Source organism: Triturus cristatus, chromosome 8 (genome assembly GCF_964204655.1).
Source record: "Triturus cristatus chromosome 8, aTriCri1.1, whole genome shotgun sequence".
Lineage (NCBI taxonomy): Eukaryota > Metazoa > Chordata > Amphibia > Caudata > Salamandridae > Triturus > Triturus cristatus.
The window spans coordinates 105,614,964-105,903,321 of NC_140591.1; the positions used below are offsets into that span (position 1 = coordinate 105,614,964).

A 288,358-nucleotide genomic window follows, 5' to 3' on the forward strand; every position below is an offset into this window, starting at 1 on the left:
GGCTTGCTGCATGAGTACTTGGATACTGACTGAATGATTAGAGTACTACAAGGAGAGTGCCTGTGTGAATTTAAAAGTGTTAGAATTACTTTTCAGGATCAGTACTGGGCTCAAAGATGGAGCACTGAGGTCTCTCCATGTTCACGGGAGTACTATTAAGCAGGAACAGGGGTGGGAGCACACCGCGTCACCTCCAAGCAAGGTTCGCCCCTGGCATTGTGGTAAATGCAGTTTCAGTTACTTGCTTGTCTCAAGAGTGTTTGAGTGTTTCGGCCCAGTTGGCGCAGATAGTGCTGATCTCTAGACACGTGTTTCTGGTTCCTTAACCGTCATCAGTAGAGATTACAGTCTTTCAAAAGTGGAGTTTGCGGAGTAGGCTGCCAACATCTTTCTCAGGTCAAGTACCTCTCACAGGCATGCGGGTGCTTCATCCACGAGCTCGTCAGCTCAATGACTCACGGGAGTACTATTAAACAGGAACAGGGGAGGGAGCACACCACTTCATCTCCCAGCAAGGTTCGCCCCTGGCATTGTGGTAAATGCAGTTTCAGTTACTTGCTTGCTTTAAGAGTGTTCGAGTGTTTCGCCACAGTTGGCACAAATAGTGCTGATCTCTAGACATGTGTTTCTGGTTCTTTAACAGTCATCAGTTGAGATTACAGTCTTTGAAATTTGGGGTTTGCTGAGTAGGCTGACAACATCTTTCTCAGGTCAGGTACCTCTCACAGGCATGCGGGTGCTTCATCCACGAGCTCGTCAGCTCAATGACTCACGGGAGTACTATTAAGCAGGAACAGGGGTGGGAGCACACCGCTTCACCTCCCAGCAAGGTTCGCCCCTGGCATTGTGGTAAATGCAGTTTCAGTTACTTGCTTGCTTCAAGAGTGTTTGAGTGTTTCGCCACAGTTGGCGCAGATAGTGCTGATCTCTAGACACGTTGTTCTGGTTCTTTAACCGTCATCAGTAGAGATTTCAGTCTTTGAAATTTGGGGTTTGCTGATTAGGCTGCCAACATCTTTCTCAGGTCAGGTACCTCTCACAGGCATGCAGGTGCTTCATCCACGAGCTCGTCAGCTCAATGACTCACAGGAGTACTTTTAAACAGGAACAGCGGTGGGAGCACACCGCTTCACCTCCCAGCAAGGTTCGCCCCTGGCATTGTGGTAAATGCAGTTTCAGTTACTTGCTTGCCTCAAGAGTGTTCCAGTGTTTCGCCACAGTTGGCGCAGATAGTGCTGATCTCTAGACACGTGTTTCTGGTTCTTTAACCGTCATCAGTAGAGATTACAGTCTTTGAAATTTGAGGTTTGCTGAGTAGGCTGCCAACGTCTTTCTTAGGTCAGATACCTCTCACAGGCATGTGGGTGCTTCATCCACAAGCTCGTCAGCTAAATGACTCACAGGAGTACTATTAAGAAGGAACAGGGGTGGGAGCACACCGCTTCACCTCCTAGCAAGGTTCGCCCCTGGCATTGTGGTAAGTGCAGTTTCAATTACTTTCTTGCTTCAAGAGTGTTTGAGTGTTTCACCACAGTTGGCGCAGATAGTGCTGATCTCTAGACACATGGTTCTGGTTCTTTAACCGTCATCAGTAGAGATTACAGTCTTTCAAATGTGGGGTTTTCTGAGTAGGCTGCCAACATGTTTCTCAGGTCAGGTACCTCTCACAGGCATGCGGGTGCTTCATCCACAAGCTCGTCAGTTCAATGACTCACAGGAGTACTATTAAACAGGAACAGGGGTGGGAGCACACCGCTTCACCTCCCAGAAAGGTCCACCCCTGGCATTGTTGTAAATGCAGTTTCAGTTACTTGCTTGCGTCAAGAGTGTTTGAGTGTTTCGCCACAGTTGGCGCAGATCGTGCTGATCTCTAGACACGTGTTTCTGGTTCTTTAATCATCATCAGTAGAGATTACAGTCTTTCAAATGTGGGGTTTGCTGACTAGGCTGCCAACATCTTTCTCAGGTCAGGTACCTCTCACAGGCATGCGGGTGCTTCATCCACCTGCTCGTCAGCTCAATTGCTCACGGGAGTACTATTAAACAGGAACAGGGGTGGGAGCACACCGCTTCACCTCCCAGCAAGGATCGTCCCTGGTATTGTGGTAAATGCAGTTTCAGTTAATTGCTTGCTTCAAGAGTGTTCGAGTGTTTCGCCACAGTTGGCGCAGATAGTGCTGATCTCTAGACACGTGTTTCTGGTTCTTTAACCGTCATCAGTAGAGATTACAGTCTTTGAAATTTGAGGTTTGCTGAGTAGGCTGCCAACATCTTTCTCAGGTCAGGTACCTCTCACAAGCATACGGGTGCTTCATCCACGAGCTCGTCAGCTCAATTACTCACAGGAGTACTACTAAACTATTAAACAGGAACAGGGGTGGGAGGCAATGATATCCTATGGAAGGAAATTCAAGTTACTGGTAAGTGCGGTTAGAATTACTATTCAGGATCAGTATGGGCTCAAAGATGCAGCACTGAGGTCTGTACTGATGACATGTGAGTAAATCGGAATTTGTAGTTCGGCTGATTTTAGGGGAATATTTGTAAGTTCCAAAACTCCACACTTTGAAGAATTTCCAAGTGAAACCAGTCAATGTTAGCCTATGGAAGTAAATTCAAGTTACTAGTATACGGTTAGAATTACTTTTTAGGATCAGTACTGGCCTTAAAGATGCAGCACTGAGGTCTCTCCTGATAACAGGTGAGTAAATCGGAATTCGTAGTTTGGCTGATTTTAGAGGAATATTTGTAAGTTTAAAAAATCGACTCTTGGAAACTTTTTCAGCAAAAAGCAAGCAATGATATCCTATGAAAGGAAATTCAAGTTACTGGTAAGTACGGTTAGAATTACTTTTCAGGATCAGTACTGTGCTCAAAGATACAGCACTGAGGTCTCTCCTGATGACAGGTGAGTATATCGGAATTCGTAGTTCGGCTGATTTTAAATGAATATTTTAAAGTTCCAAAACTCCACACTTAGAAGAATTTCTAAGTGAAACCAGTCAATGTTAGCCTATGGAAGGAAATTAAAGTTACTGGTAAATACGGTTAGAATTACTTTTCAGGATCAGTACTGGGCTCAAAGATGCAGCACTGAGGTCTCTCCTGAAAACAGGTGAGTAAATCGGAATTCGTAGTTCGGCTGATTTTACTTCGGTCCAGTATATATAGAGCCACTTTCCTAAACCATCCCCTCCCTTCACCACTGTGCAAACATACCCTATGGCGCGTTTTAAGTTGGGGAAATAATTCCCCTTCAATCCTGAGGGTCCGTAGAGTCCAACTAGCCCACTAGGTACATCCAGTAAGCGCCACAGAGCTGCGTAGCAGAGAGATGTAAAAAGGCGCACGGCCTGCACCACCTCTCTGCAACGCAGTGCAGTGGCACTTCCTGGAAGCACCTGGTGGGCTACTTGGCCCCCAGGGTCCCTCAGGATTGAAGAGGAATTAATTCCACAAATTAAAACGCACCACAGGGCGCGTTTGCACAATGGTGAAGGAAGGGGGCGGGGCCTGAGGTGACATGTCTGCAAACACGTCCTGTGGCGCGTTTTAAGTTGGGGAATGAATTCCTCTTCAATCCTGAGGTCCCCTGGGGGCCAACTAGCCCACCAGGTACCTCCAGTATGTGCCAGGGAGCTGAATTGCAGAGAGGTGTTCAGAGGCCATGCCCCTTTTTACAACACTCTGCAACGCAGCTCCGTGGCGCTTACTGGAGTTACCTGGTGGGCTAGTTGGCCCTCAGGGGACCTCAGGATTGAAGAGGAATTAATCCCCCAACTTAAAACGTGCCACAGGGCGTGTTTGCACACATATCACCTCAGGCCCCGCCCCTACCTTCACCACTGTGCAAACGCGCCCCGTGGTGCGTTTTAAGTTGGGGTATTAAGTCCCTTTGAATCCTGAGGGTCCCTGGGGTCCAACTAGCCCACCAGGTACCTCCAGTAAGCGCCACAAGGCTGCGTTGCAAAGAGGTGTAAAAAAGGGCGTGGCCTGGAGCACCTCTCTGCAACGCAGCCCTGCGGCGCTTAGTGGAGGTACCTGGTGGGCTAGTGGGCCCCCAGTGACCCCTAGTATTAAAGGGGAATTAATTCCCCAATTTAAAACACGCCACAGGGCGCGTTTGCAGAGTGTGTTTGTGAGGGGGCGTGGCCTAGGGACGATTGCGTCTTTTTATTTTTTTTTCAAAGGGGGGCTGTGTGGCCTCCATCCCTTTTACCTTTTTGGGGCCCTGGGGACCCCATCCCCCAGGGCCTCACCCCCAAATTAAAATTTTTAAAAAATATTTACGGGGAGGGGGCCGCGTGGCCCCCCTCCCGTGGCCAATTCCAGGCCCCAGGGACCCCATCCCCCGGGGCATGGCTAAATTTTTTAATACTTTTATGGAGGGGGGCTGCATAGCCCCCCTCCTCAGGCCGCTTAAGGCCCCGGGGACCCCATCCCCCAGGGCCGGCCTGCCTCTTTGTTTTTTTGTGTGTTTTTTTTCTTCTAATGGGGGAGGGGGGACACGTGGCCCCCCTCCCGGGCCACTTATGACCCCGGGGACCCCATCCCCCGGGGCCTGGCCTCTCATTGGGGGCCATGGGGGGGTCCCCAATCCCCCATGGTCCCAGCCGGCTCCCCGCCTCCTGCAGAAGCCAACATTGCTTTTCCACATGGGGAGCAGCTAACATGCTGCTCCCCATATGGAAAAGCAATCTGCTTTGCTTCATTGAAGCGAGAGCAGGTTTCGAGTGTCAGCGATTGACTTATACTTTAGGTGAGCATTACTGAGGCTTATTTTCTTCTTATTGTTATTATTATTTAATACTATCAGCGTTGGTTGGAAGCATAAACATTATTATATTACAGGTTTATATGTTGGATGTTGAAAACATCCATAACTGGAAGTGATCGTCTGTAATGGACTTCGATATTAAACACTATTGAAATTTGGCGGCTATTGATTGAGAATAAATATCTAAAAGGCATATTTTCATGGAATTTGGTACTAATTTTGAGGTAAGCGTCAACATATAGAGTTGGTTTATGACGATCCTAACGGCAGATTGCAAAAGAAGAGGAAAAAACTGTTGCCTCATGCCACTGTTATCTTAATTCTAAAGATATTCTTTCCTATTTTGTTTGTTTCTTTAATTTAACAGATAAACTGAGAGATACTACATTGAAGGTATTGTGAAACTTTAAACCACTGTAGATATTAGTTGCACACAGTGTGTTCACAAATGGTGCACTAATTATTAAGTTGCACCTTGGCCATCACTGTGACATTTCATAGTCTTATTTTCGCTTCACTATAACATATAAATAATAAGGATGATATCTGATATTCGCATGTGAGATAAGCACAACACGTGGATTCCTTTGTCTAGTCCCTTGAGGCACAAAGGGGATTTGGATATATAGGTGAATGGATTGTAATTTTCTTTGTGATATTACAATACAATTATCTGTATTACTTCCAGCCCTGAGGAAGTCGTCGGGTTTACCACCCATATGCGACCAAACGCGTTGGTGTAAGGGAGTGGAAGAATTGGAACGATTAAAAGAATCGGAAAAGTTGAAGAACTTGGAAATGTATTTTTTTCACTCACAAGATTATAATATTATTCTTTGTATATTTCTATTGCTTGTGCTTCAGAAATTGTTAAATTCTATTATACAAGACACAGATTGTGGCGTGCTGGGCTAATTGCATCTCCGCAGTGTCTGCGCTGCGGGTCAATGGAGGGCACCTTCCTGTATACTGTGTGGTCCTGCCCTACCCTTGCGAGGCTCTGTGGAGCAGATTAATTAATAACCTGCTGGTGCAGGGATCACCACTTCGCCACGGGTTCTTATCAAGTAAGGAGGAATCAACAGTGGAGCGAAGTACAAACAATAGGTAATTTATTAAGCATTCAGAATGGGTCTCCATCCAACGAGCACCATGGAGTTACTCAAGGAAAGGAGCACACTTGAACAATAGCTACATGGGTTTTTATAGGGAAGATGACAAACAAGGAACGCCCAGAGGTAAATAGAACTTTGGAAAGAACACACAAATGAGCTAAGGCAAGAATCTGACAGCCTCGATGTTTTGTGCAATTTCTACGTTTTAAGGCTGAGCAACAAAATGTGCTATTCTGAGTAGACTTTACTTAAGGATTAACTATTGCCTGAAAATCTCCGAGCAAGCTGACTCTGCATGTTTACGCAGCCTACAATGTCTCAACTTTAGCTTTGTGACCTAATGTTTATGCAGGTAGCGTCAGGGACAGAATCAGGCTGAAAACAGATCAAAGGTGAGTATGAATGAAGCACAGCTAAATTAAGAAAATGAGAGATTCAGATTTTAAGGTTTCACAGTTCTGGAGGGAAAGGTTTGCATGCCTCTCTGAAGTATTGGGGTGGGAGGTTCCTTCCTCCCCGAGGCTGGCGATGCTGAACATCACAGATGACCTGGGTGGCAACAGGTACAAACGCCACCTTTTGTTCTTAGGCCTAGAATTGGCAAAAAGGGACATCGCCCGAGTCTGGAAGGCAGAATCCCCGCTTTTGCTTGGGGTACGGAAAAAGGGATTGGACTTCTGTATGGGCTTTGAAATTCCTGTCTTTGAAGCGATGCGATGCCCTCAGAAACATTATAAAATTTGGAAGAGGTGGGCCGACTATAGGGGTTTGTATCTAGAGCCTCCTTCCCCCCTGCCGGATGGTGCAGACTCCTTGCTGTGACGCAAGTGCACAGGACTATGCGTGATATCAACTCTATCTAACTGTGCGACATTTCTCCTTGTTTGGCGGATGCAATGTGTTGCAGTTATTTGTTTTTCTGTTATTATTTTTCTTTGAAATTAATTTTGTAAATGACCATTGTCATGTTGAAAATGTTGATACCCATTTTTGTTATCTTTTATCTGCATGGTGGGTGATGTGTGAGGCATCCTTTCTGCTCTGGTTGTCAACAATAAAATTATGTTTTGAAAACAAAAATGAGCTAGAGATCAATGTAAAGGGTGGGCTGTGATGTAAGCGTGTAAATACATTATTCATTGAGTTCTCTTCCTTTTATGATATATGCACATGTGCAAATCGTGGCTCAGCAGAGTCAGCATGGGGATATTAAATAGTGGGGTATAACAAGTCCCAAGGAAGAACACTAGCTGAAGGGCACTGTTAGAAAACCGGGCAACCGGGTTAGCAGTCACCCGGCCTTTCCAGCATAAGGGGTAGCTTGGCTCGAGCGGTCGGGGGTCAGGCACCGTGCTAAGTGTACGTCACACCCTCACAATAACCATGCGTTCATCCGTTCCAAAAACGACACTACACCGTAAAAATTATGAAAGAGTCTCTTTGTGTTTATCTTAATTTTCTCTTAGTTGCAGGGTTATGTCACAAATACAATACAAAAGGATTTTCTTCAGAAATAGCAGGTCAATTAAATAATAACACTTTACAGGTGCAATAAATAGGTTTAGGTCATAAATACACAAGGAATAAATAGAGGTGCGATAAATACATAGGGCAAATAAATACTGTCAGACCATAAATACCAGGCAGGAATAAATACAGTCAGACAATAAATAACACTCCTTCAATAAATAATATAAGCAGTCAAACAATTGCAAATCAGATCACATTTATGAGGTAGATTGATTTTACCATGCCCAAGTAGAGCTTGTGGTCACTGGGGTGGCCTGGGGATGTCCCACCTAGAGTGGTCAAGGCTGGGGCCTAAGCTGAGGTAAAATGAGGGTACTCTAAGGTTCTGGCTCACCAACTACACAGTCCCTCACACAGGTCCCTGCACCAGTCTCAGTTCACCCCCCCTAGCACCTAGAATGGTCTTAACACCCCACTAGCCCCTAGAATGGTCTTTTAGGGCTCCACAGGGCCTCAGATGCCCTTTCTACCACTTACTGCCCTTTTCTCGGTGTTCGGCTCCACTCGGCGCCGGGTCGACGTCGATGGGCGGCTCCAGTTCGATGACGAGTCGATCGGTTCCGCTTGACGCCGTGTCGATGCCGTCGGCCGGTTCTGGTTCGATGTCGCTGGGCGGCCTCAGTTCGATGTCGGGTCGATCCGCTTTACCTGACGCCGGGTCGATGCCGTGAGGCGGCTCCGGATCGATGACGCTGGGCGGCCTCGGCTCGATGTCGGGTTCCGGCGTCACAGGGTCACGGTCTCCCCGCTTCCGGGCGACTCCGGAGTGCGACCTCCACTCCCGACCTCCGTCGGCTCCACTTCGGGTTCCGGCGACTCCGGAGTGCGATCTCCACTCCCGACCTCCTGCGCGCTTCGCCTCGACCTCAGGCGACTCCGGAGTGCGATCTCCACTCCCGACCTCCTGCGCGCTTCACCTCGACCTCAGGCGACTCCGGAGTGCGATCTCCACTCCCGACCTCCTGCGCGCTTCACTTCAGCTTCCGGCGACTCCGGAGGGCGGACTTCACTCCCCCGTCGACGCCTCACCTCAGGTGACTTCTACTTGACCTCCGGTGTCTCTCCACGACCTCCGTCGGCGCCCTCACTCGACCTCTAGCAGCTCCGGGTACGATGTCTGCCTTCTGTCAGCGCCGCTTCTCCACCTCGGGCTCCAGGTCTCCAGGCTTCTCGACGTTGGGTCTCCAGGAGGATTCCACCAAACAGGTCAGGAACTTGCTGTTCTTCTCCTTTAAGGCCTGTTCCGGCTGTTCAGGTCCTTAAGATGATTTTCTGGTCTTTATCCCACACAGGGCACTAGGCTGGGCTTGGTCAGTAGGGACTAGCATCAAGGGTGGGTTTCTGAACCCCACTCCAAGCACTGGTTTCCACCCCTGCTGCCTCACTCCTTCCTCCTTCTGAATCTCTGTCCTCTCTCTTCACTAGTCAGGTGCCAACTGCCAATTCCCCCTGCATAGCTTCTGTAAACACCTGTCTTCTAATCTGAGTGGGCAAAATGGAGTTTGTGTTGGAAGATGTGGAAACTTACACTGTGGCCCAACTCAGAGAGTTCTGTCAGAGAGAGGGGGTGTTTTGTCCCCAAGGTGCAAAGAAGGGTGAACTCCAGACCAGCTTGAGGGCTTGGGGGGAGGCACGACGAGAAAGTAAGGCTGAGCAGGAGGACAGGGATGGAGAGCCTGACAGTGAGGGGGCTGGGTTGTACCAACCTGAGGTGGAGAACCTGTTAGCGGGGCCCAAAACTCTTTCCAGGAAGGGCAGCACTGTCTCTAGCGGGGGCTTATCTGAAGCGGAGTTAATTGACCGGAGGGAGAAAAGACAGCTTACATGGAAGTTGGCGGAGCTGGAGAAAGAAAAGGAGGAACGGAGGATGGCTCACGAGTTGAGGCTCAAGGAGATGGATCTCCAGATCCTACAAGTCGGGGCACACACTGTTCCTAATGGTGGCAGCCAAGACAGAGAAATCACCAGGGAACCCAAACCCTATCTGCCAAAAGACATAGTAGCTAGCTATAGTGCAGGGGATGATATTGCCAAGTGGCTAGCGGCCTATGAGGTCTCTTTAAGGGCCCATGGGGTTCCAGAGAAATATTGGGGAGGGGGATTGTACAAATACATGCCTCCAGCTGGTAGGGATGCATTATTGGCCCTAGAGCAGGATGAGCAGACCCACTTCCCCACCATGAAAGTGGCGCTCGTAAGAAAGTTTGGACTAACACCCGAGAAATACAGACAGAAGTTCCGGGGTAGCCACAAACTGGGCACACAGAATTGGGTGGATTTCCTGGACTATGCGAAGAAGGCATTAGAGGGTTGGATTCAGGGCAGTGAGGTGAGGGGCCACGAGGGGTTGTTTGATTTAACGTTGAAGGAACACCTGCTCGAAAAATGTTTCCCTGAACTGCGTCAACACCTGGTGGATAGCAAGCTGACCAATCCCCGGAAGCTTGCTGAGGAGGCGGACATTTGGGCTAGTACCCGGGTGTCCACAAGGGGGACTGGAGGGGATACTCAAAAGGCCGGACAGGGCGCCCCCCAGAAGAAAGAGGGAGGGGAAAAGAAAAAGGAGTTCTCTAAAGGCCCCCAAAATAGTTTCCCAGGGAAGGGAACAGGATTCACCCCTAGGGCTAACCCACCCAGAAACCCTAATCCTGGCCAGAGTCAGCAGCCAAGGGTTGTCCATTGCTTCGAGTGCGGTGGTATTGGACACTATAAGGGAGATGCGAAGTGCCCGAAAAGACCACCCCCTCCCATTGGAGGAAAGGCCCCCGGAGTAGTTAGTGCAGTGCTCGGGGAGGAGATGCCCTTAACTAAGGGAAGGGAGTGGGCGGGTGTCACTTTAGTGTCCCTGGGAGAACGGGAGATGGTTCCTAAGATCCAGGTGCCCGCAAATACCGTAAAGTATGGGCAGTGGGCCACCATCAACGGCCAAAGAGGGGAGGCTCTGAGAGACACAGGAGCCAGTATGACTATGGTACGTAGCCAACTGGTGTCTCCAGAGCAGGTAATTCCCGATGTACTCCGCCCAGCCGCGATGGCTGACGGCAGAACAGGCCACTATCCGGTGGTCGAGGTTCCCTTTGAATGGGAGGGGGTTGCAGGTTCACTTCGAGTTGCCGTAAGCCCTGCCGTGCCAGTCGATTGTCTGCTGGGGAATGACATGGAGCACAATGCTTGGAAGGAGGTGGAATACCGGACTCATGCTGAGATGCTGGGTACACCTGACTGGGCCTGTGTCAGCACAAGGTCCGCGACTACCCGGAGAGGGAGTTCGTTTCGGCTGGAGCCAGGCCAGTTGGGGTTACTGTTCTGGGTATGGTTAGACTGCTTGGTTGCGTTTGGATACTTTGACAGGTTGCCCCTGCGCATGCAACACGGCGATAAGTGGTAATTTTGGGGGTGTGAACTAGGTGTCCTTCAAGAAACGCAGCAGATCTTGCAGTCCCGCCATTACAGAACATAGATTTGGCAACATTCTGCAAGAAAACCATTATTAGCAGGAAGGTATTGAACCATGGAGAGCCAATGGTTTTGGGTTCGTGCACAACAGTAGTAAGGGAATTAAATTCTGTTTCATCAGGCTACGTGTACCATCAATAGCACCAGCAGCTGTAAAGCTTCTATTTTCGCCCGGGACTGGGGCTGGCAATGTCATCAAACTTTGCAGCCAGACACGGAATAGGCAAAGACATACCTGTGATGGTGCAACGTGCACTCAGCAGTAGAGTCAGCTGAGTGTCATCATACCCTGGTATACCGTCAGTGATAAACGTAAGGTTGGGGCTACATACGAACAGGCACTCTCTGTCTGCTGGGGGCGGGATTGTGCCAGTGCCAAGAGGGTGCGGGTTGCCTGGTTAGGGCTGATATGGATGGGAGGGATCACTAATACGGACAACCACAAGAGCACATTTTGCAGTCATAGAAGGTTATATTGATAATTTGATGGCATGGCACCAGTTTCTTCAGTTATGCGCATTTTCCTTGGCAGTTGTCAGCGAACATTCAGAATGCAATGTTGGTGGTTAGCCTGTGTCATGCCTTTCAGAGGTGTTTTAGCTCAGGCATGGCCAAGCATGGGTTAGAAGCCTGTGGTCTGCCCTGGGATTCATGTTAACAGGCAGGTGGAGCGGCAGAACTTAGAGGGGCTTGGGTCCGACCTCTGATTACAGGTGCAGATCCTGGTAGGTTTACTTAGTATCCCGTCCTTGAGTTCGATGAAACAGGTACCATTGATTTGAGTAACGGTAACGGGTAATTTCTCCCGCCCTTCAGCCTTGGCTGGCAGCTATGCGATTGTGGAAGTTGTCATCCAACTAGGGCGACATGGTCCATATGATTGGGGGAAACCCCTGGGTTAAACACAATTGGGCTACAAAGTATTAGGAGAACTCTTGGCATTCCCAGAATTAAAAAAAGAGAGGTATTTATACTTTGGTTCCCCTCTGGGTCACTCTGTCCTGTCTGCTCCCTGGGATACTAGCAGAAGTTTGGGAGGGCAAGGCTTCACATAGGGTGGTGACTGACGGAATGCGATAGACATACTCCGACTAGTGCTAGACTCAGATAATTGAGTGAAAGAGGAAGTAAGGCGGACTTGTCATCTCTTACCTCCACCCGCATTGGCACTTCCTGGCAGGAGTGGCTTGTCAAAGGTATTGCTCTTCATCCAGGCAATGGTAACATTGGACCAACGCCTAATTATTGGTTTCAGGTCATATCAGTCAAAAATCCATGGGGAGTTTAGAAAGGATGGGGGCATCTGTCCTGACGGGGCCTGCTGGCCTCCGGTCCTGTATGGGCTAAGACTTGTTTTGGCTGGACCGGGAGAAGCCCGGTAATCAGCATGTTGTAGGTAAAAAGGCCTACCTTGGTGGGGGGGCCCTGGTTGTGACGGTGGCCACCCCCAGAGCTGTGGAGGAGTTACAGGGCGATCCAGAGTCTGCAAGTTACCAAGGGGTACTTCATGCAGCAGCACAGTATGGTGCTAAGCCAAGGATACCCAGGGATGTCTTAGCGTTGTCCCCTGGAAGAACTACGGCGCCCCGTTAGGCCTACGGCCGGTTGTGGGTCTGAGCAACCGGGGGCTGCCTGGAACGCTCCGCCCTCCTTTTGGGGGGCGTGAGTAAGGGAGTGGACTGGTGGTTCACTGATGGGAGGGGTGGTCCCTCCCAAGAATTGTGCTGCATGTAAACTGACTACGGTTGCCGATATTAGCACTATGTCATGGCTGCCCGGGGAGCCACGCAGTGGCCCCTCATCAGGGCGGCCGCCTAAGTGCCACAGGAAGGCACTGGAGTCGGCCTCCTAGTCTCCCTGGGCTGGGACCAGGGGGACTTCCGGCCGGCCACTTCCGGTAATGGGAGGGGGGACAGGGGTACATATACTGTCCCCCGCCCACTGAGCGGTCTCTTGTCCGCTGCCCGTCTCGCCTTTCCCGCCCCACCGCGTACCCTGCGGACGGACAATGAAGGGGATTGGGGGGGGGGGGGGTACAATTTCTAACTTATTGTTTTGTGTTGCAGGAGGAGTTACAGGGCGATCCAGAGTCTGCAAGTTACCAAGGGGTACTTCATGCAGCAGCACAGTATGGTGCTAAGCCAAGGATACCCAGGGATGTCTTAGAGTTGTCCCCTGGAAGAACTACGGCGCCCCGTTAGGCCTACGGTCGGTTGTGGGTCTGAGCAACCGGGGGCTGCCTGGAACGCTCCGCCCACCTTTTGGGGTGCGTGAGTAAGGGAGTGGACTGGTGGTCCACTGATGGGAGGGGTGGCCCCTCCCAAGAATTGGTAAACACCGATTGGCGACGGCCACGGTGTAATTTGGCTCATCAGACGGGCAGGCGGCATAAGGGTTGGCCTGCCCTGGGATCGCCCGTAAGATAACCCACCATGTTGGCATATTTGTTATGCAAATAAACCTGCAGCAATTTTCTCCACTAACAAGGTGTCGTGTGGTTTATTGATGTATTGTGCTGCATGTAAACTGACTACGGTTGCCGATATTGGCACTATGACGACTCTCTCGTTCCAGTATCCTCCCTAAATTCTTTCCTGTTGATTCAGTATCAGTTGACTCCTTTTCAAATGTTAACTGTATTCTTTTCTCCTTACCCTTATCACGCGTACAGTTGTATCTTCCCTTCCCTTCCTTTAACATTGGCAGCGGACCTTTCTTTAGACACCCCTCATACAAACAAAGGGGCGTGGCCTCTATTAGCGTGAAAATGCAGCATGGGGCGCTTGAAAACAAGCATTTGCAATACGACAGGTCTCGCATTTTATGAACTTTGACCTATTGGTATTGTAAATGACAATGCCTTTTATTATTGCAGTATTTTAAACATGTAAATAAAAGGCATTGTCATTTACAATGCCAATAGCTCAAAATCTTGCAATTGCGAGACCTATTGCATTGCAAATGCTTTTTGTTACTTGCAGTTGATAAATTACAATCCTAATATAATACAGTGACCTACGAACTGTCTTCAAGGAGCCGCATGCACACTGCATGGTGTAGGTTACAAAGTTATGCTTTTTCCCCAGGCTTTCATTATGCAAATGCTAAAAAGGATTTGTTTGGGTAAAAATACATTCTTATCAGTAAAGCCAACCACTTTGGTACGTTTTAAATTCTAAGTTTGTGCTTCTCCAGAACAAGTACTGTTAAAATATACTGCCTACTGTTATGGATGACATGTGATTCCTACACCTTGTAATACTCTCCTATTTAGTATTTCCTATAGACTGATTTACTCATGTCTGATTCATCATCTCTGCATAATGTGTGTGCGCTGTAAAGCGCTCTGACACCCTTCACTGGTACAAGTAGCACTATAAAACAAATTAAATGCATGCGAGAAAGGGGCTATGGAGAGAGGAGGGGCGCTTTTGCCGGGTGGTAGAGAGGGAAACCGTAGAGAAGGAGGTCATTGGGAGGCATCTTAAAAGATTGTCGCACTAGGCGCTTTGAGTGCTAAACCTGGCCCTGCCTGTTTTACTACTTCCCGTATTCATGAATGCGTTTGTGAATCGGTCCCATAATGATGTCAGCCTTGAGTATCACCCTGTAGGCAGATCTACTTGAAATAAGTGAAACACTAATCCCGCTTTGACCTCCGCCTGCCCCAATTTATTCTACAAGACATCACGCTCAATCAAACATCAGCAACAGTGTAACCTGTGCAGGTCATGCAGTGCCTGGGGGTCTGTGTCTGCAGTATTCCATCAACCCGTCAGCACCTCATCCCTTCTGAGTATATTATCACCACATAATCCATACACATACAGATTAATATCAGCACAAAGCTCCCTAGAAAGGCACTAATTAGGTCTGCTTGCATCCACCCAAATGATGCCGCTGGATATAAATGATTAACATTTTTCATTGGAAATATGCCAACATCACAGACAATTTAAATCTTCTGACCCCCTTGGCGAAGGAAAATCCACATTTCCATTTGATGACATTATCGCTGTCTCGCATAAACCATGGCATAAAAAAAGACTTACACGAGAAACCAAAATTGAAACCAAAAATGTCTCTGTGCTAGTTCTTTACTCAAAAGGGTCAATTGGCGTAAAAGTCTCAACCCCACTGCTTCGTCACTCGTCTCCATGATAAAAGTGGCAGCGGGGGCATGCTGCACAGACCCCCATGCCTGCGAGACTGACACACTAGCCTTGCAGGGGCCCCTTGTTGGGTTTCCTGCCATTAAGCCACCCTGCTCTTCTCTTCAATCAATACATCTTGACATTAACAGTGGGACTCTTTTCAAGCCACCGCTTCTTACAGCACGAGGAGCTATCAAGTTGCTTTTAAACTTTAAGTGTCAATTTTTTACCCTCGGTTTCTTTTTGTGGATATCATTAGGTCCCTGCAGAGCACAACTGCCCTTCCGATGGATCATGTGGAAAGGGAAAGAGCTCCTGATGGGTTTTTTAGGTCTCGCTGAGACAGCAAAAGCTGTCTCTTTGAGACATTTTGTAAGTGGGCTTTCAAAAGTGCTACCCACATGGTTTTGCTGGCCTAGGGCTTGAGTGCACGATGGGGTGCACGTGCACAGCTGCTCCTTGCATTCCCCCCTCCCTTCTCACCCAGCCCTTTGATGCTCTGCTCGATTACTTTCACTTTAGCCGCTTTGAACCTTGCATTCCCCCCTCCCTTCTCACCCAGCCCTTTGATGCTCTGCTCCATTACTTTCACTTTCGACGCTTTGATGTTTGGATAAAATAAGGATTAAGCTACTTTGCCGGCACTGATGTTAAGCACAACGCTATGTTACACTGCGGTTACTTCACGGATTGGAGACAACTTTATGTAATGGTCTAATGCTTTCGGTGAGAATATTAAGGAAGAGTGACCACGGAACTGTTCATTGCCTACATCAGATTTGGGTGCATCTGACTAAAGCAGGTGAGGTTACTTTAATATGGGGGCTGGGTTATGTTACATTTGCAAGCCACTTAAGAGTCCACTCTCTGACCCAGACAGTTCCTCTCGCCATCCTTCTGTAGTATTCTGTGCTGAAAGATAACATTTCACAAGTCTGAAAATGCACATTTGAATCAAGATTTTAACAGGTATCTCCTATGATATAATCAATACTCATCAATCATTTACAAAGCTCAATACACAGCTACTAAACAAGCTGTAACTACTTGTTAGGATTTGATTCGTGCGGAACAGACTACAAAAAAATATGTATTATTCTTTTGGGAAAGAAATAGAGCCATTTGGATTATACGGCCATAAACCAAATTGTCTGTCCATGCTGAAATCAAATGAGCCTTAATTATCCAACTCAAAGATGTCCTTTTATCAACTTCATTTGGGTTGACAGTCAGCATTTAAACTTACGAACTACAGGTTATACACAGATCTCCGTCATTGATGTTCAGCTCACTGAGCCCGCTATTTTAACAACTTCTTGTTCAAAGCAGAAACACTATGAATAACATTCATTGGTTGCATCTGGTGAGAAACAAACAATCCTCTGCAACAGTGCAGGGTGAGAAAATAAAGTTGACCTCACAAAGTATGCATTACCTTCACATACCTTGAAAAAACCCACTAATAAGTGCCGACAAACTTTACATAAATGGCACCTTAATTTCAATTTTTCATTAAAACAAATTCAACAACTAAAAAACTAGCATCAGCTACCTAGCAACACCTTCTTAAAGCTTGAAGAGGTAGGTTGTTTATATCATCGGGGGTGAGGGGGGTCCACATATATGAAAAGATATTACCTGCTGTCACATGCAAACCTATTAAGCTGCAGCAATCTGAAAACTGTGGCAGCAATTTTACTAATTTAGATCCACCGATTGAGAGGCCTCCATACCCAGAGTGAATGACAAAAGGTGACTATCGCAAGGATACATTACTCTTGCATAAAAGCTGTAACCGTATAAAATACACTAAAAGTATATGGGATAACTTATTCCTAAGAATGACTATGAAACGATCAGAGAAGCGACTAAAAACCCCTCTGCAACTCTTCAAACACTTAAATAACTTAAGCCCAGAGCTGCCGTCACAGTACCACAAGCACCAAAAACATTTCAAGGGCAAGGTAAGCAAAAAACAGTCTTTGCACAAAAAATAAGCACTCCAACAATACTTTTGTATTGTTTCGATTCTTTTTGTCTCTGCCCTATCTCTTGGCTGCGTCCTTACTCTCTCCCATCTTCTCTCTCCACCTCTTTGCTACATGTTCTCTCGTAATGTTTTCATTTTCCCCAACTCTCCTCTTTACTCTCTCTAATTCTTTTTTTGCTCCTTTTCTGTCTCTGTCCCTTCTCTCCTCTTTCTCTCCCCACCTGTCCCTTCTCTAACCCCACTCCTCTTCCTCTGCCCGCCCCCCCATCCCTCTCTCTCGCAGTACTGCAGCATAGGCAGCACCAGGTCTCTGATGCCTTCTCAGTGTTGGCCCTGGGGGTGGAGGAGGTAAGTCAGCCCCCCAAGTGAATCCCATTATCAACAGATAGTGAACCTCTATTTACCAACAAGTACGGAGCGGTCTCGGGTGACGGCTGATGCAAACAGTGATCTGCTCTCGGCCCCGGCAGGGCCTGTGGGGTGGGGGCGTTACCTTACACTAGGAGATGAAGTAAAAGTGATATCCTCCCCCCACTCCACCACTGTCTCTCCTCACCCTCCACCTCTCTCTCTCCTCCACTTCTGATTCCCTTCCAACTCGGTCTCTCCTTACCCTCCACCTCGGTCTCTCCTTACCCTCCACCTCGGTCTCTCCTCACCCTCCACCTCGGTCTCTCCTCACTCTCCACCTCGGTCTCTCCTCACCCTCCACCTCGGTCTCTCCTCACCCTCCACCTCCGTCTCACCTCACCCTCCACCTCGGTCTCTCCTCACCCTCCACCTCCGTCTCTCCTCACCCTCCACCTCCATCTCTCCTCACCCTCCAGCTCTGTTTCTCCTCACCCTCCACGTGTCTCTCCTCACCCTCCACCTCACCCTCCTCACCCTCCACGTGTCTCTCCTCACCCTCCACGTCTCTCCTCACCCTCCACACGTGTCTCTCCTCACCCTCCACGTGTCTCTCCTCACCCTCCACACGTCTCTCCTCACCATCCACACGTCTCTCCTCACCCTCCACGTGTCTCTCCTCACCCTCCACGTGTCTCTCCTCACCCTCCATGTGTCTCTGCTGCACGCCTCACACTGCTGCAGGCCACACACTGCTGCACGCCTCACACTGCTGCATGCCTCACACTGCTGCACGCCTCACACTGCTGCACGCCTCACACTGCTGCACGCCTCACACTGCTGCATGCCGCTGCACGCCACACACTGCTGCACGCCTCACACTGCTGCACACCACACACTGCCACACACTGCTGCACGCCGCACACTGCTGCACGCTACACACTGCTGCACACCGCACTCTGCTGCACGCTGCACACTGCTGCACGCCGCACACTGCTGCACGCCGCACACTGCTGCACGCCACACACTGCTACACAAAACATTGCTGCACGCCACACACTGCTGCACGGCACACACTGATGCAACCAGCACACTGCTGCACGCCACACACTGCTGCACACTGCTGCATTACTCACTGCTGCATGCTGCACGACACTGCTGCATGCAGCACACTGCTGCACGCCGCACACTGCTGCACGCCACAGTGCTGCATGCCTCACACTGCTACACGAAACACTGCTGCACACCGCACACTGCTGCACACAGCACACTGCTACACGCCGCACACTGCTGCATGCTGCTGCACGTCACAGTGCTGCATGCCTCACACTGCTACACGAAACACTGCTGCACGCCGCACACTGCTGCACGCCGCACACTGCTGCACGCCACACACTGCTGCATGCCGCACACTGCTGCACGCCGCACACTGCTGCACGCCGCACACTACTGCACGCCGCACACTGCTGCACTCCACACACTGCTTTTATGCGAGTTTATGCTACTGACATTGTAAATGACAATTCCTTTTATTTGTTTTAAAACCAAAACGTAAATAAAAGGCATTGTAATTTTACAATGCCAATAGCTCAAACTCTTATAAATGCGAGACCTATTGCATTGCAAATGCTTGTTTGTTTTTAAATGTGGATTCGCCTGTAAGGTACCCTACTGCTTACTTCTAGGCTTCATCTGTTATGGAGTAAAATTGTAAAATGAAACCGAAATGAACACAAAGCAAACGGTGTCTGACAGTACTAAGCCATTTGTAATGCATCACAATTGATTTCGAAGTTGATTGGTGGTAAATATATCGATTAGTACCAATAATAAATAATACAATCAATGATATACCATTAATCAATACTATCTATCAATCAATCAATCAATCATAGTATTTGTAAAGCGCACTACTTACCCGTGAGGGTCTCAAGGTGCTGGGGGTGGGGGGTGCTGGTACTGCTCAAAGAGCCAGGTCTTAAGGAGTCTTCTGAAGGTCAGCAGGTCTTGGGTCTGCCGTAGGTGGGTGTGGAGGGTGTTCCAGGTCTTGGCGGCGAGGTGGGAGAACGATCTGCCACGGGAAGTTGCTCTTTGGATGCGGGGGACTGCGGCGAGGGTGAGGCCGGTGGAGCGGAGCTGGCGGGTGGGGGTGTAGAAGCGGAGTCGGCTGTTGAGGTACGCTGGTCCGGTGTTGTGGAGTGCCTTGTGTGCGTGGGTGAGGAGCTTGAAGGTTATCCTCTTGTTGACGGGGAGCCAGTGCAGGTCTATCAGGTGGGGTGTGATGTGGCTGTGGTGGGGGATGTCGACGATCAGACGTGCGGAGGCGTTCTGGATGCGTTGCAGCCGTCTCAGGAGTTTGGCCGAGGATCCTGCATAGAGTGCGTTTCCGTAGTCCAACCTGCTGCTGACGACCGTTCTTCTTGTTGCGGTGGGGTTCCATTTGTAGATCCTGCGGATCATCCGGAGGGTGTTGAAGCAGGAGGAGGAGACGGCGTTGACCTGCTTAGTCATGGAGAGGGTAGAGTCGAGGATGACCCCTAGGTTTTGTGCGTGGTCGGTGGGTGTTGGAGCTGTTCCCAGTGTGGTCGGCCACCAGGAGTCGACCCAGGCCGAAGGGGTTGATCCGAGGATGAGGACCTCCGTCTTGTCCGAGTTCAGCTTCAACCGGCTGTTCTTCATCCATTCGGCGACGGCCTTCATTCCTCCGTGTAAGTTGGTTTTGGCGGTCTGGGGGTCTTTGGTGAGTGAGAGGATCAGTTGGGTGTCATCGGCGTAAGACAATGTTGAGGTCGTGCTGTCGGGCGACGTAGGCAAGAGGTGCCATGTAGATGTTGAACAGCGTTGGGCTGAGGGATGAGCCCTAGGGTACGCCGCAGATGATCTCGGTTTCCTCGGAGCGGAAGGGGGGGAGGCAGACGCTCTGTGTTCTGCCAGAGAGGAAAGAGGTGGTCCAGTCCAGGGCTTTCTCTTGAATCCCAGCGTTGTGGAGGCGTGCTCGTAGTGTGCGGTGGCAGACTGTGTCGAAGGCGGCTGACAAGTCCAGGAGGATGAGGGCTGCTGTTTCTCCGTTATCCAGCAGGGTCCTGATGTCATCGGTGGCGGCAATGAGGGTGGTTTCGGTGCTGTGGTTGCTGCGAAACCCAGACTGGGATGGGTCCAGGATGCTGTTCTCCTCAAGGTAGCGGGTCAGTTGTTTGTTGACGGTTTTCTCGATGACCTTCGCCGGGAACGGGAGCAGGAAGATGGGTCGGAAGTTCTTGAGGTCCTTGGGGGCCGCCTTGGGTTTCTTGAGTAAGGCGCTGATCTCGGCGTGCTTCCAGCTTTCCGGAAAGGTTGCTATCTATATATTGTTACTTTAAAAATAGCCCCAGTCTGTGAAACTACTGATGGTTTTGTAGAAAATCAAATGATATAAAATTAAAAGTAATCATTAAGATAGAATAAAAACATGCAGAGGTTATGAGATATGTTAGGATAACCATTAAATGGGGTGCAATTGATGATAATTAATGGAGCTAATTCTTTAGAGCCCTTTGTGGCCCCTGAGAATGTTTGTGAGTGCCTGTGTTCTAAATGAACAGTGATCAGCATAATGAAGATATTTAAGGCAGTACTTTGCACCTTTAGGTAGTTATAGGGAGACAGAATCTCTCTGTATGTTTTTACATATTCTGAGCTGCATTTTTTAAATCTGATTTCAGGGGGCGGCTCCTCCGTTGGAGCAGAGGAGGGCCCGAGATTAAAAACAAAATGGTAATTCATTACAATTTTATTTTTCAGCCTCCTGTCCCGAACCGAGAGTCAGGACAAAGGTAGGGTTTAGTGAGAACATCAGGGAGGAGGCTCTGGGCTGTATGTGCACTTGGCCGGCCGTCTTGAAACGGCCAGCCAACCAGACATGCGCACTTTGAAACCTCTATCCCAGCTGACTTAAGACAGCTGGGTTAGAGCAAGTGCAGGCCTCCAGAGCGCTGTGAAGCGTCGAGCCAGGTCGCTCCCTCCAATCAGGGTGCTGCTCTCATGCTCGTGAGAGCAGCACTAGGATTGGTCAAGGGAGTTGCTGGGGCCTGCAATGCAGTCCCAACTAAGTCCGGAGTGACGCGGTCCTGTAATGAGGTAAGTGTTTTTTATATATTTTAATTTTGTTTGTGCACGCATGTCTGTTTATTTTTTACTTTTTTTGCGCATGCCCATCCTCCCTCCCTTTAGATGCTAGCCGCCACCGTCTAATTTGTATAAACTGATTCTAATACATGATAATTTAAGTGAAAGGAGCGTCTTCTCAGTAACACACACTATATCAATACTTGAATTACAAATGTCCAAAGAACAATCGACAGGCCATGTTCCAAGTGTAAAGTAAAAAGAAAAATGTCACTTTAATTCCAGTACATACAACAAAACATTTTTATGTTCACTATACAACGATCTCGACAGCCTACGCGTTTCGTCCTTTGCTGGACATCATCAGGGCTAATTTGTTGTATTTGTCCGTTTTTATTTGTATTTTCTATTCCTCACTTCGTCTCTCTTCCTCACTGAATTAGAGATCAGCGTGGCAGTATAAATGTTTTACACAACTTGATAATCTTCTTATATTAAAAAAAACTCTTCTACTAATAACTTTGTTCTTCCTGAATATCTGATCTTTAAAATCCTCCTTCCCAATCTTTGTTATCCTTTAAATTGTAAATCTGCAATTTCCGCCCCACGCTGGTGTCCACGCTGGTGTCCACTCTGGTATCCTGGACAGCAGGATTTATTGGATCGGCTGTTCATGGACTCCAGCGTGGGGCGGAAATTGAAGATTTAAAATTTAAAGGATAACAAGGATTGGGAAGGAGGATTTTAAAGATCAGATATTCAGGAAGAACAAAGTTATTAGTAGAAGAGGTTTTTTTTAATATAAGAAGATTATCAAGTTGTGTGAAACATTTATACTGCCACGCTGAACTCTAATACAGTGAGGAAGAGAGACGAAGTGAGGAAAAGAAAATACAACTAAATACAGACAAATACGACAAATTAGCCCTGATGAAGTCCAGCAAAGGACGAAACGCGTAGGCTGTCGAGATCGTTGTATAGCAAACATAAAATATGTTTTGTTGGATGTACTGGAATTAAAGTGAAAACATTTTTTTGCTTTACACTTGGAACATGGCCTGTCGATTGTTCTTTGGACATTTGTAATTCAAGTATTGATATAGTGTGTGATACTGAGAAGACGCCCCTTTCACTTAAATTATCATTTTGTTCTATGAAATAGTGGCCTGAAGCGGTGGACCACTGAGAGTAAACACCAAAACTACTAGAATAATTTATATTGTGACTAGTGCACGCGTGCAAAGCCCTCATCGCTGTTGTTGTATTAGGTTATGATTCTAATACATTTTTGCAACAAATATCTGTTTTTGGTGTCTTATATTTTGCACTAGCGACTCTTCTTGTATTCTTCATGATTGCCAACATCCTGTCTCTTTCAAATGAAAGAGACAAACACCAATCATTTAAGATGTTTGTGTGAAAAATGACGGTGTGCCCATGTATTATAAGGAATAAATTACCCCCTAACACTCATTACAAAGATATTGCTAACCATACCGGAGTATCCTGACCTTATAAAGGAGTTTGGCCTTCGGCCTCTTTTCTCTAGGTTACAGAACTCCTCTTTGATTAACCATAACCAGCTGGCAGTACTTCCCCCATATATTATAAAAGTACCGAGTTGTGGGAATAAAAACAAAGTATGTGTTTAAGATAGAGGGGGGCGCAGGTGCCCCGGAGCTAGGCTCTGGGAGTGATAAGACGTCACCCTGAATGAGCCATCACATTCCTGTGCGGGGACACAAACAGCCAATGCCGGCCTGGGCCTAAATTTAGAAAGGAGCCGGTGACGCGTCAGTGCCTGCGAGGGAAGCCACGGGGAGAGCCTAGGGACGCCTTGAGGTCGGAGGCCGCTACCTTACACCGGATCCCTTCACCGGCCGCTGTCGGGGAGCACACAGCTCGAAGTATCGGGGTACCGTTCGAGGCGCTGGAGGTGAGTGATGGGTATTTATCGAGTATTAATGCCCGCTTCAGTGTCGTGGCCTGCTATGGGCAGGCTGTGATCTGAGCAGGACAGACATCCCGGAGCAGCTGCTGGGGGCTGCTGCGGGCACAATCCTGGCTGTGTTGTCTCTGGAGAGACCCCCCTGACCAGGAGCCCTGAAGGGGACAGAAAAGGGGGTGTTATGGGGCGTCAGGAAATGAACCTTCATGCCGGTTAATTAAAACTTTTTAGAAGACGTGCTCAAAGGTAATAGATGTAAAAGAGGGTCGCAGGCGCACAAAATAAAAATAGCGTTAAAAATAGCCGCGAGCTCAGGTCCCGCCATTGGAAGAATGAATCAGCGGCCCTGATAACTCTTAGGAGATTCACCTCAAAATGCAGCGCGACGCAGAAGAGTGTGGCTTAGACTCCAGATTTGGGCAACGTAAAATGGCCTTTCTCTAGCTTCAGACTTTCTCCCCTTCAATATAAATTAAATACCCAGGAGTTTTCCTTAAATCTCTTCCCATATGTCGGCCCCTTTTAGTAATTCTGGACGAAAACTGTGCCCGATTCAGAAAGAACTGGATTTAGATGTGTAAATTCCGCGGTGCGTTAAAGTTTGACTCTTAAGCGCGTGTGTAATTTACTATTGTCTGAGATCCCAGGTCCTTTTTCTTGTGATTGATGCGTAAAGTGCGCATGTCGTGATATACCAGCATCGTTACTTATTTGGTGTTTAACATAGCGCGAAGTAGACCCTAGAAGTGTCAAGGCGCTTTAAAAGTAATTTTACAAACCGACATTCAAATAACGCGTTACAAATAGATGTGGAAACTGTAAGAACGCGATGTACAATAAATAGTGGACTGTATAGACTATATATATATATACAGTAAAACAAATAAGGGAAGTAAATAGAATATGCGTGTAGATCATGATAAAGTTGCCGTGTCACAGCTTAACAAAATTAAACAAAGCGCAAAACCTCTATTTTCATTTCATATGCGCTGGTACATATATGTTGCACCCCGTGATTTGCACAATCGGCCCACATTATATGATAGTCTTTTCCTGCTATTCTGTGCCTAGAACCGTCTCTGTGAACCGCCATTAAGCTTTCATAGGCAGTTAAATACTAATGAGGCCCGAAGGCACCTCGGTGGGTTCATGCACCTGCTGCAGCAATCTGCAGGATCGAATTTCATGCGACCTGATTCATAGGTGCAGGAGGGATAAAAGGAGGGCCACCAGGTTGGGTAATAGTAACACATGTTATTTCTCAAGACTGTGGTTTGGCTCAGCACATTCTTGTCAACATTTGAGAAATCAAGGAGGGACATTTCGAAACATGGGGACAAATAATACTAGCCACTGAGTTCCACTGAAACATTTTCAGAGGCGGGTGCAACAAAAAACATCTAGGCATTTTAAAAAGAAACGCAGGCCTGCCCTTGGTAAAGCAGGAAAGTCGGTGGCCAGAGATGGACCCGTCCTTCCTCCCTGTTGTTGTAGTGGTGTCCATCCGGCACGAGGCAAGAGTAGCCACCTACCCGTGCAGCAATGGTGTCTGTTAAATACTTACACATTCTTGGCAGTTGTGTTCCTGTCCCACCGCCTTGGTCTAAGAGACTCCAGAGTGTCAGTGTGTGGTACTTCACTCCTTGAGGTTCCACTGACAAATAACCCTTTATTAGCGCTAAAATGCACACAATATATAACATAAAGGGGAGGACTCTAAGAGCAGTAACTTCAAACCCAGTTTCACCTGCCCATAGAGTCTGAAAAACCTTCAGTCTTCATCCATCGATCCAAACGAATCAAATATTAATTTCTGTTCCATAATTTTTGTATTTTTGTCTGTAATGTTCTTGTTTTATTTATAAGATCTTGATCAGCCCAACCAAGGCATTTCATCCTTCACTAGGACTGGGCCGCAAAATACATAAAACATAACATTTACCATTAAACCATCATAACCCAAATATACAGACCCAAATGTATCAATTCACCATGAAAGTGGGTATCACAGAATTACATAATATACAGAAAACATTATGTTTCCTATTTCTAAACTTCATACATATCACACCTTTGTATTGCACAGATATAATCCCCACTGGGCCATAAATATTCCTATTGAGTAATAGGTGATCTAACGGAGGAGCATATAATTTTCTTTTTGAAAAATCAAACAATATCCAATATGATAAGAGCTGGATATGCCACAAGTCAACAGGGTTCAAACCCCGTAAGCACGGATTACAAACAGCACAACATATTTGCAAGTCACGTACAAAAACTTCCTTAAGATTATCCTTAACACATCACCAGAGTGTGTGAAGTGCGTGACCTGGTGCATGTGAATAATCTTGTCCGACGAGGTTGCAGTTGCGCGAAGGCATGAAGTGACGCAGAAACGTGTCGGACAGAGAGTTGTACCTTCCGCTATATACAATATTCATGTCAGAACCAGGCAATGACAGATCAAGTTGGCATCAGCCTGGTCTTTGCAGCTTTCTACACTTTTAGGTGGTTATGGAGGGTCCTTGCCGAGAGAGTTCCAGATCTGGACCATCAGTACAGAGAGAAATGTACCACAAACGCCAGTTTTCCTGCATAAAGGGATAGTCTGGAGTGAGACCAGCCTGGATCGGAGAGTCCTTTATGGTGGTAGGTGCTCATTTTGAGTTGAACGAAGCTCGCCCTCAGCCAAGGCATGTCTGACGTGTGATGCGGAGAGCGTTGAATGAGATCCTTCTTGTCGCTGTCAGCCAATGAAGAGCTTGCACGGCTTGAAGGGGTGTATGTGAGTTTGCAAAGGTGTGGAAGTTGTTTGATGATTTATTTATTTATTTTATTTATTTATTTAATGCGATTTTTATATAGCGCGAACATTCCCCGAAGGTGTTAGAGCGCTTTACAAAAGAACCACTTGTGTTACATAAGGACTTTGGATTACATGAGTTACATAAGAGGTACAAACAGAAAAAAATGCAAATGTACAAGTTGTAAAGTCACTTAAGGAAGAGATACAAACAGATAAACTCTAAGATCACAGAGGAGTGGTAGTAAGTACAAAGGTCTACTGCATATACTAGTGGTCGGAGTTCTATATATACAAATAGTAAGTTCACACAGGATTACATTTTAACAGCGATTGGGCTGGACAATTATATAATACATATATATACATTTACGGCAGTCCAGCAAAAAGAGAAAAACGATCGAGAGTCATCAGGGGGATTCGGGAGGGAAAAAGGAACGGAACAGAGGTCAAACAAAACGGCGGGTCCGGGTCGTGGGTATAGACGGAGACCATCTCCAAAAATGTCGGGATGCACAAAGGTCACAATGATGATGCTCTGGATTCGCTGGAGCCAGGAGGGTACACCGTATTGGGGTAATCTAGTGACAAGAGGACAAAGGCAATGGTGCTTTTCACTCTGTGTGTGAACCCCAGATGTGGAAAGATGTGAAGGGTTGGCAGAGTGTAGAGGGAGGTGGATGATGGGTAGTCCACGTTCCAGATGTGAGAATCTCGGTTTTTGACGTGTTCGACATGAGGTGGTAGCATTTTAACTGCCCACTGTTGCTTAGAGGCATCACTGCCCCAATTCAGGAAGTACCTCAAGACCTGCCTCTACGACTGAACCACAATGCCTTGCGACAGATCTGCAGTCCACCCCACCCCCGCCTTGAGACCATTTCGGGTGAGTAGTCGTGCTTTACAAGCCACTTGATTGATTGATTGATTGATTGATGGCACAAGAATCCACATCCAAAGGGTGTTTCAGTTTTGGGATCACCTGTATGTTCTCAGTGTAGCTGGAGTAGTTCAGGTTGAAGGATCTGATATGGTTCACTATAGAGCTGTGGGACGTGGTGGGGGGGAGGCACAATGGTGAAACCTTGTGGGACGCCAGCGACGGAAGAGGAAGGTGCTGCAGAGAAAGAGGAAAAGCCGTTTGAATCAATGTTGTTTTTCGAGAGAGGCAGTCGAGTGGAGACTGTTTTCTTCAAGGGAGTCGGGGATCTGGGGGAGGCCGATGTTCAGTGATTTTGCCCATGAAGAGTTCAATAGCTAAGGGTCTGAAGCTGGATGGATCAGGAGTTTAGACGTCTCGATTCTGTAGGACTACTTTGATGTTGGAGGTTTTGAGGTCCCTGGTAAACAAGCAGAACTTTAGAGAGTTCTTGGTAATAGTGTTAAACAGAATGCCATCTAAGATAGAGGCAGATACAGTCTGTGCAGGTGCCCCTAATCTGACACCTTTGATAGTGCTCGGCTTGAAGGAAGGAGTACAGAGTTTTGAGTGTTGGGGGCTGAAGTGGAAGGATGCTGTGAGATTGAATCAGGGGGTGGTTTTGTAGTTTTGGCAGTACTGTGTGGCAGTGCCCCTTGCAGACCCACCTCTGTTTTTTATGGTCTGGCTTGACAGCGCATCTGTCGCCAGACAATTATGTGAGAATCACCATGAGAGCGGCTTTGGCTCTGCCTACATTTTGGGAGCCAGGAGCACATGTTTTGTTTGGGCAGACGTTGCGTGCTTCTATATAAATGTGTTTGCCCTCCACACAGCTGTGATCATTTTGTTTATTTATCTAGCTACCTGAGCTTGAACTTTCAAGGGCACACACATGACACTGCAATGTGCAATGCTATTAAAGTGTCTTAGATAACGAGATCATTTACTGGGTTTTCCTTTCCCTGGCAGCAGCACAGGTGGGAGGATGGCAGCCACGAGGAATGTATTGCAGTCCCAGCACTCTCCCCTTCCATCATTGACTTTAGATTCGTGTTTCAGAGCATTATGGGATGCCCAGAGATACACTAATCTACATGGATTTTTAGGTTTGACTTGATAGATCAAAGTTTGCCTGAATTTATGTGATTAACGAAAAAACAACTTTCACAGTCCTAAAGAGAGAGGGGCTTAGGCTCCACCTACATGTTGGATCCCCTGAGAACAGGACTTGATTGGGCTGAATTTCTGTGATTTTACTAAAAAAGACTGTTCTTATTGCAAGCTTTGGCTTGTGGTAAGTTTATACTCGATACAGAACTGAGTTTGTGGTGACAAGAAATGATCAAGGCCATAGGCCTGATCTGTTTAGTATAACGTTACGATAAAGGCACTAGGCCCAACCTATTTATTGTGAAAAGCATATGTTTAAGTCAATAGGTATTTAAGGGTGGATTGTTACTACCCCATATTAAAGTCCACCAATAGGTGTTTTGCTACATGTAATCTTACAGTTCATCGAGGCTTGGCAAGGGCTTTGGCGTTGGCCTCCAGCTCTCACAAACCCTGTGGATTTTCACTGTGATGATTAGGCCCTGTTCAGTGGGGTTGCAAGCTGTATTTTTCTACATATTTGTAATTTTATAACTGTGTGTGTGATGGTTTTTGTGCACTTAATTAGGCCAGTGTTGCTTAAGGTGTAAATCCAATAGTAAAGGGTAAATCTTTCAATGGTTCACTGGGAAAAGTCATCCCACATTTTAGAGGGTTGATCTGGTTATTATAATTTTTTTTTTTTTTAAATAGTTATTTTTATTTACATGAAACCAAAAGAAAACAGTTGACATTTGGTACAAGCATGATGGTTAAAGAGGTACATTGGCAAGTAGGAGTAAGTTTCCAAGTAACTTCTCATGTTTCCCCGTAACCTGCCCCATCCCCAGCAACTCTTTAATCAGCAAAAAACATCCAGTCTTCCCCAGTCCCACACATTATGAGAAGCGCTTACAACAGGAGGGCACAGGTTTCCCCAACTGGCATTACAGTTCCCCCATATCTTGATCCATTTGTTCGGACAACCTCTACTTTCAAAGATTGCCTTTTCCGCCTGCATTCCCCAGTCCATATCCCTCTTCCAGTCACTTAGCTGTGGTACAGTGTCAGCTCCCCAAAGCATGGCCATGTTGCGTTTGGCCACCATCAGTTCCAGCGTAGCCCAGAGGCAGTCCATGCGGGTGGGATCTGTTTTACCCCTAATGTTCAAGAGACACCGTTTTGCCGAGCGCTCCAACTCACCTACACATACACTCGATAGGCAGTCAACCCCCGCCACCACCCAATACCCCTGGAGCACTGGGCAGCTCCATATCACATGATAAAACATGCTTTCTTGTCCACATTTCTTGGGGCAGAGTGCTACATCGATTTTACCCATTTTCACTAGTGTTGTGGCTGCGTAGTAACACCTATGAAGGATCTTAAGCTGTATGAGATCAAAGCGCGAGCGAATGGCCTCCTCACGCGAGGGAGCCGAGGCCTCGGGCCACTCATCCTCCTCCAAACCTCCCAGATCCCTCCCAGATATCTCTCAGTCGAGTCAGAGCATCAGGGGAGTTATTTAACAGTTTCTGGTATGTAAGTGAGATCGCTTTGTAGGTCTCGCGCCTGGCGTTGCAGTGCGTAGCACTGCTCGCGCAGCGCAAGAACTTTTGTAGGGGGTTTGAAAATGTACCTAGAAATTGTTCATGGTCGTGCGTGTGCCTTTTCTTTTGTGTTACGCGATTGGCCTTTCCGTTTGTGTTTTCATTTAAGACATCACACAATGGCCAAAGGCGGGCGCGTTGCTCCGCCCATGGCCTATTGGTGTCTAGTACGCGCACCAGGCCGTCATGTGGTTTCAATTATCGTGCCCAGGCACGGGTGCGATAATTGAAACCACATGTCTCCCTGTGGCGCGCGCACGCAGCACTCGCGCACAGCACTCGCGGGCTTCTTCTGTTTTTAGATCCATTTTACAGGGAAGCAACTAATCCGGAACCCCTGGCTAACGGACCACAAAGGTGCGCTCTGTTTTGTGAGTGTGTCTTTTAAGCTTGTTTTGAAGTTTGCATCTGGGTTTTTTTTTGGCTGGTTTCTTTTTGAGATTTAGTTTGTGGCATACCTATTTCTTCTGTTGGTTGATTTCTTCGAGTATTTGTCTCTTATGTAAATGTTTGGGTGTTTGCTCGCGTCTTTAATTTGTTCTATATCTTTTCTGGCAAATGTGTGGGGCATGTAAATAGCACATGGTAAATAAAGTTTTGAACAGGCGTCAATGTGCATGACAAACCCATATTTGATGGAGACGGTAAAGTGCACACCGGTGCCTGCCTAATCGAGTAATAGAGCCGGGCAAATCCCGCTGTTTAATGCTAATAAAGTGCACACCGAGAGCCCGGCAGAAAGCGACCTTTAATTAGAATAAAGTGCACGGGCGAGCCTTGTTCACTGATAAGGAAGTGTGCAATGAGTACTTGTTTAATAATACACCGGAGAGTAACGGGGCCGAAGGGACTGATGCACACGGTCACTGGTGAAGAAGTGCCTGATAAACATACGTGTGACGCTAATGTCGTGCCTGGTCAGTGATGATGAAATGCCTGACACACAGACATGAAGCGCATGGTACACATATGCCAAGGATGCTGAAATGCCTGATGCACATGTTCAATGGCGACAAAGTGCCTCGCAAACATATGTGTAAATGTAATGTCGTGCCTGATATACGCATCGTCAGTGATGATAAAATGCCTTACACACAGAGATGAAGTGCATGGTAAACCCATGCCAAGCATGATGAAATGCCTGATGCACATATATTTAATAGCGATAGAAAAGCACATGGCACCCGCATGCGAAGGTTGATGAAGCGCATGATGCACACGTTCAATGGTGAAGAAGGGCCTGACAAACATATGTGTGACGCTGATGACGTGCCTGATATACGCATGGTCAACGATGATAAAACGCCTGACACACAGAGATAAAATGCATGGTACACACATGCCAAGGATGATGAAATGCCTGATGCACATGTTCAATAGCGATGAAGTACCTGACAGACATAAGTGTGACGGTAATGTGTGCCGGATATACGCATTATTAACGATCATAAAATGCCTGCTACACGGAGATGAAACGTTTGGTACACACACGCAAGGATGATGAAATGCTGATACACTTGTGGTTAATGGCGTTCAGGTGGTGCCTGCTATGCACACGCACACTCATGTTTATTAGTGACAAAATCTCATGTACACACCATTAATTGTGAAGAAGTGAATTATACACACATTTATTGGCAATGAAGTGCATGATACATGCCTGTTTCATGACGATGAAGCACTCGATAGACATGTTACATTGTAGTGTAGTGCTTCAAGCACAGTTGTTTAATGGTTCTGAAGCACCTGTTGGGAAAGGCCTGGTTCACAATTGCTTACGACGAAGGGCCGAATGCACACACGCTCATAGCGATGTGTCCACGCCTGCTCACACACATTTAATGGTGACAAAGTGATACACACATGTTGAATGATACCCAAGCGACGGGTCTCACTCGTTTAATGGTGATGAAGTGCCTGCTGAACACGTGTGCGATGGTGATGGGGTGCCTTATGCACACCTGTGGTAATGGTGATGCGAAGCACACATTTTAAGAGGTGCCCGAGACAAAAAAGTGAGGTTCAAAGGTGAGGCGCCTCATACGTGGTAGTGTGAAGATAATGTAGTGCTTGTTACACTCGGACACAAGGGCGAAGAGACGCCTGCCAGCCTGCTCTGTAATGTTGAAGTGCCTCGCGCTTGCATATTTGTAAGGCCTGGAGTGTGGATTCACGTCAGAGTCATGTAAAGGAGCCATGTTCATTCATGCACAGTCATGTGACGGGCACCCACATTAAAGTGCCGCCAAATGGCCGACACTTCGTGACATGTCCCAGCCCTGTTGGTTGATCACAAAACTTTTCGGTTAACACCTGTTTGCTAATGAATTGTCCACTAACCACAAATTTAATTCTAATACGGGGCACGGGCCTGCCATATTTACTGAAACTGCACACTGATGCCCAGCTGTTTGATAACAAAAACGAGTTTACATCACGTGTTTTGGGGAAATGAAATGACGCCATTACACAGCTTTCTGCCGGGCGGAGAGTGCCCAGTGCGTGCCAGTTTATTGATAAGCAGAGCCCGGCACACACGTGTTGTATGTGCACTAAGCACCTGAGCGAAGGACCTTTATTGATTATGAAGGACCCGAAACACATGTTTTTTTTTTTTTTAATTCTTTTTATTAAACCAATTCGACTGTCATACAGCAGATATTCAGTGGCAGGCGACTTCAGTTACTATCGGTCACAGATTACATAATTCAATACATGTTTCAAACAGTGTTTCCTAGCGTTTAGGGGGTTACATGAGCCTCATCAGTAGTTTGTCTGCTCGGTGGGGGACACACATCACCTAACACATGTTTAATGGTAATAAAGTGCATAGCAGAGACCACTTTAAACAAAAAAATACTGCCCATAAACCCCAGCCGTGCCATGCCAAAAAAAAAAGTCCCGTTTAATCATCAGACAGTGCCCTATAAACCGTATTTATTGATATTAAAGTGACTGCTAAACCTGCTTTTAGAGATGACACGACGCCCGATTAACACCCGTCTATGGTGGTGAAGTGCCTTAAAAACGCGGCACGAAATTCCCCGCTTGAGAATCAAGAGTGTACTATTGTTAATCTGAATAATTAAATGATAACTATGTGTGTGACGTTAAGTGGTGAAAGCGCAACATGGACATGGTGGCTCTATTTCCAGTCCTAAAACAGTGTAAGTGCCCCAGTAAACAGTCATTAATAGGACCCCCGTAGCGCCAAGTGCAAGGACAACACACTCAACTTCAAAAACGTGTTCAGTCGTCAAATAGCGCCTGGTTAGCGCTATAAATCGGAATAGTGTTAAATACAATGAGCTGCAGGTCTCTTACCACACGTGTGCCTGTGAAGTATATTTCACAGTATAATAACGCACTATCTATTTGTAGTTAGTAACTCAGTGGTGCATCGAAAATCACAATTCTAGAGACATGCTGCACAGTAGTAAGCACCATTGACAGTTGAGTCGTGTTTAATAATAAAGCCCTTTTACACGATAAAAGTGTTTCCGAGAGATCACCGTATCATATGTGTTTGCACTGCTGGGCTTTGCTCGATAGAGCCCCATTCAATAACAGCGCTCGCGGTGCTGCATTTCATATAATAAAGTTTCATAGAGCCCTGTACAATATTGTTGGGTCTGACTGAACTCTCTTTGCTCAAGTTTTTTTTATGGTAGAGACATGTAGTTAGTACAGGGCTGGGCCTGACTGAACCTTGTGGTGTCATATTTTGCATGGTAAAGCCATGTATCATACTACTACTGTATTCCACTGAACCCGCTGTGATCATATATATTACACGATAAAGCCACGTGGCCCTATACTGTGTCCGACTGAACCCGCTGTGCTCATATTTTGAACCCGGTGTGGGCATAATTTGCGTGGTAATACATTGTAGCACAATACCGTGTCCGACGGAACCCAACCCTGTGTGGTCGTATTTTGCACGGCACGGCAGACCCATGTAACTCACACTGTGTCTGGTGGAATCCTGGGTGCTGTATGATAATACTGCGCCTGATGGAGTCAGGCATGGAAACAGTTTACTGGACTGGACCATGTCTACCAATATCTTCACATGGTAGACCCTGTTTCGAATTGCTTCGCATGGTGGAACCTTGTATTTCCATTTTGTACGGATAACACTGTGCCTGGGAGGAGTCCTGTATGATAGCACTGTGCCTCACTGCCCGGTGGAGTCCTGTGCGATAACACTGGATAAATCCTGTATGATGACAATGCTGTGCCGAGCCTGGTGGGGACATTTGTGATAATACTGTGCCCTAGTGCCTTGCGGAGTCCTGTGTGATAATACTGTGCCTCATTGCCCGACTGGGTCCTGTATGATAACACTGCCTCATTGCCCGGTGGCATCCAGTATTATAATACTGTGTCTGGTGGAGTCCTGTATGGTAACACTGTGCCTTGGTGCCCGTTGGCGCTCTGCAGGATAACATTCTGCATGGTAGAGCCCAGTTTCTGTTCAGGTTGTGTATTTGGTGCCCTGTAAATTACACTTTGCACCACAGACCCATGATGTATATCCCTGTGCATGAAAAGCCCTAAAGCTATACTAATATCGCACACGATGTAGCCCTTTAAGACAACATTGTGCCTGACAGAACCCTCTGTATCACTATTGCCCTGAGTATATGGTGATATTGCACATGATATAGCCGTGTGTGGGATAACATTGTCGCCCATAGATGCCTGCATGGAACTGTTGTGCATGAAAGCGTAGAACCTATAATGATAGTGTGAACTGTTGAGCCCTGCAGTGATATTATGCACGATAGTGCCCTGCATAGGATAATAGCATGCCTGGTAGAGGCATGTGTGATAATATTGAGTGCTGGAAATCCCTCGGGTTAATAATGTATATTTATCACACATCACACGCTTAATATAGGCGCTAGCATTACCCAACTCCATTGCAGATCCCTGCATGATAACGCTCTCTATAACAGAGTGCCAGGTGATCTAATTACACATAAGAAAGTGCTACCTGAAAAAAGAATTCCACAGAAATGCAGCCATGTATGTTTATTAGTTTTGATGCGTGGAGTTTTAAGGTCTCGCGCCTGCGTTGCAGTGCGCGACACTGCTCGAGCAGCGAGAGACTAATAAATTAAATTCCTAATCTTTGCAGCAGTTTTTATATAATCTGCATTAATAAAACTTATATTCACCAGTGGGCATATTACCCAGATTTAATATTACCCAACAGTACTTATTGTATCAACGTCAGGAGATTAAAAGGCTCAGTCAACACGCTGGGATTTGAACATGTGACCTTAAGGTCAAGCACAGGCCCCTACGCTGGCCGCATTACTCCCCTAAACCATCAAACCCTGCTATTACTTGTGTCAAAAGGAATACATTACACTGTATTTGTTATAACAGTTACATAGTTGCTAATATTTGCAACAAAGGTATTTAGGCATAGGTTTGTTGTAAAAGTACCTAAATGGAGTGATGACTAATTTTCCCTGTGGAGTTATAAAGGGACCTCTATTTGCCACATGAGGTATTGCAGCCTTAATGCAATCTTTCTCTTTATAATTGCATTAAGGGTGCAGTACCTTATAAAGCCAATAAAGGTGCATTTACAACTCCACAAGAACACCTAGTAACAGGTTATGTTAGTGCACCCTTCCACTGCTTCATTCCTTTTAATTTATTACTTATGCTACTGGTAGTATATTTTTTAACAAAAATAAACCGAAAACATTAACATTTGCAACACGAATTGCTCAAACATTCACTAATGCGAGACCGATTGCATTGAAAATGCTTGCTTGGGTAAGTAGTCATCCGGTAGTCTGTCTTCGAGAGGGATTTATTATAAAATGTTATACCAAAGCCAATAAGCTTGACACACTTATTGTGAAAGGCATGTGTTAAAGAGAGCGGGATTTTAAGGATGGATCGTTATTACGCTGCTAAAGCCAGTAGGCATGTATTTTTGACACATGAAATTTCACAGAGTACCATCATGGGCAAGGGGTTTGCTGTTAGTATTTCACACGAACAAACCTCAAGGATAGACGACATGAGCTACAATAATCTTCATTATGGCTCTCTTTGCAGAGATAGCGTTTTCCCTCGCCAACTGTAACTTTGTATACATTTGTACTTTTATGACTGTGAGCTCTCAGTGGCGTAACAAAACTTAAGGGGGCCCGCTGCAAAGTACATGGAGGGCCCCCCATGCTCCAGACCCAGCCAGTAGCTCTCAAGCTAGGGCCCCGCCACCCATGCACAGTGTTGAAGGGGGCCACGCCGCACTGTGGGGGCTGCCGGAGCTAATGTTATGCCGGTGTATGCTGGCTGGGTGCTTTGTAGAAATTTTACGCTCTGTACAGAAGACTTGAATTGGTGTTGGTGGAGTTCGTTTTAGTCAAACGCCAATGATAAAAGCTCTATGCTTGGTTGATGTGCAGGGAGATGTTATGTCCAATGCCACAGGTCTGGCCTGTTTTTTATGAAAAGTTATTGCAAAGCCAGTAGGCCTGGCTTATGTATAGTGAGAAGCAAATGGTACACCCAGAAGGCCTCCAACAGTGAGTTGCTGTAGCATTAAGTCACAGGCGGTAGAAAGGTATTGGTTACTCGTAATCTCAGGGATTATCATAATAGGTGAGGGTTCTGGTGTTGGTCACCCACTCTGTCAAACCCCAAGAGCAGAATTTGTCTGTGGTGATTGAGAGGGGATATACATTGTTTTTCCAACTGTAATTTTGTACCTATTTGTAATTTTATAAACGTATGCCTAATGGTTGCCAGCTTCTGCATATTTCCATAGGCTTGGGACGTATATAGTTTCCAGCCATTGGTAAAGGGTATCAGTTCACTGGGAAACGTTGTGTCAGATTCCTTAGGTGTGATCTGTTTATGGGGGAAAGTTAGGACAAACCAAGTAGGACTTACTTAGTTATTATGAAAAGCATGTGTAAAAGGCAATAGGCTTTTATGGGTGAATTGCTATTCTTTCGTGCTAGAGGCAGTAGGAGGGAATTCTGTTACGTGAAATCTTGCGGATTGCCTTAGTAGGCGTTTGATGTAGGTGACCCACCCAAACATACCATGGGATCGATAATGTATACTATGGTAATCCTTGTTAGACTGTATTAGTAGAGATTATAAATTGGTTCGGCAACTGCATTGTGCAAATATTGTAATGTTATTATTGCATACCTGATGGTTGCTTTGTGGCTTATAACCAACATGGTAAGTTTGAGTTGGTTATGGTGACAAGCCAATGATACTACCTAGAGACCTGATTGGTTCACTAGAAAAATATATTTCCGATGTCAAAGGCCTGATCATTTTATTATTGAAAAATTATGATTGATGCAGTAGGGTTGACATATTGATTGTAAGAGCAAATGTTAAAGTCAATAGGCATTTACGGGTGAATTGGTATTTCTCTGTATTAAAGCCTACAGATAGGTAGTTTGTTAAATGAAATGTCACAGATTAACTTTGTAGGGAAGGATGTAGGTGTTGTTTACCACCACTTGCAAACCCTAGGGGTAGTAGATTTGCATTGTAATAATTCTTGCTAGAATCTCTTCTTAGCTGTCTGCTAGAATCTTGAAACAGAGAAAGTCATTTAATAATCCATCCTTCCATATATATATATATATATACCTACATATCCACATGGAAGGTCTTTGGTTCAGCTCTATTCTGCCATTGGTCTGTTTGTCATTTACACTCCGCTTCTATCCAGGACAACGTACTGCATGAGGTAATGGTTCAGTCCACATCAGCCATTGACTCTCTTGCCCTGTGAAAGAGCATTTTCTGACTGCATATATGTAGACGCCTGAAAATGAGTATACTTCAGTGTCAGGGCTGGTTGGCTAGTCCTTTATGTTTCAATTTTCTCCTTTTATAGGCCTCATTAATTTCTTTGCTTCTCCTCCTTTTATTTTAACATCTCTTAAGACGATAATGCAAATCTCCAGGCAGTGCTCATGGGTCACTTGTTTGCCGCTGATTTCATCTGCAGTTCTCTGCATCCCACGTGACCACTTCCTCTAAATCAGGAAAACATTATAAAATGTTGTTGTCAATAGTGTATCATTGATTTACCATTCCAAGATGGCCAACATCTTCATTCTAAATGTGGCGTCCATGCTGGAACAATAGACTCCTTACAATACGTCTGCAAGAGGGACATCTGCTGCTATGTTTCGTTTCGTTAATGCAAGCATATGCCCTCTGTGTTTACACGGCAACATGTTTTCTTGGGGGGCAAACAAAAATGTTACAGTACTGTTAATGAAGGGCCCCGGTCTTTACCCTGGAAAGAGAACTTGGCATGTTAAGGGGTAGTTTGTGGGCCATGGCTGTACACACAGGACAGGTCTGCTGCATTGTCACCAATTATTTCACTGAAATTGGCCTGTTGAATGTGCGAGATTTAGGCTCTACCAGGTCCCATTTTCATCAGTGGTATGATGTTGCTCAAGAAACGAATGTCCCTGTGTGTGTCTGTGTGGCACTGTGGCACTCTGGCCAGCGAGTTGATGAAGTGCTTGCGGAGGACTTTCATAAACGGTAACAGAATCAGGATGGTGATGGAGGATACGAGTCTGATGCAGACATCAGCAATCTGCCTACTGCTGAGACGTCAAATGCAAAAATAACAAGGTGATGGATGGAATGCTTGAATAAATCTCCGCCACTGGCAATCACTCAGGCTGCATCCCAATCCATTGTTTTTTGCCCACTATGCCACCTCAGTTTGGACCCAGCTATATGCAAATCAGTCTTGACTCTGCTCCTCAAGGGAACAATCCAGCTTGAACTGCTAGGCCAGGTCCTCCCTGAACACCAACACAAGCAACCTAGGAACACTAGCAGCAGCCCGATGTATGAGTAGATCACGGCAGCGAAGAAGGCAGGTACTGCAGCGACTCGCTAGCTGAAGAGGAAGATGTTAGACCCTCTCATGGCCCCTAGGATCAGGGATATGCCTGGGAGTCCTCATGGCAAATACAGTGGGTAGTCCTCACACTAGGAAGAGCACAGGGGCTCAGTCCCTACTTTTAGGACAGTGTCTGATATATATATTTAAACAGTTTAATTGTATTAGTGCCACTAAGCATGAATTTGTCATGGTGTATTCGGTTGTATTGGTATATTTGGTTTTTTATTCTCCTGATGTGGCCATGAAGAGTTCTGTTTTGCATCAGTTGCTGGACATTCCTTCAGAGTATATGGTGGAAAGGATGTTGGATGTAGTTTGTCCTACTTGGATGGTGTTGGTAGCGCTTTGTGAGGTTGAAAGGCATGCTGTAGACATGATGCTGCGCACAGCGTTGCACAGCATGAGGTGTTGTGGTCAACATAGAAGATATGCAGGTGTGCACACCCACTTTTCAACTTATTTGGCTGATCATCTTCAGTTTTATGATTATGTGAATGGGAAGAGCTAAAGATTTTGAGCTCTACAGAATTAAAAGTGGGTGTCGATTCTTCTTACTCGAGCAGAGATGGAGTTCCAGGTCTTGTCAGTTTGGACTGAGTATTGGCTTCTGCCAGTCCACTAATGTTTGCAGGAAGGGATGTGCAAAAGAAGGGCCAGTCTGGACTGTGATGGTCTTGTTTGATGGTTGGTGCAGAGCATCTGTTGAAGGAAGAACGGTTGTAGGAGAGTAGGATCTGCACCTTATGTTGCCCCCACTTTTTTTGTGATGTTTACACTGGTTTCTGGCTATAGTCTGGCTGGGTCCCTGCTAACCAGGGCCCCAGCCTCTCTGTTCTCTCTAAACAACTTGGAGTGCCTATTAGGTGCACTAGTGATTGGATACTGTGGTACCTTATGAGCCCCTAGTATATGGTCCCTTAGGTACCAAGGGCATAGGCACTTCACAGGCCTACCAGGGGCTGAAGCATGTATTATGCCATCCCTGGGAAGCAGACTAAATCTGACACCACAGGCCTGCTACTGCAGCCTGGGTGAGGTAGTGTTAGCACCCCTCACTGAGATATAGGTTCACTATATCTCTCCCTGCACACACATTTAAACCTATCAGTCACCCCTAAGGCAGGCCCTATCAATCCTGAGGGCAGGGTGCTTGGTTTCCATGTGAGGGGGTGCCTCTGCCTGAGCAGGGCCCCTCTGCAGCTCTCAGAGTCTATTCTCTGGGGCTGTTTGTGAATGCGGTCAAACCATATACTCTTAAGTGCATTATAACCTCGCGGTAAATGCTAACTCTGGGATGGCTGCATCAAAACATGTCGTGTTTGGTGTCAAACGCTTTGGAATCATACCCCCACACCAGTAACTGGTGTGGAAGTATGATCCCACCCTTCTAGAGGGATAAACATGTACCTACTGTGGAAACACGGTAGAATCCTGAAGAGCCCTGGCATCACAAAATGGATGCCACCAGTCACAGACACTGGGCTGCCCTCCTGCTGATGACCGAAACTCGCAGTGGAGGAGGCCCAACAATAGGCATCCTGTCACAGGGAGGTGTGGTCTCCTCCCAGACAGGGTTTAGTGTATTGGGGCTGGGTAGGTGCACTTGAAGTCCTACACTGGGGTAGCAGTAGGCTCCTCTGTGCATACACCAGTTCAAACTGGCTCAGGGGCTACCTGCCCCTGCTCTGGCGCGAAACTGGACAAAGGGAAGTGGGTGTAGTCACCCACTCCCCTGACCCTCCCATAGGTGGGGTCATAGAGCTAGTCCCTCCCTTCCTTCTAGTATAAGTTAGGGAACCCTTGCCATTGCAAACTAGATATCCCTGGACGACGCTCTGAAGAAAGATCCTGGACCTTCGACGTTCCACTACCTCTGGAAGACTGAAGAATCTCCCTTGGAGTCAAGGAGTGACTCCCCTGCTTGGCAGGCACCCAATCTTGCAATCAGCGGTCGCAAACTTTCCCACTCCCGCCGGAGTTCGAAGTCCCTGCATCCCAGGAAGAGGATTTCCTGACTTCTCCAAGGCCATCGTGAGTCCCCAGCGACGCTGAGGCAAGTGGACCCTACGAGTGACAAAGAACCGCAATCCCTGGGTACCGTGCATTATTTTCGAGTGCAACCCCTTCACGATGTTCTATAAACTTGTGCTCCAGCAGGATTTCCACCGAAGATCAGAGGCCTACCCCGTCCCGAGTGACCGTGGGCCCCTGTTGAGTGAATCCTCTTGAGGCGTCTTCATGATCCCTTGCCGGTTGGCTTGTGGGTCCCCAGAAGACTTTTCTACAATTCCAAAGGGCTCCCCTGGTTGCTCCAGGCCTGCCCTGACTTACCTTCGCTGGGTGAGTCCCTTAGACTTTGCTGGTCTGCACCGCTGACTTTTTACACTTTGCACAAGACTTGCGGTTGCCAAGGCTTGTTGGCTCCAATCTGGTCGCCGACACTGCTGTAAGCTGCAGACTTCATGGGACACGCCGAATCCAGCTCCTGGTTGTCATCGACACCTCCTGGACCTCGTGGCTGAAGAGTCAAGACACCCATGATCACCTGAAATCACCCGACGACTGTGGACATCCATCTTCCTTGCCCCGGGTCACTGCCAAGTGACTTTGAACACTATCCCCTCTGCTTTCAGGTCTTCCTTCTTCTGAATCCAGCCTTGGATTCCACCGGACACTTCTCCCGTCTTCACAAGCAGCAAGTCTTCTTTGGCTCCCATTGAAAACGACGCCGCGACCCAACACCAAAAGACACCTATGCACCTGGCTTCCCTGGGTGAGGTAACTCCAGCACTACGGTGCTCCTGTGGGTGTTGGCTCTAGAACTATTTACCCTGTAAGTGACTTGCTTGTAGACTCTCCCAAAGTATCCTAAAACTCTAAATTTCCAATCGCGACTTGCTCCATTGAAGTCAATTGGGATCCGCGTCTGTGTTCTCACACTGCATGCGTCTCCCGTGGGTCCTTTACTTACCTGCCTTGGGTGGATTAGTGAGGCCCCCGCACTTCTGAAGGCCCTAGGCCTTGTCCCCTTGCAAGTCGTTATCTCTAAGTCTCTTTTTTAGTATATGGTCTGGTACGCCCCTAGGGCCCTAGCCATATTTATGCTTAACTTGTTGTGAAATGTTGATTTGTGCATATGACCTTGACTTTTAGTCTCATAAAGAGATTAGTATAGTGTGTCTAGTAATAAATACATATATATATATATTATATATATACCTGTGTGGTGTCCTTTCATTTAGTAATTCAAGAGATTATAAGGTAAAACAAGCTGCTTTACATTCCTCTAAAGACTTAGCCTGAAGGCTGCTCTCCACAGCTACCACTAGGATAGCTTTCTTTAAAGGGTTGTCTTAAACCTACTACCATAAGAGTCAAATTGTACTGGTGCAAGGTGTCCACTATAACTAGTGAACAGCATATACCAGGCGAACTTCTCACAACGGTCCAATCCCATTGATGTTTTGAGGAGTGATGCACATTATTTGGAAAGTAATGCATCCAACCGCAGACAGCCAGTGGAAGGCTCTGGTCCTGGTGTCAGATAACTCCAGGTTGGTTGGTTCTGAAGCTCACTGCCCGCTGCATTCTGAACTCTCTGTCACTGTTAACAAAGGTGCTCAAAGGGATGGCCTGTAGACACTTTCACGCCAGATAAATTACTAAAGTGTTGGTATCTCAAACTTTGTGAGGGAAATCAAGGTATAGAAAGGTTCACCAAAGACATCTCATCATGTGGAAGCTTTGGAGACTTGATTTACTTGAGGTTTAATGGAGATATTGGAGCCATAGAGAGCAAGAGGGAGAGGTGTGGAGCTGCGGCCAGAGCGCCTGACTCTGGAGCGCGGTGTTGTGGTTCAATCCCCGGTGCTGGCGGCAGCTCAGCATCATGTGACTCTGGGCAATAGCTCAACTAATCACCTCGACGACCCCCAGAGCCTCGAAACCTTGGATGATGTGTTCGCACTTTACAAATGTGGATTTAATATATAATCTCTCTCACACAAGGGGTCAAAAGGAAGTATGTGCTACACAATTGAGTTATCTATCCTATACTACTTCCAAAGAAATACTACTCACACAGGATATAGGGTAGCAGGGTGCAAAAAGATGGAAAGGCTGTGACAGGTGGGGCACAACAGGTGTTTGGACGAAAACCCTCACTCACCCGATGGTGACATGCTTCATCATTGGGTTCCTCCAACACACTGGGACCACAAGGTACCCAGTGTGGGCTACAACTTCCCCTCAGGGAAGGAGCAGGAGTGTTTTTAAAGAGCAGGTCAAGGTATAAATACCTTAAGGGTAGAGATGAGGGGGTCTTTGAAGGTGCAGCACGTTGACACGTAAGAGGAATCTACATGGTGAGAGACTCTGTAGATGGTCAAGTCGGACTGTACACATTGTTCAAAGGGCCATCTGACCTACCCAACTGATTGCTACCGCTACGCACGGTTGGTCAAGAGGAGAGGCCCGAGTATCTTTTAACTCTTATAATTACTTTTGCACGTTTTTTCAGCAGAGTGACTTAAGATCATGGTCCTGATGAATGCCTTGAACTTGGATGTCATATAGGGTAGAAACGTGTTGACCACAATACAGGGTATACATCCATACAGCCATGTCCCACATTGCTTTTATCCCCTATCCCGTAGGGCGTAACACTAAAGGTTGTTATCCCTACTAAGATAGTTTTAAAACACACTTTTTTTGTTGCACTCTGCCCCCTCCTCATCTCTACCCTTGAGGTATTTATACCTTGATGTCCTGTTTAAAAACACTCCCGCTCCTTCCCCGAGGGGAAGTTGTAGCCCACACTGGATACCTTGCTGTCAGAGTGTGTTGGAGGAACCCAATGATGAAGCATGTCACCCTCAGGTGAGTGAGGGTTTTCGCCCAAACACCTGTTGTGCCCTACCAGTCACGGCCTTTCCATCTTTTTTGCACCCTGCTACCCTATATCTTGTGTGAGTAGTATAATATATACATAAACAAAGGGATCCACCCACGGGTATACGAGATCTCCCGATTACTCAATATGCATCCCACGGTCGTGGAGAATACACATTAGTTGTTTAAATACCCCTCACACACCAAAAGGGCCCTTGGTGTCATGCTTCATCATAGGGGTCTTCCTGCCCCTCTACGGGACAGGGCGTGCTACGACCTACGTTTACGTGGGAGCACTGTTGTTAGTGAGACAGCTATGTGTGATGCGGGGGTGTATGCCTCAATGAGCTATGCCTCCTAGTGGTGTCGACATGTTTCGAAGCTTCCCCATGCTTCTTCGTCAGGACCTTAAGGATCCCTTCCTGCCACTAACTGTGTTGTGTTTGAAACAAAAATTGTAAGAAAATGAAATGAAAAGGAAGTAAATAGCCTCTAAGAAGTCGTAATGCCTTAATAGGTCTTACATAATCGTATCAACCTAAAGGGAATAAACATAAGATAAAGGCATATTAATTACGTAGGAAGTAATTCAATCCATCGTGTGAGTACGGTGAAGCATGGGGAAGCTTCGAAACATGTCGACACCACTAGGAGGCATAACTCATTGAGGCATACACCCTCCTCACCCCACCTTTTACTAATACCAGCTCGAACGGCAGAATACATTTTTCGAGACCAGAGAGCCAGGTATTTTTTTAATTCACTCCTTATTCACTCCTGACCCTTCCTCTCACACCCCCGCATCACACATAGCTGTCTCACTAACAACAGTGCTCCCACGTAAACGTAAACGTAGGTCGTAGCACGCCCTGTCCCGTAGAGGGGCAGGAAGACCCCTATGATGAAGCATGACACCAAGGGCCCTTTGGTGTGTGAGGGGTATTTAAACAACTAATGTGTATTCTCCACGACCGTGGGATGCATATTGAGTAATCGGGAGATCTCGTATACCCGTGGGTGGATCCCTTTGTTTATGTATAATTGACTGGGAGGAAGTATCCACCTCCACCACTCGCTGAGTGGTACCTCTCTACTCCTTTCCTTGTTTTCCTTTCCATGATAGACAGCGTACAGCTGTGGGAGCTTTTTTGTTTTTCTCATCTCTAGGATTTTCTGGCATCAGTGCTGTTATTAGTAGCACTGTGATTTTTCTCTACCGGAGGCTATTTACCCCCGTAGACCAGGGGCTATCTACCCCTGTGACATAGTAAGTTTCATTAAACGACTACTTCATAAAACATTGGACACGTAACAGTTCTAGACAGACACACACTCTTTTTTCATTAACACTATAACTACATTCTATGAGATACCAAGATGGCAGATAACGTGGGATTAACCTTCGCAGACGACGAAGTTGAAAGGATTCTGGCCGCCATTAACCCCTTTGAAGGGCTGAGCAACACCGACCCAGGGCCCAACAATGCTGATTGGGATGAACTAGCCAACCTGAGGAGAAATCAGATCAGAACTGCTTTACATGGATTATTAATGACCGAATACCTACGGGCGAATGCAGCCCCCCAGGGCTTGATAGTCCGTAACGAACCCTATATCTTTCAACATGATAAGACCTTTAAACGCGACTGGTCATTAATTTCGTGGCATTGCACCCGGGACTGGTTAGTCCTAATTATAAAAACAGCCACCAGACTAACACAAGAACTGAAGGTTGAGATTCTGAACCTAGAAGTCCGTCTAAAGGCCTATATATCCCCAAGTGTCCTTAAAAAACGCCTGGAGGAACTCAACCAGGAAATAACTGATTTTGAGATGACATTAAAACAAAGTAAATACAATAAACTTAAGAAGGATACTGCACGGTTCAGCCATGAACGAGTGTACCCTTACACACGAGACGACTATGTCCCTAAAAATCAGAATCAGAACTATGATGATGACTCCTCTGATACAGGCTCAGATAACTCAAATTCCAGCAGGGGCAGTGGCAAACGGTTCAATAGAGGGAGGGGTAATTACAACCAGCGCCCGTTTTTCCAAAGGGGTGGTGGATGGAATGGCTACCAAGGACCCCCCACCTACCCCCCATTTGCGTATGGTCCACCTATGATGGGCGGACCTTTCCCGCAGTGGATACCTCCTCCACAAGAATTTGAGTATAACTATACCCCACAACCTTTTTCAGGGGCACGCCAAGGACCACGGAGGGCACGGAACAGAGGGGGATACAATGTCCATTGGTCTGCACCAGAGACCGAGACCCCACGGGTCTCAACCAGGAGCATGACCAGCAACATGCCTCCCCAACCGTCAACGAGTCGAAAGTGAACTTAGTGGTCAATCTCACTGACTTGGCCCTCACACCAACACAAAGCAAGGTCCTTGAGAGAGGACTCGGTTTTGTGCCCACTAATCGATTTGACAAATTCAAGACCCTGACTGAGATCAATGAATTCATCCGTAAATTGAAGTTGAAGGTGTTTTTCAATGATCTACCAACTACTGTAATGATGAGAAAAGACACAGGTCTCCGCAAAACAAATCCACTTTTGTACCCCCTAATTCTGCACTACCGGTGGAGATCCTTGCTTTTGAAAAAGCAGTGATGGGTGAGATACAGGATATTCCAACAGTGAACAGTAACACTTTTCATAACACCACAAGGGAAGAAAAGGAGGCCATACGTGAACTGTCCATGAACCATGATATTATCATCAAACCTGCTGACAAGGGGGGAGCAATTGTGTTACAAACTACAGTCAATTATGACATCGAATGTAGGAAACTATTAGACGATCGCAGGAACTATGGCATTCTACAGGTAGATCCTACCGAATCAATCAGGATTAGAATCGTCACGATGGTGGAGGAAGCTCTAGCAAATGATTGGATTACTAAGAAGGAGGCGGAATTCCTGGTCAATACCAACCCCAGGATCCCTTACTTCTATACGATACCAAAAATTCATAAGAATCTGAGCTCCCCCCCTGGTAGACCCATCGTTTCTGGCGTAAATTCTATTTTGGAACCATTGTCTAGGTTCGCGGACGCGTTCCTTCGACCTCTGGTTCAAGGTACTAGCACCTACCTGCGTGACACCAAGAATGTCCTGCAAATACTACAGGACATTGACTTTGACCCTACTAAGAATTTACTCTTAGGACTTGATGTGGAAAGCCTGTATACCAGCCTCCCCCATGACGAAACATTACTCATTATTGAGGAGGTACTTTTTTCTGCCCCGTGGGAATACCATACACCACGTAATCTGGTGATGGAATGTGTATCACTAGCGCTCACTCGTAACTTCTTCATGTATGCTGATGACATCTATGAGCAACGACACGGTACCAGCATGGGTAGTACCTTCGCTCCCAGTCTAGCAGGTCTCTATGTACACCATCTCGAAACCAGTAGGATCTTACACACAATGAATCCCTTCCTCCCACACATCAAAGTCTGGAAAAGATACATAGACGATGTCCTGGTCGTGTGGGAAGGTGATGCAAACTCAATTGATGCATTTATGCTGTGGCTCAATCAACAGAATATGTTCTTGAAATTCACACATACTGTATCGGCTCACAACCTGGTATTCCTGGACCTCAATATCTACCCGGAACAGGGCAGACTGAAAACCACTACACATTTCAAGGCAACAGCAAAGAACTGTTTACTCCTGTTCGATAGTTTTCATCCCCGTCACCTAAGGATAAATCTACCCTATGGTCAATTCCTCCGTCTCCGGAGAAACTGCACGGAGGTAAAAGAGTTCCAAAAACAAGCATCTGAACTACGCCTGAAACTGATCGAGCGTAACTACCCCGAGCAGATCATTGATAAAGCCCTTAAGAGAGCAAGGAATAATAACAGGGAAGCCCTTTTGGAAGACAAAGTGGTCACTCAGACCGATGAAAGACCTATCTGTGTGACCACCTTCAACACACACTCCAACAAGATCACTAAGATAGTGAATAAACACTGGCGTCTCCTCAACAGCTGTGGCTTGAACATTACTAAACCTATGTTTGCACATAAGAGGGGTCCCAACCTAAAAGACATGCTTGTCCACACCAGACCCAAGAACACGTCCCGGCCCAGAATTGAGGGTCTGCTACCTCCAGTACAGGGTCATCATCCCTGTGGCAACTGCAGCACTTGTCCACTCACAAAGAAAAGCAGACATATTCAATTCCGCAATGGCGAGAAATGGGACCAGAGGAGCTTTACTAATTGCAACAGTAAAAACGTTGTTTATTTGATCACCTGCCCGTGTGGTCTTGAATATGTGGGCATGTCCACGAGACCTATCAAGATACACATTGGCGAACACCGTAGCAATGTCAGATGTGGGCGAAGTACTACCAAAATGTCCAACCACTATATCTCCAGTGGACATGGCGTTGATGATCTACAATGGACAGTGGTTGAACAAATGGGCAGCGAACATGGCCCTCTAGAAAAAGAACAGCGTTGGGTTTTTCGCTTGGGTACCCATATTCATGGATTAAATGATGATATACCATGGAACCAGTTCCATCTTTAAGAGATCTGATTACAGACTGAATGGCTTTCTACTATGAGCTTTACAACCTTACTGGAGCTTTCATCTGTTTTTTGGGGGCGATCATTCCATGGTTGTGCCTATCCGATACCTCTCCCTCACCACTGTGAGGTTTCTGTCAACCCCCCAATCCCCCCCCCCTTTTTATTAGGATTGTATTTTTCAATTTTTATTCGTGAAATCATTGCTACATTACTGTACATTCTTGGCACTCTGGCGGATTCCCCCTGATGATGTTCGGCTATTCAGCCCATCACTACTGTGGCTTCTCCCTTTCCTTTGTGGAGTTATGCCAATCCCTCTATTTACATCAGGTTAGTGTGAGTTAATATACTCCTTGTCCACTATTATTACACACTCCCATTCCCAGGTGACCACAGCACTTGCTCTCCTTTTATCCGATCTTTTTTATTCCATCAGTTTGGTATCTATGCAGGCATCTGGTTGAGACACATATGTCTTCCCCCTGAGGTCCTTCTCCTTGAAGTCTCGGCTCAGATAGTCTTTCTTGGTGACCGTGCCGGTCTCATTCCCAGGTGACTTTAGCACTTGCTCCCTTTGTATTCCATCAGTTTTTGAATCTATGCAGGCAGTAGGTTAAGACACCTCTGTCTTCCCCCTGGGGTCCTTCTCCTTTCAGTCTCGGCTCAGGCAATCGTTCTGAGTGACCCGGACGGTCCCCTTCCGGTTCCGGGTCTCCGTTTGCAGAGTCAGCGCGCATTGGGCGTTAACCCTTTTGGCGCGATTTTCACTAATTGATGCAGTCATTTAAACGGGCTCCCTTCGACTCACTTCCATCGACGGAGCCGACCGGGGTGGTTCATTTGGCGGGACATTGATCCATGGAGTCGTAAGTACGGCGCTTCTGGGTGAACTAGGTAATATCCTGACAACGCTAACATTTTGATCGTTGGACCACTTTTTCTTTTCCCGTTCCTCCCTTCATATAGGTAGCCTACCTGGCACGCCCACCACTCGGTCCACGAGCTCATGAGGTTACTTATCTCCTTTTAGCAAGTATGTCCATACTTTGGGGATCTTTTTACTGGCATGGATATACACTGAACTAGTGCGGGATTTCAGTCCCATTCTGAATAGAGTGTGTGCTTTTTGTTGTATGTTTGTTATGTCTAATGTCGTATGTTCATTTGTCACACAGTGCCTTCATCACAGATCACGTGATAACGTTACGGATAGCGTTAAGAGACCAGTACTCTTCACCTTTTTTACAGATCACCGTACTCACACGATGGATTGAATTACTTCCTACGTAATTAATATGCCTTTATCTTATGTTTATTCCCTTTAGGTTGATAGGATTATGTAAGACCTATTAAGGCATTACGACTTCTTGGAGGCTATTTACTTCCTTTTTTCATTTCATTTTCTTACAATTTTTGTTTCAAACACAACACAGTTAGTGGCAGGAAGGGATCCTTAAGGTCCTGACGAAGAAGCATGGGGAAGCTTCGAAACATGTCGACACCACTAGGAGGCATAGCTCATTGAGGCATACACCCTCCTCACCCCACCTTTTACTAATACCAGCTCGAACGGCAGAATAAATTTTTCGAGACCAGAGAGCCAGGTATTTTTTTAATTCACTCCTTATTCACTCCTGACCCTTCCTCTCACACCCCCGCATCACACATAGCTGTCTCACTAACAACAGTGCTCCCACGTAAACGTAGGTCGTAGCACGCCCTGTCCCGTAGAGGGGCAGGAAGACCCCTATGATGAAGCATGACACCAAGGGCCCTTTTGGTGTGTGAGGGGTATTTAAACAACTAATGTGTATTCTCCACGACCGTGGGATGCATATTGAGTAATCGGGAGATCTCGTATACCCGTGGGTGGATCCCTTTGTTTATGTATAATTGACTGGGAGGAAGTATCCACCTCCACCACTCGCTGAGTGGTACCTCTCTACTCCTTTCCTTGTTTTCCTTTCTAGTATAATATATAATCACCACTACATTCCTCAGTTTGGCTGAGTGAGAAGGCAGTGGCCTTAGTCCTTGTTCCCAGATGGTTGAAGAGTGAATGTTGGTCAATTTGCCGCATGCGGGAATCTCACTTTTTGAGCTGTATTGTGTTCTGTGGGATCCAAATCCGTGATAAACAGCGTTAGTGCTAAAATAATTGCACCCCTGATCACCAGCTTGCACTCCTTCCAGACACTCATATACGATGCCTCTGCCCAGGTCATTTATCCTAGGGTAGTACCATGGGTGAGCCACACTTTATATTTACTTGATAAAAGGTGCAACTTTCCCTTTCGGGACAGGAAAGAGAAGTTAACCGGTGCCCAACTAACTGCTACCAGCAGCTCACAAAATCCCTTTTACCAAAATCTCAACCCTCGTCCTCATCTCCTACTTTCTCCTGATCTGTTTGATGTTGGGCCAGGTGCTAAACTAGTGTGTGAGCTTACAACTTGGTTTTCTTCATGGATACGGGTAAGTAAATGATGGGAGAATTTAAACCCTTCCTGATTTTTGTTCATGGCATACAGGAAGTTTACTTTGATTTTGGGCACCTTTGAACTCCTCAATATGTTTCTCTCATGACCCCATTCTTTAAAGAAGTGCACCTGGTAGCTAAATTGGCTGGCCATGCTTTGGAGGAAGAAAATAATAGATATAAATATATTCTCAGATTTTAACCCTGTGTGAGTATCTTTTGTGCACTTTTTTTTATCAGATTTGTTAATTGCCTCTTTGCTGGAGAACTCAATTTACAAAAATGTACAGTCTCATAAGACATAATTGGGTCCTCCATTCATATTCTATTAAGTGGTCCAGTTCCTATTCTCTTCTCAGAATGTGCTCGTTTTGTGCCCCTTTCCTTTTAACTCAACCCCTTTCATCCTTATTATCTGACACCAGGGATTTTGGTGAAAAAACGAATAATTCAAACATTTCTAAAAATAAAAAACGTAGGAACCTTAGTAAGAGGAGTAAACATGGAATTATATTTAGTCAACTCCAGTTCCCTATTTCTCATTCCACAAATACTAATAAATTGCTCTCCTCTTTTCGTGTCCTATCCTCTATACCTCCTATTGGCCACTGAATACCACCGTCTGACTCCACGGCGACCCCCCCCCTCCTGTGCCCCCCCCATACACACACACAATTAATCATACGTGCTTAACCACAAATTGTATGTTTAATACCACAGATAAATACGTAGGGGCAGATTTATGTTGCACTTGCGCCACTTTTGCGCCGCCGTTGCATCACTTTTGCGACGCAGCAGCGGCGCAAATCCTGCGCCATGGTGCGGGGTATTTACAACGTGACGCATCTGGGAGATGCGTCACGTTGTAAAGCCCTGCGCCACATGTAGGCGTTCCAGGGCAGGTGGGGGCGTTCCGGCGCAGGAACGCCCCCTAAAAGAGGCTGAGTGAAATCTACAAGATTTCACTCAGTCACTTTTAGGCCTATGCTGCGTCAAAACCCTGCGCCTGCTTGAAGCAGGCGTAAGGATTGACGCAGCATTGTACAGATAGGGCCCCCCAGAACATTGCTGGAGCTGCGTCGCGCTTGCGACGCAACTCCAGCAATGCGTCACTTTTACGGCACAGATGCGTCACGCATCTGTGCCGTTTTTGCCCCATGGTGCGACGCATTATAAATGCGGCGCATCCATGGTGGCGCAGGTGTGGCGCATAATAATTGGCGCATCCCTGCTGATATGCAGGGATGCGCCAGTTAACATAAATCTGCCCCGTAGTCTTTAAATAATTCTTTATGTACACCACACAAGTTCACACAACAAATCAAACGCATTAAGCAGACCAAACTCCGACATTGCTTTCGTTGGGTCCCTGAGTCCACGTAGGTGAGCATGAGTCTATGAGTCGGGACTGGAAAAGGTTCTTTGTGTACACTTTTAATTGGCACCCTACAGCGAAGATTTTTTGACTTGCTTTAAAAAATAGGCATTGCAAAATCAAGGCAGTGTGTGTTCAATATCTGATGCATTGGATTTCACTAACACGCTGGCTCCACCTTGTGGAAAAGAACTGCCATTTCAGTTCCTTCCTGCTGTAGCTAGCTATAGCAGTGGGACAAGTAACTGGAAAGATCAAACATCGTGCTTGACGCCATGTAGGGGTCGCCAGGGGTCACTCCTGCGACCCATGGCATGCCGCCCACTGTGACCCCTGGCACTGCCTTTGCGACCCTTGGCACCAGCAGTGGCAAAATCAGCGGCGGGAACAGAAGCCGCTCATCCTTTAGGACGTCGGTGGGGGCTTCACTCTCCTTGTTTCTGTCAATTATTTTATTATATTAATAGCGAGTAATATTACAATTATTCACCATTAGTTTAATAAAAAAAGGAAATACACATAGCTGGAATATGACTTTACCCAGCAGCTGAGGTAAGTTAAAAATGCTTTCAAATGTATGTATGTTGTGTGCGTGATTGCAGTTTTGAGTATGTTTATGTGAGAGAGAGTGTGTGTGTGCGTGACTCAGCAGCGGCCCGTACAGGTAAGAGCGGTGCAGCCAGGTTGGGGGGAGGAGGGGAATTTGACAGACAACCATGTTGTGTTGCTTGGTAACTAGTTACCTTGCATCCTCGTGATGTATAGAATGTTTGGGTTTGGAAAGGGAGTCTGGTTCCACTGCGTGGGCTACCAGTATCGTGGTTGGAGTTGGAGATGAAGACGTACCTGACTGATGCTCCTCAGTATTAAAGGAATCTACATATTAACTGTGCCATCGTCTTCACTTCAATTGGCGACTGAGGAGCTGAGGGTCATCGAACCCACGTTGGACCCCTGGACATTGGATTATTTCCTTTTGGATCATTTTATGGAAGCGGAACGTTCGCTTTGCATATGAAACAGTGGATGTACTGAGTGATCCTTCGATGGAGTGATCGATTCATGTGTTCGCGGTGTTTTGGCTACCGTGCGAGAGTGCTCAAGTAAAGTGCTTTCATTACTGTTATCACGCGCTAAACCTTAAGGATTACCTGCCGTTGAGAGATCGCATCTTTCGAAGTGATCTTGGAACCCTTCGCGATCTTGGATCTTCTGCAGCGTTGTGACGTCCTCCTCGTTCTTCACTGAGGCTTCGTAGCTGTGGAATTTCTGTGACGCCCGGCTGGATAACAAGCGTCATCACGTGGGGTCATCACGTCACGCAGCGCCATCACGTGGGTCACGTAATGCGGAGCAACGTCACCACGCTGCGTGACCCCCTTGTCGGCCATTTTGTTGTATATTCGTTGCCTGGTTACCAAGGACCGGAGCCGAGTGCACGAAGAAATCTACGCGCTGAACTACTGGGAATTGCGGTTCTTGCCTCACATAACTTACAAGAGGGGATTATTTGTTTTTCTCTTCGTGTCCATCATATTGAGGTATTCTGAATAACATTTTATGTACTTGCATCTTGCTGGAAACTGATCTTTTGTGTGGGCCATTGGATGTCAATTATAAACGAGACCTCTAGCCTGTATCAATAGTCATCATGTCTACAGAGGGCACAAGTTCAGCTCAGACAAACAATGCTAATTTTAGCATTTCTTCCCCTCAACCGTTTTGGGCCACAGGAAATGAGCCTTCCCTCAAGTGGTCTGAGTGGAAGGCGTATTTTGTTAATTACATCGAAGCTGTTGATGAAGCAAAAAAAATGGCAGCGGAACAGAAGAAAAGATTACTATTACATGCTCTGGGTGCTATGGGACTCAAGACCTTCCACCAATTGACGGGTAGCATTACTTCTGGGGATTTTAATGTTTTTGAAATCGCATTATTACAGCTAGACAATTATTTTAAACCAAAAGTATGTATGGGTGTTACTAGGTACCAATTTTTTCAGAGGAAACAGTCAAAATCTGAAACTATTGACAACTATGTGTCTGATTTAAAAAGGCTGGCTCTTGATTGTAAATTTGGGGTTTTGCACAACGATTTAATTAGAGATCAGGTTGTTATGCATACCGCCAACCCTGCAATCCAAGATAGATTGTGGGTGAACGGCGATGCCCCACTGGATGATATATTGGCTATTGTGAGAAAAGCTGAGATTTCTGGTTGATGTACTGTTGCTTTAAAGAATGATACTCAAAATGTTGCGCTAGTGAGTAAGACAAGTAGCCCTAACGATTTCAATAGAATTCCGCACAAGTTTAAGGATAGACCTCCTTTTAAAGAGCGTGCTAAATGCTATAGGTGTGGAAGCTTAGACCACCTTGCTCATAGTAAGACGTGTCCCGCCTTTAAGCAGAAATGTACTAATTGTGGTTTGGTAGGCCATTTTGCGAAAGTGTGTAAGAGAAGAAACTACAAGGTCAAATGTGTCACAGATGTGAACTGTGAAAGTCTGGATGAATCAAATCCTGATCCGGTGGATATGATTTTGAATGAGGATTTGTCTAAAAACTTTAGAAGCAATTTGATGCTAAACATTAACGACGTTGTATGTACCAACAAACCGATTTGCAACATGTTAATTGGTGGTGTGAATATTGACATCATAGCTGACTCAGGGTCACCTTACACCATCGAAGAAAAGTTGTGGAAAAGTAAATTTATTAGTAAGGTGGGTGAACAATTGTTCGAACCTGATATCCATCCTGAGGGTTATGGGGGTGAGAAAATTGACCTCGTTGGTTTCAGATGGTTTGTTTTTGAGTTCAAAAACAGACGTTGTCGTGCTAAATTGTACATTGCTAAGAGTGGTCCTCCTGTTTTGGGATGGTTGGATCAGAAACTCTTGCATATTATTCTTGACCCTAACAGTAAGGAACAAGTGTTGATCCTAGATGAAGGTGCTTCGTTGGGCGAGAGAATGATAAAACAATTCCCATCTGTTTTTAGTGGAAAACTGGGCAATTTCCGTGGTTTTGAACATCTTATTCGCCTTAAGAAAACGCTGTCCCCAAGGTGCACCGTTGTCGCAACGTTCCTATATTAGTTAAGGAGGATGTAGCCAAGGAGTTAGAGAAATTAGTTGCAGCAAAGGTGATAGAACCAATAGAGGCATCAGAGTGGATTTCTCCAGTCGTGATTGCCAAACGTTCCAATGGAAAAATCCGACTCTGTGTTGACCTCCGCCACCTCAACAACAATATTGTTATCGACAGGTTTCCCTTACCCAAAATTAATGAGATGGTGAGTTGCCTTAAGGGTGCGAAGTGGTTTTCCACGGTTGACCTATCTTCAGCCTATCACCAAATTTAATTGTCCCATGATTCCAAACACCTCACGTCATTCATAACACCTTTTGGGGGTTTTCAGTTCACCCGTGTTGGACTTGGCCCTTTTTGCAGGGTCATCCCTAAACTTTGTGCCTTCCTCCTGCATTTTTTCTGACCTGTTGTTGGCTGTTTTATGACTCTGGGCACTTTACCACTGCTGTTCAGTGCTAAAGTGCATATGCTCGCCCCATTGTAAAATGTATATGTTGGTTGGATTCCATGATTGGCTTATTTGATTTACTATCAGACCCCAGTAAAGTGCACCAGGAGGGCCAGGGCATGTAAATACAAATGCCGCTGGTGGGCTTGCAGCACTGGTTGTACCACCCACAGAAGCGGCCTGGTAAAATGAGTCTAGATCTGCCATTGCAGAACCTGCGTGCAGCCTGGTACTGACATGCTGACTGGCAAGTGCACCCACTTGCCAGTCCCTAAACCTTCCCTTAACTTCATGTTAGTCACCCCTATGGTAGGCCCAAGGGCAGGGTGCATTGTAGCATAAGGTAGGACAAGCCCTGATGTGTGTGGCATGTCCTAATAGTGAATTACAGCCATTTTCGTTTTTCACTATTGTAAGGCTACCTGTTCTCATAGGCCAGAATGGGCTGTTAAGATTGTTACATCCTATGATTCTAACAGACCCAGGGAACATGGTAGAAAATCGAGTTCAGTATGCCTGAACTCAGAATAATAAGGTACATCTTTTAGTAAGGTTTATTTTAATATTCTGCGTTTGCAAATGCCACTTTTAGAAAGTTGGCCTTTGCTTGCCTAACCATTTCAGCCCGCCTCTGCGTGATGTGTATCTGCTGTCTGGCTTGTGTGAGTGACAGGGCTAGGGAAACCCAGATGGGCAGGGCTAGGTAGCCTGGTGGTGAATAGAAAGATTGACATATAGATGGGTGGGAGGAGTACACCTGGACTCTGAATAGGGTTGTGCTCTGCCACCACAATACTGGCTCCGCCCCCTGTGGAGCGTCTGATGGCTCTGCCCTGCACCCTGAAAGAAGAAGCCTGCATCGCATCAACAAAGTGCTCCAGAACTGGACTGAACTAGGCAAGGGCCCCCCTGGCCTGAGAGAACAAAGGATTTGTGGTATAAATGTAGGAGCCCTGCTCCTAAGAAACTAGATCCTGTCCTGCCAAGAAGAAACCTCTGTCCGACCTGAAGGAACTGGAAAAGCTGCATGGAGGAGTACTGTCCCTGACCTGGGGGATTGGCCTGCAGTGGTTGCCTTGCTGCTGAAGAAGAGGAAGAAAAGACTCAAGAAACTTGTATTTGACTTGTGCTGAGAGATCTCCAAGGGCTTGTGAGTGAGCTTGCCCCCTGAACGAAGTCCCAGGACCAGTGGACTTCACCGCCGTGAGATCGCCTTGGAAAACGGACCGTTTTCCCTGCATCTTTGACTCGAACTGCTGCGCACGTCTCGCTGATCGCAGCGTACCCCCCTGCAAGCTGGTATCCCGCTGTCCGGCCCGAACAAACCGTCTGAGGCCCCTCTACGAGCCGTAGCTTGCACCGCAAAGGAAGGTATCGTCCAGCCTGAGCAACGCGACTAACAGGCCCCTACGAGCCGTAGCTCGCACCGTAACGGAAGGACTGCGAACCGTACTTGCTTCTATCCCCTACGAACCGTACTGCCTAGCGTACGCTCCTTTCCCCCGCTTTGGAAAGGCTGCGGTGCGTACGGTAGTCGCGTATGTCTCCCCTGTGCGGAGCGTACTGTTCGCTTGTATCCAGCGCTTCGAATCAAGATTGTTGATCTCATGGTACGGCGCGAACGCCACGACGAACATTGAACGCACCGTACCTACGCACCGTCCCCTGAAGCCCTGCACGCCCAAGGTCTAACGTACCGTAGTACGCATCGCACCAGGAGGACAACGCACCATACATCGCGCTTGATGTCAGCGCAGCATCCGTGACAAACTCACCAAAAGTAAAGGTACTGTGCCTGTTCGCACCATAGGGTGTACGCTTCATCCCGAAGCGCCTACAGTGCATGTGAGACCCGTTCCCAAGCAGTTTTTACCGCGTACGAAGCTTACGGACAGGAACGAAGCGCACAGAACTTTAAAACTACGCTAAAACCAAGAACTCTTTGTTTAATAAGTATTGTGGGCCGTTTAAACATTATCTGGTCTTGTGCTAAGCCTAAACTATCTATATAAAGTATTATTTTTCTATATCCCAGTGTGGAGTCCATTTGTGGGGTTGTCACTGAGTCACTGTGTGTGTGTTCACAAATGCTTAACCTGAACGCTCTGAGATAGGCCTTGACTGCTCGCGCCAAGCTACCTAGCGGGTGAGCAGGGGTTATTGTTGGAGTGTACCCCCCTACCCTGACTAGAGGAAAGGTTCCCTGCTTGACACAAGTACCTACCTGTGCCAACCAGAGAACCCGGATTCTAACAACCCGCATGCCTTTTGGCCTTTCGTCAGCGGGCGCGGTATTCCAACGTCTGATATTTCACTTATTTAAAAAGGAGATGGGTGTGACCTTTTTCCAGGATGATATTTTAATTTATGGTGGAACCAAGGGGGAACATGATTCTAGGCTTATCAAGGTTTTGAGAATCTTGGAGGGTAAAGGCCTTACTATTGAGTTTGCTAAGTGTAAATTTGCATGTGAAAGCGTAACTTATCTGGGACACGTTATTGATCGTAATGGTGTTAGACCCAAGGCGTCTTTGGTTTCAGCTATTGAAGAGGTGCCAACTCCTTGCAGTAAGGATGATGTTAGATCTTTTTTAGGAATGGCTGAGTTTTGCGCTAAATACGTTTCTAGTTTTGCGGACAAGTGTTTCAATATTTGGCAGCTTCTGAAGAAAAATTTGAGTTTTGTTTGGTCTACCGAATGCGATAGGGATTTTAATGCTATCAAGGCCGCTATTGCAAATGCAGCCTGCCTCAGTAGCTTTGATCTGGCTGCAGAAAGTTTTGTGACTACTGATGCAAGTAATAAGGGATTGGGTGCAGTCTTATCTCAGTACTCGAGCAATGGCAAAGAGAACATCATTGCCTTTGCGTCTAGGTTGCTTTCTCCATGCGAGGAGAAGTACCCTATAATTGAGAAGGAGGCACTGGCGTGTGCTTGGGGTCTTCACCATTTTAAATCATTCATATGGGGGAAGGTGTGCACTCTAAGATCTGACCACAAACCTTTGGTCAAAATATTGTCCTCAGATGGTTCTTCTAATGTCTCGTCTAGACTGTCTAGAATTTCTATGCGGATGCAGAACTTTACGTATAGAATTGTTTATACCCCGGGTAGAGACAACCTGGTTGCTGATTTCTTGTCCAGAATGCCTGTTATGCTGGAAAAGTGTGAAGATGAGGAATGGAATGACTTTCAGGTTGCTTTAATTCACAGTCAGGGTCGCTCTGCTATCAACAAAAGTGAATGGGAATCTGAATTCCGTAGTGATGAGACTTTATCTAAAGTTGTGTCATTTATTTTGAATGGTTGGCCTCGTAAGGATAACATAACCGACATGGTCAGGCCTTTTTGGGAAGTTAGATCAGAACTCTCCTTTTGTAACGGTTTTCTTTTAAGAGGGGAAAGAATTATTCCGCCTATGAGCCTTCGTTCTTCCATTGTGGAACTGTGTCATGAGGGTCATTCTGGTATTACTAGAACCAAGGCAGTAATTAAAAAATTATTCTGGTGGCCTGGTTTGGATATTGAGATGGAGAGAGTGGTTAGGAATTGTACTACATGCGGTAATTCGGACAAGTCTTTGAAGACCTTTAGACCACCTATGTGTGATACTTTTGTTTCAAAAGAGCCGTGGGACACGGTCGCTATTGATATTTTGGGTCCCATTAAAGACCAGTGTGGTGAGTCTCAGAAGTATATTTTCGTGCTTATGGATCATTTTTTGCGCTGGCCAGTTGTAAAAATTGTGGATAAGGCTAATACTTCGGCGGTTCTTGAGTTCTTGGATGAGGTTTTTTCTTTGGAGGGTATTCCGGCGTCATTAATTAGTGACAATGGAGTCCAATTTGTGTCCAATATGGCTAAGGAGTACTTTGCAAAACTTGGCGTGAATCACAGGACTACTTTGTTGTATAACCCTAGCGGGAATGGTATGGTAGAGAGATTTAACCATGTGTTAAAAGGGATAATTCAAATTGCTTCTAGTAATGCACAAGATTGGATTTCACAGGTGGGAAAGACTGTCTGGGCTTACCGAGTGACTGCCACCGAAGCGACCGGTTTACCTCCATTTGTTATTATGCGTGGATGTAAACCCCGGTCTAAATTTAACCCTAGTTGGTTATTCCCATCGGGGTCGGTCAATTGGTCGAAGGATGAGGTGTGGAATAGGATGCAGCGTGTTCATAAAAAAGACAGTGACTACTATAATGTCAAACACTCCACCAAACCAGTTGTGATTGAAGTGGGAGATTGGGTTAGGGTTAAAAAGCCTGGGTTTGTATGCAAAGGTGAGAGCGCATTCTTTGACGCTGAAGAAGTGGTAGAAGTGCTTCACAATGCTGTGAGACTTAAAAATGGTGAGGTTTGGAATTTAAAAAGGGTTGCTATGGATAACCCTGGTAAGTCTTGTAAGAAATTGGGGGATGATCCTTACAAGTCAGATTGGTTGGAAGATGATTTTAATGAGGTGGCCGCTTCTTCCTCTGGTTTGGCAGATGGCTCTAATGTGCAGCATCCTGTTGTGGTTCAGGAGGTAGATTGGGTTGTCTCGGAGGTTCCAAAGTTGGCTGGTCCTAGCTCTGGTGAGAACATTCCTATCTCTGGTGAGAACATTCCGTTTTCTGATCCTCCTGCTATTAACCAGAGGGCGCCACGTTCAAGGAAGGCTCCTCTCTGGCTTAGAGATTATGTGGTTAACAATGAGTGAGGTTGAGTTACGATGATAATATGCGCGTTTAATATTTCTTGTTATTCTTGTCCTTACCCTTTTGTATTTTGTTATTCCCTTGTATATATTATTTAATTCTTATTTTTGTATAAAGAGGGGGGAAGTGTTGTGTTGCTTGGTAACTAGTTACCTTGCATCCTCGTGATGTATAGAATGTTTGGGTTTGGAAAGGGAGTCTGGTTCCACTGCGTGGGCTACCAGTATCGTGGTTGGAGTTGGAGATGAAGATGTACCTGACTGATGCTCCTCAGTATTAAAGGAATCTACATATTAACTGTGCCATCGTCTTCACTTAAAACCACAAGGGAAAATTAAATAAAGTTAATTCTCCCTCGTGGTTGTCTGTTGAAATCGCCCCCTCTGAGGCCCCACCGCTCTTACCTGCAGGGGCCGCTGATGTGAATGTGTGTGTATGTGTAGGCAGTGTGTGTGTGTGTACTTGTGAATATGTGTGTATGTGTGAGTGAAAGTAAAGGTCAAAGGGCATGTGAAGTCACTTCCTCTACCCCTGGCATATTGGTAAATTGACGTCCATGCTAACACGTGCTGGAGTAGAGAGAACTTCTGATAGCAGGAGGCGCACGGGAAGCCTCATAATAAGCAGAGTATTTCAAATATAAAATGTAAAAGCAATGAACTTCTGTACCCAGCCGATTGGAAACTTCAGTGGTTTACTTTGAGGACAGCAGGCAGACTGAGGTTGCCTTATTGTAATACTTAGGTAAACAGGAGTATTGCTGGGATTGGCTCTGAACACAAGGGTGAGTAGTTTCTTTTAGACCCTATCCTTCGCGAAGGCCCTTCATACTTCATGTCTGATGTATGTTGTAGATGAGGGGTGGGCAGGTGCATCCCTCGGGTTGCAAAGCTGATGAATGCTCGAGTTAGATGATGAGGATTCTAGGAGAATGGTGGGCGGCGATTGGGTTATTGTGGACAAACAAGACCGAGAAGTAGCCAGTCTATGTTTTATAGGTGTGCATTCCAAATGGGCAAAGGGGCACCCTGAGGCTGATGGCTTTAGACCAATCGGAGATCCAGCATTGTCGGATCAATAAGAACGAAGGAAAGGAAATAAACATGTGCCTCGTCAGCATCCAGTTTATAAGAGAACCTGTTGGAAATGTTAATCCTTTGCATCGAGCTACCCCAGAGTTTTGCCTTCCTTTGCTAAACCTGGTTTTGTTGGCCATAAGACTCTGCACACGTTACTGCTGCTAACCAGTGCGAAAGAGCTTATGGCATCCTTTTTTAAATGTATTAAATTGATATACCCTGATTGGAAAATGTAATTTACTCATAAGTGCCTTGTACATGGTACAACCTTTACCCAGGGCCTATAAATTAATTGCTACATGTGGGCTGCAGCACTCATTGTGCAACCCACTAATGTGCACTGAAAGACATTTCTTGAGGCCTCCCACTGTAGCCTGGGTGTGAAGTTTTACACTGCTGTTTCCACCTGGAAAAAATTATCCTTTTACCAAGCCTAAGCCCTCCTTTTTAATATTTGTAAGTCACTCCTAAGTTGGACTTAAAAGCCCATAAGGGTGGGTTCATGTTACTTAAAAATGGGACATGTATATTTAATTTTTACATGTCTTGGCAGTGAAAAGCCTCCAGAGTTGTTTTTCGCCACGACAAGGCTGGCTCTCTCATAGGTTAACACGGCCTTCACCATTGCATTTAATCATTGCTAAGTTTAGTTTGGGAATAGCTATAAAGACCTTTCAAGGACTCGGTTTAATAGGAATTTAAAATCCAACTAAATGATCAGGCTTCACCTGATCTCCGAAGGACGCCTGTCCTGTCACTTGACTGATAAAGCTCACACCTAGGCCTGCCTCTCCTTTGTCTCTCTAGTCAGGCAGACTCCAAATCCAGAGGAAGAGGAGGACCTGACCAGAACTGGTATGGGGTGGGCAGAGGATTGCCCTCCACACACAGGTTGGCACTGGGCTTTAATATGGAAGCCACAGACCTCTGCTCAGCATACTCCTGGACCTGTGAAGAATTTAAAGAAGGACTGTCCTGCTGTCTGAGGAACCTGAAGGAAGACTGGATCTATTTGCCTTGAACCCAGGACCCCAGAAGTCACCGCAAAGTCCGGCTGACAGCTACAGGGCCACAACAAGCATTCAGAGGCCTCTCTTCTTGCAACTGTCCAATTCCAACTGGACCTGATCTGGACCCTGCTGGTGGTCTCTTTTGGAGTGTACTCCTCCTGTCCCCAAGAAATAGACTTAGAAGGTTTTTGTAAGCTTTCTGCCTGGAGAACTGACAGAGACTGGGATAACCGTCGCAGCCTCAACCGTCAACATCCAATCACCGGTCAGCCCCAACTTCCTGGTTGGTAGGCAATCCAGCTTCCAGAAAAGTTTCAAAGTCCAAAGGTAGAGGGATTCGCTGGGATCAACCAGAGTAGCATCCGATTGACTTTAATGCCTTACTGTGCACTGATTTTGGACTTCACCTCACCTGCATAGAGCTTCACTTTGTATCCAGCTAGCAGCCTGCTCTGCCAATGGCTCATCGATGACCATGTTTTCTATATAAAACTTTCTAAGACACAAGGTAAATTTAACACCAGGGTGAACATCATCATTTTATCTGTCTGGTGAGCGCTTATGATCAACCTTACCTTTTGACCCCATCTTGCGCAATCAGATACTCACGGTGGGAAACAGCCTTTACTTCGAAGGTTTTACTTTGTATTACATTTTCCATGCATTTTTTACTTCGTAAAGACAGTTGGCACGCAAGTCTTTACAACGCAACACCAAACCACACATTTGAGGGGAATTAAAAAAGGGGGTTTAGGGGGGTCTCCCTCCAAAAATATAAAATGTTCAAATAGTACCAAACCTATTAACGACAAATGCAATTAATTAAATATATTGAGAATTAATATATAATTTATGAACAGTAGGTGGCAGTGTTTTTCAGAAACGTTAAAAGTACGCGTGGTGGTAGAATGCGTGGTGAAGGTGTTCCTAATGTGGGTGAATGTAAATGCGTGGTAGTGGTAAGCGTTGTAAAATCGACGATGTAAAGACGTGTATGGTGAATTAAGGCGTGGTAATCTCATACAACCAAACACGGTTGGCGCTTTCTGCTTTTTGGCACTATTTTTAATTCAAACTTTAAAGAATCCTATCTCCGGGTCTTATTTGTGGATTTTTGTCATTTTGGTGTCATGTTATTTGTTAAAATTTTCTCTATTTTTTCTAAATTGGCTTGGCATTTTTCTTGTGTTGTGTTTTCACTTTATTACTGTTTGAGTGCTGCATAAATACTTTACACATTTCTTCTGAGTTAAGCCTGACTGCCTTGTCCCACGCTACCAGAGGGTTAGGTTTATTAAGTGACATCAGTGGTTCCCTCTGACTAGGATTGTGATTATTATTTGAAGTGGGTTCTTACCCTCCTTCAACCAATACTTCAGTTTCTTATAGAAACACCAAGAGTTTTCGTGTAAAGGGAGAAAATCAGAGACCTGAGGACTGAAGCTAGGGCAACACTGACTAGTAGAGTGTCAACTGAGTGAGGATCAGCAGGAGATGGAAGAGGAGTGACTGGAGAGCTAAGAGGAGAGCTGCTGAGGAGTCGTGCCTGTGATGCCCAGGCAGGCGTGAGTCGCTAGCACATTAGAGTGCACGTGATGCCCAGGCAGACATGAGTCGCTAGCACAGTAGAGTGCAGGTGATGCCCAGGCAGCCGAGAGTAGCTAGCACAGTAGAGTGCACGTGATGCCCAGGCAGACATGAGTCGCTAGCACAGTAGAGTGCACGTGATGCCCAGGCAGGTGTTAGTCGCTAGCACACTAGAGTGCACGTGATGCCCAGGCAGACGAGAGTCGCTAGCACAGTAGAGTGCACGTGATGCCCAGGCAGGCGTGAGTCGCTAGCACAGTAGAGTGCAAGCGATGCCCAGGCAGGCTTGAGTCGCTAGCACACTAGAGTGCACATGATGCCCAGGCAGACGTGAGTCGCTAGCACAGTAGAGTACACTTGATGCCCAGTGTGAGAAGTTGGCCTGGTATATGATGTTCACTAGTTAAAGTGACCACCTTGTACCATGCCAAGCAACCCTTATGGTGTGGTTGTAAGTCAACCTTTTCGGACTAGCTGCCCTAGTGGTAACGTAGGCTAAGCAGTCTTTGAGGCTAAACTCGTTAAAGCGTGTTAAGCAGGCTGTTTTACCAAATGTAACCCCCTTTTATACCAATGAAAGGACACCACACAGATATATATTCAAAATATATATGTATTTATTTCTCAAAGTAACCCCTAGACTCTTTATGAGCACAGGAGCACAAATCGTTACACAAGACAACGTTATAATATACAGAAGTTGCACTTTATATGGATGGGCCCTGGTGGCCACTCAAACCATATACTAAAATAGTGGTATAAGTACCACAAACAGGAAAGGGAAAAGGCCTAGGGCCTCTAGAATCGCTGGGCCTACAAGGAGCTAACTTTAGTTAGTGACCAGGAGGTCCACGGGTTGCGTGTGCAGTGAGGAAAGTCACACGCGTGCTCCCATAGGTTTTCAATGGGTGCGTAAAAGTTAAAAAGTTACTGCAGAAAGGGTCTTCTGGGTGGACTACGATCTCAAGATTCGAAACACAGACACTAGAGATGATTCTCTACACTTGGGCACCGGAGTGCCAATCTTTACCTCACCCACAGGAAGCGGGTGCATAGGTCTCGAAGTGCGTCGGGTTTCTTCTATCGATTCAATGGAGCCTGATGACAAAGATGCTGCAGGCGGTCGGTCCAGAAGAGCTGCGTTGGATCCAAGAGTGGATCGGAGTTGTAGATGACCTGAAAGCAGAGGGGACAGTGTTCACAGTCACTAGCCAGTGACCGGCGTGGCACCAGGTAGGTACCAGGCGATGTCGGGTGCAAACAGGTGGTTAGGTGTAGCTTGTCTCCGCAGCCACATGGTCCCTGAAGGTCGACAACGTCCAGGAGTCGAGTCACGAGCTGTCCCACGCAGGCTCTCGCTGTCGGCGGTGTCGGCGACTCAAAAGAAGCAAACAAGCTTTGGCAAAGGCAGGAGTCGTGGAAGTTCAAGAAAGCTGATTGTTCTGACCAGCAAGGTCAGAGGGGCTGCTCCTTTGGAGAGCAGCTAGGGCCAGTCTGGAGCAATCAGACCAGCATCGTTGATTTCAAAATAGGTCGCCAAAATGGCCACTAGCCAATGGGCCAGGGACCGGGCAGGCGCGTCGAGATGCAAAGTGCAGAGGGGCCCCACGCAGATCGTGGAGATGCTGGAGGGCTCACCTTTGGTGCAGATGCTGCTCGGTGGTTGGGCTTCTCAGGACCCAAAGCACAACTTGGAGGGAGCCTCTGTTGTTGCGCTTGCAGCTTGTCGTCGGTCTTCCAAGATGGCTGGCTCCACGTGTCTCGGTGCCTCCACGGGTTCCTTCTTTGCAGGGACTGTGGATCGGGCGGTGAGAGGTCTGGAGGTCCAGGTCTTGTCGGGCTCTGGGCTCGGGCTCCGGCAGGAGGCGGCGGCAAAGCAGACGTTCAATAGCTGGTTGGTGCTTGCGTTAGCAAGATGGTCACTCCCTGACCATAGGGGAGATTTCCTTCAGTCCTCTGTGCAGCAGAGCGTCGAAGTTCCCGTCTTCTTCTTGTGGTTAAGTTGATTCCAGGGTGTCTGAAGTCTTAGGACACAGCTCCTACCTTTAAGCGGATTCTAGGGGCCGGACTACCTGCTAGGTCCCTCCCTAAGGGTGGGACCAGGAAGGGGGGTGGTTACACCCCCAATCCTTTGTCCAGCTCGCCCCAGGTCCGGGGCTGGTGTGCCCCAGGACCGGTTTGAACTGGCATATGCACCGAGGCTCCTTGTGAGCCTCAGGCATGTCTGGTTTCTTTCAAGCCCTACCTGACCAATACACAAAATCCTGTCTGGGGTGGTGCACGCACCTCCCCTGGCAGGAAACCCTTTGTCCACACCTCCCAAGCTGGAAGGACTCCCAGCAGCAGGAGGGCAGACTTGTGTCTGTGGTGGCAGCATCCATTTTGTGGAGCTGAGGCTATGTCTGATTTTACCCGGGTTTCAGGTACTGTACATGTCGTGTCCCTCTAGAAGGGTGGAATGCTAACCCCGTCGCCAGAATTGGCGAGGGGTTAGTATTCCAATTCGTATGACACCTTACTCGACATGTTTTGATAAAGCCAAACCAAAGATAGCATTTAACCGTGAGGTTCATAATGCACTTAAGAGTATATGGTATGACGATATCTGGAAACGGTAGAAGGAAGTTGTTCTGACCACTGCAGACAGGCTCAGCTCATGCCAGAGCACCATCTCACATGGAACCAAGCACTCTGCCTTCAGGATTGTCAAGGCCTGCCATAGGAGTGACTTATAGGTTGCCAGGTGTCCCATTTAAGGTTAGGTATAGGTATACTACACCTAAGTAAGAGGTGGTTACACCAACTTACCCCAGCTGAGTGATCAGCCAGTTGTGTCAAATTGCTAGGCCAGGCCAGGGGTGGCATAATACATGCTTCAGCCCCTGGTAGGCCTTACACCAATGCCCTGGGTACCTAGTGTACACTGGTACAGGGGCTCACAGGGTGATCTAACCAATTGGGTATGTACCTAGGGTACATGGAGTCCATTTTAAAGAGAGAACAGCCAGGCTGAGATCCTGAATGGCAGGATCTCAGGCCAACTAAGTCGAAAAACCAGCTAGACACTAGGCAAAAAATTGGGGGTAACCATAGTCAGATATCCACCTTCCTACACACCCCTCCCCCCAAACGAAGGGAGATAAGGCTGACCTTGACCAGGTAAGCCTATATTGCCCAAGTGGCCATATAAGGAGGAACCAGCACTGGCATGGTTACCCCCTGTCTCAAGGTCCACTAAGCAATCCCTCACCCTAAGGGTATCAGAGGGTCTCCACCATAGGGAATCTCTACCTTTGGTGTGTCTTGGCAAAGTAAAAGGCTGGTGTTGAGATGGAGTACTGAAGTGAGTGTCCTCAAAGTGAGGCCTCAGCTTCCTCCAATCATCCTCCACCATGGATGCCTTTCTTTCCTTAACTGAGTTGCACTGTGCTCTCAGGGTCAGCCTCTGGCTACCTAAAGCTGGAGGCTGGGTCCCTTTTGTGGGCTTACTGGAGGGACAGGTCAGGTTTGGGGCCCTAAGGTCCCAGATTTGCCTGTGCCCACCAGAATCCCTCTGGGGGAGGTCCCTAACTACCTGTAAAGGAGATCCCTCAGGAATATTTTTACCCATCACCTGGCTAGGGCTACTAGTCAGGCAATCCTCATTCTTTTGATGGGGGGGTTCTTGTGGACAGGGGCCCTCTTGGGGTCCACTGGCCTCCCTGACCTCTGCAGCCCTGGGCTGACCGAGGCAGGGTAGAGAGAGGCAGGCTACCTGCACCAGACTGGGTCCCACCTTGGAAGGGGCCACTGACCTTAGAGGCTCTGCCAGGCCAGGCCTGGCTACCTCTGGGGCAGTTCCTTCACAAGGGGTGAGGTCAGATCCCTGAGGAGGCTGACCTTTTCCTAATGTCTGGGGAGAGGGAGACTTTTCTTCCTCCCCACTACTCTCTGTTTGTGTGGAGTGATCCATAGTTTCAGGCTTCACTACACCTATGTCAGTCTGAGTATAGGCTGAGACCATTACAGCCTTGCCAACCTTTTCAGGGGGGCACTCAGTTTGTGTTTGAGCTTGAGCTGTGACTGTCACAGCTCTGCCAGTCTCTACAGGGAAGTCTGTCTGGGCCTGGGCTGTGGCTACCACTGCCCTTCCAACCTTTCCAGGGAGGAAATCTATTTGGACAGGGGTTGTGAATGGCACAACCCCCCTACCCTTTTGTGAAAGGCCTACCATTTTAGAATGGGTGTCTTGTTCAACTCCAGCCCAAGCTGAGAGTTCTAAGTCATTCCCCAGTAAGCAGTCTACAGGCAAGGTTGGGGACACTGCCACCCTTTTAGGGCCAGTGACACCTCCCCAGCTGAGACATACCTCTGCCATGGGATGACTGTTTTGTTTGCCATCAATGTTTGTTACCTGGTAGGAGAAACCAGGCAAAAGCTGCTCAGAGGGAACTAGCCAATGGGCCACCATCGTGATGCTAGCTCCAGTGTCTCTGTAGGCCTCGGCTTTTGTACCATTGATGTAGGGCTCCTGTCTGTACCTACCCAAAGTGTTGGGACAGGCAGTGAAGTTGGCAAACCCCATGCCACCATCACAGACAAGAGTAGTTGCTGTAGGGGAATTGGCTAAGCCAGGGTCCCCCTGTGTTCCCCAAGTGAACCCACCCAGATTTCTGGGGGCACTCCCACCACCTGGGGGATTACTGCTGACAGTAATAGGTGGTGTGACAGGAGTAATTGGAGGAACAGTTTTGTTTTTAGCCTTTGGGCAACTGCTGTCAGTTTTCCAATGCCCAGGAATTTTACATTCATGGCAGTAAGGCTTTTTAGCTGTGGTAGAGGAGGGAGCTTGGGACCCACCACCCTGTGTGGAGTTTTGGGGCCCTGAGGAAGATTTCTCTTTTGCTTTATCCCCACCCTTCTCTTGAGTCTTGGTGGTATCTTTCTTTTGGTCACCACCCTGGTTTTTAGGCCTGATCCTGGTCCTGACCCATTTATCTGCCCTCTTTCCCAATTCTTGGAGAGAGGTCAAATCTGAGTCTACCAGGTGTTGATGGAGAAGCTGGTTTTGACAATTACTTAAAATCTGCTCTCTCATCATCAAATTGTACAATCCTGTATAATCAGACACCTTACTTCCCAGCAACCAACCCTCCAAAGCCTTAGTGGCACATTCCACATATTCAGACCAGTCCTGAGTCTGTGTCTTCTGGGTATCTCTGAACATTAACCTGTACTGTTCAGTGGTTAGGCCTAACCCATCAACCAGGACACTCTTCAGGGCTCTGTAGTTTCTGACATCCTCCTCTCTAACAGTGAGGAGTCTATCTCTGCCTCTACCTTCAAAGGAGAGCCATAAGATTGCTGCCCACTGGTCTTCAGGAACCTGCTGTACTTTGCAGGCTCTCTCAAGAGCAGTCATCCACTTGTGGATATCATCCCCACTTTTGTAGGGGGGCACAACCTTGGACAGGTTCCTATTGTCAAAGACCCTATCTTTGTCCTTAGGGACAATGCTGCCACCAGTGGGTATAGACCCACTCTCTTTAGGTTGCCTAGCCTTGTTCAGTTTCTCTTCCATCAGGACTACCTCTAGCTCCTGCTTCCTGATCCTCAGCTGGGCTTCCTGCATTCTGGCTTCATGCTCCCTCCTCTGAGGGGTGGTCATCCTTTTCCTGGAGTGACCCTGAGAGCCTCTAGAGGCATGAGAAGCATTAGATTCACCTGAGTGATTCCTTTGCCTCCCAAGCCCCGTGTTAAGTCCACTGGGGAGATCCAATGGGATGATCCCATTGTCAGTCCCCAATAGCCTTAGGTTAGCTGGGCCACGTATAACACTTGGCACTGGGCTAGTTCTCCCTTCATCCTCACTACCTTCTGTATCAGTACCCTTCTCACTTTCATCCTCTGTAGTATGATTCTCATCTAAGGGGTGACTATTGGAAAGGGGTACCTCAGTAGCATCTTCAGAAGGGGGGCCTCCTGTTCCAGTCCCTAAGGGGCCTAACTGGGAGGCTTTCTTGAGAGCTTTCTGATCTTCATCAGCTTGCAAAAGCTCTCTGAGTTCAGCAGAAGTAGGGTTCTTGGGCTGTTTAAGGCCCCTGATATTTGCCAACTGCCTGAGCTCATTCTGATTTAGGGTAGCAAAGAGAGTTGGTGCCTTCTGGGGGTCACTCTCGACAGAGATGGGTACCTTGGACCCCTCTGCCCCCTCCATTGCTCTTAAGTGTGGGTGGATGTGTTGCAATCTACCTACACTTGGGTTTACCTACTAAACCTATCTAGTAGTTGTAGTCAGGGTGTGCTACTCCCTTTGCTCTACAACAACTAAGTTCAGTAGAACTTAAGTATATCTATCTTGTTTTATATGTAACTACAGGTACCTATGTGATCTTTCAATTGGTAACCAAGAGATTACAATGGTAAAACACAGCAAGCTCAAATCCAACCGCTGCTCACCAATGTGAGAAGTTGGCCTGGTATATGATGTTCACTAGTTAAAGTGACCACCTTGTACCATGCCAAGCAACCCTTATGGTGTGGTTGTAAGTCAACCTTTTCGGACTAGCTGCCCTAGTGGTAGCGTAGGCTAAGCAGTCTTTGAGGCTAAACTCGTTAAAGCGTGTTAAGCAGGCTGTTTTACTAAATGTAACCCCCTTTTATACCAATGAAAGGACACCACACAGATATATATTCAAAATATATATGTATTTATTTCTCAAAGTAACCCCTAGACTCTTTATGAGCACAGGAGCACAAATCGTTACACAAGACAACGTTATAATATACAGAAGTTGCACTTTATATGGATGTGCCCTGGTGGCCACTCAAACCATATACTAAAATAGTGGTATAAGTACCACAAACAGGAAAGGGAAAAGGCCTAGGGCCTCTAGAATCGCTAGGCCTACAAGGAGCTAACTTTAGTTAGTGACCAGGAGGTCCACGGGTTGCGTGTGCAGTGAGGAAAGTCACACGTGTGCTCCCATAGGTTTTCAATGGGTGCGTAAAAGTTAAAAAGTTACTGCAGAAAGGGTCTTCTGGGTGGACTACGATCTCAAGATTCGAAACACAGACACTAGAGATGATTCTCTACACTTGGGCACCGGAGTGCCAGCTTTACCTCACCCACAGGAAGCGGGTGCATAGGTCTCGAAGTGCGTCGGGTTTCTTCTATCGATTCAATGGAGCCTGATGACAAAGATGCTGCAGGCGGTCGGTCCAGAAGAGCTGCGTTGGATCCAAGAGTGGATCGGAGTTGTAGAAGACCTGAAAGCAGAGGGGACAGTGTTCACAGTCACTAGCCAGTGACCGGCGTGGCACCAGGTAGGTACCAGGCGATGTCGGGTGCAAACAGGTGATTAGGTGTAGCTTGTCTCCGCAGCCACGTGGTCCCTGAAGGTCAACGACGTCCAGGAGTCAAGTCACAAGCTGTCCCACGCAGGCTCTCGCTGTCGGCGGTGTCGGCGACTCGAAAGAAGCAAACAAGCCTTGGCAAAGGCAGGAGTCGTGGAAGTTCAAGAAAGCTGATTGTTCTGACCAGCAAGGTCAGAGGGGCTGCTCTTTTGGAGAGCAGCTAGGGCCAGTCTGGAGCAACCAGACCAGCGTCGTTGATTTCAAAATAGGTCGCCAAAATGGCCACTAGCCAACGGGCCAGGGACCGGGCAGGCGCGTCGAGATGCAAAGTGCAGAGGGGCCCCACGCAGATCGTGGAGATGCTGGAGGGCTCACCTTTGGTGCAGATGCTGCTCGGTGGTTGGGCTTCTCAGGACCCAAAGCACAACTTGGAGGGAGCCTCTGTTGTTGCGCTTGCAGCTTGTCGTCGGTCTTCCAAGATGGCTGGCTCCACGTGTCTCGGTGCCTCCACGGGTTCCTTCTTTGCAGGGACTGTGGATCGGGCGGTGAGAGGTCTGGAGGTCCAGGTCTTGTCGGGCTCTGGGCTCGGGCTCCGGCAGGAGGCGGCGGCAAAGCAGACGTTCAATAGCTGGTTGGTGCTTGCGATAGCAAGATGGTCACTCCCTGACCATAGGGGAGATTTCCTTCAGTCCTCTGTGCAGCAGAGCATCGAAGTTCCCGTCTTCTTCTTGTGGTTAAGTTGATTCCAGGATGTCTGAAGTCTTAGGACACAGCTCCTACCTTTAAGCGGATTCTAGGGGCCGGACTACCTGCTAGGTCCCTCCCTAAGGGTGGGACCAGGAAGGGGGGTGGTTACACCCCCAATCCTTTGTCCAGCTCGCCCCAGGTCCGGGGCTGGTGTGCCCCAGGACCGGTTTGAACTGGCATATGCACCGAGGCTCCTTGTGAGCCTCAGGCATGTCTGGTTTCTTTCAAGCCCTACCTGACCAATACACAAAATCCTGTCTGGGGTGGTGCACGCACCTCCCCTGGCAGGAAACCCTTTGTCCACACCTCCCAAGCTGGAAGGACTCCCAGCAGCAGGAGGGCAGACTTGTGTCTGTGGTGGCAGCATCCATTTTGTGGAGCTGAGGCTATGTCTAATTTTACCCGGGTTTCAGGTACTGTACATGTCGTGTCCCTCTAGAAGGGTGGAATGCTAACCCCGTCGCCAGAATTGGCGAGGGGTTAGTATTCCAATTCGTATGACACCTTACTCGACATGTTTTGATAAAGCCAAACCAAAGATAGCATTTAACCGCGAGGTTCATAATGCACTTAAGAGTATATGGTATGACGATATCTGGAAACGGTAGAAGGAAGTTGTTCCGACCACTGCAGACAGGCTCAGCTCATGCCAGAGCACCATCTCACATGGAACCAAGCACTCTGCCTTCAGGATTGTCAAGGCCTGCCATAGGAGTGACTTATAGGTTACCAGGTGTCCCATTTAAGGTTAGGTATAGGTATACTACACCTAAGTAAGAGGTGGTTACACCAACTTACCCCAGCTGAGTGATCAGCCAGTTGTGTCAAATTGCTAGGCCAGGCCAGGGGTGGCATAATACATGCTTCAGCCCCTGGTAGGCCTTAGATACACCAATGCCCTGGGTACCTAGTGTACACTGGTACAGGGGCTCACAGGGTGATCTAACCAATTGGGTATGTACCTAGGGTACATGGAGTCCATTTTAAAGAGAGAACAGCCAGGCTGAGATCCTGAATGGCAGGATCTCAGGCCAACTAAGTCGAAAAACCAGCTAGACACTAGGCAAAAAATTGGGGGTAACCATAGTCAGATATCCACCTTCCTACACCCAGGCAGGCGAGAGTCGCTAGCACAGTCGAGTTCACGTAATGCCCAGGCAGGCATGAGTCGCTAGCACACTAGAGTGATCGTGATGCCCAGGCAGAAGTGACTCGCTAGCACAGTAGAGTGCACGTGATGCCCAGGCAGGCGAGAGTCGCTAGCACACTAGAATGCACGTGATGCCCAGGCAGGCGTAAGTCGCTAGCACAGTAGGCGGTTGTGATGCCCAGGCAGGCGAGATTCTCTAGCACAGTAGGCGGTTGTAATGCCCAGGCACGCGAGAGTCTCTAGCACAGTAGGCGGTTGTGATGCCCAGGCAGGCGTGAGTAGCTAGCACAGTAGAGTGAATGTGATGCCCAGGCAGACGTGAGTCGCTAGCACAGTAGAGTGCACGTGATGCCCATGCAGGCAAGAGTCTCTAGCACAGTAGGCGGTTGTGATGCCCAGGCAGGCGAGATTCTCTAGCACAGTAGGTGGTTGTAATGCCCAGGCAGGTGAGAGTCTCTAGCACAGTAGGCGGTTGTGATGCCCAGGCAGGCGAGAGTCTCTAGCACAGTAGGCGGTTGTGATGCCCAGGCAGGCGAGAGTCTCTAGCACAGTAGGCGGTTGTGATGCCCAGGCAGGCGTGAGTCGCTAGCTGGACAGGGGGTTGTGATGCCCAGGCAGGCGTGAGTCGCTAGCACAGTAGAGTGCACGTGATGCCCAGGCAGGCGAGAGTCGCTAGCACAGTAGAGTGCACGTGATGCCCAGGCAGGTGTGAGTCGCTAGCACAGTAGAGTCCACGTGATGCCCAGGCAGACGTGAGTCACTAGCACAGTAGAGTGCACGTGATGGCCAGGCAGACGTGAGTCACTAGCACATTAGAGTGCACGTGATGCCCAGGCAGGCGTGAGTCGCTGGCACAGTAGAGTACACGTGATTCCCAGGCAACCGTGAGCCGCTAGCACAGTAGAGTGTACGTGATGCCCAGGCAGACGTGAGTCGCAAGCACAGTCGAGTGTACGTGATGCCCAGGCAGGCGTGATTCGCTAGCACAGTAGGCGGTTGTGATGCCCAGGCAGGCGAGAGTCTCTAGCACAGTAGGCGGTTGTGATGCCCAGGCAGACGTAAGTCGCTAGCACAGTAGAGTGCACGTGATGCCCAGGCAGACCGGAGTCGCTAGCACAGTCAAGTGCACGTGATGCCCAGGCAGGTGAGTCGCTAACACAGTAGAGTGCACATGATGCCCAGGCAGGCATGAGTCGCTAGCACAGTAGAGTGCACGTGATGCCCAGGCAGACGTGAGTCGCTAGCACAGTAGAGTGCACGTGATGCCCAGGCAGACCTGAGTCACTAGCACATTAGAGTGCACGTGATGCCCAGGCAGGCGTGAGTCACTGGCACATTAGGCGGTTGTGATGCCCAGGCAGGCGAGAGTCTCTAGCACAGTAGGCGGTTGTGATGCCCAGGCAGGCGTGAGTCGCTAGCTTGACAGGGGGGTTGTGATGCCCAGGCAGGCGTGAGTCGCTAGCACAGTAGAGTGCACGTGTTGCCCAGGCAGGCGAGAGTCGCTAGCACAGTAGAGTGCACGTGATGCCCAGGCAGGTGTGAGTCGCTTGCACAGTAGAGTCCACGTGATGCCCAGGCAGACGTGAGTCACTAGCACAGTAGAGTGCACGTGATGCCCAGGCAGACGTGAGTCACTAGCACATTAGAGTGCACGTGATGCCCAGGCAGACGTGACTCGCTAGCACAGTAGAGTGCACGTGATTCCCAGGCAGGCGAGAGTCGCTAGCACACTAGAATGCACGTGATGCCCAGGCAGGCGTAAGTCGCTAGCACAGTAGGCGGTTGTGATGCCCAGGCAGGCGAGATTCTCTAGCACAGTAGGCGGTTGTAATGCCCAGGCAGGCGAGAGTCTCTAGCACAGTAGGCGGTTGTGATGCCCAGGCAGGCGTGAGTAGCTAGCACAGTAGAGTGAATGTGATGCCCAGGCAGACGTGAGTCGCTAGCACAGTAGAGTGCACGTGATGCCCATGCAGGCAAGAGTCTCTAGCACAGTAGGCGGTTGTGATGCCCAGGCAGGCGAGATTCTCTAGCACAGTAGGTGGTTGTAATGCCCAGGCAGGTGAGAGTCTCTAGCACAGTAGGCAGTTGTGATGCCCAGGCAGGCGAGAGTCTCTAGCACAGTAGGCGGTTGTGATGCCCAGGCAGGCGAGAGTCTCTAGCACAGTAGGCGGTTGTGATGCCCAGGCAGGCGTGAGTCGCTAGCTTGACAGGGGGGTTGTGATGCCCAGGCAGGCGTGAGTCGCTAGCACAGTAGAGTGCACGTGATGCCCAGGCAGGCGAGAGTCGCTAGCACAGTAGAGTGCACGTGATGCCCAGGCAGGTGTGAGTCGCTAGCACAGTAGAGTCCACGTGATGCCCAGGCAGACGTGAGTCACTAGCACAGTAGAGTGCACGTGATGCCCAGGCAGGCGTGAGTCACTGGCACAGTAGGCGGTTGTGATGCCCAGGCAGGCGAGAGTCTCTAGCACATTAGGCGGTTGTGATGCCCAGGCAGGCGAGAGTCTCTAGCACAGTAGGCGGTTGTGATGCCCAGGCAGGCGTGAGTCGCTAGCTTGACAGGGGGGTTGTGATGCCCAGGCAGGCGTGAGTCGCTAGCACAGTAGAGTGCACGTGTTGCCCAGGCAGGCGAGAGTCGCTAGCACAGTAGAGTGCACGTGATGCCCAGGCAGGTGTGAGTCGCTTGCACAGTAGAGTCCACGTGATGCCCAGGCAGACGTGAGTCACTAGCACAGTAGAGTGCACGTGATGCCCAGGCAGACGTGAGTCACTAGCACATTAGAGTGCACGTGATGCCCAGGCAGACGTGACTCGCTAGCACAGTAGAGTGCACGTGATTCCCAGGCAGGCGAGAGTCGCTAGCACACTAGAATGCACGTGATGCCCAGGCAGGCGTAAGTCGCTAGCACAGTAGGCGGTTGTGATGCCCAGGCAGGCGAGATTCTCTAGCACAGTAGGCGGTTGTAATGCCCAGGCAGGCGAGAGTCTCTAGCACAGTAGGCGGTTGTGATGCCCAGGCAGGCGTGAGTAGCTAGCACAGTAGAGTGAATGTGATGCCCAGGCAGACGTGAGTCGCTAGCACAGTAGAGTGCACGTGATGCCCATGCAGGCAAGAGTCTCTAGCACAGTAGGCGGTTGTGATGCCCAGGCAGGCGAGATTCTCTAGCACAGTAGGTGGTTGTAATGCCCAGGCAGGTGAGAGTCTCTAGCACAGTAGGCAGTTGTGATGCCCAGGCAGGCGAGAGTCTCTAGCACAGTAGGCGGTTGTGATGCCCAGGCAGGCGAGAGTCTCTAGCACAGTAGGCGGTTGTGATGCCCAGGCAGGCGTGAGTCGCTAGCTTGACAGGGGGGTTGTGATGCCCAGGCAGGCGTGAGTCACTAGCACAGTAGAGTGCACGTGATGCCCAGGCAGGCGAGAGTCGCTAGCACAGTAGAGTGCACGTGATGCCCAGGCAGGTGTGAGTCGCTAGCACAGTAGAGTCCACGTGATGCCCAGGCAGACGTGAGTCACTAGCACAGTAGAGTGCACGTGATGCCCAGGCAGACGTGAGTCACTAGCACATTAGAGTGCACGTGATGCCCAGGCAGGCGTGAGTCGCTGGCACAGTAGAGTACACGTGATTCCCAGGCAACCGTAAGCCGCTAGCACAGTAGAGTGTACGTGATGCCCAGGCAGACGTGAGTCGCTAGCACAGTCGAGTGTACGTGATGCCCAGGCAGGCGTGATTCGCTAGCACAGTAGGCGGTTGTGATGCCCAGGCAGGCGAGAGTCTCTAGCACAGTAGGCGCTTGTGATGCCCAGGCAGACGTGAGTCGCTAGCACAGTAGAGTGCACGTGATGCCCAGGCAGACCTGAGTCGCTAGCACAGTCAAGTGCACGTGATGCCCAGGCAGGCGTGAGTCGCTAACACAGTAGAGTGCACATGATGCCCAGGCAGGCATGAGTCGCTAGCACAGTAGAGTGCACGTGATGCCCAGGCAGACGTGAGTCGCTAGCACAGTAGAGTGCACGGGATGCCCAGGCAGACCTGAGTCACTAGCACATTAGAGTGCACGTGATGCCCAGGCAGGCGTGAGTCGCTGGCACAGTAGGCGGTTGTGATGCCCAGGCAGGCGAGAGTCTCTAGCACAGTAGGCGGTTGTGATGCCCAGGCAGGCGAGAGTCTCTAGCACAGTAGGCGGTTGTGATGCCCAGGCAGGCGTGAGTCGCTAGCTTGACAGGGGGGTTGTGATGCCCAGGCAGGCGTGAGTCGCTAGCACAGTAGAGTGCACGTGATGCCCAGGCAGGCGAGAGTCGCTAGCACAGTAGAGTGCACGTGATGCCCAGGCAGGTGTGAGTCGCTAGCACAGTAGAGTCCACGTGATGCCCAGGCAGACGTGAGTCACTAGCACAGTAGAGTGCACGTGATGCCCAGGCAGACGTGAGTCACTAGCACATTAGAGTGCACGTGATGCCCAGGCAGGCGTGAGTCGCTGGCACAGTAGAGTACACGTGATTCCCAGGCAACCGTGAGCCGCTAGCACAGTAGAGTGTACGTGATGCCCAGGCAGGCGTGAGTCGCTAGCACAGTCGAGTGTACGTGATGCCCAGGCAGGCGTGATTCGCTAGCACAGTAGGCGGTTGTGATGCCCAGGCAGGCGAGAGTCTCTAGCACAGTAGGCGGTTGTGATGCCCAGGCAGACGTGAGTCGCTAGCACAGTAGAGTGCACGTGATGCCCAGGCAGACCTGAGTCGCTAGCACAGTCAAGTGCATGTGATGCCCAGGCAGGCGTGAGTCGCTAACACAGTAGAGTGCACATGATGCCCAGGCAGGCATGAGTCGGTAGCACATTAGAGTGCACGTGATGCCCAGGCAGACGTGAGTCGCTAGCACAGTAGAGTGCACGTGATGCCCAGGCAGACGTGAGTCGCTAGCACAGTCGAGTGCACGTTATGCCCAGGCAGGCGTGAATCGCTAGCACAGTAGGCGGTTGTGATGCCCAGGCAGGCGAGAGTCTCTAGCACAGTAGGCGGTTGTGATGCCCAGGCAGGCGAGAGTCTCTAGCACAGTAGGCGGTTGTGATGCCCAGGCAGGCGAGAGTCTCTAGCACCGTAGGCGGTTGTGATGCCCAGGCAGGCGTGAGTCGCTAGCTTGATAGGGGGGTTGTGATGCCTAAGCATGCTTGGGTGTCTAGAATGGAGGGGTGGCTCTGATGCCCAGGCTTGCTAGAGTCACTAGCGTGGTAGGGTGGTATTGCTAAAGCTTTCATGATTCCGCTGAAATGTGCATAAATATTAGTTGCTCTGCATTTGAATTCACACTTACACAATGACAAAAAGCTATTGCAATTGAAACAAAATCATTATGATGTATTTTAATGCGATTGTCCCTGCTTAGATTAACTATGCCTCAGTTGAGCCTCACACTACCTGGAGCATTGTTTAATTTGTATGATTGGTTGTTTTCGAAAAACTCCCTAGAGTACATCTTCTTGTTACTGTCTCGCACTCTTCCTGCTAGCACACTGTATTGTGCTCATTCACAATGGTTTCTTTTTGTTCATGTGCCTAGTTTCTTCTAACACCTCCAGATGACATTAGCTCAGAAGGAGAGACTCAGTATTCATGTAGTGGGCTTGTGCTTAGATGGTAGAGGTATCTGGTTTGTTAGGGTGATGTTCACACCATGCTGACTGTGCAGTTTCTATCATTTCTATGCAAGAAAGCTGTATCCAAAGCCTTGTGATTGGGGGTGAGCCATGAGGGCTGTCCTGTGCCTCCAGGAATGCGGTCTGACTTTTCACTGATTTGCTGTACATTTGGGACCTTCTTTATGTCTGTCTCTGCTCATTATTTTGTATTATTCCTATTATGGGGAGCCTTTGTGGCAAATGATGTTCTATGTCTTTTAATGCAGTTGTTGCTGCTTCTTCGTTTTCCAATATCAGTACTGCACTTTGAATTTGTGATAAACCTTGACTCTTTTCTGAAATGTTGCTGTGTATCTTTGATGCTGCTTTGAATCTTCTCTCTGGAGACACATTGCCTCACAGACGTTTGAGATACCATCATCTCTAATCCACAATTTAGGGTGTGCTACTGTTTCTGAGGGGTACAGCGCGCCCACAGGTGTGATGCTCGGGTTTGCTAGGGTGACTACACCAGTAGGGTGGTTGTGATGCCCAGACATGCTAGGGTGGCTAGCACGGTAGCGGCTGGTGATGACCAGGCATGCTAGGGTGGCTAGCATAGTAGGGTGGTTGTGGTGCAGAGGCATGCTAGGGTGGCTAGCACAGTAGGGTGGTTGTGGTGCAGAGGCATGCTAGGGTGGCTAGCACGGTAGGGGCTGGTGATGTCCAGACATGCTACGGTGGCTAGCATGGTAGGGTGGTTGTGATGCCCAGGCAGGCTAGGGTGGCTAGTATGGTAAGTGGTCTTGATGCCCAGGCAGGCTAAGTGGCTAGTATGGTACAGTGGTCTTGATGCCCAGGCAGGCTAGGGTGGCTAGCATGGTGCAGTGGTCGTGAATCCCAGGCAGGCTAGGGTGGCTAGTTTGGTACAGTGGTCTTGATGCCCAGGCAGGCTAAGGTGTCTAGTATGGTACAGTGGTCTTGATGCCCAGGCAGGGTAGGGTGGCTTGCATGGTGCAGTGGTCGTGAGGCCCAGGCAGCTTGGGTGGCTAGCACGGTACAGTGGTCGTGAGGCCCAGACAGGCTAGGGTGACTAGCACGGTACAGTGGTCCTGATGCCCAGGCAGGCTTGGGCGGCTAGCACGGTAGGGGGTTACTAGTGCCTAAGGCAGCCTAAAAATCAACAAGAATAGAATCAGAATAGGATTATAATGAGCAGAAGCTGCAAAGTTGGAAACCGTATGTGGGCTCTTTCTTAGTGGAGTGAACTCGGTGAAGCCCAGATGGAAGGAGGGTCTTTGGCTTTACTGAGGAGAGACAGGAGAGCGAATTAAATACAAGCCATTTAGAGAAAACTGAAGTTAAGGGACAGGAGCTGCATGGGAGGGAGGGACCTCCAGCCAGTTCCTATCGCAGAGGCGTAATGACAACAGATATAAGACATTCTGAGTCAAGGAGTACAAGAGTCTGGGGAGAATCGTCATAGTTCTGAGCAGGAGGACTCCTGGTTATAATATTTGGCGGCTAAAAGGGTTGAATTGGGCACACAACTGGTCAGATGATCTGAGTGTGCATATCAGATCCACAGGTGAGTGAGAGTTTGACTGCGTGAGGGATGACAGCGGATGATGACTAAAGAGGTGGTTGAGGAGCAGTGCCTCATCGTCTAGGGGTAAGCTTAGGTAAGTTGATGGTAGTAAGGGTAAGGATAGGAGGAGAGGGGACTGATAGTTGTGAACACATTTTGGGTGTGTAGGTTTAAGAGAAGATATTAGATCGAGAATGCAGACGGCTTTAGGTGAACGATGGTGGCGATGAGAGCACCAAGGACCTGTTTGTGTGCACAGAAGATTCCAGGACGCAGTAGTTCCTCTGCCTGCAGAGGTGGAAGTGACAGAATTCCAGGCATGAGCTGATGCTGTGAGCAGGGGCTCTTGGTATAAGTTAGTTGGGAATAGTGAGAATGGAAGAAAATTGAGATTGTGCTACTGAAGGTGTTACAGAAGAGTTAGCTGAGATGTGCCCCGGATCATTCCATATGTGGCTGAGCGGATCTTCCTTTTTATGGTGGTGAGTGTTTTAGCACCAGGATCAGGGAGTGGTGTAAAGTTGATGGTCATGTGGATTTTAGAGTGATTGGAGGTGGAGGAGTTGATGGCGGTGAAAGTGACTTTGTAGTGATAACACCAAGATGAGATTCCATGAAGGGGAAGGGGGTCATGAATCCCCAACTTTAGTAGCTTGAGCAGGGGGGATGAGGCAGGATGTGCCACAAAACAGTGTTTCTGACATAAAAACCTTAAAATGTAGCATATGTTTATTTGGAGTTCAATTGGACACACTGATGGGAAAAGCATGATTAGGCTGTGGAGGGGAAGGGGGCAATTGCAACAAGAGAGGGCAAAAGGAAAAAAAGAAGGGCGGCATGTGTAGAGGAATGGATGGATGAATGGATGGAAACGTGGTGGATTGAAAAATGAAGGGATGGATGGGTGGATGAGAGGTGGAAGGATGGGTGAAATGATGGAGAGAACAATGGAATGATGGAAAGAAGAATAGACTGAAGTGAGGATGGTGGGTGGATAGCATAGCATAGCAGTAAGTCTGATGGGTGGATGAAGAGAAGGATGGATCAATAGAAGTATGGATGGATGGAATGATGAGTGCATAAAGCAAAGGAAGGATAGATGAGAGAAGGAAGGATAGGATAGAAGGACAGGGAGAAAGATGAGTAGATGGATGGATGAGCAAATTCATTGATAATGCAGGTGTAAAAGGCAAAATGTGGCCACCATGTTTTCAGGATTACCACAGAAAATCAACCAAACGAGTGCCTTGCTTCATACACTCAGTGTCAGCTCAAAGCGGGAGGTTTTTTATTTTTCTGGATATTCGCTTGTTCTGTGGCTTGTCATCTGAGAGAGCGAGAGATATCGCTAGGACTTGGCTGATGAGGGCGGCCTGGTGATGGTCCAGTTCTAAGCGAGAGATATCGATAGGAGTTGGCTGATGAGGGCGGCCTGGTGATGGTCAACTTCTAAGGTGAAATCACAAAGGACATTAGAGGAGCAGTCGAGGAGAGTGTAAGGTGGCCACAAGGTGTAGGTGGTGCTGGGTGAATACTCACAAGGAGGATGATTGTGAAAGCAGTGTGTCTGAGTGAGGTTGTGGGAGCATTGAGGACTAGTGATGGTGCAGAGGTGAGGATTTGTTGATGAACATTCCAGCCCCCTCCACAAGGGTCTGGGTGATTTCATGAAAGCGGAATTGTCAGTTTGGTGAGTCACCTGGAGAGGTGGTCACCTCTGGGTCAACCCTGATCTTGAAGGCAGCAATGAAATGCGGTGGGTGGAGGGGGTGATGGCAGATCAATTGAAAACAGATCTACAAACCCAGAGGCAACAAGATACCGTGTTTGTTGAAGCCTGGTTTGTTGTAATAAAGAATCCTGAAAGTTGAGGCGAGGGGATACAATGATCTTGTGGGTAGACGGGGGGCCCGGAAGGCAAGGATGAGTGCAAGCCTATGGATGACAGTTAGGGGTTGCCAGAAGGAGCAGCTGTGACCCCTGTGCCCCTTCTGGCAGACACTGGCATCCTTATAGCGACCCCTGATTCTGTGCCTGTCTATCACGGATTTACTCTGAGGTCCAGACCTTGTACTTGTTGTTGTGAAGGAGATCTTAGGAGAACTCAAAGCTTCTACACAGTTTGTAAGATGTGAATTTTCATTCAAAGAGACCAAAATAAAAACATCGTTCAGTAAAAGGGACATCTTAATTTTGAAGACTTACAAAAACTGTTGACATTTTTTCAATGGATATCTCTCAAATTACTTTCTCTCAGTCACTCTGCTGGGAAAAGGTAAACTTCATTTTAGAAACCCAAGCAGTCGTGGTGTCAGTCTGTCCCAAAGGCTGTCTGCCCCCTTATGCAATAAGAATATTTCCCAGAGGAGAAACAGATGAAAACCAAAAACATAACATAATGCTTATAAACAACACGTTTTAAAGAATGTATATAACCACTTGATTTTGGAGAAAATGTGTTTTTAAACATGTCATGAATCTGCAAATAGTTTGCTTACCCTGTAAGACAATAATCAACCACAATGCATTTCAGTGGACGGCCTCATTACAAAATGTCTTCTTGTGATGTCATCAGTGTCAGAAGCAATATCACAATCCTTGCTGGAATGTCATCAGGGTCTGATGTCAGGAGTCAACAGGACCATGATGTCACTTCCACTGGGATGTAGGTATTTGGAGTGGTCAAGTGTGTTGTGTGCGCTGGCCGTGGAATACAATGCTTCTCCACTCGGGTGTATTGGTTGCGTATGCCATTACTTTAGCTACTTGGGGATGTTGATTGAGTCTGCCATTACTTTAGCTACTTGGGTATGTTGATTGAGTCTGCCATTACTATAGATGCTTGGGGCTGTTGATTGAGTCTGCCATTACTTTAGATGCTTGGGGCTGTTGATTGAGTCTGCCTTCACTTGAGATGCTTAGGGCTGTTGATTGAGTCTGGCATTACTTTAGCTACTTGGGGATGTTGATTGAGTCTGCCATCACTTTAGAATCTGCTTTGCGCTGTTGATTGAGTCTGGCATTACTTTTTATAGTTGGATGTTGATTGAGTCTGCCATCACTCTAGATGCTTGGGGCTGTTGATTGAGTCTGGCATTAGTTTTTATAGTTAGGGATGTTGATTGAGTCTGACATTACTTTATTTATTTGGAGATGTTGGATGAGTCTGCCATTACTTTAGATGCTTGGGGCTGTTGTTTGAGTCTGCCATCACTTTAGATTCTTGGGAATGTTTTTTGAGTCTGCCATTACTTTATTTACTTGGGGATGTTGATTGATTCTGCCGTTACTTTAGATGGTGGGGTCTGTTGATTGAGTCTGCCATTAACTTAGATGCTTGGGGCTGTTGATTGAGTCTGCCATCACTTTAGATGCTTGAGACTGTTGAATGAGTCTGCCATCACTTCAGATGCTGGGGGCTGTTGATTGAGTCTGCCATTACTTTAGATGCTTGGTACTGTTGATTGAGTCTGCCATCACGTTAGATGTTTGGGGCTGTTGATCGAATATGCCATAACATTTGCTGCTTGGGGATATTGATTGAGTCTGGCATTACTTTATATAGCTGGGGATGTTGATTGAGTCTACCATTACTTTAGATGCTTGGGACTGTTGATTGAGTCTGCCATCTCTTTAGATGATAGGGACTGTTGATTGAGTCTGCCTTTAATTTAGATACTTGGGACTGTTGATTGAGTCTGCCTTTAATTTAGATGCTTGGGACTGTTGATTGAATCTGCCTTTACTTTAGATGCTTGGGGCTGTTGATTGAGTCTGGCATTACTTTCTATAGTTGGGGATGTTGATTGAGTCTGCCATTACTTTAGCTACTTGGGGATGTCGATTGAGTCTGCCATTACTATAGATGATTGGGGCTGTTGATTGAGTCTGCCTTCACTTTAGATGCTTGGGGCTGTTGATTGAGTCTGCCATTACTTTAGATGCTTCGGGCTGTTGATTGAGTCTGCCTTCACTTGAGATGCTTAGGGCTGTTGATTGAGTCTGGCATTACTTTAGCTACTTGGGGATGTTGATTGAGTCTGCCATCACTTTAGGATCTGCTTCAGGCTGTTGATTGAGTCTGGTATTACTTTTTATAGTTGGATGTTGATTGAGTCTGCCATCACTTTAGATGGTTGGGGCTGTTGATTGAGTCTGGCATTACTTTTTATAGTTAGGGATGTTGATTGAGTCTGCCATTACTTTAGCTACTTGGGGATGTTGATTGAGTCTGCCATTACTTTAGATGGTTGAGGCTGTTGATTGAGTCTGCCTTCAATTTAGATGCTTGGGACTGTTGATTGAGTCTGGCATTACTTTTTATAGTTGGGGATATTGATTGAGTCTGCCAATACTTTAGATGCTTGGGACTGTTGATTGAGTCTGCCATTATTTTAGCTACTTGGGGCTGTTGATTGAGTCTGGCATTACTTTTTATAGTTAGGGATGTTGATTGAGTCTGCCATTACTTTAGCTACTTGGGGATGTTGATTGAGTCTGCCATTACTTTAGATGGTTGAGGCTGTTGATTGAGTCTGCCTTCAATTTAGATGCTTGGGACTGTTGATTGAGTCTGGCATTACTTTTTATAGTTGGGGATATTGATTGAGTCTGCCAATACTTTAGATGCTTGGGACTGTTGATTGAGTCTGCCATTATTTTAGCTACTTGGGGATGTTGATTGAGTCGGCCATCAATTTAGATGCTTGGGGTTGTTGATTGAGTCTGCCATCACTTTAGATGCTTGGGGCTGTTGATTGAGTCTGGCATTACATTTTCTAGTAGGGGGTGTTGATTGAGCCTGCCATTACTTTAAATGTTTGGGGCTATTGATTGAGTCTGCCATTACTTTAGATGCTTGGGATTGTTGATTGAGTCTGCCATTACTTTAGATGCTTAGGACTGTTGATTGAGTCTGCCATTACTTTAGCTACTTGGGGATGTTGATTGAGTCTGCAATCACTTTAGATGCTTGGGGCTGTTGATTGAGTCTGGCATTACTTTTTATAGTTGGATGTTGATTGAGTCTGCCATCACTTTAGATGCTTGGGACTGTTGATTGAGTCTGGCATTACTTTTTAAAGTTGGGGCTGTTGATTGAGTCTGCCATTACTTTATTTATTTGGAGACATTGGATGAGTCTGCCATTACTTTATATGCTTGGGGCTGTTGTTTGAGTCTGCCATCACTTTAGATGCGTGGGACTGTTTTTTGAGTCTGCCATTAATTTATTTACTTGGGGATGTTGATTGAGTCTGCCATTACTTTAGATGTTTGGGACTGTTGTTTGAGTCTACCATCACTTTTGATGCTTGGGGCTGTTGATTGAGTCTGCCATTAATTCAGTTGCTTGGGGTTGTTGATTGAGTCTGCTATTACTTTAGATGCTTGGTACTGTTGATTGAGTCTGCCATCACGTTAGATGTTTGGGGCTGTTGATTGAATCTGCCATCATGTTTGCTGCTTAGGGATATTGATTGAGTCTGGCAGTACTTTATAAAGCTGGGGATGTTGATTGAGTCTCCCATTACTTTAGATGCTTGGGACTGTTGATTGAGTGTGCCATCACTTTAGATGCTAGGGACTGTTGATTGAGTCTGCATTTACTTTAGATGCTTGGGGCTGTTGATTGAGTCTGCCATCACTTTAGATGCTTGGGGCTAGTGATTGAGTGTGCCATTACTTTAGATGCTTGGGGCTGTTGATTGAGTGGGCCATTACTTTATTTACTTGGGGATGTTGAATGAGTCTGCCATTACTGTAGATGCTTGGGGATATTGATTGAGTCTGCCATTACTTTAAAAGCTTGGGGCTGTTGATTGAATGTGCCATTGCTTTAATTACTTGAGGATGTTGGATGAGTTTGCCATTACTTTAGATGCCTGGGGCTGTTGATTGAGTCTGCTTTTACTTTAGATACTTGGGGATGTTGATTGAGTCTACCATCACTTTAGATGCTTGGAACTGTTGATTGAGTCTGACATCACTTAGATGCTTGGGGCTGTTGAATGAGTCTGCCATTACTTTAGATACTTGGGGCGGTTGATTGAGTCTGCCATTGCTTTTTATAGTTGGGGATGTTTATTGAGTATGCCATCAGTTTAGATGCTTGGGGATGTTGATTGAGTCTGCCATTACTTTAGATTCTTAGGGATGTTGATTGAGTCTGCCATTACTTTTGCTGCATGAAAATATTGATTGAGTCTGCCATTACTTTATTTTCTTGGGGATGTTAGATGAGTCTGCCATTACTTTATATGCTTGGGGCTGTTGATAGGGTCTGCCATGATTTTATATGCTCAGCAGTTTGCCACAGCCTCTACAACCAGCTGATGATTCTTAGAATGCCATTTCATTTGTTCTTTCTTAGGGAGAGTTGACATTGTAATTTCTCCTGGACAATGTAAATGGCTTTTTTAGGCTAACCAGAACTTTCTGCTAAATAGTAGCATATTCAAAATGAAACGCACAATGAAAATAGACCAAAGTCCTGATGTGAGCTGCGTCTTACCCTCTGCCGGTCCCAAATATTCTGCTCCACACAGATAGTCTGGTTTATGTAAGGGGCACGTGGCTCACTTTTGGTAGCTCGGCCTAAGCATCAAGGTGTTGTCAGCTAAAAAATGCCTGAAGATCAATTTTATTGACAGACAGGTGTGTGAAAACTCATTCAAACACTCACTCACCCTAAAAAAGACAGCGCCCACAGCGGTCCAGAACAGCAGACCTGGGAAGCACAGCAATTACAGAGCAATAGGAACAGTGAAGAAGTGCAGTCTCCATTTTAAAAAGTGGGATACATGTATTAATGTGCATTAGAACACCAAGCAGGAATATGTTTTCTATTCTGCTCTGACATATTTAGCAAATATTTCATAGTAAAGGTTTGGAACCTAATTTATACGTATCACAGAAATCAAATATGCCTTAAATGTAGGGGCGGGCGATATATTCTGCTCTGCCAGTGGAACTGATGTAATTTTGTTCACACAGCGTTACGCTTGTAATGCAGAGTTCCATCCAAATTCCACCATCTGCCGCGTGGCGGGCATTTTTCACGGCCACAACTAGAAAAAGGTAAGCTGGTAAGTGAGATTTGGTGACCCCTAGCATGAGTTTCAGTTGCAAGGGGGGCACCCAGTGAGATTTCTCCAATGCAGGCGGTCGTGACCGCTCACGGTCAGAAAGTTGCTGCGCAAGTAGAAAATCTACTCGAGCGACAGCAAAATAAACTTGAGAAGCTGCGGCCTCTTGAGCACCATGTGATGGTGTTTGCACTTTTTCAGCGTAAAATGAGCTCCAGCGATAAAACACTGCGCGAGCAGCGCAATGTGCCTATTTCCGCCAGTTCCCGGAATTCCATGAGTTTTTTTACACTCTGCGGAATTCCACGTAGTGAAACTCCACAAGTTCCACCCAGGCCTACTTAACTGGTATTAGTCAATGGATAAAAAGTTGGTGAAAACACAGAAAGACACAGTAGTTTATTTTTATGAACCACATATAACACTAGCCTGAGCAGTATCAAAGTCAAACCTGACCAGTTAAACCATCAGATTCCTGAATTTGCTGGCATCTATTGGAGTGGGTTTGCAACATGTTTTCTAATGTTATTGCTTTCCTTTTTCAGGCAAATCTAGCAGATAACCATGGCAAGTGGCACAGACTCCGATGGGGAACAGGTTGTCCCACATGAAGAGGATGAAAGCGATGTGAGGGCCGTCCAAGCCCACTATCTCCGCAGTCCTTCTCCTAGTCAGTGAGTACCACTTGTTACCAGCATCAGATTCTTTCTGTAACGTTGAACGATGTTGTCAGACTATAATATTCTTTTGTGATCAAATTCATTTCAAAAGCATTTGTAATTCTTAGAAATATTTCATTACACTAGAAATTAAAATAAGTTTATTTTTTATTTTTGGGACTCATTACAAGGTGCCTGGTAATTTCGATGTGCCCGGAATTAAAATTAATGGTCCAGGTGAAGCTCCTGGGGGAAATGGGGAATAACCTGCGCAAACGTGTCTAGTACTTCACAATTCATATGATTATTCTTCACGTCTGGATGAACCCTCAGGCTCCACCTTGTATTACCCCAGTAATTCCCCTCTTGAGTTATTGTAAGCCCCAATACTAGTAAATCCGGAGGTGGAGGGCAGATTTACATACCACACTGATATCCGTAGACACATTGGGGCTGATTCGTAAAGGGCCTCCGCACTCGTGGCAGAGGCCCTGCAGTCATGGGGGAGTCTCGTCACTTGTGGCAGAGGCCCTGCAGTCATGGGGGAGTCTGAGCACTCGTGGCAGAGGCCCTGCATTTGTGGGGGAGTCTCTGCGCTCATGGTGGAGGCTCCGTAGCAGTGGGGGAATCTCCACACTCATGGTGAAGTCCCTGCACTCCTTGAAGAGTCCTCGTAGTCGTGGTGGAGTCCCCGCAGTTGTGGGAAAGTCTCTGCACTCATGGCAGTGGCCCCATAGTGGTGAGGGAGTCTCCACACTCCACACATGCCACCGTTGTGAAGGTGGGGTGGCACACACACAGGTTAGGGGACGGAGGCCCCATTCGGCTCAGGTGGTGGCTCGTGGATCTTCTTTTGGGATTTTTTCTCAAGCCCAAGCACACACTGACCACCCAAAAGAAAGCAAAGACCCACCCCAGGCTCCCAGGCTGCAGAGATTTTTTCACATGCAGAGGTAACTAACCACAGGCTACGGTTTGAATTTGGGTAAAATTCCAGCTTTCAGAGGCACCTCTACTTCTGTTGATGAGGCTGCTGAAATCACAGGCACTTCGGCTTCTACTGGGGGAAGCCGCGTCAGCTTTTCGCTACCCTGATGTCACTTTGAATACTTCCCATTGAAGAAACTTTGAGCAGTGTGTATCCTAATTCTTTTGGAAGTAGTCTTCAATTTCTTTCATTTAAGAGTCACTCAGTATTTTGGGGCTGGTGATTGCCTGCTGAAGCCATTTGGAATGTGCTGAGTTCTTGTCTGACAGTCAGAGGGTAGTGATCCAAAACGTAATAACACGTTTTCCACCTCTGCCGCTTTGTCTAGTGGTATGAAGTTATTAATATGAAATTGAATGTCATGTAACACAGAATAATAAGAATGTTAGCGGAGCTGGGTTAGGTTCTTTCTAGATTTCGACAGGGCCAGCCTATTGATTATGGTGGTTCCCAACAACGTTCAGTTGTACTCCCATTAACTTCAATGGGAGCCTGTGTTCCGACCAAATTCAAAGGCTCCCATTGAAGAAAGGTGTGGTTGGAGAAAATCGTTCACCCTGTGGTGGGAACCCCAAGTTGCCTGACACACTGTCCATGGTTGGAAAGGAGGGACCCATGGGTACCCCCACATGCCCAATTTGGAGGCCCCGGGTGAAGGGGGGCCTGCTACAGGCCCCCAAAGTCAGAATGTGACAGTCGATCTGTGTTGGAACAACCGTTTCGGAAAGTTTGTCTTAATCCGACATCCTTATCGCTTGGTCGGAACCTCATTCCGTAGAACTGTTTGAGTCGGCTCAGAATGACTCGGTTACTTCAAATGCCGTTCGAAACCGAGTCGGACAGTCCAAACGTTTTACGAACATCATGATCGGTCGTTCGGAAATATTTCTGAGTCAGTCGGAAACAAGGCTTACGAATAGGATTCGAACTAATCGAATGCCGTTCGGAGCCTTTTTGAACAACATCGTAATTGACCCCTAAGCCTTGAATTAGGTTTGAGGCCATGGAGCAAGGACAGACTCAGTTGTAGTTATGAGGAGATGCAGATATACGGATAAATCCTGTGCTCAATTTGTGATGGTGGTTTCCGGTGCCCAGCACCAGCGCTTAACTGTCAACACTGGGACTTATGGCAGTTTGCCACATGGTGGCACTGTTTGTCTGATTTAGAGATGAGCACAACAACGGTTGTTTATTAATTCAAAATACATTAAAAGTAACTAATACCTGCTGCCCAAGCCATTCTTGTAGCTTTGGGGGCCTGGAATAGTCTGAAATGTCACACTAGTAGGAGTGTGATGGTTAGTAGTTTTGTCAGTTCCGTTGTTGGCAGTACTGACAGGGGCAGTGGTTGGTGCGAGCTGTGGTAGCATCCTGACAAAGGCCCTGGCACTTACTGTTTTACAAATTAAGAACTGGATAGACCAGAGGAGAGACACTGTAGCAAGACCGTTTGCACAGTGTTTGCTCTGGCCTACAGCTAAAGCAGCCTTTTAGAAGCTCCAGCTCAGCATAGACAGAAAACGCTGCACAATCACTGCTATGAAACTGTCTGACCAATTCAGTCAGGCCCAGCCTAATTTTAGAATGACGTAATTGTGTCTGTGGTTCTAGTACGTCTGCTCCTGCCACTTTTAGGATTAGCAGACGGGTGAGCCAGAATGCAAAGTCTATTTGAAGTAGATATCATAGGCAGGGGCGTAGCTTCAAGGGTGTATTTGGGACGTGACACCCTCCAAATAAATGCATTCTTGCCCTGGTAATTGGGTCGGGGTGCCCTGAGTCGCGTCTGCTATGTCTGTGTCTGTCCCGTGGCAAGAATAAAATACAAAATAGTGACCTTTGCTGTAAAACAGGAAAGAGCAACTAAGATATACATCTGGTGGCTGAATTTCAAAATGTGAAACCAGATAACTCAATACTGGCTTTCCTGCTTGTCCAAATTGTGTGATCCTAGGCAAACAATTTATTTCAGAGCCTCCTTTTACTTTACTATCACATATGAGCGCTTTTTTAAATACTTGAGTTCAGGATAGGCGCTGTAGAAGCACCGCTTATGTTTGATTTAATAGACTATAATGTTGCTCCATCTACAATAAGAATCTAGGCCATGTTTTGGGTTTACATGACTACTTCGGGGTTTCCATGAAGAGCATGGGGGCTATTCACAAACTATAAAGAACAAAGGGAGAGCTAGGGACAACAAGGAGGGGTTGTGTCCGTATCCCCTGGAGTTAGATAAGTTTATTCAAAGGAGGACACGCCCAGTGTGGTATGGTACGGTCAAATGAAGCAAATGTTTGGGAACCCACCAAGTGGGTTAGAAGACCCCTCACACACCAACCTGGTTGGTGTCATGCTTCATCATCGGGGCCCCAACCGGGTGGCCGAGTGCCTCCCGGTTGTGCTGCGACGCCTGACTGCAGCGGAGCTGGTGTGGTGCAGAAGTGTGATGTGGTGAAAAATTAAAAAATACCACTGAGGATCCTTACCATAGAGAAATTTATTTTGGCGGCTCAGGGTATTGGTTAAAAAGCTATGTGGTGCAACTAAATGAAGAAGTAATTATCTATTAGTTGACTAAGTGATGGGTCTACATGTTTCAGCTCTCTAGTAAAAAATAGTGGGGAGCTTTCGTCAGGACCAGTGAGGAGTGAGTGGCAAAAAGGTGTAGTGCCACGTGGTGAATAAAATTTAAAAATAGGGTTACCTACACACTCAAATATCAACGCTAATGATGGGTGTCTGAGAAGATGAACCAGATAAGATGTAAGGTATGGCGTGGCCTATAGATAAAGGCTGGTGGCATCATCCCAAAGGGGTCAGGGCTTATTCAGGCTGTTCCGGGGGGCACGGGGCAGTGAATGAGCGCTGGGCAGCGGGGAAATCAGAGCCAGATAAAGGTTATTGATGGGTGTCTGAGAGGAAGAACCCAGTATGGCATAGCCTATAGATAAAGGCTGGTGGCAATGGTCTTGCCTCCGCTCCTCTGCATAGCAACATGATACACCCTAGAGGTATGTGTGTCACTTATGGTACGCTTATTGAAGACAGGTTTGATATCTCACGGCACAATAAAACCTACCAGTATGTCGCCTGCCACTCAGTGCATCAAATGTTAAATATGTATTGTGTGCTGTCTTGTTTTTCCTTCCACAGGTTTGCGCCAAGTGTCCGCTAATGTGTTGACACCGCGTTCCACACACCTTAGCGAGTGTGTAGGTAACCCTATTTTTAAATTTTATTCACCACGTGGCACTACACCTTTTTGCCACTCACTCCTCACTGGTCCTGACGAAAGCTCCCCACTATTTTTTACTAGAGAGCTGAAACATGTAGACCCATCACTTAGTCAACTAATAGATAATTACTTCTTCATTTAGTTGCACCACATAGCTTTGTAACCAATACCCTGAGCCGCCAAAATAAATTTCTCTATGGTAAGGATCCTCAGTGGTATTTTTTAATTTTTCACCACATCACACTTCTGCACCACACCAGCTCCGCTGCAGTCAGGCGTCGCAGCACAACCGGGAGGCACTCGGCCACCCGGTTGGGGCCCCGATGATGAAGCATGACACCAACCAGGTTGGTGTGTGAGGGGTCTTCTAACCCACTTGGTGGGTTCCCAAACATTTGCTTCATTTGACCGTACCATACCACACTGGGCGTGTCCTCCTTTGGCTATTCACAAACTACATTTTGTAGTAGGTCTTGCAGTACAAACATAATACAAAATGCTATTCACAAACTGCACTTCTCAAGTTCCTTTTTTTGCAGTCGTACTTTAGAAGTGCAATTTGTGAATAGCATTTTGTAGTACATTTATAGTACTATTGTGTTACTACAAAAAGCACTATACAATTCAGTTTGTGAACAGCCTCAAGTCCTTCAGTTTGGTGGATATGTTAAAGTTACAGTTTGAGGAAATTTACACTTGGATTTTGTGGCTAGCCAAAAAGTAGTGAACTTGCTCAAAGCTGTATATTACTCAAAAGTGTAATTTATGTGAACCAATGCCCATATAGTGACTGGTTTACCAAACAAATAGCAAATCTGCACCCGTAGAAGTATTTCTTGAAGGGGTGCAAATGTACTACTTTTTGGAACTCACATACATTAGCAGTAGTAGACTTGCAAAGCTGTGCCAGAGTCAGGCTTCCAGGTGTACTACTGGCAATCAAACACCCAAGGGGTTATGGAATGAATGCTTGAGAATAGCCTTACCAGTGTCAGTCGCTCGGGATAACATTCCAATCCTTCGTTTTTTTGCTCACTGTGTCAGTCTAGATAGAGGCTCGCCTAATGCGAATTAGTACTGACCCTGTACTTCATGGAAATAGTCCAACCCCAACCTTGGCCATCACAACCCCACCCCGTGGCCCACCGCCTTTTTAGTTAAGAAATTTGAGATTCAAACCCCCGAATTTAAATGACTAAGCTGCGCCCCTGATCATAGGGCGCTGGATGCAAACAATGGTGCCACTGCCTTTCATTCAAGTTGGAACTTTGAAGATATCTGTCATGGCAAGCCGGTAACCCCAGGATGGCCCACACTACATGTAAGCAGGCTGGCCTGCCTTTACAGATCTCACCTTTTAAACATTGGAACTTCACTAAAGTCCGTCTCCACTGCCCCCAACATGTATATTGTTCACATGTAGAACCCCGGAGTGTCATCACAGTTTATCCCCAGGTCGAGTAGTTTCAATCAATTGAACCACATCGATGCGCTTACGGGCTCCCCGGGTGGTCAATTTTGCTTATCAATCAAAGGTTACCTACCAATTAGTTTCCTTTGGGTGTAATTGCATGCATATATTCCGTCGTGACATTTATAGCATCACAACAGGTTCCTTTCAATCATTTGAGAAAGTTGTGGCTTTCCTGATGAAGGCGGTTTTGCTGAAACACGCGTAGAAACCTAAAGCCATAGGAAAACGGAAAACAAGAGATTTATAGTATCAATCTCAAAATAATATCTAACGATCTTTAGAATTCATCTATACAAACCAGAGACCTAAAGCCACTGGAAACAAGAGTATTATTGTTTCAATGTCAAAATAATATCAAATGATCTTTAAAATTCATCTATAAAAACCAGAGACCTAAAGCCACTGGAAACAAGAGTATTACTGTGTCAATGTCAAAATAATATCAAATGATCTTTAGAATTCATCTATAAAAACCAGAGACCTAAAGCCACTGGAAACAAGAGTATTATTGTTTCAATGTCAAATTAATATCAAATGATCTTTAGAATTCATGTATAAAAACCCAGGAAGACGGTGCTAAAGAATCGAGTGCTACAGAAAACTTCATGTATATCGTCTGTATGTCTGCGTGAGATGTATGTATGAGGATATGTGTGGTGAAAGATGGGTAGAAAATGATGTGGATTTTTAAAGACAAAGTGCTTGCACTAATTGAGTTTAGTATGTAACTTTATGTTTTTTACATTTTGCCAGTTAGGAATAATAAAAAATATGTTTCGACAGTACCCCAGACGTACATTGCTGGGAGCCCTTTTTATGTAGATACGTTGCTTAACCTATATTTCTGAGTTGCCTGAAGTTTCTGTACATTGACGTCCACTGGCACACTAGAGGCAAGCCGCCTGCGCCCCTACACGGACGACTGTGGTCAGGTGCAGCCAGGGAAGTGTGTCCAGATGAATGCCCAATATGGCTGTAGTGTTCACCCCTCCCAAGGAATGAGTGACCTCTAGAACCTTTCTGTCCAGCAATCAATATCACAGCCCCTGCACACACAGACGTTAGAATCCAGCCATCCGTCCTACATGCCAAGCCCAGGATAGCCCAGCACAGCACACTTACTGCAGAAGACCAGAGGAACTAGAAACATCTCCTACATCCCTCTCGGCATTTCACTGTTTTGAATAAAACTGACGGTTTTATTAGTTTTATTAGTTATTATATCCAAGATCACCAACTTCACAACACCCAAAATTGATGAGATCTACATTAAAAATTAACTGAAAAAAAAACAGGATTGAAAGCACAGCATTTTCAATGGTGAGCGCTGCCCGCCTTCCCCCACGCGCATCGACCACTTCCTGTCAATCTACAGGTTATCGGCAGCCATCTTGGCAGCTTTCCTTACTCTAATATTTTTTGGAGAGGCACACACTGGCTTTGGATAACTCAATAATGTTTGTCCTGTCTTAAACCGTTTAAATAAGAAGCGTGCTGCGGAGGAGGCACGCAACAGTCTTGTGTGCCTAACTTTGCACAGCAATATAAGGGTCAATGGGACCCGACCTCTGCGCACTGTAACTGTTAGGTAGAAATACCTGAATACATTGTAATTTTCACACTATTTGAAATAGAATAAATTTCATACTTTTCTTCAACATAAAATACACTGCAAAGTTCAACGAATCCAAAGCATAATTATGAATACATTCCAATTTTTATTTAAATTCATTGGATGTCCTTAGGTTTCATCTTGTTCAATCCAAGTTCTTAAATCAATAGAATATCCAAAGAATTATCTTGCTGCCCAATGCATTTCGAGCCTGAACTGGCTCTTCTTCAGGGGCTCAAATTCTACAACATAAACAAAAAAATCATGCTTTACAATAGTAGGTGTACTAGCGTCATTAAATCCAAAGCAGCTTATGCTTCATTTAGCTTAAACAATGTGAAGTGATTGATGAATCTTTTTGAGAAACGACATTGAAATTGACAGAAAGCCCTCCACCAAAGGGTGACACTATTCTAAAGGAACCATTAATCTGTTTAAAGCCTGTGAATCTACTGCCACGTTTGGGAACTGGCAAATTGTGCGTGGTTATGAAAAATAAATACCTTGATCCTAATGCTTAAGCACGACGTGACCAAAATCTGAAGTCTGGTACAAACGCGATCTGAAATAAACAGGATTGACGGTATTAAGTATAAAAAAGTGTAAAGGGTTCTTGGTCGAACTCCTCTATGAGTGCCTACTAACGGGAACAACTAAAAAATCATACCGTGCTAAAAAACTGAAGAGTTCTGGCCCAAAATCCTCTGTTAAACGGTGGCGAATTCGGGGGAATTCTGCCGTGGGTCTTCCTCATGCGAAAGCAGGGAGCTTCGTGGTAGCTCAGTGCAATGGTGAACGTCCGGTGTAACGATAAAAAACGGACTGATCTCGCGATGTCGATATCTCCTAGAAACTAAAAACAGACAATAAGTCTGTGGTCTGAAAAATGTCGCCATCTTAAAAGGGCTTAATCTCAAGTATACTGCACGATCGGTTCACGAACTGGAATTAAACTAATAATGCTGAAAGACTATGGTCGAGGGAGGGTGTGATGAAAATAACTGTTAAAGAGACAATGGTGGATCGCTGAAATATCGTATCGCCTTCAAAAGCTAATTACTGTAACTCTGATCCTAGAAATCAGTGGATGAGCTATTTTGAGGGATGTGAGAAATAGAATAAAAATAGAGTGAAACATAAGAAAACCCCAGTGAAATGTCGTCATTTTATCCATATGGAAACAGCGCATATGAATCATGCTGAACCATCCTGTAACAGTGATATATACATTCTGATAACATGCATAGTCAATTCTGTCATTAATTCCCCTGTCAATCAGGGTGTCTAGACGTTTTATCCAGTAAGTCTCTCTTTGTAAAAGACCTCTGGTGAGATCTGTGTCTGTATGTTGTACAACCCTTTCTAGCACAGAGAACTTTAATTGGGCTATACTGTGTCTCTCCTCAATCCAATGAGTAGCTAAATGTCGTTTCTCAGAAAGATTCATCACATTGTTTAAGCTAAATGAAGCATAAGCTGCTTTGGATTTAATGACGCTAGTACACCTACTATTGTAAAGTATGATTTTTTTGTTTATGTTGTAGAATTTGAGCCCCTGAAGAAGAGCCAGTTCAGGCTCGAAATGCATTGGGCAGCAAGATAATTCTTTGAATATTCTATTGATTTAAGAACTTGGATTGAACAAGATGAAACCTAAGGACATCCAATGAATTTGAATAAAAATTGGAATGTATTCATAATTATGCTTTGGATTCGTTGAATTTTGCAGTGTATTTTATGTTGAAGAAAAGTATGAAATTTATTCTATTTCAAATAGTGTGAAAATTACAATGTATTCAGGTATTTCTACCTAACAGTTACAGTGCGCAGAGGTCGGGTCCCATTGACCCTTATATTGTTGAGCTTTCCTTACTCTCTCATTAGACCTGACGGGCAAAACTGATGGTGAATAATAGTGAATGTAAATGTTATTCGATAACACATTATTTAATACAATTGCACTAAGTAATAGACGAACATTCACGCATAAATTACACTAGTGCAAGGTCAAAATGCAGTTTATTACACAGTAGAGAGAACGTGACATTACAAGAACATTGTTTGCTCCCTCAGGTATTCTATATTACAGTTACTGAACATATACAAACAATCCTCCTAAGGGTGCAAGGCCTCCTCAGTGTGAGCTTACCTTACTGCACAATTTAAACCCCTGCGTCCTGGTTTTGGTTAAATATCTTTAAAAAACATAAACATGGGAACAAGGCCATGGGGTAAACCTTGTATAGGTATGCGCCAAATGTAATATGCTTTTTGTCACCATTGCTGAGGAAGGGGTGGGGCATCATGCCCACTCTAGCCATCACACACAATGGTAATAAGTAGCATATTACACTCTGTACAGCTGCAGACAGACAAACAGACATGTAGATAACACCTTAAGGCCTCCTGTGTTTATCTTTTTTTAAACTGTATTTCCCTAATTTTAAAGTTATAGTCTTTTTTTAAGACTCACCATTGACCTTTGTTGTGTAGAAGAGAGTGTCACGCAGTAACTGGACCAAAGCCTCTACCTCTCCCAGACTCATTCTTGACCGTTCACCCAAGCCACCGTGGGAGAGTCAAGCTGGCTGGTCCTTTGCAGTACACTGGTGCCCGTGGTCTTTTCCTAGTGGCACTAGAGACAAACAATAATACCCTCCAGGGATAGTAATGACTAGCCTCCCTGGAAGTAGTATTTCATCGAGTAACACTACTGGGACTAAGGTACCTGAAAAGCTGATCAAGCTTTGAGTTGTATTCCATGTGTAAAGGGTGAGTGGAAAGAACTAATGGTCTCCATCTCATCTGGCTTTGATTGACAGGTACTCCCTGCTGTCAGACTCCTACACCGCGAGCATCTTCATGGAGCCCATCCACCTCTCGTCTGCTGTGGCTGCCAAGCAGATCATAAACGAAGGTAAGTGTCGCTTCTCGACGCCCTTGTCCCAGCCAGCATGACTGTAAGGACGAATAGAGAGTACAGGGTCCACCTCCAACGACCAAGAGAACCTATGCAAAGCCAATAGGCCTGGCCTTGGCAAGCTGGTGCTATGACTTAATAGTTTTCATTGGTTATTGCTATTGCAAGCATAGTGCACAAAATATAACAAACAAAAGTAGACATGTGGCTGCCTAAAAGTGGTAGCCATACACTTGCAATAAAAAAAATAGAAAAAAAAATAACCAGTGCCTGTAATTTTATTTGAATAGTAAGGGTGCTTACTCGCAAGTAGACGTACTTACATGAGGTATAGAAATCCCTTTTGATTGTAATGAATAGTACAAGAAAATTTTAATAATATTGGTGCAAAGAAAAGGTATTATTGGCTTTGAAATACTATTACCTGAAGTAATAGAGTAAACACAAAATTAGGAAGGATAAGGAACGGAAAGAAAAATGCATTGTATAGGTGAGGTATTGTCCCGCCAACCCTGACACTTAAGGGAGCTTTCAGGTGGCTGTGTTCATGTGATTAGGCAAAATGCTGTCACCCAAAGGCCAAGAAAGTCAGTGGCTGAAGTGGACTGACCAATTGGTCATGGTGTATGCTGTGGTGGGCGGAAGTAAAATATGAATGACAGTTGTAAAGACCAGTGGATGAAGAGGGTTAACAATAGTGTGTGTGCGTGCGTGTGTGTGTGAGTGTGTGTGTATATTTTTTCATTTATGATTTTTTTAATTACATTAAGCTGGTAAAACAGGCTATGCCTAGAAACATATAGATTTATAGATGCAGTGCTTAATTTGAGCCGGTGGTTGCTGGTGCTTGGCGCTGGCACTTAATTGTCCAGACTTATGATACTCTGCCACATGGAGCGCTGTTTGTCTAAATAGAGATGAGCACAGCAAGAGTTGTTTATTAATTCAGTATACTTTAAAAATGACTAATACCTACCACTGAAGCCATTCTTATATCTTCGAGGCCTTGAATAGTTTGAATTGTCACACTTGTAGGGTGCGATGGTTAGTAGTTGTGTTGGTTCTGTCATTGGCAGTGCTGGCAGGGGACATGGGTGGTAAAAGCTGACGAGGGCCCTGACTCTTAGATTATTACAACTAGAGCATTGTATAAATGAGATTTTTTCCAACAAAGGCTCCAAGTCACATTAGGTAGACAATGGCAGAAAAGTTTGAGTTTTGTATCATATCACAGAAGATGCATGGCTTTCATGACTTCAGCAGTTTTCATGATTTTGGAACATCTGGGAGAGAGCCTCAGAACTACATTTCTTCCTGTCCAGTGTGAGAAGTACCTGTGCAATTGTTTTTTGAAACTTCTTATGCAAATGACACCACTGAAAGTAACTTTACACTTTTATAATATTGTAGACACTTTCTACGACAGTAAAAAAAAGATTCTAAGGCCCCGATGGTGAGTTGAGCAGGGCACAGATCCTATGTGGACTTGTAGGCCGCTCACTCCTGGGTGGGCCGCTGACCTTGCACCTTCATTTACCGGGTGGCAAACAATAAACCTTTTTTTAGTAGTTGGAAAATTCAGCTGGTAAATTTGCTTTGGGAAAGGGCTGCATTACAGCCCAGACCTCAGAAAAAGCACTGGCTGTGTTGCAACGATTGGGGGTGGCGAATGGGAGGGGAAGAGGTAAGTGGGAGTAAAAAAAATAACATTTCACAAATCTGTTGCAAAAACATATACCATTTAAAAAAATGGGGCGACCCTGTGTCCCTCAGAACCCGGGTATGTATAATATATAAAGAATTGGTTCTGTCGGGAAGGTGTCAATTGCTTTGTACGAGTGAAATCACTATAACCACAATATTCAATTTTAGTGCGGGAACTATGAAGTCAACAAGGGTTCAACGTCTCTACTGAAGAACCAAACTGTATTGTCGGAACACACCACCAAGACACTTATTTTTTAGTCAAAAGAGACATTTTGTATTGTATATAAATTACTGAACATGGCTGTCAATAAAGTAATTCTAAATGACACAGTGTGTAGAGTGCAACAAGTGACTTTGTGAAAATAGTGCTATACTGCGCTGGTGCTTGAGCCACTGGCGGCATGGATTAGGTGGGAGCCGCAGATACGCGGACTGCGATGGACAGCGGACTGGGAAGATCGCATATCGCTCTATGCGGATGATATTCTGCTCTACCTGGCCTCACCCAGATGCTCCATCCTGGTGCTTCTCAATGTATGTGAACAATTTGGTCGCGCATCAGGGTACACTATTAATTGGTCCAAATCAATACTCTTTGTGCTGCGGGGCCCGCCGCAGCAGCTGCCGGGAGATTGCCCACTGCAATTCTCCGCGGCGGGCTTTCGATATTTGGGAATCTATATTACAGCGGATCCCGATGAATTTCTTAAGCACAATCTCCTGCCACCCCTGGAGTGCCTCAGAAGAGACGCCGCCCACTGGGGGACTCTCCCCCTAACGCTGCTGGGGAAGGCAGCCCTTTTTAAGATGATGGCACTGCCTCGATTCCTATATGCCCTCGAAAACGCGCCGTACCCAGTGCCACCCTCGTACTTCAAACGCATTACGGCTCAGGTCACGGGGCTATTGTGGGGGAACAAACCGGCACGCATAGCGCAACGCAAGCTAAATAGCGGGTGGTTTGATGGGGGCATTGCGCTACCGAACATCCAGCTCTATTACTGGGCGGCGCACTTGAAAGTCCTTAATCAATGGGTGCATGCTCCGCAGACGAATCCCACTTATAAAGCAGATAGATACGGGCTCGGGAAGGAGGGCATGATGTTGGCGCTTTATAACAAACAGCGTACACCACGGCTGCTCGGACCCACTCAACTGACGGTAAACATATGGCATGAAGCGCACAGAAAGCTAGTATGGGCAGGACAAATAACACAGCTCACCCCGCATGATGAGTTGAGCAGGGCACAGAGCCTATGTGGACTTGTAGGCGGCTCACTCCTGGGTGGGCCGCTGACCTTGCACCTTCATTTACCGGGTGGCAAACAATAAACCTTTTTTTTACTAGTTGGAAAATCCAGCTGGTGAATTTGCTTTGGGAAAGGGCTGCATTACAGCCCAGACCTCAGAAAAAGCACTGGCCGTGTGTAAGCTCCCCCGCCAACTATGATTCTCAATTTCTGTAACCTACCACCCTTCTGCCAAGGAGCGGCCGGCACCGATTGGGCGTGGCGAATGGGAGGGGGCGAGGTAAGTGGGAGTAAAAAAAGAACATTTCACATATCTGTTGCAAAAACATACACATTCTCTGCCTTTTCCTCTGTCATATTTAGTGAATTCTCTTTCAGCACCAAATAGTGAACCTGTAATTGTACAGAACCAAATTTGTATGAAAATATTTGAACATGTTTCCTGAATAATTATGCCAGTTCTAATCAGGCCATGAGGATCAGCATCAGATTTGCATCAGTGATCTAACTAATTCAGTTTGTCTGTGATTTATAACAACTTTTACATTTTTAGTGAAGAGTCACCTAGGAAATTATGTGTGGTTCTGGAGGGCACATCTCTTACACATTTAAGCTAGTTTAGAAAGAACCCACAGGAGAGCTAGGAGAGAAGTCCTAGGTCTCCGTCCCTACATTTTTCATGCATGTTTTGGAAACCTGGATGAGGAGCAGCGATGCACCGTACACTTACGGGGGCGATCGGAGACCATACAAGGGCGTATCACTCTCATGAAAATGTACATATTAGAATTTTTTAATGATATCTCATCTTTACAATTGCATTTCACACATATTTACAGTTTTAGGAAATGGGAGATTAAGGGCCTGATATAGAGTTTGGTGCAGAGGGTACTCCATCGCAACTGCGACGAAGTACCCTCCCGCCAAACCCTCGGTCCGCCCACATGATTTACAGGCGGACGGACCTTAAGTATGTCTGCGATGGAGGCTACCTCAGCTCCATCGCTTGCATACTCCTCCGACAACACATCATATGTGTACGCATATCATCGTCTGCCTGATTTAGAGTGGACAGTGTTATATATTTTTTTGCTGTACCTCACCTCAAGGGAAAACCTGTCAGTGAAGAAAAATCATGACTCCCACACCATAGGGGATAGCTCCTACGATGCGGGGGTCATTCGTTTTTGCTTCTTTAAGCATAAAATGTAGAAAAAATTATTTTTTTTTAAAGCAAAAACTTGTTAAAAGTTTGACAAGCAGAGTCATGTTTGACGGAGCCATCTATCTGTTCACCAAACTGTTAATAATTTGACAGGAACCGCCTTGATCGCGGTTCATGCCCGTGACTAGAGATATCCTCAGAGTCGGCAGACATCTCTAAATGTGGAGTACAGGTACTCAGTCAGGGAACTGAGTATTTTAGTTGCTGTCTCACCCTGATGGAGTAAGTATCATACTCCTCACTCAAGATCAGGCCTTTAGTGATTTGTTAAGAACACAATGATTTTCCGTCATGTGCCTGGGATTTGAACCCAGGTTCTTAGTTGCCAAAGTGGCAGCTTAACCACTAGTCAATGCCTTCTCTATCTGATCAGGTTGTCATGGCTCATCACTGATGCAGGACATGAATGAACAATACCCACTGTTGAAAAGAGTATTTCCATCAAATACCATTGCCCAGGTAACAAAACATACAGTCACATAGTGATGACATCATTGTTTATCCCACTCCAGCCAATGAGACTGGCAAGCCGGTTGAATCTAAACTCCAAAGAATACAACGTTAGCTTGTTTCAGCTGTTCAGTTTGTTTATAAATCGGCATGATCGTATGCGATGTAGAGCATTACAAAAATGTTGCATTCAGGATATCAACTACCATTATATTGTCAAGGTAAGCTGATGTGGACTTAAAAGTATGGGGTGGGTGTGATATTTTTAAAGGATAATATTGAACTCGATTTAGTGACGCAACTATTCGAGGAGGGAAGGGTCGCGGCAATTGTGGCAAAGTCGATTAGACTGAAGTAATCAATACTGTAGCATTTTCCGGACCATGATATAGTACTTAATTAACAGTAATGGATTCAAGGGGATATGCAAAGCGAGGCAAAATATATTGGTAAAGCCATAGGCGAGACCTAATGGCTATGCCAATGCTTGTTTTACTAGTTGGAAAGTCCAGCTGGTGAATTTGCTTTGGGAAAGGGCTGCATTAAAGCCCATACCTCAGAAAAAGCACTGACCGTGTGTAAGCTCCCCTGCCAGCTATGATTCTCAGTTTCTGTGACCTACCACCCTTCTGCCAAGGAGCGGCCGGCACCGATTGGGGGTGGAGTGTGGGAGGGGGCGAGGAAAGTGGGAGTAAAAAAAATAAAATTTCACATATCTGTTGCAAAAACATACACATTCTCTGCCTTTTCCTCTGTCATATTTAGCAAATTCTCTTTCTCTTTTGGTCGTGGCAATTGTGGCAAAGTCGATTAGACTGAGGTAATCAATACTGTAGCATTTTCTGGACCATGATATAGTACTTAATTAACAGTAATGGATTCAAGGGGATATGCAAAGCGAGGCAAAATATATGCCACCTATGATTTATTACAGTTCGAAGAATAATTATCAACAAGTATAAAACTCAATACTAGAGGTCAAAAGGTTTGCAATGTAATCCCCCTTCAACAATGATTAGTTATGAATGAAGGTGTGAGGGCTGCCCATGTGGCTGCTTTGCTAATGTCATTCGAGGACATCCTCAGGCGTTGTCCCAATACCATAATCCCAGGGTACAGCAGCCATCAAATGAGGAGGGAAAAGGGACCACCTCTTTAGAAATAGCGAAATATGCCATATGTTGAGGTGGGTAAGATTGGCTTCCTGAGGGCGAGGTCAATAGTGATCAACTGAGGATCAAATGGGCCGAGGTGCTCAAACACCCTGTTTGTCAGGAATCTGAGACACAGTTCATGTTGTAGAAATGCACCAAGCTCCCCAGCTCTGCTAAGAGAAAAGAGATGGCAACAAAGAATAACACCTCAGCTGAGAGAACAGAAAAAAGGCAGTTTTTCCAAAGTTTCAAAGCAAGTCTTCTGCGAGGTTTGAAAAACCAACAATACTGTAAGGAAGAACGGAGCGACTGCCTCAAAGGGAACGTAAACCATTAGTAGAGCAGCACGACGAAGATTAGGGCCAGTGGCAAATGCACATCTTGAGCATTGGGAGCCACTGAGATTGATTGAAACTCCTCTAAGCAGATCATCCCTCCCTATGAACAACACTGTCCTCTGGAGGCCTGCAGGACCACCCTCTCCACAACCACACAAAGGTGATGGGGGGTCTTCCAGTGGAAGAATAGGCTAATGAAGAAGGGACAGGGAGTCTGAAATTCTGCAGGGGAGCCCCAGAAGATCCATGGGAACTGTGGGCAACAGGTCTATCCAGAGGAGCCAGTACTTTCAATGATTCAAAGGTTACCCCGGTGTATAGACTAAAATCAGCTGACTCCATGGGCGGTATGCTGCCTGTAAAAAAAGTGTAATGTGTTCTTCCAGGAAACCTTTGTGTAACACAGCGTCACCAGGGTTTGTGCCCCAGGCCCTCTGTTTTTTTTATTTAACAGATTTTATTGAGTTTCAAAGCTGCGTCAGACATCAGGCCAGAAAGTGGCATCATACAACATACTATCAATGCATGTCCATCTGCGGTCTCCTGCAGATCCCACCCCAAGTCCCTCTGATATAGTACTTTTGCACCTGATTGGTGATGCAAAGTAGAACTGCCTGCCAATCACCCAAAGCATGACATGAAATGCCAGGGAGCTTGTGATAGCTCCCTCGCGCTGTAGGAACCAGCAGGCTTGTCCGAGGACCAAAGTTCCTGAATCATGCAGTGAACTAGTGTTACCTAGTGCCCACCACTGTTGTTGCTGTTGAGAGACACCAATGACACCCTCTTCAACTCAAACATGGCATCCATCCATACAGATGGGCTTAATGAGCCTGGGTTCGATTTATACTCTGCCTCAGGTGTGGAATCCAAAATAGAATTTCTTATATTTGGAGGTTGGTGGCAATCAGGTGGCGTGCCTTGACGACCCACCTCAGTAATAAGGAATGTGCCAGGGAAGCATGATGAAGGGCTAATCTGCAGTCCATTATTGTGGTTGACTCAAAGAATGATCATTTGTGACAATGTTTGCAGGTGTGAGGGGTTAGGAGGAACTCTCAACGATGCAATGAAGCAAGAAAAGCACTAAAGTATATTTTATACAGTACAAAAGAATATTGTAACTTGTATTCAGTTTAAAGCGAAAACAAGCTAAAGTGGTGTTTTCTGCTTAGACAGCTAGAAACCAATAACAGGGAATAATGCAGCCATCAAAAAAGTGAACCTATATGATAGCAGATGGCTTTCAGATTTAGTTTATGGTTTGCTCTTTAATGTCTCTTGTGTGGATTGGTGATTTGTAGGAAGGCGGGGCATGATGAGGTTTATTACTGACAGTGAAGGTTTATTCCAGAGTTGAAGTCGAAGGAGGTGAAGCCACTTTCAACGCACCAGGATATGATGGAATCTGCCGAGCAGCTGATGGTGGAAGACCTGTACAACCGGATCAAGGAGAAAATTGATGATAGAAGCCTGTTCAATACTCCGTGTGTGCTGGACCTGCAGAGGGTGCTCATGCAAGATCGCCTCGAGGCCCCGATGAATGCTGTGGATGAGGTCTGGCCCAATGTCTTCATAGCAGAAAAGTGAGTAGACATTGGTTAAGAGTTAAATTGTGACTTTCAAGTTATTAAGCTTCGAAGTTTAGACATAATGGTGACAAAACTCCCAATTTCCATCTCGGTGAAATTGATGCTCAAAGAAATACCACTATTGAGACTGCATACGCATAGGCAAAAGCACAGATCAATCCTGCCGCCATAGGTAAAATTCACCCTGCCACCATTTCGCACTTAAAATCTCTCTGGAGGGCCTAGGTTATAGAAGTTGTTAAGGAGTTCCACCTCCAGAACTTGTGGGGGAGTCTGCGTACCTCTGAAAATTGAAAGTCTTAATTCCTAAGCCAATTATTTTGAAAATAAAACATCAAAAAGTAAATGCCTAAAACATGATCTCAATGGTTATGATTATAGTCCCAAGAATAGAAACCTGAAATACATCAAAATTAAAACTAACGTTTTTGAGTCCACATTGAACATTAGCAGAATGCTCACCATAACCTAAGCATATCCCTGGTCGAAGGGCTTGATTATAGCTTGGCAGAGGGTTACTCCATCACAAGCATGATGGACATCCCGTCCACCTAATTACAAGTGTTATAGGATATAATGAACTTGTAATAAAGTAGGCAAGATATCCATCACGTTTGTGATTCAGTAATCCTCGACCAAACTCTCAAATCAGGCCCAGCCCTAAGTCGAAGAATGACATACACCCACTCCTAACCCTACGACTAGAGCAATCCCTTGAAGGCAACCCTATCCTTGTGTTCAGATTCTAAAAGGAATGCGGATCCTAAGACTAGTGCTAATGTTCATTTTAGATGACAGCAATTTCAATTAAAAAACACAATATTTTTTCCTCATGAGCACTGATCTTTCTTAGGGAAATCGAGCTGCTCACAGTGTACGCAGCAGCACCTGACAGGTGCAGTCTCCCACTCCTGAGCTGCGTTGCTGGCTCTCCTTAGTGTTCAAACACCTTCCAGCTCGCAAAGACGTAGTAAGTCAATTTCCTTCCATCGGGGGTCGGGGGCCGAATTCACAGCCTCACTCTAGTGCCAAGCGATAGCCTGAAATCCTTGGTATCTTAGCACCGGCAGTCCTTCTTGGCATTCAGGGTTGCCACAGTATCTCTGAACACAGTGTAGACTCGTCCTGTGTAATCTCTCACACCACAGTGGCCGCTCCTTGCATATGGGCTCACCACTTAGTGTTCATGAGACTTGGCACGCTAGCCACACAATTACTTCAACGGTGGCCCCCTCTGGCATATGGAGTCACCGCATTGAGGCAGTACGGGCTTTGTGTCCCTGTACAGCGCTCCATGTGTGGCTTTGTCTACTGCAGCCCTCTCCTGGAAAACAGGGGTCACTCAACACAATCCTATGTATGGGCTACGACCCGATCGATGCAGAGCCATATCTTCAGATCTCGCTCATGGTGTTGTCTTGGTAGGGCTCTCTACTAGACGTCGCTTCCTCCAGTGCTTTCCTCTTCATGATAGGGTGATAGGGTAAACTGGTCTTGGCAAGCAGACAAGCACTGGTGCTCCAGGCTCCAGAGCAGGTGGTCTTGGTTACCCTGGGCGTTGTCTCCACATCCAGCAGGGAGACTAGCAGGCCTTTGCACTCAGTCCTGGTCACAGGCAGAAGTCTTGCAGAGCTTTCCCATCTCAGACAGCATCCGGCTGCTTGGCAGGTGACACATTTTGGGGTCTCAATCTCCCCATCTTATTGTCCTTATCCAGACACCAAATGTGATTTAGGGTCTGAGTCTTTCAAGGTTTACGTTGTGGTCCTGCTTCATTTGAAGTGTACATTTGTCCTTCTCTTCTTCCTTCATGAAAGGCTGTTTATCACAGCAGCAAAGACGCCGAAGTTGAAAGACCCACAACACAGTTCATGGAAGTGACCAGAGTTGACACCTGGGTGTCAGGCACAGTGATGTGTACATCACAAGGTAAATTCTAGGCTACCTGCCCTGCTCTTTATAATTCCCTTATTACCTCCATCTCCTTCCTGAGATGTGTCCAGGCCCCTCCCTTTTGATCTACCACTGAATCAAAGAGCACCCTTTTGAAATGTAAAGGGGGAGTCTCTTCCTCCCTTGCTCCAGTGTCTGTCCCACCCAGCTCACAAGAATACAGCAATACACCAATCTGTCTGGGGCGATTCCTCTATTACTGATGTATGTATGTGAGTTCTTATATAGCGCTCGACTTACCCTTGGGCATCTCGGCGCTTGCATTGGGAACCCGTCCTGGTTTTTCCCTGTGAGATAACCCGTACTGGGCATCCCCAAGGTGAAAGCCAGGCATCCCGCCGCGGGGGGGCCTTTGTGGAGATTAAGCAAGCTTGTTGCCCAGAGCTGCATAGTGTGAACTCGTGCTTAGAGTGGGCACCGAAGCGCGAATTATCGAGTCCGTGGACAATTGGGCTCCAGACCCTGCCGAGTCGGGAATCGAACCCTGGTCCCGGGTCTGACCTCTGCTTCAGGGTATGCCTCCTCTAACCAGTGAGCATGTCTTCCTCAGGCAGGGCTGGGCTTCCCAAAAAGGAACCTAGTGTCCTCCATATAGTGTACAATTGCAGGCACACTTGCACTCAGTGTGCTTTAACAGCACACATTATCTCCAGTACTGTTATCTCCATGCATTGTACCACTACAGATATACATATATTCAGCACCACATACAGCCTATGTGCACTGCTCAGTAGAGTAGCTTTTCTGTATTGTACTAGGGGATGCTATTTGCAAACACACACACTGCCAGCACACACACACACACACTCACCATGTGCGTAATGCACTCCACTTCACCGTTCATGTATTGTACTTCCGATAAGAACACATACATCCAGCACATGCTTTTAGTGTCCATGCACTGCACAGCATTACATCTCTCATGCAGTGTATTCCTTGCAAGCTTACATACACTCAGAATATGTGCTAACCACACATAAGCTGCACAGCACCTCTCTAACCCTATACCCTACCCTTCCCAGGCACACATAGATCCAGCAGAGAGTCACTTCTCCTGCGCTACGCAGCACTCGACCTCAACCTGGTGTAAGTCAAGGGTGAGCTAAGCTCACAATGCAAATCTTTAACAAAAGGTGAGTGAGCCTGTAGGCCTCACTCTAGTGACACAGGGTAAGAAGGACCTGTTCACGCCTACTGATCACTACACGGTATGCTCCCACCACTGCGTTTGTGCTGCTTAGCTCTTTGTGGTAGCCAGGCTATATCGGACTCAATTCAAACTGCACAAACTAGGACTTATTGCAAGTGACAGATGCCTGCGCTGCTCTGCGCCCACGGCTGACTTCTCCCACCTCGCCTGGCTGTGCCCCCAGGTCTCCGCATACTGGCGCGAGGTCTGCACTGCTATTTCTGAAATCACCTCGTCCCTGGTCCAACCCGACCCTCTGCTCTGCCTCTTAGGCTTTGTTAAATTTTGCCCGTAGCCTTCCGCCGCTTGACTGCCATGCTGCTGGTCCTCGCACGGCACAGGGTCTCCATGTGTTGGGGTCGAAGGCCTGCGCCTAAGGTTGCCCTCTGGCTCGAGGATGCTTCCCGCTGCCAGACCCTCCTGTCCGAGTTCTGGGACCTTATACCAGCCAGATCTCGCTCAGTTGACATATGGGGTCCACTTGTGACCTACCTCTCAAGTCATAATTCCCAGCGCCCTGCGGCATTTCTCTCCCGCTCCCCGTCGGCACCCCGGTGAAGGTCAATGAGCAGCTCCCTTTCCGCTCTTGCTCCCCTTTGCTCCGTCTGCCTCCCTCCCCTACTCATGGTGCCTCTCTCTGTTGTTCTCTTCCCCTTCTTAGCAGCTAAACGATATCTCTCTCTGACATTGTCCCCAAGTGGCACAAGCTTGAGGTAGCCTTTGCTGTGATGTATTGTATTTCTGTGCATACTGCCTTACAACTGTGGAATCTTGTAACTGTGCTGTGCAATTCTTTCAATAAAGATTTCTGAAAAATCAATAAAAAACTCTTGGTGGTAGCCTTCCACCACTATGAAGGTTTCTCTTTCTGTGACCCTCCAGGTCCAACAAGACCGCAATCTGTGAGACAGGCCTATGTCATGGTGTATACGCATGATCTGTGTTTGCCTATTGCAACAAAATTCAGCATAAGGAATCCAGACAATAGTACAGTTGGGCACTGAGGGCAGGGGTACATGCCTTTTACCATACAGAGGACTTTGCCGTCCCAACAGCCTTCATAATTCACCTTTAAAGCCGTTCTCTCATTTGTCATTGTGGAACTATATTGCCCTTCCTTATGACAACTATGTCTTCATCCACTAATTTAACCTTTAATTCCCACAAGGGTTTCCCTTCAGTACTGATTTATTTTCTGCTTTGGCCATCCAAATCTCAAATATTCCGTGCCCTTCTTTAAAACAAGATTCTTTCCACAGCTCTCAACCAATTTTCTCTCGTATTTCTCATAATTAACAAAGATTCTTTGAACTGCACAATATCCTTCACACCTTCCGGTAAATTGTTTGTCTCTATCTGAAACACTGTGAAACACAAGCCAAATTGTATCCACCGTAATTGAAAGCACCTTACAGGTGTTATGAATGCTGTTAATTGTTTACTCTCTCGTTGTAATGATGCCTGGTGGTAGGCAGCTGGAAGATCAAGCATAGAAAACCAATGTGCATCCTCGATTCGCTTAAGGCAAGCCCGTCTGCGCCCGTCCGCGATCGCACGCGGTCTAGGGCTAGACCCCATGTCCCTCGTGCGAATCATACACGGTGGAGTAAGCTAGAACTACTAGCGCTTCGCCCTAGTACTACTGAGCAGTGCAAGCACAAACTAAAAGTAGAGGACAACATAGGTTGTGAACACTGTCACTTCTCCTACGATCCAGGTAGAAGCATGGCCACTACGGACAATACCCTAGAATGCGGACTGGTTAATGTCCGCTCTTTACGCAAACACAAGCTAGATCTATATGATCTACTTACTGAAACACAATGGGACCTGGCATTTTTAACCGAAACCTGGCTGGATGAGGAATCCACGCCTGACGCCTTGGAGGCACTTCCAGAGGGATATACAATATACAGACAAGACAGACCTACAGGCAGAGGAGGGGGCATTGCAATAATTGCACAGGAAAGTCTCCGCTGCCAACTTAACTATGTGCCTATCTTGGACAGTGAGGCAGGGAGCTTCACGATAAAAGTGAATAACAACCACACACTGGAAGGTATGTTAATTTACAGACCCCCCGGCCCCTCAACTAGGTTCGAGGAGAGTCTAGTTGAATACATTATAGAGTCCTCGATACGTAAAAATAAATTCATGGTACTTGGTGACCTCAACCTTCATTTCAACAATCCATCTGATAACGCCAACAAAAACCTCTGCCAAGTATTAGAAGCTTTACAACTTAATCAAATTGTAAGCGGGCCCACCCACCAGTTAGGGAACTTACTAGATCCCATATTTGTTAACTGGGGGGAAGTAGAAGCGAAGACTCCCATTCCCATCCCCTGGTCAGATCATCACCTGGTACCTTTCACCATTCATATTCCTGAAGGTAGAGCCCGACAACCCACAGCATTATACCACCTAAGGCGAAAATGGGCCTCTTTCTCCCAGTCCAAGTTCTGCGAGGAACTAACAAAAGGAGGCGACCCAGGGGGAGATGATGCAGATACAGCTAACTCCAACCTATGCAAACGCATCTACGATGCATTAGATCTCACAGCCCCGCTATCTGAAATTAATCCCAGTGACCGTGCTCAAAAAACCGCACCCTGGTTTACTACTGAACTGCGGAATGCTAAAACCTTACTGAAGAGAGCTGAAAGGCAATGGCGTCGGGCTTTCTCCAAAGATACTAGAGAGGTCTACCTGTCAGAGAGGCGAGTCTACCATGGACTGATTAGAAAGGCAAAAACTACACACTATGAGACTAAGATCAACGAAGCAGGTAACTCGACAAAGGAGTTATTTCTACTATACAAAACTCTCTCTAGTGGAAAATCCGCCACTGTCCCTGATGACTGCTCGCCTGAATCTTGCGACAGAATCGCAGACTTTTTTGCTGAGAAAATATCCAAAATTTACTCGGCTTTTCCAACTCAACCCACGAATGGGATTGAGTTTGTAGAACACTCTAGGGATAGGGGAAACTCACTCACCCTTACCAACTTTGTTACCCCACCCACAGAAACTCTCCTAAAAATATGCAGATCTGTAAAGTCAGGTTCCCCACGGGACCCTACTACTCCCAAACGACTAAAAGACAGCCTGGGGGCCTTGGAGCCTTACATCAGGCATCTACTGGATGTGTCTTTTATGACAAAGACGGTGCCTAAAGAATGGAAAAAGCGGTGGTCCTTCCGCTCAGGAAAAAACCTACCATCAGCTTTGATAAATTGGATAATCTGCGGCCCATTTCTCTCTTACCTTATCTTGCCAAGGTGGCAGAGAAAACGGTCAATATCCAACTTATGGATTTCATAGACAAAGCTGCCTTACTGCACGACACCCAATTTGGCTTCCGCCCCCGCCATTCTACGGAATCGGCACTACTGACGGCAGTGGAATCCCTAAGACAGGGGGTGGATGAAGGTCATACTATGGCCCTTATCCTACTGGACCTGAGTGCTGCATTCGACACTGTAGCTCACTCCACCTTGCTACAGTGTCTGAATGATGGAGGTATAACTGGAGCCGCACTCCAATGGTTCCTATCCTTCCTGACGGGAAGAAGTTTCCAGGTCCGTCAAGGGGACCACTATTCCCGAGACATAGAATTGGGTCAGGGCGTTCCTCAGGGTTCGTCCTTGAGCCCAACTCTTTTTAATCTCTATGTCTCCCCAGTGGCTCCAATTGTAGTGGGACACGGACTACAAATTGTTACCTATGCCGACGACACACAGTTGGTTGTTTCCCTCTCGCGTGCACCCGGCCTTGCTATGGACAGCTTCAGGGCTTGCATGCAAGATCTTGCAACCTGGATGTCCACTAATTGCCTTAAATTAAATGGCAACAAGACCGAGGTGCTCGTGGTGGGAGGCAGCCCATCTGTCTGGACGTCGGCATGGTGGCCACCTTGTCTAGGTGAGGCCCCCACACCTCGGAAAGAAGTCAGAAATCTCGGGGTCTGGCTAGATATCGATCTGTCTTTCGGACCACAGATCAACAGGGTGACGGGCATTTGCTTCAGTATTCTAAAAACTCTGCGGAAGGTCTTAACTTTTCTTCCTACGACCGCCCGCAGAACACTGGTGCATGCCCTTGTCACCTCACGCCTAGACTTTGGCAACCTACTGTATCTAGGAGCTACCTGTAAAGCGATAAATCGACTTCAGGTGCTACAGAATGCTGCAGCCCGCCTTATCTTAAACCTCCCAAAAAGATCTAACTCCAAGGACGCCCTCCAGACACTCCACTGGTTGCCGGTGAGGAGCAGAGTTGAATTTAAGTCCCTCTGCACCTGCCATCGTATCCTCGCTAAGAAGGCGCCAGCACCACTCCTGAACCTCATCTCAAGGTATGCACCAACCCGTGCATTGCGCTCCTCGCAAGGAGGCTTGCTTAAGGTTCCTAAGGTGAAAAAGGCCCGTATGGGAGGTAGATCCTTCCGATACCTGGCGGCAAAAAGCTGGAACAACTTACCTCTTAACCTCCGACTGGACCCCTCCGAATCCAGTTTCCGGAGAAAATTAAAAACCTACCTCTTCTCAAAATAGTGGGCTCCTCCCCTACTTCTCTCTCGGAGTGTTTCAGTTCAGCGCGGGGACACGCAGTTTGCGTAACCAGGCGCTCTATAAATGCCCCTTAATAATAATAATAATGATTGCTAGCATTTCCCCTGTTCTAGGCAAAAAAACTTGTCCAGCAAACTCCTGTTGTTTACATTTCTGAGATCTCCACAAAATCCTACCTCATAATTGGCTCTTCCTGATACCACTAGTGGTACTAACCATATAGATGATTCTATAGGTTTAATACCCAGGTTTAAAAAAAAAAGAAATTCTAGTTCTAACACCATCTCATCTTTGGTACCAATATAAATATTCTTCAGTTTGGGCACCTTAAGAACAGCATTTTCCTTGGCCTTTGTACGGTGAATTCTTCAACTCTCCTGTCATTTCACTAATCACAGTAGGAAATTTCTTTTTTTTTTTTTAAATCCATTCATTTTTTATGTGACTGCTACAATAACAACCAACTACAACACAGATATCCGATTCCTACTAAAATGCAGCTTACATAATTACTTCAACAAGCTTAACGTTTGTATAGTTCAACAATTTTCTGCTCTTGTGTATAGCACGTGAGTTCCTACTGGGCACACAATCCAATATATCTATTTACATTTAACCAATTATTATTTTTAAGGCAAATCAAGTTTGGTTTACAGTTCATGTTCCTGAACATCACTCATTTATTCATGATGGTCTATTGTCTGGGGGATATTTCAAATTAGACCGTGCCTTGTCCCATCCTGAGATAGCCACATCTACCCCCTGCATAGAATGTTGATGTCTCCTTACTCTGCATTGTGCATTGACCCACTTCACCATAGCTGTTCTCCACATCTTCAGTGGAATGTTTCCAGTTCATGGCAATCCTCCTCTTAGCAGATGTTAGTCCTAGCTTTGATGTTTTTGTTAGTTTCTCCTGCCCTTTGTCTATCAGTGTTAATCCTAACAGGTACAAGCATGCATTCGGGCTACTGGTCCACCCCACTAAATCGGATACTTATCATTCTACTTGTTGACAGAACTGTATCTTTGTGTACCCCCACATGTGTAAATATGTGCCCATTTCCACTATTTATTTATAGCAATAGGAGTTATTTTCTAGGTTGATTATACATTAACTGGGGAGCCATGTACATTTTATGAATGCATTTTTGGTCACTATTCTACAGGTTTTGTATATTCTACTCCAAACGTTTTCTTCAAACTGATTTCCTGTATCTGAATTCCAGCTGTCTTCCAAGCTGCTAAGGTTCTTCTCATCCCCATTCAAAGAGACACTGTACAATGTAGAAATATATTGGACCCATCTCATGACGACAACAGTGCTCCATTAACAGAATATTTTCCTGGTTCACAAATGACACTTTAAAACATTTTTTTCACTTGTTTCTTAACTCTCTCAAACAACTAAAACGTGTTAATTTCTATGAGGATCTGATTCTACATTCACATTCCTCTTGTCCTCCCAATCCACGATAAAGGGACAACTTTTAGTTACATATAGTTTCCTTGTCACTACTCTGTTTTTAAGCCCAAGCATAAGTGTCCTGCATGTTTACATACCATAGCAATATGTCCATCTAAGACACACTCATTATATTTGTGTTTAATTGTAGCACAACTTGCTGAGCACTAAATCACTGCTGCTTCCACATCTGTAAGATTTGTAATAATCCCCATTATCAGTTTTCTCCCTTCCTTCCACCCTTCCTCTACGAACTTATACAAACTTATTTTTTAGGCCTCGCCTGGCGTTGCAGCGCAAAGCGTTGCTCGCTGGGCGAGAGATATTGTAATAGAAAAGATTTCAGAAGGGGACTTGAAGCCCCGCCCCTCATTTCCATTGGCTGGCATCACCGTTTATGCTAAATGGTGGCCTGCCATTGGAAATTAGGTATTTTTGTTTCCGCCCTTTCGCCTTTTTGTCCGGCCCATCCAGACTGTCTCGTCTGCTTTGCAGCTGTCGCAAAGCATTTTCTTATCTTTGTCGAGGCCATCTGTTTTCACTCAGCCGCGTGTTTATTTTTGCATAGCGCTTTCACTTAAAGTTAAAGGGAAAGCACGATGCAAATATAAACACGGCTAAGTGAAAACAGATGGCCCCCTGCCTACCTGCAATGGCGAGCACTTGTTCTACTCTGTTCCTTTCCGGGGAGTCCGACTTTTTAAAATGCAAGTCACACAGCAATGTGATTTGCTGTAATAAAACCCCCTTTCCGAAAACCGATGTGAGTGCAAGCATGCTCAGAGGTGTATTATGTGTCATCAGGGCTGTGTGCACTACTAGGCAGTGTGCCCATTGCACATAGCGCTTGCACATTACACAGAAAAGAAGCCGCACAGAGAGATCTCAAGTGCTTATCTGGGGCAGCTAAGGGCTTTTGGAGCCATCGCTGCTACATTGACGCACACTGGAAACCGACTGTCCCTACTGCAGTGACAGCCAATTGGTAGCTGTAATTATTAGTTGCATCAGATTTGCATCAGGTCACACTTCTGATATTATACTGGAAACAGACCCCCACCGTGCAGTGATGGCACGTTAGCGTTTCCTACCTCTTTGACTGCACTGTTTCTTTACAATGTGACCTGCACCAGACTGTGTCCATACTGCAGTGACCGCGCAAGGGAGCTAGCTTTTAATGCAGTGACGTCACACCGGGTGCTAGTAACCCACGCTGGGAGCTAGTTTTACCCCGGCAATATTCTACCGGGAGCTTGATTTTACTGCAACACGAGCACACTGCCAGCTGCGTTCACTCAAGGCCCATCACACTGGGAGCTAGCCCCTGCTACAGTCACTGCGCACAGGATGTTGTCCCTTACTGCAGGGACATCACGCCGAGAGTTGCACTTACACTAGTCCATCACAGAGCCGCTGCTGTAGTCCCCGGACAGGGACAGCGGTCTTTACTTCAGTGATGCTAATACTGCAGTCACAGCGCACAGGATGTTGTCTCTTACTGCAGAACACTGGGCGCGCCTACCGTTGCATCACTGCCACACTGCGAGCGGCCTTCACTGCACTGTAATTACCCTTTGCTTCCCACACTGCAGTGAACTGATGCCCTCTCACACCAGTGACACCGCACTTGAGAGCTTTGGTCACTGCAGAGAGAGACGAGACTGTGTTCTACGCTACTCCCACCCCAGCAATACCCGGAGGATCCCCCCTGTGACACCTCTGCAGCCAGGATAGCCTCCAGCGAGCCCTCCCCTCACCGCAGCAGCCCCCCGTGATCTCCCTCGGGCACATCTCCCCCCCCGCCCCTTCAGCAGCTCTCTGTCCCACTGCACTTTATGTCTGCCGATCTCTGCGGATCTTGAGCACCCCCCCAGTGTACATCTGAGGCTTCATCAGATCGTCACCTCGGCTCATCTGCACATCTCCTCTGGGTGCCACGTGCCCCTTCTTTACCTCTTTCCCAGAGTAGTTCTCCCCCTCTGATCCATCTCCCTAGTAGATCTCGCTCCTGCAGATTTTCTCGCAGGGCACATCACCCGTGGAGATCTCTATCGCAGGACACATCCCACCCTCTTTGTCTCGTCCACATTTCATACCGTGCAGACCTCTTGCCAGTAGATGTGTTTTTTCCCAAGCGGTGATGCACGCACAGACATGCTGTGTGCAGGGTCACAGAGGCGACCGTTGAGTGGGCTAAGTGTGTTTTTTTACAATTATTATTATTATGAGGGATACACATGCCCGAGTATGCCCTTATTGCAATTAATTGACGCTCCTGCGAAAGATCCGGATAATTGTGTTGCTCTTCACAGTGATGATGCCAGACCTGGGCTGGTTTAACATCATATGTATAGGATGCCTCAATACATTCCGTGACAAACTGTCTAGAGAGCCAAAAAAAAACACGTGGCCCCACTCCTGTGCATCCTCTTTCACAGTGCCTGCACTGAAAACCACATCCAGTCTAAACAAGCATTTGCAATGCAATAGGTCTCGCATTTGCGAGACTTTAAGCTATTGCCATTGTAAATGACAGTGCCTTTTATTTATGTTTTAAAAACCAACACGTAAATAAAAGGCATTGCCATTTACAATGCCAATAGCTCAAACTCTCACAACTGCGAGACCTATTGCATTGCAAATGCTTGTTATGCTTAAGGCGACTAACCTTACTAACAACTTCCTTTACTCTTCCCACCATTTCAGCCTTCACTGTCCCTGTGTGTAATTGTCCTAGTCCCCTTGCCTTGTTTCCCTGCATCGTTTGTGTGCATAACAGTTTAATCCTAAATTACCTGATCATTTAAAATTCCACAACTACATGTAAAAGCCAAGCTCCCTAAACTCGACTCATTCATTAAGTAATTCTTTGTTTTGTTTTTTTATGAAAAAAAATGTTTCTTTTTATGGCTACAGACATCTTTGGGGGGCAGCCTCACTTTCTAGTTTAGAAAATTCTCTATATTTCCTCTGGCCTTCTGGACCCAAAGAATGCAGTCAAATGAATTTATTTTTCTGGGGGTAATTCCTCATCATCAAAAGTAGATATGTATTTGATAAAATATTCCTTTCACACCCTTGGATGGTGCCCCATAAGGTGGGCGGAAGGTTTTAAAGCCTTATTTTGTGCACATACTGTATGCTAGAACAGTGCGCTGGTTCTTAATGTTCTGTAGCCTCATTACTAGTTGCCTGGAGCGGTCTCCCTTAAGAGGAAATCTCTCTAGACAACTACGAGTTGCCTGGTGTCTCTCGACCAAGAATTATCAGGGCCGCAAACTAAATCTGAACCCAAGCCTTCGCTGGCACCTGCGGGGGATACTGCCAGGCTACTGGCCCCGCTGCACACATACTGCTGCACAGTGGGAGCAGAAAAAACTGCCCCCTGCTGACACTAAATCCACTCTGGTCTTCTGCTGCCCCTTGCACCACAGCAAACAGAAAAGGCAAGGTTTTTATTTTCTATGTGTGTCAGCATTTCACACGTGCTCGTGTTTTCAGCCACTGCGCCTCCTGTAGCCTCTTTCCCCCTCCCACCTGCCCCATCCCAATCTCAGCCAGAGGGCCCTCACGTCCGAACGCGCTGCTTTATCGGCCAGGAAATCAATCTTACAGCCATAAACAAGACACCGGTCTTCCCCCCCTTGTGCCCTCTGGTACAGCCTGATGCCTGCTAGCTCAGACAATCCGCTTTGTCGTGTAATAAAATAGCAGCTTGTTTTTATTTTCAGTTTTATTCCATTATTCTCTTGCGATCACTTCATCGATCACAGTTGGGCTGCAATACTACCTCCAAGGCCCCGTGTACCAGCACTCTGACCAGGAGGGAACTAAGCGTGCTGGTGTGAACGTCGTTCAGGGATTCAAGTCTCCGCGCTTTAAGTGGTTCCCCATATTGTCAGCCTTATGAAATGTGCCTACAATGCAATCCCTAGACACATTACATTTTTCACTTGTTGCATGTGCTCACTTGTCACATCCGTGTGAATTTCTCTACTTGTTGTTTAGTATGCTTGCGGCAAGTGCCTGCTTGCTCCATGTATCCTCTAATTACATCTAATAGTATACTGCGTGACTGTTACATATGGTCGCTGCTCACACAGGGGCCTGTTGCACCTAGTGACTTGCTGCTAATTTCTGCTTGTTTCTTCTGACCATTAGTCAGGATTTGAAGGCCACAGCTCGTCCTTTTCTGTTGTGAGACATCCGCAGCACTGTATTATTTATATGGGTCTTTGGAACATGCGTCCATTTCCTGTAGAATGTACTGAATTCAAGCATGGTAAGCTTGCTGCAGTTCAGTTTGCTGTTTGCTCACACAATGCCTCACGCAGGGTGACATTCTGATCTCTCTCTGATGCCTCAATTTAATCATCCGTGTCCGATTGCCTAGTACTGTTAACCATGCACTTATCTAATAAATCAGATCCACTGTTTATACTGGACAGCCGGGTATCATTTGATAAAAAAGGCAAACGCCAATCCTAAGGATCCAGCGAATTATAGGCCAATATCCCTGCTTCCGTCTCTCTCTAAGGTTTCGTAAAAGCACGTGAACAAAGCCTTGCAAAGTCATATTGAGGAGGGGGGCTTCTCCATGAATCCCAATCTGGCATTAGGGCTAATTTCAGTACGGAATCCGTCCTTCCGGAAGTGACAGAGCACATCAGAGGCAAACTGGACCAGGGAGGTAAGGCCGTTCTGATATTGCTCGATCTGTCGGCAGCCTTTGATACGGTCCCACATGATAGGCTCTTCTGTAGGCTTGAAGACATCGGCCTATGTGGGCCCACATGACCTGGTTGTCCTCTTTTTTGGGAAACAGATCTCAGGATATTTGGCTCCCTCCGTTTTCATCGTCAATGCCAGCCTCTGAAGTGGGTGTCCCTCAGGGCTCCATTCTCAGCCCCACCCTCTTTAATATCTATCTATACCCCCTTGCATCCATGGTAGAGCAGAGGGAGCCAAAATTATCTCCTACGCTGACGACACTCAGCTGATTTTTTCCTGTGGTAAGGGCGCCGACCTTGATGGGACAAGGATCGGGGCTTGTCTCACGAAGGTTTTTAACTGGTTTAGCATTAATCACCTTAAGTGCAATCCGGACAAAACTGAAGTGGTTTTCTTCGGAAGTCCGTAAACCCCTGAGTGGCGCTCCTGGCAGCCTGAGGATCTGCCACCCCCTTCTGTAGAAAAGGAGAAAGCCAAAAACCTAGAAATCGTGTTAGATAAAACCCTTTCCATGGGACCTCAGATTCAAAATCTTACTGGTGAATGCTTAGGAATCTTACAAATGCTAAAGAAATTCTTGCTACTACTGCCACTGGAAAGCAGAAAGATTGTAGTGCAGGCTATGGTGACTTCGAAGCTTGATTATGTCAATTGCCTGTAGCTGGGTCTTCCTAAATCCCTGATCCAGCACTTACAGGTGGTCCAAAATGCGGCAGCTAGAGCCATTTTAAAACCTAAACCCAGATCTAACATAACTCCGATTCTTACATTGTTACATTGGCTTTGTATAAAAGAACGTATAGGCTTTAAGGCTCTCACCATTTTCTTTAAAGCTTTCCACAACATTGGAGCCGGCTACCTAATCAAACGGGTCAACCACTACACTACTTCTAGACCGTTACGCTCCTCCAACGCCAACTTGACCTGGATGCCCAGGATTCACCTGACCCAGAGGGGTGGCAGATCCTTTGCTTTCCTAGGTGCGCAACTGTGGAACAGTCTTCCGCTGGCCCTCAGGCGTAATACAGACCTACTTTCCTTTAGGAAAAATTTGAAAACTTTGCTTTTTAGTCATTTATCTGGGTCCTTTCTCACTCTTTTTTTCCCCGCTGTCTATGTGCCACGACACTCTAGCTTGAGTAGCTGTGCGCCTATACAAATAACCTATTTCATTTCATTTAATTTTTAAGTCTCGACTAGACAGCTCATGCGCTGTCTCTTTGAGACATGTTTACTGCTAGTGGTGTTGAAGGCCGCTCATTACTTACCATTGAAGGGCTTCAAGCCACTCTCAATTGCTTTCTTCCTGCTGGGCACCTCTGCCGTGGCCACTTCCCTCTTCTTATAGGTCTCGGCTGGACAGCGCATGCCCTGTCTCTTCGAGACATGTACTCTCAAATTAAAGAGTAGCTCCATGAGACGGCCAGCACTGGCTGCGTCATATCTCTTTTGTCCATGACTTTCAGCCATGCTGAACAACAGCAATACTTCTATTCAACATGGCTAAAGGACAGTGACAACACCAATAGCTCTTGGATTGCGAGTCCTATTGGCTTTGCCAATGTTTGTTTTTTATAGTATATATTTTTGTCCCGGTGGGCTGTATACACACTGTACGTGGAAAGGACAGATGTAGTAGGGATCCTAGCAGAAGTGGCCCGTCTCACCCCTGCATCACCAGACCACTTTCAGAACTACTAAATGTTCATGTCAACAGATGTTTGAATTGCAACTGCACACACGTGACACCTTTTTTGTTTCTTTTTTAATTTGATGCGATGGTAAAGTGCAACATGCCGCTGTTTGGTTGCACTTGCAGGTGAAAAAGGATTTGTGTAAAATTGTTAGGATTATTTTCTAATATGGAAATTATTCATTGTGTGCTCTAATAATGATTTCTTATGTGTTTGCTGTTTTAGTTTTATGGTTCAGAAGTGTAACAATTCTGGATTTCACTGCTTTTCTCAATATTTCACCCGCCCTGGGCTTAAAATTACAGGCCAGGCCTGTAAAAAAACAACAAGGTGGCAACCGTGTCTGTGAGGTAGCACAACCCTATTCTGTCACATGCCGTATAAGCTCACACATTTCTTTCCGCTAGGCCCTCATGTTCCATGCTGGTGCTATTGCCTGAACCCTTTGTTCCTTTTACCATAGGAGCGTCGCTGTCAACAAAGGGCGGCTTAAACGGATGGGCATCACCCACATTCTGAATTGTGGGCACGGCACTGGGGTGTTCACATCACCCGAATTCTACTCTGGCATGGACATTCATTACCTGGGCATAGAGGTGGACGATTTTCCGGAATGTGATATATCGAAGCACCTTCGCAAAGGGGCCGAATTTCTCGATGAGGCACTCTTGACGTACAGAGGTGAGAAAACCAACACACACGAAGCAAGTATATAAAACATTTGTAGACTATTACTGTGAGACAGTTCAAATACAATGACTTGTTTTTTCTTGTAGCATTTGTACACTGTAAGTAATGGAGAGGTGTTACTATTACCTTGTTTGGGACCAGAATACAGGTCAGGCAGAGTGGTATCCCTGAGTAAGGTACTGCTCCACCTGATCACAAGGGGCCCGATTGCCGGGTGTGTGAACACTGGGTCAAATTCTACTGGGCAGAGACACCAGCTGCCAGCTGCAGGGGCATAGCTTTGTCAGAGAGATTTGAGATGGGGATAGGGGGAGGAGTGAATATCAAATGTCCCTACTGAAAGAGCGTTGGGTCGCAGGGTGGAGGGGTGAGAGTACCAAATCTAGAGATGGACTGCTTCCCTCAGGAACAGGTCAGTACTGATTTGCATTAGGTAGGCCTCTGTCTAGAGTGCAGTGAGTGAAAATCGATGGGTTGGAATGCTACCCCAACCAATTGCTCCTGATTAGACTATTTGCAAACTTTCATCCTAAAACCTTTTGGGTGTTTGCTTGCCAGTAGTATGCCTAGAAACCTTGGGGCAGATTTATGTTGCCTGGCGCATCCCTGCAAATCAGCAAGGATGCGCCAGGAATGATGCGTCACGCAAGTTTACCCTTGCGCCACACATGATGCGCCGCATTTATAATGCGGCGCATCATGGCGCAGGAATAAACAGATGCGTGACGCATCCAATGGCGTAAGGTTGGCGCAGTGCTTCAGTTGCGTCGCAAGCGCGACGCAACTCCAGCACTGTTCCAACCAACCCTATCCCTAACATGGTGCGTCAAGCCTTACGCCTGCTTCAAGCAGGCGCAGGGTTTTGGCGCATCAGCGTTGGGAAAGTGACTCAGTCAAATCTTATAGATTTGACTGAGTCACTTTTCAGGGGCGTTCCTGCGACGGAACGCCCCCCCCTATGTCGACACGCCCACGTGAAACCTGACGCAGGTTTTACGTGGCGCAGGGCTTTACATCGTGACGCATCTCCATAGATGCGTCACGATGTAAATATGGCGCAACGTGGCGCAGGGTTTACACCGCCGCTGCGTCACAAAAGTGACGCAACGGCGGCGTAAAAGTGGCGCATCTCCGACATAGATCTGCCCCCTTGAATGCTCCTCCATGGGCCTGCAGCACTGGTTGTGCCATCCACAGAGGTAACTCATCGATCATGCCACAAATTTGCCCTGGTGGGTCCTGTGTGCACGGGTTACTGTTGCTTGGCTTGGTATTTAAAAAGCTACATGCCAAGGTTCTGCATGTCTCTTGCCATATTGGAGTTCTCCCTGAGGACAAAAAGAGGTGGGGCATGCGCACATGTGCGTTACCTGCAAGGGTCATGAATGGCACTGGAGGGTGTGTTTGGTACAACGAGCCTGCTTCTCACATTGGATTAGCATGGGGGAAATTTAGGGTAAGGCTATTGAGCAGTATTTCCTACATGCAGAATAGTATTAGTATAGTTTTAGATATCGATGAGTTTGTAATGACGAATCCTCTCCCGTAGTGCGAGTGGATCCGACATTACGTAGGTGGTAATGTCACTTTGCCAAAGTACGCATTTCGATGGTCGTGGCTCTGTGTGCCTGTAGGCCTGTCTCCTATTTCACATCTGGGTGCTGGGAGGACTGCTACATCTGTGCATAATTAGGGGCTCAATGGAAATTGCAGATCTCTGTCTCTGTGAGGCCTTTCTGGGACGGTTACATGGGGGTGGAATTGGCACCTGCATTCCGAGGGCTAGGGTCCTGGCCCCACTACAGATAGTGCTCAAATCTCCCGGGGTAGGATGGCAGACAGGACAAAATTTAGAGAGGGCCTGTGCATTTCAAAGGTAGCCTTTTGAACTGGTCATATCTTCAAAAGCCATTGTGGGTATAACTACTGGACTCCGGCCTCCAAAGTTAGAGATGTTTAGGGATTTGGAGCCATACTACGCTGGTGTAACGCTGGGACATCGACCCGAGGAATCATTAGGGCAGGAGGGACTTCAACTGGATTATTCGCAGACTTGTGGTGGCCTGGAGCTTGTCGTGCTCCAGGAAAGGGACAATCACTTGGTGGATTTTGACTGGATGTTCCTGGTTTGCAGCTAAGTACTAACTGTCGTGGCCCGGGTCCCTAAGTACTCTCCAAGGGCTGGTTGGCTGGCCTTCTGTCCACGAGATCCCAGGGACACAAATGATCTCCCCGTTTCCACGAGATAGTAAGGATGGCACAGGGTGCGGTGGAAACGGGTGGAAATGATGGTCGGTTAGGACAAGGATCACCCTGATATACACCCTCATCACACTGTGCAGAAGAGTGGGCGCATAATGATCAGCAGCCCACCTGAGCTGCTGGGATGTGAGAAATTCGAGGACTGCGGGGGAAGCTTGCAGAGTCCGAGGGACACATGCTTATAACCAGGGGACCAGTACCAGCTTGCACTCTGGAGCGTGTGGTGTCCAAGGGTATTGGAGGACCTGAGCCGGAATCTGAGACTGTCTTTGACCTCCAGATTGAGAGGACAACAGTGCCTGACAGTGCCTGATAGTGCTGGCTCCCTCTCCCTAGACCCACGCCACAAGGTATTTTGCTGTGGAGAACATCTTGATGGGGTCCAGGGGTTTTGTGTGCCTTGTGGGCACGTAAGGCTGGCTGCCGGGAACTACGACATCTCGCACCTCCGCTTGAGTGGAAACATTTCTCCAGACTTGGAATAATTTGAGCTTCCTGGGTCACATCCTTTTATCTACAGGGGGGATAGTGACCTCGCTCTCGTGCAGGTGCCACCAGGCACCTGGGGGTCTAATCCAGATGAACAAAACTAAGTAACTGTCTCTTTTCAGTCTAAACAACGTGGATTCTGACTGGCTTCGAAGCTTCCCAGCCAGCTGGAAACCACTGGGTCTACCAATTGGTCAACTGTTAATCACTAACTGCTTTACTTATTTCAATTGTGATGCCTGGTTTTAGCTTTTTTCAAGAAGGCGGCTCCCGCAAGAGTTCTGGAGCCGCCTTATTTGAGTTGCTCTGTGAAATGCTTAACATGCATGAAGCTACAGGCATGTAGGAAGATGCTAATATCGAGAATGCTGAGCTCTGTATTTTGCATGATGTAGAGCAGTTTGGCCCAACTTCGGCGCCCCCATCCGGACCGACCTGCAACTAATGATTAATGCTGCTGTGGAGGCAGCTTGCAAGGCTCGTGAGGATTTCTTTCCTCCTCCAGCCAAAGTGCCTCATCTAGAGGCTAATGATGGTCATCCCGACGACCCTGAAGCTAAGAACAAGAGAGGACGCTTTGGGCAGGGCAACGAGCTAATTCATCTATTTCAGCACCTCCGAGAGAACTTGAATTTCCCTCCTTCTGCTACTGGCACAGACAAAGAGGTTTTTGTTACTGTTGGACTTGGCCCTTTTTCCCTCATTTTTTTCGTTTTTGTAATGTTAAGGTGCAGGTGCTTACTTCTCCCAAGATGGCTGCCACAGACCCCTGCTACTGCAGGGTGGTCGTTTTTCATAGTAGCACCCTAGCTGCCAGGAGCTGGCTGGGACCCACAACAATGTTGCGACACCAGCCCGCCTTTTTGTCCCATAGGTAGAGTGGGGAAGCTCCTGGAATATGCTGGAACCTTCTAGAAGGGAGGTGGGGTTTTACTTTTGCCGCCTTGGCTAGAGGTCACCTGACCTAGGGCTACTTAAGAGTGGGAGGGAAACTTTTGTGGTGAGTTGGCCATTGGGGTGAAGCAGAGCTGGAAGAATCCACCAGGAGTGTAGGCGGTAGGGCCTAGCCAGGGACGTATGCCTCTGAGAGTGACAGGATTTAGGTACTGCCTCTTAAGTGAGTGAGGTGCCCTGTGAATCCCACTGATCTTGCCCAGTAGTAGGAGGACCCAGAGACTCTCTGCCAACCTGACTAGGAAGGACCTAGTCGCCCTCTCCATCCCTACCCCTGTAACAGAACCCCTTAAGGGCGCCAGATACATCTGCGCCAAAAGACTTCATCTGTCAACTGAGAACTGAAACCTAACTTTAAGAACTGAGACTGCATGACAAGAGCGAGCTGTAAGCCTTGAATGCCAGAGCTGAGACTGCGTGTCCAAGCTACCCTATTGAACAAAATACTAAGCCGATTGCCAAGTCACCGGGGATCGACCAGGTACTAGCGCTGTGACCCCCGCGCTCCCTGCCCTGGTCTGGGACCCCCGGCAGCGTGCTCCGCTGAGCACTTTACCCCCATCCTTAATTTGAGCCCCCCCCCCCGCGACGACGAAGCCAGCGCGCTCACCGCCGCGGCCTGGAGGCCTGGAGGAGTGCCCTGCTGTGTCGCGAGGCCCAGGTGAAGTCCGGGGCCCCGTCGCTGCCGTCGCAGCCATGTGAGGAGGTGCACAAGGTCGGGGCCGAGTTCCCCCAACGTCGTGAGGACGGACGCCTGCTGACGCCGAGACGGAGGTAAGCCCGGAGGCCGAGATCCCCCCTGGTGCGCCCCCTGCTGGTCTGGAAACCACACCGCACTTGGCCCGGGTTGTCCCCTCCATGGGAGTCCCCTCCCCTGCCTGCGCGACGGAGAGACCCCGCCGAGGGATCCTGTCCGTGTTCCCCCTTCTGTAATACTGAGCGCGGTGCTCTGTGACCTGCACCGGAGCATAGGGACCCGCTCCTCAAGTCCGGTCACCCTCCCCACTGGAAGCCGCCCAAAGAACTGACTGACATTACCCTCGTGTGGCGCTTCACGCCACCGACCCTGCTTCCCCAGCCGGAGAGACCGGGACTGCGAGTAGCGCACTGTGTTATATGCTCTGCTCGAAAGTAAATTACATGCCAAGGACAGCGAGTAGCGCACTGTGTTATATGCTCTGCTCGAAAGTAAATTACATGCCAAGGAATGCGAGTAGCGCACTGTGTTATATGCTCTGCTCGAAAGTAAATTACATGCCAAGGAATGCGAGTAGCGCACTGTGTTATATGCTCTGCTCGAAAGTAAATTACATGCCAAGGAATGCGAGTAGCGCACTGTGTTATATGCTCTGCTCGAAAGTAAATTACATGCCAAGGAATGCGAGTAGCGCACTGTGTTATATGCTCTGCTCGAAAGTAAATTACAGGTCAAGGAATGCGAGTAGCGCACGGTGTTATATGCTCTGCTCGAAGGTAATGATATGCAACTGATTACGAGTAACGTGTTGTGATAACTGTTCTACGCAAACGTTTCCCCATGCAACTGATTGCGCGTAGCGCTGTGTTTTATATGCCTTGCTTCATAGTACTAGGGGCCAGTGGTCACGAGGAGCGCTCAGTTCGACAGGCGCCATGTTGATGAACCCAATGTTCCCCCTTACCAGTATTACGCTGTGTTAGACGGCCTGTTCAGGGACAGACTTTACGTAAGCGCGCACCGCGCTAGAATCTCCTGCATTTAACCAGCGGGCGTGGGTACATGAACGAGGTTAGACACTGCATAGATATCACCCAGAGTGTCGCATGTACTGAACGATGGTATTATGATTCATGTATTACCTTGTTATTTCCTGAACTGCAACTGACCAGCTATACTTGGATAAACTTGAAGTATTTGCATAATTTAAACGGTGTGGCGTCCCTTATTGTGTGTGACTCTAGTCCATGAGAAGCGTGTGGTGTATGGTTGCTTAACACATAGCCCTCTGGTTGCCCGACCGGCTCGCGCCACGTTACCGCCCTTAGGGCCTGGTGACCCCAGGTTCCTACATTGGTGGCAGCGGTGGGATCCTTGGGACTTGTGACCATACAGCACCCTTCCGTGAGGCGAAGGGCGCCACAATTAAACGCCTATCCTACATTTTTTGTTCCACAGCTCAGAAACCATTGTTGCTGGATCATTAGTTCCACTGTCCAGGTAGAGAGTGCAAGAAACCTGATTAGCCACTAACTGTTGCCTATACCCTAGGAATTTTTCTCCTTAGTGTCTAGGTCCCCACCTGCTAGAATGGAATTCCGGTTAGCTGACCTCGAGGGGTACAATGTGAAGCAACTAAGGGAGTTCGGGCAGGGGATGGGGGTGCCTGGGATGCGGAAGGCCAAAGGACCGGAACTCCGCACCGCCATTAGGGCATGGGTAGAAGCCCACCCAGAAGGGAGAGGGGATGAGGGGCAGGAGGCGCCAGATGCACCTCAAGAGGAGAGCGCCCAGGAGGTGGTTGACCTCTTGAACGTGGATATGTCTGAAAATGTGCCCCCAGGGAGACGTTCTGGGGCCAGTAGTAGGACAGGGTCTAGTAGGAGCACGTCTCCCAAGGAGTATGAGGACAGGAGGGAGGAGAGGCAGTTAAAGTGGGAGCTAGCCAAACTGGAACAGGAAAGAGAGGATAAGAAATGGGCAATGGAGGAGAGGAGGATGGCGCACGAGCTTCGGATGAAGAAGTTGGAGCTGCGTGCCCTCCAGATGAATGTGTCCAGTGAGGACACTGGTGGCAGCATACCGGAAGCTCCACAGGAGCTAGGAGTTTATTTACCCCAGGATGACATCACCAGGGTGTCTGAGGAGGCATTGGGGTGTGAACCTGAAGGGGGTGGTGCAGGGATCTCCGAACCCAGTGAGGTGGGAGAAGTGGCAGATAGCCCAGCTAGGTCCCAGGGAGAGAGGGTTGTAGGGCCTCACGACCTATCTATAGGAAGGCGTGAGACGGGGAGGTGTCCCGAGGTGCCCCAACCGAAGTCTCAGGGCCTGGAGAGTTCCGCAAGGGAGCCCCAGGTTGGGAGCCTAGGCTGTCCCGATGTGCCATCCAGTGCAGGGGAGCCCCTAGTGTCAGGAGGACCCAGGGCGACTGTAACCAGCGCGCCTGAGGTTCTGGGGTTGGCCCAGTCGCAGGGTTTAGATCCTGTGCTGGGATGCCAGGCTCAGGGGTTGCCTGACCTGGCGGGTGGGACATCTGTTAACAGTGTCCCCCCAGAATTGACTTCCAGAGGTACTTCTCCAGGTGGGAGGGTGCGGAACTCTGGAAGGGGGTGCAGAGGGAGGAAGGTCTCACCTCGGGCACCGGCTCAGCCACAGGGCTTAGATCCTGGGTTGGGAGGCCAGGGATGGGTACTGCCTGACCTGGCGGGTGGGACATCTGTTAGCAGTGTCCCCCCAGAATTGTCTTCCAGGGGTGCTACTCCTGGTGGGAGGGTGCGGAACTCTGGAAGGGGGTGCAGAGGGAGGAAGGTCTCGCCTCGGGCACCGGCTCAGCCTAAGGGTTTAGACCCTAGGTTGAGGAATCAGTTGAAGGGTCAAGGCCCTGTACTGAAGAGACAGTGGTGGTCTGAGGGTGCCTCGCAGGGTAGGGTGAGGAACCCCAGAAGGAGAGTTAGGGGGAGGAGAGCCTCGCCCCTGAAGGCTGGTCAGCCTAAGGGTGTGAACCCCAGGAGGAAGGACCAGAGGCAGTTTAGGACTGCAAGGAGGAGGACCGGAGTGGTCAACAGGCACTACAGGCCTGGGGCTACTGCCCCCCACTCCGCGAGATCACCCGGGCCAGAGACATATGGACGGCCCAGGGGCCGGTCCTGGCCACAACTAGCTAGGGAGCCCCAGTGGGGTGGTTTCGTTGGTCCAGGGAGGTTTGTTAGGGAACCATTGGGTTCCAGAGCGGCGGAGAACCTGCGGGTGCTCCTGTCGTTGCGGGACTACGTCCACCTTTTCTCGCCCCAAGCAGGGAAGACCATCAAGGCATTGATCGGTCTACCCTGGCTTTCGGCTGGAAGGGGGTTATGTTGGACTTGGCCCTTTTTCCCTCATTTTTTTCGTTTTTGTAATGTTAAGGTGCAGGTGCTTACTTCTCCCAAGATGGCTGCCACAGACCCCTGCTACTGCAGGGTGGTCGTTTTTCATAGTAGCACCCTAGCTGCCAGGAGCTGGCTGGGACCCACAACAATGTTGCGACACCAGCCCGCCTTTTTGTCCCATAGGTAGAGTGGGGAAGCTCCTGGAATATGCTGGAACCTTCTAGAAGGGAGGTGGGGTTTTACTTTTGCCGCCTTGGCTAGAGGTCACCTGACCTAGGGCTACTTAAGAGTGGGAGGGAAACTTTTGTGGTGAGTTGGCCATTGGGGTGAAGCAGAGCTGGAAGAATCCACCAGGAGTGTAGGCGGTAGGGCCTAGCCAGGGACTTATGCCTCTGAGAGTGACAGGATTTAGGTACTGCCTCTTAAGTGAGTGAGGTGCCCTGTGAATCCCACTGATCTTGCCCAGTAGTAGGAGGACCCAGAGACTCTCTGCCAACCTGACTAGGAAGGACCTAGTCGCCCTCTCCATCCCTACCCCTGTAACAGAACCCCTTAAGGGCGCCAGATACATCTGCGCCAAAAGACTTCATCTGTCAACTGAGAACTGAAACCTAACTTTAAGAACTGAGACTGCATGACAAGAGCGAGCTGTAAGCCTTGAATGCCAGAGCTGAGACTGCGTGTCCAAGCTACCCTATTGAACAAAATACTAAGCCGATTGCCAAGTCACCGGGGATCGACCAGGTACTAGCGCTGTGACCCCCGCGCTCCCTGCCCTGGTCTGGGACCCCCGGCAGCGTGCTCCGCTGAGCACTTTACCCCCATCCTTAATTTGAGCCCCCACCTGCGACGACGAAGCCAGCGCGCTCACCGCCGCGGCCTGGAGGCCTGGAGGAGTGCCCTGCTGTGTCGCGAGGCCCAGGTGAAGTCCGGGGCCCCGTCGCTGCCGTCGCAGCCATGTGAGGAGGTGCGCAAGGTCGGGCCGAGTTCCCCCAACGTCGTGAGGACGGACGCCTGCTGACGCCGAGACGGAGGTAAGCCCGGAGGCCGAGATCCCCCCTGGTGCGCCCCCTGCTGGTCTGGAAACCACACCGCACTTGGCCCGGGTTGTCCCCTCCGTGGGAGTCCCCTCCCCTGCCTGCGCGACGGAGAGACCCCGCCGAGGGATCCTGTCCGTGTTCCCCCTTCTGTAATACTGAGCGCGGTGCTCTGTGACCTGCACCGGAGCATAGGGACCCGCTCCTCAAGTCCGGTCACCCTCCCCACTGGAAGCCGCCCAAAGAACTGACTGACATTACCCTCGTGTGGCGCTTCACGCCACCGACCCTGCTTCCCCAGCCGGAGAGACCGGGACTGCGAGTAGCGCACTGTGTTATATGCTCTGCTCGAAAGTAAATTACATGCCAAGGACTGCGAGTAGCGCACTGTGTTATATGCTCTGCTCGAAAGTAAATTACATGCCAAGGAATGCGAGTAGCGCACTGTGTTATATGCTCTGCTCGAAAGTAAATTACATGCCAAGGAATGCGAGTAGCGCACTGTGTTATATGCTCTGCTCGAAAGTAAATTACATGCCAAGGAATGCGAGTAGCGCACTGTGTTATATGCTCTGCTCGAAAGTAAATTACATGCCAAGGAATGCGAGTAGCGCACTGTGTTATATGCTCTGCTCGAAAGTAAATTACAGGTCAAGGAATGCGAGTAGCGCACGGTGTTATATGCTCTGCTCGAAGGTAATGATATGCAACTGATTACGAGTAACGTGTTGTGATAACTGTTCTACGCAAACGTTTCCCCATGCAACTGATTGCGCGTAGCGCTGTGTTTTATATGCCTTGCTTCACAGTACTAGGGGCCAGTGGTCACGAGGAGCGCTCAGTTCGACAGGCGCCATGTTGATGAACCCAATGTTCCCCCTTACCAGTATTACGCTGTGTTAGACGGCCTGTTCAGGGACAGACTTTACGTAAGCGCGCACCGCGCTAGAATCTCCTGCATTTAACCAGCGGGCGTGGGTACATGAACGAGGTTAGACACTGCATAGATATCACCCAGAGTGTCGCATGTACTGAACGATGGTATTATGATTCATGTATTACCTTGTTATTTCCTGAACTGCAACTGACCAGCTATACTTGGATAAACTTGAAGTATTTGCATAATTTAAACGGTGTGGCGTCCCTTATTGTGTGTGACTCTAGTCCATGAGAAGCGTGTGGTGTATGGTTGCTTAACACATAGCCCTCTGGTTGCCCGACCGGCTCGCGCCACGTTACCGCCCTTAGGGCCTGGTGACCCCAGGTTCCTACAGTTACGCATTACCATCAAACTGTTCCTGACTCTCTGCCTCTTCACAGTGCAGTCCAAAGGGTGCTTTCTCATGAATGGAAGGATATAGACAAACTATTCTTCCCTAGGTTCCTTGCTAAACGCCATCCACTGGAGTGATTATCGGAGAACCTTCTATCTGCTCTAAAAGTGGACACTCGGCTGCTGGGTTATCCTCTCGAGGCACTGTGCTTTCAGAAGATGCTCTTGTCTCTCCAAACAGATAAAAAGGTTGAAGGGGCTATCAAAAGAGCATACTATGCATCAAACGTTTCAGTCCAAGCAAATGCCTATGTGACATATACGGTGCAGACCAGTCTCAAGGACTTCCAAGCGTTGGCTAACTTGATGGATAAAGGGTCTGACATTTCTTCCTTACTGGGCATGATGGAAACATGAATGTTTTTTGCTGACATTACATTTGATAACTGATGTATTTCAGCTGCAGCTTCTGGGGCAGAGATTGCTGCTCATCATCACATTTGGCTGCGCTCATGTAAAGCTGATTCGGCCCAGAAGTCAGTGCCAGTGACATATTTTCAGACCAGAATTACAAGAAATGGCTTCTTTCCCACCCTCAAGCTTCGGCGAGACTTTGGTTAAGGGCACATGGCCTCAATACTGGAGATCCTTCCGGGTGGTCGTTTCCATCTGTATCCTTTGGTTCACCACATTCTCCAGTACTGCGATCTGTCTTCTCAGGAATACGAGTCCTTGATCCCAGTAACTCAGGATATCATCCAGGATCTCTGATGGTGGTGACTTCTGGTCAATCTAACCACGGGTCACTCTCTGCTCCCCCCTACAGTCACAATACTTACCAGGAGATTTCTGGTGGGCAGAGAGCAGTCGTCTCTGACAGTGGTTCATCTTCTGGGGAAGGAAATGGACCTGCCAACCGTCTCAGGAGGAAATTTCCTTCATCAATCGCTCTGTGCCCCTCCTCTCTTTTGCAATAGAATTCCATCATTAAAAGCATGGGTTCTGGATGCCTTATTTATTTATTTATAAGTTTTATAAATAAATAATTATTATTATTATTTATTTTTTTATTTGAAAAGTTTTATATAGCGCTGGCTAGACCCGAAGGTATCAGAGCGTTTTACATGAGGAAGAACATTGTTTCAGAACAAAGTTACATCAGTTGCTGGAGCATAGCAACATGAGTTACATGGGTTACAAAAGCATAGCATAAACAGAGAGGGAGGGGGTAGGAAATACAACGGGGAGACGAGGAAAAACAGTGTCCGACGTCCGGCTGGGTAGGTGACGGCCGAGGGGTGAACCAGAGCCAAACTCCTCTATAGCTGCTTAGGACAGCTCCACTGGCCATTGGCCAAAGGTTGCTTTAGCACTCCATAGGCCTCAGGGTCTTCTCTGGGCTTGTCCTACCTTGCCTTTAATTTGCAAGGTCCTACAGAAGATTCAGGCTTACATTGCAGAGGTCCTTTTGGTGATGCCAGAATGGTCAAGGAGACTGTGGTTTCCTCTTCTTTTGGCACTGTAAATGCCTCCTCATTGGCAGTTTCCATTTTCCTACCTCCTTTGAGGTCCCCTCTTCTCAGCCCAGCCACCATCTGACGTCTATGTCTGGGGGTTTGACACTCAACAGACTACCTCTTTTGACCCAAGAGTGTTCTGCGGAGGTTGCAGAGAATATACAAATGTCAAGGAAGCCCTCTACATTGAAGTCTTACAATCGCCATTGGAAGAATTTTGATTGTTGGTGTAATGATAGAGGCCTTTGTTCTGGTTCTTGCCAGCCTGTTAAAATGTGGGATTTTCTTAGCAATGGCTTCAGACTAGGTTGATCAGTTTCTATTATCAGAGCTCAGTGGGCAAGTATTTCGGCTTTTAGAAGCTATGAGGTTTCTCCCATTTCCTTTTGGCTTCCTGTTTTCTTTGCCATCTCATTTTTCCTTATCCAGTTCCAACCTGGCACCTTCCCCTTGTTTTACAAGCCTTATTGAGGCCTCCTTTTGAATCTCTTCAATCAGTGTATTTATAATTCCTGTCTGCCCAGGTGCATTTTGTGGTGGCTATATGTTTGGGCTACAGACTGAGAGAGATTGGTGCACTATTGGCCTCCTCTCCTTTCTTGAGGCTATGTGATAGAGTAATTCTCAGTCCAAGGCCCTTGTTCCTTCCTAAAGTACCTTGCACATTTCACTGTAAGGAAGACATGGTTCTTCAAGCTTTTTTTCCTCACCCTTCTTCTGCCGAAGAAAGGTTTTTTCACACTCTTGATGTTTTAAGGACTACTACTATCTATTTGGCTAGAACAAAGTCATTTAGGATGGTGGATTCACTTTTTGTGACTTATGGGCTGTCAGGTAGCGGTCTTCGTCCCTCCTCCTCCTCCACTCTTTCATGGTGGATTAAGCTTGCCATGGTAAAGCATATGCGGTATCTGGATGGGCCCTCCTTCTTCTGTTCCACAAGGGGAATGGCTTCCTCATGGGCAGTGTTTAGCGGCATCTCCCTTAAAGACATTTGATGTGCGGCAATGTGGGTTTCTCCACATACATTTCTGACACATCTGGTTAGGGGGGGCCTCATTGCAGGGATTTGAGTCTCATGTTTTATCAGCTGTACACGATCAATCATCATACATTTTTTTTTTATTTAATAGAGGTGCATGGGTGTTGCATTCAGCTACACTTGTCGAGTGGTATTTCTTTCGGTAAATCACCTCTCACTTGGGTATAGGCTCATGTGTAAACACTGGGACAGGAAGACAGGCAAGTAGGTAATGACCCGGTTACTTACTGGTAATCTTCATCACTCTGAATCTAGGTCTTTCTGTCACAGTCCTGAGCCCTTCCCAAACATTTTCCTTTCTTTTTTCCTGTTCTTTATTCAACTTATGTGTTTTTGTTTTTCTCTTTTTTTCTGTCCTTCTTCCATTCCTCTTTTCTCCTATTTCCATTTTCTTATACTCTTTGCATATGTATTTATTTCCATGTTTTCTCTCCTATCTTTCAGTCTCTTCCTCTCTTCTTTCTTAAACACATTTCCTTCATTTGCCCTGCTTTTTGTTGGCCTTTTCAATTGTTATTATCTTTTCCCCACTCTTTCTCTCTGTTTATTTTTTAACCTCAGCACCCCACATTTCAACCCTCTCAGTAGTCAGATTTCAGGTTACTCATGGTTTTTCTACAGATCTTATATAGTCTTATGAAAGGGGCCACAAATATTAGCTAAATGATTTAAGTTGACAAAACGATATAGGCCCAGAGAAAACCATTACCCCCGCTACAGCTGCTAAAGCGGGTGGTTCAGTGTGCCCGTGCACAAACGTTTCGGCTTTGTTTCACCCTCAGCAGACCTCAGAGCTCGCCTCCAGACACAACCAGCTGCCCTTCAAAGTATGTCATCCAGACTCTTGACACCCCATTTGGTCTTAATATACCATTTTAAATGCCCATCATTCACCTTCAGATATTTGATTCTAAACACACGATAAATGTCCTTGCTGCTCCTCAGTGACCGCAGATAGCAGGTTGCCCGTGTTGAACACCACTCGCCACCCCTGGCTATCCTCTAGTAATATAACATGTATTACGCAGGAAAGATCGATTAAAAGTGTCCCTATACCACCACTGAAAACACTGTACCCAACAATGCTCTATGAAGAAAGAACAATTTTGTAATATACATGTTTATGGGCGCCACAATTTTATTACTGTGTACCGCATTGGTTAACAGTTTTAGCAAAAATGATAGCCAAATATTGGAAGTGGTAGCTGGCAATTTAATCCTAGAATTTCCTAGGAAAAGGAGGTAACATATAGAATTTATCTTTGTGTAACTCATTTCTAATCCTCAAAGAATAAGGGCAGATAAGGGATACATTTGGTGTCCTGGATTATGAAGGATTATTAATCTATAGTACAACACTGACACCATGAAGCCACTAAAGGGGACCAAAAATATAATATAACTTTATCAAAATAAATATTTAATATTATTTCATAACTGTTAAGGTTGAAAATTAAGCACAAAATATAATTGCTTATTTTCTCACAAAAATAATTGACGTGATATTTTTTCCAAAGTTAGGGTAATCAAGTGTTAGAGAACAGGTTTTAAAAGTTTAGAAAAAGAAGTGAGATATCCTGAGTCTTGACTTTCACAAAAGTGTATTTTTTTCACAATCCTGGTGAAGAAATGATAACACCAAATAATGTCACACTGTCGTTTTCTTTCCCTTTGGCCACTGCAGACATAATTGCATCTACACAGGTTACTTTTATAGTATTATTGTTGACATTAACCTCAGTAATGTGTCTCTGTCATTAGAACAAGATCATATTTTAATCTGTGTTGATAACCTTGGCATTTTTTCGTTAGAACTCCATGTCTAGGTTTCTTGACATTCAACGAGCCACCTTTATATTTTTTATTGATTCCACTCATTATACAAAAGTAGATAAATAATTTACTCAAAGGAACTCTCATCTATATGTTCATATTAAGGCTCGCCTTCCTGTAAACATCAAGAGAAGCCCATGCTATGTACTTCAGATATAGGAAGGGAATTGTTTACATGCTTGGAGCAGCAGTGACATACAAGGGAAATGATTTCTTTATACAATCTAAAAACAAGAAATGAGAAATCTTTATTGCTTTCCTATTTTTCAATATAAATTAGTACACGGATTTCAGTAGATAGAATTAGGTTACAATGGAAGCAGAAGTCACCTTTGTTGAGACACAGCAGTGGCTGAGTGCTCAGACAGGTACTGCGAAGAATAACACACAACATTGGACAGATCCTGGTACACTGCCAGCCCACAGCCTATCAGGCCCCCTCTGCAGGTTCAGTGGCAGGCAGATCTCTGGTGGGTAGGTGTTGTCTCTTGGTGGTGTGCAGGGATGGCGAGTACTATCAGACGTCTCGTTGGATGCCAAGCTTTCCTATTGGTGTCTGAGAGAGCGGTCGAGTAATCGAGGGATTTACACTCAGGTAAAGTGAGAAACAAAGTAATAACACTCAATATAAGTCATTCTCCAGTCAAAGCTATATCATAAAACGCAAATAGGTCTTTATTGATAATGGAAAGATGTGAAACTGCAGGGCTTTTGTTATGCCACTGATCTTAGCTTTTTTCTAAAGTGGAGGAGGTTATTTTGATGGAAAAATAAGGAATTTGTTACAATGCGCTTGAATGGACTTCTTTACCTGGTGCATCTCCACATGCTTTGCTGATCAACGATAAAAATCTAAATATTTTTACATGACAATAGACCCGATTCGGGCCTCTGTTGAAGTCAATGGAAGAAATATATCCTCCTGATTATTTAAAAAAAAAATCTCCCACTTTCCCCTTCTAAAATATTGACATGTATGAAGAAGGGTTTTATATTTCCTGTGAGGGAACAAAAACACACTGTATTCTGTGCTCCTACGATGATGCAAATACACATTCTCTGTATTATTTAATTGGAGCTAAACCCTTCCTAAAATTTCAAGACCGGACGAAACTGTTGTACCTTACTCTCCTTGGACAACCACCTCTGTTTTAGAGATGTTTCACTAGAGCCAATCTCATTTCATCCAGAACAGATAGTAAAAGTCAAAAACTGGGAAGTGACCTACTGGTGGCAAAACAGATTCATTTTGTCAGCATAGAAGTGACACTCAACACCAATACTAATAGAGTTGAAGAGAAGCTCCAGCAAACAATTTAAAGCCCTGTAGATAATGGAGAAGTATAGGGATCCCACAGGATGCAATACTACAGTTGGATATAAAAGAAATACTGACCTGAGGAAGACTCCTTTTGATATATTATGTACTACGAGAGCGCATGGCGAAACACATATATTTAAAGATTCATCATACCCTAAAATGTGGAGGGTGACAGCTTTCTATGACCTGCATTCAGCTCCTAAGGAGTGTGTGACTTCACCTTCCTCACTCCCTAACCAGATGCTGAAGTGTGACAGCACTGTTAAAAGATACTCACCTGACACTCCACTGCAGGAGCGCCCCCACACTCCATCACTGCCTCTGAGCAGCAACCAACAGACCTCAGTTGGCTAACCCTTGCATGGAAAGCTTGGTAATATTTCAGACTATTCATAATACATACATGGGTATCGCGCTAAAAATGAGGCTGGTACAAATGTCCATATTCCCACTGAGAGAGGGAGTAGGTTTGTCAACTTGTTATTTTTTCTGGTGGCGGGCTCCATCGTGGAAGCATTGAGAGCAAGCTGAGAAACAAGATTTTGCATAGGAAGAGACAACTCTGGTTCCTCCACAGGTTGGTCCTCCGCCAGTGATGGTATCTTCAGCAACTGCCTGGTATCCTTGTATTCTACCCAGGGGGCGTGCTTCAGGCAATGATCAATCAATCAATCAGGGAATTTTAAGCGCGCTACTCACCCGTGAGGGTCTTAAGGCGCTGAGGAGGGGATGGGGGGGTCCGCAGATCTGTTTAGCCAAAGAGCCAGGGCTTGAGCTTCTTCCTGAAGGTGTTCAGGGAGGGGGCGCGTCTGATGTCTGCCAGTAGCTCGTTCCAGGTCTTGGCTGCAATGTGAGAGAAGGATCTTACGCCTGCTCTGGCTCTGTGGATGCGCAGAGTTTCGACCAGTGCGAGATTGGAAGATCGGAGGTTTCTTTTGGGTACGTAGAAGTTGATTCTGTCGTTGAGGTATTTGGGTCTGTTGTTGTGTAAGCATTTGTAGGCGTGAGTGAGGATTTTGAAAGTGACTCTTTTCTCCATGGGGAGCCAGTGGACACTTCGTAGGTGTTGGCTGATGTGTTCGTGTTGGGGGAAGTCGAGGACGAGTCTGGCGGCGGTGTTCTGTATTGTCTGGAGTTTGCGGAGTACGGACTTGTTGATGTCGGCGTAGAGTGCGTTTCCATAGTCCAGTCTGGTGGTGATGAGTGCGTGGGTGATTGTTGTTCCAGCGCGAAAAGGAGGCAAATTTACGTATCCTCCCTGCATCACAGACCCGTCATCACTCTTACTCATTCACACACGCATTCATTGGTGGGGTCCATAACACCAACACACATACGTTTTCTCTCACGAGTCTGCACACAGGAGGAATCGATGTATCCCGCTGGACATGTGGGGAGGTACCTTATTACCTATAGTGAAGAAAAATTATATTACAGAATATACATATTTACATCACCACCTATAGGATCCTAACATTAACATCAAGGCACTCCACCACTTGGTCGACGGACCAATTAGTTGGACTGGTTGATGGTGATTTAGAACACATTAAAGCTTCAGAATCCCCCATCCCCTTAGCCGACTCATTCCCCCGCTGCCGGGCATTGGGTTCCCCCAGTCCTCGCTTTGCTCTCTTCCCCCTCTTCACACTTCTGTGTATAGTTGGGATCCCCCCTCTTGGGGAGCACGTGCTGCTATTTTTGATTGTGGGTTGTCTTGTGGGTGTGGTTTTAATTTTTGTTGTTTTAATTTAAAATGAAACCGCATAATGGGGCCTGGATGATGTGGTTTTTCGACATTGTTATCTATTGAGAAATGCTCCTCCTGTAATACCACGTGTTCCATGTATATATGTCGTGTGTTCCTACTATTGCTAGCGGCCGGCCGGAAGGTTGTGGGCCCATACTTGTATACTTTTAAGACCTGTAATAAACGGTTTAAAAAAAAAAAAAAAGCTTCAGAATCCTCTGGTCACCTAATGGAAAAACCACAAACTCATAATTTCTGTTAATCACATTTTTGTTTATCTAAAATCTTGTTTGCAATTATATAATTAGCATTTCGGTCAATCAAATTTGAATTTTAGTCAACCAACACAAATCGCATGACATTTACATTTACCTATTCTTGCTATCAGGGTCTTTTCTAATTCAATTGGCTCTACATAAATCAAATTCTCTGCTCAATTGTCCCCAATAGAAAGCAAGCCAAGACTCAAAAGTCCGGGAAAGTTCTTTGCTCAGCACGACACAGTCCCAAAGATCTCCAAAGGACCAAAATCGTGCAAGCATGTAGCTCATCCGTCATCGCCTGTGGGGTGAAAGGGGTGCGTGATAACTCCTCCCTATTCTTCTACCCTTTTTATAATAAAATTCTGAGTAACATGAAACATTTATTTGGCAATAATGAATTTTGATTGGTCCATTTGAAGAAAATTTTAACATCATCCGACTTTCCCAGAGACTTTGGTTCTCAGAGAAGTGCTGGGTCACTTCTTCGGTTTATGTCATAATCATGCAACTTTGTTGTTTCCTGGTTGTGGAAGATCATTGTTTCCTGCGTTGATTTTCACTGACTGAAGTTTGGCAGTCCTCCATGTTCCTATCCTTGACCAGGAACACTGTGCTTCTGACATGAGGATGCCTGGAGATCTACGGAGCCATCCGAGTCTGCGCAGTAGACATCGCGCTCACGAGACGGTGGCCACTTCCGAACTCCATTTTGAATGTCATGGCTTGGTAGGCCCGAATGCCAATTTAAGCAAAACAAACACAAAAGAGTAATTAGTGTGCGGAAATGAAGATTCTAATGTTAAACCCTCACTAATCCCCTTATGTATTAGTATTTTCCTAGCTTATAGCGATATTTAAAGCGATAAACTCACCATTCGGTCCTAACAGGAACGCAAACGTCACCAAAGCAACATAAATCATGCAATATAATATCGCCACACATACTACTGTTAATAGGAAAACCACAATTAGTTATTAGAGTTATTCTGCCATGCAAATAGCAATGAGTCCCGCGTGTAATTTGTGTTTACCAAAAATGCAAGTTGTAGGTTAGTATAACACAGCACCCAGTTAATTCAAATTATAATATAAATCGATTACGTAATTAGTATTTTCATGCAAAATAGAGAAGGTATACAAAATGTTGCTTTACCTACTCCATCACTGTGTTCCTTGACTCAGGGGGGGATCCACTTGAAGGTCTTGCGGAGGATGGGGAGGGTGTTGAAGCAGCCGGATCTACATAATATCCGCATTTTAGTACTGGGCTTTGGGACAGGACCTTTAAACCTGTTTGCTAGGTCAGCTGATCAGGTTGTTAATCCAAAAAAGAAACTGAGGTTATCAAAACTAAGAAACAGATACAAACACTTTTGATGCCGCAACTGATGAGACAAAGAACTTGCATCCTAATACAATGCACTTTTTATTCCCTGGGGCAGTTTCCTTAGGCAGTATTTATTGAGGCAATGGCTCTCGACACAGTAGAACGTGGGTGCTAATACTGCCAGCGTCTTCAGCTTCCCCTTCCAAACACTTTCCTCTCATGGAGACCAAAGTCTATAGAGAGGGACACAAACTTTGGGAATCCGCAAGGTCAAAGTTATGATTTCCAAATCCCTGCGTAATATGGACTACAGCACCTTAGCCCTAGGAATCCCTCAGTTCAGTCAACTATAATGATTACTGCTTCCCAGAAGTGACCTGACAGGAGGGTGAATAATGTAAAATAGACCTATAAATCAGGTGGGCAGTCATTCAGTCTAATGCTAACATGATTGTGGCGCGCTATGGTTTGCCCCCCTTACACAACTTCGACAACTATACCGCCTACTCCTCCCTGCTCCCTAAAGATGCTCAGGAAGAAAACAAGTGTATGCTCAGCCTTAGAAAGGAGGTAGGCAAACAGACACTGCTGATTTCTAGGGACCTAACCATGAAAAAAGTAAAGATGATAAACAGCTGACAAATGGCAGACCATGTTGTAGGCTCAGAAAATAGATGTTTTCTGAAGCCCAAGATAGTGTTGTTGACTTTCTGTTGTTTGTTTGGAAAAACCTATTTGAGCCCTCAATGAAATAGATGCTCCTGTAGAAGTGAACACGACTGTTATGCGCACGCCCAAATACACGAGTTTCATTGAAGTAGTACTGGTCAGAGCCAAGTACTCTTGGAAGTAGGCCAAGGCTTCTCAGTTTTTCAGGACACTTTTGCCACATGACATGAACCATGCAGCACTTTCTCTGCTTTACTGTCACAGTCTATAAGAAAACATATCAAGGGTAAGACTGGGAAAGGCACAGACCATATGAAAGGGCAAGATGTCCGTTTGACTCAGGTGATTTCCAGCACTCCATCACATGGGACTACCAGGTAGGTGAGAAGATCTTCCGGCCACTACCATCATTAAATCCAGGTCACCATTGATGCCAGGGTGCTGTTCATGATCAGGAACAGCCATGCTTTCAGTTTTCATCACCACAGACGCCACGGTATCCAAAGAGCTCTTAGAAGGATTGGAAAGACTCCTCAAGAGGGTCTTAATACCCATACACTCCCCAAGAGGTTGCAGAGCTACCACCCCAATGTTTACACTTCCTCTCCATGCAGATGTTGACGGTACTAATCTAGCAGCCTTTCTGTGCAACTACTCTTTTTGTCTCCAGAGTGACAGGATGTTTCTTCAGTTCGTTGCAGGTGAGCAACATTTCAATAGCTGGCACTGTCCATTGGCCTAAACACACTCTAAGAGTATTTGCAGCTATGCATGCCCTAGTAGTGGCATAGTTCATTTGTTGAATATCAATTGATACTTTTTTCTGGACAATTGCAAGGCAAAGGCGGGCTCCAGGAAGGTGGCTGCATTTGATCGGCCCAGCCTCTCACAATTATCTTAGATCTCAGATTCCTCGTAAGCTCCCCAAAGTTTTCCTGATTCTATTAAGATGAATCGGGTTCTTGCAAGCTCTTCTGAATATTGATGTGATGAAAGCCTCCCCACACCAGAAAAAATGTTATCCATCAGAGAGACTTTGATTCCTTGATGACCAGGTGGTTACGGAGACTTCCACGACTATGAGCTTCCTGCTCAAGGGTAGTTCTCCATGCAAAGGGGACACATGTAGTCACCAAATAAATCAATAGCATCAGTTGCTGGACCACCACACCCACTTTTGATGTGCCCAAGCTCAAACCTTGAAATGTCCTCAAGTTTAGGTACAAGCGACTCAGCCAGGATTAAACCTGAGGCCATTGTGGATCCAATACACCCCTCTGCATGAAGTTGTTTGAGTTGAAGGCAGTCTTCTCAGTCGTAAATTCTTTAATTCCAGTAGTCAAGTCCAAGTTGGTGAGGGTGCATGCCAACAACATCGGGCCCTTTCCGGTATCTCAACATAAGGCAACACTCCAGTCACTTGCCACAAATCTACATAAGAGAGGGTAATTTCCTAGGGCATAATCATGGTATAACACATCCCAGGTATGCACAATAAGAAAGTAAACAGCCTGAGCAGATATCTCTTCTTGCTCCACTAGTCCTCAATAAAACCTTCAAGATCAGGAGAAGGCCCTATATAGATGCCATTCCAAAACATCAGAACAAGAAATGCAACAGCTTTGCCATCTGAGTGCGTAGCATATCTTAGACCCCAAGGGATGGTCTTGTGCTGGGCTGCTTGTGAAGAATGCTGAATTACTTTCCCCCGACTGCTCAGTACAATGGTTTTCAAGTACAGCCCTGGGTATTCAGTCATCTTGGTTAACCCACCATGGGTATTCAGTCATCTTGGTTAACCCACCATGAGCTTAGCAGGTCTGGTTCTTGAGCTTGCTACTCTATTCTCAAATGTAGACCATACAACTTACCCGAAGGCCAAATCTTCTAACCATAGAAAGGGAGGATGATTGCCTGAATCCTCATGAGTGGACATTCACTCATCCAGGTAAATATGTTTGTGTTAGTATTTACCTAGCACAGACGTAGATGGCGACCAGAGTATTCCTGTGCAAGAGTTTAGGGACTGATTCAGCAATGTATACATTAAAAAAATGCAATAGTGATGCGTGAGTGTGAAGAAATGTCGTTCTGCTGTGGTCGAAGTCAGGGAGCCTGAGGTGCTAGGGTCATGCTTGATGTTGGATGAGCTGAGAGCTGTCATTCCTCTTGCAAGGTTTCCAGTGGGCAATCTCACCACATGAGGTGAGATAATATTCATAACCCTGGAGGAATAGCTTTAAAGGATTTGTGTCCTTGTTTTTAGGTCAAGACTATTAGACAGTGCATGCTGTGTCTGTTGCAAGGGGTATTGTTACTGATAAAAAAAAAAATATGAAGTACATAGAGGAGCTTGGAGGCCGCTCATTGCTTATCATTGGTTGGATTTCCTTATCACTCTTATTTGCCTGCTTCTTATTCATATGCAAAAGAAACAATTGATGGATGGAATGCTGGACAATGCAAACATTCACCCCCAGTCACAAGGATCTGGGTTTAATCCATCATTCTTTTGCTCACAACACCACCCCAGTTTGGGCCCAGCCATATGTAAATCAGCCTTCACCCTGCTCCTTGTGGGAACAGTCCAGCCCGAACTGCCAAGCCAGGTCCTCCCTTGACCAGAAACAAACATCCTGGGACCGTTTCAGGGCTTCACCCTTCATCAGCCAGGCTAGCTTGAATCCAGTGGTGTAGTGAGCACGGGGCCCATGTCTGGGCATACCCTTCCCACTTAGGGCGACATATGCAAAAGAAACAATTTGTTATGTTTCATATAGGTACCCTAATATAGGCCCGGGTAACATCATACCCTTTCACCTACATTACCTCCCCTACACTACACAGTAACAAGCCTTTTTAGGATTGAACCTTTACCTAGTTCTAGTCCTGGGCGCAGAAGGAGGGTTTCCCCGAACAATCGTGTTCTATGACTTCATCTTTAGACTGACACAGTATGAATGAATATTCTTAAAGGTTCTTGGAAACCAGGCTGGGGCTACACCACCTTCATCCCCATATCTACGTACACGGTTCATCCCATACGTCATCCTCAAACCCAAAAATGGCTAACACAAGAAACAAGGGACAAAGAGACTCTATATACTTTCCTGTATAAATAGAGCACCTCTTGCTAGTATTAGAAAGAGGAAACCGAGACTTCCAGGTCGACACACTGACCAGAGACTCTGAGGCACCTGCATGCAGACGCTCCAGCTGACAGTGGTCTGAACGTCCCTCGCGTGGTGTCCAACTCAAGACCAAGAAGAGCTCCTACATTCTCATACTTCAGGTAATGGGGTTCGACTATATCCTAGAGGGATTCTTGGCTTCACACCTATTCACATGCTAGGTACACTTAGGTACATCTAGATAGGCATTGTAGGAGTATGCACACTTTTATCCTGCATTTTATATTCATGTATTTATTCATGCTTATCGCAAGATGGTAGAACTGTACTATCCTTTTATATTCACTGTACTGCTAATCATATATCTCTGCTACTGTCTAATGGTTGTTGCAGCACATATATTTTACACAAGAAAAACAACTGTTCAATAAATCCTTATTGAAACGCCCGACTGTCTATTCTGTGTATCTCTGAGACAAACTAAGTGAGCACAAGTGACTGAGCGAAAAGAAGTACATTGTTTCCATGATCTTGAGGGATCATGGTTGTCATCTTTTGAGGTTGCCAGAAACTATTCTCTCCCCGATAAGAGGAGACACTAGTGGCACTGTGAGCTAGCTAAGCTAATACAAAACAGGCTAACATTCTTGGTGGGGGTGTTCAGAATCAGTCTGCCACCAAGCCTACAGTTTATGTTATCCAAACGTGCAGATCCTGTATAGGGCATATAGGGACTACATGTCAAATTGATGGATGGAATGCTGGACAATGCAAACATTCACCCCCAGTCACAAGGATCTAGGTTTAATCCATTGTTCTTTTGCTCACCACACCACCCCAGTTTGGACCCAGCCATATGCAAATCAGCCTAGCTTCTTATTCTTGCCACAGCTTGCTAATTTTTGCATGCGAGAAATTCACCACCAAATAGCAGTTATAGAGCAAATGGTTATGATTTTGTTTTTAGGTCTTGGCAAAGGGAATCACCCCTCTCATCAACCAGCTCATGAACTCTATAGACACCTTTTTGCCACTTTTCAGCAACCTGCCAGAAGCAGGCGTGCATGTAGACACTGGTAAACCCTACTATGCAGGCATTTGAGCCTTTAGAAATAAGTCCAAAGAGTTTTTTCCCACCTCCATTAGTCCTAACAAATGCCATCGGACTAATTTGTTGAATCTGTTCTCTGTTGTGAGAAGGCCAACAGTGTGCACCCAGAATTTTGAATTCAGAGAATCGATGGGACACAATATCGGAAAAAAAATACACCAACAGGTAAGTCTAGATTTTCTATACCTAACTCCACATAGTTTTACCTAAGCAGTACATATATCTTCAAGGTATGTGGATGTGGAGTTAGGAATAGTCCATCTATACTTCCCTACATGCTTTTGCCTTTTGATATTTTGCCGCTCGATATTCTGTCCTGGATATCCCGGTACCACACTATTCCCGGGGTCGATATTTAGTAGTATAATCAGAAGGGATTCCCTGCACATTAGAGAGCATTGGATTGAGCTGATGGGCTAGAAGTATGAGCCTCCCCTGAAATGTACCTATATCATACTAAGTGTTACTGCTCAGTATATCTGCATCAGCTGTGATATGAGTTAAATAAAAGGCGACTTCTATAATTGTACCTGTGTATACCTTATTTGGTTTTTTTTACATCTTTATATCAAAACAAGTATTATAAGAAGGGAATGATGGGGAAAGGGGCATATTTCTCTCACCAGCTGACCAAAGTAATCATTGCTGTTGGGGTGGTATTAATCCAACTATGGTCTTATAAGAGGTTGCTACCTTGATGTACACAAATCTGATGTATGTAACTCAAACTATAGTGTGACAATGGTTTTAGAGCACAAAACTATGTACTCTACAAGGTTCTTGACTCTCTTTCTTGTTTTCTTGCAGGCAAAGTCTTAGTGAACAGTGTAATGGGGAGCAGCAGATCGGCAGTGATGGTTGCTGCATACTTGATGATCTTCCACCATATGACTATCCTGGAGGCCCTTATGACCATCCGGAAGAAGCGCGCCATTTACCCCAATGATGGCTTCTTGAAACAGCTTAGAGAAATAAATGACAACCTACTGGAAGAGCGGGAAGAGTTTGAACAGGAGAGTGGAGACGATGACACAGCAAGTCAGAGCTCGGTCCTCGAAGCAAAAGCCCATTCCATAATGGTACAGGAGGAGGATGCTGGGAGTGTTATGGGAGCGAAGGCGCATTCCATCACAGTGCAAGAGGAGGAAACTAGTAGCGTTATGGGAAGTGTTATGAGCTCAATTGCAAAATCTAGTGTAGTGTCCAAGCAGCCTACTCTTATTGACGAGGAGGAAGAGGAAAAACTGTATGAAGCCTGGAGAGTAAAGCAAGGCCTACCCCCACGTGAAGTACCCAAGAAAAGTAATGAAGGTAAAGAAATGGAGCTTCCAGATCAGACCAGTGAGGATGACGATGATATAGGAAAAATTATCTTTGAATGGCAGCGTCGAAATGAAAAATACCAATCGGTCGGGTTTGAAGATGAAGATGGAGACTCCCTCCTGGGAGGAAGAAGGTATTCTCCAAGTGAACTTAGTGACATAGAAAGTGTTAGTAGTTTAGACATTCAGATGTTGAAACAGCATTTAGAAGCCAGTGGTATCAACCGAATGGGTAGGCGCCGTGCTGATTCCGAAACCACAGAGGATAGTACCTGGGACATCTGGAATAAAAGGATTCAGGAAATTGAAAAAGAGGCTATAAAGCAGTCTAACGCCAGAGACTCAAGCGAAGAAGGCCCTACTCAGATTGCAAGGAAGCCACGGGATATAGACGAGGAGAGCCTTTTCTCCGAGACCAGTTCTTTTTACAACTTCTGCAAGAAGAACAAAGACAAGCTCACTGCACTGGAAAGGTGGAAGATAAAAAGGATACAGTATGGCTTACATAAGAAAGATTCACAGCCCACTGAAAACCCAAAAGGGGAAGAAAATGCTGACCAAGGTGAGTCAAAGGAAAAGAATTTGACAGATGCCAATTTGACAGCCTACCAATCTTGGAAGATGAAGCACCAGAAGAAAGTAGGCACAGAGAACAAGGATGAGATTGTAGAGCTTGCCAAGGGGGAGGATTCGGCCTCCGCTAAGAGGAAGCAGAGGCGGGAAGAGATCCTCGAACGCTCCAGGAAGACATTGGAGGAGAGCCAGTCCATGTGTGGCTGGGAAACTGAAAGTGCAATGAGTGGAAGTATCCCACTCAGTGCGTTTTTGCCATCAGTGCACTCAGGAGTTTGTGCTGAAGATTCAGCATCTGTCTTGAGCATGCAAAGTAACAGATCTCGATTATCACAATCTGTGGGGGCCCCAGGTATTCCTCAAGTCCCTATAACACCTCTACCAAATATTACACCTGGGTCTGGTGATGCAATTTCTATGGCTAGCATTCAGAACTGGATAGCCAATGTGGTCAGCGAGACTATCGCTCAGAAGCAGAATGAGATTCTAATGATGTCCCGTGCCCCTTCTGTGGTGAGTAACGGCATGAGATCAAGTGATCATGGTCGAAACCCTGACGATGATAAGATGTCCCTCCTGAGCATGCAAAGCAGTTCATCTTTTGCTGGGTCCATGTCGCGCCAACGGGAGATCAGAAACACTGATACCCAGTCGATGATGTCTTGCGATAGTTCATTAAGTTCCAGCATTAGAGGAAAGATCACTCAGACTAGCAAGCCACTCTACAGCCTGTTTGTGGATGACATAGACCTGAAGGAACTGAACAAGAAAGAGAAAGAGCTAAGAACAGAGCTCAGTGGGAAAATGTCAGAGTATAAAAAAGAGAAAATTGCCACAGACAATAAACGTAGCACTTTGTTTAAAAAGAAAAAAGCCAAAGAAGATGACGATGAAAATGAAGAAGACTCATTCAATACCACAAGTGGAAATTACAGACCTCTTCGCTACCAGGATACCAGCAGAGTCGAAGTAAGCTATCCTTCGGCGGGAGGCTTCTCGAGGGGTGTCCGAGACACGAGCAGAGCTGAAACAAGCTATGCTTCTCCAGGAGGCTTCTCAAGGGATGTCCGAGACACAAGCAGAGCTGAAACAAGTTTTTCTTCTGCAGGAGGCTTCACAAGGGATGTTCGAGACACATACCGTGCTGAAAAAAGCTATACTTCTGCAGGAGGATTCTCAAGGGATCTGCAGTCATCCATAGAGAGCAATGTTGAAAAGTGGCTCAGCGACCAGAAAGCTGAAAGTAGGACAATACATCAAGAGTGCTCAGAGAGTAGCAGCAACCAGTATGCAAGAAGGGCTACTACTAGAGATCCAGACTCTGAATCAGTTAGTGACAGAATCTTCAAGTCTCAAACAGAACAGAGAAACAGCTCATTAACTTGTCAACAAAGTACGCGTGATAGCTATCGAGCCTCATCCATATTCTCCTCAGCTTCAAAGGAGGAGGACAAAGAACTCAGTCGTTATGCACAATCAAAATTCAATGAGTCCACCAGCTCAAAGAATGACAGCCCAGAACCCTTCTTCTCCAAGACGACTCCAGAATCGCGCAGTCGACCTGATTCCCCAGAGTCACCATCGAGTTACACTAGAGCACGACACTTTGAGGCATCAGAAGCTTTGCTCAATGGTGATGCAGCAGAACTTGGAGCAAAGAGAAAATTCAATCAGAGCTTTGAAAAGGATGTAGACAAAGCAAAAGAGGATGGCAGCACAGAAGAAGAAAGAACGCCATTGGGTCGACGGTCACAGCACAGCAGAAAAAACGAGGAAGAAGATATGGATGACGATGACATCATTGCTGCTTGGAGGAATAAGCAAGAGGAAACTAAGGCAAAGCTTCAGAGTCGGCGAAAGAAGGACTAACAGCGTACAGCAGCACAGGCACTCTGACAAAACAAAAAAGGAGAGCAGGACTTCCTGATCTAAGTGACAGTTGTTGTTCCATACTGTTGGCCTACTGCCTTCCTAGAAGCCGCAGACATCCATTCTGTAGCGAACTGGCAAACGATTACTTCCTCAAAATAAGTTTCCTCTTACCTTTATCTCATGTCATGTTCCTCACTCACTTTTGTTTTAGCCAATTGTCAACCAACCACAAATCATTCATCAATTTGAGTAACTTGATCTAATTTCACCCCCTGGTGTTCAATGCCCAGATCATTTTAATGCTCGGGTAAATATGAAATTAACTGATTTGACAATGTGCAGAAACACTTTGCGGGCCATGAAATGTCTCATCTGGCTTTGCCCCTGCTGCCGGCATCTACCTGGCTCTACCTGGCATACACCTGGCTCGCCCCCTGGCTGATCTGCCTCCTATGTTTTGTGACTTCGTGGCAAACCAAGTCTGGCCTCAGTTCTATTGGTTGCGTAGAATACCTTTATGGAAAGAGATTGTACAAGCTAATCTGAAGACTTCTTTTGGCACTTCCACCATGTGCATGCTGGTCAAAAGAGACTGCCCCTTACTGATGACCATGTTTGGTAACATACACTGTATTTGTCGCACAGTGACTATTCGTTATGCTGTAACATCGACTTGAAATGTGCTGTATACTGTCCAGATTAAGAGCACTAGTGCATTATGCACTGAGGTACTGTCTGCATTGGATCTGGGACTGGATTTATTTAATTGCTGAAAACTAGAATACATTATTGAACATTTTGTGTCACAATCATTTTCTGCTGCAGAATGGTTCTATGATGAGTGTATGAATGAATGTAATTAATGTATTCAACAGTCTTACAGAAGACTAGGATGTTGTGTCCTGCCATTGTAGAGCACTTGAGTATGTGGTGCAATGAGTTAGCACGCTATAGGTTTTGTAAGTGACTGTTGTCTGTAAGAAGTAGTAATTACTTATGGTTCGTCTCAGAGAGACTTTTTGTCCACTCAGCCTTCTTCGATGGCTACCTCAGTCTTTCTGTCCACTCAGCCTTATTCAATGGCTGCCTCAGTCTTTTTGTCCACTCAGCCTTCTTCGACGGCTGCCTCAGTCTTTTTGTCTACTCAGCCTTCTTCGATGGCTGACTCTGTCTTTTTGTCTGTTCAGCCTTCTTTGACAGCTGCCTCAGTTGTTTTGTCTACTCATCCTTCTTCGAAGGCTGCCTCAGTCTTTTTGTCTGCTCAGCCTTCTTCGATGGCTGTCTGCCTTTTTGTCTGCTCAGCCTTCTTCGATGGCTGCCTCAGTCGTTTTGTCCACTCAGCTTTATTCGATGGCTGCCTTAGTCTTTTTGTCCACTCAGTCTTCTTCAACGGCTGCCTCAGTCTTTTTGTCCACTCAGCCTTCTTCGATGGCTGCTTCAGTCTTTTTGTCCACTCAGCCTTCTTCGATGGCTGCTTCAGTCTTTTTGTCCACTCAGCCTTCTTCGATGGCTACCTCAGTCTTTCTGTCCACTCAGCCTTATTCAATGGCTGCCCCAGTCTTTTTGTCCACTCAGCCTTCGTCGATGGCTGCCTCAGTCTTTTTGTCCACTCAGCCTTCTTCGAAGGCTGCCTCAGTCTTTTTAGCCTTCTTTGACAGCTGCCTCAGTTGTTTTGTCTACTCATCCTTCTTCGAAGACTGCCTCAGTCTTTTTGTTCACTCAGCTTTTTTCGAGGGCAGCCTCAGACGTTTTGTCTGCTCAGCCTTCTTCTCCGATGGCAGCCTCTTTTTGTCTGTTCAACCTTCTTCGACAGCTGTCTCAGTCTTTTTGTCTGCTCAGCCTTTGCCTCAGTGTTTTTGTCTGCTCAGCCTTCTTCGATGGCTGCCTCAATATTTTTGTCCGCTCAGCCTACTTCAATGGCTAACCCAGTCTTTTTGTCCAATAATCCTTCTTTGAGGGCTCCCTCGGTCCTTTTGTAACATAACATAACATGTGTATTTGTAAAGTGCACGTTCACCCAGAAGGGTATATTGGCTTGAATAACAGATGTTTATTGCTACCCAACTCAATGGTACTCATTTTATCGACCTCGGAAGGATGAAGGCTGAGTGGACCTGCTGGGATTTGAACCTGTAACCCTGAGGTCAAACACAGGCCCCTACAGTGGGTGCATTAGTCCACTGAGCCACCAGACCCAATATAAGAAATATTCTTATTTTGTCTGCTCAGCCTTCTTCGATGGCTGCTTCAGTATTTTTGTCCACTCAGCCCTCTTTGATGTCTGTATGTCTGATCAGCCTTCTTTGAGCACTGCCTAAGTTTTGATTTTGCTGTCTGTTGCCTTGCCACTACCATCAAATTATTATTTTCCCTGATAGATATGGCACTCAAACTTCTAGGTTGCTTTCCATATCCATTTCATCCATTTTAAATTGTTATAGGGATTCTTTTGATACCCTGCTTCCTATGGTAGTCAGTATGTTGTTGATGATGCTATATACTACACGGTATGGGACCAAAATTCAATCAGCCACTTTTCATTCATCAATTAAAATAAATAAATCTAATGCGACCCCCAGCAGAGGCAGTGCCCAAACCCTTTCAATTCTCATATAATTAACTGGTTGTCACATTTTACAATGTGCAAGAATACTGAAGGGCCCAGTTATATGAACTTTCTCATGTGGGTTTGGCCCTGACAGAGGCACCCATCTGGCTCACCTCCTGGCCGACCCATCTCCTGTTTTCATGCCTCCTCTTTTTGCATATATTGTGGGGCCATGTTTTTTGCAGACAGCCTGGCCTTTTTCTCCTGTAGGGTTTATGAATAGTGCAGGGAGCTTTGAGTAAGATTCTGAGCTCTAAAGGGGGCAGTGTAGAGCTTTAAGAGTGGGGTTTGTGTGCTCACTCTTGCAAACTCAAGGTCATCCTGGCTGCTGAATTTCGCATCGCTACAGTCTCTTGGCTTTCTTAAGTAGGTGTCCGTATCCCCAACATTGCCGAGGGTAAGATGCTGTATTACGTGTGAGCTTCGCAGATATCTTTACCATGCATTGTAAGGAGAGAGAGAGAGAGAGAAAGAGAGAGAGAGAGAGAAAGAGAGAGAGAGAGAGCGAGAGAGAGAGAGAGAGAGAGAGAGAGAGAGAGAGAACTATTAAACATGTCCTGTATTTCACAGCCCATGCATTGCTACTAGCAAATGCAGCTTTCCAAAACAAAGTGAAATCAAACACAATAAATTGTTTCTGCATTTTATTTGGCACTGTTAGAGCAACATTAAATACAGTACATTACTTCGCTCACGTTTCTGAAACAAGTGTTCCAGCGCGAGACCGGGGAAAATAAGGGAACAAATATACAACTATCCTCCCTGCGTCGCAGACCCGACGTCACACTAGCTCATACACACACGCATTCATTGGTGGGGCCCATAACACCAACACTCACACGTCTCCAATCACAAGTCTGCACACAGGAGGAATGATGATTTCGCACTGGACAAGTGGGGGGGGGTACCTTATTACCTATAGGGAAGAAAAGTTATTTTACAGAATATACATTAGCATTCACCACCTATAGATTCCTAATCCAAAACATCAAGGCACTCCACCCACTTGGTCGACGGACCAATTAGTTGGATTGGTTGATGGTGATTTAGAACTAGCTAAAACCCATTTTAGACTCAGAATTCTTTACTCTCTTCATCGAAAAACCACAAAACTCGTAATTTCTGTTAATCAAATATTTGTTTATCTAAATATTGTTTGCAATTAATATTAGCATTTACCCCATCAAAAGTTTAGAATTTTTGGTTCAATTAATACAAATCGCATGACATTATATTTACCTATTCTTGCTATCTGGATTTTCTCTAATTCATTTGGCTCTGCATAACCGAACTTAGCCGTTAATTGTCCCAATAAAGCAGGCCAAAGCTCAAAAGTCCAAAAGTTCTTTGCGCAGCACGTTACAGTCCCGAAGATCTCCAAAGGACCAGAAATTGTGGAAGCATCTGTCATCGCCTGTGGGGTCAAAGAGGGTGTGCAGTCATCCAAACCGCCGAAAGCTAGAACCCCTCCCTATTCTACTACTCTTTTTATAATAATTTTCGGGATAACAAGAAACATTTTTAGGCTAAGAAAGACGGTGATTGGCTGGTTGGGGAACGTCCGATTTTTATTCTATGAGGTTCTCATAGATTTTGCTGGTTCATTTCCTCTGTCAGTGTTGCCCTTATGCGACAATGTTGAAGATTTGCTTGTATGTCCCAATTGTTCATTTAGACCAGTTTTTACTGACTGAAGTTTGGCAGTCCACCAAGTTCCTATCCTTGACACGGTGAACTGAGGTCATCAGGAAGTTCACGGAGCCATCCGAGTCTGCGCAGTAGGCATCGGGCCCACGAGACGGTGGCCACTTCTGAACCCCATTTCGGACGCCATTTTTAGGTAGGCCCAAATGCCAACTTAAGCGAAACAAACAGAAAAGAATAATTAATACAAAGAAATGAAGATTCTAATGTTAAACGCTCACTAATCCCTTTATGTATTAGTATTTTCCTAGCATATAGCTACTTTTAAAGCGATAATACTCACCTTTAGGATCCAAACAGGAACGCAAACATCACATAAGCAACATAAATCATGCGATATTCTATTACCACATGTACTACTATTAATATGCGTACATATTTTAGTTATTAGAGTTATTTTGCCATGCAAATAGCAATATCCCACGTGTAATTGGTGTATGCAAATGGTTGGTTTAGTTTAACACTGCAAACCGTTAGTAAATTATAATAAGTAGGTTATATAGTTAGTATTTTCATGCAAAATAGAGGAGGTATACAAAATGTTGTTTTACCTGCTCCATCAATCCCCCCTTTGGTGATTTTTAACATCACCACACTACCTTAACATTTTGTAAATTTTGTAAATAGAAATGAATTCAGTTCTCTCAATATTTTGTTAGTTCACATGATTGTTTCTCCTGGCTCTTCTTCTCTTGCCTTTTTATACATATTCTCTTTCCACTCTTCTAATTCTACCTCTTCAATTTCTCTTTCTTTTCTTTCTTTCTCTCTTTTCTTTACAGTTTCTCTTTTTATGTTATTTCGTATTTTCCTTCTTTTGCTACATAAACATCCTAATCTCAGAATTAATACTAGAATAATCACACGTTATTGGAAATAATATCTTACCAATAAAGGTACTACCTAGTTTTAGTAAAAAGTCTTTAATAGTAGAAAACCCTTTTCCAATCTTTTCACAAATACCTTCAATCTCCAGTGGAACAATCTCCTCTTGCAAATCAGTTATATTCTTTATGTACGTCTTTAAATCTTGGCTTTCGTCAGGAATATAAGTACAACAATGTTGATCTTTCAGCATTCCACAGACTTCACCCTCTTTTGCCAGAATTATATCAAGGGCAAGTCGATTTTGCATTACCATAGCTCTCATGGCAACGATTTCGGTATTTACCATTAAAAATCCTCCATCAGTGCTTGTTGACAAGCGATCCACTACTGTTGATAATTTTCTAATTTTATGTGCATTCAGAGATATTCCAACTGCTGGTATCAACGCTCAAAAAACGTCTCCTACAATTTCTGACCAAGATTCTCTTCTCCTACGTGTTAGTTGTCTACCTATCTCAAGTGCACCATCTTTTCCTCTTCCCACATGAAATATCTTTGGGAAAACCAGGCCTAGATAACATGTGCAGTACCAATGGTCAGGTAATCGATAATAAGCTTTGTTCCCGCAGATAAAATATAATCCAGGAAAAACCGGATCATTTCCTCCTTTAAATCCCCATCCACCCATGATTCTATAAGTATCATGGCAATCACTTGTGCCTTCAAAATAGTTATCATATGCAGTTTGATTTCCTCTAATACACAACTTCCCTTTCTGAGGCCAATCTAAAGCCATTGTTGGACTAGCTTCTCCTATCAAATGTTTTTCTCTTTCAACATCCCAAACTGTCTTTTCTTCTTTTCCCTCAGGTACCTTCTTTTGCATTTTTAGTCTCCTTTCTTCTACCATATCTAAGAAAGTCTTCTCCTCTCTTTTCAGACTACAAGTTAGATTATTTCTAAATATTGACTCTAATGTTAATTCTTTAGTTTCTAAGAAAAATTCACCTAACACTTTTGCAGGTTTTACTTTATTCAGTTTATTGACTACAGGTACTTGTGAAAATATGTTATCTACATCTGAAAAATAATATTCTAGTCTCCCTATTTTGTAAAACAAACTTGCTAATACACTACAGGTTATTCCATATGTTACTGGAAGGTGATGGTACGTCACTTCCTCAGACACTGATGCAGGCAACTGCATGCAGACATAACAGTCCCTCACATCCATTGTCTTCACATATTCGTACAATAATTTTGAGAAAACATTGTTAGAAAAGTCAGTTATGGACCTATCTTTATGTGAATAATTTCTATCTATTTTAGTCGGATAAATCTTTTGAATCTTTTCTACATTAGTGTTATTCTCACTATGACCTTCTATTGTTTCTAATGTAACCTTAAATGAGACCATTAAAGCTAATGCACTCCACAGAAGCATTAATAATCCTGTACAACAACAACACATTTTGCACCATCTTCTAAGGAACACACATGTAGATTTTCTACTTTCTGTGTTTGCCATTTCGAAAAATTATTAGTGTCTTTTGACTTAGCCTCTTCTACTTCACACCTAGTTTTGTCAAACCCAAGGCTCTAAGCACCTACTTAGTTCTTTTCGGTTTATGTCTTTTTCGGTAAATTTCAAGTTTCTCTTTCTAAAGCACTTTTGTCCTCTTCAGTTTGGCATTTGATTGTCTTTCACTTTTCTTTCACAATCTTGATTCAGAATTTCCTGAACATCCGTCTCTTTCCCGATGTCGGACAAGATAACTTTCAGGATTTCCGATTCTTCGTCGTCCTCAACCACTTCTGGTATAGTCACCTCTAGATCTCCTTGGCTGTCTGCCTCTTCTCGGACTTAAGGAAGTGCTACATACGACCATTCTGGTGACTTATACTTCTGGTTAGGTTTTCTCATTCGCGTGTTTTCTTCTGATGGTGTCTGTTCAACGTCTTTTGATTTCTCTTGGCTAGACACCTCATTCACTTGTTCAGCTCTAGATAAATTTACTCGTGTCAATCTGTATCTCAATCTCTTAATCTTATTTGGCCAAATATCATCCGTTGCTGACCTTTTTAGCTTACTTCCCTTTTGATTTCTCTCAGTTCTCCATGCTCTTTTCCTCAGGACTCGACCTTCTGGTACTTCTTCGTCACTGTCCTCCGATTCGGTTCCAACTTGACAGTAATTCTTCTTTCCGCCACTTCCTTTTTCTAACCTACTTCTGTCCCTCCTCGTGGTTCTTCCACACAATCTTCCTGCTGACTAACTGTCCCCTCTTCTACCTGGATGTATGGTTTCCCTACATCTCCTCAGGGTTCTTCCGCAAAAATATTTCCCTCACTCTCTGTATCTGGTACCTTACCAACTATTTCTGTTATTTCAGGTGGAATTTCTCTTGAATTTTCATTCAGAACTTCTTTATCAAGAATTTCTTTGACAGTCTCTTCTCTATTTTTATTTTCACTCTTATGTGCTTGCACTGGTTCAGTGTCTGATTCTGAGCTGGTGTCAGAAATCTGCAATTTTTTTCTTAATGGAAGAGTCTCTGGTACTATAGCTGGACTGTCTTGCTCTTATTTCTTCAGTATCTGATTCAGAACCTGTATCTGATTCTTCAAAGTATTCTCCTTCCTTGTGATCCACTGGATTTGGAATTCGCAAGGTGTGACTAGCATGAATCCAGTTCTTCACTCCTGCACATTTTACAGCTGTCGTCGTGGTCAGGATCACCTGACGTGGTTTACCCCACCGTGGGACCAAACAATTTCTTCTTCCATGCACTTTTATTCTCACCCAGTCACCTGGGCTCAGATCATGAGCTGGCTTCTTTTCAAGGGTGGTGGCATCCGATCCAACCTGATGAAACACAGAATGAACGGAATCAGCCAACCCTTTGCAATAATCCAACACCAAGTCATCAGATATAGGCAATAACTTGTTGACTGGTATGAAAACATGTCGCATTGCTCTCCCCATCACAATTTTATGAGGACTCAAGCCTGTATTCCTATCTGGAATAGATCTTATAGTCATGAGTACCAGAGGCAAGACATCAGGCCATTTCAAACCTGTGGCTAAACACATTTTTCCTAATCTGTTTTTAATGGTGCCATTTACTTTTTCCACCACACCAGAAGCCTCTGGGCGATAGGCACAATGTAGTTTCTGTTGTACATTCAGTGCTTCACAAATTAGTTTCATGATTTCATTATGGAAATGTTTTCCTCTATCTGACTCGATCGTGACTGGAAAACCAAACCTAGGAATTAACTCTCTCAATAGTAGCTTGGCTACTGTAATTCCATCACTCCTTCTTGTTGGGTATGCTTCCACCCATCGAGAGAACAGACAAACCATCACTAGAACATACCTCAACCTGTTTCAGGGGGGCATTTCAATGAAGTCAATCTGCATTCTTGTGAAAGGCCCTCCTTCTCGTCCTATAGTTCCCAGACTTACCACTGTTTTTCTTCCAGGATTGAATTGCTGACATATAAGGCATCTTTGACAAAGTCTTTCAACTACAAGGCTAAATTTTGCATTATACCATGTCTGTTTGAAAAGTCTGATCATAGCATCTCTTCCTACATGTGCTTGGCCATGATACATCCGTGCCATGGTAGAAACCATGCTATCAGGCATAACTGGTCTTCCATCTCGATAATCCCACACATGATCTGTTTCCCGTGGTGCACATCCTGCTTTTACCCACTGTCTCATTTCTTCCTGCAACTGCCTCACTTCTTCCCATGTATTCACAGTGTTAGTAAACAACAAGGGACATGAATTAATTTCTTTTTCTCTCCCACGATTCACTGAGTTCTGATTTCGTGCACAAAACTGAGCGGTTTTGGCGCCTGACACTGTTGGGCAGCAACCTGCTGCTGTCGCTGCGGTTGACAACTCACCTCATTCTGCACCTGTGGATTCAATGATGCATTATCACCATTAGCACTTGTCAGGCGCCAAAACCGCCTTTTCCACAGAACATAAATCCTCAGAAATACAGTAATGAGACAGGATTCTACAACAAAGAACAGGTAACTAAGCTGCCGCGCGCTAGTGCTGTTTTGCAGTATTGGCTACAACGTGATGAGAGTGAGTCAGAAGAAAGCTATTGACGGTGCCGAGGGGAGGAAGAAGAGTGCGTACTTGGCGCAACTCTAGAAGTAGAAAAGACAGGCCCTTTTGTGGATGGAAAGGTAAGTGACGAAAACATTACTTTCCTAGTAGATACTGGTGCTACTCGTTCAACTGTTAGGTCAGCTGATGTAAAAAATCTTCCTCTCTCGGATGAAACGATCCAAGTAGTTTGAGTATCCAACACAGATAAAAACGTATCTCACTGAACCAGTTAAAGTTAACATAGGGAAGTTTTCTGAAATGCACCGTTTTGTCGTGTGCGATTCAAGCCCTGTAAATTTGTTAGGGAGAGAATTGCTGTGCAAAATGAACTGCACAATAATCTGTACTCCGGATGGTACAGCTTTTGAGACTCCTGATGAGGACGTACTGTATAAAATGACTATAGCCAATATGGAACCTGAAATTATCAAGGCATTTGCTGTATTTGCCTTTTGTTTCTACTTCCAATCCCCCTCGTCCCCCTATCCCACTAGTATTTGATTATCATATTGAGTATGTGGTGAATCGAATCCTTGATTCACGAGATGCCAGGGTAGGTTATTCTATTTGACTGATTGGAAAGGTTAACCTCCTGAGGACTGCTCTTGGGAGCCTGCTGATCATGTCCATTGCCCTGTTCTTGTCGGATTGTTTCATGCTCTTTTCCCCTCCAAGCCTTATCCTGTCAGTCAGCCTTTGTGGATGGGTTTTGTAACAACTCTAACAATGTGGGTGGTCTGTACTCTGATAACCTCTCTTGCCACTGCATTGTGGGTGCACTGGGTGGGCACAACAGCTCCCACCTACATTTTAAGAAGTGTCCCGCTCCTGCAAGGGGAGCTGGCTGTGGCCATGGGGGGCCTTGGGGCTACCCCCACAGCTCCCAACACCCCCTGCATTGTCCATGCCCTGGTTGGGCACCAGGGCACCCACTCAATAAAAAAATATGCCAGCTTCAATCTGCTCATACGATGTGTGCAGGTTGGAGAGCCAGTTATGGACGCTGGGGCCCTGGGGCTCCCTCTCGAAGCCCCTAACTAAAATTAAGCATATGGAAGTCCCAGATCGGCATCGGGACTCCTAGAAAAAAATTATAAAATGGGGAAAAAAGTGAATAATAAATGAGCATCAGGAGACGCTCATTTATTATGCACTGCTCCTTGAAGCAGTGCCCCATAATGCCCTACAAGGGCTATTTACATTTTAATGTTTAGCTTGGTGATGTCCCTTGAAGAAGCAGGGCCACAACCAAGCATTTTAAAAATATTGTGCGGGGTGCTACAGGGAATGCAGCACCCCCTCCTGAAACATTAAAAAAAAACAGTAAGTCTCCTGGGTCATTAAATCCATGACTTCTTGAGAACTATCTTTTTAAAGTACTCCTTGCTACAGCTCTATGCTTTTCATCTGGGGTACAAGGCCCTCTTGTGGGTTTTTGTTATGATTGCATTTTATGAGCTATAAAATGTTAAAGGAAAGACTCAAAGACATATTGGTTTTATTAAAAAGAAATGTCTTTGAATCTTTCTTTTAACATTTTCAGCCTACAAAATTCAATCATAAAATTTATGTTAAATGAAAGACTCACAGACATGTTGATATCCTTTTTTTAATTAAAACTTTAGTAAGCATTTTCATAATAATCAATGTTATTAAACATTAAATTGTGTAAATTACTCAAATATACATTGGGCTTATTTACAAGACTCTTGGACGTACCGGTGGCGCAAGGGGCTTGTAAATAAGCACCATAGACTAAAAATATGGGTGATTTTTAGACAAAGATGATAGATTTCTTTATATATATTGATATATTCACCCCTTGATAAAGTCAATAGGCCCACTGTTTAAACATTTGGTGTTGTGACTCTTTGACAAAGTCAGTGAATCTGCCTAAGTGTGGGTTGCTTGCCTGCAACATTATAGTTAAGTGAAAATTTCAGTGATAACGTAACATTTTAATCTATGAAAACACTGAATTATCTCAGGTAACTATAACTCGTGCCCTAAAACAACTAATAATTTGCGCTCTTATAATGGATTGTAAATTACCCCACGTATTGCATCACTTATGACATGTTCTATGACATCACTGATGTCATGTCAGCTGTTGTAGTGATGTTATCAGTGATAACATGGCGAGGCACAAGTTATAGTTACTTCAGGACACGAGTTATATTTACTTGAGATAACTTTAACTGGTGCATTTCAGTATTTTTTTTGTTTAAAATGTTACATTTTCACCTATCTATAATATTACTGTAGGAAAGTGAAGTATTATGTAGTATGGCGGTTAGCTCTCACCTTGTAATAGTATCAAAATACCCCAAAAATGGTCCTTGGGTTCACACTAATAAATCCTTAGCTCGGTCCTGGTAGAGTGGAAAAGAGCGGTCAGGCTTTACTAGAGGAACATGTGTTAAGCATTTCAGAGAACCAACATGGACAATAAGTTGACACGACTCAAGAGAAATCTGACAAAAATGTATAAAAAAGTGTATTTTTATCTTAATTTAGACACCAACATGAATGGAATAGCATACTATATCTGGAGTAATGGATTTTAGAAGAAATATTAAATCAGTCCAAAACAATGCATAGAAAATAAAACATTGCAGTCAATGGCAAAATCCACTAGTAACAATTGGTCACTTGCAGTTTGAGTTACTTGGAACCCTTACAGGGTAAAGGTCATGTGGGCCCCTGGACCAGGCCATGACATTCAGATAAATTTTACCTAGCCTTTGGATTCTGGGTGCAGAGTTGTCCTGGCTGTCCCTAGTGCTGAACGGGAGCCACGGGGATGCTGGTTTGGTTTTACTGCTTACACAGTGCTGCAAGAAACAGAATGCAAATAGATGCACAGCTGCTGACGTTGGATGAAGGTACAGCGAAAAGGAACTGGCACTTCACTGGGTCTGGGGAGTGTGGGAGCAGCCTGAACCTTTGTGGCAGATGAGACTACAACTCCCACAATGCACTGGACCACCTGGATTTGGGCGATCCCAAAGAGGTACAGATGGCCAGCAATTCATCGGATCCGTTGAGTGTTTTTACCTGCAGTATGCATAGGGCTAGTACCACTAGTCCCGGGGAGTCTGATGGTGCTTCTGACTTACACAGGGGTACCTCTCTCAGGGAGTGACGAGTTTTAGCCAAAGACGAGAGCTTTCTCACTCAGTTCCAAGTCTGTTGCCACAGGGACAATGTATCCCTCTTTTGATTTGGTGCTGTGGGCAAAGTCCTGTTGTCGGTGACACAGGTCTCACCTTGGTCCTTTCTTGATAAAAGTTGTTCAGATGTGAGGTTCTGGTGTCAAGGGCATCCCTTAAATCCTAGATTTGGGGGAGTTAGGGATGTGGGAGCTAGTAGTCAATGGGCAGCTAGTGCCTGCAGCTATTCCACTCCTGAGGTGACAACATCCGGGGGTGTAGGTCACCTTTTCTACCCAGAACCCTCCATTCTGTCATTCCTAAAGATGACAGAAATCAAATTCTGGTGTAAAGACCAGGTTGCTCACCCTGGAGGTGTGGCTAGTCTTCTGGGGGGATACACCTCCCTGCATAGCTAATTTCCCACCTGCCCAGCTGCCAATTTAGCTGGGATAGGGGGGTGTTTCCTCCACTGGGAGTCAGCCCTGATGCATATCAGAGACGGTGCAGCCTTTGAAGCTCACCGCCTTGATGTGCCACTTTACTAGCCTGCTGTTGTTTCATACCAAACGCCAACCTCGAGAACTCCCGGGCGGCAGCCCATGTTATCCTACGGATCACTGACACTTATAGTAGTTTCCAATGGGGGTACACCACTATAGGGACATATAGGCTTACACTTATATGTCCTCACATTGAATATACTGCACTCTGCCTCCCGGGCTGAGGAGGACTACCTTATGTGTGTCTGACATATATTAAAGATGGTGTATTTGGCTGTGCCACCCATGGTGAAGGCATAGTTGAGATTGAGCTGTTTGCACTTCTCCTGCAGTCTTCAATGGCAGGCCTGCTTTCAGAAAATTGTTTGGGTCATCCAGGGTGGCATAACACTGTGCTGCAGCCCTGGGACCCCTTTACCACCTATGCCCTGGGTACCCCTGGCACCATATACTTGGGACTTACAAGTGGGTAAAGTCTTTGCCACTTTGGTATTACCAAGTCGAACATAATAGTTTTGGAAGAGAGCACACAGGCCCTGGGGTCTGGGCAGCAGACTCCAATGCACTCTCAGAGTCATAACCATCATCATTTAGAGCAAAAAGTGTAGGGTGACCAAACAAAAAGGCCACTTTCTATCAGTTACTTTGACCTTTGTTTTTTTCCAGTGGATAGATAGATAGATAGATAGATAGATAGATAGATAGATAGATAGATAGATAGATAGATAGATAGATAGATAGATAGATAGATAGATAGATAGATAGATAGATAGATAGATAGATAGATAGATAGATAGATAGATAGATAGATAGATAGATAGATAGATAGATAGATAGATAGATAGATAGATAGATAGATCGCGCTCTATAAAATTCTGTATTATAGATAGATAGATAGATAGATAGATAGATAGATAGATAGATAGATAGATAGATAGATAGATAGATAGATAGATAGATAGATAGATAGATAGATAGATAGATAGATAGATAGATAGATAGATAGATAGATAGATAGATAGATAGATAGATAGATAGATAGATAGATAGATAGATAGAGTTTCTCACGCTCCCATAGTTGCTTCAAGTGGAAATTATCAGAAGCCAAGTGCAGATGCTTGAAAGTAAATACACTCACTGAGAACGGCATGAGTGTAGCTGTAGCCATTTACTCCCATGCATCGACAGGGAAAAGACGCGTTGCAGCCATTATGGCCTTGGTCGCACGAGGAGGTATGGTAATAATATCTTACTTTACATTTTTTTTTAAACCTCTGAAATTTATTGAAAAAAACAAAAGTTAAAGTTTTGCAATAGTTAGGTGAAATTGTCAGTTACAATGTAGCATTTTAAACTAAAAACAACTTTGAAATTCACCAGTCAAACTTGAATTAGCTAACTAGAACTGGGCCCTCACCATGCCCAGTGTTTCATTGATAATGTCATTTGAGGTGCTATCAGTGATGTCATCAATGATCTTATTAAATATATCATGAGTGATGCAATCTGTGAGGTCATAAGCATAGCATGGTGGGGCAATGAGGAACTGAGTAAATTACAGTGTCAAGAGTTGCTTGAGGAATCCAAAACAAAGACGTATAAAAGAATGGATGATTACAACAATAAGATTAAGGTGAAAAAACAGCGCAAATCTATGTGAGCTCAATCATTTTAAAAGTGGACATATCCTAACATTTAGCCAAAAATGTTACAAAATCCGGAAACAAAATAAAATATCAAGTCACAGAGTGAGACAGGAAGCGGTATTGGTGGGAGAAGCATCTGATACCTGGGAGGAAAGTGATGTATCTGATACCAGCTAACCAGGTACCAATAATAAGGGGAGAGCTACTGAGCCCCCTATTCATTTTGTAGACAAATTCAGATTGATGAATCAAAGGAGGACTTGAGCAGGCCAAGGGGGGCACCAGAAAGGTAGAGCAGTAAGAGAAGACGTCAAATTAGATAAAGAAGGCAAAGGAAAGGGCCCATTTGGAATGGAAACAAGGGGTTGAAGTGGTAAGAAGCAATGGAAGAGGGCCATTCTTCTGTAATTAAGCTATCTAAGAGACCACTGACTGAAACTGAACAAAAAGTACTAAGTTTAGGTCTGTCACAGAGGTGACTATACACAGTTGTGCATAGATTTATGTAAAATTTATCAGCAAATTGAAGTTAAGAAAATACTTTGGACCAAAAAGGAGGGTGGGCAGGTTGCGCAAGGTGCCAGAGGGTTGGGGCAGGAACCCTATAATAAATACAGTGGGCGATGTCGACACATTGGACACAGTGGATTGGATTGGCTGATAAATGATCTTACTTTAGAAAGTGATGTGAATTATACGTCCCTCCGACAAAGGAGTCAATGTAGTTGTAATGCTCAATGAACAATACATGGCAGAATACTATTGATAAGTGGCTGATAGGAACTGCTATTTCCTTACCAAAAGAGACAGTTATAACAATGCCCACTAGTTATTTTCTGATTTTTAATGGAATGGCGTGATCAGGGTTTGATAGAAGTGGAGGGGGTACCAGTTCTTGAGGTGTAACTTTCCCATACTTCCTCACATATACCTCTTGCCAGAAATTCAATTCATAAAGACAATAATAACCCTCTGGGCTAGCGAATAATTTAATCATGAGGGAGTTTGTTTTAGAAAACACATCTAAGTATGTGGATTTCTTCCTCTGCCCGTCTGTGGAAGCTTTGCCCGCCTATATAAAGGATTGCTGGAACTTCCTGGCTCAGACTAAAGAAATTGGCTGGAAGTCAGACTATCTTTTAATTACACTGGATATATGATCTCTGTACACCAGCATTGGACCCACTCAGGGGAACAAGCTTCTAAGTATTTTTTAAGGGCCAGGTCTTTTGCATACTCACTCCACTCTTGCTTCTCAAAATGGTTAGGTTTGTCTCAACAATAATTTATTTCTGTTTGATGTGAATTTTTATCTTCAAACTCAGGGGACAGCCATGGGCACCTGTTCATCCCCTGCTACACCAGTTTGGTGATAGGCTGGTGGAAGGAGCAGGTGGTCTGACCTTCAGGCATGTCTATGTAAAACGTTCACATTATCACATGTATTAGATAAATGGCAAACTTATTTTTGATTTAGGAAAGTGAACTATCTTTGGCAAAAGGATTTGTACAAATTCTCAATAAAAACAAATATAATCTGAGATTTACCAGCACCATCAGTTCTAAATCCATAGACTCTCTCACTATCACAGTGTATGGTGTCAGTGATAAACTGGATACCACCTTCTTCCGTACAGACACTACTGACAACAGCCCTTTACATGCTGGCAGTGCCCATCCACAGAAGTGAAATAGAGCATGCTGGTTGGCGAATCACTACGTGCCAAGCGGAATTGCAACACCAATGAGCTCATTAGTATGGTGAAGAATGACATGCTTGAAGAATCCAACAGCAAGGTTATTGCTCTTGGATACTGAAGGAAGCAGTCAGAAGGGTTGAACTGAGAGACAGAAAGGATCTCATTCATGTTCCTGCTATAACCAAAGACTCAGAGGCCACATTCAGGTTTACCAGCACATTTAAGACTGAATCAGCTGAATTGTACAGGATGTTGAAGAATCTTAGGCACATTCTCTTATCTGATTATATGTTGTCTAAGAAGATAGCTCTGCATTCCCGGGTAGACTGCAGGCATAACATTTCCCTGAAAAAACATTTTAGTGGAAACTGTGCTACGTACCACAATGAGAACAGTAACAGGTAGGAACAAACTGATCGCTGGCTTTGTGTCTGCAACAATTGTAAGGCCTGTAAGAGTAGCTACAATGTTAATGGTTTTGAAATACCAGAATCGAAACAACCTATTACTATCAAACAATTTTTGACATTCAACTCAAACTTCATGTTAAATGTATCGATCTGTCCGTGTGGGCTGTAATAGGTAGGTAGCACTATTCCTGCAAAGAAAGACATTCTAGAACATTTGCGTACCATAATACACACAAAAAATCTTATCACTAGTCCATCATTTTCAGAAGAAAGACAATAGCAGTGCAAATCTATTGAAATTTTTTGTAATTAACAGATTTCAACTAAGGTCACGAGGTGGAATTAGAGAAGTAACCCTTAGATGGTTTGAATCAAGGTTCATACTAAGATTGGAGACTAAAGCTCCTACAGGTCTTAACAGTGATGATAAATTGAGTATTCACTCAGGAACTGACTAACTAAGGATGACACCTACCTCGAAGCTAGATGCTGTGTTTATTGATTGTATCCTTGGAATTTTATTTTAGATTGCAAAGGCTATGATCCAGAGACTCTTTTCAATTTCATTTCAATACATTTAGAACCAATATTTAGTGATCTTGAAATTTGATGATTTATATGTCTTATTAATTGATATTTGCAAGTGATTATTTATGGCAGACTCTTTTGCATCATATAGGGCTACAGCATTAGCACTAGCCCACTGGGGCATTATTACCAACCTTCAACATCATGGTCACCATTACTCTGTGTACATTGGGTAGTATATTATTTTGCAATTATGGTAAATGATATTATGCATATTAATTGTGTTTTGTGGTATCAGATGTCTGAATAAACCTCCATTACATCTAGGTAGCTGTTATTCAGAGCGAAGAAATGTGTATTAGATCACTTATGCACTTAATGTGAATTTTTTTATTGTGCGGTATCATGTGACATATCTCCACAATACAGAGCACACCAGTGTTTACCTTATGATCGAGTAATGTGAAAATATGATTCAGTATGGTTGATGTTGGTTTTGATAGTTTGGACCAGTGATGTACATATCTAGGCGAGATTTTTCACAACACTACTTTTTTAATATATATTTTTTGGTCCTGCTGGATTGCAGCAAGCCATTTCAAAAATAATATTGGTCCCAAGTCCCACCCACAGGATTCAGGGGTTCATGGTACTCATACTTTTACCTCTACCCTCTTATTTTTTTTTATATTTTCCTGTTATGGTGGGCGCAACATTTTCTTTCATGTTGCATCAAGTCAGAAAAATCGCTCACTCCCATGGGACCGTGGGGCCGTGGGAACGAGCCGGGTGATGGAAAAGAAAACACTTGCGACCAATCAGATTTCTCTAATTTTAGAATTTGTGGTCTTGCAGGACTCCTGTGGCAGTCCAACTGAATCAACTGTCTTATATCTATACATTTTAAACCTTAATTTCGCAAAAAATTACTGAACATATTTACATCAAATTAAAAAAAAGGACACTTTCTGGGTAAAGATCAAGCTTTTGGGTGGATGTGAAAAGGCAATGTCAGGTAACTTAAGGTGAAGTGGTCCAATGGATGAAGAGACCTGACCCATTGACCCACGTTGTATGCAGCACTGGACACAATGTGAGTGACATCTTATTGGACCTAAAATGAAGCCCACAGACCAAAAGCATCTTTGCACATATATATTAAATTCGATTTTCTGGGAAAAGAGTCTGGGGGTACAGCTAGAGCTGTCTAAAAGCTCATACTTGTAAAGTACACTAACCCATGTCCTCAGGCATCTCAATCTACGACCTTCGAAGGTAAACACTTATGTTACAGTCTTTGTAGGTGCCTGCACCTGCTAGTCTCCATCAACTCTACAGCTGCCAGTCACCATGAGGAATCTTTAGTTAGATAGGATGTGGTGGATATGCTTTCAATAATCTGCACATCAATAGTGTCTCCTTATTGTGATAATAAATGATTAAAAAAACATCAGACCAAATATTAGGTGCAACATTGGTGTCTAATACTCATCTACCTAGAGCATTGATTCCTAAACTCACAGTGTGTGATATAGGTCACAATTGAAAAGATGACACCAGAGGGGAAATGGAGGAAGCTTTCCGATTCGTAATGCTAGCAACAGCGCTTAGTTTTCACAGGTGGAATGTAGCTGACGTAGTTTAAAATGAGTTGGGAGACCCGGGCACGAGGAAATCGGGACTCGGAGAATTACATACGTGAGGACTGAGACAAGGAAAACGCTTGGGTGGAACTTATCATGGCTCCAAGTGATTATCTGAAGCCACTGCGTTGATACTTGGGATATTGTACGATCATACTTTGTGTTTCAAAAAACAATTTGACAAACAAAGTGAATGGATACAACTGTTTAGTACTTTTTGGATTTGAGACACGTTTTGGTGAAAAGCAAATAAGATTATCAGGTTGATTGATTATACAAGAGTCGTATAGGACTATCGGAGAGCCTTGAGGAAGCCCCGCAGGGGCGAAACACGAGTTTGCTGTTGTATTTGATAAAGAAAATAATACATTGGAATGATCTACAGCTACGTTGCCATCCAGCGATGTTGAATTACTTATGTTTTTGAAGTGTGCTCAATGTATAAGAGGATGAAAGTAACATATATATGCTGCGCTCTGGTGTCATCTTTTCAACCATGAGGAATCTTGCTGTGTTCCTTTCTGTTGTGCTTCTTTTCTGTGTGTCCCCAGTACATCCACCTGTCTCATCCTCTGTCCCACCGTTGCGGGTTCCCATCACCTGGGCCCTCGGTACCCAGTGAGTTTGGTGGCCTCTTGCCTTCCAGTACGTGGTTGCATCAGCAAGTCAGGCAGTTTTCCTCATTTGTAGAGGGGGCCACAAAATCTCAACTGAATGCTTGTTCAGTGATAGAATTCACGTTAGCGGCCCCATTGGGATTACCAGGGACAGTCGTATTGAGGACTACAGGGTGCAAAAGCCTCTGCTTGGGGCTAGCGGTAAGGTGCATTGTTTCCTCAGCTGGTTTGGTGGCTAGAGGGGCTCTGGTTTACTTTTGGGGCAAAAGATTGGTAAGCAGCTGGGGAGTGGCTGTTTGGTGCTGGGGAAAGAAGAACAGATAGGACTTTCTGGGTTTCCACAATTGGGGCAGTCTCGGTCACTGCCATGTCCCTGGGCCTTGCCATCTCTTCTTGCTCTGCCAGTCTGATGCAGCAGGTGCCAGGGGAGGTGGGGGTCCACCATCAAAATTGTGAGTACTACAGTCATTGTTCTGGCTGGGGAAAAGTAGTATTTTAGTACGGTTCCTCCTTTACAACTTTTATGGTAATGAGTAAGATATGCTGCCTTTTAAAGCACAACCAGCATGAAATATTGGCACTTTTTCTGGAAATTGCTAAGTGCCAGTACTAATTCCGGTATCGGATGCCAGTGTCTCCATGACAGTGTCCTGGTGTGAGTATCCCAGTGTCATTGACCCATCTCACTTACCACAGGTCAGTACCCTAGAGGTGTGTTCCTCCCACAGTCAGTGCCCTTATGCTAGTGTTACTGTGTTGTGTCACTGTCCTGATGTTGGGTCCGAGTGCCAGTCTCTTCCCAGTGTCACTGCCATTGTCTTGGCCTCAATGCTTGCTCCCTCTGTCGGTGTTCCAGTGTCACTGTCACTGTCCGTAAGCCAAAATCCCCATGTCAGTGTTGGTGCCCCTGCGTCAGTGTCCTAGTATCTGTGGCCCAGTGGCATTGTCCCAGTTTCAGTTCTCTTGTGTTGATGTAGCTGTGTGATTGTGGCTACTACTGCGTCAGTGTCCTCGTGCCAATCCTTGTAATCATGTCAGTGTTCCAGTGTCACTATTCCAAGGTCAACATCCCTATATCAGTGTGTAAGTGTTCGAATGCCGCAGTGTCTATATGTTGGTGCCCTGGTGTCTGCACAATGTCCAAATGTCAATTTACGGGTGTCAAGTACCCCTCCAGTTTCAGTGTCCTTATGTTGTGCCACTCTTCTGCTATTGTGTCTTAGTGTACCTATCTTAACGCCTGATTTAGACTTTGGTGGATGGTTACGTCTGAAACCTTACCGCTATCCTAACCGCCTTTTTACAAGTTAATTTTATTCTATGGCACTTGTAATACGGCGGACGGGATATCTGTCACGTTTGTGACGGAGGACTGATGAGCCAAACTCTAAATCAGGCCCTTCGTGTCAGTATGCTTGTGTCTCTGCATTCTTGTGTCAGTGTGACTCCACTCTGCCGGTGGAGTTTGCGGGGTTTTGCCCACTCCGTGTTACGCTTGTAACGCGGAGATCCGGCAAAACTCCGCCAACCGCTGCATGGTTGAGTTTTTTCTCGTGCGCGGCTCACCAATATCAAGTTGGCGAGCGAGAATTGGCGTCCCCTAGCGTGATATTTGGGCACTAGAATGGCACCTGGCGAGATTTTCTCAAAGCGGCCGGTCAAGCCATGTGGAGCCGTTCGCACTGATTTTGCAGAGCAGAACAAGCTCCTGGTGCTAAAATCGGAGCTTTCTGCCCACTCGCAGAACTGCGTGGAAACTTGCTGAGTTTTTATGTAACTCCGTGGAATTTCACGGAGTGAAACTCTGTGAGTTCTGCCCACCCTTCATCAGCATTAGTGTTTGTACCCCGATGTGTCAGAAACCCATTTTTAAAAAAAGCGACGCTTACAGGTAAAACCTGAATTGAACTAGTACATCATAGTGACTTATGCAGCATTATAACTATCCCCCACGTCATGTTCATTTCTGTAGGTAACCATGCTGGGGCAGTTTCATAGATTATTTTTCTTTAAAGTAAAGAAAGGGTTTGAAGTTTGTTTCACAATACAGTGCGGGTCTTTAATGTTAGACTAAACATAATCCGAGGCGAAGAAAGTATTGTATGATCTAAGCTTTTGTTTTGAAAGCAATCTCTGCACTGCTGACAGGTTCATTAGGAGGGACAAGCATTAATATAGGGGTGCCTGGTCGTTCACCGCTTGGCTACAATCCTAACAGCATAGCTCCTTGTAGGAGTAAATGGGATGTTTACCAGTGTATGGCGGATATGGGAGTTATGGTTGAGTGAAGTTGGCGCGAGTTGGAGGCGAGGATAAGCACTTACTATACACCTACCCTGCCCACCACCCCACCTGGCTCTTAATATACTCCCACCCCACCACCACTTGTGGAAGATGGAAATGAGATGTAAATAAGAAATTGAATAAGTAAGTGGATGAGTGTCTTTTTATTATGCGTATCATTAACATACGGTACATTATGTGATGTGTTGTGAGTTTGGAGTTAAGGGTCATGTTGAAAACACTAGGAGTTAAGGCTTATGGAGGACAGAGAGCTAAGAATAAGGGTCTCCCGATAACTTAGGAATGTTAAGGCTTTTTTGGTTTGTGCTGTAGCCACTGTTACACACCTGCCAATCATAACTCCCCTGTCAAGGAATGCCATTATGTTTTTTTTTACACATCTGGACCTTCCAATGTTGAAAGCTAAGAGGATGTGATGTAAGGTACCATGTTAGATGTGTGAGGCCTCATCCACCTTCATTCTTTTCTGGAGTCTGGGGGCAGTTTGCAGTTCTCTACTTTCTTTTTTTTTTTTTTTTAAGTAACATTTTTATTAACATTTTGCATAGCATCACAAAATCTTATGTTACATCAATAGATTATGGTGTACATCAAAGATACAATATCGTAGGTATAGTAGTCTCGGAGCATAAAGACAGCAACATCTTGTCTCTGCGTGCACTGGGGACAGGAGACCAGCTACAACCGTACAGTAGTGTCATAATTCAAGGTGCGGTCATTCACTGTTATCTAACCCAGGTGTCTCTTGTGGGGGGGGGGTTAGCATATATTTCCACGATAGGTGTTCCAATTCCCCATACCCTTGTCCATTTTTTGGGACATCCTCGGTGAACATAGACTGCTCTCTCTGCCAACATAGCTGTGTCCATATCTCTGCACCATTGCACTAGGGTAGGGTTGAGCCTGGACCACCAACGTTGCGCAATATTCTGTTTTGCCATTGTCATGCCCATTGTTACCCAGTCTTGGGCTGTGTTGTTTAAATATGTGGGTTCCCAGATATTAAGAAGACAGTGTTTTGGTTCAGGGAGAATCGTAACTTTCGTAACTTGTGAGAGTGTGTGCATCACCGCTCTCTAATATCTCGCTATCTCTGGACAAAGCCAGAGAATATGGTAAAATGTACCTGGCTCTCCGCACTGTCTGAGACAAAGTGGCGTGTCTGCCCGGTGTATTGTATGCAGTAGAGTCCTAGTGTAATATGTACGGTGCAGAATTTTTAATTGCACCAATCTAAGCCTTGATGGTATCGCTGCCTCCCTAGGGGACGCCAGTGCCTCCCTCCAGTCTGCCTCATCTATTTCACCGGTATCTATTTCCCATCGTGTCTTCAATGATGCCAGGGGGCCTGGACGGTTTTTGACAATTTTCCGGTAAGTTTGTGTAATTGCCTTTTTGTGAAGGTGATCTGTTAGTAGCCGGTCTTCTAATGGCGAGGATTCCTCCAGTTGTGTTCCCGGCAGGATCAAAGACTGGAGGGCGTGTCTAATCTGCATGTACCGGAATATTTCTGTCTGTGCTAAACTGTAATTGGCCTGTAGATGAGCAAAGGTAACAACCTCCCCCTTCTTCCAGAGGTCACCCACTTTTGATATTCCTATCAGGTCCCATTGGGTAAAGCCTCTGGTAGTGCGCAGTGTGCCCAGCCTCTTTGTGTCCCATAATGGCATTGCTTCTGTAATAACTACCTCCCATCCCAGTGCTTTCTGTGCCGTGAACCAGACTTGCACCTTGTGCGCTGTTGGACCTGTGAGGGTGTACCGCCTCTTTCTGTTGTATAGCGCTCCCATAATCTCCCGAACCTCCAGTAGGTGCCTATCCATTCGGTACGCTGGGTCTTCCTGGGGTATATGGAGCCATTGTTTAATAGCAACCAACTGAGATGCCCAATAATATATTTTAATGTCAGGAAGTGCGATGCCGCCATCATAACAGCTTCTCGTTAGTTTGTTCATAGCTATTCGGGGAGTTTTCCCATCCCAGAGCAGTGTTGTCAATTCCGCATTAATCGCTGTGAAGTATGTTGCAGGGGTAGGGAATGGTGTGTTTTATACAGCATAAAGGAATCTAGGAAGTGCAACCATTTTGAAAAGGGCTGCCCTTCCCAACAGTGTTAGTGGCAGTGTACGCCAATGCTTGACGTCGCCCTTAAATCTTGTCAAAGTCTGCATCAGGTTTTGAGCAGTGAAGTGCGTGTGGTCATGTGTTATAAATATCCCAAGATATGTAAAGCCCTCCACCGCCACCTGAAGAGTACATCTGCGGGGGAGCCGTGGTGTGGAGCCGTGTAGGATATAGAGACGCGACTTCGCCCAGTTTATCGTATATCCGGAGACTTTACCATAGGCTGTGCATATATCTACGAGGCAGTTGATGGAACGCGCCGGGGACGTTAAGTATAACAGTATGTCATCGGCATATAAGGAGATCCTATCTTCCCATCCCGGTGCCCACCGCAGTCCGCGTATCACTGGGTCTGTCTTATCCAGGCTGCCAGGGGCTCGAGCACTATAGCGAACAGAAGTGGTGATAAAGGGCAACCTTTTCTTGTCCCCCTTCCTAACGGAAAGTCAGCCGATATATGGCTGTTTACCACCACTTGAGCTAGTGGCTGATTATATAATAATTGGATCCAGGCACAGAATTTGGGTCCGAACCACAGGTGGCTGAGGACTGCAAAAAGAAAAGGCCATTCCACCAAGTCGAATGCCATTCGTGCGTCCAATGAGAGTATAACTGCGTCCTCTGCTATAGTGGATCTGCGTTCTATAACACTGTGTGGCCTCCTCAGATTGAGCGCAGTAGTGCGGTTGGGCATAAATCCGGACTGGTCCGGATGAATCACAATGGAGAGGTGTGGTTGCAGTCTAGTTCTCTACTTTCTTCTTTTAATATTGAACAGGGTTCCGGGGCCCTGCTGTGCTACAAAATAAAGAATGCAAATGAGGACAGCAGCCTCTGTGTAATGTTTGCTATTGTGATGAGGGTGGCTGTGCCACAAGCCTTAACCACCCTACATCTGCCTTGTTGTTTGTTGCCCCCCCACACCTTGTTAAATGGCATAGAGGTATTAAGGCAGTTAATAGGGGTCAGTGCCTTGTTTCTTGTCTAGTGGCAGGCTGGGTACATTAATAACATCCAGTCCACATATTATTAACCAGTATAGGCACTCGAGTCTTGCCCGATGGGGAATTGGTGCATTTGCGCCACCTGGCTTGACCAATGACTTGGGGACATTTACTTGCCCCCTTCCTTGCCCAAAGGGTCTCGTCCTCATCAACCCCAAACCACCGCAATTCCCTCCTAGCCCAAGGGCGGGGATCTTGTATTAGTCTCCCCACCCACCTAGCGTACATCCATGGTGAAGGGTGAACAGTGGAAAATACAGATTTTAACCCCCCCACCACCACCTTGCCAAATGACATGGAGGACATTTTGGGTCTTTCCACCTCCTCCTACCCGCTCAAGGTAAAAAGTGGATTCCCCCGCCTCCACATTTGCTGAGGTTCTCCAAGGTTGCCCATGGTGTGGGTTACCCACTGCATTGCCCTGCCTTTCCCAAGTTGCCTACGGTAGGGTGTTGGTTTTCTCAGTATTACTCTTTGTCAAAGGGTAGGGTGGTGTCTATAACTGCCCCCATCATGCAAAACAGTGGGGCTAGATATTTCCATCTCCTTGGTTAACTAAGGGCAGGGAATGAAGGCTCTTGAGCACCCACCCCGCCCACTATCCCTCCACTACCTGCCTGAACTCAATGCCGCCATGTCTAATTGAGGATGTATATTCCTCCCCGCCCGCCTTCCCAAAGGGCGGATTGGAATGGTCCTTAATTTCTCCTGGCTCTCCATAACGCAGAGGGTATTAGTTGGCCCGACCTTTCAGACACCTAGGGGGCATATTTTTCTAGAAAATGGTGCAGCACTGCGAGCAATTTTGCAGCGCCAAGCAGCGTCATCTCAATAAACTCAGGAATGTGCCATTTTTACAAACATAAGGCGGACCCCTTATGCTTTCCCTTGCGCTGGTACTGAAAAAAGCTGCTTAGCACCAACACAGACACCCTTGCGCCATTATGCAAGGGTGCCTGCGTTACAGGGATGATACCCTTGCACCATGGGACAACTTCCTGTACATAAACAATCTTTAAAGGCAATTCGCTCTTTCGAATTGTGCTGCAGAATGCAGCACACATAGAAAAAGCAAAAACAAGGAGAAATAAAAGTATTTTTCCGTATTGCTCCAATCTAAAGGCTGCTTTTGAACGGCATTCGTTCTTGGCGCTGCTTCAGATTTACAGATCCCTGTAAATCTGGCATAGCGTCAAAAAACAATGGGTGTTGCAGTGGAACGCCCGCAGCTACACCTATGGATAACTATCGCTGCCTGTTGACAATATGCCCCATAGAGTTTTTCAGTGTTTCATACAAACCAACTCCACACTTCGAAAAATGTTCAAGGAAAAGCAGTCAGTGCGATCCTATGGAAGGAAATGAAGTTAACGGTTTGCAAGTAAATACTTATTTGTAGGAGTTGGTATTCTGGGGTTAGAACCAGGGTTCCCCCAGGGTCGAAGATGCACTCTCAGAACACCCTCAGTGGCACTAGGGCGCCGGGTGCAGAGTGCTGAGGCCCGATGTTATCCAATGGGGGATAGGGGGCCTCCGGTTGGTGGCTGCTCACGAGCAGGCCACAAGGTTGTGGGAGCAAAGCTCCTGGTGTTAGGCTCAGGGCAAAGGGGGATCTGAGTCAGCACACCATGTGCACACTCAGCGGCGCAGGGGCAGCTGGGTGCAGGGTGCTGTTTTGGTGTCTGGTGTCCTGTTGTTTTCAATGGGCATTGCTGGTTTTGGATTTAGGCTGCAGGCTTGGTCCAGGAAGACTTCCGGGAGGAACCAACAGCTTGGCAGGTAAGTTGGAGGGCTCGGGGACCTAGTTGCACCTCGAGTTCTCTTCGCCAGGGGGCAGGGCGGCTAGATGCATGGGTGTCTTTTGAGGTCAGATTTCACCTTCCCGGGCCACTTGTGGTTGGGAGGGTGTCCATGCAGAGGCTGCAGGCGATGTCGGGGAGTCCTGGAGGGTTCAACCCACGGTGGACCCAGACTCTGGAGCGCTGGGGGACCTCGCTGGGACCAGTAGGCCACCCGGATTCAGGCCGTAGGCGTCGGGTGCAGTGGTGGTTCCAGTTGTCGGTTTTTTTTGTCCTCAGCAGGCTCAGAGTCTATCTTGGGAATTTCATTTGAACAGAGCTCCTGTTCACAGGAGATCCAGTCTTTGTTGAAGGCAGTCAGTCCTCCCAGGGGTTCTGGAGGTCGCTGGCTGACCTGTCAGTGATCACGCACTCAACAAATCCCAATTAACATTAACATTAACCAAGCAACTTTTGGCACAGGATCTCTGGATACGGCAGACGGGTCAGTAGAGCTGGGGCCAAGTCAGTTCTTCTATGCAGTCTCGTCTGCTGGGCGTCTTCTTCCATCCTTCTTCTTTGTAGGTTGCAGGACTCTGTCTACTTGGTTCAGGGCTGCCCCCTAAATAATGTATTTAGGGGGCGTTTTAGGGGTCTCGAGGTCTGTAGCCAATGGGCTACTGACCTTAGGGTGACTACACCCCTGGTGTGCTCACCCCACGTAGGGAGTGGGCACAATCACTAATCCTGATTGGAGAGTGCCTGCCATATGCAAGATGACGGGCACTGAAGAGTGGGCTTCACCTCGCCTCCCCCACCTGAGGGGTGGGGTTGGCAGTAATGGGCACACCTTTTGGGCTGCGCTAACTTTTCCAGCCTGTCTTCCCGCCGAAAAGGAGGGGAGAAAGGAAGGGGGCCTGCTCCGATAGCAGGAGAGGCTGGGGGTCGTATTACAAAGGCGGCAAGGCATATGAAGCTCCCCTGCCCCAGATGGCTGTTCCTGGCCAGGGGGAGGTGTGACCACCTCTGCCCAGGAAAGGCTTTGGTTATGGGCTCAGGGAGTGAAGGCTCCCACCCCAGGGGTCAGAAACATGTCTCGTGGTGGCAGGCTGGTGTGTACCGGTCAGCAAACTGCCAGAGGTTGGTTATTTTTCAGGGGGAATCTCTAAGATGCCCTCTGAGTGCATTTCCATTAAATCCCATACTGGCATCAGTGTGGGTTTAATGTGCTGAGAAGTTTTATACCAAACTTCCCAGTTTTCAGTAAAGCCATTATGGTGCTATGGAGTTCATAATGACAAACTCCCAGCACCATATACTCTTAATGGCATTACTACACTTACAATGTCTAAGAATTGGTCTAGACCCTGTAGGAGTACAGGGCTCATGCGCCTGTACCCTCACCACTGGTATAGTGCACCCAGCTAGAGGGGTGGCTGCTGGCTGAACTATGCCAGGGCAGTGGTTTGTAGGCATGGCACACAGGGATGTGTGCCATGTAGACTCTTCACTTTGTTCTGCACCAAAATACGCACGCTGCAATGGCAGTGTGTGTGTGAAGGTACAGGGCCTCTAAGGGTGGCACAATATGTGCTGCAGCCCTTACAGGCGTTCCCTGACCACATTGCCCTTGGTACCCATGATACCTTTTACAAGGGACTGACATGTGGCCAGAGAGGTGCCCATTGGGCGTACAAGGTACAGTTTTGGGAAAGAACACAGGCCTTGGGAACCTGATTGGCAGGAACCCAAGGCACATCAAGTCAAAGTGCATCAGTAGTCTGGCAAAAGGTAAGGGGTTACTGCAACAGAAACACAGCTTCCTACACCCCACCTCTCTGATTGGCTAACTCGAGCGGTGAAGGTGCAAATCTCCCTTCTGCTCTTATGCGATAGGGGTGTCATTGTTTAGAAGGAATGCAACAGGAAATACCCTCTGGGGATGGGAATGGCCGGGGGGGTTCAGCCATTTCCCTACCATACATGGGCAGTGCTGGGGGCTATTAGCTCAGCTGCCCACCTAGCTTGGGCAGGATGGCGGGAGAACAGTTCCCCCATCCTTGTTCAATGTGGGCTTTAAAAGCTCAGGGCCACTCAACCCCCAAACCCTATTTGGTTTAAATAGGACAAAACAACATGGACTGTTCCATGACCAGTAAAGGTGACACGTGACCTCGGAGGGCCTTATTTATGAGAAGTGTTGCATCGCTGCGACAAAGCAGCGATGCAACACTTCTCAGTGCACCCTCCTTGCGACAAGATGGATGTGCCGTATTTAACGTACAGCGCATCATGTTGCAAGGAGTTACAGATATGTCAGTAGTACTGACGTATCTGAAGGCGCAAAAGTGACGCATTGCTGGGGTGTCTCTGAAAACAGACACTACTCCAGCAATAGCCAGAAAGGGCCTGCATCACCCTTATGCCTTCCATGAGGTAGGCGTAAAGTTTTGGCGTAAGCTTTTGACGCAATAGCGTCCTAGAAGTGGCACACTGAAATCTTTTAGATTTCAATGCGCCACTTCTGCGAGGCTTTGATGGGGGGAAATGCCCGCCCTGCATACATTATACCTGGCGCAGATATAACATAGCATAGGGGTTCACGAAGTGAAGCATCTGTATAGATGCGTCACTTTTTAAATATGGTGCAGTGTGGCGCATATTTACGCCGCTGCAGGGTCACAAAAAGAGACGCAAATGCAACATAAGGGCTCATAAATAAGGCTCGGTGTCTTTTAGACTTAAAGTCCGAGCAATGCTCAATTCCACTGATGATCTCTTGTAGCATTCTCTGTGCAAGACTCGCCCTTTACCCGCTACCAACCACAGTAACTTCCTAGTAAAGACAGCTAAGTTTCTGTTTTTTACTATATCCAGTTCTGCATGGCTGTGTTTGTGAAGATTCAGAAAAAAGAAGTAGTGAAACGCCAGAAAGTTCAGAACAGCTCATCTTAAACAGAAGCAGTCATGTCTGCCTGGCTGAAAGTGGAAAAACATACCTATGTAGGCGCCTGTTTCGTATCTGACATCAAAAAGATGCAGAGCCCCTCTGTACCTTGTGGAGCTCTCCCTTACCATCAACCTGCCAGAGGAGTACCGCCAACATTTGGAGAAACTGTTAATGAGGAAATATCGTTGCTCCAAGTTCAGAGGTAAAAACCTGAAAGTGGCAGGAGCCAGATCAAGGAAGGTACTACCCCTAAGCATCACACTGGTGAAAGGCTTGGCCACTTGCACTTACAGACCAAGGCTTAAAACAGCACGTGCTGTGTTCATGGCAGTGCAAGGGTGTGCACACTTACAGACCGAGGCTTAGAACAGCGCGTGCTGCGTTCATAGAACTCCAAGGGCGTGCACAATTACAGACCGAGGCTTAGAACAGCATGTGCTGTGTTCATGGAACTCAAATGGAGTGAATGCACACTTACAAACCGAGGCCTGAAACAGTGCGTGCTGCGTTCATAGAACCCCAAGGGCATTCACACTTACAGATCAAGGCCTGAGACAGTGTGTGCTGCCTCCATAGAACGCCAAAGGCATGCACACTTACAGACCGAGGCTTAGAACAGCACATGTTGTGTTGATGGAACTCCAAGGGCATGCACACTTAAGAACCGAGGCCTGAACCAGTGCTTGCTGCGTTCATAGAACTCCAAGGGCATGCATACTTACAAACCGAGGCCTGAGACAGTGCATGCTGCGTTCATAGAACTCCAAGGGCATGCACACGTACAGATCAAGGCCTGAGAGAGTGCGTGCTGCCTTCATAGAACTCAAAGGAAGTACATGCACACTTACAGACCAAGGCCTGAAACAGTGCGTGCTGCGTTCATAGTCCTCCAAGGGCATGCACACTTAGAAACCGCGGCCTGAAACAGTGCATGCTGCCTTCATAGAACTCTAGGGGCATGCACACTTACAAACTGAAGCCTGAAACAGCGTGTGCTGCATTCATAGAACTCCAAGGACATGCACATTTACAAACCAAGGCCTGAAACAGTGTGTGCTGTCTTCATAGAACTCCAAGGGCATGCACACGTACAGATCAAGGCCTGAGACAGTGTGTGCTGCCTTCATAGAACTCAAAGGGAGGTCATGCACACCTACAAACCGAAACCTGAAACAGTGCGTGCTGCATTCACAGAACTCCAAGGGTATGCACACTTACAAACCGAGGCCTGAAACAGTGCATGCTGCCTTCATAGAACTCTAGGGGCATGCACACTTACAAACCGAGGCCTGAAACAGTGCGTGCTGCGTTCATAGAACCCCAAGGGCATGCACACTTACAGACCAAGGCCTGAGACAGTGTGTGCTGCCTCCATAGAACTCCAAAGGCATGCACACTTACAGACCAAGGCCTGAGACAGTGCATGCTGCATTCATAGAACTCCAAGGGCATGCACACTTACAGACCAAGGCCTGAGACAGTGTGTGCTGCCTCCATAGAACTCCAAAGGCATGCACACTTACAGACCGCGGCCTGAAACAGTGCGTGCTGCATTCATAGAACTCCAAAGACATGCACATTTACAAACCAAGGCCTGAAACAGTGTGTGCTGTCTTCATAGAACTCCAAGGGCATGCACACGTACAGATGAAGGCCTGAGACAGTGCGTGCTGCGTTCATAGTACTCCAAGGGCATGCACACTTACAAACTGAGGCCTGAAACAGTGCAAGCTGCCTTCATAGAACTCTAGGGGCATGCACACTTACAAACTGAAGCCTGAACCAGTGTGTGCTGCCTTCATAGAATTCCAAGGGCATGCACACTTACAGACCGAGGCCTGAAACAGTGCGTGCTGCCTTCATAGAACTATAAGGGCATGCACACTTACAAACCGCGGCCTGAAACAGTGCGTGCTGCATTCATAGAACTCCAAGGGCATGCACATTTACAAACCGAGGCCTGAAACAGTGTGTGCTGCATTCATAGAACTCCAAGGGTGAGGTTCCGTGAATCCTGAACCCGTTCGATTAAGGGTGTTGTAACGTGACGATTTTGGTATTAGCGAACCGCAAATGACGAGTGCGGTATGCATGAGTGTTTTCGTCATGTTACACTGATGGATTCACTGTGTATTTGACGATATAGTCTGAACCCTTGGGTTCCATTTTGTGCATGGCAGCCATTTTGTGGTTGCCCTCACATAGGCTGATGACTACAGGATGACTGTGGCCAAGCAAGTCTCTAGGGACACGTATACCTTAGCTTGAGTTCGTGTTGACTCCTGTTTGACCTGAGTGAACTGACCCTGTTGCCCGAGGCTAAACTTGTTGAGCCAGTTCCTTGTTAGGCAGCTGGTCAGATAGAGATCAAAGAGCAGGACATTGCTGATTTTATGGTACACGCACACACCCCTCTATCTTGCTTCTCATCTGTTTCTGTTCTTTCCTTTATGGTCCTTTATGGCTTAATTATTGACTTGGGTTGAGGTCTTTTATGATGGGTCCGTCCGGCCCGTTCGAGCAAGAATGTTGGATTTTGCCTTGTCATTTCTGGTGGGCTGGACAACTGAAAGTGGGTTTGTCGTTATGTGATATCTCTGAAATGTCATTTTCTGATTGGTCAGTTTGTAAGTAATGGATGCTAGCCAGGAATGGAATCTTTGGCATAAAAGACGATGCTCCGCTCTATGAATTTGAGCAGTCTCCTGAGAACATACACCGTGTTGTACTTCTAGGATCTCTGTTACTGGCTGCAGCTAATAAATTTGATCTTTGACGTCACCAAGAAGAATCCCGTGTCTCTGTACTCTAAGACAGGAAAGGATCCGAAGACTTAGGGCGTGCCCCCTGCGCCGCTGGGATTAAATCCCGGTTCTTCAGTTGGCGCCCAACGTTGGGCGACTTCAGCGGTACCGGTCCAAGCTTGAAGATCGTGAGGAGCTTCGTGTGAAAATTCTGGAGGGAGGCCTACCACTTCATTGACCCCTGTATGTCGTTGTGGTCCGAAAGTCTTTGCTGCGAAGTTCCCCGCTTTCCGACGGCTACGAAGGACTGCTGCCCTGACTGTCGCCCTGTCTTGGATCCTTTTTATGATTTGTAAAGCGAGACGATAGACGGGTCCTCTGGCGACGTCATCGATATTTCAGTTAAGTATGCGTGGAGCGTCTCCCAGTCCTTAGTTTGTTTGGTATCCTTCGGGATCGCTTTGATTTGGTACCTGCAGGCCCCAAAGCCGAGGGACTCGTGTATTCACGAGGCTATTGTTTTGATATTCCCTTGAAGTTTGAAGCTAGACTAGTGAGCGAAGATTCCTGGTCTTAGCAGACTTGGAAATATATTTTGTTGTGGTGGTAATAGGGATTCCCGATTGAAGGACTTGTGTCCGGTGCCTCCGATTGGAACTCCGACCTATGAGCTCTATTTAAAACATGGCATGGGCCCCATCACGTATAATGATGTGTGGATTAGGTATACCAGGAAGGATGGTGTCCTAAAATGGCCGTCATATGGTAGTTATGACACGGAGATTTTAGATAATTTAGAAGTTAGACTCTTCAAAAAGAAAGCCCGGCCGGCAATGTTTGACTCTTTCCGCCTTTGGCGAAAGGAAGCCAAACAAAAGGAAATTAAGTTAGCGAAACGGAATAAGCGTGGACAAGGTATGTCAATGGTGCAAGCTGCTATACAGTTTAGGGATAATGAGGAAGAACAAGAAAGCGAACAGATGCTTAGGCAACGTAAATTAGCGGTAGACAAATGTTATCCAGCTTTGCCTCCTCCACAGCAAGAAGAAAAGAAAGATCTTGTGGAAGATCCTTTAATGACGCATCTATTAAGTTCGCCACCCCCTTATGCTCAGAATGCTACCGCACCTCCGCCACTTGTAGTTGCTCAACCTCCGGTTGCTTTGCCTCCAGTGGTTCCTCAACAGCCAGCTCTTCTTCCACTGGCTAATACTGCTTTGGCGCAGCCTTCTCAAGGGCCGCCGACTTTGCTACCTCCTTTGTCTGCTACTCCTATGCCTGTGTTGTCTGTTCCTACTGTTACTGTTCCGACTTCGGTTCCTTCTCATTCTGCTTTGTCTCCTGTTCTTTTGTCACCTTCTCCTTCTGCTCGACAGAGAATGACTGATGCGGTCGCTAGACTTTTTTCTCCTCTGTTGGGTTCAGTGGGTATGTCTCCTGTTGTAGAGCGTAAGCAATTGCGTAGTCAATTGCCTGGTTCTGAAGAACGGACAGTGCTGGATCACTTGGCGCGTAAATGGGTTACCTATCCTTCGCACTATGATCTTGAGGGCGTTATGGATGTTTTTCATCAATGGGAAGCACCGAAACAAAGATATGTATTTGATGTAATGTGTTCTTTCCTTCGTGAACAATGGGAAGATAGTGAGGTAGGACAGACCCCGCCTGAGTTGTTCCGTGTGCAGTCCGAATTTGCGAAAGGAACTATAGTGGGTTCTGATGTTGAGAAAGAAGTCGCGACATTGTTGTCGTTTAGTAGTGAGTCTCCTTCTAGGTCATTATTTGAGCCTGATTCTTCTGTTAGGAGAAAGGCGCGCCAATTTCTGATGCGTGAGGTTCCTCCAGTTTGGAGACCTGGTGATGTGAATGCTAATCCACCTGTTCTGCCACATTTCCAGCGAGTTTGGGTACATGTTCCATGGAAGCGTGCCGAAGTCCTAGCTTTAAAGCAGACTTTGCCTGATCCACGTAAAAAAATCCTGCGGGGTTTTATAAGGAGCTATCTCAAACTGCGGGTTCATGTATTATGAATCTGGCTGATATAGATATGTTGTTTGGGAATGTTGTTCCACAGCCTATTTGGGGTAAGATTCGTCATACGGATCATGCACAGGAATAAGGTGATACATGGAATAATCTTAGGGCTGCAGATGAAAGACAAGTAGGTGGTGCTAAACCCGAGGATGTGATTGCTGACCTCCCTGGTAGAATTATTGATTATATGAAGACTTTGATGCCTGCTATGCGTGTTAATTGGGACAAGTTGTCTGCATGCAAGCAGAAGAAAGACGAAACTGTGTCCGACTTTTTCACTAGATTTGAAGAGATATTTGTAGACCACAGTGGTCAAGATATGAGTACAGAAGGTGGTCAACGGTTGTTCGTTGACAAGTTTGTGCATAATTTGCTTCCCGAGTTGTGCAATAGGTTGAAGGATTCTGAGAGTGCTTGGGCTGTTTCTTCGTCAGCACAGATATTGGCTACTGCCCAGTACTATGAGAATAGAAATAAGGATGAGATAGAGAAAGCGGATAAAAAGACTAGAGAATTGAAGACTAAGGTTCTTTTGCAGCAAGCATATCCGCCTCGCAATATTCAGCGTGATTATCAGCAACCCCAACAATATCAGAGAAACTCGCAAAGGTTCGAGTCTTCTCAACAGCGTTTTCTTGTAGGCCCTAATCAGTGTGCGTATTGCAAAGTAGAGGGCCACTTCAAGAATAGTTGTCCGATTTTGTTACAGCGCACGAATGGTGTTTTTGGTGTGAGAGGTCGAGGTGTCCAACAAGCTCCGCGAGGTAGAGGACGTGGTATGTCTCAGGTTGCGCGTTCCTTGCCTCCACAGAATTCGATGAATTGTTTTGATCAGCAGAATGGTGCGTCTGGTAGGACGGCTCAATACTATGCGGACGATTATTATGTTGAAGGTGAGAATATGGAAGGTAATGATTGCTAGGACAGCCACAGACAAAGAGAGGGAGTTGTTTCAGTCCCAGTAGATCAGAGTGGACCGTATGTTGAAGTGATTGCATCAGGTGTGTCAGAGCCTTTTCTGTTGGATACTGGTGCTGCAAAGAGTTCTATCATGCACTCTAAATTCCCTGGCGCACCTTTGTCTGGCTTAACGAATGTTTCAGTAGGTTTTTCTGGCGCCCCGGTTAGTAATCCGATTTCTAGTCCTTTGTCTCTTTCTGTTGGACATTGTGAATTCAAAGCACCCCTCATTCTGACGACAGGTTGTGGTGAGAACTTGTTGGGATTGGACTTGTTGAAGAGGTTGTATGCGACGCTTTATTGTTCTCCTTCAGGAGTACAGCTTACATTGGGAAAGAGAGTGATCTCTCCGATGTATTTATCTAAAGATCGACTTCCAGTTGAATTGTCTTCTCTCCCTGATTCTCTTTGGGGTACTGGTCCTAATGATGTGGGTCTTTTGGAGATTCCGCCATATGTTGTGACGTTGAAGGCGAATGCTAGATTGCCACGCATTCCACAGTATCGTATCTCGAGTGATGGTGAAAGAGCACTTTTGGCGATCATCTATGATCTGATTGAGAAAGGGTTGTTCCGCAATTCCCTGTTGTGCCTGATATCACCGCTTTACTGACTTTGATTCCGGCTACAGCCACGTGGTTTTCGGTGATTGATTTGAAGAATGCTTTCTTCAGCATCCCGATTGCCGTGGAGAGTAGAGATATCTTTGGCTTCTCTTTAGGAGGCCGTAGTTTCCGGTTTAAACGCGCTCCTCAAGGCTATTGTGAGAGTCCATCGATCTATAGCCAAGCTTTAAAAACGCAACTTGATTTGTTGGTTTTACCTGATGGTGCTGCCCTTATTCAGTATGTTGACGATCTGTTAGTTGCTGCTGACAATGAAGAGATTTGTAGAGAGGCTACTTTGTCGTTGTTACGTCACTTGTCTGATTTCCATCATAAGGTTTCTCTTTCGAAGTTGCAGTATTTTCGACAAGAAGTTACCTACTTAGGTTACCTCTTATCGAAGGAGGGAAGAAGATTGACCCCAGAAAGAATTCAAGCGATTGCGAAAATGAGTGTGCCTACGACACAGAGAGAAGTGCGTGCGTTTCTGGGTATTACATCATACTGTAGACAGTGGATTCCTAATTTTCGTTGCTTGCGAAGCCTTTGATAGCTCTTACTGTTAAGGATACTCCGAATCCTATTCCTTGGACTGACGAATGTCAGAAGAGTTTTTCAGAATTGCGTGATGCGTTGTGTTCGGCTCCTGTGTTGGGTACTCCCCGATTACAGTAAGCCTTTCACATTGTATGTCCACGAGAGAGAGGTATGTGCATTGTCAGTTTTGACTCAACAGTTTGGCGATAAGCAACGTCCATGTGCTTACTTTTCGTCGACTTTGGATCCGGTAGCTAGAGCGTTGCCGAGTTGTTGGAGAGCTACAGCGGCAGCGGCTGTTTCAATCCGACAGTCTGCTGGTTTGGTGATGGACAATACACTAACTGTGATGGTTCCACATGCGGTGGATACCTTGTTGAACCGTACCAAGACACAGCACTTAACTAGTGCTCGGTTGTCAGGTTACGAATTGACCTTGTTAGCAAGTCATGTGCATATAAGGAGATGCAACACGTTGAATCCAGCCACGTTGTTGCCGATTTCAACTGAGACAGATGATACCGAACAGCATGATTGTTTCCTTAGGACTGAGGAAGAAACGAAAGGGAGGATAGACCTTAGGGATACTCCTCTTGCAGAATGTGATGGTACTTTATGGGTTGATGGTTCGTGTTTTAAGCTTCCGAATGGTGATACGACTGCGGCATATGCTGTTACGACTTTGCATACGATTGTTGAAGCTGCACGTATCCCACATAATTCAGCACAAGCGGCAGAGTTGATTGCATTGACAAGAGCGTGTGTGTTGTCGAAAGGGAAAAGAGTGACTGTGCACACCGACAGTCAGTATGCATTCGGTGTTGCCCATAGCTTTGGACGATTGTGGAGAGAACGTGGGTTTCTGACTTCGCATGGAACCAAGATCCAACATGGTCAATTGGTGAATGGACTTCTTGAATCTCTTACTTTGCCGTTGCAAATTGCGATTGTGAAATGTAGTGCGCATAAGAAAGTCACGGATGATGTTGGTCGTGGTAATGCGTTTGCAGACGAAGTCGCAAAAGAGACTGCGAGAGATGTGATGAGTCGAATGTATGTTGCGGGTCTGGCGAGATGGGTTCCAGATAGAAGTATGTGTGAGGATACGATTGAGAGTGTGAAATCCATCCAAGCTGAAGCTACAGAGAAAGAGTTGAATGAATGGAGAGAAAGCAAGGGTAAATTGGACTCGAATGGTTGTTGGGTTGAGTTGTCAGAACATCAGCGATGGTTGTTGCCTGATGCGTATGTACTTCCAGTGGTTACGATGGCACATGGAATGGCCCATATTAGTGTGAAAGGGATTTGTAAGTTGTTGGCTCCAGTATGGCAAAATGCTGGAATTCCTAAGTGTGCAGAGAATTTGGTCAAGAACTGTATGGTTTGTTTGATGTACAATCCTGGTAAGGGAACTCCAACTCCAGCTGGTCATTTTGCTCCTCCAACGTATCCGTTTGAGGCCTTGCAGCTAGATTTCATCCACATGGAGAGGTGCAACAACCTGAAATATGTCTTAGTGGTTGTTTGCTCTTTTTCTAGATGGGTGGAAGCCTACCCTTTGAAAGACAATACTGCCTTGTCCACAGCTAAAGCCCTTATTAAGGAATTTTTCCCTAGGTATGGTTTGCCGAGAATGGTTTGGAGTGATAATGGGAGTGAATTTGTGTGTCAAGTGATGAAGAAAGTGTGTGATGGGTTAGGAATCCGGCAGAAGTTCCACGCTGCAAATCATCCCCAGTCAGCTGGTCTAGTTGAGTGCTACAATGGCACGTTAAAATTGAAATTAGCCAAAATTCAAGCAAGCTCTGGTCTACAGTGGCCTGATGCTTTGCCGTTAGCTCTTCTGTCCACAAGAATGACTGTGCATTCGCGAATGGGTCTGAGTCCTTATGAGGTTGTGTTTGGTCATCCGGCAAGTATTTGGGGAGTGCCGCGGCCGACAAAATTTAGTGAGATAGAGCACCCTGTATTGCTTGACTACCTGTACGAATTGACGGCTAAATTGCGTGTTCTGCATCAACAGGTTCATGATACTTTGCCACAGGCTTCTGAAGTTCCAGGGCACGCCATTGAACCTGGCGTGTGGGTGTTCGTGAGGAATTTTCAGCGAACCAAGAACGAGCATCCCCGCTGGTTATGACCTTACCTGGTGTTGTTCTCTACCCGTTCTGCAGCACGAGTGCACGGTAAAAAGAACTGGATTCACGGCGTACATTGTAAGAGGGCCCCTTTGCCTCTGCCGTACGACCGGTGGGTCCAAAAAGGTCTTCCTGATTCTGAGACTGAGACCGTGCCTCGTTTTCTGCCTTTCAGCGATGCCCGTTTGATTGGAACAAACACTGAGCAAGAAAGTGACGATCTTCTTCAAGAAGCTGTGCCTCTATTGAACCGTTTGAACACTGTTGAACTTGAGCCACTTTTCCGAGAACAGACATTGCCTGGCAAAGAGTGTCATAATTTGCGACCGAGAGTCGCGGGACAAATGAAAAATTAAGTTCTTTCTTTGCTATTTTTAAGGTTAGCTCTCCTCCGAGAAACTATTTTAGATTTTTGTTTTTCGAACCACCATCCGGGTTCAGCTGTAGGGTCGCGGTGCCAAGTCTCTGGAATACAAACCGAAGACGTTAGGTCGACGGTTCTGGTTGGTCTAAGGGCGTTCCCTAGACTGACAGGCGTATTCCTTAGCATGGAACACTCATCCGCCGCGAGCAGCACGATTAGAGGATGGAGTTTTTCGGGATGGAGAGACCTGCTAAAAAAATGAGCTTTAAGAGCAAAATGTGTATAATAATGAGTAGAAAAAGTTTTTTAATATTATGTCTGTTTATGATGTTTAGTTTAATGATGTTTTTAATTGGATATGTGACATCCTCCTTTCAAGTGACGTTCATGCCCACCATGCAACCCATGCCTCCTCCTACTGTTTCTTCGCATTCTTTTCACCCTCTGCCCGAACATGAGTCCATTAGGAGAATGGAATTCGCTAATAATTCCTTTGTTCAGCTTCTGCACCAACACCAGCTAGTAGTGAACACAACTAATTGTTGGGTGTGTGGCCTTATGCCCCATACTACCGATAAAGGTATTCCTTACTTGGTCCTGCCATTTAGCTACAATGGTTCTGTGTGGGCATACAGAACAATGTTCATTTATGCCTGTGAAGTTAACCCCCTATGTTCTGTGAAGGATAATCCGAAGAATAGTGCTCTGGTCAAGGGAATAGTCGACATGATTAGAGGAATAGACTCTTATGAGACTATCCCGAGAGATGAGACGCTAGCGTATATTGGATGGAATGTTACTGGATATGGAGTTAGTCTGAGTGGGAACCAGCGAGCGAAAAGATCCTCTCCGATTTGGATAGTACCCCATCAGGGTCACTACTGTCTGCAAGGTAATGGCAAGAATCCGAGAGCTCAGTTAGGGAAGAGTGTTTGCACTGAGACGTATGTTTTAGCGTCCCAGACTTCCCCATCGTTTCTAGCAGCTAAGGGTACCTACTTCATTTGCCATGACAGAGCGTATACATGGTTGCCCCCTGATTTCTCGGGCACATGTTTTGTCTCGTTTCTGTTGCCTCCTACATTTACAGCTGCGGCAGATTACCACAAGATGAGAGTTGTTAGAGGTGTCTTCAGAAAGGAAGATACCGCAGGACAAGAATTGGGAGATTTCTTGAAGGGTTTTCTGCCATTTTGGAGACCTATGGTTAACAGCAGGAACATACGGCAATTGACGAGAGTGGTTGAGTCCACCATAGTCGAAACTGCCGGTGCCCTTGGTAACTTGACTGCTGAGCTCCAGTCGGATCGCCTTATGACTCTTCAGAACAGAGTTGCGTTAGATGTCATACTTGCAGATAGAGGAGGGGTATGTAAATTGATTCAATCGAGCTGCTGCGTTTTCATTCCAGACAACGCTCCGACAGTTTTCCAAGCCATTTCCAAGCTACATAAGATCTCCGAGTCTATACATGTGAACGAAGGAGATTGGTCATTAATGGAATGGTTCTGGGGATTGTTATCCAACTGGGGATGGAAGATTCTGATGGTCATTGGGATGATGTTAGCTATCCTTTTCCTGTTCTGTCTTTGTGTACAGTGTGCTCCTGCTATATGTGGCCTTTGTGCTACTTCGTGTTTGAGGAGACCTGTCCACAGAGAGTTACTAAGTACTAGGATGATGCTACAGCAACATCTTGATGATCTGATGAATATAGACCTGGATTCAGATTGACGTGAGGTTAGGTTATTGCCCAGGTAAGCGCAAAAGGAAGGTCTGAGGTTCCGTGAATCCTGAACCCGTTCGATAAAGGTTGTCGTAACGTGACGATTTTGGTATTAGCGAACCGCAAATGATGACTGCGGTATGCATGAGTGTTTTCGTCATGTTACACTGATGGATTCACTGTGTATTTGACGATCTAGTCTGAACCCTTGGGTTCCATTTTGTGCATGGCAGCCATTTTGTGGTTGCCCTCACATAGGCTGATGACTACAGGATGACTGTGGCCAAGCAAGTCTCTAGGGACACGTATACCTTAGCTTGAGTTCGTGTTGACTCCTGTTTGACCTGAGTGAACTGACCCTGTTGCCCGATCAAAGAGCAGGACATTGCTGATTTTATGGTACACGCACACACCCCTCTATCTTGCTTCTCATCTGTTTCTGTTCTTTCCTTTATGGTCCTTTATGGCTTAATTATTGACTTGGGTTGAGGTCTTTTATGATGGGCCCGTCCGGCCCGTTCGAGCAAGAATGTTGGATTTTGCCTTGTCATTTCTGGTGGGCTGGACAACTGAAAGTGGGTTTGTCGTTATGTGATATCTCTGAAATGTCATTTTCTGATTGGTCAGTTTGTAAGTAATTGATGCTAGCCAGGAATGTGATCTTTGGCTTAAAAGACGATGCTCCGCTCTAAGAATTTGAGCAGTCTCCTGAGAACGTACACCGTGTTGTACTTCTAGGATCTCTGTTACTGGCTGCAGCTAATAAATTTGATCTTTGACGTCACCAAGAAGAATCCCGTGTCTCTGTACTCTAAGACAGGAAAGGACCCGAAGACTTAGGGCGTGCCCCCTGCGCCGCTGGGATTAAATCCCAGTTCTTCAAGGGCATGCACATTGACAAACCGAGGCCTGAAACCGTGAGTGCTGCCTTCATAGAACTCTAGGGGCATGCACACTTACAAACTGAAGCCTGAAACAGTGTGTGCTGCGTTCATAGAACTCCAAGGACATGCACACTTATAAACCGAGGCCTGAAACAGTGTGTGCTCTGTTCATAGAACGCTCATAGGGCATGCAGACTTACAGACCAAGGCCTGAGATAGTGTGCGCTGCCTCCATAGAACTCCAAAGGCATGCACACTTACAGACCGAGGCTTAGAACAGCATGTGCTGCGTTCATGGAACTCCAAGGGCATGCACACTTATGAACCGAGGCCTGAACCAGTGTGTGCTGCGTTCATAGAACTCCAAGGGCATGCACACTTACAAACCGAAACCTGAAACAGTTTGTGCTGCCTTCATAGAACTCAAAGGAAGGTCATGCTTACTTAACAACCGAAACCTGAAACAGTGCGTGCTGCATTCATAGAACTCCAAGGGCATGCACACTTACAAACCGATGCCTGAAACAGTGCTTGCTGTGTTCATAGAACTGCAAGGGCATGCACACTTACAGACTGAGGCTTAGAACAGTATGTGCTGCATTCATAGCACTCCAAGGGCATGCACACTTACAGACTGAGGCTTGAAACAGTGCATGCTGCCTTCAAGGAACTCAAAGGAAGTACATGCACACTTACAAACCGAAACCTGAAACAGTGCGTGCTGCATTCATAGAACTCCAAGGGTATGCACACTTACAGACCAAGGCCTGAGACAGTGTGTGCTGCCTCTATAGAACTCCAAAGGCATGCACACTTACAGACCGAGGCTTAGAACAGCACATGTTGTGTTGATAGAACTCTAAGGGCACGCACACTTATGAACCGAGGCCTGAACCAGTGCGTGCTGCGTTCATAGTACTCCAAGGGCATGCACACTTACAGACCAAGGCCTGAGACAGTGTGTGCTGCATTCATAGAACTCTATGGGCATGCACACTTACAAACCGAGGCCTGAAAGAGCGTGTGCTGCGTTCATTGAAGTCCAAGGGCATGCACACGTACAGACCAAGTCCTGAAACAGTGCATGCAGCCTTCATAGAACTCAAAGGGAGGTCATGCACACCTACAAACCGAAACCTGAAACAGTGCGTGCTGCGTTCACAGAACTCCAAGGGTATGCACACTTACAGACCGAAACCTGAAACAGTGCGTGCTGCCTTCATAGAACCCCAAGGGCATGCACACTTACAGACCAAGTCCTGAGACAGTGTGTGCTGCCTCCATAGAACTCCAAAGGCATGCACACTTACAGACCGAGGCTTAGAACAGCACATGTTGTGTTGATGGAACTCTAAGGGCACGCACACTTATGAACCGAGGCCTGAACCAGTGCGTGCTGCGTTCATAGTACTCCAAGGGCATGCACACTTACAGACCAAGGCCTGAGACAGTGCGTGCTGCCTTCATAGAACTCAAATGGAGTGAATGCACACTTACAAACCGCGGCCTGAAACAGTGCGTGCTGCGTTCATAGAACCCCAACGACATACACACTTACAGACCAGGTCCTGAGACAGTGTGTGCTGCCTCCATAGAACGCCAAAGGCATGCACACTTACAGACCGAGGCTTAGAACAGCACATGTTGTGTTGATGGAACTCCAAGGACATGCACACTTATGAACCGAGGCCTGAATCAGTGCATGCTGCGTTCATAGAACTCCAAGGGCATGCATACTTACAAACCGAGGCCTGAGACAGTGCGTGCTGCGTTCATCGAACTCTATGGGCTTGCATACTTACAAACCGAGGCCTGAGACAGTGTGTGCTGCATTCATAGAAATCCAAGGGCATGCACACGTACAGACCGAGGCCTGAGACAGTGCGTGCTGCCTTCATAGAACTCCAAGGGCATGCACACTTACAAACCGAGGCTTAGAACAGCACATGTTGTGTTGATAGAACTCTAAGGGCACGCACACTTATGAACCGAGGCCTGAACCAGTGCGTGCTGCCTTCATAGTACTCCAAGGGCATGCATACTTACAAACCGAGGCCTGAGACAGTGCGTGCTGCGTTCATAGAACTCTATGGTCATGCACACTTACAGACCGAGGCTTAAAACAGTGCTGTGTTATGAATCTCTAAGGCTTGCTGAACGTCCCCCGTGTCTCTTCCTGTGCAATAATTTTATTGATTGAAGTGTCTTCATGTTTGTTCATTTGATTTGTAATTGATTATTCAGGGCCTAGAATCTGGATTTTGTCATTTCTAGACTAGAAACTAAACTTTATAAATGAATGTTCAACACTGCTGCCCATGTAAAGGCCAGTGGTGTCCCGCTGTGCACTCTTGTACTACCAGCCTCATGAGGGGCACGGACTATCCTGGCCTTGTGCAAGATAAAGGGGGCACAAACATTTCCACGTGCACTGCCCCCGAAAAATAGAACAGTCCCCTCAGGCCCTTGAGCCAGGCCGGAGGGTTTCGGGAAATGCTGTTATTTTATATTACATAGCGGCCATGTTGGAAGGGCGTTCTCCGGGGGGCTTCGGAATACGTTCCTGACCACCCGTTGACCCACCTCTCCCAGAGTTAGGCCGAGCAAGGGCGGGGAGGCCCTTCCTGGAAGGGTCTCGTTCCTAGGATCGCACACGCTGAGCTTGCACTATCTGACAGAGGGACACCACACAGTAGTTCTTCGTAAGACCGTATACTTTATCGATAGTTTCAGGGGATCTTTATGATCCGAGATGCAGGTATTAAATCAAGGCCACAAGCGGCGGCGGTCTCGTGATGGGGTATTGGGGTAGCGGGACAGTCTTTGAATTCAATGTCTCTGTGGAGTATCCTTCGCACAGCTCCCAATCCTCGAGCTGGGGGATGTTGTTTCTCTCGGCAATCTCTGCCGATTCTCCTGGAGGGGAGTGCCGCGAGTCACTCAGCAGGCACAGGTGGTTTCGGAGTCGGGGAGCCGCGACAGCGTCAGCAGGGCTCAGATGGTTCAGAGTTCGGGGAGCCGCGACAGCGTCAACAGGGCTCAGATGGTTCAGAGTTCAGGGAGCGGCGACAGCGTCAGCAGGGCTCAGATGATTCAGAGTTCGGGGAGCCGCGACAGCGTCAGCAGGGCTCAGATGGTTCAGAGTTCGGGGAGCCGCGACAGCATCAGCAGGGCTCAGATGGTTCAGAGTTCGGGTAGCGTTCTTCGGTTCAGGGATCGATCGAGCCGTGACCAGGTCAGCAGGGCTCTCATAGGTCCAGGTCTTCTCTGCCTCCCGTCCCTTCAGCACCCCTTGTTATACTCCCCCTCCTCTTTGAAGTCCCGAGTCCTCGCTGAGAGGGGTCTTGGTGCCTGGGGGCGGTGTGTCGGGATTTCCTGTCGCTCGGCCCTTTGATCTGTTCAGGTGGGTCTGGGAGGGACTCCAGACGCCCAGCAGGCGAGGCGCCCGCTCACCGGGGGCCTGGTGGCCGATCGAAACCCTCCTTGGGGAGGAGATCAGAGGTGTCACCGAGACGGCGTCTCCTGGTCTTGCTTGGGGGTTTCCCGCGCCCTCGGCCGGGCATGCGCGGTAGTGTTGTGGGTTCGGCTGGGGCCCCGGCCAGCCATCGGGTTTGTTGGGTCATGGTGGCCGGAAGTCTGTGACATCGGGGATCAGGTGCGGTTGCAGGGTTGCTTGCTGGTCGGGAGGGCCCACGCCACGAGGCCGGTCTCACAGCCCATATACGTGACTTATTGCAGCTGTTGCAAAATGATTGTTAGAGGGACTGCTCATCACACTGGCAGGTATAAACAGCAGGGGGGGGGGGGGCACCCTGTATTTGAATTAAGGCTTCAAAGACTTTTTAAAGCTCGTGAGGTTCGATTCGGGTCGGACAATGAAAGGCAGAAAGCGCCACTTTGTTGCAGCAACAATTGAAAAAGTGCCTTCCTAAGAGGCCTTTGGGATCACCAGGAGGAACTAGTTTGAGTAGCGTGGGGTCTAATTCGCACTCATGACTGCACCTTGCAGGCCAGGAGTTCAGCGCCTTGAGGTACAGTGCTTCGTGCTCCTTGTATGGGTGGAAAGAGATCTCAGCACAGGGGAGGCGTGCTCCAAGCTTCAGGGTCTGAGAATAAACGGGTAGAATCCGTGTGCACACACTGGAGGCACTGAGCATGTGTTTACAGGGAATCAGGGTACATCACATAAGCATAGATCAATCAGTGGTCAGTCCCTGCCACTTGTGGGAGAGCTTCTATGGAAGGGAGCTTTATTTTAAGACTGCTTGGTCATCCAAGCTACTCTGACCACTTCTGAATCCAGCAACAGGCTGCAGTACCTATATATGCCAGGATTGGAGGCATCACTCAGAGCCGCGCAGCAACGCTCCAGCCAGAGAGATCCGCAGGGCTGAGCCGGAGCTTCATCCTCAGCAGGTCAATGCGCCCACACAGGAAGAAACGTGTCATATTGCCTGGTGGGAGACCCGCAGCGCTGAGCTGGAGCTTCATCCTCAGCAGGTCAATGCACCCACACAGGAAGAAACGTGTCATATTGCCTGGCGGGAGACCCGCAGGGCTGAGCCGGAGCTTCATCCTCAGCAGGTCAATGCACCCACACAGGAAGAAACGTATCATATTGCCTGGCGGGAGACCCGCAGGGCTGAGCCGGAGCTTCATCCTCAGCAGGTCAATGCACCCACAGGAAGAAACATGTCATATTGCCTGGCGGGAGACCCGCAGGGCTGAGCCGGAGCTTCAAGCGGTAGACTCGCTCTCATTCCATTTTCATTTGCATTATTTGCACCTTCCTAAATGACATGTAGTTAGTTACCCTTCACTGAACTACATCAACCAAATGTTCTTCCAAAGGCCTAAAACAAACGGTGCCGAGTTTACAAACTGGACGCATTCGATGCATCCCCACCTTAGCCCAAGCTCAGTCAGGTTAGAAAAACACTAAACAGCTACATAAACGACTTGCAAATAAGTGTTTGCTTTCTTCGCCACGCAGGTGCTGATCACACTTTGTAGGTAAACCCTCCAACTTCACTGAAAACGAGGCATTCTCACAGTGACGATTCATTCCCTCTAAACCCCTCAAACAATAATCCTCACTTATATACCTCTATTCAAAGAGATGCATTAGAACTTTACACCCACCCGGAGGGCAGCCCCTTACATCTTTTGATTAGGTCATTTAGCTTCCACCAAATTTTGGATTAAGGGCCCTTTTCATCCTATATTAAAAAATAACTTGGCGCGCTGCACTGAGGAAACTGCTCCAGCGGAGGCTTTTAACTCACACAATCTCATTTCCCGTCGTCCTTTCTCTCACACGGTCTTAATCAAGACTTTAAGCCCCGCCTAATTCAGGAAACAGAATGTGACGCTTTTCCTCTTCGTCACAATATCTTTTCAGAGGCTGGTACCCTCGCTGCCTTTTCCTGCTTTCTTTCTCTATTCACGGAATCCTTCCCCGGAGGCTCACTTTGCCCACCAGATGGCAGTGTACACCACGCTTTACTTCGAGTAACTCTCCATGACTATTTGGCCACTCCAGGTAACTTAAACTCGTGTCCTTGAAGGTGGGGACATTTCAGCTTCAAAAACAGGAACACAGAGAGCTTCCTTACGTCAATGACGTATTTCAGAATACCATTGTCTTTCCTGACTCCAAGATTGAGCCGTTCACCAGGATGGCTGCATCAGCAACCCCTGGCTCCAGCAGCAGGGGAACTCTTTCTAGCCTGACACCCTCAGGTGATTGAGCCAAGATAACACGGCTCACTGTCCTGCGCCGACATGCCTCACTCTGTTCCGCCCACTACATTTCAGGCACAGACGGCCAGATGGGGGATTTCCATTGGGCTGCAAATCCTTCCTGATATTATTCTCCCATATATTTTACAGCCTTTTCTCTTTCTAGCCCCAACCAACCTGATTTTGTGTTTCAACCCAGATGTTTCGTTTCTTCGCACAATCTCATCTCTTCCTACTAGGTACAGGTCACAACCTTCCCAGCTCGTGCGCTCCCACGGGTTGCATTCAGGGTCTACTCTTCCAAATACCCTTCTGCCCAGTATTTACTAAGATGTTGTGTCAGGGTCCTGTCACTTGTGTGGCGCAGCCGGATGCGAAATCCATGTTGGCGCATATGCAGTCGACTTGCGCGGCTTTGCGTGGTTTAGTAAATACAAAGTAATGCAGCACGTAGCGCAGCCTTGCGTTGCATTACTTTGAGTAGGCGTTGCATGGCTGGAGCATGGAGGTTCCCCTGCATATGCACATATATTTTGGACAAACCCATATTTACAAAGGCTTGGAAACGTGGGTTTGCAACAGAATAGTGCGCCTACCCGAGAGAGGCGTAACAAGGAGAAATGGCTTCCTTTCTCCTTGTTATTTCACATGTGCTGCATTCTGCAGGACCCTTAGAAAGAGGAATATGCATGTAAGGGTTGTTTTTGTGAGGAAGGTATCCCCCGCTGCCCCGATCCATCCTGCCCATAACTCAGCAGAGTTTCCTGAACCTCTGCGAGATTCTGCGGAGTTCCGCGAGCAGCAGATTTCGGTATGTTGAGCTGCTCATGCTGATTTTTAGCACCGCAGCTTTTCCGTGCTTAAAGTTAGCACGAACGGCACCCCACGGCTCCCCAGAGTGCTGCTTCTTTCTGCCACTCAAGTAGATTTTATTCTCTAGCGGTAGCTTCCTTAATGCGAGTGGGAGCAACCTGCCATGACCGCCCACGTTCAGAAAACTCGCCAGGAGGCGGTCTAGTGCTTCATTTTCTTGCTTGCGCTCGCCAGCGTAATGTTGGCAAGCCACGTGCGAGGAATAACTCTGCCACGTGGCGGTTGGCAGAGTTTTCGGAAACTCTGCGCTCCAAGTGGAGCACGGAGTGGGCAAAACTCTGCGAACGCTGCCAGAGGAGCGGAGTTTATCACCCACTTCCAATTTTTACGCCCTGCCATGGCAAAGCAGGATGTCTTTACTTCCTCACTGGGGGATGAAGGGCTTATTTGGGACCATCTCTCCCAGGTTGTATGACAGGCCAAGGTTGGCCCACATATGCCATGTTGTGTTCTTTTTCCACACATTAGGGCATATTTACAAGCCTCTATCGCCACCACAACGTCACTTTCAGTGACGCTTTGATGGCGATAGGGGCCTCCCCATATATATTAACAAGGCAGCGTTAAGCCACTTAACATGGCTTAACGCTGCCCTGTAAATAAGGCCCCCTTTCACGCTGTATTTAGCGTGAAAGAGAAGGGCAAGGGATGTTGCGGTGAGCGTTTCACCGCAACACCCACTGATTTTGATGCTGCCCCCTATTTACAAGGGCAACGTAAATGAGAGGCAGCGCCAACATTAAGACCAGAGAAAATCTAGTCTTAAACAGGCAAAATGAGGAAAAATGCTTTATTTCTCCTCGTTTTAGCTGTCTTCATGTGTGCTGACTTGTGCAGCACACATAGAAACAGCAAATTACCTATGATTGTTTATGTGCAGGAAGGTCCCCCTTCTTGCACATAAACAATCATTTAAAAAAATTCTGTTTTACAACTTGTGTGTGTGCTGCATTAAGCTGCGTTTAAAGATTGTTTATATAGATTGTTTATATAGATACTCAAATTATACATGGACGCAGGGGGTCTGGGTCTCCCGGATTTCAGACATTATTACATAGCGGCATCACTTTAATATGCATATATAATTGACAACAAGAGCACCCATATAAGGTCGACAAGGGACCATGGGAATCAAGTAATTATAACAACAAAGGTCCCTAGGCATAAGTAAGATAGAGAAGGGAGTGAATAAGGACCCAATCAGTGCTTATTTTCCAGAGACTTGTCCAGCCGGACAGTGGTCATAAGTTTTTACTGATATAATAATTTAAACAACAATTTACAAAGGAATTCTCAAAGTTGGACACAAGCCTGTGTCCCGTACAGTTAATAGGGAAGAAAACATTTACAACAAATGATCCCAATATTACGTGTGAGGATCGAAACGTCGTCTACAAATTTTTTTTTGCCTGAACCTTGTTTGTTGTAAATGTTTTCTTCCCTATTAACTGTACGGGACACAGGCTTGTGTCCAACTTTGAGAATTCCTTTGTAAATTGTTGTTTAAATTATTATATCAGTAAAAACTTAATGACCACAGTCCGGCTGGACAAGTCTCTGGAAAATAAGCACTGATTGGGTCCTTATTCACTCCCTTCTCTATCTCACTTTAATATGCAGCACAATGGTGTATGGAGGAGTGCACTGTGGAGAAAAAGTTACTGGGGGAATGGAGTAGCAGAACAAAACTACAGAGGTACCTTATGATGGGCTCACGAGTTTGTATTTGTATTTTTATTTTTGTATAGCGCATGTACACCGACAGGTCTCTTAGCGCTTGGAAGAAGAAAGGCAGCGTCCGGGCAGGGGTGGGCTCCATAGTAGTCGGAAGTATTAGGAAGTGTCCCTGAAAAGAAATGTTTTTAGCTGTTTCCGTACCTAAACGGGACCTTCCTGACATTTGCTGAGGCAAAAGATTGGTTCCAAGTTCCAGAGGGCCACTCTTTGCATTATGCACAAATCTCACGCATGATCCGCGACATATGGACCTCGGTTCCGGGGGAACCGAAGGAACTGCACACGCTGGCATTATTGCTAGACCCTGGGTCCAGCAGGGGGCTCATCTCACGCATATAGAAAGCACTAAAAGCAGGTCACATGGCTGATCTATCCACAGCAAACGAAAGATGGGAGGCAGACTTACCGTCCCCACTAACCGACGGGGAGTGGACAAGGGCGTTAGCGCAGTGGGAAGAGGTGGTCAGTAGTGCCCGGTTCAAACTCACCGAGTTTTATTACATACACCGCACATATCTGACCCCACAGCGGTTAGCCTGGTTCACTCCAGGGAGGCCCTCCGCATGCCCGCAATGCGGCACAGACCCTGACACATTCCTCCATATGACCTGGAGTTGCAAACGCCTACAAACATAGGCATCCGGTGATACAGACCCTGTGCACCACCACAGCAATGCGAGTAGAAGCCTCCATTAAACAGTGTCTGCTGGGGGTCCTCCCCACCCCAAAAAAGGGGACACGTATGCGACACAGGTTCGCACTCCTGGGGCTGGTCCTCACAAAAAGTCGAATCACAATACACTAGATTCACCCTGCCCTCCCACCACCGCATTAGATAAGTAGAGGGCAGACTTGCGGGAGTGGGGCATAGCCGAAGAGTGTCTCCTACGGGCAGTACGAGTGGATGAGAATGTAGAGAGAGACCTATTGGAGTGGGAACGAATGCTGGACGAAATAGCGCTTTCGGCAAATCAGAATGGAAGCGAGGTCGACCGTACACAAACTCAGAACCACCCCGCACCTGTATCCAACATGGGGAATGGGAACAGCCCTCTCACCCACGCATAAATCACAGCACACAAGTCCCATGAAGCCCAAGCCCCAGACAATCTTATATGCACCATACAATGACTGGGCGCTGCCACCAGTCGCTGCCATTGGGTTGTTTTTCTCTTTGTTTCTCTCTTTTATATATTTCTACTTGTACAATAACTTTAAGGAGCATCACTGCACACATGGATCCGTTGGGCGAGAGGAAGGGACCAAACACTGTCAACGTTTATGATATTTTTAAAATTGTACCACTGGATGTGATATGCAGACTAATGTACGACTCGGCAAGTAATAATCTGTTTGTTTACTGGTTGGTAAACGATGCAATGCAGCATGTATAAGATGACTCAGCCATGTGATTCTGTGTCATTGATAAAAACAAGTTAAAAAAAAAAAAGACCTTCCTGCACAAAAAAAATCTTCCCCTCAACACGGGCACCCTTGCACTATGGCTTTGACGCTAGGCAGCTGCAATTAGTGCCAGCGCAGGGTGAAACACAGATCTGCACCATATTCTAGTAAATATGGTGCAGCCCTGCATTTCTAAAGTGATGAAGCGTGTCGCCACTTTATTCTATATATGCCCCATTGTTCACAAACATTGGAAGGGTCGGACAGTGAGTGTTCACTAACATTCAGCCTAGATGGCACATGCACTTTCTAAATATTTTTCGCACTTTGCATCATAGGCAGTTTTTCTGGCAATCACAAGCATTTAGCTACAGGCATATTTATCTCCAAAACGCCAGAACAGAAAATTCAACAAACCTATTAAAATACGCTGAATAATGGAAAGACCACTATGCCATTAAAGATTTTGTGAATTTTCATTCGGTGATTTCAGAGTAATGTGCACAGGTATTAATTGAAAAAGTGACTTGTTTTGTGACTTTTCTTTTAACTTTTGATCCAAATGAACACTGATCCCTCCAGGTTTGGCACAGGGGGCCTCATTTTCAATATTTCGATGCACAGCAGTGCAGCAAGCCTTCCTGCTGCGCAGCCATGCATCAAAATAAAAGGGCAGGAATACACTGTATCTACAAGATAACCAAGATAACCAATTTCAGTACCAAGCGGACTAAGGTCTAGACGAGAGACGGAATACTGCACACAAGTTTCCCAATTGACCGAGCATTCATTGCTATAACCAACATTGCACGGACCGCCCGCCTATGAATTTTGGAACTAATTTGGCACAATTCAATTAAGTTTTGTGTCAATTTCAATGTCACAACAAGTGGTCCCTACATACACGGCCACATTAATTACATGGCCAACCACCGCTAACATCCTGCAAATAATGGCGGGGATGTGACTTAGCCCCATACCTACCAAGGTTGCCCCACCCAGATCTGAAGAAGACCCGCATGGCCGAGGTCGAATTATATAGGACGGTGATTTACAACCAGTCCTATTGTTTTTTAAAATTACCAAGTTTTTCTCTTCTGTCACTTTTTTGAAAGCCTTTTACTTCCTCACTCCCTTATACTTGAGCACCCTCCTCCTACGCACGTTCCCTCTGGAGCAACCTTCTATCTTCAGCAATTAAAAAACAGTCAATTAAGTTTCCAATCTGCACACCAATTGCAAAATGAATAAAATGCATGGTGATTTGTGAGTATGTTTTGTTGCACTTTCTTTGGCCTATTTCTTGAGTAATGTATTCAATACTATGAGCAGTTTTTGTTTACACTGTGCTTAGGAATGCTCACAAATGTTGTTACCGATCGGACCTTACAGGAAATTGATGTCTTTTCAAATGAAGGTCTATGACCACTGTCTTTTGTATCGTAGCTACAAGATAAAGCGCATTCCTGTCCTTCTCCCCTACGCCGACGCACAAACAGCAGCCGCGCGCCAGCGCAGACATCTTTGTGTCATTTTACAAGGGTGCCTTCGCTGAGGGGATGAAGGTTTTTGTGCAGGAAGTGACACCTTCCTGCACAAAAACAATCATCAAAGGCATTTTCCTCTTTCTAAGTGGAAAAAATGTGGAGAAATAAAATGTCTTCCCGTTGCGGCACTCCCACACCTCCCCTGGGGAGGAGCAGGATTCGGATGCATTCCCAGCAAATGTTGTAAATCTGGGAATGCGTCACGTTCCATGGATGCTGCGTGGGAACACCCACAGCAACACCCCTGGAAGGCTCCGTCCAAGCAGAGTTATGCGTGAAAGGGATACATATTTACAGGGCCTTGAAAAGTCATGCAGGGTGACTTTATATGGCCTTGTAAATACGGGGAAGCCCATTGCCCTGCTGCTGCGTCAATAAAAGGGATGCATCGGTGGCACAATGGGCTTGTAAATAAGCCTCAAACTGTGCAAAGGGGGAAAAGGCAAAACATGCAAACACAGACTTTCCTAAGCGATGAGGTGTCAACAATAACTACAGAGGTGTGGTGCCAACTTTGTAATATAATGCACTTTGACACAAAATAATTGTCAGTTACATGCACGTTTCAAACTATAAATATAATTTAAAATGTTGAGCTCTCTAAAGAATGAATAGTGAGTCAATAGAATGTCCAGTACCATGGAACCCCCTGCCAGCTGACACACGCCTGCACTTCTGCAGGGGTTCCATGGCAATGCCAGGCTCGGCAGGGCAGCTTTTTCATGGCCTGGGTCTTGTAGCGAACCCCCTAAAGAGGCCCCGGGATTACTCTGCGGCTGAGCTGGAAAGAGCCCGTGTTTAATCAGGCGAGCAGGAGCCTGTCTGGTGGACACAGGAGCTCTGCTGCCAAACTATGTGCGATGACAACAATCCTGTCCGCCATTTTGGAGTGTGCTAAGAGGACGGAGCCTAACATTCGAGTGCTTTCGTCGGACTTCTGCAGAAACATTTCCAGCAATAGGAGGAGGGAGGCGAGGATTAACGAGGGGGTGGGAAGGCGCTGTCATGAAGCCAAAAACTTTCCGTTTGACTACACCTGAAACCAACTGATCTCTTTGTGTCTGGGAAAGTCCCCAGTAGGCCTTGCAGGCAGCTACCACAGTCTTGTCAATAGGCGTTTGAGGTAATTCAGCTGCCTAGAGACAAAGGGTTCGCCCGCACAGAAGCTAAAATCACAGACAAGGGGCTCCCAACAAAAGCAGCCCCTGAGGCAGGAAGTACAGGTGCTCCTGGAGAGCCGGCGGCAGGTGGCCAGGCAGGGGGAGCCAGGCAGGTGGGACCAGGCAGGGGGGGTCAGGCAGGTGGGACCAGGCAGGCGGGGTCAGGCAAAGGGCGGCCATGATGGGCCTTCACAAATGAATAGACGGTGTATAACCCACCCCGCAGAACGAACCACCACCCTCGCCCGCATGAGACGGTTAATATGTCAAAGGAAAGATTACACGTTGGCAACCGTGAACCCTGCTTACTCATGCTTGACAGCGGGCACCAGGGATCTGTGTGTGGAGGCTGCGGAAGGGAAAGTCATGCGTGGAGGGGGCTGTCCATCTGGAACAGACTGGAGTGGGGAGCGCATCATAGTGTGTGGGGCCAAGACTGGGCCAACGCCAAGGACATGACGGTGCCAGGAAGCAATTCCAGAATGCTGTCAATGTATTTCTAAAGCAGTGCTCTACTTTAACATTTCGGGGGAGATTTACAAAAAAGTCACGCAGTACAGCCCCCCGCGAGGCTGCGCTGCATTGTGCGACAGGGAGGAAGCAGGAGAGTGCCATATCTTCAGAGCTATGGCTCTCTCTTCCCCTTTCCCTTGTGCCTGCACTGATGACAGCTGCCGTGCGCCAAGCACACACCTTAGCGCCATAGCACTAGGGTGTGTGTATTAGTCTAGCATAGGTTTTGTACATAAAGGGTACCCTTCCTGTACAAAATACGAGTTCTCCCCACTTTGTATGCGTGCTGCACAGTGCAGCACGCATAAAAAGTCAGAAAAGTTAGGAGAAATGAAAGCATTTCTCCTTCCGTGCGCCTATTTGAAAAGGGCGCAGTTTTCTCAGCTAAACCCAATCTACTTCATTTAGTAAATTGGGTTTGGCGTGAGAAACCTTGGGTGGTTGCCTGGGAATGCCCAGGCTGCACCCTTGGTACGCCCCCATGGCACAAAGTAATGCGAAGCAGCGCTATAGCATTACTTTTCCGTTATTTCCAGCGCTAAACAAGTTTAGCGCTGGAAAGTAAATAAGCCAATTTGCGTCACTTTTGTGATGCAAACACGGCACAAAATCTTTGCAAATCTGTTTGTATCTCAAAGTGTTGACCCCTTCCTACAGGCGCTGTCCGACTTTCACCCCGTTCGCATTTATAAAGTGCCTAGAGGCGCTCTGTGCGTGGAACAAGAGAAAGGAAGAAAACAAAATAAAGGAGGAAAAACCCCAAAACACAGAAGGCGCCTCCAAATCAGATGCATTTGAATTGACAACAAACGCCATTAAAGGATCAGTTTCACACAGGTCAGCTGCAGGGCCACCCCTGCTTCCAGTAAGAGAAGTAAGGCAGCAACACTTGGAAGCCTCAATTCGGAAGAGCCAAATGTCAAGAGAAGGTCTTAGAATTGTTTATATGGGGATGGCAGCACTCCAGCTACGAAATGCTATTTTGCCTTAAGTGCTGAAAATCATTGCACGTTCATATCAGCTGGAAGTTTATTTCAAGTTACAGTTAGGTGATGCACAGAACCTACCGTCTACTTTCTTCAAATTAAATATAGGTACAAATAGAAACGCTGCACCGCAGGTACACTGGCTTTTGGATGGGCTAGCAGCAGAGAACTGTTCTTTCAAGCAGAGCGTGCATAGGGGGCCACAGGAGGCAGGCAAGGGCACAGGAGCCCTGGGGTCAGGCCTAACCTCACTGGGGTCTGAGTGATCATGAGAGATGCCCAGTTGTAACTGAAACCGATAGATCAAAGTCTGTGACAAGTCTGCACGTGTAGGGTAAAAGCAATCAATAATTTCCATATGATGGCACGAGCCACCATACTCAAATCATTTGTCATGTACTTTTCAGTTTTACGGTTTCTGCTCCCCGTTTAATGCATTCATTCCTATATTCCTTCATTTATAAATACACGCTTTTGTTTTTTATGTACAACTATAGCATTTATTATTTTGATAGTACAACAAATAGTTCACATATTACATAAATTGGTTTGATTTCGTTTTATATTAAGTTTAAGTAAGTGCACCTCAAAATTCACATGCATATTTGTGCATTTTACATCACAAATCATGAGGTCTGACTCTTTTCAAGATAATGAGTAAAGTGTATTTATACTGGATGAAACAGATTAAGAGGACATTCTGGATTTCCAGAGAGAAAAAGGCTCACAACACAGGCATCTTGGCTCTGGTAGCCATGGCCTTGTAGATTGAGGATTATTTGCACTCTCAGACTTTGGAAGGCCAAACACAGCCACAAAATGACTTTGTCTCTCTCTAAAGCCGCGCACGGCAATAGGCTGAAAAATATCTTGAAATGTATGCATGTCAGGCCATCTGAAAAAACTCAGCCACTTTTCATGCTGAATATGTTTGGCTCAGCTAAGCCTAGGAAGGGGGGGTCCCATTCTAGATGGATTATATTAAAAACCATCAATCATGTGGCCATTTGTTTACCATCTTTTGTTTCTGTGCCATTATGGACGGAATGCAGAACAAACCAAAACATTCACCCGAGTCAAGAGATCTGGGTTAAATCGATAATTCTTTTGCTCACCATACCACCCCAGTTGAGACTTGGCCATGTGCAAATCAGTCTTGACCCTGTGCCTCATGGGAACAGTCCAGCCTGAACTGCCAAGCCTGATCCTCCTGGACAGGAAACAAGCATCCTAGGACAGTTTTTGGGGTTTCACTCCTCATCAGCAAGGATAGCTTGAATCCAGTGGCACAGTGAGCCCAGGACCCACGTCTGGACATACCCGGTGCTCTTAGGGATGGAATTCAGACCAAATCAATACATGCACCCCCAGTCAAAAGATCTGGGTTAAATCCATCATTCTTTTGCTCACCATGCCACCCCATTTTAGACCAAGCCATATGCAAATCAGTCTTAACCCTGTGCCTCATGGGAACAGTCCAGCCCGAACTGCCAAGCCAGGTCCTCCCTGGGCTAGAAACAAGCATCCTAGGACCAGTTTCGGGGTTTCACCCCTCGTCAACCAGGATAGCTTGATTCCAGTGACACAGTGAGCCCGGGACCCACGTCTGGGCATACCCCGTGCACTTAGGGCGAGAAAGCAAAAGACACACAGTTGATGGACGGAATGCAGAACCAATCAAAACATTCACCCCAGTCAGAAGATCTGGGTTAAATCCATCATCCTTTTGCTCACCATTCGACCCCAGTTTATACCTGGCCATATGCAAATCAGTCTTGACCCTGTGCCTCATGGGAACAGTCCAGCCTGAACTGCCAAGCCAGGTCCTCCCTGAACCAGAAACAAGCATCCTAGGGCCGGTTTCAGGGTCTAACCCCTCATCAGCCAGTATAGCTTGAATCTAATGACACAGTGAGCCTGGACCCACGTCTGGGCATACCCGGCGCACTTAGGGCAAGAAAGCTAAAGACACAGAGTTGATGGACGGAATGCAGAACATATCAAAACATTCACCCCCAGTCAAGGGATCTGGGTTAAATCCATCATTCTTTTGCTCACCATGCCACCCCTGTTTAGACCTGGCCATATACAAATCAGTCTTGACCCTGTGCCCTATGGGAACCGTCCAGCCCAAACTGCCAAGCCAGGTCCTCCCTGGACCGGAAGCAAGCATCCTAGGACCGGTTTCACCCCTTATCAACCAAGATAGCTTGAATCCAGAGGCACAGTGAGCCCGGGACCCACGTCTGGGCATACCCCGCGCACTTAGGACGAGAAAGCAAAAGACACACAGTTGATGGACGGAATGCAGAACAAATCAAAACATTCACCCCAGTCAAGAGATCTGGGTTAAATCCATCATTCTTTTGCTCACCAAGTGACCCCAGTATATACCTGGCCATATGCAAATCAGTCTTGACCCTGTGCCTCATGGGAACAGTCCAGCCCAAACTGCCAAGCCAGGTCCTGGTCCTAGGATCCTCCCTAAAACTGCCACCAACTCAATGGAAATTAATGAGGAAAAGAAATCCCCCAATTTATTTTTCAAAATCTCCCTTTTTTTCTGCTTCCGAGTGTTGGTATGCATGCTTTTGTTAACGATGGGCCAGATTCAAAAACTGCATTTGGTAGTACAAAAAGTAATACTACAGGTGTACTACTTACTACAAAATGCAATTCACAAACTTACAGGTGGCGATCTCCGCCTTTGCCATTCCTCTGTTTTCTATGTGGAGATCTCCGAACATATAAATATTATTACTTTGTAGTAAATGTGGGCGGGACGTGGGGGAGCAGTGGGAAAATTGAGAATATCTTTACTACTAAAGGTGAGGGGATTTGTGAAATTTAAGAAGGTATTACGGAGGGACATGCAAATACAAATACACACCCACAAAAGACTAACACCATTGATATTTACAAACTACACTTCAAGTTACTACAACACTATGATTGTTAAAACAGGCTCCAGTTTACTCCAGCCAGCCTTGGAGTAAGTCAAGAATCACACATGGCCAGCCACTGGTGCTTCAACACACTTATTTATTTTTATTTAAGGAGTTTCATAAAGCGCAGATGTGACCTATCCGGTATCAGATCGTCGAACAAATGATAGACAGGTTATACAAAAAGAGTAAATGGCAAACACAGTTATGAGATAGAACAGCAAGAACTGCAGAACATACACCTAGCAAGTTGAATCACGATCAGATATTGTCAACATTCTTCCTGAGTCATTCAGCAGGGTTGTTAATAGAGATATTTGTTCATCAGAAATCTTTTCATTTCTATTTTGAAGGCGGTAATCGAGGGGTTGGTTCTGATATCGGGGGGAAATGAGTTCCATATTCTAGAGGCTAGGCCAGGCCAGAGAATGAACGGTTGTATGTTGTCTTCTTTTTGAGCTTCTGCGGGCTCAGCAATAGGGAATCGGCACCTCTCAAGGAGCAACTGCCCTCTGACAGCTCAAGTTTGTTGGCCAGGTAAATGGGAGTGTTGTGGTGTAGATCCTTATGAGTCGTGCAGGCTATTTTCAGCAGGATCCTTGCTTCAAGCGGGAGCCAGTTTAAAAGTTTTAGGTCTGGACTCATATGATCAAATTTCCTGGATCCCGTGACTAGTCTAGCTGCTGAGTTCAGCACAGCTCTTAATGGTGCTAGCCTTGTTTTGGGAAGAGTAGCAATCCCGTAGTCTAATCTGGAAATGACAAGGGATTGTACTGCCACGCGAAGGGTTTCAGGTAGCAAGAAAGGTTTGATTTTCTGTAGGATGCTCAGCCGATACCTGGCACGCCTGGTTGTTGCGCTGATATGATCTTGCATATTCAGATATTGGTCCAGGGTTATACCAAGCGATCTCGTGGAGTCAATGATAGTCGGGACACAATTGAGAGATGTAAGTTGTCTGAGCCATTCATGCATACGGACAGAGCAGTTATGGGGGGTGATCAGGAGGAATTCCGTTTTGAGGGCATTGAGCATGACATGGTTGTGGTTAGCTAATGCTGGGTTTGCAGCAGGTTATAGTTGAGAGTCTTGACGTCTTCGGGGGTTGAGATTTACAAGTATAATTGAGTGTTGTCAGCATACATGTGATAATGAATATTCGAGCGCTTTAGAATTTCCATGAGGGGTTTCATAAACAGATTAAATAGCGTAGGAGAGAGTGTGGATCCTTGAGGTATTCCGATATAGACCGGGGTGGAGTCGGAGAGGGTATGAGTGATTTTTATTCTTTGAGATCTGTTGTGTAGGAAAGTTGCAAACCAGCTTGCAACGGTTCCAGATAGCCTCAACCTTGTCTCCAGAAGGTTTATCATGCTGTCATATTTGACCATGTCAAATGCGGAGGATAGATCGAGAAGTATAAGGAGGCATGATTTATTCTGATCAAGCAGTCTCAGGGCATCATCAACAATATGTGTTAGCGCTGTTTCAGTGCTATGTCCCTTTCTGAAGCCAGATTGGTAGATGTCCAGAAGATGGAACTTTTCGATATTGTCACAGAATTGCAAGTGCACACATTTTTCTAGAACCTTTGCTAGTGTGGTGAGGTTGGTAATGGGACGGAAGTTTTTTAGGTCAGACTGATCTGCATTAGGCTTTTTGAGTATAGGAGTGACCTGTCCTATTTTCAGACAGTCAGGAATCATGCCAGAGATAGGGATGCATAAATAATCCTAGTCCAGAGCTGTAGAATGGAGGATTTGATTTATTTGGTAAGTTTAGCGGGCACCTGATCAAAGAAATGTTTGGAGGGTTTTAGCAATGTTATTCTGTTGAGTATGTCGCCTTTGCCTGGATATTTGAAAGCATTCCAGGTAGCATTATTTTTTGAGGAGATTCTTGTTTGGGGTGTATTTCCCCATAGTTGAATGGGAAGGAGATTGGGGGGGGATGGTTTGGTAAATGTTGAGAGGCATGATGTATTTCTGCTTCGATCTTCCGGGTCTTTTCCATGAAATGGGTGGAGAAGTCATTTTCACAGAGTGATGATCCCTTATCTCCTGGAAAGGAGTTAGGGTTGTGGGTTGCTTGTTGCCTCAGAAGCTTAAATAGTTTTTGGGGTCTATTTTTGGCTCCATCCAGTTGTTTCTCAAAGTATTCTGTTTTAGATCATCTAATGTGTTTATTAAAGGCACTTCTCGAGGACCTCAAAGGCTAGAGGTGAGAGAGGGAGGGAGAGATTCCCCAAGTTCTCTCAGCATGTCTTAACTTGCATCTTTCTTCATTAAGGTTGCAGTTGAACTAGGATTTGGATGGTTTGCAGGGGTGTATTTTCAGCTGTTTCAGAGCAACTGCGTTGCGAATATCTGACATAGATTGGAAATAGTGATCTGTGAGATCGTTAACATTTACGATGTTTGCAGGGGGTTGTAAGATATTGTTGCTGCTAGAAGATAGATCAGTAAGGTTATTATTTGCCAGGTCTCTCGACCATTGTTTGGTTTTACGTGGGTGACCCTGTCGAACTAGCGTGTTTCCCAAGATAAGGAAGGAAAATAGATAGTGATCAGACCAGTCACAAGGGGATATGGGTTCCATTTCTATGACTTTGTCTTTGGAGATGATAAGGTCGAGGGTTGCGCCTCTGTTATGTGTAGGGCCATTACATGATTCGGTGAGATTGAGGTCCAAGAGGAAATCTTTAAAGGTGTTCAGTAAATGGTCATTAGTGTCATTCCAGTGAATGTTAAAATCCCCGAAGAAGATCTGGTTGGTGTTTTGGTCGTAGTCAAATACGATGGTCTCCATTAGCTGTTCAATGAAAGGAAGATTGTTGCCCGTGGGGTGGTATAGAATGTATAGAGTGCATACTATCCTATTGTTGTTCCATATATCGATACCTAGATATTCACAAGAGGGCATTGGAGCAGTATGAGCTTGTTTCAGGGTCAGCGAGGAGTGGAAAAGGCATGCTGAGCCGCCTCCTGTTTTTCTTGGTCTAGCTAGTCTGATGATGTCGAAGTTGGGTGGAATTAGAATGTCCATAATGGGTGAGGAAGTATCATGGAGCTAGGTTTCCGTTAAGATTAGGCGGTCAAAGTCTTGTGCAAGTATGAGATCTGCGATGTCCGCAGCGTGTTTAACCGCTGATCTGCAGTTGAGAAGCATGAACTTGATATGAGATTTGATCATTGGTGTCTCACGATGAGTAGTTGGGACCTGTAGAAGATTACACTTGTTCGGAGTTCGAAGGTTAAGACTATGTTCTCTGAGAGGGTTGGAGGTGATGGTCTGGATAGTGAACTGAGAAGGGGAGAGCACAGGAGTGGGGTTTGTAGGAAACTAGTAGGGAGTAAATATAATTGTCGGAAAGATGTTAGGTGATTCTCTAAGGTCTTGTTGTATGGGGTACTGATGTCATAGGTATAATAGTAGGTTTCTCGATGTTGGAAGTCATATGCATGGATTCGTTGGAACATCTATATGTAGTTAGGGTGTGTTGATTAGAGTGTGTGGTTCTGTTAACTTAAGGTGCCTGAATGTGCTTCCAGCATTTCTCCTGCTTTGAGATGGTCAATCTAAGTTTCTGGAGATCTGTTTTGATAAGCTGGAGGTCTCTATCCATGGCGTCAAGGTTTTCCTCCAGGGTAGGGTGATGCTTTAGGAGCAAGAGTGGCTTGGACTAGGGATGGAAGTCGTGGGTGGACTCTCCGGGATGGTGGGATAACCAGGAGGGACCTGGAAGTAGACAAGCGAGGTGGGGGAAGGGGGAAAGGATGGGGTGAGGGCCAGAGTTTTAGGAACTGGGAATGATGGTAGGTAGAAGAGATGTTATGTTATGGTGTCTTGTAGAGCGCACTGCTGCCCCAGCAAAGGGGCGTCCCGGCACTGAAGGCGCAGATGGCAAGGATCTCCATGTCTCGTCTGTAGGATTTGGGTGTTGCTGGTCAGTGAATGTGATTTTGCTAGTGAAAGAGGTCAAATAAATATTCTATTGGTTATTTAAGCGAGTGGGGGGGGCAGCTGTACCTGGATCTCTGACTAGATCACAACCCTATATATTAGTTTCACTTCTCCTGTGAGATACAATAGCGGGCCTGTGAGATGGGAGGATGATGGGAGAGGGGGAAGAGACGATGCTATGACAAGATGGTCTGTATGTCGGTTCTATTGTTGTAGGATAGGGAGTGGTTGCGAGGTGAAGTAGGTGATAAGGTGGGGGAGGTAAAGGGAAGTGACGGAGATTCGGTAGGAAGATGGTGGGCAGAGTTACTGGGGGCAGGCGAGGAATTGTTCGACACCGTGTTTTTGATCTTGAAAAATATTTTAGCGAACCATTCTAGGTTCCTGTCGGATGATTGTATGTGTATGTTTCAATTATTGTATAATTAGATGCTTGCTTTGGACTGGAAGATAGGTGAGGGGACAATGGAAATGTGTAGACGGTGGGGTGTTTTCTTGGAAGAGAGAATTCGAAGTAAGGAGGTGATAGCTCTCCTGTTTGTGAAGGAGATAAGATGATTAACTAGGGTGCCTTTTTTAGGACAGATATAGGAGTCAGAGATTAGCATTTCAGAATTTTGTTTCAGTATTTTATGTTTGAAATTCTTCTTTGTATTTTTAGATAGGTTTGAGGTGTAAATGATCTTGAAAGCATTGTAGCCCACCTGAGCTAACAAGTTATCATTAGAACTGAATGTGTATTGCTCCATGATCGATAAATGTACCGAAAGTTAGAGGGGTAAAATACTTGTAAAAGTAGTCAATGGAAACTTTGGGGGATACAACTATCTGCTGACTAAATAATTGCCTGAGTAGTAGGGAGTATAGGCAGAAGTGAGGGGCTAATGGAATGGGCGGGGTATAGACCTAGAGATCATCAGTGATTTTCCAGATAAAGAGAGAGAGAGATTGAAGCAGCAATGTTTATTCTGACATAGCATTCATTAGCTGTGAAAAGTCTGTCTCTATAGGACATATAGAGCTCATTCAAAGGCGTGGTGGAGATCACTGTGTCCATTACAAGATGGCTGCCCTATCCGGAACCTGAAAGGAGAAGTCAAAATTTGTTTTGGCTATGAAGTGTTTAGAAGGACGGCATTTTGTGGGAGAGGTTTCCAGGGCATTGGGAGCCCTAACATGGTGGTCCAGCAGCAATTGCAGATCGACTGGTGGAGTCCGATATGCAGGGGGGCCTATCAAAGTTTGCAGGCCACATATCAGCGAGCAGCGGTTGCGCTCTGTAGCTCTCCATTCCGGGGAGAGCCAGTGGTAGGGAGGGCAACCTCCGCAGCCCTCAGTGCAGGACAGCAAAATGGACAATGAAATAAAACAAAATCAAAAACAAAAGCATGAGACCTGGTCTCACCCATAATCATCCATTCCTCTGACGAGACAATCCTCGTGGCCGGTTACAGCCCTATTGGGCAGCTCCAGCAGGCAAGTAGGGTGCCGGGCAGGCCCGCGGCCCGGTCCTGGAGTGGTCGGCACAACTCATCCGGCTTCTACGCGCCACCTCCCATAGACTGCGATCAGAGCGTCCTCTTCAATGGTAGACGGCTCTCCAACGGCAGGGGCAGGAGTGACGCAGGTCACCGGGATCTGCTCCTGCAGCCGATCATCCAGCAGGATCCGGCGCACTCCCGCAGCATTCCAGGGCCTCAGCGCTTCCTCCGCAGGGAGGAACTCCCTGTGGCAAGAGACCTCCAATCCCGCCTATGGGAATAGCTAGCTTCCAGGTATTAATCATGTTTATGCAGCGCGTCAGGATAATATCATTGATGGCGGAGGTAAAACTTCTATAGAAAAAAATGGAGGGAGGAAAATAATGCCCCATAGGAACTAAAGTCAAATGAATTAACTTATTTATATCGACAATCCTTCAAAGGCAATTCCAAAAAGGTCTCTACTAGGAGATCAGAGATAGCAGAGTGATTTTAATCCAATTTCTCACCAAGAAAGCTGTGTAACAAGTGTTAATGCATTTTGGGTTTCAAAAGCCTTTCTGGGACAACTCAGGGACAGTGAAGCCTACCCAACGACTTAGTGGGGGTTGCTGAATGATAATGATTCAGTGGGGGTCCCAAGATTCCAGTAATGATTAAGTAAGGGTCCACAAAAGTCAGAAGGTTAAGCACCTCTGTACTAGCCTATATGACATTCACACAGGTACCAACAAAACCAAGATCATACCTGGAGAAGAATTGTATTCAGCTATTCATGACTGACAAACTAATAGTTTTGACATGGCATTTGATTCCGATCTGCTGGTGCTGCTCCAGCTTGTGTATCACACACAGACACAGATAATCATGCACAAAAACACTCATGTGCTCGCACATGTAACACATAACGTGTATTAGTGACTGCGCACGTTCACCCTATGAGGATCTTGCCGCTGAATAACTGGGGCCAGATTTATCATTATGTCACACAACGCAACGCAGCAAGACAACTTGCTGCGCTACTTGAAAGGGAGTGGGCAGAAATGCACCACGTTTACCAATATATGGTCCATTCCTGATCTCTGCCTGCTCTGGCGCACAATGTGATGCCAAGAGCCAACGCACGCACCCATGTGCCAAGGTGCAAGAGTGCTTGCATTGCAGATAGGATTTTGTTTTGCAGGAAGGAATTCCTTCCTGCACAAAAACAATCCTTAGAGGCTGTTTTCTCTTTCTAAGTGTGCTTCAGAATGCATCGCACTTCAAAAGAGGAAACAAAGAGGCAAAATAACGATATTTCTCATTTTGGAGCCCCCCCCCCCCTGCTGCAAAGGCGTAGCATTTTGACACATTCCCAGGTTTACCAGTCTGTGCACATCTAGGAATGTGCCACAATCCACGGGTGGATGCGAGGGAACACCCACGTCCACCCATGGAACGCCTTCCCAGGGCAGAGTAACGCAAGGCTGCAACTTCCGCAACTTTGCATTACTCAAGATTTAGCAAGCAACGCAGGAACATGCAAGGTGGCCTTCCTTGCTTCCGACTGAAGTATTGAGTTGCCCTTTAGACACTATTTGTGACGTAAGGGCAACGCAATACAATGATGAATCTGGCCTCTGATTTTTGCTCCTACCCGCTTCAAAGGCTTTATTTTTATTTACCTCAGAATGATGAAAGTCGGACTAGATCCACCGTGATCATGAGGGTAAACATAAATTCCTGCACACACACACACTTATGTGCATAAAGATGTATGAGCACACTCACATGTGGACAGACACTCATTTGGACACGTATTTACATGTAAGCATGTTACATGTAAGCATATTCACGTGTACACAACTGTGTGCACCAATGCACAAACACACACGCACTACTATAATTGTTCAAAATGTATTGTTTGTCTTACATTAGCTGTGGGAGTAGAGCAGCACCCTCCATCCTCTTACCCCCTCACTGTAGACCTGAGCAGCACCAGGCAGGCCACACACAGCCTAAAAACAGCCTGGAACTAGGGGATGCAGAGGCCTGACTGAATGATGGATCAACTGACTTCAATGATCACAAAGCATGAAGCCTAGGTCAAGGACTCCTTAGATCTGTCTGAGAAGAGAGCCTGACTTACTGCAGCCTTTATCAGATCATATGGGCACCCGGCCCTGGGCCCTGTCAGCACAGCCAGGGGAACAGTCACCTGATGAGTTGCCTCAACCAGCCGGTCCACTGAGGCATGTTACCTGATTAACAATAAATATTGGAGCATGGTGTTCCATCGCACCCACCCCTTCTCGAACACCCTCCACCCCCATGTATCTCCTCCAGTGCTTAATTTGAGCCAGTAGTTTCCGGTGCTTGGCATTAGCACTTAATTGTCAACACCTGCACCTGTGACAGTCTGCCACACGGTGGCGATTTTTGTCTAATTGAGGGATGAGCACAATCACAGTTGCTTATTGATTCAATGTACATTGAAAATGACTAATCCCTGCTACCCACCCCATTCCTATAGATTTGTGGGCCTCTAATAGTCTCAATTGTCACTCTTGGAGGAGTGTGATAGTTAGGAGTTGTGTTGGTACTGACATTGGCAGCATTGTCGGGGCAATGGATGGTGTAATCTGCAGTGGCCTCCTGACAAGGGCACTGCCACTTATGTTTTTTACAAATTAAGCACTGATGTCTTCCAGGAAAGAAGGAGCATGCAAGAGCTGAAGAGGCAATAGGGGCTTGTGTAACTGAGGTAATCTGTCCAATGCCTGGCATGTGTGTGAATATGAGTCTACTAATGGAGCTTTCGAGGTATTAAAAGTTAGTCGAGAGCAGGCCTCTGAAGGGGGCAATGAGGCATCCGCTGATGCTGGCCAGAGCGCACTTCTACCTTACCTCTCCCTGGCTGAGGATAGGAGGCAGGGACCGGTCATCATCCCTGCAAGGAGGGCCCCTAGTAATGCAGGGCCCCTTTTCTGACAGGGAAGAGCATGCACGAGTGACCCCTAGGACTGGTTGGTCAAGCACTTGACCTCGTCGAACCACTGGGACATTGGGCCAGAATCATCAAAATGTCACGCAACGCAACACAGCAGGACAACCTGGTGCGCTGCGTGACATGGAGAGAGCAGGGATGTGTCATATCTACTAAGATCACACTTTCCTGCTCTCAAAAGCTGTCACATTAAGTGCTGCCTAGCACCAACGTGGCACCTTTGCGCCATGGTGCAAGGGTGCCTGCATTACAGGCAGGATTGTTTTTTTGCAGGAAGGGCTACCTTCCTGCAAAAACTGTAGAAAGAAGTAACGAGGAGAACGAAAGATATTTCCTGCTTCAGGGTTGTGTAGCTTTTTGGTACAATCCCAGGTTCACTCATCCTTGTAAATCTAGGACTGCGTCAAAGTCGATCGGTGGATGTATGGAAATGCCTATGCTCCACCCATGGTATGCCTTCCCGACGCAAAGTAACGCAAGACTGCACAATGTACTTGCTGTCTCGTGTTCCTTTGTATTTACTAAACCAGTCAAAGTGGCGTTGCGTAGCTTAGTAAAGGCTTAAAAGGATTTTGAGCCTGGGCTGCGCCAGGAAAGTGACGCAACCCCAGACTCTAAACCTTACTAAATATGGTGGGGCAGATTTACCAGCCCCTTGCGCCACCCTTACGTCACTTTTCCCATGTTAAAAATGACGCAAAAGTGGCGCGAGGGGCTTGTAAATAAGCCCCGGTTAATTTAGTAAGTTTATTAAGTCGAACTTGCTTCCTAAAGACGTCACTTTTAAAAAAAAATGACTTTGTGTTCTATAAAAAATGCCAGTGCGCATGTGTTGCTGTATGAATTAAAAAATAACATGTTGATAATATGAAAATATTAACATTTTTGAAATAGCTCATTGGTTTTTTTCCTACACTTTAGCCATTTGCAGATTAATTTTGTGCATTTCTTTCCAGCCATGAACATCTATCCTCGTGTAAATTTCCAAAGTGGAAGCACCTACTCACAGCCATCCACGAGAATGAATAAAACAAACTTGACGAAATGGAGCCAAAAGATTTAAAAAAGAAATAATTTGACAAATTTGTGTAATGGGTTTAAAGTCCAACAAGATCTGCCCCAAAAAAACACATTTTACGCCTGATCGCCGAGGGCCTCTAATTTAGTAATTCCTGGCATTTTAAATGTTCACAAAGGAATTTCTAGAAAGGCATTTTAATTGAATCCATCGTTAAAAATAATGGCGGGTTAGAGAAGAGAGTCTGCGTGCCACTTTAAACATCTGTGCTGTGTCTGCAGCCCTCGGCCTTAGTAGTAGGCCCGGGTGCTGTGCCTCTCTCGTCCCTGACCAGGTAGGTCGCTATAGGGGCGATCCTTTTTAGGCCCTTCCACGGTAGGAGCTGGCTAGCATCCGACTCACTGCGGAGTTCGCAAAGCCTTACTCTAGTTTTGACTTTGTTTTTCATCTGATAAACCGCTGCATCTAGAAATGAACCATCCCCTGGAACGTCTTCGGCAGGGCCACTGGAATTGGGCAATTTTGCGGCTGCTGCGTTTTTGCTATATTTGCCACATCACCCCTCATCTGCTGCAGAATCTGCAGATTTTAACCAAAAAAAATAGTTTCTAGCTCAAACGGATCAAAAGTTAATAAAAATGCAGCGGTGCGTGCTGCTGTGCAGTGGAACAACCTTCACAAAGGCTGACTGGTCCCCTTTCTGCTGCTTATTGCTGTAGCTGGGAGTTAAGCTGATTCTAATGATGTGAAACCTTTGCCCGGGCAGCATTAACTTGTGTAAAAATGACAAAATAAGGAAGAAATACCATTACACAATTTGCCACATTACGCTGCATAATTTGCCTTTCCTTACCATATAATTCAGTCAACACTGCCACATAATTCGGTTCTCCGCTGCTGCATAATTCCAGTGGCTCTGGTTTAGTATTATGCTCCATGACCGGGGTCTGCATACAACATCCCTCCACATCACCTGTCACACCAATAAAAATCCCCCTGTAATGTGGGTGAGCAACAAATCTCTATCTGAATTAATGAACGTGAAGATTTTAATCTGCCGGGACTTCCATGGCTGCTCCCACTGCAGGGGCAATGAAAAGGGGTTTGATTTTATGCAGTGTGATTCCAGACAGGTCTAAACCATGAATTCTGCACCGCAGTCCAGCACAGTAAGATCTATTCGGATTACTCCATGAAATCCCATGATAATGTATCCACAATTCATTTTAACATCCTTAATTGCATTTTTGCATTTAGGCCGCGGATTTCCGGTACCCACCGGAAAGCCTGATTCCGGCTCATGTTGTGAACGCCGGTATTGACTCTGGGCAACGGGGGAGAGAGGAGCAGACTTGACCATAAAGTCATTAGGTCGGGCCTTAGACATGCCTTCTGTTGTCAGTGTCAAATAAAACTGGGACACCCTGTTGTGACTTGTCTTGGTTGCTATGCACCCGCCCCAGAGCTCCAGGTCCTGCTGCTCAGCCCCTGAGTGAGGTCATCAGAATGTGGAGAGTGTTTGAGGTTGGATGAGTGTCGGGTGAAGGAATGGGCTGAGCAGCAATGATGCGGCTCCTTGGGGGGCGTTAGCTGTAACTTTGAACAAGCTTAATAAACCTTCATCTTTAAGCCATACGGCTTGGATACCACCGTCCTTTACTCGTTACATCACACACACTTTCTACATACAGCATTTAGTCAAAACACTCTGCTTTCTTTCTCTGCCCCATCTGCACAACTAATCCAGTTGCACAACGCAACACCAGCAATGCATTTTGAGGCCTATTCCCACTACACTGCGTCATTCCTTATGCCTGCTTCAAGCAGGCGTAAGGTTTTGACGTAGTGGCGTCCTAGAAGTGACGCAGTGACATTATACCTGCATCAGGTATAATGTATGCAGGGTGGGCATTCCCACGCAGGAAAGCCTCGTAAAAGTGATGCAGTGAAATATACAAGATTTCACTGCGTCACTTCTAGGACGCCACTGCGTCAAAACCTTACGCCTACTTGAAGAAGGCGTATGGTATGACGCAGTGTAGTGGGAATAGGCCTCAAAATGCATTGCTGGAGTTGTGTTGTGTTTGCGACACGACTCCAGCAATGCGTGACTTTTGCCCCAACAGATGCGTCAGAATTTCTGATGCATCTGTCAATCCTTGCGCCATGGTGCGCCATATTGTAAATACGGCACATCCATGGTGGCGCAAGGGTTTCTCAGGGTGGCGCAGGGAAAGTGACGCATCTCTACAGATGCGTCACTTTCTTGTAAATCTGCCCCTCTGTTTCTTTCCTAAGACTTGCATGATTAGCCCATAATTCTGACATTGTCCCCATGGAATGATGGCCAAATATCCTCAAACTGTAATGCACTTATATATGGTCAGTTTCTTTTTGGCAATTGGAGTATAGGAAGTACTGTAAACTACCAATTGCATTTTCATTTGATCTCTTCTAAGCAAAATATTTTTAGGTACATTTAATATTTATAGTGCTTTAATAGCTGCATATTTTAATTGTATGTTTTTGTAAGATGGGTCAATTATTTCTTAATAAAGATATAGGAAACAGGGCTGCATATAAAAAGAAAAGTTTATTTTTTTAAGTTTGTTTGAGAGTTGGCAGCGGTCTCCTGGACCATGATAAATCGCTATTTAGACTGGACGCCTAAACACGCCCCTTCCAAATTGCAATTTGTAATGCCTTTTTAAACTCATTTTACAATTTGGTAGCCTGTTACTGAATCGCAAAATTGGATTAGTACATAAAAAAAAGCCACTTTGAGGTCACAACCCCTGTGATTTTGCGAATCAGAGGCTTTGCAACTGCAAACTTTATTATTATATGAGGCCATAAGGGCCTTATTTAAAGTTTAGAAGATGCAGGACATCCTCCAAAAAGCGGCGGATGTCCAGTCTGTCCTATCTAGGGCGCACAGAGGCCCTGAACGCTCTACAGAGGGCCGACAGGACACCTGCTGCTTCTTGAGGGATATCAAATTCTACGTAAGCCCCTGATCCATCCAGGGTACATCAAAAGATAAACTTACACTCTTTGTTCGGCATCAGAGCACTGTAAGCGCTCCACGTTCTAGCAAACTAAAAGGTAGATCAGACACAGAGATGAGAAACCCTGCATTCAATCAAAGAGATGAGAAAAAACGTGTTCTCAACTTGTTTTAATCTGTGCCCTAACAACCAGAAGGGCAGAGCCTGTTCCCCCTTCTATATGATGCTGTTCACGAACAACACATTTTAAGAAAGTGAGAAAGGTAATGCGCCATGTCAAAATATTCAAGCATCTGCTCCTTCAGCTCATAGACTTTCAACAAAGGGCCAGTGAAAGAGGTCATAAAGCACTTTATTTACAAAACTACTGAAAGTGGCATCGCTGCTTTGCTCTATGTGGTTCACAAGATATGCCACCGAGTGGGCAGTCCCCTGTGCCATTCAGCATGTGATTGGAAAAATTGAAGTAACCAAAAACTCTGGAACATAAACACAAATACAACAATAAAATTGACCTCAGAAATAAATTAATCATCAACATTACACCCAAATAAACAGGGGTCACTGAATTACAAATACAAAAATGTAGCTTCCTTTTATGATCATCATACACGTGTAGATCAATACGTTATGGAGCAGCTGTAGATCGATACAATATGGAGCAGTTGTAGATCAATTCAATATGGAACAGCTGTAGATAAAATACAATATGGAGCAGCTGTAAATCAATACATCATGGAGCAGCTGTAGATCGATACAATATGGAGCAGCTGTCGATCAATACAATATGGAGAAGCTGTAGATCGATACAACATGGAGCAGCTGTAGATCAATACAATATGGAGCAGCTGTGGACAAAAACATTATGGAGCAGTAGATCAATACCATATGGAGCAGCTGTAGCTCGATACAAAAAGGAGCAGATGTAGCTCGATACAATACGGAGCAGCTGTAGATCGATACAATATGGAGCAGCTGTAGATCAATACAATATGGAGCAGCTGTAGATCGACACAACATGGAGCAGCTGTAGATCAATACAACATGGAGCAGCTGTCAACAAAAACATTATGGAGCAGAAGATCAATGCAATATGGAGCAGCTGTAGCTCAATACAATATGGAACAGCTGTAGATAAATACAGTATGGAGCAGCTGTAGAACGATACAATATGGAGCAGCTGTCGACAAAAACATTATGGAGCATTAGATCAATACAATATGGAGCAGCTGTAGCTCAATATAATATGGAGCAGCTGTAGCTCAATACAATATGGAGCAGCTGTAGCTCAATATAATATGGAGCAGCTGTAGCTCAATACAATATGGAACAGCTGTAGCTCAATACAATATGGAACAGCTGTAGATAAATACAGTATGGAGCAGCTGTAGAACGATACAATATGGAGCAGTTGTAGATCGATACAATATGGAGCGGTTGTAGATCAATACAAGATGAAGCAGCTATAAATCGATACATTATGGAGCAGCTGTAAATCGATACAATATAGAGCAGTTGTAGATCGATATGTTATGGAGCAGCTGTAGATCAATACAATATGGAACAGCTGTAGATCAATACAATATGGAGCAGCTGTAGATCAATACATCATGGAGCAGCTGTAGATCAATACAATATGGAGCAGCTGTAGATAAAAACATTATGGAACAGTAGATCAATACAATATGGAGCAGCTGCAACCCAACACAATATGGAGCTTCTGTAGCTCAATACAATATGGAGCAGCTGTAGATCTATACAATATGGAGCAGCTGTAGATCAATACAATATGATGCAGCTGTAGCTCGATACAATATGAAGCAGCTGTAGATCGATACATTATGGAGCAGCTGTAGATCGATACAATATGGAGCAGCTGTAGATCGATACAATATGGAGCAGCTGTAGATCGATACAATATGGAGCAGCTGTAGCTCGATACATTATGGAGCAGCTGTAGCTCGATACATTATGGAGCAGCTGAAGATCGATACAATATGGAGCAGCTGTAGATCGAAACAATATGAAGCAGCTGTAGATCGATACAATATGGAGCAGCTGTAGATCGAAACAATATGGAGCAGCTTTCGGTCGATACAATATTCCGCAACTGTAGATCGATACAATATGGAACAGCTGCAGATCGATACAATATGGAGCAGCTGTAGATCAATACAATATGGAGCAGTTGTAGATCAATACAATATGGAGTAGTTGTAGAGAAACAAAGTGTAAAATGGGTAACTTCTACCTCCAGACCCTAAATGGCGTCTTTAAAAAGAGCATGAATCACTCTTGGTGACCCCCAGATGTTAATAGCCATGCCCAGCAGCGCATGCTTAGATTGGGCATGGAACACCACAAATATTGTAGCCTTGTTCGATCTGATTCTAAAGTAACTCAATACCTACAATGCATTTATCTCTATCATCCCTGAACTCCTCTTGTGTTGGAAACTCATCCTTCTGGAACAGTTCTCCACATTACGGATATTTGGTTTGGCTACAAGCTGCTGAAACCATTATGGATGTAATAAGAACACCATCTATGTCTGTGAACTGATGTTGTGTGCAGTACGATGCACATGGCTCAGCCTCCTGATATCTCATGTCTTCTATTTAAGACTCCTCCAGCTATTCCTGGGTTTCAAAGTCAGCCAACATGCGGTGCCCCCCACACCCACAAGCACCAGTAATTTAAGTCACACCAGAATCCAAGGACCAGCCACCGTGGACCCCCCTCAAGGACAGACAAACTGCAGAGGGCAAAACAATATTTTGCAGTCGATATTCTATCATACATCCTGAGCATCATCATCAGAACTCTCCTGACGTGGTTTACACCCTTGTTGACCAACCACATGAACCATAGCAATCTGGCATCCATCCTATTGAGAACCATCACTTCAGACATTAGGCAAGGATAGGTCCAGTCACTAATTCTTTTCAGTACCTACGTGGTTCCTTCTGCACTGCAGGACCCTTAAAATCGTGGGTGACAACCAGATAAACTTCTGTTCTGATTGAACCAGTGTCTAGGAAAATAATTCTTGTGGCAAAGTATCTGAGACAATTTCCAGATTGGATGCATTTCAAACAGCTCTGCGTTAATGATCAGATAACAGAGGCCTTGCTCATTGGCCATTGGTCTTGTGGTCGAACATCTCTTCAATGAATGTGTTGTACCTCTTTGGGTCCATCACAATGCCATACCAAATAGCATACTCATAAACAAAAAGTTAATTTCATTTACAGTGATCAAAAAATGCTTTCATAACTTGTGACTGCTGTGGGATGGAATCCCCTATCTGAAGGTCCCTCACAAATATGCCTCATCTTCACAGTGGTCCTTGCACGTGTGTAAAACTGCCTGTTGCAACAGCACTGACACTGATCTCTCACAGGCTCACAAAGCCAAGAAACAACTGCAACGCCTGCTCTGGGGTTGGACTTGCCTGAACAAAGGTTGTTCAAGTTTCTCAAGAGAGGTTGCATTACATTTCCCAAGCTGACTGGCTGGTCGCTGCAGCAACCCCATTCCACCAGTGGCATTTCATGGGAAATATGCCACCCCCTGCCCAACTCTTGGGATATGGGTTACCCAGAAATAAGAAAAAGATGCTGTAGGTAAGGACTCTTTTTATATGATCATCCACTACCCCAAACGTTTGTGGACTGCTGTTGCTTGTTTTTCGACTGTAGTGCACTGGGCCCTTCTGTCCTGGTCCATAAGTATGTGTATGATTGGCTACTACCTCACTTACCTATAGCCTTCTAGTATATGGTACAAGAGATAGCTAGGGCTTGTAAGTTAAATGTCACTAATGGACGGTACCACTTAATTGTGACACCGCTTCAGAGTAAAGGTGAAAACGTTACTCTAGACCTGCCACAGCAGCCTAGACGTGCAACTTTAAACCTGCATAGTCAAAATGGAAAAAATAAACCTTTTAGCCAGGTCCAAACCTTCTTTTTAAATATTAGTAAGCCACTATTAGGGAACGCGCCTCGGTAGCCCACCAGGCAGGGTGATTAATAATAGGATGAAAGGCATTTTTGTCTTGTACTTAACCTGCTCTGACAATGAAAATGCAAAATTGCCTTTTTAGCTGTAGCAAGGTTGGTAGTCCAATTGGCTACCATGGAGTTCCACTAGCTACTGCAATAAGCGTTAACTTCCATTTGGCACCACCAACGATATTAATCTAAGGTATCAAATTATCGGTTACCTTCAACCTGACTCATTGCTGAGATCAGATTTAAGGTAACATTTAAAAGAAAGGTGCCTTTAGGTAGTCGCCACATTGTTGCCCAAACCTTTGGTGGCCTTTCCTGTTTACCTGAAGCAGTTGTCACCTGAGACACCATGCTGCTCCTCTGCTAGGAAGTGTGAAGCGCTTCCAGGGACTGTGAACGAAGAGAAATGCTAAAGGGAGACGGTGTGACCTCCTCCACCAGAATGACTTCTGGGCAGTGGCCTTAATTTGCCCATTTTCAAAGAGGTTGCTGCCTTAGTGACATAAATGGCAATTAGACCTTCAACTGCCCACTCCTTCTTGTAGGCAGACAAGCTGGCATTTCCTTCAATAGGGGAAAACCAGTTGCAGAACAAGGTTTCCAGGAGGAGTGGCTCAGTAGGCTGGGTACGGCCCAGATGTGTCCTCAGCGCTCCTTCTAAGGGAAGAAGTCTTGCACCATCTTGATTTAGGGTAGAGAGGAGCTTGAGGACCAAATCCCCCAGTAAGAGAAGTAAAGTGGGAAGGGTAGCCTCCTGGAAGTTATTGCTTGATTGGTTAGTGAGTCCTCCTATCCCACAAATGAGAAGATCGCATAAAAGTGGCACCCCAGATCCATAGTCCTCAGATCACTACAGGACTGGCAAGAAGACAGAAGAAGGGCTGCCCTGCTGCCCCTTGAGCCAGCAAAGAGGCACGGACCCAAGGAAGGGCGCTGTACCTGCTAAACTCAAGGGCTGGCAAAGAGGACTGTGACTACTATGCCCACTTGTGGAAAAATAATCCACTTGTGCCAGGACAGAAGAAGTGACTCAAAGGGATATGTGGCTAGCCCCCTGTTCAGCACCAGGGACACCAAAGCAGAAGGAAGCCTGCACTTGTGAGAGGCCAACTGCCCAGGATCCCCTGCCTGTTGTTGAATGCCGAAGTGCCTGCTGGGAGCCCGAGTCATGACATGCCTGAGGTGTCCCCCAAGTCTTTTGGATCCATGGCCATCGTTGAAGTAAACACTGGTCTTTCTGCACTCATCTGTGGACAACTGTTGTAACCGGAAACCAGATGACCAGCGGAAACTGGAGCTGCACTGGACTACCCTGATGCAATTTGGACATTGAGTCCTGAGGCTGAAGATGACCCCTTAAGTTCATGGACCTCAGGAAAATTTACTGCACCTCCTTAGCATCCCTTCAGCTTCTTCAGGATGTCAGCATCCTTCATCCCAAGAATCAGGACCACTTCTTGCCTGGACTGCTTTAAGGAGATGAAAGACACTGAGGACCCTAAGACTGCTGAATACAATAGCTAAACTGTCCACCTAGACTGGAGTCATCCCTGTGACTGGCCTCAGCCCACTGTGGCTAGTCCAAGAAGACTGGAAGAGGCGTTTTAGCCCCTTGTCTACTAATCACTTGGAACTATTTATTGTATCCAAGATCTTAAAGTTAAAATATTTTATTTATCTTTGAAAAATCACATCTCTGGTTCTTCTCAATAGTTATTTTGGTGTCTACATTAGGATTAAAAAAAAAACTTTCTTTATAAATTGGTGTCAGATTTTAATATGTTGTGTCTCTTACTTATTAACTGCTTTGGTACTTCTCAATGCTTTGCACTTGTTCCTTTGAATAAGCCCGACTGCTCTGTGACTGCTCTGTGCCACTCCTACTGAGGACTGAGCTAAGGGCTTCTGTTGAAGAACCTAACAGGACCTGATAAAAGATTGTGACATTATTACATGGTGAGGTCTCACAACCACCTTTCGTTATGATCCACTTTCATACAGATACCATTTCCCAGACTGGGAAATTCAGAAAGAAAAATAAATGATCAGCAACTCAACTTTTGTTTGCGCTAGGCGTGACAAACTGAACTCGCAAAATAACAAATACTTATCCCAGGGATTGGACGGACAATCTTCTGAGAACGTGAACAATTGGTAGCCAACTCAGACCAAACTTGCTTTCAATAATGTCTGTCAGTGATCCAATGTACATTCTTCCACCACATGCACTATGATCGAACAATCTTTTATATAGGAGCCAGAAGAAAGATAACTATTGCCCGAGGGCACAGGGTCTTTTCACATGCATGGAGCTGTCCCGTTATTGCTGCATACTGGACCACGATACACAATGCACTTGGTGGCATAGTGGGTTATACACTAATTCCAAATCCTAAGGATGAGATTTTGGGCATCGAAGAGTCAGATGTCGACTTAGTGGGTGTCCACCAATAGTAGCCTGTTGGTGGTGAAACGCGACGTTGCTCGACACTTGGTTGCACCAGGACCCCCAACGATGGTTGAGTGGGCATGGCTGATGAACATATGTGCGGCGGCTGAGAAATCAGTGTACACAACTCTCAGCTGCCCAGGAAAATGCCATAAGATATGTATGGTGGGACTACTGTGACTAAACGTACCTCTCTTGTTTGAGTGCCGAACTAATTTGCAAAACTACTTATAGGAGCTGATGTTTTGTTTGAACTGTATGAGCAGCTATGCAATGTTCAATATACTGTTATATAAACAAATAGCAGAACACAACAAAATGCTCAGAAAAAACTGTGTTCCACTCTCGCTCTGACTGACATACTCTGTGCAAACACTGTCACACAAAACACGCACACAGTAGCTTGACAAGTACTAGATCCAATCATGTGTCTACTTACTTCCGGAACCCCATTACATTGCATCCCTCCTATGCAATTCCACCTCCTTCAGTGACAGCAGCAGATGACATCACTCACCCCGACTCCATCTTACTAGACCCCAGAAGACAAACTGCGCAGGCGCCCTGAGACCGCGTGCTGGTGGCCTCTCAGACAATGCTGGCATTTCCACAAACATGATATCGGCTAAAAAAATTACCATACACCTTTCTGTACTGTTGTCCCTTGCGCCTTCCCTAAATAGAAAAATAAATAAAAGTACAAACTACGCACGAACTACGTACAGGCTTGTCGTCAGATGGGTGTGTTCAAGGGTCGTGCTGCTCGCTGTAATTGGCATCCTGCCAAAGCGGGTTTATCATCATGTTATTCCATGAAAGCACGGTTTGTTCAGGACTAATAGCAAGGGCCTCTGGTTGGATTCCTTAGGCATACATGCCAACATTTTAGAAGAGAAAAGTGGGAAATTTAAAAAAAAATGATCGTGAGAATGTATTTCTGCCATTGACTTCTATTGAGGTCTGAATCGGGTTATTGTCATGTATGGGACTTGCAAGTGTGCTGCTGAAGGATGGGTATTAGAAATGCAAATATACTTTTTTTTCTTACTGTAAGAAACTGCCTCTATATATACTACACCAACATAAGGTATAGCGTGTATAGAGTCCAAGTGTCCCCAGAGGTAGGCAGGAGTTAAAGTTAGATAGAACCTTACTCTCTAATAGTGGTAGCTTGGTCGAGCAGTAAGGCAGTATCAGAGGACAGTGTTAAGCATTTGATGTACACACTCAGTCAGCAAATGACTTCACACACTCAAGAACTGAACTCTAGGCCAATTGTGTTTGTATAAAAATATATACTGTTGTTTTATTTTTAGAACCAAGCAAGCCTGGCACAGGTAAGCATTAAATACTTTTCAGTAATAATTTACTGAATATAGAAGAGTTTGAAAATGCAATAGAAATTGTACTTTGTTTGATTTACATGGGGTGCAGTAGGTTGCAACACTTAGCAAATACAGTACTTTGAACTGAATAGGCTTTTTCAGCAAATTATAGGTAAGTTATTCTTTGCGTTACTTTTCTAACTCAGTGCTGGATACCTAGATTCAGCACTGGGACATTTCCTGGAAACAGGCAAGTAATTACGTTTTGGTTATTCGCATGAATTTTAAAGATTATTTTAAGATTTCAAAACTCCACGCTTAGAAACTTTTTGGAGCAGTACATTGAAATGAATAGACTTTTCCAGTAAATTGCAGGTAAGTTACTTTTCACATTAGTTTTCTAACTCAGTGCTGGATACCTAGATTCAGCACTGGGACATTTCCTGCAAACAGGTAAGTAAACATGTTTTGGTTATTTGTGCGATTTTTAAAGAATATTTTTAGATTTCAAAACTCTAAACTTAGAAACATTTTGGAGAAAAAGTGTCAATTCTATCCCATGGAGGGAAAACAGGTTAACGTTTCACAGGTAAGTAATCGACTGTGGGAGTTAAGGTTCTGGGATTAGACTCAGGGGTCCCCCAGGGTCAGTTATGCACCGTTGTTGCACCCTCAGCTGCACTAGGGCGGCCGGGTGCATGGTGTTGAGGCCCAATGTTATCCTAAGGAGGATAGGGGGTCTCCGGTTGCTGGCAAGCAGGCCACTGGGTTGTGGGAGCAAAGCTCCTAGGGTTAAGGTCAGGGAAAATGGGGAAACAAAGTAGCACAAAAGGTGCACCCTCAGCGGCACTGGGGCAGCCGGGTGCAGAGTGCCGTTTTGACATCGGGCGCCCTGTTGTTTTCTATGGAGAACCTCCAGTTTGCAAAAGCACTGCAGGCAGGGAGATGGAGGACTTCTGGGTGCGACCACCACTTGGAGAGGTAATTTGGGAAGTTAAGGGTCGTTTAGGCACCGTTGGTTTGGGCACACAAGGCCGTGGGGAGTCGGGTGCAGGGGTGCCTTTTGGGGTCAGATCTTTTTACCAGCTCCTGGTCGTGGTTAGGGGGGGGCCTTCAGGATTTAGGCTGCAGTCGTCGGCTGGAGGCTTTAGGCAGGTCAGGGGTCACCGGATCTCGGGTCAGGATCACCAGGGTGACCTCCTTGCGGTGTTTTTCCACTCTAGCTCGGGCCGGGTTCGGTGCAGAGTGGGCTGGATTTGCGGTCTCTGGCTGGTGCCAGAAGCTGCAAATCCAGTGTTCACGGGAGATGCAGTCTTTAGAAGTGAAGGCAGGCAGGTCCTCTGGGTTTCTTGAGGTTGCTGGCTGCAGGACACACTTAGATTTCGCAGGAGCAGGTTCGAGGGAGAGACAGGCAGGTAGGGCTGGGGCCAAGTCAGTGGGCGTTGTCCTCTTGTTAGCTCTGCTCAGTCCTTCTTCTTATCTTCTTTCTTGTTTCATGTCTGGATCTGAGTTCTTGGTTCAGGGCTGCCCCCTAAATACTGTCTTTAGGGGGCGATTTAGGGGTCTTGAGGTCAGTAGCCAATGCGCTACTGACCTTAGGGTGACTACACCCTTGGTGTGCTCACCCCACATGGGGGAGTGAGCACAATCCCTAGTCCTGATTGGGGAGTGCTTGCCATCTGCAAGATGGCGAGTACTGTCAAGTGGGCTTCACCTCGCCTCCCCCACCTGAGGGCTGGAGTTGGCAGAGGTGGCACACCTCTTGGGCTGGCTAATTTTTCCCGCCTGTCGTCCCGCCGAAAGGGAGGGGAGACAGGAAGGGGGCCTGCTCCTGATAGCAGGAGAGGCTGGGGGTTGCATTACAAAGGTTGCCAAGCCTTTGAAGCTTCCCTTGTCGTAAATTGGCTGCGATTAAATTAGCGTTAGCAGAATCCATCTGGTATTTACAGGCTATCCTGTACATTTTGTGGAATCCATTTTGTATTTCTGGCAGCCATTTTGTCTTCCCTTGTGCTCTGTTTAAAGGACTGGCTATACTTAGACTCTGCTACCCTGCACATGCGCAGGAATATCTAACTGTCCATGCATCTGTTTTTAGTCTGTAACTATCAGGTTGTTTCTACCAGAGTCAGCAACTGCTAGCTCCTCCTATACTATTTACGGTGCATTTCTGTATGACCATCTATGTATGTAACTCTTCTCATGTATGCTTGCATCGTCCTTTTCCTGAGCCCCTGTGTGGGTATAAAAGACCCATGGTTCTTCTACTCTGGGTGCTGCCTTCATTCAGCACCACAGGGTGCTGGGTGAATGTGGTTCCACCTCCTGAGGTTTAATAAACTATGTATTTTCTATTTCAGTTTCTGTGCCAACTTCTTTCTAATAGTCTGAGGACTCTGTGCAGAGAAGGGCGAACCCCTTGCACTGGTAGGCCTAGCTGAGGCCTATTTTCTACAATTGCGCCCAACGTGGGGCTCATCGGTGACTCTAATGCCCAAAGGATTGGTCGCGACGAAGGATTGGAATCTCGCTCTGGACGTGATCACTGCCCGATAAGACCAGAGTCTTGGCATCCACGGCGACTTTTCCTTTCTTTCTGATCTGACCATCCAGGTGGCACCGGTCCTCGACTGAGATCTCTTCTGTTGATTCACCGTGCAGTGACCATTTGGTCGATTTTAGAACTTGGCAGGATGAATCTGAACACCAAGTGATTGGTAAGTGTCTGCGGCGCTTGCTGTTGGTTTTGATGCCTGTGATTGGTAAGGTAGTTTAGTAACGCTTACTGTGGCTTTGAGTATGGTATATTTTGTGTTGGCCAACTTGGTTTGTTTTGACATATGTGACTTGCAATTCACATAGGCAGGTAATGAGGAGAATTTTCTCTAACTGAATTGATTTGAACGGCACATCGTACTAAAGGTACCTTAAGTGCTACTTTGATTATAATATTGCATATTCTGCACTATTTTTGGCATATCTGTCTTTAGCACACTTCAAAAGATGTGTTGCCTTTGGAATGGTACCAAAATGAGACTTGATGAAGCACAACTGGCCCCCCCCCGGAGGGGACGCCTAATAGGGATATGTATATTAAGTATGGTCTTTCTTCTATAATGTACAGCGCATTATGGAATAAAAATACTTGTAAGTGGTGACTAGTACCCCGAGGAACTAAATATGTACATAAAAGGATCCTGGTCTGTGCACTTAGTAACATTCATAAGTGATGAGATGCAGAGCGTTTTTTTTTGGTGTTCTGCCAGCCAAATCTGGTGAATATGACTTGCAACTACTATTTACAAATGGTTTGGTTTAAGTACAGTCTGTGGGCTGTCTTTTGTTTCTGTCTTAAGTGTTGATCTGTGGGTTAAATGTGTGTTTACATGTTATGGTGTGGTAAATTGTGTTTTGGATGTTGCTAGCACTGGAAAAAGCGTGTGATTGAATGACTGTGAATATGTGAAAGAATTCTGAGAAGTGAAATTGTTAAGGAGTAAATTTAATTTGGTCTCATCACCATCAATAAGTCGCAAAAGGAAATTGAAAGGGGTGTAGCAAGAGAAAGAGCAACCCCTGTGATTTGATGACACCCTTAATGTACAAAAGTATTAATGAAGAGTAATTAGGGACCCGTTAAAAGTTTAGCTTGAAAAAATTGTGGGTATTTCGAATTTGCAAATTGTTCTTATGCAGCTTTGTGTTCTTGGTGGTTCAGTGAGCCAATGTGCTGGGTCCACAGGGTTGTAGGTTCTAATTTAAGCTGAACCTGCTAATCTGAGAATTGAACCTAAATGTATGACCCTTGAAAAGAAATTGTATATTAAAATAAATGTTTCCATAGGGCAAATTATTGCAGTTTAGATAACATTAGGAAGGCTTTTTGTCTTTGACAGCTTCAGGGCTGTGCAAGGCAGATTTTGACCTTGCAGCTTGTAAGGTGGGGGCTAAAAATAGAGGAGTGAACCAGGAGGTGAAATCACTGCTTAGAAAGCTTCACTGACATGAAAATGTGTAATGCTTGCAGCAGGACAGCCTTGGAGAAAGGTGGGGGCTAGGAGCACTCGCTGTGGCCCGGTTCTGCGCTGAGGTTTAGCTTCTCTGATGAGACAGGGCAGCTGAGGAACGAAACCCAAGGAGCCTTCCTCGGCCCTATTTTGAGCAAAGACCAGTTAGACTTTCCATAGAAAACTGTTTTTATTTTTTTTAAAAACTGTTGCATTAATCCTACACAAAAAGTAAAATGATGCTCTTGCTTGAAATTTTAAGGGCTATATGCCTATATAAAAACGATTTTCCAATTGAGAATTAATTTTCTCAGTGGAAATTGTGGCGCAAAATTAACATGGATTATCGGATAAGAGTTTTACCTTTAGAAAGTTAAAATTAAGATGACCTGTGTAAAGAGAAAAACGAAATTGTGTGTTTTACAATAAACTAAATTCAGATACAAAATGTCACAGCATTTATCTTTTGTATAGGGTATTCAAAGGCATTCACATTATACAGCACGACAGATTTGTGTTGGCTTGAAGGGTTGACTTGCAAGGCGTGTGAATTTCGACACCTTTACGTGTTAAACAGCTGTGTCAACAAGACCATTTCTATTTCGGACTCCGGCTACAGAGAATAGTTGAAGTCAAAAACACGGAGTAAAATTCTGCATTTCAGACTGCTGTTTCCAAAGTTAGAAATGTAGTTTCATTATTTTTGCAGATTGACAGTAGGGATTTCTTTTCTTAATGCCTTTTTTTTAAAATAAGGATAAGAGTGGTTTTTGATGTTCAATAATAATGGCTGTCCTTCATTTAAAAGTGGCGCAGACTTAAGATTTTTCAAGATAAGCTTCTGTGCTTAGGGCTAAGAATTAATGTGTTTCAATATAATAGGCAAGGGATGCAGCTCGCTTTTCATATGTAGACTCATCAAAATGATTAGATTTATTAACAAAAAAAATAAATTTTGATTATATAAAAAAAAATGTTATTTCAAATAGGTGCAAAAACAAATTCGTTTTTTACTATTTATAATGCCTAATAATGATACTGTGACCTCCTAGCATCCAAATTGCATTTAAGCCGTGCTATACAGCAATAGGGGGTCAATTACATGTGAAAATGTTACTTTACCCAGGCGTACAAAACTCATTTTTATAAGGGTATACATTATACATTTTTGATGCCACATCTCTGGGATATGTAGAGGACATTCTGGGGATGACTATTATGCAAAAACATTGTAGGATATAAATTTTTAAGTGCCCTGAAAATCAAAGTCGAAATTGGGTAAAAATTCACTATTTAAATGAGTTTTCTCCAGTCAGATCAGTTTTTAAACTGCCTTACGCCCCAGTAAATGCACATATGTAAGCATAGACCATCTATACTGCTAGACAAACGCTTGGCACACTGCTTATACATATCAATGTACAAAAATTGGCAGAAGTTATTAAGCTTACCTCTGAAATTGCTGGTAGACACACAGAGTGGGTTTTGCTGTTCTGTCTTCGGTCTTTAGGGTCACTTTGACTTGGAAGCACCGCATGAAAACCTTGCATGCATGCTGGGACAACTGCATAGGTTACAGGTCAAAGTCCTACATTTAGAAGCCTGTAGGGCTCAGCACAACGTTGCTTTGACATTTCGACATTTGAAAGACGAAATGGCAGGGGAAGAAAGAGGTTTTTGCTTACCCTTTTTTTTTTTTTGGTAAAAGCAAGTTTTTGTGTGCACTCAATGCACATAGTATATGTGACCTCTCTTTAAAGGACAATGGCTCTGCCATATATATATAGTATAAATGTTTTTAGGGTTGAATTCAGGAAGCAATGGGATTCAGTTTGACTTCATGCGGCCTCATGTTGCACTAGTACATTTGCTAAAGGAATATGTTCTTTGGCTAGCTGAAATGTGCTATTTCGCTCCTCAGAGTGTGTTTATGCCCAGTTGCTACAAATTGGGGTTGATAGTGTTGACAGAATGAAACCTGGTACAGGTTTCTTACTGTCAAAACTGGGGAAAGGGGGCTAGCTCCTCTACAAATTAAGGATAGGCAGATTTATGTGTTCTCTCTCTTTTTCTTAATTTTTTTTTTTCGAGCCTGTCTAAACTGTCTGTGAAATAACCATGAGACATTTAATTGGCTATTCAGTAATACTGTTTTCAACATTATTAGCATTAATAAAACGAATAAATATATTTTGCTATGTTACTACCCATCCTCTCTGATGGAATTATGAGAGGATGAGTAGTCTAGGTTGCTGCTTCCTTATTTGATCTTTAAGGGGAACTAGCTGTGGGTAGTTTTTGTTTGAAAATTCTCAGGTGACAACACCACTATTGTTTGTTTATTCTCATGCTACATACAGTTTTGCAAGGGCATTGTTAGTTTTATTAGCTAGTTTGTGTAAATAAACTGACAGTCCTTACTAGAACTAATGTTGCATAGTTTGGATTGTGAAAATGTAGAATGCAGGGAAGAGGTCTATGTGATCCTTAGCAAACATTTTTGAGGAAAATATTGTTTTATAGGAGTCTGTTAGTCACAAGATGTTCCGCTGGAGAACATGTACCCATTATGTTGAAGTTTTTTAGTTCTGTATGTAATAGGAATCCCTGTTAAATTAGCAGTGTTAGATTTTCCTGTTGCTCCTATAACATGAGAGCATGGTCCCGAGTATACAATATAGGTGCTTTAATTAAGAAAAATCATTTTAGAAGTGTCTGCAGTCCTGTACAAATAATGCAATGTTTAGGAGTAAAACGTGTATAACATTTCCTTTTTCTTGAGGGTCTTTAGAAATGAACACAGACTTCCTTGACTGCTTGGCATTGGGTGACGTATTACTCTTGTCAGTTCACTAAAGAGTTTTTATACTTGCCAATAGGTCCAGACTGTTGTTTTATTTACTCTCACATATATGAAAGTGGTTCCAGGGTGCCTTGTTAATATATGGGGCGTCCCTGGACTAGGAAGTATTCTGAGACTATCCTCTCTGTTGATAGATTATTTTTGTGCCTTGTCTAAAGACCTTTTGTTCTGTCCACCAATAGATATTTGCTGCTTTACAACCATTGCCAGAGGGGCGCGTACATCAGATCCAGCTTGAGGAGTCAGCACCAGTCCAGCTTGAAGTCAAAGTGAAGGTAACCTGCACAGGCACTGCTGGCAACCAGGACCTCAGTGAAGGTAGAAGGCCGGAAGCATTGTGATGAGCGTACCCCTGCTACTATCTTGGGCGAAAGACGGGGTCACAAATCAGAAAGGAGAAATCGTGGATCAAGCTTTTGATGCCCAGCTGAGAGTCACAGACCGACCAGGAAGGGAAGAAGGTTTTTGCTTGAGGTAACCCCCTTTGAAACAAGGGTTGCTTCAGAGATCCTAGCATCAGGCCTCTGAATCCTGGTCCCAAAGTGGCTGTAAAGGAGATACCTGGGCACACTGAATGCAATCCATGGCCCCAACGAAAGAGCAGTGTGCCAGCAGAGCAATACAGGAGTTAGGGAAGGACTTGAGTTCAGGGTACAGGTGCTGTGTCTCTGGTGCCTGTTAGATTGAAATGAAGAAAACTGGTGCACTGCCTGAGACACTGGACAGGATCGCTGAGCGCATTTGCCCTGGTGGGTGATTGCCCTATCCTGAAAGAAGAAACTTTTCCCTTGAAACTAGGCCATGATTCCTGAGTTGCGAGTTGTGCAGCTCCACCGTGGGAACAACAAGAGCCTGCCTGTGAGGCTCAAACGGACACAGGGAGAAGACTCCCCTCTGGTTGGTTGTACAGCGGCTTTAATTTCCCAAGGACTTCTTTTTCTTTTTGTTGAAAATGTACCCCATTGATCGTCCCATTTTTGAGGAGGAGCAACCCTTTGCAGCTCTTCGTCCTAATTCTCATGGTCCTCCTGGTCCCCTGGATCCAGGATCATTTTTGTAAATAATATGTCTGACTGCTTTAATGTTTGTATTGGGTATAATGATAGATACTCTAGCCCTCATAAAGGAAACACTGGAAAAGTCTAGCGAAAATGTTTTTATTAGATATGTACTGTTGGATACTTTGATATTGAAATTGATGGTAACTGAAATGCATAGGAACCTTGAAAATGTTTTTACTGGATGGTTCTAGGATTTGCTAAGGACTAGAAAGCTAATAATTCTGTTTCTGATAATAGTAATTACTCTCTCCTGCTATCTGTATGACCCAATTCTCTGTTCCCTTTGCACTTCTGTTTATACCTCATACATACCCGCTTAACAATATTTAGAATGAGAAATGCCCACCTAGCAATGAATTAGGAAATTTATGAAAAGAAAAAAAAAAATTTATTAAAAATTAATATGCATATTTTTCATTTTTCCTACTGGATTATGGGAGATGTCTTCAGCTAACGCTAAAAGGGTCGTCTGTCGTAAATTGGCTGCGATTAAATTAGCGTTAGCAGAATCCATCTGGTATTTACAGGCTATCCTGTACATTTTGTGGAATCCATTTTGTATTTCTGGCAGCCATTTTGTCTTCCCTTGTGCTCTGTTTAAAGGACTGGCTATACTTAGACTCTGCTACCCTGCACATGCGCAGGAATATCTAACTGTCCATGCATCTGTTTTTAGTCTGTAACTATCAGGTTGTTTCTACCAGAGTCAGCAACTGCTAGCTCCTCCTATACTATTTACGGTGCATTTCTGTATGACCATCTATGTATGTAACTCTTCTCATGTATGCTTGCATCGTCCTTTTCCTGAGCCCCTGTGTGGGTATAAAAGACCCATGGTTCTTCTACTCTGGGTGCTACCTTCATTCAGCACCACAGGGTGCTGGGTGAATGTGGTTCCACCTCCTGAGGTTTAATAAACTATGTATTTTCTATTTCAGTTTCTGTGCCAACTTCTTTCTAATAGTCTGAGGACTCTGTGCAGAGAAGGGCGAACCCCTTGCACTGGTAGGCCTAGCTGAGGCCTATTTTCTACACCCTGGCACAGATGGCTCTTCCTGGCCTGGGGGAGGTGTGAACACCTCTGCCCAGGAAAGGCTTTGTTTCTGGGCTCAGAACAGGGACCCTTTCTCATCTCACGCGCCGGTGGTGCGTTGCAGGCCCGGTCTCCTGCCACAGCTGGACGGACAACAACGCGTACCAGCAGGATTTCCTGTATCTCCCTCCGGTCAAGCGGGGGCGACTGAGGCTGCGATCAACACCCAGACGAGGCGGTGAGAAGTGCGAAGTATCCCAACCAGAGCCTAGCTGAGAGAGCAAGATCCGAGGTATACAGAGGCCCACCAAGTTCCGAAGTTCCGAAGTTTCCGATGTTCCGAAGTTCCGAAGTTTCGAGTCGAGTCCAGTTCAGTTCAGTTCCGTTCCGAGGCCTTCCGTTCCGAGCTACCCGGTGAGTACCATTGCTGGGGAGGCGTTCTGACGTGCACAGAGGTTGTGCCGGTCAAGACGGATTTGGGTACACAAATCCGGTCTGCACTGTTTCAGCAGTGTATATGTACTGTTTAGCAGTATATCGAGTATGTCTAGTATATGAAGTCAGAATTATCTAGTTAGTATCGAGTATTATGCTTAGTGAACGGCCATCATTGTTGTTCATTAAATGTTAAATGTTAAATGTTTTAAATACGTTCTGCATATTGTGGTATGAATGACTGTTCATTATTGTGCTTTTGTATTAAGTGTGTTTAAGAATAAGTATCAGATCAGTTGTCAGTATGCCGCTCTTTTCGAAATTAAGACAGATCACAACTAGAAAAGGGGTACTCGAAGAAGCGGTTCCTATTCCACCTAGGGACACTCCAGGGCACTTTATGTATCACAAACATGGCTTAGACGCCATATTATTTCTTGATTTATGGGTGGACTACACCAAGGAATTACCAGAAAGTCAGAGGTGGCCCGCAGCTGGGACCTGGGATGCAGAGTGCATCATGAAAGTAGAAGAAGAGTTATGGAAAAGGAGAGCTAGACAGTCACAGAAAGACGCCATTGAATTATGGCATAAAGAATCGTATAGACGTACAGAAAAAGCATGTAGACAGGAAGAGAAAAGTAAGGAAAATTCAAATAAAGTTCGAGAAAATCTGTTAATTGAAGAAGGTACACGAGTAAAATCAGAACAAGTAGATAGACAAAGAAATGCCCTTATGAATGGTATGTATCCCCTTCTGGCCGAAGGATTACCTAAGGCTACTCCGGAGATACCAAAAGACTTGCCACCCCCATTGTTTCCAATAAAAGCACATCCAAAGGGGCATCCCAGAACCGCAGAAGATGTTTTTCTTTCCTCATATTTAGATGACGCAGCTCCCGAGTATGCTAACCCTGCACCACATAGACCGTCTGCTGGGGGGGTTCAACGTCAAGACCATGTGTCTGTACCTTTGCAACAACAAATTCCGACACAAGTTCCGGCAAGCGCATCTGTCTCTACATCTGTTCCCACGGCCGTTTCTACAGCTGTGTCCACACCTATAGTTGCTGTATCACGATCAACGAATCCTTTCGCGCCCAGTACCCCAGATGGGGCTACCGGAGGTGCTACCAGCGTGTATTCTATGCCACCCAGAATAAATAAACTTACTTTTCAAGAATCAGCACATCCACGTACGCCCAAACTTCTAAATACCCGCACACTTAAGGAACTTCTAGTAGATTGTAGATATGACCCTGTGCCCGGCAAAGAGGACGAAATGGTCCTGGCATCATTACGTATCAGACGAGCTGCGATGTTCCTAGGGAAGCTACCAGGAATGACTAAACATCTAGATAATATATATCATTTTGTCCAAACAGGGCGAGATTCTGAATGTATTAACAGAGCTATGGAATACCAGAAAGTGGAAATACAGGGGGAACTGTTACGTTTCCTCATAAATTGTGTGATCAGAAATCAAGACCGACCGGGGGTAAACCCGGAAGTAATGCAAATTCTTACGAGATGGAGCCAGAATATATCAGACGGGAAACATGATAAGCAAACATGTATAGTAGCCATGTGCCGAAAGATCCGTAAAGAAATAGAACGAATACATGAAGAGAGATTGGAAGTAGACCAGTTTGAACAAAACGAAGAGGGAGAATTAGAATTTCCCGCAAGACAGTCAGAAACTATAGCCTATGTAGGTAGAGGAAGATCTTGTAGTAATACTAGATGTTTTACTGATCCGACACGTCCGATATGTCCAGATAATAACAGAACTTATCCAACACCTATAATAAATATAAGGTCTCCCGAACATTCGTTCCAAGCCGCTGACAAAGTACTCCGAGAACGAAGGGGTTATCACCTACTCGATTCTATGGATGAACAAGAATTAGCCAGATCAGCCGTTCACTGGATTGACAGTCCCGGAAAATATGGTGATGAAACAGTAGCACACACGTTTTTGAACCTCAGCCCAGATGAACAGCGTTTAGCTGGGATTTATATGATTCAACAACTTCTTATATTATACAAGAACGAACATTCCGATCCTGGTCCTTTACCTGATATATTGACTGAATTACTCACGAATAGATGGAGAGGTTCAGGTACTAAGTTAATTAGAGAAATACTAGAATCCAGAAAGCAGTACATTCTCTTTGTATGCCCAGAACATGTCTCACTGCCCATCAAGGAAAGAACGCCGTATTACATAGATAGACAGAATCCCTTGCGAGAAGTGCACCCAATAAAAGGCGAAGACAATCAGTTTAAACGCGTATTTGTATATACGCCCATATCTAAAATAGAATTGTTAGAAATGAAGAAAGTAGTACCCAGTCATGACAAAGACCCAGCGGGTTTTCACCGAGAAATTAAAGACATGTTACTCATGGGAGAATATACCTATCCTGACATTATGACAATATTAAAGGTATTAATGCCTGCTGGCATTTATGAAAAACTTAAGGAAAAAGAGTGGGAAGTGGGAGACCAAAAGATAGACTGGACAGCATTAGAAGCAGAAGAAAAGGCCCGAACTGCAGGTTCAGGGCTCGGGGATAAAGTTAAAGCGCTACCAGGTTTACTAGTACAGGTACTGCCACGTTTATTAACTACGAAAAAGGAAGACTGGGGTGCAATCTCAGCCTGTAAGCAAAAACAAGATGAAGACACTAGTGATTTCTATGCCCGATTCGAGAAATGTTTTGGTATAAATAGTGGCATAAAAGCAAGTAGTGAGTCATATCCACATCTGTTTGTGACAAAATTAGTTGAAAATTCCTTGCCCCAGGTGAAGAATAGAGTATTAAAATTCGAGAGTACCTGGCAAGGTAATACCCCGTCACAAATGTTACAAATGTTACAGTATCATCACAATAGAATAAGAGAAGAACAAGAACATGAACAAAGACGTATGAAAGACACAAAAATGAAAATGTTAGTCTCCCAGACAGTTCCAACTGACGGTCACAAAAAGGGTGTGACACATTCCGGAGATTCAGCAGTTCCTGTAAAAGGGACATGCAATTATTGTAAACAGGCAGGTCATTATGTACACGATTGTCCAGTCCTGAAACGTAATATCGCCATAGGTATTGCAAAGGAAAGGCCACAGCCACTCAGACAGGATCAGAATGAACAAGGAGCCCCGCAGCATGCACAGTCCATGCCAGCTCCGCAACAGTCCATGCCAGCTCCGCAACAGTCTATACAGTTTGTGCCAGCGGCACCAGCGCTGCCTGTTGCTGCCACACAAACCACGACACGACAAATGTATCAGACCGCACAGTATGAATATCCTGAGTATCAACGATACGCATGAACAAGCCTAGAGAGGGAAGTTGACTTACCCCTTATCGAGGTCCCTGTAGACCAAGAAGGACCTTACGTACATAGTGAACTATTAGGCCAAGATAGAAAATTTTTACTTGATACAGGGGCAAGTCGAACAACTATAAAACGTAGTGAAGTTCCGGAGGCACCCCTCTCAGACTCACAGAATATTTCCCTTGGTTTTTCAGGAAAACCTATTGTTAATGAAGTATCACAGCCTCTTCCACTTACGATCGGACCCTTGACCCGAACTACAGATTTATTGCTTACTAAATCATGTCCAGAAAACTTGTTAGGTATAAAAACATTGAAAGCTCTAGGAGCGATAATATGTTGTTCTCCGGAAGGAGTGAGATTGTTTTTGCGTGATTTTAAAGGTCACTATGTATCCCGAGACATGGATCCCCGACTGCAGACTTTACCCACACATTTATGGGCACAAGGCCCTGCAGATGTTGGTTGCATGAACATTACACCATATCGAGTTACACTAAAGGCAGGAGTGGTACTACCACGAATACGACAATACAAGTTACCACCAGATGCTGTAGTGGCTTTACTGCAAATCATTGACGAGCTCATTGCCCAAGGAGTGGTTGTGGAAACCGACTCCAATGTATGTAATTCCCCGATAATTCCGATTCTTAAACGAACCGATCCAAAGGCCCCGCCAGTATATCGATTGGTTATTGATCTGCGCGAATTAAACAAATGCATTGTGCCACAATTCCCTGTGGTCCCCGATATCTCGTCATTACTGACAGCCATTGATTCGAACGCAACATTCTTTACTGTAATTGATCTCAAGAATGCCTTTTTCAGCGTCCCAATAGATCCGGAGAGCCAATACTTGTTCGGATTTAGTTTAAATGGACGAAGTTTTAAATTCACACGCGCACCTCAAGGATTTACAGAAAGCCCCAGCATCTATAGCCAAGCACTGAAACGAGAACTTGACAGTATCCACATGCCAGTCAACACTGCACTACTTCAATATGTCGATGATCTGCTGATCACCGCCCGAAGCGAACCTGAATGTGAAAAAGCATCACTGACGGTTTTACAATTTCTAGCCGAAAAGGGGCACAAGGTGTCCCCTTCTAAGCTGCAATTCTGTGTCCAGCGAGTTGTTTATCTTGGTCACTCGCTGTCCAAGGAGGGAAGGCAGCTTACACCCGACCGCATTCAGTTAATTGCTAACATGCCAATACCCAAGACACAAAAGGAGGTGCGGGCTTTTATAGGCCCCACTTCATATTGTAGGCAGTGGATCCCTCAATATGCATTTTTAGCAAAACCACTCATTCAGTTGACAACACAGGAGGCGGCCACATCGACTGTCCTCCCTTGGACTCAGGAACACACACTAGCTTTTGAAAGCTTAAAGAAAGCTCTATGCCAAGCACCTGTTTTAGCAACACCATGTTACAGAAAACATTTTACACTCTTTGTTACAGAACGAGAAGGTACTGCCTTGTCCGTACTCACTCAGGAACAAGCAGGATCACACAAACCATGTGCCTATTTCTCTAGTACATTAGATCCCGTAGCCCAGGCTTTGCCTGCGTGCCTGAAATCAGTGGCAGCAACAGCTTTAGCAATAAGACAAAGCGATGCCATAGTGTTAGGACATCCATTGACAGTACAAGTACCGCATGCAGTAGAGGTTCTTGTGAACCGAACGCAAACACAACACTTGACCATAGCAAGACTTACAGTGTACGAACTAACATTGTTTCAGCCACACATAGAAATCAGACGCTGTAATACATTGAATCCTGCCACACTTTTACCTGTAATCGGAACAGACCCACTAGCTCATGATTGTATTGAAGTTATTACAATAAGGACGAAACCCAGACAAGACTTGACAGATGTCCCATTGTTAGATCCAGACCTGACGTTGTATGTAGATGGTTCATGTATGAGAACAAGTACAGGAGATTTAGTGGCCGCATATGCAGTCACAACAGATACTGAAGTCATTGAAACAAACTGTATAAATACCTTGTCAGCTCAAGCAGCAGAGCTTATTGCTCTGACACAAGCCTGTATCCAAGCCACAAATAAGAAAGTCAACATATACACTGACTCACGTTATGCATTCGGAGTTGTACATGACTTCGGCGTGCTGTGGCGAGAGAGAGGTTATTTAACTTCTCACGGTGCCCACATTCAGCACGGATCCCTCATTCATGCTCTGTTAGATGCAATACATTTACCCACTGCAATATCGATTATGAAATGCAAAGCTCATACGAAAGTTACTGATATCATTTCTCAAGGCAATGATTTAGCTGACAGAACAGCTAAACAGACTGCGCAAACTCGCACATCCGACATGACAAAGACAATAGTCCAGACACCAACACATTGTATGACGATTAAGGATCCCGCTCTTGATGTAATTGACATACAGACACATGCTACACCAGACGAAATAAAGAAATGGACGGAATTAGGAGGGATCCAAACGGACCAGGGATGGATGACGAAGGAGAAATCTGTATGGTTTCTTCCTGACTCTATGGTCCAAGCTATCATAAATACAATACACAGTCCAGCGCATCTAGGAGAGAAAGCTATGCTAGACAGCATTCAACATATTTGGTTCAACAAACATTTACGAGCAGCAGCGAAGCAAAAAGTCCGTACCTGTATGATATGTTGTCAGTTTAACCCAGGTAAAAGCATCCCCGTAGAGCAGGGTGGATTTCAGCCTCCTGATCACCCTTTTGAAGTCCTCCAGATGGATTATATCCAGATGGAACGATGTCGAGGATTCAAATATGTTCTCGTAGTTGTCTGCGCTCTTTCCCGCTGGACCGAAGCTTACCCAGTATCAGATTACACTGCCCCGACCACTGCCAAGCAGCTAGTTCGAGAATTCTTCCCACGGTACGGTTTACCACGTGTTGTCTATTCAGATAACGGCCAGCCGTTCTCATCCGAACTGATGAAACATGTTTCACTTCTGCTAGGATATCAGTGGAAGTTTCATTGTGTCCGACACCCCGAGGCAGCAGGTCTCGTGGAACGACATAATCAAACTTTGAAAATCAGATTGTCCAAAATATGTAGAGAGAAAGGTGTTGACTGGGTAGTAGCTTTACCAGTTGCACTCTTTTACATGAGAATGGTAGCACACTCTCGAACAGGGCTATCCCCTTATGAGGTGATCTTTGGAAGACCACCGAATATGTGGGGGACGCCTATACCCCGTAAAATAACTGATGTTGACTGTAATATGCTGACAGATTACTTGGCTTCCTTGATGTCTGCACTACAATCTTGTCGTTCACAGGTAGCTGCAGCCTTTCCTGACAACACTGAGGTGAAACCCCATGACGTAGTTCCGGGGGATCTAGTTTTAGTGAGGAACTTTGATCGGAAGACTCAGCTGGATCCTAGGTGGAAGTCGCCGCAATTGGTCCTGCTCACCACAAGGACAGCCGTGAAGATCGAGGGCAGAAAAGGCTGGGTACATTCAAGTCATATCAAGAAATTTCATGGACTACCATCGGATGTAAATACCACACCTCGTGTGTCTTCGCCCATTGACTCAAAGCTCCCTTTGGTTGAACTCAGTAGCCCGGAACAATATAAATTAAAACTCAGGTCTAATAAGTCAGACAATTTGATTGTTTAAGTCCTCTCCAAGGTGAAGCGGTTGAATTTATCTCTGACATGTATCCCTTAGACCTGAATAGAGGAAAAACCCGAAAAATGTTGAAACGACATGCGTACTGTAAATCACTGCGTAGTCATTGTATAGTGACGTTATTAATTTTGTTTTTCTTGAGTCTTATAATAATCACTGCAAGTATATTGTTGCACATATATTATCCTATTTCTAAAAATGTCTATAATGTTACTGCTGAACATTCTTTTAGTGACCTACCCCCGCATGAATTGTCCTATAGATTTGCGCTGCGCAATAACACTTTCATTAGTATGTTACATCATTCCCATCAGACTAGTAATGCTACCAATTGTTGGATATGTGGTCGACTCCCTCCCTATCAGAATTATAAGGGAGTTCTGCCCCTCTTTCCATATCCGTTTACACACAATGGCTCCTGTGGAGCATGGTTTAGTTTAATTAATTCCTTAGACTCAAACACAACAGTTTATCAAGACAATTGGGTATGGGGAAATCTGAACTTAGTTTTACTCAAAGTCTGCTACCCCGACAAGGAGGGTCGTCCCAAGAGAACAGGAACTGATCTAGAAAATGAAGTATATGGATTAGGTAATTTTACACTTAATCTCATGATCCTGAATGTCGAATCCGAAGTTGCACCAATTTTGCCTGCCATGTCAGTGTTCCCAGCTAAGGGTGAATTGTGTGTAAGAAAGAATGGTTCCATACATATGGGCCATAGTAGATGCACTACTGTAATAGAATTCAGTGATCAAGGCAAGTCTTCGTTTAGAGCTTCTCGCCATTCCTACTTTGTATGTGGTCAGACTGCATATATACGTTTGCCTCTAGATTGGGATGGTACCTGCTACATTGCATTCCTTTTGCCACCTGTTTTCCTAGCTCCTCCTGATTACCACAGAAATATTCATTTAGTACACAATAGAGAACGGAGAGATCTCCCAATTGTCGATTACACTGAGACGACATGGGAAAAGTATGTAGATTTTAATAAAGGGCTCTTTCCCTATATAGGTACAGTTACCAATAGTAAGCTAATACGTAGATTAACTAGGACTCTTGAAGCCGTAGTGAATGAAACTATTTCCGCCCTAGGCAACTTGACAGAGGAGCAGTCTGCGATGAGGATTGTTGTTCTTCAAAATCGTCTTGTCCTTGACGTCATCCTGGCCGATAGGGGCGGAGCTTGTAGGGTCATCGGATCAAGCTGCTGCGTATTCATACCAGAAAATTCGCCATCTGTATATAAAGCTATAACCCGCCTTCATAAGATTGTGAGCCAGATACACCAGAATCCAGGCACTTGGACTTGGTCCGGGTGGTTTTGGAGCGTGTTATCAGCCTGGGGATGGAGAGTTCTATCCTTCCTAGGTATTGGCCTTCTTATACTATTCAGTTGCTGCTTATGCCTGCAATGTGGACCAGCGATTTGTGGTCTGTGTGCCACATCGTGTATTCCACATCAAGTTTTTCATTCAAGATCCCGGAAGAAGAAAGAAGAACAAATGATGCTATATGAACAGATCGATGGATTAATGAAGATTGATATCTCTTGACGGGCAAGTAGGGGACAAGGAGGGAATGTGGAAATATGGATTTTTCTGGTCAGTTATGTCCCCTATCTTGGACCCCAACGGTTCTATGTGCATGTTACAAGTACATGTATGTTCCCTCCAGTTCCAGTTATGAAGACGCAAATACATGTGCGTCCACCGTCAACATGTCATCTTTCAGATCCGCCATGAATGGGCTGGATATTCGATTCCTAAGTACGAAAGGCCACCGACTTTATATGGCTTAGTTACTCCATTTTTGCAGTTCAGGCGAGTAGGCCCTGATTCTGCCATCAAGCCTTTCCCTGCTTTCTGCCTCTGACAGCTCCAGTCTGAGCTCGCATCTGTATCCATGAACTTTGTCCTACTCCCTGTGCGGCTAACGGTGCCTGCCTCGGCCGGTCTGCCTGCCTGCCAAAAACTGTATTTCACCTTCAAGTTATCTGTTTCGCTCCTCAGCCGATGCATTCCTGTCTAGTAGTTTAAGTAAACATTTCCTTCAGCTACTGAGCAAAGGGCCCGGCTTCTCTGTCCTCATGCAAGTAATTCATAAGCCCCGTTACCATGGAAGGTTTCTGCCCCTTGCATCTCATGTAGACACTTAGACGCTTGTGCACGCACACACAGTCAGTATAGAATAGATTTTGTCCAAGAGTCCTTCCTTTGTGGATAACATAGTTCTTTAAACATAGGATGTTAGATATGATTTGGGATTAGGTTGACTTGACCCCCCAGACTTCTTGTCTCCACATGTAGAGCTAAATGTCAAGTCCCCTTCACCCCCTAGTTGCACGTCAATCACACGTCATGCTGCTGCGTGCGCATCTCTGCCAAGTATTTCTGCTGACTTTGCGAAATTATTTCATAGATCCACCCTGTGTGACATCACAACCAATGACGTTCCTTTGTTACGCTCAATCACGCCCATTTTCATTACGCATGTATAATGTTATCTTCCTTATCAATTGTTACGCCTCCTGCATTTGTTTCCTTGTAATGTCTGTTCTATAAAAATTATTACTTGTCAATAAAGTATTGTACTTCACTTCCTGAACCCCCGTGGTGATGGAACTTGGAAGCCACGATTCGAATCGTCCATTGGAATAAAGCCCATTCTGAACCTCTTATACCACGGATTCTGCCTCTTATTTTACTGAGCTATTTTATTAAGATTCTGTATCAAATTAAGTCCCGGTAATTAAATTATTTACCACATATGTACTGTTGGATACTTTGATATTGAAATTGATGGTAACTGAAATGCATAGGAACCTTGAAAATGTTTTTACTGGATGGTTCTAGGATTTGCTAAGGACTAGAAAGCTAATAATTCTGTTTCTGATAATAGTAATTACTCTCTCCTGCTATCTGTATGACCCAATTCTCTGTTCCCTTTGCACTTCTGTTTATACCTCATACATACCCGCTTAACAATATTTAGAATGAGAAATGCCCACCTAGCAATGAATTAGGAAATTTATGAAAAGAAAAAAAAAAAATTATTAAAAATTAATATGCATATTTTTCATTTTTCCTACTGGATTATGGGAGATGTCTTCAGCTAACGCTAAAAGGGTCGTCTGTCGTAAATTGGCTGCGATTAAATTAGCGTTAGCAGAATCCATCTGGTATTTACAGGCTATCCTGTACATTTTGTGGAATCCATTTTGTATTTCTGGCAGCCATTTTGTCTTCCCTTGTGCTCTGTTTAAAGGACTGGCTATACTTAGACTCTGCTACCCTGCACATGCGCAGGAATATCTAACTGTCCATGCATCTGTTTTTAGTCTGTAACTATCAGGTTGTTTCTACCAGAGTCAGCAACTGCTAGCTCCTCCTATACTATTTACGGTGCATTTCTGTATGACCATCTATGTATGTAACTCTTCTCATGTATGCTTGCATCGTCCTTTTCCTGAGCCCCTGTGTGGGTATAAAAGACCCATGGTTCTTCTACTCTGGGTGCTACCTTCATTCAGCACCACAGGGTGCTGGGTGAATGTGGTTCCACCTCCTGAGGTTTAATAAACTATGTATTTTCTATTTCAGTTTCTGTGCCAACTTCTTTCTAATAGTCTGAGGACTCTGTGCAGAGAAGGGCGAACCCCTTGCACTGGTAGGCCTAGCTGAGGCCTATTTTCTACACCCTGGCACAGATGGCTCTTCCTGGCCTGGGGGAGGTGTGAACACCTCTTCCCAGGAAAGGCTTTGTTTCTGGGCTCAGGGGGTGTAGGCTCCCACCCTAGGGGGCCAGAAACATGTCTCGTGGTGACAGGCTGGTGTGTACCAGTCAGGGAAAGCACCAGAGGCTGGTCGTTTTTCAGGGGGCATCTCAAAGATGCCCTCTGTGTGCATTTTTGATTAAATCTCACACTGGCATCAGTGTGGGGTTAATGTGCTGAGAAGTTTGATACCAAACTTCTCAGTTTTCAGTGTAGCCATTATGGTGCTGTGGAGTTCGTAATGACAAGCTCCCAGCACCATATACTCTTAATGGCAGCACTGCACTTACAATGTCGAAGAATGGACTTAGACACTGAAGGAGTACAGGGCTCATGCACCTGTACCCTCACCACTGGCATAGGGCACCCAGCTAGAGGGTTGACTGATCTATGCCAGGGCAGTGGGTTGTAGGCATGGCACACAGGGATGTGTGCCATGTCGACTCTTTACTTTGTTCTGCACCAAAACACGCAGCCTGCAAAGTCAGTGTGTGTGTGTGTAAAGGTACATGGCCTCTAAGAGTGGCACAAATAGTGCTGCAGCCCTTAGAGGTCTTCCTTGGTCACAGTGCCCTGGCTACTGAGGTACCATTTACCAGGGGCTGACCTGTGGCCAGAGATGCCAATTGGGTTAGTTTTGGGGAAAGAGCACAGGCCCTGGGAACCTGATTGGCAGGGACCCAGGGCACACCAAGAAAAACTGCATCAGTATTCTGGCAAAAAGTGGGGGGGTTACTGCAATAGAAACCCACTTTCCTACACTTACCTGTCAAGAGCACGGAGAAAGCGCATGGCAGGCAGAAAAGGTGATAAACATGATGCGCATTGGCCTCCAGTAGCAGATTACTGGAAGTGCGTGCTGCGAGTCACACAAGACTAGTCCCTGTCAGCTGAAGTCCTTCGATGAATTGGGTTTTTGCATGCAGGAATCGGGAGGCGAGAGACTTGCCTTGAAATCAGTAGTCTCAAGCCTCAATCGGGAAGCTTGGCATGTATGCTTAGGGCATGGAGTCGCTTCTGTTCATTGTGCAGGCATTGCCTGAACTATTGAGCGATTGAAGGTGTGGTAAAATGCCAATGGCTCTGATATTATTTTACACACCAGCAGCAGAGGTTTTAACCACGCTGCCACGCAGTAATATCATCCAACTGCCACATACATGCAACCACCCCACCGCAGCTCACCTCCACCAACCACACATTCACACCTGGACACCAGGTGATGTCAGTCTGTTGCGCATTCCCATCGTCAAGCGAGCCACAGGGCCGTAGGCATGAGCATGTAAAGTGTTTCACCAAGTGTGACTGTCCTCCTGCGTGGGAACACGCATTACCCAGGTCATCACAAAGTTATAGATTGGGTTTTACACGTGTACACATTTATGATGACAATCCACAGGGCAGAAGTCCTAAAAAAAATAAGATGGCGGACTAACCAAGTTAGGCAGTTTGCAAGTATTATCATGGCACGTGACATCACAGCATGTGACATCACACGCAGCATCATGGGAAGTGACATCACAAGAAGTGGCCTCACAATCTATGACCTCATGGAACATAACACCACAAGAAGTGGCATCAGATCTTAAGACCTCACACATATGTTTAGCAGGCCTATCATGAATACATTTAAACACATTACGAGATTTAACAAATGCGATTTTGAGTTGCGGTTGTGCCAAAAATGTGACTCAACACAAACACAAAATCTAAGCCTCAACTTATGCCTCAAAGAAATTGGTAACGAGGAGAAAGTGACAGTAAATCTGTTCTGTTCAATTGTCTCATGGGGTTAAGGCACCTGCTGCAGAGATCTGTGTGTGCCCAATAAATCTCAGAGTATAATAATATTGGTAAAATAACTCTAGAGATTATAAAGTCGGTTATGAAAAAAAAGATACATCTAGAGGTTAACATATTTGCTGAGATGTCCCAGTTTTGAATCAAAGTCACATAGAGGGTTAATGTGTCACCTGATAAGCACATCATGTAACATGCAGATGCCATTTTTTTTATTTTTATGTTGATAGGTAAGTGGGTTACTGTTTTTAACACGGAGATCATTTTGTTACTTCCAGTTCATAAATTGTAATCCTTCTAATATAGCACAATGACCTATGAAGGACATGTGACTGCTACACCTTGTAAACCTCACTGCCTTATGTAACACATCGTATACAATGATATACACACCTATATGATTTAATGTCAATGTATAATGTGTATGTGTGATGCAAAGCGCTCTAACACCTTTCGTTGGGAAGAGCAGTAGATATAAAACAAAAAAGAGTGTGGTATTTAAATTGTAATTTGTGTAAACACTGGGGCAATCCAACAGTTCTGACCTTTTTACAGTACATGCATATCTCTAATATACAGCGACTGAAAAAGCAAAAAGCATGGCTCTCCTAAATATTTGTGAAGTGATAAGCTGTGTGCCTTTGTTTCCCCTCCATTGCATTTGCATCTAGGTGTGAGGGTTCAGATCGCTCCCAGCCAGGATACTAGAACAAAAGGAGGACTGATGTCCCCTTAAATTCGGCCTTTGTTTTTGGGCCCAGCTGGAATGTTAGAAATGGGGACTCTAGTTGGCAGTGGTTTGCACCCTGTCCAAGTAGGAACCTTCACTCTAGTCCGGGTAAGGGAGTCACACATCTACGATAACTCCTGCTCACCCCCTTGGTAGCTTTGCTCAAGCACTCAGGCTTATCTCAGAGGCAGTGTGTAAAGCATTTGTACACACATACACTAACACAGTAAAAACACTGCAAAAGGAATCTACACCAGTTTATAAAAATAGCCAATATTTAATTGAATCAAACAAGACCAAAAAACAAAAAAATCCAACATACACAAGTAAAAATATCACTTTTAAAAGTTTGTGCAAATTTAGTCCATAGAAATCAATGGATGTGTTTTCTTTTAGCACAAAGTACCTTTTATGCTTCAAAAATCAAAGACAAATCAGACACAGGGGAGGCGAGGCACCGGAAAAGCAAAGCGATGAGTCATTTCCTTACTACACAGTGGCGGTGATGCATCAGGTCCATAACTGACAGGGGAGGTGATGTGTCAATTCCCTACTGCTAGGCAGGGGAGGTGATGCGTTGGTTCCTTACTGGCAGGGGAGGTGATGCATCGGTTTCCAGACACACGGCCTCTGTTCCTTACTGCAGTGTGGTTATGGTGAAGGACAATGCATCGAAAATCTAGATGCGCTGCATTGGTGCATCAGGGTCGCAGCAGGCGCTGCATCGATTTCTCAGTTGCAGAGCAGGCGCTGTGTCAGTTTCACAGCTGCGAGCAGGTGCTGCGTCAGATTTGGAACAGGTGTCACGGACATCGGTGACACAGTGCTCAAAACTCAAGCTGAGGTAATTTGTTTGAAGTGCTGTTTTGGCAAACTGGGGCCTGCCATGATTGATGCACCAATGAGGAACCACGCTTCGGGGCAGGCAGCGGTGATGTGCTGATCTTCTACAGCGATGCATCAAGAAAACAGGAGCTGGGAGTCAATGTGTGGATTTTCTCACTCAGATCACCACATTCTACTCCCAATGCCCAGAAACTGAATTTGGTACCACGTGGCAAGTCAGGACTCCCAGCAGAAGAGTCCAGGCACAGGCAGGTGGAGTCTTTGATGGCCATGAGACACAGGAGGCAAGCACACACAAGCCCTTGGAGAACCTTGGAAGCAGGATGTAGAAAGCAAAGTCCAGTTCAATCATTCCCAGGACAGAAGCAGCAGGCAGCAGGCCAGAACAACAAGGCAACGGGTAGAGTAGCAGTCCCTCCCACAGCATCAAGCTCTTCTACGTGGCAGAATGTCCTCAGTCCAGAAGTGTTCTGATTTTGAAGTGTCAGAGATCCAATACTTATACCCCTTTCTGCATTTGAAGTAGGCAAACTTCAAAGGAAAGTCTTTGTAGTGCACAAGACGATCCCTTTCCCTGGCCTGGCTCCAGACACACTACAGGGGGGTGGAGACAGCTTTGTGTGAGGACAGGCACAGCCCTATACAGCTGTCAGTGACAACTCCTTCCACCACTCTAGCTCAGGAGTACCCATCAGCCAGATGATGGCCCATCAGGATATGCAAGGCACACTTCATCTCCCTCTGTGTAACTATCTAGAGTGAATGCCCTAGAGCCCAACTGTCAGCCATCCCAGATGTGTATTCTACTGGCAGACAGAGGCACAGAATTGTTAAGCAAGAAATTGCCCACTTTCTAAAAGTGGCATTTTCAAACACGTAATTTAAACACCGACTTCATCAAAAGATGTATTTTCAAATTGAGAGTTCAGAAACCCCAAACCTCTTTCTGCTCCCAATGAGAAATTACACTTAAAATATATTTCAATGCAATCCCCATGTTACCCTATGGGAGAGATAGTCCTTGCAATAGTGAAAAACAAAATTAGCAGTATTTCACTATTAGAACATGTAAAACAAACCACTACATTTCCTACCCTTTTAGTACACTTCACCCTGCTCATGGGGCTGCCTTAGGCCTACCTTAGGGGTTACTCACATGTCGTCAAAGGGAAGGTTTGAGCCCGGCAAGTGGGTGCACTTTCCAGGTCGAAATGGCAGTTTAACACTACACACACAGCCACTGCAGTGGCAGGTCAGAGACACGTTTTCAGAGCTACTCATGTGGGTGGCACAATCAGTGCTGCAGCCCACTAGTAGCATTTGATTGTCAGGCCCTGGGCACACCTGGTGACCTTTACTGTAGACTTACTTGTAAATCTAATATGCCAGTGATGGATAAACCAATCAACCAATACAATTCAGACGGAGAGCATATGCACGTTAGCAGTGCTAGAGAGCCCAGAGCCTTAAAGCCCAAAAAAAGAAGTCAGAAAAAACAGGAGGAAGGCAAAACGTTTGGGGATAATCCTGCAAAAAGGGCCAGTGCCAACAAGGAATTTAAAATAACAGAGTACCCTCACCACCTGCACTTTGCTGCTCCGAACAAAACCAGACAACATGCAGGAGCTGCTGAATGTGTCCCGGTGTCTGGAACTTACACCGGGACAGTTCATCAAGTTTCAGTGGGGCCCAACTAGTGGTGGACGCGGCCTACCCATGTGTATGCTTGACTTGTGCCATGACAATCCACAGTAACTAAATCACACGTGTTAAATGGGGACAGAGTGCCAGTGATAGGCCATGCAGCCCAGGTTCACAGGCATTGCAGAAGAGTGACAAAGGGAGTCACAACCAGCATCTGGATACTCCTTAGAGTGAAATTGATAATTTGCACAACACGAGCACAGAGGCTGAAAAACGGGATTTCCTTGACATTGAGAACATGTTATCAGGAACTCCCTTCCTCAGATACCTCATTCCTGCTATTCAAGTGTACCCCTCTAGATAATGGACTCCAGTTCATAATCCCTCTTGTTGTGTTTGTGTTTCCACATTTATCCCTTCCTCTGCACTCCTCACCATTATGCCAACCTTTGTAGAACCTTCTGCTGCTTTGTAGCTAGCTATGTGCCATACAAATCACCATACATACATGCATACTCATCCATGTTCACTACTCCTACTTCATGTAGCCTTCCAAGGTTCATGGTGAATACACCTGTGTACCACCATAGTGGTGGGGCGGTCCAAGCCACACTCAGTGTATACCTCTGTTATGCCTTATATTTCCGCATAGATGGACGGAGGCTCATATCAAGAAGAGGGCATCATCTACTGCCCGAGTTTCCTAATGTAACTATCCAAATGCTGGTGCCCGTGGGTAGGGGGTGGGTTTCTAGTGTGGCCTAAGAGAGAAGGATTGGCTGTGGTAGGGTGTGAGTTTGTAGAATGGTCTAAGAGGGAAACATTGGATGTTGTGGATGTTGGGTCTGGCCACTATGACAGAGGTGCTACGTGGCTGAAACTTCTCTGTAGCTTTGTGATGTCTGTATCATGCGGTCTTACACTAGTCTTTTGAGATACAAGATGGCATGGGGAGCACCTAGTAGCACATACAACATGTTTCTTTTAACATGTGTGTTATATTCATTCACTTTATTAAATTGTTTCAAGTAGAATATACATGTAAATTCATAAACATTTTTCACTTACATAGAACCATAAAACCTTGTTTTTCTATCGTTAGTTCAATATTGAGCCCTTTCATATTAACATCAAATTGTTCTTTCAAAAACAGTAGAAGTATCTTTTATATCCCTGGCTCAATATTCCAAATGGATTGTCCTCCCAATGTATGACTGATATTCACAGGGTACAGCCAACACATGTTTCATGGTAATGACACCGCTTCTTCCGGGCTGTGAGGACAACAGTTAAAATACATAAAAACGATTTCCATCATAAATTGCATAGTCATGTATCCTGATAGCTCATTAACAGAGCTCATCAGATGGTAAATCACTATGTGTTGTACAACTATTCTACCAGAATACTATTTTATATGTTCTAAAGGATATCTAAATTCTATTTAATCTAAAGTGTAGTCCTGGTTTCTAAATATCTCTTTAAATATAGAATGTTTGTTTTTATAGGAACTACACAATATGGTGCCACCAACATTGGTTAGGTACTTATTTAACAGTCAAATCTGAGTAGTTCAGTTGTGCTATTCTCAGAGATCCCTACTCACATTACACCAGTGACGTCTGGAGAGGGAGGGTACAAAACTCCGCCGCAGCCGAGTAGGCAAAATCCTATGTAATGGCTGTTGGTTAATCAAGCTTAAAGGACACATTGTTCCTATTGTGCATAACACCTTATCTGAGTTCTCTTGCGAGGCTCTTCTTGCCAAAATAATGACAGAACAGGGAGATACTGTGATTCAATAAATCTCCCAGGAGAAGAAGATGCAGATGCAATACACATTCCAGAAAATATTAGAACTGCCATCACCCTAAAACTAGCAGAATATGGCTTAACGTCTAGGGGTGAGCCAGTAATATTCGTGATTGATACACACTAATCAAATAGAACACAGGTATTCTATTCCTGGATTAAATTCTGACATGCAGATGCACGTTCAAAAACATTTCATTACTACTTAGAAGATGACATACTGAATGAATATTGTCCATATGAGCACATTGAAAAAATACCAGGAGTATTATTAATGGTTTAAAGACGCCCTCCCCCATACAAGAAATAGAGTAAGACTCGGCCCGCTCGGAAGAGACGGAGCAACATGGCCAATACTAGCAACATATGCACCACATCCTGACATTGAGACAATGCCAGGAGGAGACTTACTCACACATATAAAGAACTAATAAAAATGTACAGAAACATGACACAGTTTGTGATGACAACACTCACACTACAGCCAACACCGGCTCTACCAACAGGACCAGTCCAAACTACTACAACCAAAATTACACCACAAACATTACATGCAGTAATGCGTGAAATGCCCACTAAAAGCGAGCAAATGCCCTTTTGGAAAGAACAAAAGATAACACAGCTAGAGGGAGTATTTCCACACACTGGTCAACAAGAAAAGTACAGAATGCTTACAATCTGCTTGCCCATGGGGATAACTTCCCCGGTAGAGGATTTTACCTCTTGGGGTACGGTCTTCACTGCCATATATACCAGAACACATGGTATCCCTTCATTAGCAGTAATACCAGACATATTGCGACAGATACAGAATGAGTATGCAGTAGAACCTGCTCTGAACTTAGGGATGAAGTTATTAAATAACTTCGCCCAGGTATCAGCATTAATATTAGCAAACATTAAAGGGGAAGCAGTAGCAATACGCCAACGTTTGAGAGATTTCACTCCTTTACAACAGGAGACAGAATTATCTAAAATAATAGAAACTGCTTATGCAGAATTAGGTAGAGACATTTTGGGAGCTAGACCAGTAAAACCTCAGCTAATCGGGAGTCATGAAAAGGATACCTTTAAGAAAGCACATGCTTCTTCAAAGAAGAACTGGGACAATAACAAACAACAAAAGAATAAAACAAATAGATCTCAATCAAGAGGTGAGTCTCCTCAACAGGAGCCCTCCGAAAGGAGGTATAACCTTAGGAATAGAGATAACATTTGAAAACCTGACAGGTATCAGGACACTGATACACATCCCTCTCGTTCCATTCAGGGTTCATCAAAAAACTCTGAGAGAGAAGGATGATCAGAACACAGACAGGAGGAGCGTACAAAGTCCATAGACATGCAACGCACTGCGGACTACGCACCTAAAAAAGAAGAAAAACAAAAACCTAAACCTCAATTCAAAAAGAAGAAAGTAGCAGGTCTCAAAGTTAGACATGCCCAGAATTCTGAGGACTCTACTACAGAATGGGGAATGGGGTCTGACGATGCTAGACAGCGCAGCAGGAATAACAATAGCTCGCCAGAACCTGATGGAATTTCTGGTGACAGTGGAGTTGAGTGAATATATCACGGTGGAAACGCCTGATACTAGGGTAAGCGTCCCACATAAGTTACATGGAATAACACTCCGGATGGAGGGTGACAAACCAAGACGGATTAAAGGTTTGTTTTGCAGGAACTTAACCTTTGGCTATGAAATCCTACAAGCGGAAAAAGATTGGCTGCCTGCTTTTGTTATAGATTGCCCAAACGGAGAAACTAAGCTTTTTCCAACCTCGTTCCCCAATACTTAAAACAGACATACGCACGGGAGTGGGCAGTAGCCCTTGCTCCAGCACTATATCGAAACCATGTTGGATGGGATGAAGATTCAACCCATCACGTGATACCATTAAAATCAACTTCAACTTCACAGAGACAATATCCAAATAAGCAAGAAGCTAAAAAACAGGTCAGGGAGATCTTAGATCAGCTTGAATACCAGGGGGGGGTGATTGAAACTTGAACCTCCTCAATGAATAACCCTTTGTTTCCCGTAATGAAACTGGACAATACATATTGTCTAGTTTTGGATTACAGACATCTAAAGTCATGCACTAAAACTTTTGCAGTACAAAACGCACATAGTGCCGCATTAAGAAACAACAGAATGCGCATAAAATACAAAACAACACTAGATATCTCAAATGGATTTTTCTGCCAGAATATAGCGCCTGAGAGCAGATACTTAACAGCATTCTCAGTGCTAGGGTTCCAGCGTCAATTTTGTCGACTAGCCCAGGGATATAAAAACAGCCCAGGGTTGTTTTCCGCCAGGGTAACTGAATTAATTCCGAAACTGTATGAAAGGGCATTGTCCTTTGTGGATGATATTTATCTAACGGATGATGACCTGGAGGAACACTTGACCAGGGTGAACACCATAATTTTGGGGTTCGCCTCGGAGGGCTACAAATTCAACTTCAAAAATCAAAAATAGCCCACCCCAGTGTCCTATTTTTGGGATATGAGCTTTCAAGTGAAGGAAAAATCCTGGCAGCCAACTTTTTAGAAAAATGTGCACTGCTCCAGCCTCCGAAATCAATGAAAAATGTACAGTCCATACTGGGATTCCTGATTTTTGGTAGAAAATACATTTTGGATTATGCAGAAAGGGTTAAACCTTTCTACAATCTCATAAGACCTGATTTTTCAGTTAGGCAATGGACACAGAAACACACAAATACACTTTGTTCCCTCTAGGCTGACATGATAGCGTCCAAACACTTACAGACACACGTAAATGTCCGCAAACTGGTGATCCGTATAGTTGCAGGTCAATCTGAGTACATATACCTTACATATAATGAAGGCGAAACGGTACCCATAGCATATAAATTTCCCTTGTACACAAATGCTGAGATGCATTTTGCATCCACAGAAAAAATTCTGACAGCTGTACAGACTGCTGTAGTGAGAGAAAGAGCACTGGCTCAGGGAAAACGTATAATAGTCGTGACCCCAGTAACAGCCTTAGAGGCTGCTTCAAAGGCGAGCGTTCCTAACGCTAAAGGTTTACATCCAAGATGGATACAATGGGCTAATTCTCTCACTGCATCAGACGTAAAATACAGATCCGATCCCAGTCTGAAAACACAAGCATTTCTGCAATATGAACAAGAATATCCTCTCCCGAATGAAATAATGTCTCTAGATCAGTACGAATACATAATTTACACTGATGGATCTGCACAACCGGCCATAGAAAGTAAACAGCATTACAGCGCCGCATGCGCAATTGTGAAAGGTTGTATGCGAGATGGTAGGTTCCATCCAAGCTGTACAAAGACTCAGTCTCTAGGAGACTGCACGGCTCAGTTGGCAGAACTAAAAGCTCTTTTAATGGCACTGATAAATACGGATCCTGAATTCCCCACACTAATTGTGTGCGATTCCTTTTACTGTGTCCAGTCATACAATGAATATCTACTTTATTGGGGACAAAATGAGTTTAATCTAAAGACAAAAGAAAAGTTTTTAAAATTACGCCTAGGTGTAATTCCAGCTGCCCCCCATCTGCCGCCCTGGGAAAGATAAAATTCCCTGCAACACTGTCGCTTGTGCAAAGCTGGCAAGGTAGATATCATCCATGTAATCTGCATCTGCTCCAAACTAATGGACCTGAGGTACATTTTATTGTGTCCATCTTTTAAACTACATGGTGTCCGAACATGAAGGCAGGCGGTCAAACTGTGCTTTAACCCCACCAAAACAAAATTAAAATATTGTGTCACAAAAGTTTTTGAACTAGTGGCGAAAAGACAGAAGAGCACGTTGACCGCAGATTAATAAAAAAACTAGACTGAAAATCATTGGCGCGGTGCCCTGAAGCCATGAACCTTTAAATACAAAGATAGCCATAAATTGACATTAAGTACATTTAAAAAATTTTAGAAGATTGTATAAAATGAATTTTAAGTTAATTTTTAGCAATGTTCTAACTGCTTTGTAAAGGTTTTAATTAACCATGTACAAATAAAATTATTACCTTACCTTTTACTGTGTAATGAATATCTACATTATTGGGGACAAAAAGAGTTTAAGGACTCAAAAGGTGGCACAATAAGCACAAAATGCTATGGAAACAAGTAGCTCTGTTGAAAAACGAACTACCAAGCGCTCACGTGATACACACGCTAAGTCATCAACGTGATGACATTCGCGTTGAAGGGAATTCATTGGCTGATGAGGCCGTGAAGGGGGCAGTACGAACTGCGCCCGTAGCTGCGATCACTCATTCAAAAACAGATAATGGTAGCTGTCATTGCTTTGCGCAAGGACAACAAAGCACTTACGAAAAGGTTTCCACTCAAGTACTCGTATGGATCGCAGATTAGGCTTAATATTAGCTGCACATGAGGGTTTAGGCTCTGCACACGCAAGAGTTATGGCAACTGATTCCTTATTAAAACAGCGTTATTGGTGGCCAAAGCAGACCAAAGACTATGTCTTAAAATGCGAAATCTGTCAACAGATGAAAGGCTCCACCATAACACGTCCAGCGCAGACACCATTGCTAATATCAGTCAGACCTCGCGCATGTGTCTATTTGAACCACTGCAGCCCCTTACAATCTGATGGGGCTTACAAGTATATCATGGTTGCTGTGGATTCCTGCTCATGATTCCTATGGGTATGGCCTCAGTGCTTGGCTGACACTCGAACTGTTATCAAAGATTTGCGAGTCTTTATAGGGACATGGGCAGTTGGCACATTACATTCTCACCGTGGCCCGGCATTTGGCTCTAGGGTTTACAAGGAGGCCATGGGAGGTTTGGGTGTAGCATTGCGGTACTCCTCTCCGTACCATCCCAAGTGAAATTTGGTCGTGGAGAGGAAAAACCGGGACTTAGAGCAATCATTAACAGCTAGAGTATTAGGCGCGAGTGGTAGTTGGGTCAACCATTTATATGGGGTTCAGGGGACATTAAACAACATGCCAAGAGGTTCTCTAGGGGGTTTCACTCCTTATGAAGTCCTATTTGGGACGAGAATGTGAGTACCTGATCTTGATTGTGAAGGCACAGTGGTGGATGAAAAACCTTTTGACATCCATGAACGTTTGGCTGTCTTACGGGATCTGAACGAAGCCAGAGCCCTGCAAAGCAATGTGCAGGTAAAGAGGACCGCCACAGGGGAAGTCAAGTCTGTCACGGCAAGACCTGTGTGGATCCCTAAAGTTGGGAATCTGGTCAGAGAGAAAATAATGGACAAAACAGAATGTGGGCCCTAATACAGAAAGCCTGTACCTGTCCTGGCCGTCAAAGGAACAAGAACTGTTCTTCTGCTGCCTCTTGCTGGAAAAAAGGAGAAAGATTCATCTCCGTTGATCTGATAAAACCACACTATGTGGCTGATACTGAATAGTAGGCCTCGTGGACTCCTGAGTAGCAGACGCCCTCCTCTCGCTACTATACAGGAAGTTCAGACGGAAAGGCTAATCACATTAGAAGAGCCTCCTATACGGAATGATAAACAAAGCAACAATGCAATGGAACTCGTTCCCCTTGAACAAGGAGTACAAAATCAAGAAGAAAGACAAATTTCAATTCGACCTAACACATGTCTATGTATACATGCCAAAACAAGCACCATCTACAAGTTCAACAAAACCTGCTGAGCTACGTAAAATAGATCAAACTGCATCTGGCTATTTCATCGACTTTGATACCTTTTCTTTGGATCCAAGTGAACCTGAAACAACGCCAGCCCCAATTTCTTGTAAACAACAAATCAAATACTTCTACATCTTTCTTAAAAAGACTTACCTGGTGTCACCTTAGATAGAACTTTGGGTAAGCACCGGTATACTTTTCTTTCTCTTTTGGTTAGGCTTAGTAACTGTCTTCTGCTTACTTGTTAATGGAACTTACCTTTGCGAAAGCTCTGCAGCATCAAAAGTGAACTTACTCATGAAACCACATGTTTCATCACATCGTGAACAAAGAGACTTGTAATCAGTGAACATTACAGCAGTTCCTATACCTGATGGTATAATATGGGACAAAGTTGATTATGATATATTCAGACCAACAGAACTTTAAAAATTACCACATTTGTTTAAAATTTCTTTAAATTATGTCATTACCTCCAGTACATTTTCCGATGATTGGGACTCTGAAACTGTAAATAATATGTTGTCTGATATAGAACAATCTGCCACATTTTCTAGCAATGAAATGGTAGGAGACACATCAGACTTTAACACTGTATTGTTATAAACATTTTGGTCATCATTTCCTACACAAATCTGGTACCCCTAGAAATGTTTTCACATACCACCAATGGGAACATTGCCCGACACTGCCGAAAAGTAGTTTGAAAACTTTTGCACAAGAATTTTCATATTTTTCAGGGTTTAATATTTTAGACCCAACCTCATATTATTACAAGGTTGCACCTACACCTGCACAGAAAAAGATGTTGACTAACACCAAACAAATTTACTCTGCTTCCTTTATTACCCAACTGTCTGTAAAAGTTTCAACTTATGGAAAGACACAATAGAGTTGAAATCAGTATGGGGCTCTAGAGACTGGCAAGTCCAGGGGATAGAAGCACTATTTAGAGCATGCCTCATTCCTCAGCAGATTAAACTTCTAAATGAGACTGTGCAACAGACTTCCTGCCTTGGAATTGCCAATAACATGGATTTGAACACACCTCAGTTTCCAACACCATCGCATACTGAGGCAATCTTTACATCGAAAGAAGGGGTTACTGTAGATGACATTCTACAATACAATAGGACAGACCCCAATTGGAAGGGATGATTGGTTGGGCCCACAGACACTAATAGGTGTCAGGAAAGATTCAGGGGTACAACTGAAGGGTTTAGTATCCATAGGCCAGACCCTTGCTATGTACAAAGAGAACATCCGGGGGTGGCAACATCATACAGTGTTGGGAAGTTATGCCTCGATTGCCTATGAACCTCAACACTAACACAGGTGAAACAACACTTATCCTTACTCATGAAAGATGTGGATCTAAGGGATTTTTTACTAGGTCCCCGAAAGCCACGCCAAGAACACTTTTGGTACGCTGTCTATAATGAAATTTGGAAAATCTCCCAACAAGAAGCTGCGGCGAGACTACGAGAGATAGATAGGATCAATTTAGAAAAGGCGTTCGCTGTAGTTGACAATGGTATGACTACGTTAACATCCAGGAATTATGCACTGGGCAAAATCTGCTATTGATGTACTAGAACAAGATTTGTCCATTATACAGCACGGACAATCACAATTACGTTCTATTATGTTATTGAGCTGAAGGCTGAAAACATTGCACGCAGGTTATGTGCCTTGGCGTTTTATCAACAATACGTCACTATTTTTTGCATATAATCTAACAGATAAACAGATGAAAATGGCACAGAGGGGAGCAAAATATACAATGCTGTGTGTTGAAAAACTGGGTAGATTACCTTTTACTGTGGCGGAATCACCATCCACAGAATGGTTGATCCATGGCCATTTCACACTACCGGTTACAACTTTCCAGTTTCAGTACTGCCTAGAACAGCAACAGGCATGAAGAAATGGGTAGGAAATATATCAAGGAGTCTTGGGAATTACCGTACAGATTTCGAAGCAGGAGTGGGGATCAAGAAGTGTTTCTAAGCGGTACAAACTGCGAGAGCGCTTTGAGTGGACCTCTCATATGCCAAGATATTATGTTGCAAGGGGCCTGCAATGGTTCGGTAGCAAACCTATCCTGCCACTTGAGGGTTACCCCAGCAGCCGTGATTACTCTGGTATTCATGCTACTTTCAAATGGGAGTTACTTGATGCTGAACGATCAAGGTTGCTGTGCCATGCTTCCGGGCATTGCATATCTAGTAACCGTGAGCTCCAGGGTTACTTTCTGTATGCAAGTATTGTTTCCACCGACACATGCAGTCAGGGAAACGCCACTATAGCCTTCGCTAAATGTTTCTCTTATACGGTTTGATACTCTGAGCAGATTGAAAGCCAGGCTTCTATAGAAAACCGTGCCCTTAAACTCCGCCCGGGAGATTTTTTTTTGTTTTTTTTTTTGAAAAACCTTTATTAGCATTTCAACCAATAACAAGTATGGGCCTACAACCCCCCGGGGCCGGCCGCTAAGCAATCAAAGCAACAGAGATCCAATGTTGACACAGGCAGAACCTCGGGGAGCAGAATCTCCATGCTAATATATTCTCGGCCCGTGAATGGCGCAAGTAGGACCCCAGGATTAAGAAGGCTTTCATTTTATAATAGGGAAAGACGAAAGGATCAGGTGCCAAACAATTTCCCAGCAGCGATAAATGGCAGGCAGAATAACAAACGTAAACAATAAACGGCAATCTATCGAGGCAATGGCGCTAAAACAGGAAGTGCAGGATGTAGAGAAGTATCATGACCAGTTGCGCCTGCAGTCCCATGCCCTAAAGCCCAGAAAACACCCCGGAAATTGTGGCACACATGAAAAAGCAGTGATTCACAACAAAGGAGTTGTACCACGCTGATCCCAGAAAAGAAAAACAAAGAAGAATCAGAAAAGAAAAAGGAGGCCATGGAAAAAAAGAGTAAAGACTAAAGAATCCCCTTCCCCAACCCCCCACCCTGCACCTCTGCAGATGAGTACGGCCCCCCCCCCCCAGCAGTGTGCCTGTCGCCCTGGAACCAGACCCGAAATATAGAAGAACAGAGAAAAGGGAGTAAGAAAAGAACCCCACCAGGCGGGGGGGTAGAGAGAGTATTAATAAACTGGAGGAGGGCCTTCAAAACATGCCCCCGGCTTCTCCCTCCCGCACGGTAAGTTTTCCCCAAGGCAATCAGTAAGCAGCACAAAATCGACCATGCCTAAGAAAAATGGGGAGCATTATGCACCAATTATACTAATAGCTATGCCATGAGAGCACGCAACCCCTGAGACCGCCCGTCTACTAGATGACCACCCCTGAAGGATCAGCCTTATCCTTGACCGCTCTTTGCAAATCTGCCCATGCATACCCCTCGACCCAGCGCCATGTCCCACGTTACAAGGTAAAGGAGTGTCCAAAAACGACCGGGAAGCGACGCACACAGGTGGGGTGGAAGTCTCTGAGTACCAACACAGTCCGCATCATGGAGGGACGTCTTTCCCAGTGTTGCCCCAGGATCTGCACTGCACACAAGGTCCAGGAAGTCGGAATCAGCCAAAGTAGACAACTGTTGCTTGAATTTTCCCTGGGTCGCCAGAGGCCGTGCACGGGACGAGGCCACCACCTCCCACTCAGGTCCAATACCTCCGGAACAGATCAGACTCACAGCCAGCCGATCACACGGAAGCATACTGTCCGGAGTTTCCAGCTGTTCACTAATCTCAGGGGTGGCCGCGGCATTGTCCTCCTGTGTGCAGTGTGGGAAGTCCCTGTGTACCTGAGGACAGGCAGGCCGCAACTGTCCAGACGCTGATGCCACACCATCGAGCTTACTCCCCAAGACCCCGATGCCATGAACCAAGGTGGAATGAAGGGCACCGAGGGCCTCGAGGAGGTCGCCGTACCCCAGCACAGCTCTCTGCGATCGCTCCGCCACACTCCCAAAAGTCACACACTCCCAATCCTGCTGTGACCCGGTGGACAGGATGGTAGGCTTCATCATAACAAGATGGCCGCCGGGTAGGCCCGACCCGTATTGGGGCCGGGACCCAGGGACAAGCGCCTCAAGGTCCACGTCGCTGGAAACAGGGTTCCGGGGGCAGGCAAAAATTATCCGTTGTGTGGTCACGGGCAACAGTCGTCCCCACCACGGACCAGCGCCCGCGAAGATCCGGGAGCAGCCCGCAAGAATCAGGGCGAGTTACGGGCGGCGTCCGGGCAGCTCACCATCAAAAGCAGGGGCAATCACCGGAGAATCTCAGAATTGCCACCCCGGGCATGCACTCGGTCCGCTACGCTTAGCGGTAGGGACGACCACGGCGAAATGTAGGCCGAGGTGTACACCGCTCCGGTGGTCCGACTCCACCCAGTCACCACAGGCCGCTGTTGTTGAACTGCCACCCGGCCAAAGCGTCCACTCGAGGTCCTGGCTCCAGGGCTGCACGGGCCGCAAACTTCAAAGGCACATTTCTCCGGAGGTACAGCCGCCAGAAACTTCGGAGTCACACGGTCGGTTGCCACTCTCATTCACAAATACGAGCGCGTAGCGCAGGCTGAGGATCTCATGCAGGATATCCGTGCGGGATGCGGAGGTTCACGGAGCCGGGAGTCTACGCTGCCGTCCCGGTCGCCATCTTGGCTCCTCCTCCGCCCGGGAGATTTTTGATCTCCAGATCGCAAGGTCCTCAGCCGAGGTACAGGCACTCACTGCCCTTTCCATTTAGCAGAAATGGTAAATCGTATCTTTAACATGTCTGATACGATGGGTATATTCCACCTATTTAAGACCATAGGTTTGGGACTATTAAGCACCTTTCAGACGGTTCTCGGAGTTATACCAAACTTTATACACTATGTGTTCGAAAGCATTCTTGGAGGACTTCCGCTGATCCTGTTCCTAATAGCAGGTATGTGGAAATTTAGCTCGCAAACTGAACATTATCTGCGCCATCTTGCCCCTCCCCAGCACCACGCACCAGCGAACGCACGGCCGCCATTTTAGGCACCCCACTCTCTCCCCGCTCACTCTCGACCGCCAGCGCTTTCCCCTGGCGCTGCAAGCATCCCCCGCGCGCCGGCCACCCCCGCTCTCTCATACAGGCCATAAACCCTCTCCTTCTGCGCGACCCTGCTACGGAACCACTTCCAACCGACAACCCATACATGGTCATGCCTCTCCTTTGATAACCCCCCCTTCCTCTGCGCCCCATTGTCTGAACTAGTCCCAGGCCATCACCTAGCCCTGCGGATGCAGTTTATTGCCCCTACTGTAAGGGAAACACCCCACATCAAAGGGATTACAGTAGATCAAAGCCCCTACCCCCTGAGACCCGGCCGGTTGCACACACCCCCGGGAATTAGCGGAATTCCCTGCTGCGCGATAGCCATCTCCCACTGCGGGTAGGGTGGGAACCTCTACTGTAACCATGTGTGGGAGCGGATCTGAGCCGGGGCTTCAGGGGATATTTCCCCGCACATCAAGGGAATCTCAAGAATGTACTATATGTAATAAAGCAATAAACCAGTGTATAAGAGACCAGGTCTCAGAGATGCAGTGAGAGCACCTCGTGACGATACCTTGCTGTCTGATCTGATGTGTTCTGCTCCGACGGAATAAAACCTTGTTTCCTGCCTTCCAGTCTCCGGCGCCTGCCTCTTTCATTGGTAAATTATCGAGTGGTATAAGAGGCGATTACCGCCGGGCAAATACTTGAAAGGTTATCGACTGAAACTGCCGCTACCATTTAACAATTGGCGTCCCAAACGTGGGGCCCATCAGCGACACGTGGATCCAGTGGGAGAGGTCCCGACGACAGAGTGAACGACTGCAACGATCGGGAGAGCTCCTGCCCAATAGACCCTCGTCTGGCAGCCGATCATCTGAACTTCACTGGTTCCGAGCAGACCTCTCTCGAGTGATCTACGGTCCTGACTGGGAACCATCAGGAGTGCCGCGGCAAATACGGAGAATAGAGGACGATCGGGCGCTGGAGGCGGAAGACGAGAAACTGTCCACGCGGTCCGGGTAAGGTCGTGAAATACGACAAAAGTGCGAAATAATTGATTGATTGTTTGAATACTAGTATTGCTCATTGATTGTGCTCATTGATTGTTCTCTTTGAGATATTCGCTGTCTACAAACGGGGAGGAGTAGAAATACTCTCTCTCTCTCCCTTTGCAGATAGTGAAGGGTAGGTAACGCAGACTTTTGTCCCCGTTGAAACCCGTCGTGCCTATCTTTATCTCCCCATTGATTGATTGTCCGAACATTGATTGTTTTGAAGAATAGTGCTTTTGAGATATTCTCTGTTTGCAAATAACGTAGAATAGGAATATTCTGTCTAGTCTTTGCAAATAGTGAAGGGTAGGTAACGCAGACTTTTGTCCCCGTTGAAACCCGTCGTGCCTATCTTTATCTCCCCATTGATTGATTGATTGATTGTCCGAACACTAGTTGTTCGATATTGGTTCTTTGGAGGTATTCTCTGCTTACAAATAACGAAGAATAGAGATATTCTGTCTAGTCTTTGTAAGCAGTGAAAAGATAGGTAGTGCTGACTTTTGTCCCCGTTGAAACCCGTCATGCCTATCTTTTCCCCACTGATTGGTAGTTGGTTCTGCCCGGACCGCTTATTAGAGGTGAACCATCCGGCTCCACTGGAAGGCACCCCTAATAAGGACATGTTCACTAAATATGGACTAGTCGCCGTAGCTTATAGCAAGTTGTGGCATAAATATACCAAGAAGGACCCCGAAAGTCAGTGGCCACTGATGGGATCCTTCGACGACCATAAGATAGAAGCGCTAGAAATAGCTCTGCGTAGCAATAAGACGACGCCTACTATGCTTGACAGTATCGGCATGTGGCGCAAAGAAGCAACGCAACGGAAAAAGAGGGAAGAAGTAAAAGCAGAAAAGGAATTACGAAAGGCAGCTCACCTTGCCGCTACAAAGTTAGAAGAAGACATAAAAGAGAGAAGGGAAACTAAACTAAGACAGGAGCCCGAAACCTCAGGCTAGTACGCTGTTAGGACCCCTTCTTTGCTCTACCCTGAGTTGTCCTCCAAGCAGCGAACGAATGACGAATTACTGTTAGGTCCCCCGATCATTTACATGCCCCCTCCGTATGCACCCTCCCAATCAATAGTACAACACCCACAACCCCCGAAAACGAGCGAAAGCAGTACAAGGGCCTCGGCCCTCACGGCCTCCGCGCCGGCTGAGCCTCTTGTACTGAACCCAATGTCGACTACAACGCTAGATGACCATGAGAGGGGAAAGAAAGAGTCCACCAGAATGAATCGATTAACTAAGGATGAACGAACAGGAATCGACAAGATAGTAAAGGCACTGGTAGGATCCTTTTTGACCTTACAAAAACTAAAATAACGCTAGGAGTTAGCCCTTTGTGGGACATATGAAACCAAGGGAAGGAGTCAAGCTCACGGTCGAGACGACCACGAGGTAGCCCGACTCCATTACTCTCGCTACCTAAACATGTCTGCCCTACTGCCCACCCCGCCCAATAAGCATGACAAAATCCCGCACAAACGGAAGCCTGCTGACACCCACCATCGACGTCACCGAACTAGGGCTAGATCGCGCACAATTGGGCTATGTTATTTTTCCGATTGCACAGTCACCTCCTTGTGCTCGTCATCAGACTACAAATATGTACAAACACTCCAACGAAGTAATGTAGTTATAACATTTTAATAACTTATAGGATATAACAAACACACCAACAGGGTAAACAGGTTAAAACACGTTTTAAAACAACTATTTACATGACAGTCTGCTTCAACCTCCATCCCAAAGCCTTAACGTCCACGTGACACCGTCCTCGCCTCTCCTTCCTCGAAATTGCAACATTGGCCTGTTTTGGGCGGTCCCTCTTAGTTGACTTTGGGCTATAAAAGCCATGCAAAAATCCATTGACATCAGTGGCGAGCGATTGTGCGAATAGGCCGGAGGCTATACGAAGCGCCGAAGTTCTGGCAACACCAAGGCGGAGCCCACCGCGCTGTGCGGACCTTCCCGTTTTCTTTCTTCTTTCTTCAATTATGGCTGCTGCCCTGGCGGGGGGAGGCGACGCGGACGGACCTCCCCCACCTCCCCAGGTGGAGGCTTGCCGGGCACCCCAACCGTCTTTGACTCTCCGGCCAGCTAAGCTGCACCCAACCGTCTTTGACTCTCCGGCCAGCTAAGCTGCACCCAACCGTCTTTCACTCACCGGCCAGCTAAGCTGCACCCAGCCATCTTTTTCATCGGCCTGCTGAATTTCACCCTGGCACGCTGTGCGGATCTTCCCAGTCACTTCTTCCTTCAATAACGGAGGGTGCCCTGGCGGGGGGAGGCGACGCGGACGGACCTCCCCCACCTCCCCAGGTGGAGGCTCGCCAGCAGATGAGGGCACCCCAAACCACACCTTTCACACGTCGGCCAGCTGAGTTGCGCCCTGCCACTTCATTCGCCGTTCGGCTGAGCCGGCACCCCTGCACGCGGCCGCCAGGCAACCACCCAAGCACCGGGTTCACCAGGACTGCCGCTAGCACCCGACGTGAGGAGTGGGCCCCCGCAGCAAGGTAATCGGGGACCCACCCCGGTGGTGATACCATCCAAACTGCTGTCGTCACTGCTACTGGAATCACCCCGGTGGCAGCACCACCCGAACTGCTGCTGTTACTGCTGCTGGCTCCTCTCCGGTGACTGTACCGAAGAGCTGCTGCTACTGCTGCCCTTGAACTCCGGCGGTCGACCCCTCCGGTTCCAGGCCTGGCCCACCGTGAGACAATTCTGGACTCGAAAGCTTGTTTGCTAGGGCATGGGCCCCACCCTTGACAGAACGCTCCCCTCAGCCTTGCAGAATTGGTTGGAGTCATTTGACGTTCGACTCCTGCGGACTTCCGGTAAGGACAAAACCACCACCATTGCTCTTTTTGCCCCCGGGCGGCAGCCACCTTGCCTCCGCTTGATACAGTGAGACAGTAAAGCGTCGGCGGAAGAACCCGCCTGCTGCCCCGCCCTAAGAACAAACCGTGGCATTGCTACAAGGTTGCAGTGACGCAAAATTGACGCTAACGAAAGTTCTCGAACTACCGAAAGGGATTCTGGTTCAACTGCTAATTCATGGAAAGACTTAGACTGTGCACTGGCCCGACCCCGCCCTAAGATGGCGCTGATGTAGGAGTGGCCTACAACTCCTTGTGGCGTTCCAGTCACGTGACATTCGTGTTAAAAAGAGATATATATACATGTATGCGATGCTTTCACACATGGCGGTGGGGGAGAGGGGGGAACCGATTTTTATGTTAATCCAGTGTTGCTCATGTTGCTCGACGCCTCTCACACCGTGGCCGGTCTATGGCGGCTGTAGGCCCGTATTTCCATACTGACATTGTTTTAAATAAAGGGCTTCTTAAAAAGGAATTACGAACTCAGTGTCATGACTAATCATCTAGGTTGTTGAAGGTTTTTCTTTTGAATAAATGATTGTTACTCCTAAGCGAAAGCATACAGATAATACAGACACAATTTGCCTAAAAATCTTTTTGTTTAACGGAATTTGTACCCATCACGCCTGCCCTTTTTCCAAGAATTGTCAAATCAATAATGAACTATAACTTAAGGTATATGTCGCATGCAAGGTATGGTATCCTGCACCATAATACACGACCAATTGAGAAATACATGCACGACCAGGGAACGCGAATTTAGGAGATGAATGAACTAGAGCATCTTTGCCTCAAACTAAAGAATAATGGGTCCGTGGTATTACCCAACCCTGCGGCTAGCTTGGTACATGGTAGGTAGAACCTTTCGTGTCTGCGCGCGCTGGGGTATTTTGAATACTGCACCTCCCCTCCCCTCTTATTTCCCCTCTATAGGTCACGACGAAGTTCCGACTGAAGAGTGGAGTGGACATGGACCGCACCAAGTTCAATATCAGGGAAAACATAGACAAACGTTGTGAGATAGTGTGTAAAATTACAGACCACCATTGAAAACATGAAAAACTGTATGATATGATTGTGCGTGTGTACTACGATTATACGATATGAATGTGTATGCATTTCATGTTCGGATCACTTGAAGAGAGCGTCATTGTATGACTGAAGTGTGCGTCCTCCGATCAAAGGGAGGAGAATAAAGGGTCAGACAACCCATAAGATGAACTACAAAATACTGAAGGTACGCAGCATGCATAGGAATAGAGGACAGGAAAGGAGAGGTCCCCGTGCTCGACGCAGCCCTGAGTCTCCGTCTTGATGCATGTACTGTCACACCCTATCCGGCATTTGTGTGTACGTGATCACCGAATTTATGTCTTTTCCCCGCTTGTGTTTTCTTACATGGAACAGACCCATGCTACTCCATGTTGTGTGTGCACCAAGTGGCCTATTATCTTACCCATCTCTCTCTCTCTTGTTTTGTGTCGTATGTACACCAGAATAGCCTACTTGATGCACATCTCTCTCTCTCTCTCTCTCTCTCTCTCTCTCTCTCTCTCTCTCTCTCTCTCTCTCTCTCTCTCTCTCTCTCTCTCTCTCTCTCTCTCCTCTCTCTCTCTCTCTCTCTCTCTCTCTCTCTCTCTCTCTCTCTCTCTCTCTCTCTCTCTCTCTCTCTCTCTCTCTCTCTCTCTCTCTCTCTCTCTCTCTCTCTCTCTCTCTCTCTCTCTCTCTCTCTCTCTCTCTCTCTCTCTCTCTCTCTCTCTCTCTCTCTCTCTCTCTCTCTCTCTCTCTCTCTCTCTCTCTCTCTCTCTCTCTTCTCTCTCTCTCTCTCTCTCTCTCTCTCTCTCTCTCTCTCTCTCTCTCTCTCTCTCTCAAAAGGCTCTTTCTTGCCCTCTTTCTTCTTGAATAAATTAACGACATACACCTCTTTGGTAAGTGTATGATTGGCCTGAACACAGTGGTGTTCGAACAAATTGACAGAAACAAAAACGACCATACTTTACCACGTTACTACCTCTCCTTTTTACAAACATTAAGCCTAATCGGCTGAGAAGGAAAGGACAGGTAAGACGACTGATGTCTCCCAATCTGACCCACAACACGGGGACTATATGTCAGTGGGTTTTTTTGTCTTAAAGGACACCATCTCCACCACCCAGAATTACCCCTGACCAATTAGCCCGGAATAGAATGTCTAAAGCACCCTGTTCTCCCAAAGATAACTCCAGCCCTATACTAGCCGTCTCAGAGTATCCCGAACGAAACAGCTGATGGCCCCTGTTTTAAACTGATAAAGGGTCACCTACTGTATGAAAAGGATACTCGTGAACGCATGACCATAGCACCTCGCACTTACGGGTATTACCAAACCTTGCATTATAGGGCGCAGAAACTGACACCTAGAAGGCCAGACGATGGACAGGGACACCCACAGAACCCTGCACCACAGCAGTAATTAATAGATTAGTAACACGCACATTAACATCAGAGTTAATAGACACCAATCATATAGTAACAGATAAGAGCATTTCCGCAACTACTCAGTGGTTGGGAGAGAGAATGAAGTATGTAAATGTCTTCCCTGCCAAAATCTCTAAGACTTTCGTTTCTTATGACCTATTCAAGGATAACCTGCAGCCATCGGAAGAGAGGGGTCGGATGGGACGCACAATCTGGCTGCGGATCATAAAACATCTATGACATCGACCAAGGGGGAAGCGACGAAGCAACAAGAGTGTGAGACGAGGCACCATTATCAGAACGATGAGCGCGAAGGGCTACATCGAGGCCCCTGCTCACTGACCAGCGTGCCTGAAATCTCAACCCGTCGGGCCCGATTGATGGGCCCAGTGCTGAAAAGATTCTGCCCCCCCCCCCCCTTTTGGTCCGCATTTTTGATCCGACCCCATGCCACCCCATTCTCTCTTCCTCTTTCATTTTGGACTATGACTTTGACCTACTACCGAGGAACAAAAGGCCGGCACCCTGTCTCAAAAGTACCTGTGGTGAACTATGTTAAGGAACAGGACTGTGAGCAAAGAACAGTGAATGGTCACACCCTGCCACGTGAAGAAATCGGATGTGAGCTGGACCTTGGTTCTACCGCCGGTGCTCAACAGTGCCAACGAAAGAAGAACAACAATGAGAGCTTACCAGTGATAGCTCTTTACAAACAAGGACACTGGAAAGAAGAACCCATGTCAAAGTTGAAAATCCTCTCCCAACCACCTTATTATATTAACTACCTTCTTATCAAGTTTTCATGATGTTGCATCAATCACTTCCGACTGTACACTGAGAAGTTAAGAAAATGTAACTTTGTATAGTAACATTCATACAACACCAGCCATGTACACAACTACACTGCAACTTTGAATGTACTTCCTCCTCGCCTGCTTCATCAAACTGTATGAGACAATGTACAAATGTGTCAGATTACTCCTGCCTACCCTAAAGACTCTGTATCTTTAAATGTGTGACGAACATTGACGATACTGTAACTGAAAGGCTAACAAAGGCGAATATTGGCCGGACAAGCTGGCGAGATATGTTAAAAGGGAGGACTGTGGAAATTTAGCTCGCAAACTGAACATTATCTGCGCCATCTTGCCCCTCCCCAGCACCACGCACCAGCGAACGCACGGCCGCCATTTTAGGCACCCCACTCTCTCCCCGCTCACTCTCGACCGCCAGCGCTTTCCCCTGGCGCTGCAAGCATCCCCCGCGCGCCGGCCACCCCCGCTCTCTCATACAGGCCATAAACCCTCTCCTTCTGCGCGACCCTGCTACGGAACCACTTCCAACCCACAACCCATACATGGTCATGCCTCTCCTTTGATAACCCCCCCTTCCTCTGCGCCCCATTGTCTGAACTAGTCCCAGGCCATCACCTAGCCCTGCGGATGCAGTTTATTGCCCCTACTGTAAGGGAAACACCCCACATCAAAGGGATTACAGTAGATCAAAGCCCCTACCCCCTGAGACCCGGCCGGTTGCACACACCCCCGGGAATTAGCGGAATTCCCTGCTGCGCGATAGCCATCTCCCACTGCGGGTAGGGTGGGAACCTCTACTGTAACCATGTGTGGGAGCGGATCTGAGCCGGGGCTTCAGGGGATATTTCCCCGCACATCAAGGGAATCTCAAGAATGTACTATATGTAATAAAGCAATAAACCAGTGTATAAGAGACCAGGTCTCAGAGATGCAGTGAGAGCACCTCGTGACGATACCTTGCTGTCTGATCTGATGTGTTCTGCTCCGACGGAATAAAACCTTGTTTCCTGCCTTCCAGTCTCCGGCGCCTGCCTCTTTCATTGGTAAATTATCGAGTGGTATAAGAGGCGATTACCGCCGGGCAAATACTTGAAAGGTTATCGACTGAAACTGCCGCTACCATTTAACAGTATCCTGATTGTGAATTTTCTGCTACGCAACGGACGCCCCAGTCACCAGGAAAATGGAAACAGCGCTCCTGTAGCGTAAATACCGTGATCGCATGGTACAGCATCTGGGCACACCTCACCTAAGGTAACTGAGCACCTCTTGGTTCCTGTCCTTTAGACCTGTCTGGTTGGACTGTCGCCTACCTGTTCTCCGGTGCCTGTTCTGTGGAGAAGAATGCGTGTTGGATCTCTGTCTGACACTTCCAAAATGTGCGCATGCGGACTTTGACGCCCCACTGGACCCGATAACGGCCCATGTTCTGCAGTGTTCCCAGTGTAACCCGATGTTTTTGGCAGCTTTCTTAGCGGAAGTTTTGGCTCCTGTTGGAATGGATATCGGCTCCCCCACTGACACCCAGGCCTTGGATGGCGCACAGACTGCCCTAGCATCGGCTGCAGGCAGTGCGGAAGATCATCTGTGCTCAATCGACGTAATGTGCGAGGTGTTCCGGGGTTCGTCATCTGCGAAGGCAGGCAGCAGCAGTGTTGCATCTACCAGCCAGGACACAAACATTTGGCTCATTGTGTGCTGGGAAAAATTCTGCCTTTTTGAGCAAAGTCCAAATTGGGACTCAAATACAAAATTGACACTTTTTATGACCTGCATGGCTTTCCGATGCTTGTAGTTGTTCGAACTATATAAACAGACACATTCGAGCTATTTGCTTGAGTGACAATTTTTGTTTTTCGCATTTTTAGAGTTTTAAAACATTTTTAAGCAGCACTATTGCTTTATTATAGTTATTTGCGTACTAGTGCCTAGAGAGCCTAGTAGTACATTAGAATTTAATTATGTCGTCCAATCGGATGGGAAGTGGGTGTTATATTCCATATAGGTACCCCAATATAGACTCAGGTAACATCTCCTATATTCTCCCCTACATTGCACACATAACGGTTCTTGGAGACTGACTATTTATCTAGATACGACACTGCACACAGAATGCGGGATTTACCTAGTAGCAGCCTCATACATTATGCATGAGGATTCTTGAAACTCAGCAGGGCTCATCTCCTGCATAATAACTGTGTATAAAGTTCATTCCCGACATCATCCTAAGTCCAACACGAGGAGACCTTCTGGGGAAAAAAAACCCATATCTTGCTGAGACAGAGAGAGGAGATTAGGACTTCCATGCCGACACACTGACGCAAGACGCCGAAGCACCCTGCATGCAGATACTCCAGCTCGCAGTGGTCTGACATCCCTTGCGGGGCGTCGAACCCGAGACTAGGATGGAGTCCCACATTCTCTTACTTCAGGTAATGGGGTTGACTTTATCCTAGAGGGATTCTTGGCTTAACACCTACATACATGCTAGGTACATCTAGTTAGGGTAGCATCGTAGGAGTACGCATTGTATGGTCATTTTATGGTTATATATTTTATTTACTTGCCTGTATTCATGATTATATCAGAATGGTAGAAATTTACCATCCTTTTACATTCTTAGTGCTTTTAGTCATTTATATCTGCTACTGTCTAATGATCGTTACAGTACATCTATTCTACACTAGAATAACAACCGGTCAATAAATACCTATTGAAAACGTCTCTACCGTTTATTCTGTGTATCTCTCTGAGACGGAGCAAGCACGAATGACTGAGCGAAAAGTAGTACACGGTTACCACGGTCCTGAGGGATCAGGTTTGTCATGTTCGATAGATGTCAAGAATTATTCTCTACTTGGTAAGAGGAGTTTTTAGTGGCACTGTGAGCTAGCTGGTATAAAGAGCGTGTCTGGAATCAGTCTGGACACCAAACCCGCAGTGTAGGTTGTCTAAATGCGCAGATCCTGTATAGGGTTTATAGGAACTACACGACAATCCTTCCTTACCTCATAATCCATAATTAGAGGCATATTCAATTTGTTGCAAGAAAAAGAAATTCCAATTTAAGATCCATGATCCACCTCCAAGACATCTTATCAAAGTGCACAGTTCTTCACATCTCAGTGATCCACTTGATCTAAAACATAGCTCGGTATAGGTTTTAGTATCTTTCCATACTTCGCCTCAAAGTCCCCAAGTCTGTAGACATCTAAAATGTAACTTATAATCAACCACACGTTGCAACCTCTATATCCCAATTGATCCTCTTTGTTAAATACATTGGAGATATAGGAAAAACCAATTTAATTCTCAAATTATCCCATTTCTGATGATTCCCACTCACATTTTTATCACCTACATGTTGACAATAAAATTAAATTAATCCTAACCTTTCTAGCTGAAATTTCTACCATCAATTAAATTTAAACATCAACAATTTACTGCTCATCCTACAAGTTAACTGTATGTTACTCACATTCCAATCAAATTTTTGCTTTCCAACTCCAAAGGACATGGAAGCATTTGCCCCTCAAGCTGTATGAAAAGATCCTTAAGTCCCCAATCTTTCTAATTTCCAAACATTAGTACCAGCCCCATCTCATGCAGATACACTAATCTCCTCCACTGTTTGCTGAAATGGTATGGGAGGGTGCTCATGCCTTGTTTTATAGCGGATGCCACTTTTGGTCTATTTTGAGGTAATACCCTGTAAAATGAAGCCTAAAAGGCCTCCTTGTGACTTCTTGAGGTCTGTAGGCAAGCATGTTAGGCTGAAGGAACCACATAACCCATTGTACTCTCTGAGTTGCTGCAGACAACACAAGCTCTCGTTCATAGGAAGAGACCGAGGAAGGCCTTACAAAACAAAAGATTGAGATCTCTTCCATAGATACACAACATAAAAAAGGAAGGCGGCAGCATATAAACCAGGGACCAAGAAACATTTTCACAACCATACGGTACAGCCAACAATCCGAAGAAAGCAAAAAGACAAAGAAGCTTTCATGTTGTTGAGCCTCTGTTTGGGTCTCAGCACTGTAAAAGACCATAGGGTGGTTTTGTTTCTCTGCTTCTGCAATTACATTTAATGAATATGTGACGTTACAACGCGGTCTTTAGACTGCGATACGTTATATCGCAGTTATTACAACGCAAGTCGTTACAACGACTTGCGCTGGAGGGCGCTGGACTTAGGCATAGTATGATTTACTATTCCAACTCCAGCCTACGTAACAGTAGGGAAGGTTTTGGAATAGTAAATCATACTATTCCTTAGTGTATAGCGCCATCCAGCGTAAGTCGTTATAACGACTTGCGATGTAATGACAGCGATGTAAACATACCGCGATGTAATAACCGCGTTTTAAAGGTCGTTCGCCACATTTAATACATGCGGTAGCTAACTACAAAAATAGAACCCAGTGTCATTTGATAACATGTTCTGCGTTCTTGTGAGGGTAAAATGACCCAGGTTAACATCTGTCTCTCAAAGCTCCTCATGGATAGCCATTTGCATGTTCTAAGTTACTAACCTGTTTTGTGCACGCTCCACAGATGAGTAGATACCAATCCCTGGTTGAAGGCGCTCTCCCAGTGCCACAGTTCATACCCGGCATTCATCTGTGATAAAGGTGGAGCAGACCTGTTCAATAGGAGAGGTTATGTTTGGAATAGTTGTGCTAGGGCTCTTTCCTGCCTGTGATTTGTTCCATGTTCTTCAGAATTCCCACCTCACAGAGAGGACATTCCTTTTTGTATTCAGTCATCCATGCCCTCTGTAGGACTGAATTCACACTCCGCAATACTTTCTGGGGCTAAGGGCCATATGTATCATGCATTTTACAAATCGCAAATGGTCCGATTTTCAGAATCAAGCCTTTGCGACTGGTAAAATGTATTGTGGTATGTATGAGTTCCAATTTGCAATTCGGTAACATGTTACAGAATCGCAATTTGAAATTGCGACTACATACCGATTCGGTATTAGGACGGGGCATGTTGAGGGCGTCCCTTCCTAATACCGAATTGCAGTGGTATGTAAGAATGTTTTGTGATATTAAATGCTGTCCCAAAACATTTGCATTTTACCTCCTACTTCAAGGAGGTGGTAACCCATTTGCAAATTGAAAGGGGTCCCCCGAGAACCCCTTCCCCTTTGGAAATAGTAGCAAAAAATATTTTTTCCGAGCAGGCAGTGGTTCCACGGACCACTATCTGCTCGGAAAATATTAAAAGAAAACTTTTCATTTTTCTTTTTTAAACACAACCCATTTTCCTTTAAGACAAACAGGCTGCATTTACAAAAAGAATGATTTCTTTAGTTATCCACCATCCCCGTAATTTTAGCAATCCCTAATGAGTCGCAAATTGTGACCTATCTCATTAATATTCATGAGGTAGGCAGCAACGTAGCTAGGGAGGGCAGTGGGGCGGTCTGCCCCAGACAGCACTATTTTGGGGGTGGCGGCAGCAGCACAGTGCACAAGTTACGTGCAGTTATGTTAGTGCACAGTGCAAGCGCACCTGCTTGCAATTGCTGCAGTGCATGCCACGCACGCACCACCTAGCATAGTGGTGGTGGTGCAATGCGCGGCGCACAGTTTGTGGGTCCCCGGGCCGTCAATCTTGTAGCGTGCGAAAGCTCTAACAATTACGGCCCTGGGCATCATTTTTGGCCAGCCCCCGTGCTGTGCTCCTGTGGCGCGCGCCACCACCGCAGGGGAGTGCTGGGCGATTTGCAGAACCCCTACGGAAGGGGCCCAGCCACCACCACTGAGGAGTCTACAGGAGAGGTAAGATGTCGCTGTGACTGTGAGAAATATACATGTCACGGGGCTGCTGATCACATGTGAACCTCACGCTAATCCCTCAGACCTCCCTGTTCCATGCTGCCTTGTTCTGTTCACTCTTTCATGATTGCTCGTAGCCATCTTTTGTGTGAGGAGTGGGCAAAGTTGTTCAGCGTTTTCTGTTTCATTTAACACAATTTAGAACACTCCGTGTTTAAGTTTGCCTTTGCCTTCACAAAGCTTTTGTGTATTACAAGAGAATTGTCGTCACTTAGCAAGATAGTTTTTCCCCTATTCAAGCCCAGCTGCGATGGGAATGCTTTTAGACGTGTTCTGCCGCTGCCCGCGTCCCAAGCAGTGGGACATCAGCAGGGCAGCATTTTAGTGGCCGCCCGTCGGAGCCTTTCCCCCCCCCCCCCCCCCCTTGCTGCCTCGCGCGCGAGGCCTACGCCCACTGGGTTATGACCCCCTATAGTATAGTGTCGAGCTGGAGGCGGGCCGTTGGGGGCGGGTGGGGCGCGGCTTGCCCCCCTACTTAGGGGGCCCTCTCGCCCAGTTCCTCCTCTGCTTCCTGCGCCGCTCCTGCCTGGACACGCGTTTTGCCACGCGAGATCGGGGTCTCCTTTGTGGCGGCGTCGCGTTTTGATTGTGGTCGGCAGAGTTGGTGCGACGGGGCGTGGTGCGGAACGGGATCCCGAGGTGAGGTGTCTGGGGCCGGGGGAGCGTGTGGTCGCTGCCGGTGGTTGGCGCAGGGAGGCGTGTATGCTTCGTTCGGCCTGCCTTTCCCCGCGCTAGGTGCCGGTGGTTGTGTGCGCTCCCTGGGCAGCGGTGTCTGGCGCCTCCCTCGGGTATGCAGGGGTTTCCGTGAGTCCGGAGTTTGGTGGGCACATCGCCCGGTTCGAGCGTGGTGATGTGCTCGTTGGAGGCTCCATCTGGTGGCTGGCTGGCCCGCTTTTCGTCCCCCCCCCCTCCCAGTGCGTCGTGAACACGTTTGATCGCATATATTTATAGGGGATGATTTCTTCCCTGTTGTTGACTGCAGGAGTGGTCGTCGGGTCGGTGCAGAGAGACTTTGTATGACCCGCGAGCTAATTGTTTATCTGCGTGTTTTAGTGGTGAATACCCGGCTCTGCTGAGCAGCTGGGCGTCGTTTCCGGAGAGGGCTGGCGCCTTTGGGTAGGGATCGACAGAGGATCTGGAGCACCTGTGATAGCGTAGATGCTGTGGAATGCGCCGTGAGATGAACGCCCGGTGCCTAGTGTAGACATGGCAGGGTGTGTTGGCTACAGGCAGTGTCGCGGGAATTGTGTGCCGGCTCTTCAGAAATAGCATAACGGCATCTAGGTGTGCATCCTGATAAGCCTGTAAAATCCCGAATGAGTCACAGGCAGCACAGAGGTTTCAAACATGAGGCTGTAAATATACTCCAGCTAAATGCCCACTCCCACATCCTCGATGCGTTTCATGGGGCCTACTGTGCATTTTGTTTGGGACGCCCACACGGAGAATGTTTCTCACCCCGTGGCGTTGTTGGTCGCCGTTGGCTTCGGCGGAATCACGCGCCACGTGGAGCCCTTCTTGGTTGCGGAAACGGTTGAGTGGTGTGACGGCGCAGCTTGCATTTGTCGTGGGTCGGGCATCTTTTTGTTGGACAAGTCTATCCATTGTTTTCCCCAAGGGTGTTCTGCCATGCAATTATGAATTGGCTGTAGGTAAATCAAGCCCGCCGTGTTTTTGTAGTGCAGGGGCACACCCGGCAGATTTTTGAGTTTACACTGTGCACATGTTGGTCATTCTCATTCTAGCGCAGCGAGGCAGTGGTTTTCTCGCACATTGTGGAGCCCTGTTCCTAAGGTCTCTTTGTGCTGTTGGGCTTGTGTTTGTGGGTTCGGCGGAGGTACTTCCGGGGTGCGCCTCGTGCCGGCGAGGGGCCGGCGGCTGCGCCTGGAGGCCTTGAGCGGCCCTGCGAGGGAGCTGTGCGTGGCGGGATGCAGCTGCGCCGGGCACTTGCTGGCGACTGCGGGCTGCCTCCCCATCGGAGCCGCACTTGCCTCGGAGGTGAGGAAGTGACTTGGGGTCCATGTGGCAGTGGAGTTCGACGGGACAGGGTTGTTATGGCCGTGGAATGAGCACTGCGTCTAAAAGCTACCGGATGGCCTTTGTTTGCGAGCGGTCTCATCTGGCTGCGGGAACAGCGATAGTCACGTGGGTCATAAGTTGGCAAATCTCTTCTTTACGATCGGGACATTCGAGCATTGGAGGTGGTGCCCAGCCCCCAGTGCTGTAAAGTGCGTTTTTTAACACGGCCCTCACGCAAAACGCGCAGGCGTAAAGCGGCCAATACCTTCTGGTCAAATTCGCGCTAAATAAACAGGCAGCATGTAGGGGTTGGCTGCTTAGAAGGTTGATGGTCGAGCCAGGGGTGCATTGTGCACGGGCCTGCGGAGATGAGTGCCGAGCAGGTTATAGTTGGGCTCGTGTCATGCACGGGGATCAGTGGGTGGTTGCTTGTGAGAGAGGCATCCTTGTTATTGACAGATACAAATTTTTGATTTAAGGTCCCAGATGCGACGGCGTGCTGCGAGTTTAAATGCGGCGCCAAGCAACGCGCTCCGTGATGTGGCAGCACACATCGTCAGTGGACGTTTGGCTACACCTGAAGGGTTTTAAGAATGTTATCAATTTTACGATAATGCCTGACATCTTAGGGCTTCTCCGTTCTTTGTACACTTTTGGTTGCACGGAGGGATAAGGCGAATGTTTATGTCCGTGTTCAGCATACTGTATCCTGAGGACCGGGATGACTCAGCTTCAGTAAGGGACGCTGTAGAGGGCAGTCACTACATGCGCCGTATTGCCCAGTCCTCCCCGATCCCTAAGACTTAGAATGGGGGAAATGATTCTTAGTCAGTCATCAAAAGAGGTACTGATGCATTAGGGACTCTGCGTGGGTAATGAGGTACTTACGCCAGTCTGCCGTGTCCATAGGTTAGGTTGATTGCAGTGAGTGTGCTGCTGCCTTAGATCGGAGAGTACAGGTTCGAGCTCAGAGCCGTTCGACATCCGGGAGCTTGGTCCCATTGAACATCCCCCCGCGCTTAACTGAGGGTTTTGAGTTGGTAGCTGGCCCCTTGTAGAGCCCAGTTTTAACTGTCCGAATCTCGCTCACGCCAGGCCACACATAAATGTCAAGATAGTTTGTGATCTTCCTGGAGAGAGACCAGGAATTTGTGTAGTGTATCATTTCTATTCAATTCACATACATTCCATTGATTTAGACCTCTTCTGAGATCAACAATTTGAGAGGTCTTTTGACTTCGGTGTAGTTAGTTCAGAGTGTTAAGAGGCCTGCTGCGAAGAACGTGTGCCAAGTAGATAGCAGAGTGCAGTGCGTATGATGCAAATGGGCCAGCAGGTTACTGTGTTCAAAAGAGGCATCCTTTTGTGACTTGCAATGTAGATCTTAAAGCCCAATAGTCAACAGTGAATTCAGTGCATCGGAGAGTGTGGTTATGAAGACTTGGTCACGGTAGAGGGGGACAGTGAGAGAATCTGGGGTGGAGGCGGCGACGAACATTGTTACACAGGGCGCTTTCGCCAGGTCGGCATCACCGCTCACCGCGGAAGTCCTACAACACTTGAGTCATTCCACCCACAACAAGCACATTGCGCAGCGGATTGTGTTGATGTTATAACTATGTGGGGCCAATGATTGTTGGGGGCAATTATATTCCTCCTCGCCTATGAGTGTAAGTGCAAATGCGGCGATATGTCAAGCGCTCCTAGGCCTTCGGGCCCATGGCGCACTGGTTTCCTGTGCATTGTTTACTTATCCGCAGGTTGGGGATCAACCAATAATTGGGCTTGTTGGATGTAGTGCTCCCCCCCCCCCTTTTTTGTAGTAAATATAGGGACGCAATGGCTGCGATGAATATGTAATGTACCTGGGCTCATGCGTAGCGTTTCAATGCCTTGACATCCACATACACGTCACATTTGTAGAATAGATAGGTAACTCACAATGTGCGTTAGATTGATGCTAGTGAGGGCGGAGCGACCAGGTGTCCACGGGGCTGAATGCCATAGTCAGTGCCTGAGCAAGCTGGGTAGCCCGGCAGATTAGTTTTTTCCCAGAGGCCACCATCACTATTCACACTATTGTCCCCAAGCTTCCCTTTGGTTCCTGGCTTCATGTTGAAAATGCATGGCTTTATATTTCTAATGTACTCCTTTGCGGCCCACTCGCCATTTGACTAGGGGAGTAGGCCCAGGCTGATTGTGATTAAGTTTTTCACATGTGGTCAAAGATTGGTAAAGGTTGGATTTGAAATACACGGTCGTTGGTTAGGCACCAGGGCCAGATGACATTCCAGTGCATTGAGTCCTGGGGAACCAAGGATAGGGTCCAATTTTGTAAGCACGGGGAGCGGTAAATATTTGGTGTCACTCATGAGATGCACTGTGTTGGGGTGAATGATATCTGAGAGTTTTACTCCTGCGAATAGGACATTGCCGAATAGGCAAGCCAATGGCACATCAAGGGGTCCTGGTGCAAAATCTAGAAAGTCAATTTGTTAGGTAACCCACCAATACTGCTCTAACTTATACATTCAGCGATGTTAATGTGTTGACGTGATATGTTCACCTTGGCCACGTCACGACCCACAAGAATAAAACTACATGTGGCTTCCCCAGGGATCCTCTACAGGGACACCCTTTGGTGGAACAAGGTTTAGCGCACCAGGTCACCTATATTGGAACCCCCCACCTCCAGAGATTAGGTCCGCACAGACCTCATGACTTCCCGCAAAGTCTTTATAACATGGCTAGTTAGACAGGTACATGAGTAACATACCACCCTAACCGGTTTCAGAGTAGCGCCAGGGAACCAATTTGGTACGGGGCCCATCAAATTTGGATAACATAACAAATGTTGGATGGGTTTCATAATCTTTTAGGAGCAGAACATAATGTGTTTGTTGCTCAAACTGAGAGATTCGAAAACAGCTGTGTAACCACACAGGATGTTTCACAAGGTGACAGCAAGCCGTACGGTGGGAATAAACAAATAACGAAAAAAGAATTTACATTATTTTGAAATTAATTGAATGGAAGTCAACAAGTTTAACGATAGGTTGGACGGATAGTTATGGTTAAAGGTGAGATAAGGATACATTGTTTAACAAAAGCAATCCTAACTCGCAGTGCAAGTTCATTTGAGTTCATTTCTCTCCAGTTCCCTGGGAAAGGTTTGGGGGGGCCAGGGTGATAGTTGTTACTAGTTTAGCTTAGGGCCAATGGTAGTTTTTGTCAGCCAGATTCGGAATAGCTGGCACTGCAGGACACTAGAGGCGGTTGTGTGTATGTCCAAGTTAGGGAATGGCATGCTTTGCCGATTAGTTGATTAAAGGATTAAAGTCGCATGGTCTAGCTCGAACTGAGCAACTGTTACTAATCGCAATGACATGGGTTCACGCGCACTCGAGAGCCCCCCCCTTTTGGCATTTATTCCCTGGTATCTTTGGCCCATAATGCAGCATTTATTAGGATTATCCGGTACTAGGGGGGAATCTCGTGGGCATTAGTTCCATGCCGGTGGGTACAAAGGGACGAAGCTGTGTCCCAAGTGGGGCAACAGGATAAGGGAAGGTATACATGTAGATATATGTTCCCTGGCAGCAGGTGTACAAATATGTCAAGGTTCAGCCTAAAACCCAGTCTCAACCATGATGCAATGGTCAGCTTGTGTAAAGGTGTAACACAGAAATTGAGCGACCAATGTTATTATTGTAGGTTCAGCGCTTGAGTCAAGAGATGCTGCTGTCTCTCATCTTTGCCTTGCTATTTAAAAACAGCTGGGGGTAAGGTTTCACGCAAATTAGTCATAGTAGCAGCTTAGTATTATAGAAAAGTCAGCAGCCGGTGCTGTGTTGAGGCAAGTTGTAGGCCTGGGTTTTGTGTATCATACATAGCGTCTTGAAGGTATTTTGTGAGTTCCACGCTTAAGTCAAGAGATTGGCTGCCTTCAGCCAGCCTAGGTTAACACCCATCTACTCCAAGCTAATTGTTCTTGGTGGTAGTGGGCCGCTTTTACACAACACAGTATATCGCCCCTGGGGTTGTCAGTGTCGTGAATCACTAAATCTCACTGAACTGGAGGTGTGGCCGGGTTTTACACTAGCAGAAGTGTGGGAGTGCAAGCCTCCACCTAGGGGGTGGCTGGCTGAATCTGATGAACTACTTCAAATGGTTCATGGCACTGCACGTGGGAGAGTGGCAATGACCTGTGCATACCTCAACCAGATTCCGTGAACGGCATGCCCTCAGCTACATGGTGATGATTGAGAGAGCAGAGAGCGACCATACTTCTTGAATTGTGCACTTAAACTTTCTAGTAATGGAAAGGGCTTAACACCTTCTGAAATGAGCATGACCAGAGATGTGCTGCTCTCCACAGACATTTGACAGGTTAATGGGCAAGGCTGGCGGAAAAGCCAGATGTATTGTCGTCATTTAAGGCGGACGTGACCCAGGTATTGGCGTGATAGAGGCACTGCCTGCTATGAAGATATGAACGAAATCATCACTGGGGCTCAACTTATTATTTGATTAAATAAGACGTTTCATTTTCAAGCCACGATGTCGGTGCAACGAATTACCTATAGTACAGCAACAACGGTATAACATGGACTGTAGGCAAACCTATTAACTCCTTTCAGCAGCGATAAAGTCCCGAAGCTAGCTTCTATCCAACAGGCAAGGAAAGTGGTTACGCGATCCCAGTGGAGAGTAAGAAAAGATTGGGATACACAGCGGGACTAGTATGAGACGCTATCGTCGAATTCAATGTAACATAATTTGCAAGTAGAAAGGCAAAAACAAGGAGATGTTGCTAGAGATATGGGTCAGTTTGTAATAAACAATAGGATAATAAGTTGGGTAAGGAAGAAATTGAGACACCGGTGATGCCAGCTTGTGTTTATATACGTAGGTAAAGTGGTTAACTCACACGTTACCTTCACCCTGCTTATTGTACTGCAGCTGTTGGGAACACAATTCCTAGCCAGGAAGGCACCTAATTTGGCCAATTGAAAAATCTTATTAGGATTGCAGGTCCACGAGCGCCTATTTCACCAACGCCTTGTTACCCATGCCATATTTTCCAGCCTGAGAAACAGATTGAGGTGTTGCTCTTCTCGCTCAGCTCTCCTTGGAGCCAGGGAGGTGGGATACGTTCACAAATTTAGTCCTCGAGCTGAGAGATGTATGCTTCGGCAGCTCAGTCAGTCAGTACCCTGGACGGGGTGCACCTGTCCAGGGTAGGGAGGGACATGTTCCTGCTTGACGTACAGGAGGCACTGGCTAGCAAGGGACATCAGTAACACCTATTAGGAGAGGGGGGCTCTGGCAGCGACGGTAGCCTCCCCAGAGCTGTGGCGGAGTTACAGGGCGATCTGGATGCAGACGGGTACAGTAAGGGTACCTCTGCGACAGGCGGTACAGTAAGGGTACCCCTGTCCGGCACAGTAAGGGTGCCCGAGCCAAGGTCCAGGAGCCGAAGGGGGTTCTGGGAAGACCGCGACGGCGCCCCGTTAGTCCTTCGGGCGGTTGGGGGGCCTGACCAACCGGGGGTGTGCCACAACACGCTCCGCCCCTGCCGGAAGGGGCGGGAGTAGGAGACAGATCACGTGACCCAGTGGATGATCTGTAAATAATTATGTGCCACACTGCCGGGCATCGACCCACCGTGTGTGCTGGCTCACCAGGCGGGCGGAGCAGCAAGGGGCTGCCTGCCCTGGATCGCCCGTAATATAACCCAATTTTATTATCATACTGTGTTGTATGAAATAAACCTGCAGCAGTTCTTCACCCACAAATAAAGTGTCAGTGTAATCTTTGGGTGACGTCTGTGTATGCGTGTTGACTGAAGCGGATGACGGTGTGGTCACTATGCCGCTGCCCGCGTCCCAAGCAGTGGGACATCAGCAGGGCAGCATTTTAGTGGCCGCCCGTCGGAGCCTTCCCTCCCCCCCCCCCCCCCCTTGCTGCCTCGCGCGCGAGGCCTACGCCCACTGGGTTATGACCCCCTATAGTATAGTGTCGAGCTGGAGGCGGGCCGTTGGGGGCGGGTGGGGCGCGGCTTGCCCCCCTACTTAGGGGGCCCTCTCGCCCAGTTCCTCCTCTGCTTCCTGCGCCGCTCCTGCCTGGACACGCGTTTTCCCACCCTTTCCACTTACCCCACGTGTCAGGCACAGCGCGTTATTGGAATGCTTTAATTTTTTCTTTTTGCGTTGCAGGCGGAGTTACAGGGCGATCTGGATGCAGACGGGTACAGTAAGGGTACCTCTGCGACAGGCGGTACAGTAAGGGTACCCCTGTCCGGCACAGTAAGGGTGCCCGAGCCAAGGTCCAGGAGCCGAAGGGGGTTCTGGGAAGACCGCGACGGCGCCCCGTTAGTCCTTCGGGCGGTTGGGGGACCTGACCAACCGGGGGTGTGCCACAACACGCTCCGCCCCTGCCGGAAGGGGCGGGAGTAGGAGACAGATCACGTGACCCAGTGGATGATCTGTAAATAATTATGTGCCACACTGCCGGGCATCGACCCACCGTGTGTGCTGGCTCACCAGGCGGGCGG

General features: G+C 46.1%; 1 protein-coding gene across 1 annotated transcript; it reads left to right on the forward strand.

The window, feature by feature from the left end:
- The first annotated feature begins 23,254 nt into the window (after positions 1-23,254).
- STYXL2 (serine/threonine/tyrosine interacting like 2) lies at positions 23,255-151,048 on the forward strand. The gene is made up of 6 exons (XM_085621113.1): positions 23,255-23,410; positions 88,081-88,209; positions 98,332-98,426; positions 105,908-106,139; positions 122,215-122,432; positions 147,290-151,048. The coding sequence occupies exons 2-6, from the start codon at positions 88,100-88,102 to the stop codon at positions 150,244-150,246; spliced, it is 3,612 nt and encodes a 1,203-aa protein (XP_085477239.1). The 5' UTR covers positions 23,255-23,410; positions 88,081-88,099; the 3' UTR covers positions 150,247-151,048.
- The last annotated feature ends 137,310 nt before the right edge of the window (positions 151,049-288,358 follow it).

What these genes read in the sequence shown, in the direction of transcription:
- STYXL2 (XM_085621113.1), top strand. Translation starts at nt 88,100, where the DNA reads ATGGCAAGTGGCACAGACTCCGATGGGGAACAGGTTGTCCCACATGAA. An exon ending in CGCAGTCCTTCTCCTAGTCA is followed by an intron (nt 88,210 to 98,331) that starts GTGAGTACCACT and finishes TTTGATTGACAG; the next exon opens with GTACTCCCTGCTGTCAGACT. An exon ending in GGCACTCTTGACGTACAGAG is followed by an intron (nt 122,433 to 147,289) that starts GTGAGAAAACCA and finishes GTTTTCTTGCAG; the next exon opens with GCAAAGTCTTAGTGAACAGT.